Here is a 204,450-nt window from a genome sequence, read left to right on the forward strand (position 1 = left end):
CAAACTTCAATTGCCATGTCTGAACTTCCTTTATATTTGTAAACGCAACATCTTGGTTGATTGTGCCGATGTTACTGGAATGTATAAGCCTGTGTTAAACGTACCTATATGAAAAATTTGATTGTGCCGCGGCCTTAACATCATCTGCGCTCTTTGTTACTGTGAATATGTGTGAGTAATGCTGTATACGCTTTTGGCTGCAGTGTTCATATGCACGTAGCTATTTGTTGTCTCTCCTGCTCACAATGCTGTTGTCATTGTGCAGTATTTATTTACTAGCGGTATAGTGACATGTTGGTCATCAACCAACTGCTCAAACAGTTCGATGAGAGACCCGTCAAACTTACGGCATACGTAGATGACGTTGCAGTTGCCATAATTGGAGAGTGCCTTGCAACAATAAGCCCTTTGATGGATCGTCTACTTCGGGATGTACATTGTACCTGGGCATCAGATGTTGGGTTGACTGCCAATGCGGACAAGCCGGTTATGATCTTGTTTACCAAGAGAAATAAGGTCGAAAATTGGCCCACACCTAAGCAAGGAACGGTGACTCCGCAGGACAAACCTTACACAAAATATCGAAGTTTAACGTGAAGTAGATATTATCGATATTTTTCCTCGATATTTTTGCCCTATACTTTACCACGTGCCGATGTTGTACAGGTTTAAGATCAACAGTACAGTCCATAAACATCATAACTTGAGCAAAAACTGAGATATACTCACCAAATCTGGTACACGAAATAACCTGAGCTAATGCGATAAAAGCTTTACTTTTTACTTAAAACGACTTTTTGATAATGTGAAATCGGAGACGATTTCTGCACTGGTGAAAGAAATGTACATGTTTATTGTGTGTTTATTATTTAGTTGGATAGAGTTATCAGCTTATTTTTTTAATATTGAAAATAAGATTATAACCACGCAAACTTTAAAAAAATTCGAAAAGTTCTACTTGACAAATGGATTCACTTTATAACGAAAAACATAAATTTACTTTAATGTGGAAAAATTGGGTGGCAACACCTACAGTTAGTAGAACGAAATTTAAAAGATTTGCCGTTGATATCAGTTTACAATTTGGCAGAGATATGGTCCTTGGTATTATACACAGATTTGAAAAGTATAATACAATAAAAAATAATATTTGGCGCGATAGACCTCCGAGGAGATTTAATTTTCCCTACAAATTGGCGTGACGGGACCAACATTATTATCTTATACCGACTCCGAATGGCACTGCAAGGCAGTTCAGTTTCTAGTTGAAAATTTTTATTTATTTTTCAATGCCATCAAAAATCGACCAATTCTTATGAAATTTGAAGAACATAGTTTTTGTTTCAGAAACAGTTATATAGCCTGTTACGGAATTCCATATTTGAATATATATAAAAAGTTTATTTCAGCTTGTAATTCATCTAGTGTTTGTGACGTTATTCTTTAAATATATCCTTAATATTGTGGCGAACATTAACATCACAATGCCGTTAGTAATTAAACACAACAACAAAAACAGCAAGCAGCCACACTTATGTACATGTACATATTAAAGCAAGCAGCCACACTTATGTGCAAGGCAACGAAGAATATTCCATTCACATACATATGTATATGTAGCAGACAGCGAGGTGCAGAAGTTGTTACTCATACATACACACGCATATGACTAGAAAAAAAGCATTAACTGCAGATATACATATATATAGCTATATAACCAAGCATGAGATCCAACTGTTCTAGAAAACATGTTCGTGAAACGACTAGACCTTAGGAGAAATGGGGGAACGAGGTAACCGAGAGTATAAAAGTGAAGTATAATTGTGAAGTACTACTCCCGAAGTAGTCTTAATAAAGCCCATTTTGCAATATTGAATATTGGAGTTATTTATTCAACAGTTCAGCGATTCGAACGTTAGCAGAAAGGGTATAAATATCAGGAATTGCCTAGAATTCGTTACAATATGTATGTAGAGCACACCACTGCGTATATAATTATTGGTTTCGCCAAAACTTTAACCTTTTTACTTGTTTTCTATCGAATTCAAAATATTCGAACTCATTAAAAAAATATTACTTTTGGCAAAGATTCCGAGCGAGTACCTTGGATCGTGTATAATTATAACCTTTGGTGTTGCGGTAGCGTGCTAGCAAAATAAGACTACTTTGTAAAACATTTTTTAAAACGGTGTCACCCTTCGGCAGTGGTTTGACAAACACTCCCAGTTTGGAGTCGTCATAAAAAATAAAAAGTACAACGTTGCGATATGGAAACGAAACTGGGCCTTAACTTTGGCGTAGATATATAGAGCCGAATTATTATTATTGTTATTATTGAAAATTCATATATAGAGACAAACAAAAATACGTTTTAATTATTTGTTTTTAATAATTAATTGTTTTTAATAAAAAACTAATTTAAAATACAAATACATATATAAGGTAAAAATTCTTGATTTAAATTTACTTCTATTAAATAATGTATGTATAGATATATTTATATGTAGACAAATACACACTTTAATAAGTAAGATAAGTTTGCAACGGAATACTTTTTCGGAATTCTCTAACTTTTAACGATACAACTAGACAATGTTTTAACCAAAGCTTTTTCGCCTGCGATAACGATTGTGCGAGTTCACTAACTTAACTTTGAAAACGCTATCGACGTTAAACGGAAGCAAAGCGGCTTAGTACCCAATGCCGTTGAAAAAATTAATAAAATACATATTTCTGAATTATTTGGCTTCGATAGCGGATCAAATATTAACCAATATGGATAAAAATGTGTTAGTGACATTAGAAATCATTATATTTACCGATTATTTGTATAAAGACGGCGAATATCGTAAGAAAATTTTGAGAATTTCGGCATTGTAATGGAGTTCATAAGCTTTTAAAGCGATATTAACCAAAGATATAATAGGGAAACGATAACCAAACCATTTTGGTATTCAGTAACCAATTCTTATCGAAATTCGTTAGCCTTGAATCAGCTATAGTAGCGTTAACGAATCTCGATCAAAAAATACTTACTGATTATTGAAATCGTCACAGTTATTGATTCGTTATCAAAGTTTTGGAATAACGTTATACAAGTTAGTGCATTCTACTAAAGTAACAGAATTCGTTAATACTTAATGATGCGGTTTATCGATAATTACACTAATCATTTTTTTGCATTCGATAACAATCGCGCTATTCACTATTTCAGTTTTAACACCGCTTACGAGGTGGCAATTTCTTCGAGGATAAATAGTGGCTAAATTTCCTCACAGCTAATACCGTTAGCAAAATAAACATACTTAGCTAAAACGGTTACTGAAAAACAATATCGCTTTACTTATCGATTAGTTATATAGCGATGGCGAATGTCGTTAAAAAGTTAGTTCCACTACAGAGTTAATTGGATATTATCTATTATAGATTTGAGCTAAACTTATTTATTTGGCATGTTTTTTTTAGTTATTAAGATAATTAATTGAATAAGTATGTTTGTAGAAATAATAAATAATATCGTCAGCTGAGTGAAATATCACGACTACCAGTTCGCAAAAGGGTCTATCTCAAAATATGTTTCCAAATCGCCCTATTTCAAAACTGTTTCAGAATTCTGTTGAGGAACATTTTTACTCAAATGTCTTTGTCATAAACGTCCCATCTCAGACAAAAATGTATTGAGCATATGCTTAGATAGGGCGTTTTTGAACAAAAGTTGGAGATAGAACGTTTTTGTATAAAATTTTGAAGTATGGCGTTCTTCAAACAAAATCTGATGTAGGGCATATGTACCTGAAAAGTTTTTAATCTTTGGCGTTTTCGAAATGGCAGCCGCGATAGGTTAATATTCCACTCAGGAGTCGAAAAGTTTCTTAATTAAACCATCTATACAATAAAAATACGATTATACACAAAATTTCCAGCTACACACAAAATTAGCTAGAAAATAATTCCAAATAAAAATATGCATGCGCCTCCATTTCTTTAGCCTCTTCATTTTAACATAGGTATCACGTCAAAATCACCGACTCTTCTACGGGTTCCTCATCATCGAAACTTACATGCCGAGAACGTCGACCCACCTTTTTTTGTGGCAAATACTCTTGCATTACTGCACGTTCTTTTACCTCGCCCTTCAATGATTGCATTTCACATTTCGCCGCAGTAAATTTACTCTTTTCACACTCAAAAACGATCTCATCATCATACAGAAGCTCATCTTCATTAACGTCAATTGTTCTAGTCGAAACAGGTACCGTTATACTGGTTTGCAGCATTGCTAACATTTCATTATGAGCACCGTAAGGCATATTTAATTGTATTTGTATTTGTGTTTTAGTAATGTGCCGTGTATTCGTATTCAAAATAGTGGTGACATTATCATCACTATGACGACGATTCGATTGACGTGAGAGAATACTTGATGTTGTTGCATTACTATTGACCGTATTCGTGTTTGTGTTTGTGTTCATCCCATTAAATGTACCGTTACGTGAGCGTATGCTCTTCATCGTATAACGTCCACATGACAATGACAAAGCAAGTGCATGCCATGCATTTTTGGCGATACGTAAAAATCCTTTTCGAAATTTTGTTGACATTAAATTATAGAGAATTGGATTAATGGCTGAGTTAAGATAGAACATAATACGACAAAAATATAACAAACTATAATAACGCTCCAAACCCAGTTTATTGAATGTTTGCGCTGAGCTGAATATAATCCAAATTGTTAGCATACGAAAGGGCAGCAAGCAAAGGAAGAATGATACAACAACAGCACCCAACATCATTACGACTTGCTTACGTGCTTTTAAGTTAAGCTCTGGTTTTATTGGCCGTATACGTAACATTGGTCCATGATTAGAGATGAGATTTTTTGCTATAATAGCATACAATACGATTAGGATGAGCAATGGTAGAATGAAAAAAACGATTATTATCATCACAAAATATCCCATTGTCCAATTGGTGGCAGCTTGCGTTAAACACGCCGCCACCGATGATCCATCAATGTATTCGACGAATTTGTATTCGGCTACCCAAATAATGGGACTAGAAAAATAAATAACAAAAGAAGAACAAAATAGAAACAAATGTTGGCATGAGAGTTCTGTAAAGCTGTATGTTTGAATATGGAGACCAAAAACAAATGCTACATTAGAGGGAGTCAGTTTATATCTAAATAAATAATATAAATAACGGTAAAACATATGAGATGAGTAGAAATCGATTAAACTACGCATTTTTGTTTAAAATTCCACCATGTTCGCCACGGCGATATTTGCTCCTGCCCTAAGACTGCCAATGGTTACTTTTCTACTTTTAAATGGAATTGCCCGGCGAATCCAGTACTTAAAGAAAAATATCCAGTCCTTAAAGAAAAATATTCAGAATCCAGCAGAGGGGGAACGCACTCTCCCTAGCGAAACGCGCGTCACTCTAGCTCAACTTCGATCTGTACTGTAACAGGTTAAATTCTTACCTATCCAGAATCAACCTCGACATACAAAATGTATGTCCTGCTTGCGATGTGTCCCTACATGACACCAACCATCTGCTCAATTGTAATGTGGAACCAACCCCCCTAACACCCCTCTAACACCCTTTTATTATGGCCCAACCCTGTTGAAACAGCAATTTTCCTTGGACTCCCGTTAGAGGACATTGATGACAATTTCTGATTTGTCGCACCTATTGGATGGGGTGAAACACTGCTACAACAACAACAAACACTTTCTACTTTTCTTTTGTCTTCCTAAAACTCGAGAATAGCTGGATCGATTTGACTAACCTTGATTTTGAAATACTTGCGGGAGTTCGGGGTAGGTTTTAACGGTGATAAATATCCCAAGTAGAAAAGTATACAAGTTTTTCAAACCATTCTTGACTATTTCGAAACTATCAGATTTGGATGAATCTTTGTAGCCTTTTCTCTTGAAAAAGAAGTAGATATTTATGGATTGAAGTAGAGTGGTAGGGGAAGTGGAAGTGGGAGAGCGGGATGTGACAAGAAAGAAGGAGAGGTGATGGGAAAGGGAGATGGAGAGGACTAGGAGAGGTACTGCGGCGAGAAGAGGGGGCAGCGACAGGAAAAAGTTGCACAGAAGCAGAGGGAAGAAGCAAGGAGCAGGATAGAGATAGTGATTTTGATAAGGGGGAGGGATAGAGAATGTGGACAAACTGTTAGAAAGGGCGATGGAGGGTGAATGTGTCAGCTGTTTAATGTGAGTCAAGCGGTCTTTTAACTAATCTATGATGGCCGTATAGAGTCGCGTTTCAAACATTAGCAAATAATTGGCTGAGAAGATATGCTACGTTGGGTATCAGCTATCTTGTTCAAGGAAGGATCACTTGAATACTTTTTGGCCGTGGTGATACCACATACTCTACTGCCACTGCGTGGTAACGATAAAGTATGAATAAGGCACACATTGATGTTAAATCTTCCCTCCGGAGAGTGGTTTATTAAGGAATCGCCTGGACAGGTACTGAACATAAAGTGATAGGAAGATTTCAACTCTTCATCCTCCGTGTAGCTGACAGCTGGGGATGTCTAGAGCTGCCTAGAAAAACATTGACACACGGCAAGAGCCGGCGCCAAGCATAACTTTAACACATAAGTACATACGAAGTATGCAGTGTGTAAAAGAGCAAATATGCAGAGAAGGCAATTGGGAAAAACTTTGCAACAACTAAGGCATGACGTGGCTGAATGCGTTTGTAACACTTTCAACTATCGTAGGAGTGCGGGTTCAAATCCCACTCCCGGGAGAAAAGGCTTTGAAGAGATTTACAAGGTATAATCGAAACAGCTGTCACCTTTTCTGTCCTGATGTCACGCTGTTTAAATTTTTCCCAAATTATTAAATAAATTATACAATGTTTTCATACATTTAAAGCAATACGAGCAATCCCCGATTAACTCATACAAAAAAATAAATATTTTTTGGGTTTTGGGGAGTGTTTTGGTCAAAAACCTGACCCTTTCGCCATATTTTTTCGCAGGCTCGAAAATTATTTTTTTTGGGTATGCGTAGTGGAACTTTTTTTCCTGAACCCAAATCCTATCGAAAAATCGATGGCACGACATCGGTTAATAAATCGACCCAGTCTAATGTATGTATATTGTTTTAAAAAGAGTATTTATTATTTTTTCAAAATTCTTGTGAGCTGATCGTTCTACGTTTTTGTTGTTGTGGCAGTGCTTCGCCTAATCATACGACCACAAATTGTTATCAATATCCGCTACCGGGAGTTCGAGGGAACTTGCAGTTTCAGCAGGGTATAACCAGAGAGATACGTGTTTTAAATTGAAAAGATGGTTGTTGTCATTTAGGGACGCAGGGCATACACTATTTCAGTATCCAAATCGAAGTCGAACTAGAAAAGAGGTTGCTTTCCTCAACTGCAAGATGTGGGTATTTGTATCTAAGAACAGGGTTCACCAGGCAATTGCTGGCATAGTATTCCCACGCTTTTTTGTGGGTGTGTCTGAGGCCCTTCTCATGCTCTTTTCCTCGACTTTCATACGACTGAATTCTTAAGTGTCGGACTTCTTCATAGTGCTTACGGAGATGACTTCTTAAGTTCCTGAGAGGCGGGGCCTCTTCAATTAGATGTCTGTTGGGATTCCCAGGTATTGTATATATATTAAATAATGAACTTCTAATATTACTATATTACTTATAAGTACAATCTGGCTAACTTAAGCAAACACGAATTGTCATAACTATAACATTTATTATATCTGGCAACCTTAATATTGCAATAAAGATTGTAATTGTGTGGAACAAGTGAGAACTACAACACCAAGCTTCTGGGTATTCAGCGGAAACTGTTGGTTCAGTATCTCATTTCTTTATTATATGGGGAGTATTCTCGCCGCTTCACTGTATAAAAGATGTTCCGGAGGCCTGCAGTTTTTTCCAGTGTGTTTCTTTTAAGTTCGATGACCATATTGAGTGCATAGCATACAAGCGGCCGGCAATTACATTATAATTAGTTACGAGCGGTTGTTTATCTTTGCACCAAGTGCTGCCGGAACGAGGTTTGAGGATTTTGTTACGGCCTGTACTTTAGGTACAATTGTGGCTGCATGCTCGCAGATTTAGATCCATCATCAAACGTAACATTCAGTATTTTTGGATGAAAAGCAGTCGGTAGCGTAATGCCATCGACATGGCCGTCCATATGGTCGATGTTTGCCATGTCCACATTCTAAATAAAGTCACAGAGGTTTTGGTCGATAGCAGTATCAGATTTCGTGAAGTGAAAAAGCTGAAAAGACTAGGAACATAGTCGTTGATTGTATAGCATAACTCATCGATGGGTGAGCCGGGACCTGTTGCCATTATCGTGCAGTCATCGGCGTAGTACACACAGGCTACTCCTTCTGGTGGGGAAGGAGCTTCCATATGTAAAAGCTAAACGAAGGTGGGGATAGGACACCACCCTATTGCACCCTCTGTGATGTAATATACACTTGAATTGAATGTATACTTAGATAGGGCTTGATTAAAAATGGGCTACGTCCCCTAGTCCTTAATTACTGCCAAATTCGCGATTACGGTTCACTTTCGTCCACACAAATCGACCCGACCCAACATACATACATACATCGGGCATTTCAGTATTCATAAAATTTAATTTGTTTGCAAAACGTAAAATTAAACGACATATTTATGGTGACTAAACATAAGTTTAATAAACTAAAAAAAAAGGTTGATGAACGCTATGACGAAGCTAAAAATTCTTTGCGTTAATTAAGTTACAGCCTATGAAGTCGAGGAAGCGCGAAACAAGCCACAAATATTTGTGCAAAATTTATCGCTGTAAAAGAACGGGAAGTGACCGTGTTGGGGGAATAATAAAAGGTCGCACGATAATAATGACTTTAACGACGATGATTTAATTCAAATGGTGCCTTAGCGCAAATGACAATGGGTGGTAGTAACAAATACCACATTTTGTTTTATTGTTTGCGAATATGCATGTTCTTTGCTTTGAATATTTTTTTTTAACTTTAGCATATCACTTACAGCACAGCGACCAGCGACCGTGACAATAAAATCAACAAATAAAATTTCGAGGATATTAAAGGAGGGTCAGAACCTAAATAAATTAAATAAATGAAGAGAAATATTATACCTTTTCAAAATTGAAACAATAACGATGTAAAATGTTTTGTTTGAAATGCCAGAAGTTGACGATTCTGGTTTTGTTTGATGGCGATGACCAAAATATTATTAATAAAAGCGAAAGGCATATTTTTAACGCTCAATTTAGCCAAATATTGTTAATTAAAATCAACTTTAACTACGTATGCTACTTCGCGTTACATGCAAAATTTAAGCAAGCAAAAGAAACTCAAACAATCGAAATCTCTACTAAAAGCTTAAACTTCTACGAAAATGCTCTAAACTGGATTAATATAGCATGGTTTGTGTGCAATAAATTATACTTGCAATTTTGTTAATGTGCGTAATATTATGATTTTTCTTTTTTCGTTATTGATATACATATGAGAAACAAGTAAGGACAGGACTGTTTTCAGCTTTGCCGAAGACTTCATACCTTTCATGAATGGGACTGAACAATAATCTTATAACATCCAAATAATCGGCTGTATAAGATAAGAAATATATAGTGAACAGATATACATACCTAAGCGGTTTTTTAAGATAAATAAAAAATAAATAAAAATAAAGTCAACAAATTTTAAACACTTCCTTTATATAAAAGGAATAAAAATCAGCGAAAAATGTCTTCTTATATAAAGACACACTCTTGTTAAACTTTGATTTTTAAATTTTGACATAGAAATTGCAAAAATATTCATGAGAAGTAAAAATATAAAAGTGGAGCGCACATTACTTGGATTGGAAAGTTGGTAGGAAAGGAGATATTATTAGTCAATCAATTGCGCTTCACCTTTATATTTTTACTTCTCATAAATATTTTTGCAATTTCTATTTCAAAATTTAAAAATCAAAGTTCAGCAAGAATATTTCTTTATATAAGTAGATATTGTTCGCTGATTTTTGTCCATTTATATAAAGGAAGTGAACAAATTTTTTTTATTTTTATTTTGTCATTTTCTTAAATTTTCTCGATGTCTTAACCTATCTGGTAACTTTTACGCTTGTAGCTCAATTAGAACTTATGTAAAAATCAATCCAAAATTCCCTCCGTTCCGTTTGATTTTTCTAAATATCTCAGTCCGTGCCCCCCCTAGCGAAACTTTGTGTGTTGTGTCATCGGCTGTCATCGACCTCTGAATTAAGCTCTAAATTTTACCTTGGCATTGAACGTCATGCCGAACATATACCCAGTAGATATTGCGGGAAAGGCGGCCGCGGCAAGGTCGTTGGTCAGGCTTCGTGATATGGGATATGGACTTTCGCGGACACTCTAGCCTTCTTACCAGTTTCTACTTTATCTCGGACAGAACGGACTATTGTATGCCGATAACTGCTCCCTATACAACCTTCACCCCAGTCATTCCAGAGAGAGAGGAGTGGGGAAGAGGAATTATCTGGGGCATGGGACCGGTTAACTTGTTCACGGATGGGTCGAAGCTGGATGGAAAGGTTGGTGGGGGGAGGGTCTTTTGTCAAGGCCTAAATTTAAGCCGCAAGTTTAAGTTGGCTGCGATTAAGGATGCGGTGGATGGAATGCTATCCAGTGCTACTACGGTTAGGGAATTTAACATCTACTCTGATAGCCAAGCGGCTCTCAAGGCCTTGAGCTCAACTACAGTGCGATCGAGGGTGGTCTGGGAGTGCCTGACCTCGCTTGCGATTGCATCGAATTATTTTACAATTAAGATTATCTAGGTCCCGGGCCATAGTGATATCCCGGGTAACTGTCAAGCGGATCTCTTAGCCCGCATAGCTGTAGGGATTTCGGGATCCCGCTGGCTACCTGTGGATTGCTCCTCCATAGCTGGGCCTCGAGTCAGCTCAGCAAACGTTGGGCGGACACCACGTCTTGCAGGGTAGCAAGATCTTTCTGGCCGAAAGTGGATGGCAGGAGGTCTGCTGAAATAATTGGGTTCACTAAGGCTCACCTATCAATGGTCATTGGGGTTTTGACAGGGCACTGTCCCATGGGTATCCATGCGGTACGTCTCAATATACTGGAAACTCCATCCTGCTGCAGCTGTATGGAGGATGATGAGGTGGAATCACCAAATCACTTTATGCTTGATTGCCCAGCTTTTGCCAGAACTAGGCGAAAGTACTTCGGACGCGGCTCACTTGGATCTCCCGAGGATTTATCCAAAGTTCAGATCAATAGCATTCGGAACTTTAACGTTGCTACCCAACGATTCTCTAAGTAGCTAGATCTAAGTCACTATTATTTTATTGCATGTGGTATCACAACGGACCTTCATGTTGTCAAAGTGAGCTTCCCTTATTAGGGCAGCTACTACCTAACCTATCCTATCCTAAGTATTTGATGGAATTTCAAGCTTCTAGCTCTTAAAAAGGGGGCGGAAATGACATTTTATATGGAGTATATAATATATATACCATCGATCCCTATGATTTTTTCAGATATCAATATGTGTCCTATACGTAACCATTTGGTGAAATTTCAAGCTTCTAGCTATTAAAATGGTGTAGAAATTGTGAAAAGTTTCTTATCTGAACAATGGGTTGCATGGGATATATACTATATATACCACCGATCTATACACTTTTCTCAGACAACAATGAATGCCCTATACGTAAGCATTCGGTTAAATTTGAAGCCTCTAGCTGTTAAAATGGGGCAGTAATTACGAAAAGCTTCTTAAATGAAAAATCGGTTGTGGGGGATATATGCTATATATACGACCGATCTAGTCGATTTTTTCAGACAACAATATGCGAAAGCATATGGTGAAGTTTGAAGCTTCATTCTGATAAATTGAGGAAGATATGACAAAAATCCCCTTTTATGAAAAATCGGTTGTATGGGGGATATATGTTATAGTGGTCCGATCTGGCCGGTTCCGACACCTTAGTATACCCGCTAATCAAATTTTATCAATATATATCAAAAATTGAGGGACTAGTTTACATACAAACAAACAGACGGCAATGGATAAGTCAAGTGAGCTCTTCATCCTGATCATTTCGGTATACTTATTGGTGGGTCTATCTCTTCTCCTTTAAGGATTTACAATTTTGAGATTTGTGACAAAACTTAACATACCATTTTATTTTCATGAAAGTTATAAAATTATGTGATGGTGATGGTGATGGTTACTAGGACATGTTTCTGAATTTCAATTCTTCATTAGCGAGCTTTTCGAGAGCTGTATATTGAACTCCAAATCTCCAACATTCATACTGGTTTTAAGGTAGATACTTCTATCCACTCAGCCATATTAATGTCCCGATATAAACTTTGTGACTTGTCTCTAAGTATTGCATTTTTCGTTGCTGTTCCTTTAATACATAATTTGTTACATATTAATCACATATGATTTTCAATCCAATTGGGAATAAAAAAGTGGAATATTTATATGCGCGCTCAACAGAACTTAGTTACATTTGATTTTTAGCAGTGCTTTATTAGCAATGCTTCCGTTGTGCACTAATGCCATTGAAAATTTTAAATTACTCTTCTATAATTTAGCGGCAATAGCTGATCAAAAATTTAACGAATATCCATAAAAATATCGATAACGAAAATCATGAAAAAAGTTTGTGAGTTCTTTCTAGTGGAATTTTGATCGTTAAACCGAGATAAATGGCCATTTGGAAGGCACATATATATGTTATTTTACTTTGCCAGCTTACCTGTTCGTTAAGAATAGGCGGCTTTGCCTTTCTTTGGAATTTTCTTAGAGGACAAGCTCGTTTGTACGCATTCATAAGCGACTTTGAGAGAAAGATTCATCCATCCCTTCTGTAGAGACAACTTCTGTGAGTTCTCTCAATTTTAATTCTGCATGTCTTACCGATTTCAGTTCTTAGACCTTGGGTTTCTAAAGGTTACTGCCTTCTCTATGCAACTCGCACCCTTCCTTTTGATTACACGTAGTAAATGCCAAATCCGCGCACGCTGAGCCCAGAAATCTTCCCTCCCGATAAGGCCAAGGCTCTTGGATCAGCGTCACTCCAAAAGTGATCGTCAACCCTGCTCAGGGCTAGGAAGAGTTTATCCGAAATACCAGCACCACCATTGGGTTGTTTTGCCTGTTCTAACACCTTCGTCGTGACATCGACGTCCTCCTCTCACCCTTTTGGCTTAAAACTTTTGATTTTGAGGTCCTCTTCAACCTCTTCGGCTTCTTGCATATTCGGATTGCTATCCTCGGGATTTCTCCTATCGAGGCGTAAATGCTGTGTTGGATGTTAATCTGTGCGACTCGCACCACCATTTGGCTGTCCTCCTCGTGCCCCCTTATTTTAAGGCTTTCGAGGCCCTGCTCAACTTCGGCTTCTTCTAGCGTGTTAGGATTGTTAACCTTAGGACTTATTTTCCTGAGTGCCTGGACCCCAGGAATATGTAGTGCTTACCCTCCTCCGCAAGCCAAGATTGAGTAAGTACCTTCCAATCCTGTGCCGGTATATTCGCGTTCTGACTCTGTAGAAGTCGCCGCGTATCTTCCTACTACTTCACGCACGGTATACATACTAAACTTTTGGTATCGTGTGGATCTGCGCTCTAACAAACACCTCTAATCGAGTGTTCGTGCCTTGCCTTTGGAGGTTTGGAACAACTTCCTGCAGCTACCGCAAGATCGCGATGCTGTCGCAAGCTATTACCTTTACACCATTGTTTCACACCGCCGAATCAAAGATTTTAAAGGGCTTACTTGGTTTTACCGCATCATCTTGAGCATTAAGCTAATATGCTCCTTTCATCTATACCTCTACCTTTCAGTATCCATTTGTCTGAAAGGATTGCTACGATCAACTGACGTCACAGTTAATGATTGCTTTGCCATATCACTCATCCTCATCGGGAGCAGACTGAGCCTTAGCGCTATGCCCCTTTGGCACCTCCTAGAAAGCCAGAGTCTTAGCGTTTGCCCCCCTTGCGTTGCTGGCACTTCGCCATTTTCTCGTCTCTTTGCCTTGCAGCTTTCGACGTTTTTACTACCTAGCTATTGGGGCTCATCGCTCCTACAGTTTTATGCCTACTTGTCTTGTCTATGGGGCTGCCTTTATTCGCGGCCTCCTGGGACCGGGTCCTTTCTGCGTCTTGAAGCAAAGCTGTCGCCTTCCGCCGGACGTTGTCTCTTCATTCTGTCGTTCGACGCTTCTTTTTCTTCGAACCGATTGCAGTACCGAGGGTTTCTGGCAGAGAACCTCTTGAATTGCCTTCGATCTACTTTTACCTGGTCTTGGTATACTTTTTGAATACGGAGCTCATTGACTCTCCACTATGCTCGCTCCCCGAGTCCAACGCATCGCTTAATGCATTTTTGTCTCTCTTGGCTTGCGATTCAGTCCCTCCTTTCTCATCCTCCCTACTGTAATTAGATCTGGAGTCATTCATCTTGGTCGTTTGAACACCTTCCCAACAAGGCGGGCTTAGCGGTCCAGTAATTAATATAGGGAAAGAACCGTTCGCCACAGTAGTGCCACTTACTGTGTAAGGCCATCAATACTACCCGAGGTGGCCTAGTATCGAGAAGGCTCCGTTAGGAATACAGCCGAATATATCCCCTGGCTGCAAACTGTCCAATAGGCTTGGTCCGCATCACACCATGTATTAGGGGATTGGCAGTTTTTGGCCAGCGACATCCCGCCGCCCTCATATGAGGCGAAACGGCGTAGATGCCAGCCCAAAACCGCTCAGCCTAGTAGACAGACGCTATGTCACATACACGACAAGTAACCCTACTTTACTTATACATGTTTTTTGTTGCTTTTCCATCAATCTCAACTAGTTGTCTTACTTTAGGTCCATAACAAATATTTGCCAAATTTAAACCTTTTCATTTATTTAATTCGTTTTATGCTTTTAAAGTTATTTTTTCCCCCTCTTGAGTAGATCCTTAAATATTTATCATCTTCGCTCAATCGGCTCGAGTAGCCTTACTCTGGTAACTCAAATACCACTTACCTGCTAAACACAGCAGCTATACACCAAGCTAAAATACATATAAGAATGGCGCGTGCTTTGGTGCACACATAACCAGCTTTGAGTGGCTCACAAATGGCATAATAACGTTCGAACGAAATGGCTAAAATTGTCAGCACGCTGGCATGTGCGACTGTTAGCTCAATAAAAGGCACGGCTTTACCTAAATCAATAAGAAAGAAAGAGTGCCATTAAATTCAATCATATCCATTTACTTACTGAGTATATTTTGACTTACACATTTCATGGCCTAAAATCCAGGTTTCAGGTGGTGTATTCACTTCAACGAGCACAGTTGGTGTGCAAATAAGCAACACCAATAGATCGGCTATGCTGAGATTGGTGAGGAATATATTGGTGGAGTTACGCATATCTTTGGTTTTCACGATTACAATTGGCACCTTTGTAAAAAAAAACAAATTAAAATAAGTCTTTAATGAATTTTATAATATTGTGACGAATTTTAGCATCACTAAGCTAATAGCGGCCACCGTGGTGTGACGGTAGGGTGCTCCGCCTATCACACCGTATGCCCTGGGTTCACACCCCGGGCAAAGCAACATCAAAATTTTAAAAATAAGGTTTTTCAATTAGAAGAAAATTTGTCTAAGCAGGGTCGCCCCTCGGCAGTGTTTGGCAAGCGCTCCGGGTGTATTGCTGCCATGAAAAGCTCTCAGTGAAAACTCATCTGCATTGCAGATGCCGTTCGGAGTCGGCATAAAACATGTAGGTCCCGTCCGGCCAATTTGTAGGGAAAATCAAGAGGAGCACGACGCAAATTAGAAGAGAAGCTCGGCCTTAGATCTCTTCGGAGGTTATCGCGCCTTACATTTATTTTTTTTTTTTAAGCTAAACGCACAACAACAATAAAGCAAGCTGCAACTCTTGTGTAAGTAAACAAATCAATCATCATTTACACACATACATACAAGGCAACGAAGAGATACTCACAAACATATGTAATCATCAGCCGAAGTAGTACTCACGCATACACATGCATGCAAACTACAAATATACATGTATATGGCTGGTAACCAAGCATGAAGTTCGCGAAATTACTAGACCTTAGGACACATGGGTGAACAAGGAAATTGAGAGTATAAAAGCAGCGCAAGCTGAGTAATAAGTAATCAGTTTTGATTTAAACACGCTACTGGCTGTGAAGTATAATTGTGAAGTATTACTCCCAAAGTAATCTTAATAAAGACCAGTTTGCAACACTAAATATTGGAGTGATTTATTCGACAATTTAGCGATTCGAACGTTTGCAGAAGGTGTACAATAACCAGGATTTCCCAAATTAGTTATAATATGTATTTTGACTAGGTACCATTTTTTTATTGGATTCAAATTTTTTTCTTATCTGCATTTAAATAGCGAGACATGCTCAAGTCAAAATTACAAAGTTTACAAACGACGATGGTTACTAGGACATGTTTCTGAATTTCACTTTTCCATCAGTTAGGCTCTCGGGAGCTGAGTATCGAACTCTAAATCTCCAACATTCACACTTTATAATAGTGTTAAGGCAGATGCCCTGCTGCTCGCTTTGCAATTGGTCTCTAAGTGTTGCCATTTTGTTGCTATTCCTTTATTATTTAGGTACATACTAATTCTATATGCTTTTTTATCTAAATTGTGTGGAGTAATTTTAGGCGCGCCCTAAGCGTAGTAATATTGGGTTTTTTCTGTTTAAACACACTTAGAGTGTGCATTGATTTGGATTCATACGACAACTTGCTAAGCCTGCTGGGAGATGCGGATGTGATTACCTTATTTCGGCGGTTAAGGCTCGGTATATAATTACCAGAAGTAGAATTCGTATCCAAATGCATATTTTTGTTTAAGGCGCCAAAAAGAGCCAATAATACATCTCTCATCCCTCGACAACAAGAGCATGAGAAACCAATAACAATCCGATGACTCGACAATAACAGTCCAATAACAAATCGAAAACTCGGTGGTAGTGTCGCTATCGATAACAAGAGCATAACTCCTCGATATCGGTTATTACCGATAACGAGCTGATGCAACTCTTCTCAAAATTATGCCGAAATAGTTCTAAACTATTGCCGACATGGGAACCAAGTCCCAAATCATTTACGAAATATAGGCGGTATGACCCCGCAGATATCCGAACTAGTCCTTACATCATTGCGAAAAGGTTTCGAGTTTCATACAGAATGATACCGAAGTCATTGCGAAAATATTACAAACGATACGAAATTATTTCGAATATATTCCGAACTAACGCATTAAAATAGACAACGTTCTGAAAAAACCATGTACGAATTTCGAGGAAGATTATAAAATAGTGCTGAAACCCTTTTAAAAATGGCTACAAACTCGTGAATTAGGTTTAGAGAAATAGTTTCACAAATGGTCTCACTCATGGACGCACATTTGTATGCTTTACAAGTCCGTGTACTCACGAATTCTTTTTACGGACACAAATTTCACATATTTCTGGCATATTATTTCCATATATATATTTTAACAAATTTAGGGAAATCCTGGATATTATGCACCTCGAATCAATAAACTGTTGAATAAATCACTCCAGTATTCAGTATTGTAAACTGGTCTTTATTTAGATTGCTTTGAGAGTAAATAGTACTTCAAAATTATACTTCACAACCAATAGCGTGTTTAAATCAAAACTGATTACTGATTGTTCAGCTTGCGCTGCTTTTACACTCTCCGTTGCGTCGTTCGCGTATTTCTCCAAAGGTCTAGACTTTCACCTTCTAGAACTCTTGTATCTCCTGCTCGGTAAGTAGTTGTATGAGTACATGCATATTTGTAGTTTATAGCCATATGCGTGGGTATGTGTGAGTAACTACTTCGGCTGATGCCCATATCTGTGTGTATAGCTCTTCGTCGCCTTCTACATAAAAGTGTTGTTAGCTTTAAAGTGTACATGTACATAAGAGTGGCTGCTTCATGTTTTTGTTGTTGTGTGATTATTTGCTAACAGCTTAGTGATGCTAATATTCGTTACAATATTTTGAATATATTGCACATATTCAAGTTGCATTGAAACCCGAGCTCTGCTAATTACATTTATAAAATGTTACTCTTACGCCACATCCCAATACGCCAAATATTATGTTTTATTAAATTTAATAAAAAAAGATGAAACAGCGTATACACCACAGCGCGACTTAACTTTGGAGAGCCTATACAGCAATTCTGTACCTAAGAAAGCTTTTCTTTAAGTGTAGGTTTGAGGTTGAACTAGCCGGCTCGTGAGAGCCTCAAATAGACTGAATGAGTCCATAGTGTTACCAGAAGTTTGCTTAACGACCAAACTGAAGAACTTTATAAAAAAAAATGGCAAATACTAAAAGCTCGCTAGGACCAATGCCATATACTGCTTCAAGAAATCGATTCTTAGTCTGACGAGCGCAGGGCAGCACAAAATGTGGTCGATCGTTTCCGCATCCACACGACGTTGCTCACATCTGCTATCACTAACTAGGCCTAGTTTGAAGGCATTTGGCGCCAGAAGGAAATTTCCAGCTAGTCCTTTTTAATTATAAGAGAGTGTTAGCAAGCGTTGTAAGACCTGCACATGACTTTCGACACTTTAAAGCACTGCGCTTTGGTCCACGCATTTCCTGCTTGGATCGTGTGCAGCTCTCGGCCGATCTGATTGGCACGTCCGCTTAACAAGCTTCGATGAATGTGCTAGCTCATCCGCTTTTTCATTCCCATATATTCCCATATGCCCAGGGACCCAATATAGTTGTTTATTTCTCCCTATCCCGATTCTTTCCAGAGCTCGCTTACACTCTAACATACTCTTAATATGTTGAGCTAGTTTAATGAGTTAATTTGCGGCTTGACTGTCAATATAAAAGTCGACGTGTGTGCTATTTTCTTTCAGTGTTTCTGCTGCCTTGGTTACGGCAACTACTTCCGACTGAAAAATACTACAGTGCTCTGTCAGCTTCTATGATCTATTTATTACCGTATCAGTACAGCTTACTGCAGACCCTACTCCTGACATTAATTTGGAACAAACGGTGTCCACGCGTATCGCCTCGTCTGCCATTTGGGCACTCTTCCGCCAACTATCCATCTTTATTGTGGCTCTGTGAGCCTGTTAGCAGCATAGGTATTGAGGCATTGAGCTCCGTTGCAGCTGTTAACGCTATGTGCTTCGCCACCAGGTCTACAGGTGGATTGTGCAGAATGACATACATTGTCATTAGAGCTCCCATTGTGCTAAGCATTGATAGCCTAAATAACCTTACGGGGTAGATTAATTTGTGTATGGCTGTATGGAATAGCTATTGCAATCGCTGTCTTACCCAATTAGAATGAGAAGGCATTAGACCCTACATACACCACGCAGTCTTTTATATTCATAAAGTGCCGTCGAAGCCCTCTTCACTCTCTCCTCTACGTTGAGCTTCCAGGACAACTTATTGTCTAGAATGCTTCCTATATACATTGTTCAAGGTTTCTTTTGCTAGGTCACCCCTCCAAGTCAAGGGCTAGTCCTATTTGGGACCATATACCTCTTAGTAATCAAGACCATATCCTGTCTTCTCCGCATTGGAGGTCAAACCGATATAAGAGTTTCCCTTGACATAAACGCGATAGACGTGTAATAGGTTTGATAAATGGACGAAATAGGTCCAAAGCCCTTCAGTTGTGAAGTGGTTTACATAGTCTATCAAATCCAAGTGCCAGCCTCTTGCACCCAAAACTGTGGCTCTGGCTACTCCTAAACATCATTGATTGCCGTTAAAACTCCTTAGCTATTTTAGCCGCTAGCAATATCTGTTATAACTGACGCCAACCGCAGAACCTTCGGAGGACAAATCATCCTCCACCTGCCTCTTCCAAGTCAGTGGATGTCTCCCCTTTCTCTGCTTCCAAATGGGGTATCGAAATCCTCGAGAGAACTTATTCCTCCAACACTCCAAGACCCAACCCATATTTTTTCGACACTGTCCATCCATTCCGAGCCACACACTGGGAGAGGTATGATGAGCGATTTGTAGATCGTGATTTTTGTTCACCGAGAAAGGACTTAATTTTTCAATTGCCTACTCAGCCCAAAGTAGCACTTCTTGGCAAGAGGTTTTTTCCCTTTGTTTGTTAAGCTGACAATGTTTTCGCTGTTAATGCTGGTTTCAAGATAGGTGAAGTCTTCCACAGTCCCGAATTTATATCCGTCAACAGTGATGTTGCTACCAAGGCGCAAATGCGCTTGTTTTCTGTTGGAGGACAGAAAGTATTTCGTCTTGTCCTTATTTACCCCCTGCGGTTTATGGAGCTAGGTATATCCCACGGTAGGTATGCCTGTCGTAAAATGCGACTAAAATCTTAATCCCGTTTCTGGCTTGTACGCTAGGCATGGGACGTACTACGTAAAAGCGCTTTTCAATGAAACTAAGTAACAAGTCTCGGATGAGAACAACCTATTGTTGAATCTTTTTATTTTTGTAAAGAAACCTAATCAAGCCCAGTCAAGTTTAAGTCTAAGGACTATTAAATGTGAAAAAAGTTAAAAGTTGGCATTATTGATTGTGATTGCGAGAGGTGTGGCGTATACGTAACCAAATGACCAAATTTGATAAATAAATAGATTAAATACATTTGAATGAAAATTAAATAATGTGAGCTTAAGTGCTATTACAGTCATTCGGGAGATCAAGTTATCGTTTTATTATCGGCTTATAGTCGAATTATCCGTTGATTATCGGCCAATAATCGCGGAGTAATCGGATACGTGTTGCTTCTTTAACAGCTTGTTATAAACGGGATGCAGACGTGTCATTGATTTTATATTGAAGTTTTATTGGTATCTGATTTATAACAAATCGACGAGTAGTCGATAACCAATTTGCAAAACTATGGTAAGAAACCGATACCCTTTCAAAATCAAATCGACAAGCATTTGATACCAAATCGATAACTTATACAACTATAACAAATTATAACAAATCAATGGCAAATCAATGAGAGGGCGATAGTAAATTATTAAGACTCCTATGGGAAATCGAAAACTTTCAATAACAAATCGATTACTTTCGTTAATGAATCGATAACCGTTTGATAATAAGTCGATAACTTTACGATAACATATCAATAAACTTTTGATATAAATCAACAAAATTTTTAAAAACAGATCTGTAAATACATAAACAGAAACCAGTAACTTTTTTGGTAAGAAAACGATAACTTTTGGTTAAAAAGTTGATAATTTTTAGGTAAAAAACCCATAACAATTGGTATCACTACGAAAATAAATTATTAAGGTTTTGATAATATATCGATAAAAAATCGATAACTTCTTGATAACAAATCGATAAATCATCTATAAAGAATTGATAACTCATCATTAACACTTGTAACTTGTTTGGTATGAAATCGATAACTTTTGGTAAATAAAATTACAACTTTAGGTAAAAAACCGATAAAATTTGGTAACACTACGATAACAAAGTGTCAAGGTTTTGATAACATATCGATAACTTATTGTTTATAAATCGAAAAAATTTTCGGTAACCAATCAATAACGCGTCTATACTTCGTCGATAATAAAAAATAAAAAACAAATGTAAGGCGCGATAACCTCCGAAGAGATCTAAGGCCGAGCTTCTCTTCCAATTTGCGTCGTGCTCATATTGATTTTCCCTACAAATCGGCCGGAAGGGACCTACATGTTTTATGCCGACTCCGAACGGCATCTGCAAGGCAGATGAGTTTTCACTGAGAGCTTATCATGGCAGAAATACACCCGGAGCGCTTGCCAAACACTGCCGAGGGGCGACCCCGCTTAGAAAAATTTTATTCTAATTGAAAAACCTTATTTCTAAAATTTTGATGTTGCTTTGCCCAGGGTTTCAACCCTGGGCATACGGTGTGATAGGCGGAGCACGCTACCATCACACCACGGTGGCCGCCATATATAATACACCTACAAAAAACCGACAAGAAATGAATAACTCGTCCTTATTTGCTGTGTGATTGCGCTCAATACGAGTCTAACTTATTACGCTATAGTGTAGTGACTACACTTACGCTTACAATCTGTATTCCCCCATTCAGCATACCGATCTCACATACTACACCCAAACTCCCATATAGCATGCCTCATCCACTATGCTTACTTGCGCAGATATTCTGGATCGCCCAGTATCGTGAGCAAAGATATTGACAAATCAATAAGAAACTTGTTCGAATCTCAATTCAACACAGTCCCCTCCTAAGCACACAAACCAAAATGCGCATTTAAATATAGAAAAGTAGACTACTTACCATAATGTTACCAATAACGCCCAACGACATGATTGCTATACAAAAGCACATAGCAGTGGTGCGTATGTATGCAGGAATCTGTGGCACATTATCAACATCATCAACATCATCGATGCCTTGCTGAGCGACAGACCCATTGGCAATAGAGCTGGCAGCGGTACTCGTAAGAAATAAAGTGTTCGTAGAATACGCCACAATTTCACTTTCACCAACAATGTTGATTGATTTAATGGTAGTTGTGATAGTGTCGGTGATGGTGTCGTTGACTGATACCGATTGCAGTTTAAATGGCAATGGCAGTGGCAGCTCGAATGTAGTAGTTTTGGTAATGGGTTGTTTAACATTGTAAGCATTTCCATTGATATCGAATGCTTCGCCATGCGTTTGAACTAATGGAGGACCAATACTTTCCTGTTGTTGTAAATTGAGAATGTTGTTGACTTCAGCAACAAGGGAATCTAAATTATTTGTGATATGAACTGTGTTAGCATTTGCAATTGATATCACGGGCAATGCTTTGACTAATAATAAAAAACTGTGTCGGCAAGAACACCAGCTGAGTAAAAGCACAGCGGCAAGTGTAAAGATGGAATTAAGCAAAGTACTTCGATTATCATGTTGGGTGGTTTGATTAGAACGCCCTCTTCTATGATGCTTTTGATTTTTTTCGTATAAATTTACCGAGTTAATGTAATGTGTTGTGGCTTTTTTGGGATTTGTTTTTGTTGCTTTTTTACTTGTTATATTATTTGTAGTGTTTGTTGTTGCTGTTAACTTGTTTATTAATGTAGTTTGCGTTCGTTTTATTGTTGCTACGTCTTTTAACGCAGCTGCCACTTTACCATAGCCCCTAAGCGTGATCGTAGGACTGTCAGCACTCGTAGCTTTCACACCAGCATTTATTTGAATTATTTTCTTCTTTAATATTGACGCCACTGCTAATGCTCCTCGCACTATTTGCTCGAACTTTGTTACTAAGTTAGTTTCACTGATGCTATGCTGATATGTTGCTGTGTCTTTTGTCCGTATGCCATTGTAGTGCGAATTTGTTGTTGTTGCCGTTGCTGTTGATGTTACCAGAGCTCTATTTAGTAATTAAATACAAGGCCATATTAGCACATAACAAAAATTTCTCTTAGTGCATTTCAAGTTGTGTTAGCCGGAAATGTTTCGCTGTTTGTTGGTGCAAAAATGAATGTTCTTGTTGTAATGTCGCGCTGTTTGTCCAAATGCTATACGAATATGTTCTTCCGGCAAAAAAAATTATGTTGAATCGTACATTCATCGCAGTATTTTGTAAGAGCTCTCAGTTACTTATTATATCGCTTTGATATAAAATGAGGTAGAGGATTAACTATTTAATGGCCACTGGCTGTAATTCTGTCAATCAGATTATGACTGTCCATATGTTTCCGAAAGCAATGAATGAGTATCCTGAAGTAACCTTATTATTTGCTGTAATTAATACGCAGCATACATATATTTAAGTACATATATACATACATAACTTGATTTTCGATGGTGATGCGATATTAATGGCTGAAAAATATTATGGAAAATATTAATTGTTATCAATTGTTTTTGTTTTATCGGCCTATTGATAAATGATACAAGGTTCGATTCGAGCTCAAGGCCAGGACTATAAATTTTTCTAATGATAATTATTGTTTTTTTTTTTTAATTTTTCAATAATTGAAAAATTGTATTTTCATCATATTATGGAATATATTAATTGGTATCAATTGTTTTTGTTTTATCGGCCTATTGATAAATGATTTAAGAGGTTCGATTCGAGCTCAAGGCCAGAATTATAATTTTTTCTATTAATAATTATTGTTTTTTTTTTTTAATTTTTCAATAAGTAAAAAATTGTATTTTCATCATCAGTACGCTTTGAAGGCTTACCACCCTTCGAAATAGATCTATCTGCACATGGCAGGTTGTCGGATAAATTTTCTACTTACTATTCCAGAAAAAAAATTAAAATTTGCAATTATTGAAAAATTAAAAATAAAATAAAATAAAAAAATTTTAAGCACTTTCTTTATATAAATGGACAAAAGTCAGCGAAAAATGTCTCCTTATATAAAGACACATTTTTGCTAAACTTTGATTTTTAAATTTTTACATAGAAATTACAAAAATATTTATGACAAGTAAGAATATAAATGTGGAGCGCACATTACATGGATTGGAAAGTTGGTAGGAAAGGAGATATTATTAGTCAATCAATTGCGCTCCACCTTTATATTTTTACTTCTCATAAATATTTTTGCCATTTCTATGTCAAAATTTAAAAATCAAAGTTTAGCAAAAATGTGTCTTTATATAAGGAGACATTTTTCGCTGATTTTTGTTCATTTATATAAAGGAAGTGTTTACAATATTTTTATTTTATTTTTATTTTCTCCTTTTCTTACACTTTCTCGGTGTCTTAAACTATCTGTTAAGTTTTACGCTTGTAGCTCAATGAGAACTTACGTAAAAATCAATCCCAAATTCCCTCCGTTCGGTTTGATTTTTCTAAATATCTCATCCTGTGCGCCCCCTAGCGAAACTTTTGTATCGTGTTATCGGCTGTCATCGACCTCTGAATTAAGCTCTAAATATTTAGCCTCTAGCTAATCGGGAAGTTACTTAAAACCCGGTTTCAAATTTCGAAATTATTATCTAATTTTTTCGATCCGTGCGCCACCTAACGGAATTTTTTTCTCCTTTTGTTCCTTTGTCCGGTGTCTTAACCTGTCTCTGAGGTTTCATGTTTGTAGCTCAATGAGAGGTTACTCAAAATCGATCCCAAAACACCAAATTTCCAAATTCTTATCTAAATATTTCGATCCGTGCGCCACCTAACGGAAGTTTTTCTCCTTTTCTTAAATTTTCTCGGCGTCTTATCCTATCTGTGAAATTCTACAGTTGTAGCTCAATGAGAACTTACATAAAAATCAATCCCAAAATTCCCTCCGTTTCGTTTGATTTTTCTAAATATCTCAGTCCGTGCGCCGCCTAGCGAATCTTTTTGTATCGTGTCAGCGGCTGTCATCGACCTCTGAATTAAGTGTGAAATTTCAAGTCTCTAGCTCATCGAGAAGTTACCTAAAAGCTGGTTTGAAAATTTTCAAATTCTTATCAAATTATTTCGATCCGTGCGCAACCTAACGGATTGTGCGTTGTCACGGTGTTCTAACCTATGTGTAAAGTTCCACGTTTGTAGCTCAATGAGAAGTTACTTAAAAATCGATTGCAAGATTTGTATGAAAAGCGGACAAACATTCAACCGACCTAATATAAAGGAAGTAAAAAACAATAATTATCATTAGAAAAAATATTCTTCTGACCTTGAGTTGGAATCGAACCTTGAATCATTAATGGTTATATCTAATAAATAAATTTGGTAGGTACTAGTAAATTCTGAGTTTATTTCATACATAATCTTGGATCCTACTATGTAGTTCAATTCTGAACTGGCACTAAACTATCGCCGTTCTCTTCGAGAGATGGCCTAACAGAAACTGCATTACAAATGAACGCGCTAGGCTGGGGAAAACCAGGCAGATTCTTCCCGGCCAAGAACGTTTAGGTACGCCTCTGTCCATATGCAAGCTAATGCTAAAGAACACATCCACCGTCAAGTCGACGAAAAATGGCTACAAACAACGGGGTGTCGAACATCGAAGGAAACCTGGCCAAAGTCACGTGTACAACCTAAGTAGGGATATAATTTCTACACCTGTGGGGGCACTAACTGGTTTTTGCCTTATAGGTAGGCATGCAGAAAGGTTAGAAGCGCCTTAACGTCGATGCTGTAGAAGTTGTAAAGAGGATGAGGAGGAGGAAACGATGGTTCACCTCATCTGCAACTGCCCGAAACTAAACCGAGCATGTCAGCGCTTACTGGTGCTCCATTTCTAGATAATCTGAGCCAGGTTGTGGAGCATGACGGCAAGGAGCTGGTAGCTATTATCAGGTCTTCAAATGGTTCGAAGAGGAAAGGTAATGGTGTATTTTCGTAGTATTACAATGAGCATAATATCGCTGGCCTAAGTGTGCCCTCGGGCAGAGAACTCAACCTAACCTATATAAACATGGATTGTGACTGTTAAAAGTTTCATTTTAAAAATCGCGTTTAAGTAATTATTTTTCGAGTTTTTTAATTTGATGGCATAATCGAGTTAAGTTAGGTTTAAATGGCCGGCCCGTGAGGATCTCACATAGACTGAATCAGTCCTTAGTGGTAGCAGAAGTTTGCTCAACAACCAAATAGAAAACCCCTCTCAGAAGCCAGGACCTATGTTATAAAATCCGTTTCTTTGCAAATACTAGAAGCTTTCTAAGACCGCTCCTAATAACTATGGAGCGCAAGGTAATAACACAAAAGGTGGCTGACCGTTTTCTCCTCCAACTTTTACTTCTGTTCTGCTGTTTACTGTGTCATCCAGAAATAAGTAGATCCTACAGGCTGCCAGGTCACTGCAGTGTCTTTCAGGTGGAAATTGTAGCCGTGAAGAAGAAGAAACATTTTGGAGAAAGCGTGATTTAGCTTGAGTCGTGTCAATATATATATTGATAGTCAGGCGGCGATTAAGGCAATAAACCACTCAGTTCTTCATCAAGAAGTGTTCTGAAATGCAAAGACCACACATTTATACAGATTCCCGGCCATAAAGGTATAGAAGGTAACAAAAAGGCCGTTGAGTTGGCAAAAGAGGGTGTAGCACTCGATGATTCCATGGTAGACGTCCCATCTCATTCGGGAGAAATCAAAAGAAGATATGAGTTGCATAAATGCGTCAAGCAGGAAGGGCGAGGACAGAATCGCGGATTGCAAAATTTCTAAGATAATTTTCAAACTCTATGACGCTAGACTTTTGTCTCTCAAGACACATGCCTTAAAGCTCTCGAAAGGCACACTAACTGAACACTGCCTTCAAACATCATATGCTTATAAATTAGACATCATCAGTAACAGCAGATTTAGGATGTGCGAGCTCGAGCGAGAAAATGCTCCAGCTATTAGGTGCGGCAGAGTTATCAGATCTCGTGGTAGGAACTTCTTGCATTTGCCTAGAGGATAACGTTATTCTTTAACATAAGGCCTGGTGCCTAATTTTAGTTCGTCGTCAAACACGTTCTGGTAACATTATGGACGCGTTCATTCCATGTGAGGTCTTTATTGACCGGACAGTTCAACCTAACCTAACGAAATACAATGCAATAAATAATTACAAGGGGTGATATACCTCTTAGAAGATTAAGGAGGAGCTTCTCTTCCGCTTTGCGTTGTGCTCCTTTTAATTTTTCCTACAAATTGACGGGGCGGATCCTACATGTTTAACGCCGACTCCGAACGGCATCTGCAAGGCTTACGAGATTTCCCTGAGAAGCTTTTCATGGAAGAAATACACTCTAAGTGTTTTCCAAATAACTGCCCAGTGACGACCCCCCTCAGAAAAACTTATTTCTGATCGAACAAATTAGTTTCTAAATTTTTGATATTGCTTTCCCGCGATAGAAATAAATGTGCAAGGAAATCTTAAATAAGGGTGTTAAATTTTTTTTTTTATAAAAATAGGTGTGTATTATGGCGGGTCGATTGAAAATCGTATTCCAGGGATCAAAATAAGAAACTTTGCCGAAGGAACCATACCTCTAAAACGAATTCTGATGTCCCCCAATTTGGGTCGAACTTTTGGGTAGGGGCAAATTTTGAAAAATCCCACTTTGACCCATTTAGAGTGCTCCAATCGAGTCCAAATGTATGACCGACCCCCATTAACTTTGGAGGCCCGACCCACCGATGCCAGTGGGACACCCCCTGGAACCCCCTGGGGGTTCACCATACAAACATTTCAAAAAATCGCCGGTTTTGCATTTTACATAAAAAAATCATCGAAATGCCTATGTTTTTTCTTTATTTTTATTTATTTATTTATAATAATATTTATTATTTATTTATAATAATATCTATTTTATCTCTTAAGAAATTTATTTAGTCAGAACATATGTAAATGAAAAAATTAATTTAAGTGAGTTATAGAAAAGAAACTAAAAAAAATTATTGTTTGAAGTCTTTTTTACTTTCATGTCTGAGCAATTTCGCACGGCTCTCTAATGTCGTCGCCATAAGAGCCTCTACATTTTCCGGTATAACCCGTTTGGAAACGCTAGCTAGCAATTGAACATGTCGTTCCTTTCCTTGTATGTGTGATGGAGTTTTTGGATTATTAAACGGTGGATCATCTTGATTTAAATATTCTTTCAATGTATCGTACGGAATTCTTCGCGTGAATGGTGGTTCATATACGATATTTATATCATTCAAATTGATCATTTCCATATAACTTGTTCAATTAAAGTTTATATCTGGTTTTTTATAAACTCTAAGTTACATTGGCTCGTCAACATCGGTTCGATAGCGTAGAATTTTCTTGATGGCACAGTCGCGCTTTTCTTTGCTATCATCAAACAACATTGATAACAAGATATTTTCCGAATGCGCGTAATATGAATTATCTTTAATTACTTCATTGACAATTTTGCGTAAACGAGGTTCTAGAAATCGTGACCAACCAATGAACTTCAAAAATAATGCACTGCCGTACACGACAGAGCTGTAATACTTGATATTGAAGTACATTGGCACATAACATTTAATTATAAATTCAACCAGAATTCTTAAATTTGCATCTGGATTTTCCGTTGTCACATATAATCGCAATAATCGCAATAATCTAGCGGCCTTGGTGAGCCACCGAGAATGTACAATTTTCCCTGGTTTGATGTTAGCCAGATCCACCGGAACCACGCCGCTAGAAATTGCATGGGCCATGTCGTATAAGTACTTCGAATCGGTGGAAAATTCAATTTTTTCTGGAGCAGGGGGCATATTTTGCAACTCAATTTTCTGGAAGCCGTCCACCACCTGAGAATATATAATAATAAAATAATTAAAAATGGTTGACAATTATAATAAATAAGTGATAGCAATAACTTACCGGAAGTTCACAAGTTTCAATTTGACGGCTCAGTTTTCCGGTTGCCGATCTTGATCCAGTGCTGGTTGATTTATCCAAAGCTTCAAATAAATGCCGAAACGGAAGTTCGTTGAAGTGTAGAAGGCAAACGAACCAATGCAATGGTCTTTTTAACAGCAATTCGAATCGTCTTATAATTCCACCGTGTGGGCCAGCGTTTGTTGGCTCACCGTCAGTGCATATTCCAATTAATGCATCCAGTAATATATTTTTATCGTTGAAAAAACCATTTAATTTGGTTGTTTTGTATTCAGCGGTTTCATGTTCCAGTCTTACGTAACCATTCAATCCAGAATTGGGTTCTCTCAAAATAACAAGATGAGGTTCTTTTACCATCCTAGTATGATACTTCTCATCAATTTTATATATCGTTAAAGTATCATCTTTTCTGCCACCGAATGAAAACGCTAACCAATTGGTATCATCTAACCGTTTGCGAAGCACTTCTTGTCTGCATTTCTCTTTTTCTCTGCGAACTTTCGATTTATCCATGATGAGAGGTTTCCCATGCTTATCTTTAATTTTAAAATCTTGCAAAAGAGCGGTTCCCAATGCTGATGTTACTCTGTTAGGCAAACGAACCAATGCAATGGTCTTTTTAACAGCAATTCGAATCGTCTTATAATTCCACCGTGTGGGCCAGCGTTTGTTGGCTCACCGTCAGTGCATATTCCAATTAATGCATCCAGTAATATATTTTTATCGTTGAAAAAACCATTTAATTTAGTTGTTTTGTATTCAGCGGTTTCATGTTCCAGTCTTACGTAACCATTCAATTCAGAATTGGGTTCTCTCAAAATAACAAGATGAGGTTCTTTTACCATTCTAGTATGATACTTCTCATCAATTTTATCTATCGTTAAAGTATCATCTTTTCTGCCACCGAATGAAAACGCTAACAAATTGGTATCATCTAACCGTTTGCGAAGCACTTCTTGTCTGCATTTCTCTTTTTCTTTGCGAACTTTCGATTTATCCATGATGAGAGGTTTCCCATGCTTATCTTTAATTTTAAAATCTTGCAAAAGAGTGGTTCCCAATGCTGATGCTACTCTGTCAGGCACACCAAATCTGTCACATACCAAGGCAAAGTTGAAACAATCGTATCACTCTGTGTATTGTGAACTTGTGCTTCTATCCATATCTTATTGAACCGGTGGCGGTGCGTATGTTGAATCTTGGTATTTTGGCATTGATGACATAGACGTTGCTCCTTGCTCTTCAGTTTCCATCATAAATGCATCCATTGTTAGTCTTCTCCGATTATGTTGATCGTGCATGAACTCTTTGAGGCGTTCGGGAACCCAGCCGCATGCACATGGAGCTGCCTTCAAAACGCATTTACATGTTCCAATGTAAAAAATTGTTTCTAGAGATTTTACGTACTCTGTAAATTGTTGGGTGTTGTTTCTTCTCTTGATTTGCTCTTGATACTTGTCACGCAATTTATTCAATTTATTAAATACCCTTTTTTCAGCATTATTTCCATACCAAGTTTTTCCCAAATTGCAATGAAATTATCTTGTACTTGAATAGTGAATGATTTATGGGAAAACTTTTTTTGTTCTGTTTTAGCACGTTCGCTTAAGTAAAAATAATATCTCAAGATATCCAGATGGGTTTGTAAATTAAGATCAGTTAAATCAGTAGACACACCAAAAACAGTAACATCATGCTTGGGTATATGACTCATTGGGATTTCGATAGTTGTTGATGTAGTTGCTTCATCTTGCGGTGTAGAGGATGGTGGATTCATTGTAAACTTTTTGATTTGGAATGGTCACTTCACTTATTATTTTTTTTTTAAATATTTTTTTATCTGAAATTAGCACTTCACACTTTGAGTTCTTCACAACGACTTAATGCATTCACAAAAACTGTTGCGTTATATATGGTCTACGAGACGAGGTAATAAGAATGAAATGGTAATTTAAATTCTACCTGCTGTGTCTTGTGGTGGCTTAAAAAAAACAACACAAGCAATTTTACGATCTGCAATTGCGTCACAGTGATGCCTTGCTTTTAAAAGGGTTGTAAAAACGCTAATTTCTAATAATTTTTTTTTAATTTCTTTTTTATTACTAAGTTAAATTCATTTTTTCATTTAAATATGTTCTGACTAAATAAATTTCTAAAGAGAAAAATAAACTCCAAAAAGAAAAAAACATAGGCATTTCGCTGATTTTTTCATATAAAGTGCAAAACCGGCGATTTTTTTAAATGTTTGTATGGTGTAGCCCCAGGGGTTCCAGGGAGTGTGCCACTGGCATCGGTGCGTCGGGCCTCCAAAGTTAGTGGGGGTCGGTCATACATTTGGACTCGATTGGAGCACTCTAAATGGGTCAAAGTGGGATTTTTCAAAATTTGCCCCTACCAAAAAGTTCAACCCAAATTGGGGGACATCAGAATTCGTTTTAGAGGTATGGTTCCTTCGGCAAAGTTTCTTATTTTGATCCTTAGAATATGATTTTCACAGAGCAATGGGTGATTTTTTTGCCTCCCCACAAATCGACTCGGCCTAGTGTTTATAGTTACGTAAGAACTAATTCCAATGTACCACTGCAGCTCCAACTAGTTTCAGACTAGTTCTAATTTTTTTGAAAAGTAGCTATCGTTGCGAAAACTTGCTCAAGGGGCCTCTTACTATCCTACTTACACATGTAAATTGGCTATAAATATTTAAGTATATACATACATACATACCCAACAAAAATTGGCGTAAGCGGTTGTTAGCAATAAAGAATACTGGTTTCACTGCTGAAAGATGAACCTTAGAATAAGATAAAAGGAGTACATCATACGACTTATAGTAAGGCCTTATTTTAGGTTTATTTGCGCACTAATAAGCTTTATCCCTAAGGTAAACCTAAACCATAAAAAATAAATGTTGCCTTAACTTAAAGGATACATGTCAAAAGGAATCTAGCTCTAGTCGATAAATTGTCGTTATATTTTTAGGAAACTTTGTTACACCCAGCAGGACTTGTACACAGGGTATTATAACTTTGATTGGATAATGGTTTGCTGTACAGGTATAAAGGAATCGAGATCGACATAGACTTCCGTAAATTAAAATTATCAGTATTGAAATCCGTCCGTCTGACCGTCTGTCCGACCGTTGACACGATAACTTGAGCCAATATTGAGAAATCTTCACCAAATTCGGTATAAGGGGTTATCTGGACCCAGAATGGATTGATATTGAAAATGAGCGAAATTGGACTATAACCACGCCCACTTTTTCGATATAGAAATTTAAAAAAAATGGAAAAATGAGTCAATTCAAAAATCAATGCCGCTAAGCTAATGAAATTTGGTAGATTGGTTTTATGACGCAAAACATAAATTATAAAAAAATTTTGGAATATAGAAGAAGAAAATTTTAAAGTTTAACAAGTCGTAAATCATTGAAATTTGGCAGAGACACTATCCCTGCCAAATAAATTTTGGAATGGGCGTGACGCGTCTCTTTTTTTGTTACTCTATCCAAAGTACTTTTAATCAGGGGCGGAAACTGTTATTCCTTTTATAATGCAATTCTTTGAAAAACTATTAATTTTGGACTTTTAATATATTTGGATCAAAATAAAAATTATTTTTGGATTTTTATTACCTGAATCCGATAGAACTAGTTAAACTCGGACTTTTAAAAATAAAAGTCCGGAAATAAAAGTTAAATCCGGACTTTTATTTTTTAAGGCCAAAATAAAAGTCCGGCTTGTTAAAAAATAAAAATACAGATTTTACTTTTATATGTGGGCTTTTATTGAAAAAGTTCGAAAAATAAAAATGATGCATAATTCGACATTATATTGCCATAGGAACTCAAACATTTTCATCTAGGACACTTTTTTGACCAAGACTTTTTCGACTCCGAAAAAAAAATTATTTTCCGTGCCATAAGTCGAACGAAATTTGGCATAGACATTTTTTCATATTTACAACTGCTAAACTGCATCCTCCGTATCCTTTTTGCTTCTTTTGAATGAAAATGAGTTCAGTATAGAACCATGTATTATTTCGCAGCCGTACAACACTATTGTCCACACAAGGCAAACAACAACAGCGTTTCAAGTGCACAGCTGTTCGGTTTCACATGAACTTAAACTTTCTTACTTGTTTTCATATTTTTTATTTTTTCTATGGTACACTATTCCTTATTCTACCTGATTCATAAGCCGTATATAATCATTTTATTGTACACGATGTATTGTTTTATTATAATAAAAGACTGATTTTTAGTGGGTTATACGCCTTATTTAAAATGTCCTAATTTATCAGGTAGCATCCTGTAATAAGGCATTATGTAAGTCTTATTTTATTTGGTTCAAAAGCCTTATAATAAGATTATTATATTCTACCTAATGGCTTAAAATAATTCCTTTTGTAAGTCTTATTTAACATGCTTCAATATCCCCATAACTTAATCTTTCAGTTAAACCTTAGGTCTGATGACATAATCACCGGAGTATTATAAGGAATACGTCATAAAACTAATATTCCTTAAAGAATTATACTATGTACAAACACACCCCAAATTGCCAATTCATACCATTTGGCCAATTTATTACGCAATTTATCATATAATAAATTGTATTAATAAATTGCCAGTTTAAAAAAAAAAATTGCGTAATAAATTGTTTCAAACAGCAAATGCAACCTTGTAAAGTGTGTTTATTGAGTAGATTTAAACGTCAGTTATGCATGGCTCAACTATACGGTTGGCTCATTTTATCAGCTGATTTTATTGTTTTCAATTCACTGGAGTAGGGATTGCCAAAAGAGGATGGCAAACTCGAAACCAAATTTGACAAGGGATGACGGAAAATCGTTCCAATATACATCATTTATTCACCCTGTCCGAAAATTAACAAAACGAAATAAGTCAAAATGAAACCAAAACAGTGAACACACACAACATACAAAAATTTCAAAGTTTTATGTTTTCATTCCATTCCATTCGCCTGAAAGAACACGCACATTTTGACAGTCTGAACAAAGGTATGTTGTTGCTGTAGAGATGAGCCATCCAGCTATCAAATTACTATTGTGTAAGCTAAATTGAGTTGTATGAACACAACTCTATTTAAATAGAAATTGCCTCAATTAATTTGAACATAGTATTAAAGCCTGATGTAGTAAGCCTTTAGGCAATATGAAATAAGACTTATATGAGTTTAAAATTTTTCGCGGGTGTATATGTATTAGGGCTCGTCGATTTAAAAATCGCTCATTGCTCTGTGAAAATCGTATTCTAGGGATCAAAATAAGAAACTTTGCCGAAGGAACCATACCTCTAACTACCTCTACATTGAAAGAATATATAAATCAAAATGATCCACCGTTTAATGATCCCAAAATTCCATCACACATACAAGGAACGGAACGACATGTTCAATTTAGCTAGCAATTCCAAACGGGTTATACCGGAAAATGTAGAGGCTGTTATGGCGACGACATTAGAGAGCCGTGCGAAATTGCCCAGACTTGAAAGTAAAAAAGCTTTCAAACAATAATTTTTTTTAGTTTCTTTTCTATAACTCACTTAAATTAATTTTTTCATTTACATATGTTCTGACTAAATAAATTTCTTAAGAGAAAAAATAGATATTATTATAAATAAACAATTAATATTATTATAAATAAATAAATAAAAATAAAGAAAAAACATAGGCATTTCGCTGATTTTTCCATGTAAAGTGCAAAACCGGCGATTTTTGAAATGTTTTTATGGAGAACCCCCAGGATGGGTTCCAGGGGGTGTGCCACTGGCATCGGTGGGTCGGACCTCCAAAATTAGTGGGGTCGGTCATACATTTGGACTCGATTGGAGCACTCTAAATGGGTCAAAGTGGGATTTTTCAAAATTTGCCCCTACCCAAAAGTTCGACCCAAATTGGGGGACATCAGAATTCGTTTTAGAGGTATGGTTCCTTCGGCAAAGTTTCTTATTTTGATCCCTAGAATATGATTTTTACAGAGCAATGGGCGACTTTTTTGCCTCCCCACAAATCGACCCGGCCTAATATGTATGCACAAACTTGCAAATACTACTTAAAGCATGACAAAGACGTTAATACACACAATTATGTATACATTCATCGCTGTTTAGAAACACTTAAAGACGAGGATTTGCCTGTCTGTAAATACTTTAATCGGCGATAATAAAAGTAAGTATTAAAGATTGAGCAGAATTTATTGCCGACACCCTATAATAAAATTAACATTGTAATTGCTGGATATCATTGGTTTAGATATGTACATATATACACATGCATGCGTATAACTAAATACATTTATCTTGCAAACATACATATGTATGTACATATGTATCTAATCAATTTATTGTACAATAATAGTTCAATGGAGATTTTATTTTCATGTATTTTCACTTTCATTGACAAGGATTCGCCAAATAAAATATACAAATATATTCGAGACATTGGTTGTGTACAATGCTTACACATTAGGGTGGTCAATAAAAACCATATTCCAGTCTTACCCCTTCAAAAGTTAATACCAAGCTCAAAAATATCACATATGTATAAGTTTTGGTAACGATTGGAAAGGGCTAATGCGTGACGGGCACCGAGTTTCTCGTGTCGGCGACTTGCTTTATACTCACCCCTATTCTGCATTACGACGGAATTGCAACGAGAAGAGGAAATGGTTTTTCGAAATCAGCTGTTTGTACGGAATGTGTGAACATTGGAACAAAATAAATTAAAGATAATTAGTAAAAAACACTGGAAAACGTTTATATTTTATTATCCACGCCATTTTGTACAAAGAAAAGCAATAGAATATATTGCCGCAGTGTTACATTTTTTTGAGTTAAGTGCTTTCATAATTGTAAGTGTGTTTTTGTCGTTCTTTTGGCCAATTCCCTGCTGTGGCCACCAAATTTTGTTAAAACCGATTCCAACACGAATATAGTTGACATTTTCTGAATTTATGGATGCTGATTTCATTCACTGGCCTAAGATACTTTATAAAGATTTATTTATTCTTTTCGCAAGGATTGCTTACGTTTTCGCTTCACCTTCCTCTACTGCGGCAGCTTGCTTCGGCATATAACTGGACCCAACGAACAGACATAAATTATAGAAAAAATGGAATCAATAGTTGCGGCATTATTTGTGGAGTTAGAAAGCAACGCATACGAAAATGCCAAGGCGAGAATGGAAAGGCAAATATTGCGAGATTTGTGTAATCCATTTCATATGAGTGGCGAATTGTAAGAAATTGAACTTAAAAGTGGTAAAGTTTAATGACTTATTTTCTTATTTAGGTTCAAAAAAATTTTCGACTTAATAAGGATGCTTTCAAGTATGTGTTAGATACTTTTTCGGGGCAAATTCGTCCTAGGTCTTCGGCATCGATATCTGCCTTAATATTGTAGTAGCTGCTTTGAGATTTTTTGCAGAAGGCAGTTACCAGCATGGAATGGGGGTGGATTATAATGTAGGAATGGGAGAGTCAACAATGTCAAAGTCACTGTCTACGTTTCTGGATGTAATGCAACCAAAATTATGCCCTCAGTGTATAACATTTGAACAAAGTGAAGAGGAGAAAGAAAATACAAACGAAGCAAGAATTTTATGCGAGGGCTGGCTTCCCAGGAGTCATCATATCCCGTTTTGTTGCCATTAAATTATTTAACGTCTCATACTGCACTTGTGTTGGAAACATATAAAAAACAATCAGCATCAAGCCTTTTACGTTTCTCAACAAGTTTTACTTACATGTTTGTTAAAATTCTGTTATAAATTAATAAAAAAATAAAAAGAAAATATTTTTCCGCCAACAAAATTGCAACTTAGAAAAACGGAAATACGATCGAAATGCAGAATACACAAAATCGAAGGATTCGAAATTGGATCGAAAGAGATTGGAACACAGAATACCAAAATTGCCAAATCGAAAAAATTCCAATCCAAGTCGAAATGCAGAATAGGGGTGACTGACTGTCTTTCCTCTGTTGTCAGTTTCTCGGTTTTTTATTTATTTTTTATTGAAGAACTTTTTGTTAGTTTTCATTTCAGAACGGAAGTTGCCGATAATCGGTAACAGTAAACAGCTACTACGGAAACTCAAAAAATTAAAATAATTATTTTTTCTTTTCTAATAACCAAAGAATAGCTGACGATATCACTAAAAATTTTGGTTGCTGTTGGAAACGGTTAGGGCGTGTTGCACAGTGGTTCGAATTCTTATTATGCTGTGAAGACTTAATATATTAAAATACATTCACTATTATATTACTATCGATTTTGGGTATTAGAAAAGAAAAAAAAAAACAAGTTTTAATTTTTTGGGTCTTATTGATAAATTCTATTATCCTCGTACGACACCCCTAACCATATACAAGTGGAACCAAAATTTGGATGTGATATTTTTGATCTTGGCATTAACGTTTGAAGGGGTGAGGCTGGAAAAAAATTATATTCGATTAATAAGCACGACTCTATTGTACATATGTAAATGCATGTGCAAATGTTCCTTTGTAAAAGTAAATTTGACTCAACTTTTACTTTTGGTGATCATGTAAACTTTCTAATACCAAAAGCTTATACCAACTTGGCTTTCTTGCGGCGATATGCTAAGGATTTCAAGGACTCATACACTTATACAATGTTTTAGTGCGTTCAAAGCTAGAGTATGCTTCAGTCATCTGGAATCCGATATATTCTTCACACTCTTTAAGAATTTAAAGAATTCAGCGCAAGTTCATACGATTTGCTATTCAACCTCTACACTTTGATAATCCCCTGTTATATTACAATGCTACATGCATGCTTATTAAAGTCCGGCCACTTGAAGTTAGGCGTTTTGTTCAAAACGTAATGTTTATTTTTGACATAATATCCGGTGCCATTGACTGTTCAGAACTACTTGGGCATTTGACTTTCAATGACCCTAACAGAGCTCTCCGGTTTCACAGTACATTCCGCGTTGAAGTGCTGCGTTACAATTACTTCAGTTTCGCACCTCTTCTTAGAGGTCTATTGTAGAATTTAATCGCCTATCCAGAAGCCTGGCCATGCCAAGGTATCTGTTTAAGGCACGCATTGTGTCTTATTACTTATCGCAGTAAACCTAATTTTAAATTTGTTAAGCTAGTACTAAGTTAACCTGTAATCTAGTCAGTAAGGTTGTTACCATTTGACTTAATAAAGATATATGAAATATATGAAAAAAGTGTGACGCTTGCCATTGAATCAAACGAAACCAAAAAATAGCACATTCCACATTAGAGAAAAAAAAAATTGGCATTAAATGTGTTTGAATGACATATTTATAGTGATGTTCCAGCAAATAGAGCGACACACTGTGATCGTATAACTAAAAAAAACAATAAGAAACCTACCCCTTAAACATTTTTAAAGCGCCCTAATTTAAGCCTCAAAAATGTGATCATATAGGAGTCCTTTATGACTGTAATATGATGAAAAATATGAGTCTTATGCCGAAAGTCTTCAGCAAATAAAATAACATTAGAACCGATATTCATATTTTATTTAAAAAAATTGTTCTTTCACATTAAATTTGAATATAATGATAACCCTTTTTGGTGTTCCCCTTTGAAAATTTGGTATGGACGGTTTTTCCTTTATGAACGCTTCGTCTAATTTAATTACTAACTGCATATGAATAATGTGACGAATTTTAAGAAATTCTAGATTATGTTGCAGCTTATTATATCATTCAGATCTCTGTATTTTATTTCAATTGGACTACTTATTAAAATTATTAGATAATTTGTTCGTACGTAGTACAGCAGGGCGTATGAGTAACTTTCTTGTGTGCTGTCCAAAGATACATAGTGTGGAGAATGTTGACATCGCTACGCTGTTAGTAAATAATCACGCAACAGCAAAAACATGAAACAGTCACTCTTATATACATGTCCACACTAAAGCTAGCAACACTTATGTAGAAGACGACGAAGAGATATCTCTCACACACACACATGTATTCATCGGCCGAAGTAGTTACTCACACATACACCCGCCTATGGCGGTAACCAACAGACGATACAAAAGTTCTAGAAGGCGAAACGTTTAGACATTAGGAGAAATCTGGTAAGCTGAGTAATCAATCAGTTTTGATTTAAACACGCATTAGATGTGAAATATAATTGTGAAATACTACTCCCAAAGTAATCTAAATAAATGCCAAGGAATATTGGAGTGCTTTATTCAACAGTTTAGCGATTCGAACGTTAGCAGAAAGAGAGAAAAGAAACCTTACTTCGACAGTAACTGCCAATGCTATATAAAGAAAATGGTTGAGCAACGTGGGAAAATTATTAGGTTAGGTTAGGCTATGTTGTCGGGAGGTCCATGCGACCATTCGCGATTGTACTCTGTGGTATTTTTGTATGCTGTGGATGTACGTAGTATTTTCAGTTCATCTTGATATGTCCTATCTACTTACTGCTCACTTGTATTGTAGTAACCTGGTGCCAATTATAGATTTCCAGGGATGTAAGATAGTTCTCCACCTAGTTCTTCCAAAGAAAAGTGCTTGTCTCCGTTTGTCTATCCTTGCATAGTCGAGTTCCGATGAGACTACCTTCAGGACCGGTGCATCTTAATCCATTCGCATGAAATAGTCTAACCAGCTTATCGTTCAATCTTGCTTATTTCACATTGAACCGCTAACGTGCCAATTTGAGTAGAAGTGAAAGATAAATCCCCCTACATCCGAGAGACAGACATCGAAAAATGAAAGGTCAAGGTGATTCCTCTTCTTTGTAATCCTTGCAGCTTTAGCAATAGGAGCTTGTAAGTATACGCCAAATATGTAGCAGCTCTACATTTTCAAAACGTGTGTTTATGATTCACGTAAGTACAATTGGTTCGTGAGTTTGGCGTGTCCCAATTGACACCCATTAGCTTGGTATGCCGTTTTGGTACACAACTTCTAAACTAACCAATAGAAGTTGACTTCAAGTTAATGATAAATATTTAAAGGAATGTAGCAGGGAAATCTCATGCAACATTAATATTCGTTGGACTGAACGGTTCGGTAAGCTACCCACCGTTGATATCCGGATTTTCCAACAAGATATCATATATCGTAATATAAGGGTCACCGACTAATATAAAGCCTACATGACTGCAACTTTTACAATTTATTATGACTCTCGTCAAGCCACAGCAGAGGGATCACGACCAACCTTGCCTTATTAAACTCGATGTAATTTTTTCTGAACACAAATGTCAAATAAGGTGGCTAGCCTATTCCAACATAGCCTTCAGACTTCACAATCATTGCAGTTGGTCTCTAGCCACTTGGTTACCATTAGTGTGTTCTTCGATTATCCTCAACGGATGAGTCAAATATGGCCGCACAGAATTTTCCGCACAGCTTATTCTGTAACCAATATCCAAATCACAATAATCTGTTTATTAAATTATATTTTATTTTTATGATTTTTCCGGTCAATTTATTTTTGTAGATTTTTGTTGGTAATAGGCTTTTTTGACCAATCGTTTCTTAATTGCAAATAAAGATATTTATTTAAATTTTTCCACCTAACGTTTCGCTAGACTTCCTAGCATCATCAGAGGTGATCTAATTTATTAACAACAATAAAGATAAAAATATTTACATTAATTTATGGTATAAAGACTACTTTAATTTATATATATAAATTTACTTTATATATGTAACGAGAACAACACTAACATTGATTTACATACGTACAAACATAGACAACACTTACGTAATATATTTGTTATTTAAATATTAAAACTAAAAGCATTAGTACCATTTAACATTGGTATCATTGTCATACTGATTCTTAACTATAAACATAAAAGGTAAACAGCTGCTATATTTTGTGTGTCCTCTTTCTTGTTTATCGTATTTGCCCGTTTTTCCAATATTCTCAGACTTTCCAATGTATATCTGGCTCTCCCGTGTTTGTTCCTATATTTTATTATGATAATAAACTGAAAAGAATTAGACACACTGGAAGACATAAAATTAGAGCTGTTGAAACTATTCGAATAATTTGATTAATCGAGTGTTCAATTTTAGCCTTTTGTACGTTTATCACTCGATTAATCGCTACTCAACTATTCGGAAACCTTATGAAAAGTTCGATTTTCAATTATTACGTATACGCCATGTATGAACCATATATGTCGTCTTTGATGAATCGTTGTTAATGTGATTGCATGCTATATATTGCAATATTTTAATGACATGCCTCAAAAATTTTCTGAAATTTCCGATTCAGTCGAGAAAGACATAAGTTGGAATAATAAAATTTCGAGAAATATCAATGTTCCCATGAGAAAGTCAAAATATTTTCAAAAATCAAGTTTTTTCGCAATTTTTGGAAGCCTTTTTTGGTCATCGAGAATATCCATAGCTACAGAAATTTTTAACCGATTTTAAAATTCTATCTTTTTATTGATAGATTTAAAGATTTAAGAAGAACTGTCGAGCCCAATTTTTGATTGTTAGTATACATTTTTTAAGTAAACTTCAGAGAAATGGGAATATTTTTTTGGAAAATCGATGGAACTTTTCAATTTGAATTAAAGCCCTGGATATATGAATGCAGATGTTTTTGATTTTCGAAAAAAAAAAGAACTTGTTTAACTATTTAATTTTCAACATTCCAATAATCGTTCAGCAGCGATTATTCGAAGAGTCAACAATGAGTAATTAGTGGAATAATCGGAAATGTACGATTATTCGATTTCAACTAATCGCGTTCTGAAAGCTAAATATTCGTTTATCGATTATCACAAGCTCTATATTATAGCTATTTCCATCCTTCAAACGATTTGTTCAGATATCTTTGTATTTTCAAATTAAAAATTGAATTCTCGCCGAGTTGGGATTCGAGTCGTATAATTTTTAATCCTACAGGCCTACCACTAGGATATGAGTAATCAATTGAAAAGTGAAGTCCATTCTCGACGAGTGAAAATCATGTTCTACAAGTCGCTCATTATACCATACTCATTATCTTAATGTATAGCTCGGATTCATCGACGGTGTCGAGCGAAGATGAGAAGGCTCTTGGAGCGCTCGAGAGAAAGGTCCTCCGCAAGATTTTTGAGTCTGTCCGTGATGCCGACAGCGAGTATCGAAGGAGGTATAACCGTAAACTGTATGGGACTTAAGCATATACGAAGATAGTGCAGCGAATAAAATCCCTAAGGCTTCGCTGGTAACGTCATGTTATGTGAATGGACAAAGGTATCTCCTGCCAATAAAGTATTTCAGCTGACACCGCAGTTTCGAAGCAGAGGAAAGGTGAGACATTCACTGATTTGGGAAGCTGGAGGAAGACTTAACCTCTCTTGTCCCTCTCGATTTGCGTCAGTTGTCGATAAATACGGATAGCTGTTGTGACCTCTAACAAAACGCCAAAAATCGCTTAGACGGTGAAGCGCCTATTAATTATGATGATTAATGAGCTTACACAAAGCTTACGAAGAGCTGATCTGCCTTTATATAGCACCCTTTATATATATCTACACACATACATACTTCCCTCAATGCTATGTAGATACATACTGTGACGAAATTAGCATCACTAAGCTGTTATTGAAAAAAATGGTCAACAACAATAAAGCAGCCACTCTTAGGTAAGCGACGAAAAGATATCTCACACACACAAATATATAGTCAACAGCCGAATTAGTTACTCACACATACACACACATATGGCTATGGGGAGGCGTGGACTACAGATATACAGGTATATAGCTGGTAACTAACCAAGCCTGAGCGACAACTGGTCGCGAAATTACAAGACCTCAGGAGAAATGGGTGAACGAGGAAACCGAGAGTATAAAAGTAGCGCGAGATGAGTTATAACTGATCAGTTTGATTTAAACACGCTATTGGTTGTGAAGTATAATTGTGATTGTGAAGTACTTCTTACAAAATAATCTAAATAAAGACCAGTTTGCAAAACTGAATATTGGAGTGATTTATTCAAAAGTTTAGCGATTCGAACGTTAGCAGAATGTTTCAAATAAGCGGAATTTCCCCCAAAATTCGTTACAATGCTAATATAATTAATCATTTAAGGTTACTGTCCTTGTTATTATTTTGACTTTCAACAGCTTACACAAAACAGAAATTTTACTCCCTTTGGCTTAGTTTAAGATGTCTGCAAAACAAAATCATATTTAGCAAAAAATGGAAAAAAGAGAAATTGTGAAAAAAATAAAATGCATTGATCATTGTCACATTTAGCTGCTTAATTAAATCAATTGGCAACTATTTTTCTTTTGCATATTCTGTTTTTTCAAGAACGCTTACTTAAATACAAACATAACCACAAATACGAAAAGAAAAGAAATTAATGCATATAAAAAAAAAAATTAAACTTCGTTTATTGTAAACGCTAGTACTTTTTGTATGTAATTGTATTTTCGTTTCTTTACTCTTCTTAAAGTATGAAGAAAAAAAAACACTAGCCCAAGTCATTTAAAACGACGTTTTCGCTTCCATTGTCTAATGATGGATGAAATTGTAGCCACACAGTTAACAAAAAGGACGCAGAATTTGAAGAAAGCAAAGAAGTCAAGCATGAAAAAACTAACATGTCTTATGTGAAATGTTTGTATGTTTTGTGTGAGTGGTAAATCGTTTGTGTTTTGTGCGCAATTTTTTTTTTTTATTTACAAGGACGTTAACAGCATATTGGTTGACTTTGTGGCCTCCGTGCGGAGTATTATCCTGTGGGTATTTTAGTATATTATTATACTACATATATACAGATACACATACATATGTACAAGCATATGTGAATGATATATGAATTTCGTTCAGTTTAATATACTCAAGAATAAAGTCGTTATTTTGTTTTTCTGCGTAAAGTGTCGTGCTTATGGAAGTGACAATATTCATACACCGCAATTTTTCTTATAATTTTTTCTCACTCATTTTCTGCTCAAGTATTAACAAAAGCACATTTGTTTATCTAGCACAATCTATCTTATCAGCATTCACATTTAAAGATTTATAGTTCATGCAACAATCTTTAGTTGACTTGAAGTGAGAAATAGTTAAAGAAATTGTTTTTTATTCATATTGTAATGAATTTTGGGGAGTTCCTGATAATTATGCACCTTCTGCTAACATTCGAATCGCTGAACTGTCGAATAAATGACTCCAATATTCAGTATTGCAAAATGTTCTTTATTTATACTACTTTGGGGGTAGTACTTCACAATCACAATTGTACTTCACTAATATCGTGTTGAAATCAAATTGATCAGTTATTCCCCAGCTTGCGCTGCTTTTATACTCTCTGTTGCCTCGTGCGCATATTTCTCCTAAGGTCTAGACTTTTCACGAACATGCCTTCTGGAACAGTTGTATCTCATACTTGGTTATTTAGCTATATACATGTGTATGTGTGAGTAACAATTTCTGCTCTTAGCTGCTGATAACGTGATATCGTTTACGCCCTAGATAAATGTATACGTTTACACACTTTATAAGGCGTTAATATGGTTAAAAGAATCCACATTTTATGTTATAAATTCTGGACCACAACAGCGGCAAACAGATAAAATAGAAAACAATCACACATACATATTTACAGCAGCTTAGAGCGCAGGCGGCGTACACACACATGAACACAGCGATAAAGAGTGCATATTATATTCATACATACATGTATGCAGGAAATATGAGATGCAGCGATTGAAAGAAGAAAACAAGCAACTATTCGAGAAGGTTGTTTGCGAAAAGTCTAGACCCTGGAAGAAATAGGCGAAAGAAAAACTGAGAGTATAAAACAGCTCATTAAGAATCAGTTAGATTTTAGTCCGCTATAATTGAAGTACGCGAACGCATTTAATTGTAAAGTTCTACTATTGAAGTGCCGTTAATAGAGAGCATTTTGTATACAGAACACTTGTGTTTGTTTATTCGACAGTTCAGTGATTTGGATGATAATTGTGGACGCAGAATTATCGAGAGTTTCTTAAGATTCGCTACTGGACATTGCGCGCCATTTTTTTAAATTACTTAACAGATCACAATCCAATTCTTCTATTTTCTAGGAAGCTTATGTAAGGTTGACAAGGTTGAGAGAGCAATTGAAAAGCAAACAACTTAGCGCGATTCTCCTCCGAAGAGATTCAGGCCGAGCTTCTCTTGTGATTTGTGGCGTGCACCTTTTTAATTTTCTCTAAAACTCTCCATGACAGGACAGACCTAGCTGAGAAGCTTTTTATACCAGAAATTCACTTGTAGCGTTTGCCAAACCACTGTCGAGCGATGATCCCGTTTAAGGAACCTTTTCCTAATTGAAAAAAAAAACCTTTATTTTTATTTTTGATGTGCTTTGCCTGGGACTTGAGATCAGCACATTCGTTGTGGTAGGTCGCTACACTTCCACTCGGGGACATTTTGATCTTTGTGAAAGCCCTTGGTAGGTGTAGGGTGATGATGCACTTATTCAACCAGCTTTTTCTTAATTAATCCACAACGAACCACTTACATTCTCCTAGGGACCTAACTAGGACCTAAAGATCCAACTTTTCTTCCTCTGCAGTCCTGGGTATTGCCAAAGAAAGCGCCGAATCGGCTTCTTTCTTGGTATACACCATTTTCGAAAGATTTGTATAAAAGCGCATTGACCTGTTATGTTGCCCGTAAGATCTCCTAGAGTTTAAAAGAAGAATGGCGCAAATTGGAAGATAAGCTTGACCTAAATCTCTTCGGAGGTATATCGCGCCTTGCATTTATTTTATAGACTGAATGTGTTCATAGTATTATCCTCTTGGCAAATACGGGAAGTTTTCTAGGCCCTCGCTTAATTGCTCCCTCGGGATCTAGTGACTCTGCTGCCCCTATTAGCGGAAGCCTTGACTTAGCGTTTTTCGCCGCACTGCGCTTCTATTAATGCTTTTAATGATTGATTGATCATATGTCTTTCATGTCTCTTTTTTAATTCTCCCAAGCAGGCTTTTATGACTAGGAACCCAGTATGGATGTACGGTCCGGCTTGGTCTCTCGGTTGCATTCCAGAACACATCTTGATGTTAAATTATTGCCCTAATGAGCTCAGAACTATAAATATATATATATTGATACGCCTGCGGCTTAAACATTCTTCCTTCAGAATTCCTACCTCTTTCTTTACGGCTACAATTTTCGCCTGAAAGAAACTACAGTTATATGGCAGCATCTAGGATCTATTTATTTCTGAATCGACTTAGTAAACAGCAGACCGGATACCATTTGTGCTCTGTTGAAGGCGTAATTTTGTTCCTTTCTTACACAAACATGGTCACAAGGACTTTGAGACCTGAAAATCATCATGGGTGGCCCACATCCGTCCAAACCGCTGTCCTCAATTTTGCACTTGACATAACTAAGTCATGCATAGCACGGAGCTACCCGCCTCAATTATATTATTTCGGCCTTTCCTGACCGTCTCATCAGAAATGTAGATTCGATCAATATTTCTGCACTCCGGAAGTCAGCCGAGGTAGACCTTCAGATACCCTATAGACAGAGTGGCGAAGTCGGCAAGACTCACTGACCTGCATATGCTTCGGGTACAGCGCAGCCGCAGCCCCCTGTCAACTTTTAAAACGTCTGTGCACGCTGTAGATGTTTTGCCATCCTCCTATTTCTCCCTCAATGGATACCTTATTTTCTATACCAGGAGTCCAGAAATGCTGTAGTATAGCTCGTATGGCGGTCCCCGTGGTGTGATGGTAGCGTGGTGCGCCTTCCACACCGAATGCCCTGGGTTCACACCCCGGGCAAAGCAACATCAACATTTTAGTAATAAGGGTTTTCAATTAGAAGACAATTTTTCTAAGCGGAGTCGCCCCTCGGCAGTGTTTGACAAGCACTCCGAGTGTATTTCTGCCATGAAAAGCTCTCAATGAAAACTCATCTGTCTCGCAGATGCCGTTCGGAGTCAGCATAAAACAAGTAGGTCCCGTCCCGCCAATTTGTAGGAAAAATTATCGCGCCTTACATTGATTTTTTATAGCTCGTATTAGACGTTAGGTCAATCTGGGAAATCAATAAGTCATTCTCTTTTTATGTCATGTAGTATCGTATCGTACCCATGGTCGGCCGACATGCTGGATTCTCCCAGTCTAAGAGCCCTTTTGCAGCCCAACCCTATACGAACACATGCAGAGGCGCCAAGTGAAGGATGATTAACCCTTCCTGAGGTGCACTGACCACCACTTTGTATCCCAGGCATATAAGCCATTGCACCTTCCCAGTCAACTGTGGATTCCATTTTTTATCCACGACATGAGTTCAATACGTTAGAGGCCGCCGAATGGCTGTGCTATACATCCTATTGATGATATACCACTGTTCCCACCTTTTTGCGAAGGTTTATTTGCAGTTATAATACGATTTCAGAGCTTTATTTGATCTCTCTTCAAAACTTCTTTTCCAACATTATTTAAATTGAAGAAAGAAAAGGCGTGTACCATGTAAAATGACCTGCAATTCCGTATTCTCAATGTTACCAGATACCTAACTATGTAGTCCATCTAATATTGACATCTTAGCCAAGTGCAATCCCGTTCTCATTAAGAAGAATTTCCGCATGATCCAGAGAGCGCACCCGTTATGCTAACAAACTAGGACAGAGCTTACATTGCCATGTGAATTTGGCAGTAGTAAGCGGATTACTACCATTCCTCTCGTATTGCCTGGGCTCTTCTGCACCTATTATCCAAAACATATTTAGTCGAAACCCGGCCCAAAGCCGGGTTTACAGTCCAGGGTAATTATTGGGATTAAGAAAATATTGAGCACCAAGAAACAGAGTACTAAGGAATCTTCTCAAAAAAGGCCTTGGCGGTGTGGAATCCCGTTGCATTGATTAGCCACGGTCTATATCGCTGTTTTATCATGCCACAGATGGATACCTAATAATTGGGCTGATAACTGAGATGTAGATCCATAGGATCGACAGACAGTACGATGTACCAAAACATTGTGAATTGTGCATTTTTTGTTCAAGCCACGACTTATCTGAAACTGCGTCATCATTGACAAAACCCATCTCCACAGCTCTGCTAAAAGTATGTGCTTCGTAGCCCCACGGCCACTTTGCATGCTCCGCTACTCAACAATAGCCACCCAGCAGCTGTCGACTCGATTCACCTTATTGTTTCTATAACCATTCACCTCTCGCTGTTTTATTGCGCTTCAGTTGGTGTGCAGCTGTTTTCGCCCCTATGCTCCTTGCTGTTGTTCCGACTATCGGAGGCCTCCGACCGTTTGTCTACTCTTTTCGTCCATCGATAATCGGACCATAGTGGTAGGGAAAGCTGTTGTTATTCCAAGCACATAAATACTGTGTTATTATTTAGTTGAATTGCATCGGACATCAACTTTATCCAGGATTTACTGAGCACTAACCCAACCAGGAACAAAGCTTATCTCGTAAGTTAAACCGGAAAATGCAAATAATGAGTTTGCCTTCCTTTATATTGAGCCTAAAGAGATGGGCAGCATTATACCTTAAGTTCGTTTCTTAAAGTTACCCCTCATTACTTTGGATGTTTTATCGAAGTTCTTCGCCAACAAAACTCCACTTTTATATTCATTGGAATATTTATGTATCATTGTTCGATTTAACCCTGTTCTATTGCCAATTGTGCATCAACGATACCCTCGGGGTTTGGTGTGCACGGTTATGTGAATAGTTCGTAGTTCACATGACTAGAAATAAAATGCATTTCCTTCGCCACATTCAATTCAATGTCGTAATTTGTTGTAACTGTAAAATTGAAAATTACGATTTAAGCTTCGTGTTGCACAAGCAGTCTGCTAGAGGCGAGCGCTGTTGATTAAGCCATTAAGGCAATGGGTTACCAATTGAAGATTGCATATTGCACGACAAATTTATATTCTATTAGGGACCATGTGAGGTTAAGCATTGCCCAGCCCAGTTGGTGGTAAATAAGCAGTAAAAAGGAAAATAAACAGCAAAAAGCAACTGTTTCCAATATGTACTCAAAGTCTTTAAATATATATTTACATACACACTCAACGAATTTTGCAGTACACAACTTAGTGACATTTGGGTTCGGCTTATTTCGTCCCAAAGTTTTTAAATTTGGCGTTAATCTGATTTCGAAGTTGGGATTTCAACTACCATATAAGTTAATATAATTAATTAAATTCTCGAAATTGTTTTGCACTATTTGTTGACATTTTTTGCTGCTAATAACTAATCAAAACATGGACTAAAGGTACATATTACAACGAATTTAGGGGAGTTCCTAATAATGATACACCTTCTGCTAACGTTCGAATCACTGATCTGTCGAATAAATAACTCCAATATTCAGTATTGCAAAATGGTCTTTATTTGGACTACCTTTGGAGTAGTACTTCAAAGTTACAATTATAACTCACTAACAGCGTGTTTAAATCAAACTGATTACTGATTCCTTAGATTGCGCTGCTTTTATACTCTCAGTTATCCTCGTTCACCTATTTCTCCTATGGTCTAGACTTTTCTCGAACATGTCTTCTAGAACAGTTGTATCTCATGTTTGGTTATTTAGCTACATATATGGGTATCTGTAGTTTAGGGTTTTCTTCCAGCTATATGCCTGGGTATGTGTGAGTAACAGCTCTTAGCTTATGATAACCTGATGTGTGACTGTTTCTCTTTGCTTCAAGCTGCTGATTATATGTGTGGAATATTCTGCTTTGCATTCTATGTATGTGTGGCTGCTTGCTTTAATGTGAACACGTACATAAGTATGGCTGCTTGTTTTATTTGTTGTTGTGATTATTTACTAACAGCATAGTGATGTTAGAACGGTAATATTCGTCACAATATGTATACTAAAAATTTTCTGGCAATTATTTTGTAGAATATTTTAATCAAGCTCTAACATAGGGTGTCTGTTTGTTTTTATCTTTAAGAAATTTCGAACAAAGGGACATTTAGGAGCTAGCTAGAGGTTGTAGTAAATTATTTCTCGTAAAATTTCACTAGATGTCGTATCGAACAAAATCTTCATGCAAAGAACTTTTACCTATATGAAACTAGCTTATTTTGAAGTATTTTTCTGTAATTTTTTTCATTTTCCGTCCCCTTTACCACTAATATGGTTCCAGTACTGGTGCAAATGTGTAAACTATATTTAGAACGGTGGGAGGCCTCGAGTAAAGGGCGTTGGACTTTCACACTAGTTTGGAACGTAGCTCAATGGAATGAGCGGAAGCACGGCGAACTGAACTACCATCTCACGCAGATAATGAGTGGACATGGCGGTTTCAAAGAGTATTTCTGGAAGCGTAGGATAGAGGAAGATCCTCATTGCCCAATGTGTACCACGGAGTTAGAAAACGCAGAACACGTCATGTTCCACTGCCCCCGTTTCCAAGATGAAAGACTCACCTTGCATGGAGTCTTTGGGGAGGAACCTACCACGAGAAATTTAGTATCACATATGTGCAACAGGAAAGATTGCTGGACTGCAGTGAGCAAAATGGCATTTATAATAATGACACGCCTGATGGATGCTGAGAGGGAGCGCAGAGAAATGCGCATGCGAAGCAGTGGCGATTAAATGGACACTCAGAGCAAATAGCGGGAACCTGGACGCAGGGACAACAGTAGGCTCTTAAAAAAATGAGAAATATGGAACGTCACCCTGAAGTAATGCGAAAGTGGTGCCGGGGTGGGCGACGGTTCCAGAACGGGGCTGCTTTTTAGTCTACGGACACACGGTTGCTGCGACGGCAGCAATTATGGTGCATTAGGCATTTTTCAGCCTCCCCACAAAAAAAAAAAAAAAAAAAAAAACTATATTCCAGGCAATTCGTAATGATTTTCCGAAGGTTTCACCGAATGTAATGCCCATTTAAACAAGTTTTAAAACATACCGACTTAGCTTTTAAAAGTAGGCGGGGTCATTTACCGGTTTATCTCAGGTTTATATATAACTACATACACGTTGTTCTGCCCTAAATTTGGTATATCTGCATACATTTTATGAAGTTTTTTTCCGTCTTACTATAGAATTTGATGGAATAGACCGGTCCCTGGTCCATTTCTCGGAAGAAACTTTAAAAGAACACTCTCCGGCTCACACACTAAATACAATTTATTACAACGGATCAAACTCTGGCACACTTTCGAATGGAAAGTAAGTACCCCTATACCAAATTTCAAGCAAATCGCAATATAAACTCTATGTGGAACATGGCATCCCTTGGTCTACTTTCCTGAATGAAAAGTTTCTCAATTATTATCCCTGTCAAAGAGATACCCCTGTATCGAACATCAAGCGAATCGCGCGATAAATAAGATTTTTGGAATGGTCGGTTCCTGGTCCACTTTCAGTAATGAAAAATTTCCCAAATATTATCTTTGTGTAATATGTACTACTGTACTGAAATTCATGCGAATCGCGAGTTAAATAAGATTTTTTCCAATAGGTCGGTCCGTGGACCATTTCCCGGAAAGAAAAGTTTCCCAAATAGTGAACTGGTGACGGAAGTACCATTTATCTAAATTTCAAGCAAATCGCTCTATACAATATTTTTTGTTTAGAATAGGTCGACATCTGGTCCACTTCCCGCAATTAAAAGTTTCTCAAATAAAATTATTGTCAAAGCGGTACCCCTATTCCGAATTTTAGGCTAATCGCGCTTTAAATAGGATTACTTGATATTGGTTCGCCGAGGTCCACTCTCCAGACCGAATCCCCAAACTGTAATATAAGCGAATAAATGAATATGAGCCGAAGCTCCTGGCAGGATCGCCATGTAACATAAACGCACAATTTGGATGGGTGTTAAAATAGAATTAATTCTTTATTCATGAACCGCTTTCTTTTATACAAAATATATAAATTACTAATAAATATTTACACTAATACTTACAAACTAGATGTACATGAATTGATAATAAGCAAATGCTAGTCAGCGTATTCTAGTAACCCATTTATGTATGTATGAGGTTCTACATTCAATATGACTAATGGGCACATATGTCGGTCAGTGTGACTAATCGACATAGGTGTCGGTCAGTGTGACGGGTTGACAAATGTAAACAAACTCATGCTGAGCTCAAGTGATTATTTGGGTAAGTAAAATTTGACTACTTGTGTGGTTTATAAGTGTGTGTATATTTCGTATATTTAAATGCATTCAAAGTGAGGTGCATTCCAAGTAACACTACAAAACCCCCTTGAACACATACACAAAATGTTATCAAAATCAATCCAGTCATTTATACTATGTACAAACACACACAAAATTGGCAATTTATACCATTTGGGCAATTTATTACGCAATTTATCATATAATAAATTGTAATAATAAATTGGCAATTTAAAAAAAATTTTGTAACAAATTGTTTCAAACTGCAAATGCAACCTTATAAAGTGTGTTTATTCAGTAGATTTAAACGTCATTTACGAATGGCACAACTATATGCTTGGCTTATCCATCAGCTGATTTTATTTTTTTCATTTCACTGGAGTAGGGATTGTCAAAAGAAGAGGACAAACTCAAAATGAAACCAAAACATTGAACACATTTTGATACAACACACAAAAATTTCAAAGTTTTATGTTGTCATTCCATTCTATTCGTCTAATACCAACACGCACATTTTGACAGTCTTAACAAAGGTATGTGGTTGCTGTAGACGTGAGCCAACCAGCTATCAAATTACTATTGTGTAAGTTAAATTGAGTTTTATGAACACCACTCAATTTAAATCGAAATTGTATCCATTTATTTTTCTGTTTGATCATAGTATTAGGAGCAGTTCATTAACAAACATAAATTGTATAATTATAAACTTGTTGTCATGTATACACATAAAAATATTTTTTTCAATAAAGGAACTGAGGATTTCATTTTCATGACAAACGTAGTTTTAGACACTTGTGTTCAAAGTCAGCTGTTAACGCAACGTAAGGCCCAAAACTACGCAAAAGTCGAATGTGTTTTGGCCGTTATTTTCATACAAGCAATGCTCTCACAATATTTCATTAGGATTGTTCGATCTCTTCCGATATTTGGCATTAAAAGAATTTAATATACATAGGCAATTCACGAGGTCTCCTATTCGTTGTATGTGATAAGGTTTAATCAAGTTTTATATTGGAAACCATGGAAACAACTCAAATCTTAAAGTTTTAAATGAATATGACACTCTTGTGAATTTCCCAATAGAGATTACCACGAAAGACAGCAGGGATTCAAGGGGTTGATAAGCGCAAGACAAAGCTTTATAGCTACGGAGCTTCCACAACCCAATTGTCAAGCACGCACGAGAGAGGAGTGGTGCTACAAATATGAAGGAGTCCTGCTACAAATATGAATGTATCGTACACATATTTAGCAGGCGAGTCTCTGGCGACCCCAAGTTCGTCATGGAGCTCGGGTTGGAGGCGGGATGGGTCAGGCTAGTACCTAAATGGTGCTTGTTACTTCAACGTATGGGATCTATATTTGGGAAAGGACCATCAACATCAATAACACTCTACAAAACTTTCGGGGAGTGTTTTTATTCTAAATACAACCACATCAACAACGAAGGGCAACGGAGCCACGCGCATTGCCCACTCTCATGCACGTGGGCAAGCACAGAAACTAAGGAGCCCTGGGCTTAGAACAATCAACACCCTCAGAGCCTTTAACGATTATGAAAACGTGGCCTCGACGTATGTATTTTAGAAGTCGCTTCAACCGATAAAATGCATTGAGTTCTATTCCATGAGGACTTTGTCGAATAGAAATCGTGGCCACTCGCCTACGGTGCAGCCGTATTGATCAGAAGGAGGCAAGAGGGTTTCTTTCTAGAAGACAAAATTACCTTTTGGAGAGAATGCTTAGCAAACGTGGTAAATAGGTTATTTTGAGAATATCTAAATCATAAATTTTAGATCAGTCAAGAAAGCGGCATCTAACCTTACCTAAATCTGAAGAGATTTGAGATTTTTGCTCTTGCATCCAATAATAATAATACTACGATGCTGGATGCATGATGGAAGGCCCCCTTGAAAATGTCAGGCTTTTCCCCCTCTTCTATCTGGAGTCTTACATACACCCAGAAAAATTACAAAATGGGATTTTTCAAATGGATTTTTTTCAACGAATATTGAAAGAAAATTTGATTCCGATTAACAAGAATAACTGGTTGTGCATGATTTTGAAAGAAAATTGTTCACACGACTCATATATTTTTATACTCAGCTGAGCAGAGCTCACAGAGTATATTAATTTTGTTCGCATAACGGTACCCGTAACGGCATAAACTAATCGAGATAGATATAGACTTCTATATATCAAAATGATCTGGGCGAAAAAAGGAATTCATTTAGCCATGTCCGTCCGTCCGTCCCTCCGTCCATCTGTCCGTAAAAACGATTAATTGAGTAAATTTTGATGTATCTTAATAAAATTTGGTATGTAAGTTCCTGGGCACTTCTCTCAGATCGCCTTTTAAAATGAAGGCAATCGGACTATAACCACGCCCACTTTTTCGATATCGAAAATTTCGAAAAACCGAAAAAGTACGATAATTCATTACCAAAGACGGATAAAACGATGAAACTTGGTGGGTGGGTTGACCTTATGACGCAGAATAGAAAATTAGTAAGATTTTGGACAATGGGCGTGTCACCGCCCACTTTTAAAAGAAGGTAATTTAAAAGTTTTCCAAGCTGTAGTTTGGCAGCTTAGTATGTAATGTTCGGTTACACCCGAATTTAGCCTTCCTTACTTGTTTATACATGAGTACGCGAATACAAATTTTATACATAAAGCACACACATGTGAATGTGCCTTACTCGAGTCAGCACACTTTTTTTCTTTATTCGCACAAATTAACCGAACCTTAAGGTAGCATTTGAGACAAGTTTCAAAGTGTGTAAACAATAGCATTGACGTCTTGCCCACAATGACATTTTAATGCTGCCACGCTTCTGGCATATAATTGACAAGTGCGAGAGTTCAAATCGACGCTGCGCTAACGAAAACAGTTCTGTGTTTCTTTAAAAAATTTTTTTATTGCATATTTTACTATCACTATATAGAGCCCACATTTCTGCATATGCCGTTTTTTTATATCTCTTTTGGTTTAGAAGTGATCAAAACAGCTATGTGCTCACAGTACTAGAAGTACTCTGAAAAAGGGTTTTATATACTTACTTCCTTATAATTTTTTTTAATCGCTGGCGAAAGTGCTTTGATTTCAATGTAAAAAATAATTACCAACCATCTCGCTTCCCAAGGCAGCCGGTTCTATGAACCGGAGCGACTCGACATTTTCCCGACCAAGGGCTGTCATTTCAGTGTAACCCCATTTAATTCGTTGCGTCCCTCCCACAAATTGTCATCCTCCCAGCAGATCCTTGCAACGGGACTGCGCCATATTCTCCTGTTCCGGGAGGGTATCGAACCCAATCCGAAACCTGTACCTGGCCCCGGTCCAGAGAAATGGGTTTGCTGCGTTTACCGAAAAAGAATCTTTTTAGGACGGTTTTGTCAGTGTGTCACCTGCAAGGGATGGTTGCATCATACAGGAAGTTCTGGGCTATATCCCAAAACCCGAAGTTCTCGCAACTTTTATAAATCTTTTGTTGCTCCTTGCTGTTTACGCCCAAGCACGTCCCGTATTCTGCTACTTAGCGCCCCCACTACCTTCTGCTGCCCACTGCTCAGTAAGCCACAACAAGTACCCGCTGCTGCTCTGGTCCCATGGCGCCACCAGCTCATACCCCGCTCCTACTCATAACTGCAATCTCCGTAGTAAAGTCGGTAGCAATGCCGAGCATTAGCACTCGCCCCCGTCTTCTTCTCCCCCTCTTTCGGGCACTAGCACTCTAGTAGGTCCGGGAAACATACTCTTAGTCCCTACCACCTTTTGCACCATTTGCCATCACAGAAGGTATGTGTTTGCGACATCTGACCAATGTAGCTCCTGCCTTGACGGTGCCAATTTCCTTGATGTTCTGGTCTCAGTGACGACAACCCCCCGACGGGTTTCATCGCGCCATACCGCCAGGCCGCAAACACAACTACACCGGGTACTCAAATGCTTACCCAGGGACGTCTAGTCCCAAGGCCATAACAGCAATTGCGTCCTGGCCTCCCTAAACTCAGACGTAGTCACCTATCACTTAGCCCCAGAGTGACGACGTCTCCCCCGTTGCACTTCGGAATTCTGCAGTTAAACTGTAATGGGTTAACTGGGAATATCACGGAGATAGTTGATTTCATGAAGCGGCATAACATCCACATTGCAGCGATCCATCAGACATAACGTCCGCGAGAACTGAAATGGAAGCGGTCTCACGTTTATCACCCACGACGGAGTGCAATATAATATATTTGATCCCGACATCGGCATCACGCTACCGACTGTCTTACACCCTAACATCTTGGATCTGACGGTCGATCAGGATTTATATTTTGGAGAGCATGCAACCGCAACTGTACCGAAAATCCAGAGCCGTAATAAAATCCTCAAATCTCTTGCCGGCAGCACTTAGGGTAAAGACAAAGAAACGCTCATTACTACTTACAAAGCAATTAGTCGGCCGATTGCATGCTACGCGTCTCCCATATGGTCGCCGAGCCTAAAGGTTACTCGCTGGAAGAAAATACAGGCCTGCCAAAATACTGCCCTCAGAACCGCTAAGGGCTGTCTTTTTAAGTCCCCAGAACACCACGTACACAATGAGGCGAGAGCACTCCCCATTAGGGAGAGAAATGAAATGCTAGGCAAACAGTTTCTGTTGAATACCCAGAAGCCTGGGCATCCCATCAGATATCTAATTGATGAAGCTACACCTCCCAGGTGGTTAGGGGTTCATCTCCGTAAGCATTATAAGGAAATACGGCAAGAATTTCATACATTTCCCTACCGCCAAAAGCAAATTTGAATCATGTTTGAAGGCAGCTATGTGCTATAAAACGGCGCAAATATTTATCACGTCGTAATGGGTTAAAAAAAAATTCTTCACACAGCAATAACATACTTTCCATAAAATATTTCAAAAATACGACATTTGCAAAATTTTGCAAACGGACACCAGAAATAAATTTTTTTGATCTCCTGAAAAGTTACTGAAAAACACATAACTGTTTTTGTGAGCGCAGCGACGAAATGCTTTTCCAATGGAAAAATACAAAATTAGAAAACATTTTGCGTGAGGAAGTTGAGTAATATTTCTTAAATATCTGTAGCAGTTTCTAAACATTTCATTAAGAATTATTGCAACATGTAAAGCTGCTCAAAACCCTGATCAAGCACATAAATACCAGCATCGCCCTCACTTAAGAAACAAATAACACGAGCTTTACCCGTGCGCATCTTGCGCAACTAATATAAAAGTGTCTTATCAAATATCAACAGAAATCAACTGTTCTATCAATCAATTAAACCTTACAGCTTGCGCTGCCATTTGGCGTATGGTAGCAACTGCCGACAATGCAGTGCAAATATTCACAATAGTGTCATATTACAAATAGATTTCTTTTATTTTTAACAAAACATTTTTTATAAAATATAGCTAAACAAAAGCACTACGACTAAAAATGCCCAAAGCTCGCTAATAGCTCGAATCTCCAGCTTTACAACCAAAAATTTATTTATAGACTTGCAACAGCAATTGGAAATAATATATATGTGACACGGCCTATGAAAAGGTGGCTAATGACTCAAAAAGGAAACAGCTGTTAAAGATAAACAATGCATTTCTTCAGTTTCTTAGTAGTTTTTTTTTGCATTTTTTGCATTATTTTGTTTGAGTCATAAGCAACCTTTTCATAGACCGGATCACATATGATGATAATTGAATACTTACTGAGCTATCTCCCTCATGCAAAAGACTGAATCATGTACACAACACTTGGACAATTATTCGTGCCGTTTTCCTGCCAAAGGCGGGGAGATGAGTCATATGTATCCCAAAGACTACATACTCATTAGCCTAAAATAATGTCTGCTCAAAGCCTTCAGGAGACTAACAGATATGTAAAGTCGAACATGGATGAAAAACTGTTCTCCAAAAGACAACATGTGTACTCCAAAAGGCAAGTCTGTAGAAATGGCATTGCATGGGGTGGTTATAAACGAAGAGAAAGTTTTGAGTAAGGAGTGCGCCTTAAGAGTACGAGGCTTGCAACAATGTCTCTAAACAGGCGATCATTGCGGTACATCCAGCCCTAACCAGATGGAACGGTTTCGTGCTTAATTGCAGGAACATTATTTCGCAGCTGGGCTGTATGAGACCACAAAAGCTGAAGAAAGGGACACGCAGCAGGGTGGGGTATTGTCACCTCTGCTGTGGACGCTGATCATCAGCGCTTCAGGAAATATATATCTGGGCATCTTATGAGGGACAATGCCGAATTGGCTTATGCCCAAACTAGGAGGAGTGACCCTGCAGAAGTAATCTTATACCACATATCTAGGAATCATTCTAGACAGTACATTGTCGTGGAAGCTCAATGTGTAGGAGAGAGTGAAGAAGAACTCCACGACACTTATGCATGCAAAATAATGCTGGGATGTACGTGTGGTCTATCGCCCTCTCTCTCATTGGATATTTACAGCGATTGTAAAACGCATTCTGTATTACAGAGTCCTTTTTTGGTGGATGACCACTTAAAAAAGAGCGTATCTCAAAGAATTAGAGAGGGTGTATAGGCTATCAGTGCTTAGCGTAACGGCAGAGTACCCTGTTCTCTGTCACCGCTATGATGGATATCTTAGAGCCACAATCGAGGTGAAAGATTGGCATACTAGGTGATATATGTGTATACCGATGGTTCCAAAGTAATTGAAGGAGAAGGGTCTTACCGCAGACTGCGCAGATCCAGAAATAATGAAATCCTTGGAAAGACTCGGGATAAGGAGAAATATGCATATGTATTGGATCCCTGGGTATATGGGTATAGATGGAAACGAAAAATTGGAAGAGCTAGCTAAGTAGAATGCATCGCGCTAAGGTTGTAGGCGTAGGACAGCAAAGTGTCTAAGATCAGGTGCAGATCTTACAGATAAAGTTGCTCTTATCATATGGGACCCTTATATGAGACTGTGGGCTCATGAGGTTAGGTTAGAGTGGCCACCGATGCGAGCACCAGTGCACTTAGGCCCAAAACGTCCCATTGTGATACCAAGTGGATCTCTCCCCTACTCAATCCTTCAAGTCGATTCAGCAAATGTCAGGATTTACTTAGGTTACAACTTAGCCAGATCAGAAATATCGTCAAAGAAGGGAGATCCCAGAGATTTCTTCCTCTTGCGCGAAAGCGCAGGACAGTCGCACAGAAAATGATTGACTGTTGCTATCTCGTCTTCGTCCTTGCAGGTCCTGCAGTAATCATTATAAGGAGCACACGGCCGTTGTGCATGCTTCCCGATTGCTATGTGGCCGGTTATAAATCCAACCACCAGAGATATGTCCCCCTTCTGAGAAGAAGGAGACTTCTGGTACGTCTCGCGTCCCATTCAGGCCATACGAGCTTAGTGTGGTAGCAGAATACGAGATTGCTCCATCTCACGCCCGCTTCCCTAACGAGAAATCCTTTCAAAGTGAGCTTACAGGTAGCGACCGGCATGCTCAATCGCTTCCAGGGCGGCGAAAGCGGAACGGATGTGCCCCCTCTTGCAAGTTCGTGGGCCATCTCATTGCCCGGTATTTCCAAGCGTCCAGGCATCCATACCAGACTGAGGGAAGTTTGTTCAGCGATCTCGTTAAGAGATTTGCGGCACTTATACACTGTCCTGGACTTACATGTGACCGATCCAAGCGGTTTTAGTGCAGCCTGGCTGTCAGGGTAAATACAAATTTTAGTATAGCCGTGAACAGCATTCCTCTGGTGATCAACGGCCTCATTTATAGCAGCCACTTCCGCCTGAAAGACGCCGCAATGATCGGGTAGGCTAAAGGATAGATTCCACGCAGTTGAGGCGCAAAGATTCCGCTACCCATCTTTTTATCCAGTTTGGACCCGCCCGTATATATCTACAGCCTATCGCTCAGGTCCGGTGGCCATAATCCCTATTCGGAATAACAACCTAGTATTTCATATCGAAAAATACAGTCGGAGCGCAATAGTCCGACGAAGGCGAATCCAGATTCTTAAGGATAGTTGCATGGCCAAACACATTGTCTCTCCAGCCGGATAACTCTCGCAGCCGTAGAGCAGAAAAGGCCGCACATTGATTAGCCATTAAATCTATTGGCAACATATTAACAAGAGTATCCAGCGCCTACGCAGTGGCGGTGCGTAGAGCACCCGCCACGCAGACTAGAGCACTTCGTTGCACCTTCTGGAATATTCGTTGGTTCGATGTTGTATCTAAGCTCGTCCACCAGACCAAAGCCCCGTATAGAAGGATTGGTCTAACCACAGCAGTGTAGAGCCATAGGGTAATATCCGGCGATAGTCCCCACCTTCGTACAACAGCTCCCATACAGCTGTACAATGCCACCGTTGTTTTCCTCACACGCTCTTGAGCGTTTTCCCTCCAGGATAGTTTCCTATAAAAATTAGTCCTAGGTATTTGCCAGAGTCCCTCAGCGTTAGGGTCGTACCCGCTAGCACCGGCAGCTGCAACACAGGAATCTTATATTTCCTAGTGAACAGAACCAGTACAGTTTTGGCTGAATTGACCGATAGACATTTACTCCTGGTCCAGTCCTCCACCAGTCCCAGCTTAGTTTGCATCAGATCGCATAGTATCTGCGGAAACTTCCCGCTAACTAACATAACAGCGTGAGGTCATATTCATATGCGATTACCTTGCTGCATCCGTCCTTATCAAGAAGAACCAAGACTTCATTAAGTGTGGCAAACCATATAAGTGGAGAAAGTACCCCCCACCCACCCCTGCGACCTCCAAGCCGATTAGTGCATCAGTTATGGCAGAGGGCGTAACGTTGTTAAAAGCTCCCTCAATGTCCAGGAAAGGATTTTTAGATCTGGGAGACAACTGCATGCAAGGCCGTCTCCGTGGACTTCCCTTTCATATACTCATGATGGGTATTCTAACCGGACACTGTCTTCTGGTTTTTGAATAAGGCTTGACCTAGCACGTAGCAGATGTCGAAAGTGGCTCTGAAAACTGGCACTATTTCAAAAGGTTAAAGTTACGATTTCCAGTTTTGTGGATTGAAATGGAATCATATGGCCAAAGTTGTTACGGTTTCGGCTTTGAAAAAAAGAAACGATTTCGTTTAAGCGTTTCATACTCTTGTTTTAAATAGACATCGAAGAAGTGTGCCATAATTAGTATGTAGTATTAATCTGTCACTCGATTCAATCTTTGCAATCTTTGTATTTTGTACTCTGAACGCAATTTCTTGTATGTGTAAATATATATTTTATATGTTAGCCACATGTTCTCCTCCTACGAGAATTCAATTTTAACAACATCGCGAAAAGGCAGGAACCAATTCGTTTACACACAACTAACATATAAATGTACTCAATCATTTGCATTCACACCGGTAATTGCCCTTTAAAATTTTATTATTACATCATTAACGCACTCATTCGATGGGGTGGTGACGGCCGTCGGTCGAGCATTGACTGAAGCTGTCATTAAAAATCGGCTACAATAAAAATAACATGCTTAAATTTCGGGATTGCCATTAAAAGTTGCTTTTGTTCAAAGATGCGGCGAATGTGAAATTTCAGCCATGCGCGGTTGCCGATACGTCTGTCTGAAAGCTAATACTCCCAAATGCGAAGGCGAATGTCAGAAAGTTTCGAAGCTGCAAGTCAGCGAATGTTAATATTCGCCACTGCCCTAGTTTAGCTGCATTAACACTTCCATCTGGGCATGCCAGCTGAGGGCATCTTTTGAATCGAATGGAAAGCGTTAATGGAAATTTTTTTGTTACTTTCATCAAGTCGACGTCAGTCGTCTTTGATTACGTCACCAGTTTGAAAGCAAACAAGTAATGCATTTATATATGTATATTAGGGCGGGTCGATTTAAAAATCGCTCATTGCTCTGTGAAAATCGTATTCTAGGGATCAAAATAAGAAACTTTGCCGAAGGAACCATACCTCTAAAACGAATTCTGATGTCCCCCGTTTGGGTCGAACTTTTGGGTAGGGCAATTTCAATTCTACCTGCTGTGTCTTGTGGTGGCTTAAAAAAACAACACAAAAATTTTATGATCTGCAATTGTGTGACAGTGATACCTACATTTTTTAAAACGGTTGAATAAAAAACCCACACAACTATGTTTACGACATGCAAATGCATCACAGTGATACGTTGGTTTTAAAAGGGGGTTGTAAAAACGCTAATTTCTAATAATTTTTTTAAATTTCTTTTCTATTACTAAGTTAAATTAATTTTTTCATTTACATATGTTCTGACTAAATAAATTTCTAAAGAGAAAAATAAACTCCAAAAAGAAAAAACATAGGCATTTCAAAGTGGGATTTTTCAAAATTTGCCCCTACGACCCAAAGGGGGGGGACATCAGAATTCGTTCTAGAGGTATGGTTCCTTCGGCAAAGTTTCTTATTTTGATCCCTAGAATATGATTTTCACAGAGCAATGGGCGATTTTTTTGCCTCCCCACAAATCGACCAGGCCTAATGTATATGCCTCTTTTATGTTAAAATATTAATTGAAAAAGTTGCAATAAATAAAAAAATTAAGTAAACGACCACGAAAGGCAAGTTAATACAGAGAAATAATATGTAATTATAACTTGGCAATGTTCCAAATCCATTTGCTGGTCTGGTGTATAAATAAACATCAAATAAAATCGTCTATGGTTGGATATAAATATTTTCCAAAAAAAAAACAACAATTAAATATAAACACAAACATATTTCTGTGGCATTACAAATTTCGGTGAAATGGGAATTGTTGGCATTTGTGCTCACTGTTTTCAAAGGAAATCTACAAAAATCGCTGGTCTCCATTCAGGCAAGCTTGCATTAAGAGACTGATGTTATGGCGATAAAAACACTCCCCGAAGGATTTGGTTTAGCCTGAATCTTAGGGTCAACAGCGGTCGGTGATATTAAAGAGGAATGGGTGCTCTACGCCGCTTCAACTGTCACCGGCTATCTAAGCCCCCGGCACCACCACCTTGTCTGACCTGAATTGCAGCCGCGAACTTCTTGTCCGTAATTGGTATTGTAACAAATTTTGGGAAATTCCGCTTATTTGAAACCTTCTGCTAACGTCCGAATTGCTAAAGTGTTCAATATTCAGTAACGCAAAATGGCCTTTATTAGACTACTTTGAGAATACTTCACAATAACTCTAACTTCACAACTAATTGCGAGTTTAAATCAAACTGGTTACTGACTACTCAGCTTGCCCTGCTTTTATACTCTTCGGTGTTTCATTCGCATATTTCTACTAAAGTCTAGACGTTTCGCCTTCTAAACTGCTGTATGTCCTGCTTGGTAATTGAGCTACATATATGCGTGTGTATATGTGAGTAACAATTTCCGCTGATTATTACATGTGTTTGTGAGTATCTCTTCGTTGCCTTGTACGTATGTGTGTAAATGATGATTTATGTGTTCATGTACACCAGTGTGGCTCGCTTTAATGGGTGATTATTTATTTAGCTGATACTTATTGATGCTAATATCCGTCACAGTATATAATTGCAGGGGTTAATTTACACTATTTATATGTGGGTAAATTGGGATAAAATGAAGTATCTGCTCTCATCAAGCAAAGTGTCAGCACATTTTAGCCTTGACACCCTAGTTGTTGTTGTTGTTGTAGCTATGTTTCGCCCCACCTAATAGCTGCGACCGATCACAAATTGTCATCAATATGCTGTTTCGACAGGGGTGGACCATAACGAAAGGGGTGTTAGAGGCGTTGGTTCCACATTACAATTAAAGAGATGGTTGGTGTCATGGGTGACACATTGCAAGCGGGGCATACATTTTGTATGTCGGGGTTGATTCTGGATATGTAAGAGTTTAACCTGTTTCAGTATACAGAACGAAGTTGAGTCAGAGTGACTCGCGTTTCCCTGGGGAGTATGCGTTCCTCTTCCGCAAGTTTTGGGTACTGTTCCCCGAGTACTGGTTTCACCGAGCAATTCCCGGCATAAAGGTCCGACGCCTGTTTGTGGAGTTCACCAAGGACCTGCTTGTGTTTTTTGCTTCATACGGCTGAGTTCTCAGGTGCCATATTTCGTCAAAATGCTTACGGAGATGACTCCTCAAGTCCCTAGGCGGTGCTGGCTCATCAATCAGATGTCTGTTGGGATGCCCAGGTTTCTGGGTATACAACAGGAACTGTTTGGTTAGCATCTCATTTCTCTCGCTGATGGGGAGTATTCTCGCCTCATTATGTAGATGGTGTTCTGGGGACATAAGAAGACAGCCCGCGGCGGTTCTGAGCGCAGTATTTTGGCAGGCCTTTAGGCTTGGCGACCATATAGGGGACGCGTAGCACGCAAACGGCTGGCCAATTGCTTTGTATGTGGTAATAAGCGTTTCTTTGTCTTTTCCCCAAATACTGCCAGCAAGGGATTTTAGGATTTTATTACAGATCTGGATTTTCGGAACAATTGCGTCTGCGTGCTCACCAAAATGTAGATCCTGATCAAACGTCACACCCAAGATTTTGGGGTGTGGGACATTCGGTAGCGTAGTGCCATAGACCTGGATGTTCGAAATGGTCGATATTTGGGACGTTCAAGTTGTAAATAGGGTCGCGGATGATTTAGTCGGTGATGATGCCAGGTTTCGCGAGGCGAAAAAACTGGAGAGATCAGGGAGGTAGCCGTTTATTCTGTTGCAACGCTCATCGATCTTTGGGCCCGGGCCTGTGGCCATTATTGTGCAGTTATCGGCGTAAGAAACGATAGTAACTCCTTCTGGTGGCGAAGGTAGTTTTGATATGTAAAAATTAAACAAAAGTGGGGATAGGACACCACCCTGAGGCACCCCTTGTTTAATTCTCCTTGGCTTTGATATTTCGTTTCTGAATTGCACCGATGCCTGCCGACCACCCAGATAATTTGCGGTCCACCTTTTAAGACATGGGGGAAGGGTAGACCCTTCCAATTCTTGCAGTAACGTGCCATGGTTGACCGTATCAAAAGATTTTGATAGGTCTAGCGCTACGAGTACTGTTCTATGGTGGGGCTTCTGATTTAAACCACAATTTATCTGGGTGCTAATGGCATTTAGCGCGGTGGTGGTGCTATGGCGTTTTCTAAAGCCATGCTGATGACAGGCTAGGTGCAAATTTGCTTTGAAGTGGGGGAGCAAAATGGCTTCAAGCATCTTGGCTGCTGGCGATAGGAGAGATATCGGGCGATATGACTCTCCTATGTTAGCTGATTCCCACGCTTTAGTAGAGGGACCACCTTGGCCATTTTCCATTTTTCGGGTATGACAAAGGTGGAAAGAGACAGGTTGAAGACATGTGCTAAATATTTGAAACCCTCTTTCCCTAGGCTTTTAAACATCGGCATGGCTATGCCGTCTGGGCCCACAGCTTAGGATGGTTTAGCATGACCGATGACATCCTCAACCTCTTTGGCGGTGATGGTAATTGGTGACGCGCTGAACTTATGTTTACGTGCGAGTCTGTTGGCCCTCCGTCTATTTTTGTCGACCGTAGAATGCATTATGTATTGTCGGCAGAAAGCGCTCGCGCATATTTTCGCATCCGAAAGCACTTTGTCGCCAAAGGCGATGGAAACTTTGTCATTGTACCTAGACGGAATCGATAGGAACTTTACAGTGGACCAAAGTTTACCTACACTGGCAGAGAGGTTACAACCGCTTAGGTGCTCCTCCCATTTCGCCCGCTTGTGTTCTTCCACAAGAAATCTGATGCGTTGGTTTGGGGGTCGCCGAGATCGAGCTATCTTATAAGGTCACGTTCTCTCGCTAAACTTGCGGCCTCTGCCGGGAAGTGGGGCCGAATTTCGGGAATTCAACCGGCGGGAATGAAACGATCCGAGGCGTATTCAATGACCTTGCGGAAAGCACGCTCCCCTTGGCGGGCATCAGTTGGGATAGGGAGGGCAGCAAAGCGGTTGTCTGTAAAGGATTTGTATTCGTCCCACTTTCCTTTTTTAAAGTTAATGAAAGTGCGTTTTTCTGCGACGATGAAGTCGGCGGGATGCTCGAACGAAATACGTATAGGCAGGTGGTCGGATGCCAATGTTACCATCGGCTGCCAGTTGACGCAGTTTACGAGTTCTGCGCTCACGATTGAAATAACCGGCGAACTGTGACAGCTCCCTACCATACGTGTGGGGGCGTATCCATTTATAGTGCAGAACGTCGCTTCTTCTATTTGATCCTCTAACATCTCACCCCTACTGTCCACCCGCAAGTTTGAATGCCATAGATCGTGTTTGGCATTGGAATTGCCTAAGATAATGCGATTGTTTCAAGTGAGTACGCCGCTGATATCAGGGCGGTATCCACTGGGGCAACAGGTGGCAGGAGGGATGTAGATGTTGATGATTTCTAGATTTGCATCGCCCGACCGGACAGATAATCCTTGACGTTCTAAGACACTGTCCCTGCGGTCGATGTCGGGATCAAATATATGATATTGCACAGTGTGGTGTATGACAAACGCGAGGCCGCCTCCATTTCCGCTCTCGCGAACTTTTCTGTGGACATTATACCCATGCGCTAAGGCGCAGACTACGGGACGTCCTAGGAGAAGTTACGTGGACATCTGGTTTTGGGGTCTAGCCCAGAACAACCTGTCCGATGCAACCATCCCTTACACGAGACACACTGAAAAGAGTATGACCGTCCTAAAAAGATTCTTTTCCGGTAGATGCAGCAAAACTATTTCTCAGGACCGGGGTCAGGAGACGGACCCGGATTGGGTTCGATACCTTCCCAGAGCAAGAGAATATGGAGCATTCCCGCTGCAAGGAGCTGCTGGGAGGATGACAATTTGTTGGAGGACGCAACAAATTAAATGGGGTTACACTGAAATGGCAGTCCTTGGTCGGGAAAAATCCCGAGTCGCTCCGGTACATAGAACCGATGGCCTTGGGAAGCGAGGCCTAGTCACTGTTGCCAGCCATAAGTTCGAAATAGTAACGGGCTTCCTTTATTTGAAAACCAGCACAAACAACACCATCAGACTAAAAATTCAGCGAAGCCTGGCTCTGCTGAAATCGAAGGCACTTTCGCTACATTAGAGGGGCAAATTAGTTCAACTTCTTACCCATATAAAGGAAGCTCATTCAGTGGTATAAAAACCGGCCATCTGCTCTAAGCGTGCCCCACGGCCATACTGTAGGCCAGTCGCTATAACCTAACCTAACCTTAGATACCGAAGGTGACAAAGGGATTAAAGTCAAATCAAAATCAATATTCGTTGATCACAGCATAGCTCGCTGAACAATTGCCAGTTTTTATCACCGTCGGATAATGAGGTCTCACAAAGTATCCATGTTGGTTTGTTCTTAATTGAAAAAGCGACCATCCAACCAATAACCAACCTTGAAATTTTTAATTGATTGTAAAGTCGCTAAGCATTATTTTGATGTTATCATAACTGCGTAGGCGCAAATAAATTTTCTTTTTAATACCTTTTCTTTAGAAAGGATCGCTGCCTGAGACTCGTGTACAGCAATTAACAGCAGTACCGAAAAGTGTTTTTCCCACCGCAAAGAATAGATGTTGGCTTTTTGCCTTGCCCCTCCCATAGCGTTCCATATATGGCCCGCTTTACTGGGGATATGCTCTGATCGGAATCTTCCTTTAAAGTAAATTATAATCTTAAACATGTTCTCCATGGTCGCCATTAGAAAAAAGCGTCCTTATCCCATACCTCGTTGTTACATTACCTTTTACCTAATACCTAATACAGGTTAATATCCAAAAAAGTTTAGGTAAAAAATAGATTTAGTAAGTTTTCGTGCTTTGCAACGATGTATGTCTCTTTAGAAAATTCCTTAAACAATTTTTATTAAAAGCTAAACAAATTTATAATAACATACTAAATTAAATTGTGTATTCAATGAGAAAATTAGAAATTATATTTATTTCTCAATATTTATATTATAATACAATAAATGCAAATATTTCAACAAGTTCATCAGGCCACCCGCCCATGTGTGCTTGGGGTACATAAATACCCAATAGTCACACAAACAAATTAAAGACTACCTCAGAACTACTCTAGGTGTCTGCGCATAATGGCTTAAGAAAGGTTCCTCTCCAAAGTGTCTTTCGCTGAGAAAGTGAGGGCAATGAAACATTACGTGGAGTTCCTCCTCTATCCTACTCTTATTTAAATACCCCTTGAAACCGCAGTACCCACTCAATGTGAGCGTGAGGTGGTAATTGAGTTTGACGTGCTTCCTCATATCATTCCTCTATATTTTGAACTAACGTAAAGCTCCAGTGCCCTTTCTTCGATTGTTTCCACCATTCTTGCCACCTTACTTTTGCTCGTAACCATGCATTTTTATTGCCATCTTCAGATATTCGCCAATGCTATACAGAGAAGTAATTTCGTTTGACATCAGATCAACGGGGATTTCCACGAGATATAACAAGGCGGCCGCCGTGGTGTGATGGTAGAGTGCTCTGCATACCACACCGAAGATCCTGGGCTCACTCCCCGGTCAAAGCAACATCAAAATTTTAGAAACAAGATTTTTTCAATTAGAGGTAAATGTGTCTAAGCAGGGTTGCCCCTCGGCAGTGTTTGGCAAACACTCCGAGTGTATTTCTGCCACGAAAAGCTCTCAGTGAAAACTCATCTGCCTTGCAGATGTCGTTCGGAGTCGGCATAAAAGAAGTAGGTCCCGTCCCACCAATTTGTAGGAAAAACTAAAAGGAGTATCACGCAAATTGGAAAAGAAGTTCGGCCTTGAATATCTCCGAAGGTTATCGCGCCATACATTTATTTATTTTAATTATAACAAGGATCGCGTCGTCGGACAACACCCGATATGCACTTGCTATTCGTATAGCACTAATTCGGTAAGCTGCTGATGTATATTTTGGGTGGGTCATTTTAGATCCGTGCTAAACTGGTGCTGCGTATAATATTATCGAGCTGGTTACATTAGATAAAAAGCAACGGGTTCATCAGCTATTATCGCGAATGTGGGGCAGTATTCGCATTAGGGCTTTACTAACTTTAGCAAATTTCTCTCCCACTGCCCTAGAGTGCTCCTTAAAAGTTAGTCTTGAGTCAATTTTAATTTATTTGCTAATCACTTATGGTTAAGGCTACCTCAGTCACAGTTCGCTTTGAGCTCACTAAAACCACTTATATCTTGTTGCCAGCCATCGCAAACGCCATATTTTTCAGCCATTCCTTTATTCTTCCTACAGCCTCATTACATATTGTTTGAAGTATATCCCGTTTCTTAGTCACTGCTACGACGACGATATCAAATTTGTAGCCGACAGTTTTCGTGCGGGAAGGTCTATTAGTAGCACACCGTCATACACCGCATTCCATAGCTTTGGCCCTAGAACATATCCCTAAGGAACGCCACCAGTGAAAGTGTATTTGCTTGTTCCTTCACCGGTATCAAAAAGGAGTACTCTGTCGCTAAAATAGCTCCCGATTCTAATTTCAATTTACTATGTACATAGCTTTATGTGTATGTGAGTAAATATAATATACAGATATCCATGCAAATTTGCCTTTGTTACACAAAATTTTCAAGAAAACTTTCTTCTTTGAAAAATTAATAGCAAGCAGGTGTATGGGAAAAAATACTCATTTGTTTCATCGAAGAATTTTGTAGGCATTCCAGCAATTAATATCTTGGATTTTGTCATTAACATATAAAATGCTTATAAGTTTAGTTGAACAATGAATTTGTGTTAAACTTCGGAGACAAAAGAGGCAATAAATGAAGTTAATGATATTTCGTTTAAAGTTGTAATACTCAGCTGAGCAGAGCTCACATATCATCATCATATATATTATTTCGGCGGCCACCGTGGTGTGATGGTAGCGTGCTCCGCCTACCACACCGTATGCCCTGGGTTCGCACCCCGGGCAAAGCAACATCAAAATTTGAGAAATAAGGTTTTTAAATTAGAAGAAAATTTGTCTAAGCGGGGCCGCCCCTCGGCAGTGTTTGGCAAGCGCTCCGGGTGTATTTCTGCCATGAAAAGCTCTCAGTGAAAACTCATCTGCCTTGCATATGCCCTTCGGAGTCGGCATAAAACATGTAGGTCCCGCCCGGCCAATTTGTAGGGAAAATCAAGAGGAGCACGACGAAAATTGGAAGAGAAGCTCGGCCTTAGATCTCTTCGGAGGTTATCGCACCTTACATTTATTTTTTTATTTATATATTATTTCTAATTGCTATTTTTATGTACGGGTCCCTTTTTCGTTCTTATTTGGAATCCAAATCTATAAATTGAATTTTGGTTGTAAAGATAGAGATTGGGGCTATTAGCGAGCTTTGGGCAATTTGGCCGTAGTGCTTTTGGTTAGCTGTATTTTATTAAAATAACCAGCTTTACCAGGCGCACGTTGTAATGCCCAAGATCGAATGGATGTTGCGTTTTTTTTCTGTTTTGTTTGTTGATAATTTAATTTATTGTTCTGTAAATTGAATTGAATTTTTTACGCATATTTGGTGAAATTTTCTGTTAAAACATTTTATTCCTGTATCTTATTGTATCTTATTTTAAATTATTGTATTGCTTTTACCGCTGATGATTGTTGCTTTGATTACATTCCGAAGAAGCATGACTGGTGAGCCAATTTTCAAAGTTGATATATGCGCAGGCATTCTTTTTGGTTCTAAGGAGTATAGAAATTCATTTGGATAATTCACAATTTTATCTTCATCTGTAACTATGTCGATCGATTTATATTTCGTCACTTCACCAGTAAATTAATTTTGAAAGCGATCATTGATTTTGTTAACATGATCATTTGTGGGAGCTAAGATAGTTCTTTCGCATAGCCAAAAAACAAAACCATTTAAATTTAAAATTCTTAATTCTGAAATATGAAAAACTTTCGTCTTGATCGAAGGAACCTCGAGCCAAAATTTGGTGATGATCGAGGTATAGCAAACACGTTTTCATAGGGAACACACACACAGAATTTGATTTTTATAGAAGACTAGCAGACCCGGCAGACGTTGTTCTGCCCTAAATTTGGCCTATCTGCATACATTTTAATAAGCTTTTTCCGTCTAAATCTGCCCTCGCCCCTCTACACTTTTTCCTAATATTTTTATTCACTCCTCCCTCCGTCTTTTTCGCTTCATCTCCATCTTCATCTCATTCTATGTCTTTCTCAGCCTCCTTCTCCTTTTTCTCTTCTCTCAAGTTTTTCTCCTTCTTCTTCTCACATTCCGAGTCTCAGTCCCAGTCCCAGTCCGTCTCTGGTATACTTCCCGGAAAAAAGCATCGTAAATACTAATATAGGCAAATTTATATACGAAATTTCAGGCAAATCGAATAGGACGTATGTAAATAGGTATGTGGGTATTATTAATTCTTGTCTTTATTTCGGCTTCGCATGCATATTTACCAGTTTTGCCAGGTTGATGCGACTAAATCGAATATCACAATGAACTTTAGAGCTCTCAGCAACAGCTTTCATTTGATATCCATATTGTATAAACACATTCTAGGGGTGCCCGGGTCCACGTTTTGGGCTATATCTCGAGACCCTAGCCTCCCAGTTGTATGAAAATTATCCTGTACTATAGCATCCATCAACAGCTTTTATTTGATATCCATAATGTATAAACACATTCTACGGGTACCCGGGTCCACGTTTTTGGCTATATCTCGAGACCCTAGCCTCCCAGTTGTATGAAAATTATCCTGTACTATAGCACTCATCAACAGCTTTCATTTGATATCCATATTGTATAAACACATTCTAGGGGTATCCGGGTCAACGTTTTGTCCTATATCTCGAGACCCTAGCCTCCCAGTTGTATGAAAATTATACTGTACTATAGCACCCATCAACAGCTTTCATTTGATATCCATATTGTATAAACACATTCTAGGGGTACCGAGGTCCACGTTTTGGGCTATTTCTCGAGACCCTAGCCTCCCAGTGGTATGAAAATTATTCTGTACTATAGCACTCATCACCAGCTTTCATTTGATATCCATATTGTATAAACACATTCTAGGGGTACCCCGGTCCACGTTACGGGCTATATCTCGAGACCCTAGCCTCCAAGTTGTATGAAAATTATATGGTGGAGATTTCGAGTTCAATACTCAGCACCCGAAAAGCTAGCTGATGAAGAAGTGAAATTCAGAACCATGTCCTAGTAACCATTGCCGTTTGAAAACTGTCTAACTTTTACCTAATATCAATAACAAAAACAATTGCATAAAACAATATGAGAATGTCTCGCTAATTAAATATAGATAATACCACAGATATTACAATTTGTACTTTTTACTTACGAGCCGGACCCGTGCGCATCTTGTCGTATCAAATATCAACAGATCACAGCTGTTCTATCAATCAATTAAACCTTAACAGCTTGCGCTGCCATCTGGCGTATGGTAGCAACTGCCGGTAATGCAGTGTAAATATTCACAATAGTGCCATAATACAAATAGATTTCTTTGTGAGCGCACAATCGTTTAGCGCACAAATTATTTTAATAAAATATAGCTAAACAAAATCACTACGACCAAAATTGCCCAAAGCTCGCTAATAGCCCGAATCTCCATCTTTACAATCAAGACTTTATTTATAGATTTGGATTCCAAATAAGAGCGAAAAAGGGACCCGTACATAAAAACAGCAATTATAAAAAAAAAATGTAAGGCGCGATAACCTCCGAAGAGATTTTAGGCCTAGCTTCTCTTCCAATTTGCGTCGTGCTCCTCTTGATTTTCCCTACAAATTGGCCGGGCGGGACCTACATGTTTTATGCCGACTCCGAAGGGCATATGCAAGGCAGATGAGTTTTCACTGAGAGCTTTTCATGGCAGAAATATTGAGGGATTTTTTCTAATTTTCTTCAAAATATATTCGAACTCCATTTGCAGAACCTCTGTCACATCTCCTTCAAGAATGTCTGAGCAATGGAATTTTCTAGACTCATGGAAATAATGTTCCATGAATTCCGTATATAAATCTGTAGCCGCAATGATGTTTGCAACTCCAGACTGATTGTTAAACAGAATACTCTGGCAAAGGTATTCGATCATATGTTGCAATGAAAATTGTTTAAGGTCGGCCTAAATTTCTTCGGAGGTATATCGCGCCTTGTATTTGCTTATTTAAATTATTCAATTATATAGGCTATGCAACATGGACTTTTCCTGGGAGGTCCACTTCAACTAATTAAGTTTTAGTCACCAAACGAATTGTCAGGCTATTGAGAGCCATGAGCCACTTGATGTCATTTATACTGGCTTGTAGAAAACATTTTTAGTATTGCCTTTTTACTACTATTCATTATTATACACACTTTGGTACATACATATATACTTTATGTATGTATATACAAATGGTGAGGAATACTTTTTGGAGCATTCAACAGAACTATGTATGTATATTAGTTACATTGATATTATATATTCTGTTTAAAAACTTCGATTTTTGTGCAAAAACAAAAAGTAAAAAGGTTAGAGCAGAGAACGAAATAGTTCTTGAAAAGTTAGCGGAGGTTAGGTTAGGTTGAACTGGCCGGCGCATGAGGACCTCACATTGACTGAGTGAGTCTGTGGTGTTACCAGAAATTTGTTTTAACGACCAAACTGAAAAACCCTATCGAAAACCAGGACCTATGTTATAAAATAACTCCGTCCTCTCGGCAAATACTAGAGGCTTCCTAGGACTGAAGTCACTTGCTGCTTCTAGATCTGACAGCTGTATCACTCCTAATAGCTGGAGTCTTAGCCTGGCAAGCGCAAAACAGGAGCACAGAATCTGCTCGATCGTTTCCTCCTCCAACCCGCACTTTCTAAATCTGCTATCACTGACCAAGCCCAATTTAAAGGCATGTGACGCCAGAAGGCAGTGTTCAGTCAGAAAACCCGTCATGAGTCTACAGTCCTCTCTTTTTAATGATAGAAGCAACTTTGTTAGTCTAAGGTTGTAAGACCTACACGTAATATTCGACACGTTGCAGCCGCGCGCTTGAACCCACGCCTTTCCCGCTTGATCGATCATGTGAACCTCTCGCCTTCGGATAATCTCGCCAAGTCTAATTGAGACGTCTACGGAGTAAGCTTCAAGGGATTCGCCCTTTTTAGATAGTTCATCTGCTTTTTCATTCCCATCTATTCCAATATGCCCTGGGACCCAATATACTCGTAGATGTATGCTTATCCTTGTCCCGATTTTAAACACTCCGAGTTAGCGGAGGAATTTAAAAATTCAAAATAAAGCCGAATGTAGTGAAGTAAAACAGGAAATGGGTACAAAGAAAACAGAAGTAGGCGATGTAGAAGTGACAAATTTTAACGGCGGATTGACTGCCTGTTAAATTTGTTGACAGGATAAATATAACGAGCGTTGCAGAAGATGAAATTTTGTTTAAAGGATAGATAAATTTGAGAAATCGGAAGTCAGCAAGAGATATTTGACGAGTACAAGAAATTTTATTAGTTACTCTTTTCATGCTCTGATTGATTTATTAATGAAACAACTGCCTTCCTTTTTATTAATCGGAATATATAATAAATCAATAAATATATGAAAACTTTTGGTAATCAGTCAATCGCACACCCCTAGTAACAAGAACGTATATCCGATTTCCTTCTATATAAAGTGAGTATAATTTTGTTTTTTATAGAATAACTAAAACAGTTTTTGGAGTAAAATATTTTCGAAAATTGGTGCGACTTGGATGAACCAAATTGATCATACTAAAAAACTTTCTGAAATTTCTAAGGGCAAATAAAAGAGTTTAAGAAACTTTTTAAAATTTGTTTAGATATATTTCGTTTTAAAATTCAAATACGCGAGGAGTATTAAGTACTGTGGAAAGCAAAAATATTACACCACACTGTGTGCGGTGCTTCCAGATGTATCCGGCGAATAATATAAAGTTGCTGCAGGTAAAATTTAGTAAATTTTACTCTCAGCCTTTACAGCGTTTTAGAAGTCGTATATCGTTTTCACACAGAAACTTAATCGAATCACAATATTATTTAATGAAATAATTAAGTTTCCCTTTTCATACAGGACCTTTTGCTTCTTTAAGCGAACATCTATCAGCAAGCCCAAAAAAATATTTCGTTTTTACAAGAAATAATTAAAATGGAAAGCAGCCGTTTCTTTCTTAACTATAAATACAATCAACTACCCATAGATGTTGCACCTAACCAAATATGTGCCTATTTTTTTAAAAGCCAATTAGCGAAAATTTAATTTTGAATTTTTTCGTGTTATTCTATTTTTCGTAAATTTTTGGAAATTGTTTCGTTAGCTTAATGTGAAAATGTGCTAAGTCACTTTTTTTGAAAAATTTTATTTAAATGCAGTTTTAAAACTGAATTCAAAATACATCGATTACAAAAAAAAAAAATATTTTCATTTTTAATTTTTACGTGCTGTAGGCAATGATGTGTAAATGTGCTAAGTCGTCAGCTGTTAAAAAGAACGTGCTAAGTCAACCTGTCAATAGTATCTATCTGAATTACTAGTCGTTTCTTTGTGCGCACATTTTATTTATTTGTTTAATTCATTCAATCTAAAAGTACATGCGTTGTTGTTGTTGTATTAACGATAAAGACACTCCCCGAAGGCTTTGGCGAGTGTTACCGATGTTGATGGTCCTTTGCCGGATATAGATCCGGTACGTTCCGGTAACAAAGCACTATTAAGGTACTAGCCCGACCATCTCGGGAACGATTTATATGACCACATTAAACCTTCTAGGCCATCCCGCCCTCACAATCCCTCAGTTCCATGAAGAGCTTGGGGTCGACAGGGCCTCGGCTCTCAATGAAATAGGCTTCGCCACGGTTAGGTGAGGTTGGCATTGGGTTTGGAGAAGCTATATATTGCGCTGGCCACCCCTTGAGGGGTTGCGAACACAACCCCTTGAAATTGGATTCACTCAATTGAGACATGCCTTTGGTGTTTGATAAATGCTTTGCGCTGACCATAATCTACTTCAATTATTACATGTCGATAACTACATGCTTTCTTACAGACTAATAGAAAACAATTCAAGCTTAAACTTATATAAGCTGGTATTAAAATGAATAACACTACTGAATCTACTAGATGTATAGTTCTAGTTACAGGTTCATTCATAGCATAATTCGTTTTATGCCTTATAAATATAAATGTAAGGCGCGATAACCTCCGAAGAGATCTAAGGCCGAGCTTCTCTTCCAATATGTGTCGTGCTCCTCTTGATTTTCCTTCTGTCATGCAAAGCCTGAAGACCAATCAATTTGTGCCTGCTGGTATATGATGGGAGGGCGTCTGACCAGTGAAGCATACGTAAAGCAATTTTTGTAAAAAATTGTTGAACTCTTTCAATTTTATAGGAGTTAGATTCATAGAAAGGATTGCACATTATTGAACAATATTCAAGACCACTTCTGATAAAGGATATATAAAGTGCCTTCAACGTCATAGGGTCCTTAAAGTCACTGGTGTTACGTCTACTGAACCAAACCATTGCAACAGATTTTGAAACAATGAAGTCAATGTGACTAGAAAAAGAGAGTTTGGAGTCAAAAATTACACCCAAGTCTTTACTCTGTTGACAACGATTAAGAGGTGTAGCATTTAGTTTGTAGATAAAATATGTGGCAATTGTCTTTATGGAATAAGACACAACACAGCATTTGTTTGAATTTAAAAATAAATTATTGTCCGCGCACCATCCGGCAAAAGAGTCCAGATCAGAACCGTTACAAATAGTTTGACAAATAAATAGTATTTTTTGTGAAATATATAGTTTTAGGGTTATATTTCAATCATTAAAGGGGAGGAGTGATGGGAAAACATATTGAGTAAAAAGTGCTAAGTCAGGAGAAAAAATTTGTTTTGAGTGCGGAAATTGTGCGAAGTCATATAATAGCTGCTGGGTTAGCATACATGATTTTTATTTATCTTTTTCAAAGCTTCTACACTCAAAAGTATTGCAACTAAGGTATCTTCATTCACAGTTTTGAAAAAAAGGTTATTTCGAAAATTATTCATTTTTTTCGTCTCCTGTAAAATTCGTGAAAAGTGACTTAGCACATTTTCACATTAAGCTAACAATTTTTGATTGTCATTTGTTACATTGACAATAAAATTCGAAGCACCAAGCAAAACCGAATGGATTTTTCACTCGATTAGGCATTCAATAAAGCAATAATGCGATAATTAAGAATTTGTATTTTTTATGGAAGAGTGAGTCCAATTAGGGCTTTAATGTAGAAAACTTGATTAATAATTTCATTAAGCCTCTCTGTGAAATTGGCATTAAACTATTTTTGTTTTTAAGTGCTGCGTTCAAGTCACAGGAAAATCAACGTCAAAATGTGTTTGATCGGAAAAACATTTTTCTAAGCGAGAACGCCCCTCGATAGTGGTTTGGTAAACACTCCGAGTATATGAAATGTTTTTCAGCGAAAATTCAGCTGCTTTGCAGATACCGTTCGATTTCGGCCAATTTGAAAAAAAAATAATTAAAAGTAGCACAACGCAAATTGAAAGGGCAGCTGGCCTAATTCTCCTAGGAGGTAAACCGCGGCATTTATTTTATTTTTTTATAAGTAATGAAAGTTATGGTTGAACAAAAAAAAAAAATTTTGTATGAGAAACAAGCACCCTAATGTACATGTATATATGTATATTCAATTGACTAACTTTTTGTTTGTTATTTATGTTTGTTAAAACCTCGGTATAATCCCTTAATGAATATTCTAATAAACTTTGCATTCACGGAATTGTCATTTTAAGAGAACTTGTGTACTTACAACGTTTTAAAAACACGAAACGCTTGCAATAACAAATATAGAAGGAGAAGTTTTAAGCCATAAACAAATTATGCAGCTTTAAGGATTTTAGTTGGCATTGTAGTAGAACTTAGGTAAATTGGGAGAAGTTTAATGTCAACTAAAGATTTAAAATAATTTATTTCAGAAGAAGTGTTTTGAACAATGTCTGTGGAGACATTTGACAGTCTGGCACCAAAATACAAATTAACACATTGGCAGCGTGTGATGCTTCCTTCAATTAATTCTGTTTCTGTTTCTGTTCGATGGTAGTATGTATATTGGAACGATTGTCCGTCATCCCTTGTCAAATTTGGTTTGGGCACAAAACGGTTTAGGCGTTGGCCATCTTCAGTGTAATTTTTTCTTTCTCATATATTGTTGTCGTTTGCCTTATTCATAGATACATGAGCAGGTTTGTCAAAATATATGTTTGTGGTTGTGTTCTGTGTTCATTCAGAAACGGGGGTGGTTTTGACTGCCTAATTTGTGCGGAATGGATCAGTAGACACCACCCTGGTTTCCGAATGAACAAACAACACGTATACATACAAAAACATTCATTTTGACAAAACATGCCCAAGTACCTACGAACTTTGAAGATAAGACAAACGAATACAACGGATCATCAGAACAGAAAATGATACTGAAGATGGCAAAACCCCGGTACTGGATTGTTTCCAAACCAAATTTATAAAGATATGGCGAACAACCTTTCTTATATACATCAATTGATTTAGTCTGTGAAATGCTCCCGTGATCAGAGAGCTTTATTGCCTTACTCATCACAAGTAATTGCAGTTGACGTTAGCACCTACTTTTTTCAGCCTGTAGAGCATTTTTCAATCGTCCGTATATATGCACTGTGATAGCCGTAGTTTTGGCAGCCTTTTTTGGCCCTCGACCATGTAGCCTATATCAAAGATGCCGATGTAATTATGTCGTCAAATGTCCTACATTCACACTGCTCCACATTCAGTCTAGTTGCAGTTGATAACGTTCAGTTCTCCGACTCTCTATTATCTTCTTGTATGACTTCGGATCTAAAGCAATCCATCCATAATAAACATTGAAGTCACGAGCGCTGTGAAAGCCCAACAGGGAAAGCGTTGCGATAGAACTCAAATGCATACCAGCATTCTTTTGCAAGTATTCAGAGCTGGTAAGACCTTTTTCGTCCGTACTGTAATAGAGCTTGGAAGACAAAAAAAAAAACATATTGTGTTAATGCTTAGCTGGAACATCGTTGGCCTAGACATTTGAGTGCCTGGTTAATCGGAAAAGTAGTTTGTCAAGAGCCAGGTTCCTCAAGCATAGCGGGTGTCTTTTGTGATGATTTTTGGGCTTTATGAGCGTCCAAATGAAGAAGTGAGCTTCATGTGGCTTGGTCCACAGCTGATATAGCTTTCATAGGCTATGGGCACTGTCCTAGTCCATCCTATTAACATACCCTTTGCGAATTTTCCAACAAATATAGCACAACATTGCGTGTGGCAGTGGCTAAACACCTGCCCGTGGAGTAATTCTGTTGTGCATTTGACATCAGGTTCCTGTCCACATTTAAATTGCTTCGTGTATCTATCAGCCTGCCTAGGATTTAAATGTATTTTGTTCAACTAAAAGCATTCTCATGTTGCGTTTCGTCTTCCACACTGTAGCTCCTGGGTCCAAGGCCAAGGGATATATTTTTATACCCAGCAGTACTTGTACACAGGGTATTATAACCTTGATTGGATAACGGTTGGTTGTACAGGTATAAAGGAATCGAGATAGGTATAGACTCCCATATATCAAAATCATCAGTATCGAAAAAAAATTTGATTGAGCCATGTTCGTCCGTCCGTCTGTCTGTTAACACGATAACTTAAGTAAATATTGAAATATCTTCACCAAATTTGGTACACGAGTTTATCTGTACCCAGAATAGATTTGCATTGAAAATGAGCGAAATCGGATGATAACCACGCCCACTTTTTATATATATAACATTTTGGAAATCACAAAAAACCTGATTATTTAGTAAATAATACACCTAGAATGCTGAAATTTGACGTGTGAACTGATATTGAGACTCTTGATAAAAATTTGAAAAAAAAAGTTTAAAATGGGCGTGGCACCGCCCACTTGTGATAAAATCAATTTTACAAATATTATTAATCGTAAATCAAAAATCGTTAAACCTATCGTAACAAAGTTCGGCAGTGAGGTTGCCTTTACTATAAGGAATGCTTTGAAGAAAAAGTAACGAAATCGGTTAAGGACCACGCCCACTTTTATTAAACGATTTTTAAAAGTGTCGTGGACGTATAAAATAAGCTATATCTTTGCAAAAAAGAGCTTTATATCAATGGTATTTCATTTCCCAAGTGGATTTAGAACAATTAATAGGAAAAACTTGAAATGTTAAAAAATGGGCATGGCACTGCCCCTTTTATAACAAAGCAATTTTCTATGTTTCGAGAGCCATAACTCGAAGAAAAATTAGTTTAGAATTGAATCATTTATATATGTATTATTGTGCAGCCTTGTAACACTATTAAGCATACAAAACAAACAACAACAGCATTTCAATTGTACAGCTGGGTATGTAATGTTCGGTTTCTCACGAACTTAGACTTCCTTACTTGTTTAATCTTTAATCGTAATGATTCATATTCCGTATATAATAAGATGGCTCCTTACTCCGGAAGAAATACTACTACACGCTTGAAGTTTATTTGAAAGCTGAGGATATTCCGTTGTCTGTGATGCGTCATCATGAGCGATGATAGCTCATTTTGCTTTTAATGCCACATACAAACATAAATATGTTATTTTATCTGACCAATCATATAACCCATCACTTTCATAGTATTCATTAAGATGTTAATTTTTGATATAACCAGAAAACAGTTTTTTTTTTGTTGATATGAAGAAAAGCAACCAAATAATTGGTGTTTGCCACTGAATTATTTTGAGAATGAATTTTATTGACGATCAATCGCATGTGTGGTTGATGTGAAACATTATGATTTTATATCTTTAGCAAAATTTAGCCCTAACCAGGGCCGAATTAACCCTCAAAGGGGCCCTTGCCAACTATCAATTTGGGGGCCCTTTTTCACGTCCGTTTCCTTCCTTTTTTTCGATTAAAAAATACAAACTTATATCTTTCAAAAAAATTTTATTGTCATAATTTAATAATATTAATCAAATTACTATCTAAATTTTGAACATGCCGTTTTCTGCATTTGTCTTCGGCAAATTCATCAATTATGTCATCAGTATCGATTTTGTTCAATAAATCTGACTCAATGCAAAGTATACCTAACATTTCGAGTCGCTCTTGTCGCGTTGTAGCTCTTGCAGCAGCTTTGATTCTTTTTAATTGCGAGAAGAATCGTTCGGCAGACATATTTGTGATCATTAATGTAAAAAAAATCTGAAGAGCTATTTCTGTGTTAGGAAATACATCGGCTAATTGATCTTCCATTAGAATCTTATACAAATGACTATGAGTTTTTGTGCATCAGTGTATCTGGAGTTCACGCAACTTGGGAATTGTTTCATTTCAATGAAAAATTCTTCTAAATATTTAGAATAAAAACGAACTAAGTTATTTATAGCTTCGTGGTGGTCTCCATCACTTAGAGAAAAGTTTATGAGAAATGCAAATCTCTCTGAAACTTCCATATACACTTTCGGACATCGTTTGATTTCACTGTGAAGATTGTCCATGATTTCGAGGAAACCTTTTGTCCTAAAATAATCGCGAGGCGAAAATTCTACTTTAGGACTTCTGGAGCATTTCCGTCATCACGAGTTCCTTAAAATCAACATGAAACCAAATTCGAATTTTTGCATTGCTTCCCAGCGTGTAGTTGAAATGCATAAAAACAGCACTTCACAGCATGCTCTCCAATCAAATTTAGGGAATACGCGGAACAGGCAACATATATTTCATTCTCATTCAAACTCAATATTCTTCCTTGCATACCTTTATACTTTGCGGACATGTTTAACGCCTTTTCATATGATTGGCCTCTACAATTTTGAATATCTAAACCACAGTCTTCAGTAAGAAACTTTAAAATTTGATTCGCTAGACTTTCACCAGTATGACCTTCCAACTGAATAAAAGTTATAAACCTTTTTTTATTATTCAGTATGCTCTCTTTTAACTTCGATACACTTCTTTACACGCTCATAAAAATTGTCAAATGAGTTGGAAATGTCGTTTTTAGGAACCTTGTCTAGTTTGTCGGTCGTCGCCTCAATTGAGTTTTATTTATTTGAGTAAAATTTATTTTCAGTTCTGATTATATTTTTCTTTCACTCTCTGAATTTTATGTTTATAAGAAAATTTTAGAAGTCCTTTTAATTTTTCGGGGCAACTGCCTATTCTGCCTACTTGTTAATCCGGCCCTGGCCCTAACACAAAAGTAAGCCAAACAAACAAAAAGATTTACCAAAGAAAAAAAATCATATTTACACATACATAGTATATGTATGTATTGAAACGACCGTGACATATCTACAATGAGAAGGTTATGATGACGTCACTGAGTCGGCAGTACAAAGAGCTTTCACTTTCGCCAATAAAAATAAGAACAAACAAAAAATCCTAATTTTATGTGCCAACTGACCAGCTGGTCCTTCCAGTCAATGCAAAATGAAATTAAATTAAATAAAAATGCACAAGTCTACGTCATGGTATTAAATATATGTGTAAGTAGGCTTTCCAATCTATATTTTATGTGCGAATAAAACTAAATTATTCCACTGTTTTCCCAACGTTTCGCTAATATTTTTATTTTTAGCATCATCAGGGGAATATTTATTAATTTATCTGTTACAAACAATATATAAAAATTATGAAAATTATAAATTAGTTTTCAAAACAGACATGAAAAACAACAAAGAAAAATAATTTGGTGAATAGCTTAACCTTTAACAAGATAAACTTACGTTATTTTGTCATTAAATCAAAACAGTTGTAAAAAACATTAAAAACATAAATCATCACAATATAATCATTACCATCTGACTATCATGGTAGCTTTGTCAATACTAAAAATTATTGTTTTGTAAACAAACAATGTAAGCGGCCGCTATGTTTTCCGTATCTTCGCGTTTATTGATCGTCTTTTCTCGTCTTTCCATAATTCTCAGGCTCTCAAGTGTATATCTTGTTGCTTCTCTCTTTTCCTTATCAATAATTTTCGTGTTGGTAAAGTCAGCTGAGTGTCCACTTGTTAATATGTGCTGCGCTAGTGCTGTACTTGTTTTTTGTTTTCTGATGTCCGCTTCATGCTCGCCTAGTCTAACCGAAAGAGGTCGTTTTGTAGTACCAATATATATTTTTCTACATTCGTCGTTTTCATCGCCTTTGCATGTTACCTCGTATATAACATTGTTTTGTTGTTGGTGTTCTAAGGGATGCTTTGTTTTTGTATATATTGTGGACATGGTTTGGTTTGACCTGTAAGCTAGTACTGTGTTAGGTGTTTTTGCTATGCTGTGGTAAACATTTTCGGTGAGTCGTGGTATGTATGTTGCGCTGAAGAACTTCTTTTGTGTTTGTGGTTCCGAATTTGTTATTATTTGGTTGTGGCAGTTTCTTTTCATGAGCTCCTGGTCTATTAATTCGCGTATTAAACTTTTTGGATAATTATTTTTGCTTAGAATGTTGTTTAGTTTTTCTAAGTTTGTTTCGTGAAATTTATTGTGGCTTATGGCCAACACTTTACTTATAAGGTTCTTAGCCGTGTTAATTTTGTACTTTTTTGGTTGCGATGAAAGATAGTTTATCAACCGCCCGGATGAAGTGGGCTTCGCATACCAGTCAAGTAAAAGATTATGATTTTCCCTGTGTATGCAAACGTCCAGGAACGGAATTTTGGAATTCACTTCCATTTCCATCGTAAATTGTAATTTATTGTGATACTTATTTAAAATTTTTAAAATTGTGTTCGCATCATTTCGTTTGATTACCGCGAAAATGTCATCCACGTATTTGCATATAAATTTGATGTTTACGTTGAATTGTTGTTTAAGCTCAGAAATTGTATTGTCTAGTATGTCGTCCATGATGATGTCCGCAATCGTGGGAGAAATGGGATTGACCATGGGCATTCCAAAGGTTTGTGTGTATAAATCACCGTCAAACATAAAATAATTGTTTTCTTTCAAACAAAAATCTAAAATTTCGTGAAACTTCTTTTTTGGAATATTTGTATTATCTTTTATTTTGTCCCATTTATTTGTGATTATTTTTGAAGCTAACATTGTTGGTATATTTGTAAACAAAGAGATAACATCGAAAGACACTAGAACTTCTTCTTCACACACTTGTATGTTTGTTAGCCTGTCTTTTAGAATAAATGAGTTTCTAATATTATATTTGTCTGAAATCAACGGTTTTAAAATTTCGCCAATGTGTTTGGATAGTTTATAGCAGGGGACCATAACTGAAGAAGTAATCGGACGTAAAGGAATTTGTGGTTTGTGAATTTTCGGTAATCCGTAAATTCTTGGCGCAGCGGCTGCAGAACATACAACATAAAATAACATTCGCACATAAAATATAGATTGGAAAGCCTACTTACACATATATTTAATATTAAAGAAGAACCAATCGGAATATATATAAAATTTCAAATAACGGAAGGCCCGCCGCAACAATTTATTTATTATATCTTATCTGTCCCCAAACAACTATACAAACAACAACATGAAAGGTTTTTATAAGCACATGAAATACAAACATGGAGACGTCACTTGTCTTAATTTAAAACAATACAGCAAACAAAAGCAGAACTTAGCAAAACAAAGAGAAGAACTGAAATTCCTTCTAGAATGTAAGCGGTACGGCTTTATTCCCTATCACTTGACAAACTCGATCAAGCATTTGCAAATAAAAACCAGCTCTGAACGAATAATACAACAAATGTATAAATTCAAAGAAATCTTCCTTCTAAAAATATTAAACTTGGAAATAACGCAAACGAACATAAACTTAAAAATTACAAAAGATACACTAACTCGGGCGCAACAACAATTAAAATATACGTTAAGTGAAGAAGAACTCAACTCGTTCGTAACTAAACAAAATTTACTTAGTCAAAGGATCGCAGAACAGAAGAGATCAACGCTAAAAGGCAAAATCAAAAAGCTAAAATACGAACTAATGAAAAAACTGAGAGTTACAACTAACGATGATTGGTTCGTTAATAAAACTACTCTAGAATTCCCTGAAGAAGTAAAGTGGATACTCTCACTAGGAAGAAAATTTGCTTTACCAACAACAAGATCAAATTTCTCACCAATACACCTGATAGCCGAACTCGAACAACTGATCCAATCACTAACGAATGAAAAAGAAAAAGAAATAGCGAGAAGCAGAGTAAGCAATAGAATCATGCAATTCAAACGCAGCATAAAGCATAACACATCGGAAAAATTTATATTAGCAGCTTTCCACCAGGCAAAAAGGTTTATACAAATACACAAAAACGAGCTCATTATAACCGATGCAGACAAAGGCAACAAAACGGTGGCAATGTATAAAAGTGAGTACAAAGAAAAAATGAACCAACTCCTTTCAGACAAATACACATACAAAAAAACAAGGATTGACCCAACAAACTTTCTCCAAAAGAAAAACAACAAAATAGTCGATGATCTGTACAAAAGTAAACACATCACCTTTAGGGAAAAACAACAGCTTGTATGTTCTGCAGCCGCTGCGCCAAGAATTTACGGATTACCGAAAATTCACAAACCACAAATTCCTTTACGTCCGATTACTTCTTCAGTTATGGTCCCCTGCTATAAACTATCCAAACACATTGGCGAAATTTTAAAACCGTTGATTTCAGACAAATATAATATTAGAAACTCATTTATTCTAAAAGACAGGCTAACAAACATACAAGTGTGTGAAGAAGAAGTTCTAGTGTCTTTCGATGTTATCTCTTTGTTTACAAATATACCAACAATGTTAGCTTCAAAAATAATCACAAATAAATGGGACAAAATAAAAGATAATACAAATATTCCAAAAAAGAAGTTTCACGAAATTTTAGATTTTTGTTTGAAAGAAAACAATTATTTTATGTTTGACGGTGATTTATACACACAAACCTTTGGAATGCCCATGGGCAATCCCATTTCTCCCACGATTGCGGACATCATCATGGACGACATACTAGACAATACAATTTCTGAGCTTAAACAACAATTCAACGTAAACATCAAATTTATATGCAAATACGTGGATGACATTTTCGCGGTAATCAAACGAAATGATGCGAACACAATTTTAAAAATTTTAAATAAGTATCACAATAAATTACAATTTACGATGGAAATGGAAGTGAATTCCAAAATTCCGTTCCTGGACGTTTGCATACACAGGGAAAATCATAATCTTTTACTTGACTGGTATGCGAAGCCCACTTCATCCGGGCGGTTGATAAACTATCTTTCATCGCAACCAAAAAAGTACAAAATTAACACGGCTAAGAACCTTATAAGTAAAGTGTTGGCCATAAGCCACAATAAATTTCACGAAACAAACTTAGAAAAACTAAACAACATTCTAAGCAAAAATAATTATCCAAAAAGTTTAATACGCGAATTAATAGACCAGGAGCTCATGAAAAGAAACTGCCACAACCAAATAATAACAAATTCGGAACCACAAACACAAAAGAAGTTCTTCAGCGCAACATACATACCACGACTCACCGAAAATGTTTACCACAGCATAGCAAAAACACCTAACACAGTACTAGCTTACAGGTCAAACCAAACCATGTCCACAATATATACAAAAACAAAGCATCCCTTAGAACACCAACAACAAAACAATGTTATATACGAGGTAACATGCAAAGGCGATGAAAACGACGAATGTAGAAAAATATATATTGGTACTACAAAACGACCTCTTTCGGTTAGACTAGGCGAGCATGAAGCGGACATCAGAAAACAAAAAACAAGTACAGCACTAGCGCAGCACATATTAACAAGTGGACACTCAGCTGACTTTACCAACACGAAAATTATTGATAAGGAAAAGAGAGAAGCAACAAGATATACACTTGAGAGCCTGAGAATTATGGAAAGACGAGAAAAGACGATCAATAAACGCGAAGATACGGAAAACATAGCGGCCGCTTACATTGTTTGTTTACAAAACAATAATTTTTAGTATTGACAAAGCTACCATGATAGTCAGATGGTAATGATTATATTGTGATGATTTATGTTTTTAATGTTTTTTACAACTGTTTTGATTTAATGACAAAATAACGTAAGTTTATCTTGTTAAAGGTTAAGCTATTCACCAAATTATTTTTCTTTGTTGTTTTTCATGTCTGTTTTGAAAACTAATTTATAATTTTCATAATTTTTATATATTGTTTGTAACAGATAAATTAATAAATATTCCCCTGATGATGCTAAAAATAAAAATATTAGCGAAACGTTGGGAAAACAGTGGAATAATTTAGTTTTATTCGCACATAAAATATAGATTGGAAAGCCTACTTACACATATATTTAATATTAAAGAAGAACCAATCGGAATATATATAAAACTACGTCATGGTATTTGTCAAAAAGATGCTGCCAATTCATAATAATAAAATTCAATGCATTCGAAGAGGCTAAAAGTCAGCCACTTAAAGATGCAAACCTACACTAAAAAAAATTCTCAAAATAAATAAAAATAGCTATAAAATAAGGAAAACTGATATTTTTGGTTTTTCACTCACAACAAACTGCCAATGATTTCACAACTCGACTCTCACGCCTGCTCTCTGAGAGCACAACTCAACCTGAAGGAATACAGGAGCAGTGGGAGCATATCTCCAAAGCACTTCGTACTGCCGCCGAGGAAAAAATTGGTTACCGGCGGCCACGAAAAAACAACTGGTACGATGAAGAATGCCGCGTTGCAACCGAAAGGAAAGACGCTGCCTACAGGGCTACGTTAAACGCGAGCACAACAAAAGGAGTGTGTGAACGCTATCGTGAGTTGAAAAGGGAAGCGAGACGCCTTTTCAGGAAGAAAAAAGCAGAAGCAGAAAGGCATGAGTGCGAGGAGCTTGAGCTGAAAGCCACCAGGAATAACGCCCGAAAATTTTACCAAAAAATACTGCGACAGAAGGAAGGTTTTAAGACCGGGACAAAATCCTGTAGGAACGAAAACGGCGACCTTGTAACTGATGTCCAGAGAGTGCTTAGATTATGGAGGGAACACTTCTCTGCTCTCCTAAATGGAGGCAGCGATTCAATGCGCAGAATGACGAACCCGATCCCGCAATCGATGATGATGGAATATATGTCCCCCCGCCCGATTATGACGAAGTTAGGATAGCAATAACCAGATTGAAAAACAACAAGGCCGTGGGCGCTGATGGATTGCCTGCGGAGCTATTTAAGGCGAGGAGTTGGTAAGGCGCACGCAGCAGCTTCTTAGCAAAATATGGGCGGACGACTGCATGCCCGACGATTGGAATCTAAGTGTTCTTTGCCCAGTCCACCACTATCGTGGAATCAGCCTTCTTAATATCACGAATAAGGTCCTGTCAAGTGTATTGTGCGAAAGATTGAAGCCCACCGTGAACCGGCTGATTGGACCTTATCAGTGCGGCTTCAGACCTGGTAAATCTACCATCGACCAGATTTTCACAATGCGCCAAATCTTGGAAAAAACCCGTGAAAAGAGAATCGACACACATGACCTCTTCGCCGACTTTAAAGCCGCCTTCGACAGCACGAAAAGGAGATGCCTATATGCCGCTATGTTTGAATTTGGTTTGCCCGCAAAACTTATACGGCTGTGCAAAATGACGTTGAGCAACACCATCCGCTTAGTCAGAACTGGGAAGGACCTCTCCGAGCCGTTCGAAACTAAACGAGGTTTCAGATAGGGTGACCCCCTATCGTGCGATTTCTTTAATTTGATGCTGGAGAAAATTATACTAGCTGCAGAACTTAACCGCACTGGAACAATATTCTATAAAAGCGTGCAATTACTGACATATGCTGATGACATTGATATCATCGGCCTAAACATCCGCGCTGTTAGTTCTGCTTTCTCCAAACTGAAAAAAGAAGCGGTAAAGATAGGTTTGATGGTGAATGAGGACAAAACGAAGTACCTGCTGTCATCGAGCAAAGAGTCAGCGCATACGTGCCTTGGCAACCACGCTACTGTTGGCAGCCATAATTTCGAAATAATAAAAGACTTCGTTTATTTGGGAACCAGCATCAACACTAGCAACAATATCAGCACTGAAACCCAGGAAAAATCAATATTGCCAATTAATACTACTTTGGACTAGGTAGGCAATTGAAAAGTAAAGTCCTCTCTCGGCGAACGAAAATCATACTCTACAAGTCACTTATCGTACCCGTCCTGCTGTATGGGGCAGAAGCATGGACCATGACAACAGCAGATGAAGCGGCTTTGGATGTGTTCGAGAGGAAAGTTCTTCGAAAGATTTATGGACCTCTACGCGTTGGCGATGGGGAGTACCGAAGAAGATTTAATGATGAGCTGTACGAGCTATACGCAGACATCAACATAGTCCAGCGAATTAAAACGCAGCGGCTTCGCTGGCTAGGCCATGTTATGCGAATGAAAGATGATGCTCCGGCCAAGAAAGTGTTTCTATGGGAACCCGCCTATGGAAGTAGAGGTAGAGGGCGGCCCCCACTCCGTTGGAAGTACCAGGTGGAAAACGATTTAAACTCCCTTGTTGTGACCAATTGGCGCCGGTTGGCGGAGCGAAGGAGCGACTGGCGCGCCTTGTTGGACGGTCATAACCGTTTAGACGGTTAAGCGCCAATTAAGTAAGTAAGTGACGAATATTATCATCTCTAAGCTGATACTAAACATCCACTCGTATGTACGTAAACAACTCAATCATCATTTACACACACTAAAATAGGCATACATGGGTATGGCTAATAACGAGGCAAGGGATAATATTTTTCTGGAATACAGTTTCGCGAAATTACTAGACCTTAGAAGAAATGTATGAACGAGAAAATTAAGAGTATAAAACCAACGCAAGCTGAAGAATCAGTAATCAGTTTGATTTAAGCACGCAATTAGTTGCGAAGTAAGAGTTATTGTGAAGTACTCTCAAAATAGTTTAATAAAGACAATTTTTCATTATTGAATATAGGAGTTATTTATTCAACAGTATAGCGATTCGAACGTTAGCAGAAGGTTTCAAATTAGAGGAATTTCTCTAAATTCCTTAAAATACATAGAAAGCGAGTAAATTAGCAAAAAAAAAAAAACAAAGTTCATAGACCGTATAGCCGACTATTTCAAAAATCATGACGGTTTATCATCAACGTGTTAGCGCATAAGGCCACCAATGCACTTTGGAAGTTTTTTTTTATAACTCGTTTTCACACCGTTTGCTGTTTTTATTCTTTACCACACCACAGTCAATTGAGTGAAAACCTGGTATAGGAGATTTCGCCGTAGAAATCTTTCTCTAAATCTAAGCAAATAATTTTCTTAAAAGTTAACACTTTTCTTCTTTGGTTATAGGAATAATTTTCTTAAAAACGGAAAGAAATTGTATAAAAAAATAAAAAAAATTTAATTGTGGAACTGTCACGGCCGTGGATTTCTAGTCGATGCTCTCAACTTTACAGTCGAATGATCCGATTCACTGACCTAACTCATACATGAAGTTTAGGTTAGGATAAACTGTCCGGTAAATAAATACCTCACATAGACTGAATATGTACATAGTGTTACCAGAATTTGTTTGATGACCAAACGGAAGAACACCAATCAGGTGCCAGGACATATATTATAGAATAACTCCGTCCTCTTGGCAACTAACAGCAGATTTCTAGGACCCAGCTTAATTGCAGCCTCGTGATCTGACGATTCTGTCTGTCAGAAATATTCAATCAAGCATTCTTGATTGAATAAATTGCAAACGAAAATTTTTCTTAATAATTAAAAAGTTTAAACAAAAACTAGAGTACCCGGCAGTCTTTGCTCTGCCCGAAAATTGATTTGCCTTATCTATCTTGTTTTTTTTACTTCGTCTTCCATTTTTCTTATTCCACCCCTTATTTTTGCCCTCCTCCCACTCCCAAACTCATTATCAGTTCCATTCTAACCGCTGTTTCCTCTGCTACTTCCAATCCCACTCAAACTCCAATTCCAACTCTCACTCTCTTTCCTATTCCCACTTCCATTCCCAATCCACTCCCACTCCCATTCTCACTCAAAATATTCTTCCTAATACCACTTCCGTTCCTAATCCCATCGTTACTTCCATTCCTCCTCGACTCCAACCCCCTTCCTACTTCCATTCCCTCTCACCCCAATTTCCTAATATATGGGATCCATATACCAATTATTGCACTGCTTCAACCGACCGGCCGATGTCATTATCTTTGTTTGTATAAACCTCTACCTAGCTATGCCCAACTTTTACATATAAGATATACATAAATATATGTACATATATACGATAATATTCCTCTCTGTCAAGTTATTACTCTCACAGTAAACAAAGGAATTTTTCATAGTGTAGCTTCTGTAAGAAAAATTATCTTCTTGACACTACCTCCTCCTCTCCAAGTTTGATACCTGTCTCTCCTCCTTATCGTTCTCCATTCACATGCTCGCTTTTTCTTTCGTCTACTCCCACTTTCCTCTCCCTAAACCTCCGTCAATTTTTTTTCATCTCTTTCATTCTCCTTACACTTGCTTCTTGTCCTTCTTATCTTCCTCCACTTTCTTCATTTCTCTCTCCATTTGGTGCTCACACCTTTATTTTCCATCACCCTACCTCTCACTTCCACTCCCCTTCTCTTTCTTCCTCTCTCCAACTTCCACGCCTATCTCTTTTGCTCCCTTTTCGAAAGGCTAACTAAATAACACATTTCAAACAAATGGCACCATAAATATGAATTTTTAAAATAGGACGGCCCCTAGTCCACTTCCCCGAATGGAAAGTCACGTAAATATTTACTTAGTCGAAGAGGTATCTCTTCTTTATATTATATTATTTGGAAGATGTCGGACCCTGGTCCACTTCCCGGAAAGAAAAAGTTTTCAAACATTATCGTAGCAAAGGAAGGGTAATAATTTACAAATGGGGTTGACTGCTTATACGCGTCCAAGATTATCGGGAGAGTTGTCAAACGACGCGTCTAGATCGCAGTGTTAATAATCTGAAGACATAAAAGTTTTAGCTCTTTCAGTCCCAAAGCCGGTTTTGAAAGGGCCCGGCCATTTTTCTTTATATCTTTTTAACGACTCAAAATTATTTTTTCGGTTTCGGAATATTAATACTGATGTCGTTTCACACCTCTTCCGAAATTTTTGAACACGTATTAGCGGTCGACCCGCGTTGTAAATTGTTACCCAAGGAAGTACCCCTGTATCAAATTTCAAGGAAATCGCACCATAAAGTATTTTTATTTCGAATAGGTCGGCCCCTTGTTCACTTCACGCAAAGTTAAGAAAGAAAAGGGACCAAATGGTGAATCAAAAGCATGCTCAAATCCCCTTAAACATGCACACAAAATTCCATTAAAATCCGCCCAGTCGTTTAAAAGCAGCTTAGTCCCAAGCACTCGTACATAAGAAATATATATTGTTACGAATTTTGGGAATTCCTGACTATTTTGTAGCTTCTGTTAGGGTTCGAATCTCTGAACTGCTGAATAAATAACTCAAATATTTAGTATAGTAAAACGTTCTTTATTTAGACTATTTCGGAAGTAGATAGACTTCACAATACTCGCGTAGTTCACTAAAAGCTTGTTAAAATCAAGCTGATTAATTATTTCTCCGTTTGTGCTGCTTTTTTACTCTCTGTTGCCTCTTTCGCGTATTTCTCCTAAGGTCTAGACTTTTCACGAACATTCCTTCTGGAACAGTTGTATCTCATACTTGGTTATTTAGCTTTATGCATGTGTATGTGTGAGTAACAACTTCTGCTCTTAGCTGATGATAACGTGATGTGTGATTGTTTCTCTTTTTGCCTTGCTTTTATCTGCTGACTACATATGTGTATGTGAAATAATCTCTCTGCTTCAAGCTTCCGGTTATGTGTTTGTGTGGCTATTTGCTTTGGTGTGTTCATGCACGTGGCTGATTGCTTTATTGTTGTTGGGGATTTGTTTAGTAGCAGCACAGTGATGTATATAACTGCTAATATTCGCCACAATATATTAAGATTAGAAATTCTTACTCATTAAATTGAAAACTTTTATCAACTTAAAGAATTTTTTTTAGGATATATATTCGTCACTTTTGGCATGTGTTTTTTCTGAGTGTATATATTTGAAAGGGGTAAGCGTTAAAAATGTGAAGAGGTCAATTGTTTTTCTGACGCATTGAATGGCGTATTATTTAGTGAAATGGATGCCTATGTTTGTTCTATTATGAAAATATTTGCAAATTTTTATACTTTTGCTGGAAAAGCACAAACAAGAATAAACAGCTAAGTGTTATCTATTGAGAATCGCTTTCTTTGAAATTTGTATTTTAGGTCAATTGTTTGTAAATAAAACGTAAATGAGCGCCACCCATCGCAATTAGGTACCTTTCTTCAAGTGCGCAGGTGGCCTTACTGCGCCTTGGTGGTGAATAAATATGTACATACAAACAAACGGATATAAAAAAATTTAAATGTATGATAAATAGCTAAATTTACTGTATTTTTGAAACTAAAAGTGACATTATTTGCATGAGTCACAAATTAAATGTAAATTTGCCAGATATTTGTATGATTAGCGGTATTTACTTTAGGCACTGGCGGATCCAGGAATCCGATAGTAACCTCATAGCAGTACAAAAATGCTTCGAACGTTGAAGAAAAGATAATTATTAACGTAATTTGCCGAACTGTTTATTATTTACCTTACTAACTTAATTGGCATAACCGCTGTGCTTTAATTCACTGGACTATGCTGGGGTTTGCATACAGCTCGTACAGCTCGTCATTTAATATTATTCGGTACTCGTCGACGCGTAGAGTCCAAAAATCTTTTAAAGAACTTTTCTCGCAAACACTTCCAGATCCACCTTAGCTGATGTTGTCATTGTCCATGCTTCTGCACCGAGAGACAACTTTACTTTTCAATTGTCTATCTGGTCTAAAGTAGCATTCAAAGACAAAAGTGATCCTTCACTGTATTTCAAAGGTGTTGTTGTTGTTTATTTTAATGCTGATTCCCAAATAAACGAAGTCTTTTACTAGAGTTGTGCTTTTTCGTTCCTTTTCTGATGAACGAACAAGTTGTTCTTTTTGCTCATCTGCTCCTTTTTTCCAAGTAAATTTGTTTTCTACGTATGTATGTATGAATTTACAATTTTCGCGAACGAGAAGAGAGAAAGAATAACATTAGATAAAACGAACTAAAAGAACAAATAGAACCGAAATCGAAGATCTAGTTCACTTGTTCAGTTGAGAGACCCGGTGAATTGAACAAGTTCAGAACGAAACGACCCACCTCTATCTTTTACTATTTCAAAATTATGGCTGCCAAGGCGGATATGCGCTGGCGCTTTGCTTAATGACGGCAAATACATATGTATATCGTTTTATCACTAACAAACCCATATTTCCCCTTTTCCCCAGTTTGGAGTAAGTAAAACTTAAGGCACAGATTTTTAGGCCGATGATTTCAATGTCTTCAGCGTACGCTAGAAATTGCATGCTCTTACAGAATATTGTTCCTGAGTGTTCCATTAGTCTATCGTTGGAAAAAATACTATCGTAAAATATTTTAGCAAATTTTATCAAACTTTTGATTATTCTGCACCTTCTGTCATTGTTCGAATCGCTTAACTGTCACATAAATACCTCAAATATTCAGTATAGCAAAATGGTCTTTATTTATCACACTACTTGTGTATTTCACTTATAGCTTGTTAAACTCAAACTGATTGATTTTTCATCAGCTTGCTTTCACATCGTTCGACTATTTCTCCTAGGGTCCAAACCTTTCAGCCGTCTCGAACACCTGCTTATTTATTTTTCGTTTCTGTATTACATAGTTGGTTATTTAGCTATATACATGTATATGTGTGAATATTTCTATTTCTTCTCCGCTTCTTACTTCATGTAATAGAAATATTCTCTTCGCTCTTGGCTTTGTTTCTTACATGTATGTATGGATGCTTGCTTTGTTGTTTTTGTGCATTTTTACTAGAAGCACATTTTCAAGTTGGAAAAATTGCGAAATTATTGTTTTCTCATTGTGGTTCAAGAAGTTCAACTTATTTTACGCTATCCCATTCATGGAAAAAATTTTTGCTGGCAAAAAATGTTTAGGTTGAAAAACAATTAAAATGAAAAAAGCAAAATGGCTTGGGTGCCAGCTAAGATTCTTGACATGACCACTGTAGTAGATTACGCAATGGACTTATTTTGCATTCTTGAAGTACCGGTGATGCCAGTGTCAGCTTCTTATCAATTTTGTAAAAATTTTAGGTACATGTCTTAAAACAATATTCTTTCATTTGCTGGGTGATAGTTTTTTGAGGGGAACGCGAAACTCAAGCTATACCCCTTAACATATGTATTTGATCCGTCATTGTGAACGTATGCATGTATTTAAGTATACGCCCAGAGAGATGTACATTGCTTCGTCCTTAGCATTCATGTCACGTATAATTTTTTTAAGGTCCCACTAGCTATTCACATTAAATGGACTCAATTGGAACATTTAACAGAAGAATACTAAAAGTTACTAATGTTTAATAATGTACATACGAACATAAATAGTATAAACTTAAATTGATTTCATTTGAGTGTTGAAAAGAATTTTGCAAAATTCATGAAAATATTCACATAAATCAATTAAATGTTTAACGCGCCGATGAGTTCAATAGTGCTATAGGGTAAATGCACTGTATCCGGGCACTTTGCGTGTTACTTAATTTTGATTTCACCTTATTCTGTGGCTATAAACGCTACTGCGAATAGTAATACTGCTTGTAATGGTGGAAATATTTCTTTATAGTGTGGCCTACACATAATATTTAAATACAGAATTTTTAAATTTACAAAACTAAATTTTCAGTATCCCGACAGTAAAAATTAGTCCCCGATCGCTTTTCTTATAGTACTTTAGTACGACGTTTTCGTAGGTTCTCTTTGCAATTTACATAAATACATATGTATATTAGACTGGTTCGATTTATTAACCGATATCGCGCCATCGATTTTCGATAGGATTTGGGCTCAGGAAAAAATAATTTTCTAGCCTGCGAAATTTATTTTCTTTTTTTTTTTTGACTTTTTTCGACTTTGATTTTTAAGGTTTTTTTCATTACCCATTAAAAAATTTTCATTTGATTGTAAAATTTTTATGTATACCCTGTCCGACCCAATGTTTTTTTTCAAAAAACTGTTATCGCCAACGTTCTTAACGGACATTTAAACGAAATATTATATACTAGCAGATCCGGCAGACTTTGTTCTGCCCTAAATTTGGTCTATCTGCATACATCTTAATAGGCGTTTTCCGTTTAACTATGCCCCCTCCCCTCTTATATTTTCCTTAATCCTTTTATTCACTCCTACCTCCGTCTTTTTCGATTCATCTTTCTCTATTTCGTCCCACTCTATCTCCTTCCCTCTTTTCTCTTCTCTCAAGTTCTTCTCATTCTTCTTCATCCCTTATTGCCAGTCCCAGAGGGTGGTATGTATTTTGTTCTAATCCTATTCCAAGTCACAGTCCCTTTCCGAGTCTCAGCCCCAGTCCTAGTCCTAATCAGAATCCCAGTCCGTCTCTGGTCTAGTTCCCGGAAAAAAGGATCGTAAATACTAATACAGGCAAACTAATACCCCAAATTTCAGGCAAATCGAATAGGACGTACATATGTATATAGGTATGTGGGTATTATTAATTCATGTCTTTATTTCGGCTTCGCATGCTTATTTATCAGTTTTTCCAGGTTGATGCGACTAAATTTAATATGACAATGGAAATTACTTTAAAGCTCTCAGCAACAGCTTTCATTTGATATCCATATTACACACACCTTCCAGGGGTATCCGGGCCACGTTTTGGTCTATATTTCGAGACCCTAGTCACCCAGGCGTATGAAAATTACCCTCTACTAAGGCATTCATCAACAGCTTCAATTTGATACCCATAATGTAAAAACACATCCCAGTGTTACCCTGATCCACGATTTGGCCTATATCTCGAGACCATAGTCACCAATAGGTATGAAAACTACCCTCTACTAAGGCATTCATCAACAGCTTCAATTTGACACCCATAATGTAAAAACACATCCTAGTGTTACCCTTATTCACATTTGCGCCTATATCTCGAGACCCTAGTCACAAATAGGTATGAAAATAAAAAAAAAAAAAAAAAAAATCACTCATTAACAGCTTTCATTTGTTATCCATATTGTATAAACACATTCTAGGGGTACCAGTGTCCACGTTCCATATCTGGAGACCCTAGTCACCCAGGCGTACGAAAAACACCCAGTATCAAAGTACTCATAAACAGCTTCCATTTGATACCCATATTGTACAAAGACATCCTAGGATTACCCAGGTGCACGTTTTGATCTCAAGACCCTAGCCAAAACGGGATAAAAAGTATCATATGTCCGTTCCCTGGTTCTAAGCTACCTCTCCACCAATTTTCAGCCAAATCGGTTTATCCGTTCTTGAGTTATGCGTAGTGTAACTAACACCACTTTCTTTTATATATATAGACTAGCGTACCCTCGCCCGCTTCGCAAGGCGATAAATTCAATGATTTGCTGAAAGAGAATAAAATTAATACGAAACAAAGCAAATCCTTTGATACAATTTCATTCGAACTTTATTGTAACACTTTTTGGTAGACAACGTTTTTGGTTTTTCCATCTTTCGCGTAAATGCATATTGACGATGGTTTACCTACTCGTGAGCAAGCTACATAAAATTCTCCATGAGAAAAAATTGGGTATTCTAAATTAATACCGCACATTTTTGGATACTGTCCTTGCGCCTTATTAATTGTCATAGCGAAGGCAAGGCGAATAAAGAACTGCAAACGTTTGAAATCGAATGGTAAATCCCTCGGAATCAGTGGAATTCTGGGTATAAAAACGTGTTCTCCTTTGTACTTCCCTTTCAAAATAGTTGCTTCGATAACGTTACACATTACCTTCTTCACAGCGAGTCTGGTACCGGTGCTCCAATTTTCAAATGTAAATTATGAGGTGATAGGCCTGGCAAATTGAGTGATCAGTTGGATAATTTACGACATAATCTTGATCAGTAATGGTGTCCATTGACTTATATGCAACTATGTCACCAGGTATTTGATCCAGAATAGTTGCATTTATCTCATTGACGTCCTTATTTTTCCAGGTAAAATTGCTCTTTCACTGAGCCAATCATAGTTTTTGTAATGTTGAACTATGTTTGGAAATACACTCTATATGAATGCCTCTTTAGACTGTGCGAAAGTGCAGAAATTGTTAGGCAATGTAACCATTCCTGTTGGATCGGCAGACATTTGGCCATTTCCGATTTTCAGTAATTGCTGTGAAAATTCAGCTGCTGACGGATCGTTTTGTAGTTGAACACGTACGTTTGTAGTAAGTGTAAGCGTGTTTATATATCACCATAAATACGATGATTTTAAACATGCATTGGATTTCAGAAAAACAATCCACCAGTTCCATGCTAACATTATTCATGATTGTATCATAAACATGGTGCTGTTGGAGTACTCATTAACAGCTTCCATTTGATACCCATAATGTAAAAACACATCCTAAGCTTATTCTGATCCACGTTTTGGGCAATATGTCGAGGCCCTAGTCACCAAGATGTATGTAAATTACCCTCTGCTAAAGAACTCTTCAAAAGCTTTTATATCCATATTGTATAAACACATTCTAGGGGTACCCGGGTCCACGTTTTGGCCTATATCTGGAGACCTTAGTCACCCAAGCGTACGAAAAATACCCAGTATTAAAGTACTCATATACAGCTTCCATTTGATACCCATATTGTACAAACACATCCCAGGATTACCCAGGTCCACGTTTTGATCTCAAGACCCTAGCCGGAACGGGATATCCTAACGGGCATTCTATGTCCGTTCCCTGGTTCTAAGCTACCTCTCCACCAATTTTCAGCCAAATCGGTTCATCCGTTCTTGAGTTATGCGTAGTGTAACTAACACCACTTAATTTTATATATATACATAGATGTCAAATTTTGCAAAGCCAAAACAACAAAAAGTTAAAGACTGCTACTTTTGCATTGTGAGTCTGAGTAAAAGACGTATAGATAGGTAAAATGCAAAACCTATCGATTATCCTGATCTTGAATCTTTTTCTGCTCCAGTCGCACACGATTTGACACGACCAGTACCAGAGCCACAAAAAAAATTATGGCAGAGAAGTGGATCATCACTTAGTTCTTATAAAAGCAATGCCGATAAGGAGTTTTTACCGACACCAGAACAACCAAAACATCAATTCATCACTACTGAAGATTTTAGTGATTTGATTAGAGATTTAAATTTACCAAAAAGTTAAGCGGAGATTTTAGGCTCTTCTTTGAACAATGTTATCAAGGCCAATATAATGAAAACATGATGGGAGACTATTTTTGGGGTTTATTGAGGGATGAACATAAAAGAAAAAGTAAGTTATTTCGATATTAGAACTTAAAAAATATATTTATTTTATTTGTTTCATTTTCAAGTAAAAATTAAAACCATAGATTTCGAAAAATTTCGTTCAAGCGCTTTCCTAAATAGGAAAGCAAACTTTTTCATGCCATATAGTTTTTTTTTTTTGTAAAATGCCGACATGAAGAATTGAAATTTAATGCTTTGAAGTCAAAGTCAAATTTTGTTTTGACCCGTGTAATTCGTAATTTTTTATAATCTGGATACTGAGAATTGTAGTAAATTTTAGTTTCAGTATCCGGACGCTTAAAAAATTAGGCTAAAAGTTTAATGTATAAACTTTTTTTATTTATAAAATTAAAGTTTATTATAAATCAAACAGAAGTGACTTACTTTATTGCGATAAGTTTTGAAAAGCTTGTTTTGTTTCTTACTTTTTCAAAGCGCTGCTAATATTTATTTTAGGCAAATCGGCTTAACAACCGTACTCTTCGTCCTCCACCCCACCCCGCGCGTAACTCTTAAACTTTGAATTCGATTTAGCTGAAATTTTGTGAGCTCACGATTGAAATATACAGGTTTGCGATTATATTGTTATTCGATTCTATTTATAGGTTATTATTCTATTAATGCCAACAATAGGGTATAGTGTCCGGATACTAGTGAGTTTACCCTATACGTTCCTTCACATGCTATATTAAAACAAGTAAGGTAGGCTAAGTTCGGGTGTAACCGAACATTACATACTCAGTTGAGAGCTATGGAGACAAAATAAGGAAAATCACCATGTAGGAAAATGAACCTAGGGTAACCCTGGAATGTGGTTGTATGACATGTGTATCAAATGGAAGGTATTAAAGAGTATTTTAAGAGAGAGTAGGCCATAGTTCTATGGATGGACGCCATTTAGGGATATCGCCATAAAGGTGGACCAGGGCTGACTCTAGAATTTGTTTGTACGATATGGGTATCAAATGAAAGGTGTTACTGAGCATTTTAAGAGGGAGTGGGCCTTAGGTCTATCGGTGGACGCCTTTTCGAAATATCGCCATTAAGGTGGACCAGGGGTGACTCTAGAATGTGTTTGTACGATATGGGTATCAAATGAAAGGTGGTAATGAGTATTTTAAAAGGGAATGGGCTTTAGTTCTATAGGTGAACGCCTTTTCGAGAAATAGCCATAAAGGTGGACCAGGGGTGACTCTAGAATATATTTGTACCATATGGGTATCAAATGAAAGCTGTTAATGAGTATTTTGAAAAGGAGTGATTCTTAGTTCCATAGGTGGACGCCGTTTCGAGATATCGCCATAAAGGCGGAATGTGTTTGTACGATATGGGAATCAAATGAAAGGTGTTACTGAGCATTTTAAGAGGGAGTGGGCATTAGGTCTATAGGTGGACACCTTTTCGAGATATCGCCATTAGGGTGGGCCAGGGGTGACTCTAGAATGTTTGTACGATATGGGTATCAAACGAAAAGTGTTACTGAGCATTTTAAGAGGGAGTGGGCATTAGGTCTATAGGTGGACGCCTTTTCGAAATGTCGCCATTAGGGTGGGCCAGGGGTGACTCTAGAATGTGTTTGTATGATATGGGTATCAAATGAAAGATGGTAATGAGTATTTTAAAAGGGAGTAATCCTTAGTTCTATAGGTGGACGCCTTTTCGAGATATCGCCATATAGGTGGACCAAGGGTGACTCTAGAATGTTTGTACGATATGGGTATCAAACGAAAGGTGTTACTGAGCATTTTAAGAGGGAGTGGGCATGAGGTCTATAGGTGGACGCCTTTTCGAGATATCGTCATTAGGGTGGGCCAGGGGTGACTCTAGAATGTGTTTGTACGATATGGGTATCAAACGAAAGGTGTTACTGAGCATTTTAAGAGGGAGTGGGCATTAGGTCTATAGGTGGACGCCTTTTCGAGATATCGCCATTAGGGTGGGCCAGGGGTGACTCTAGAATGTTTGTACGATATGGGTATCAAACGAAAGGTGTTACTGAGCATTTTAAGAGGGAGTGGGCATTAGGTCTATAGGTGGACGCCTTTTCGAGATATCGCCATTAGGGTGGGCCAGGGGTGACTCTAGAATGTGTTTGTACGATATGGGTATCAAATGAAAGGTGTTAATGAGTATTTTAAAAGGGAGTAATCCTTAGTTCTATAGTTGGACGCCTTTTCGAGATATCGCCATAAAGGTGGACCAAGGGTGACTCCAGAATGTTTGTACGATATGGGTATCAAACGAAAGGTGTTACTGAGCATTTTAAGAGGGAGTGGCATTAGGTCTATAGGTGGACGCCTTTTCGAGATATCGCCATTAGGGTGGGCCAGGGTGACTCTAGAATGTGTTTGTACGATATGGGTATCAAATGAAAGGTGGTAATGAATATTTTAAAAGGGAGTAATCCTTAGTTCTATAGGTGGACGCCTTTTCGAGATATCGCCATAAAGGTGGACCAAGGGTGACTCTAGAATATTTGTACGATATGGGTATCAAACGAAAGGTGTTACTGAGCATTTTAAGAGGGAGTGGGCATTAGGTCTATAGGTGGACGACTTTTCGAGATATCGCCATTAGGGTGGGCCAGGGGTGACTCTAGAATGTTTGTACGATATGGGTATCAAACGAAAGGTGTTACTGAGCATTTTAAGAGGGAGTGGGCATTAGGTCTATAGGTGGACGCCTTTTCGAGATATCGCCATTAGGGTGGGCCAGGGGTGACTCTAGAATATTTGTACGATATGGGTATCAAACGAAAGGTGTTACTGAGCATTTTAAGAGGGAGTGGACATTAGGTCTATAGGTGGACGCCTTTTCGAGATATCGCCATTAGGGTGGGCCAGGGGTGACTCTAGAATGTTTGTACGGTATGTGTATCAAACGAAAGTTGTTACTGAGCACTTTAAGAGGGAGTGGGCATTAGGTCTATAGGTGGACGCCTTTTCGAGATATCGCCATTAGGGTGGGCCAGGGGTGACTCTAGAATGTGTTTGTACGATATGGATATCAAATTAAAGGTATTAATGAGGGTTTTAAAAGCTAGTGGCCCTTAGATGTATATGTGAAGGCGTTCTCGCGATATCGACCAAAATGTGGACCAGGTGATCCAGAAAATCATCTGTCGGGTACTGCTAATTTATTTATATATGCAATACCACTAACAGTATTCCTGCCAAGATTCCAAGGGCTGTTGATTTCGCCTTGTAGAACTTTTTCATTTTCTTCTATTTAATATGGTAGGTGTCACACCCATTTTACAAAGTTTTTTCCAAAGTTATATTTTGCGTCAATAAACCAATCCAGTTACTATGTTTCATCCCTTTTTTAGTATTTGGTATAGAATTATGGCATTTTTTTCATTTTTCGTAATTTTCGATATCGATAAAGTGGGCGTGGTTATGGTCGGATTTCGGCCAGTTTTTATACCAAGATAAAGTGGGTTCAGATAAGTACGTGGGCTAAGTTTAGTAAAGATATATCGGTTTTTGCTCAAGTTATTGTGTTAACGGCCGAGCGGAAGGACAGACGGTGGACTGTGTATAAAAACTGGGCGTGGCTTCCACCGATTTCGCCCATTTTCACAGAGACAGTTACCGTCATAGAATCTATGCCCCTACCAAATTTGAGAAGGATTGGTAAATTTTTGTTCGACTTATGGCATTAAAAGTATTCTAGACAAACTAAATGAAAATGGGCGGAGACACGCCCATTTTGAAATTTTCTTTTATTTTTGTATTTGGTTGCATCATATCATTATTGGAGTTGAATTTTGACTTAATTTACTTATATACAATAAAGATATTAAATTTTTTGTTAAAATTTGAATTAAAAAAATTTTTTTTTTAGAAAGTGGGCGTGTTCTTCATCCAATTTTGCTAATTTTTATTTAGCACATATATAGTAATAGTAGTAACGTTCCTGCCAAATTTCATCATGATATCTTCAACGACTGCCAAATTACAGCTTGCAAAACTTTTAAATTACCTTCTTGTAAAAGTGGGCGGTGCCACGCCCATTGTCCAAAATTTTACTAATTTTCTATTCTGCGTCATAACGTCAATCCATCTACCAAGTTTCATCGCTTTAACCGCCTTTGGCAATGAATTATCGCATTTTTTTCGGTTTTTCGAAATTTTCGATATCGAAAAAGTGGGCGTGGTTATAGTGCGATATCGTTCATTTTAAATAGCGATCTGAGATGAGTGCCCGGGAATCTACGTACCAAATTTCATCAAGATACCTCAAAATTTACTCAAGTTATCGTGTTAACGGACAGACGGACGGACGGACGGACGGACATGGCTCAATCAAATTTTTTTTCGATACTGATGATTTTGATATATAGAAGTCTATATCTATCTCGATTCCTTTATACCTGTACAACCTACCGTTATCCAATCAAAGTTAATATACTCTGTGAGCTCTGCTCAACTGAGTATAAAAAAAAAGTCGCTTTTGTAAGATGTTTGTCAATCGAGGTCTTTGTGTATAAACAAAGGATTCCTGTGTTAATACTAAAAGCCATGGTTTCGTTTTACGAAAGTTGTATTAAAACAAAAGCGAAGCTAGCATTCCTCGGACCACACATACATACGTATAACTATGCAGTTATGTATGTCTATGAGTCTGCTTTTAATCGCACACCCTTAATTAAATAATACCACGTTTCATGTCCATACAAATGTGTATATAAACATACACCCAAAATGACTGATGCTGTGATTCAGCGTCGGACGCCTACAATGTCTGTAGGGCAAAAATAAAAAGGCTGCTGACCTGCTCACTACAGTGCACCCATCCCTTTTAGAAACTCAAACAAAAAAGCTACAACAAAATTAAGAATTTATTGCACTGTTGTTTGAAAGTTTTATGACACTTATTTGCGATACACACAAACTTACTTGCATATCATTGCCGATATGGAAATGTCCAGCTCAAAGACTTATGAGCAGGGCCGAATTAACCCTCAACGGGGCCCTAGGCAACCATCAATTTAGGGCTTTTTTTTCACGGCCGTTCCCTTCTTATCTATATCATCAATATCGATTTTGTTCAATAAATCTGACTCAATGCAAAGTATAGCTAACATTTCGAGCCGCTCTTGCCGCGTTGTAGCTCTTGCAGCAAGCTTTGTTTATTTTTAATTGCGAGAAGGATCGTTCGGCAGAACAATTTGTGATCATTAATGTTAAAAAAATCCGAAGAGCTATTCCTGTGCTAGGAAATACATCGGCTAATTGACCTTCCATTAGAATCTTATACAAATGACATTGAGATTTTTGTGCATCAGTGTATCTGGAGTTACGTAACTTTGGAATTGTTTCATTTAAATGAAAAATTCTTCCAAGTTTCTATAATAAAAATGAACTAAGTTATTTATAGCTTCGTGGAGGTCTCCATCACTTAGAGAAAAGTTGATGAGAAATGCAAATCTCTCTGAAACTTCCATATACACTTTCACACATCGTTTGATTTCACTGTGAAGATTGCCGATGATTTCGATAAACCCTTTTGTCCTAAAAAAAAAAATCATGGCGAGGCGAAAATTCTACTTCTGGACTTTTGGAGCATTTCCGTCATTAGGTTGGTTTTTTCTACGACGAGTACGTTTTACGATTTCTGTATAACCTACACCAGGTAATAATTGTTTTGTTTTTTCCTCGAAATCATTGAACTGTTCACGGAATGAATCTAAACTCTTCTAACAATCCGTAGAAAAAACCACACGTTTGCAAATCTGCTATTTCACCTTGCAATGACTTACTCACTGCACGTATAGCAGTCAAAATAGAGTTCCATAAAATCAACATGAAACCAAATTCGAATTTTTGCATTTTGTTCGCGATACACGTCCCGCATAACGAGTATCAGTATTTTGTGATTCGTCATCAGCAATGATTTCTAGAGCCTCTATTATGATATCAAATGAATCGTAAATTGCATTCGTCGCATTCGAATGTGCTTCCCAGCGTGTAATTGAAATGCATACAGCACTTCACAGCATGCTCTCCAACCAAACTAAGGGAATGCGCGGAACAGAGAACATATCGCATTCTTATTCAAACTCAATATTCTTGCTTGCACACCTTTATACTTCCCGGACATGTTTAATGCGTTGTCATAATACTGTCCTCTACAATATTGAATATCTAAACCACAGTCTTCAGTAAGAAACTTTAAAGTTTGATTCGTTAGACTTTCACCAGTATGACCTTCCAACTGAGGAAAAGTTATAAACCTTTTTATAAGCTGTTATTTACTTTCACTTGGCTGTTGTATGTAATGAAATCTTTCAAGTTAAATTTGATACACTTCCCGGTGTCCGATTGAACTGAAATTTTGCACACATGTATAAATCCGATGACAATGCAATATTACTTAGCGATAATTCGATAAATTAATCGATAACAGAGTTATCGGTAAAGATTTGTATTACAAGGGAACAACAGCCTAAGTCGTCAAGAACGCAGGTAACTTCGGTTTGTTTGTGTATGCAACAAACGTAGAAGTTAGGCTGTTATTCCTCAATGTAGCATACTTTTTGTTGCATTCTTTTCTGTGCACTTGATTTTGTTTTACATAATTTTGGCGATCACGGTTGCCACTTTGGGTCCTTTTGGACCAAAAATGGTCCCTTCCAACCCCATTTGGTCCCCTGGTCCATTTTCTTCAATTTTGGTCCTTTTTAGGCAGTTGCTACGATTTTGGTACTTTTTTTCTTTTTCACTCAGTTAAAAATTCACAATATTGCCCAAAAATTTGCAGCACATTCGTTAACCCACATATAATTTTGAATTTACTTGAATGGGTTTTTCACCACAAAAAATTGCTCAGTCAATAAAAATGTACGAGAACAGTGACATTTCACCTAGGAAGTAATTTAGGCGAGGCATTAAAAAGAAAAGTGTTGGCAAACACACTGTCGTTAATTGTTGATGAAACAGCCGACTTATGAAAAAACTCTTTTTTAATATTTTTAATAATAATGACTAGATATTTCCATCGGTTATTAAACACTTAGTGAAAGATTTTTTCCACTAGTAGAGCTAAAAGTATGTATTTCAAATGCACTTGCGCCTCTAAGAAATTTTACAAGGCTTGCAACTAATGAAGCGTGGAGTTTAATGAATTGAAAACTAAGTAAAAGAATGAAATTAATTTATTTTGTATTAAGTGTACTAGCCACTTACTTAATTCAAACCTACCGAGACATATTGAGAGTTTGTGAAGAGATTTGATTTTGGAAGAAATATTTTGTGTAAAATTATCCCCGTAGGTGCTAGCATTAACCCCTGAGGCCACGTATCAAAACTCACACTTACTGAATCTAGGCTATGATATAAAGTTTAAATGTTAAGAGAAAAAGTAAGCATCTATGGAAATAGAACTAACAAAATTGCTTAGTTTCATTTATGCTCTACTGAGTTTTCCACATAGTTCGACCAAAACGCAAATTTTTGAAACCTTCCTTACTAAAACTTAACTGCGCTATACATTTTATTTCATACGGACGGACGGACATTGCTAAATGAATTTCTTTTTTCACCCAGATCATTTTGATATATAGAAGTCTATATCTATCTCGATTAGTTTATGCCGTTACGGATTACCGTTATGCGAACAAAGTTAATATACTCTGTGAGCTCTGCTCAGCTGAGCATAAAAAACCTTTTTAAAAATAATCTTTTATTATTGGTTAATAAAATTAAATTGACTGTAAGGAAATATAACACTTCATAAGTTCATTGTAACTCTTAACGATAATTAGGCTTTTTCGTCTGCGACAAAAAATTCCGTATTGTACATAATTATATATTTTTAACATTAAAACTTTACACCTAAATTATTAAATCTTACAGTTTATATCACAGTCCTAATTGTTCTAATAAAAGCGTGTTACATTGTGATAGCAAGAAAAGTAGGTCCTAAATGTTCTTAATTATACCATCAAAATTTAACATGCTTTTTATTACAACAATAGGACTGTGAAATAAACTGTAAGATTTAATAATTTAGGTGTAAAGTTTTAATGTTAAAAATATATAATTATGTACAATATACAATACTTATAAAGTGTTATATTTCTTTACAGTCAATTTATTTTTTACTTGTTAGTTAATTTATTAACCAATAATAGAAGCTTATTTTTAAAAAAGTTTTTTTTCTTTAACTTTATTTATTATTCAATATACTCTCCTTTCACTTCGATACACTTCTTTGCACGCTCATAGAATTTGTCAAATGAGTCGGAAATGCCTTCTTAGGAACCTTGTCTAGTTTGTCGGTCGTAGCCTTTTGAATGAGGTCAATTATGTTTTATTTATTGGAGTAAAATCATATATATAATGCTCCTACAAAAGGCTAGGTACATTCCCAAACATCAGAGTGCCGATATATTGCTGTTTAAACGCTTTTGTTTTTGTATTCAATAATCGAATGTACCTAAATTAAAATTTTTTCTTGTCACACTTATGCTGCTACAATCACAAAAATTTTATAGGCTGCTTATTTTGATTTCGAATTCAAAGCACATTGCGAGCATTTTCTATTAGCAATATAGGAGTATTACATAGATGAGTAAAGTTTATTTTCAGTTCTGATATTATTTTTCTTTCACTCTCTAGAATTTTACGTTTGTAAAAAATTTTTAAGTCTTTTTCATTTTTAGGAGGCAACTGCCTATTCTGCCTACCTGTTAAGCCGGCCCTGCTTATGCGCATATATACATACATACATACATGCACTAAAGTTATTGTTATATAGGTACTTATTCTAAAATAGGGAGATCATTGGCCAATTGACTTTTGGTTGGCTACAAACATTTTTATGTTTTAATTTGGTTAAATTTATTCGTAAAACATAATGAAAAAGTAGTAAACAAAAACCATATCACATGTTTGTAGAAAGCAGTAGTCATTGAGGGTTTTCGGCTCTAGTGGAAAATCTTTCTAAAGTATTAAATGCTGGAATTCCGGGTGGGAAGTTTTTAAATCAACGAACACTGACGGGATATTAATTAGTTTTCAAATACCACCTTAAAGTTATCAAGAAAATAGTCGAGAAGTCCCAAAGGTAGCTATGTAAGAGCTTTAGTTATATTGTAAACAAGTAGAGGTGTCTAAGATCGGGTGTAACCGAACATTATATACTCAGCGTGAGCTTCAATTGTACATTTCATTTCAGATAAATTACTTTTGTACATAACACGTGGCACCGCACGTTTAAAAAAAATGTCTCCTCATTTCCTCTTACAGTAAAACTTGATAAGTGAAATATGATTGATTCAAAAGTATATTTTGCTAAGTTATAGCTTATTATTCTAGTCTATGATCCTTTTAAACTTGTTTTATATCTAAGTTACCGTGGTCTTTAACCAATCCCGTCAATTTTTACTAGAAATATTTATTCTGTGTACCCAATTTTATTACGATCCGTTAATTTTTCTTCGATTTATGGCTCCCGAAATATAGAAAATTGCTTAGTCATAAAAGGGGCGTGGTACTGCCTAAAATTCGCCCTGCTGGTTGCCCCACATTGAAGCATTGCCGCCCCATCCACCCAATCGCCAATAAGCTACTGCTATTATTATTGACTACCTACTATCATAACGCCGCCAGCTCTTGACATCCCAGTTCTCTCCGGTGCTTACCCTTGACCATCGTGAGTTTTCGGCTGATCTCCCAATTGTTTATGCAAATATTTCCGACCCCCGATCAATCCGCCGTTTATATAGTCTCCGATGCCTTTTGTTTCATTTCGTACTCTAAGGCAGCCGCGGAAGCTAAATTCGGCAATCATGCAGTGACTGTATACCGTACATTGACTGTAACCCTGTAGCTAAATCATATTTGAGCATGCCAATAATCTAGAGAATATACAAAACTTTTCCCCTTTCCCCGATTCGTTATAGCGAAATAAAAGAACCCTAGACAGACACTATGTTAAAACCACACAATCGATCTTTGTCATTTTTACAGGTCGTCCGAAGTGGAATGGCAAGATGGAATTTGTTATGTACTCAGAAATGTACCGCTCTACTTAAGTGTAGGCCTATTTTATGCAGATTTACTTGGACAGCCTAGCGGTAGCTGCAGTTCTGCGGTACTGTTATAATTCATGGAAGGTGGTTATCAAATGAGTGGAATCACGAAACGAATTACCCGTGATGTGCAGTAGTCATGTGTAGTAGTTATGTCGATCCAAAGTTCCTAACAGATTTCTATCGTCTCATCTCAGCCCTAAGGATTGTGCTGTAAATAGGGATTAATTGTCGGGTGAACATGGTACACTCAAGGCAACTATAACGAATGATTACTGTAAGGGGAGGAAGTAATGAAAGTGTTGTGCACTTTTCTGGCTGTTGTGCTGCTCAGTCTAGACATGGTTGGAAGATCTAAATAATAACTTTATCGACTTTTTAAAAGATTTATACAATGATGCTTTCTGGGAAAATTTATATCAGTGAAGCCACAATGTGTTCAGCGATCTAAGTTTAGATCTCTGCTACTCTAAGGCACAGCCACCATAATCTACCCGAACCGTCGCTTAAAATTTATAAAATTTTTATGGAATTGCTTAATTTTGCCAGCCCATACGCACCTTACAGAGAATACACCTATTATACTTTTTATACTCAGCTGAGCAGAGCTCACAGAGTATATTAATTTTTTCGCATAACGGTACCCCGTAACGGCATAAACTAATCTAGATATATATAGACTTCTATTTATCAAAATGATCTGGGCGAAAAAAGAAATTCATTTAGCCATGTTCGACCGTCCGTCTGTCCATTAACACGATAACTTGAGTAAATTTTGAGGTACCTTAATGAAATTTGGTATGTAAGTTCCTGGGCACTCATCTCAGATCGCTATTTAAAATGAGCGAAATCGGACTATAACCACGTCCACTTTTTCGATATCAAAAGTTTCGAAAAACCGAAAAAGTGCGAAAATTCATTACCAAAGACGGATAAAGCGCTGAAACATGGTAGGTGGGTTGACCTTAAGACGCTGAATATAAAATAGTAAAATCTTGGGCAATGCGCGTGGCACTGCTCACTTTTAAAAGAAGGTAATTTTAAAGTTTTGCAAGTCGTTGAAGATATCATGATGAAATTTGGCAGGAACGTTACTCCTATTACTATATGTGTCCTGAATAAAAATTAGCAAAATCGGATGACGAACACGTACACTAAAAAAAAATGTTAAGTCAAATTTTAACAAAACCTATATAACTAAGGCCCACTCCTTTTTAAAATACTCTTTAATGCCTTCCATTTGATACCCATGTCATACAAACGCATTCGAGGATTTCCCTGGATTCATTTTCCTACATGGTGATTTTCCCTTATTTGACAAAGGATGAAGGAAAATCGTTCCAAAAAACGTCACCCTTGGTCTACAATTTGGTCGATATTTCCCTAACGTACGTATGTTATATGGAATTAAAAACCACTTGTAAACTATCTTCGAAACCAACGCAGCTATAATTATTATGTATCCATGAAAAAGACAACTTAGTCTCCAAAGCTCTCAGCTGAGTATGTAATGTTCGGTTACACCCGAACTTAGCCTTCCTTACTTGTTATTTATGTACAGTTATGCATGAGCGCTATGCATAATTAGGTAGATATTCTACGTCATTGTACAAATATGTATGGCACACCGAATTGGGTGCGTTTTCGGGTGAGTAACAAATCTACAAAATATGTAAATAATGTAGTAAATTTTGTTATTAGTCATTGAGAGGTTGGTTGCTTTATGTTATCGCTATCAAAATTCAAATGCATATTTCAACTTTTAGTAATATTGTGTAAGGATATATCTGCTCCTTCAATGTGCAGCTGATTGGTGTGCTCTGATGCAAAGGCTGACATTCAGCAGATGTCTTGTAAGGGATGATGCAATATGAACTGGAATGATGACGTAGATAATGCAGTTTCGATGTCGCACTTTTGGTGGTAGATCTAAGGGCTTTCATAATTGATTTCTACTAGATTCAATATCAGCAACTCCATCAGTGCCCTAAATATGGTCATATCATATACGAGGTGTAAATAATTCCTTAGCAACCATTTTTTTATTCCTTCAAATTAATAAGCTAAAAAAATGCAGAAACGTAATATACCTCCGAAGAGACTTTAAGCCGAGCTTCTCCTCCAATTTACGTCGTGCTGCATTTAAATGTTCCTACGAATTGGAGGGGCTGGTACTACGTGTTTTACGACGACTCTAAGCAAACTAAAACAAGTAAGAGGGCTAGGTTCGGATGTAACCGAACATTACATACTCAGCTGCCAAATTACAGCTTGCGAAACTTTTAATTTACCTTGTTTTAAAAGTGGGCGGTGCCACGCCCATTGTCCCAAATTTTACTAGTTTTTTATTCTGCGTCATAAAGTCAACCAACCTATCGACTTTTATCGCTTTAACCGTCTTTGGTATTGAATAATCGCACTTTTTCGGTTTTTCGAAATTTTCGATACCGAAAAAGTGGTCGTGGTTATAGTCCGATTTCGTTCATTTTAAATATCAATCTGAGATGAGTGCCCAGGAACTTACAAACCAAATTTCATTAAGATACATCAAAATTACTCAAATTATCGTGTTTGCGGACAGACGGACGGTCGAACATGGCTAAATGAATTTCTTTTTTCGTCCAGATCATTTTTAATTATACATAAGTCTATATCTATCTCGATTAGTTTATGCCGTTACGGGGTACCGTTATGCGAACAAAATTAATGTACTCTGTGAGCTCTGCTCAGCTGGCATAAAAATGTGTACGATTTGTCCCGTAGAAACCGTGGAGTGCTGTAGTAGTAATTATAGTGAAGAGCGGGTGGAAAATTATCACCTTCTCTGGGTGCTTCAAAGCAGCCTCCGTTTAGGATGACGGAATTGTTTGACCTGAGCTCTCTCTGAACATTGGTTACCAAGTTGCTCTTTTCGTTCTGACCCGGGCTTGAAACCTTCCGTCTTTCGCCGAATTTTTAGTAACATTTTGAATTTTTCCTATACACTCTGCCTTATTTTTCGTTTGGCTGACTGTCATGAGCTTTATGGATATTTTTATGTTTAAAATTTGAGCTGGATATGAAAACATTTCCGGAAATAGCGAAGTCGATCGAGCTCAGTCCATTAATTAATATTTGCTTTTCTTGTCTACACAATTCTATTTTGAAAAGGAAAGGTTATGGTTATAGGGCTAAATGGTTATAAATAAAATAATATCACAACATCTTCAAGCGTTTTTGAAGTCGATGCAAAGGTTTTCAAAAGATTCGAGCGGCCTTATCAGGTGTTGTCAGGCTTATACTGCATGAAATTTTCGTAGGAATGGTAAATAAGGGAATACGAAATAATAAAAAATATCTTATTAAATATCAACAGAAATCAGCTGTTCTGTCAATCAATTAAACCTTACAGCTTGCGCTGCCATCTGGCGTATGGTAGCAACTGTCGGTAATGCAGTGCAAATATTCACAATAGTACCATAGTACAAACAGATTTCTTTGTGTGCTCAAAATCGTTTATTTTTAACAAATTATTTTAATAAAATATAGCTAAACAAAAGCACTACGACCAAAATTGCCCAAAGCTCGCTAATATCCCGAAAAACCAAAACTTCATTTATAGATTTGGGTTCCAAATAAGAGCGAAAAAGGGACCCGTACATAAAAACAGCAATTAGAAATAATATATACGATACAACGATTATAATTGTTTAGTTAGCTCTGCAGAGATGTATTTTGCTGGTTAAAAATCGAATCTGTTCCGACGTTCCCGTTTGGACATTCCACTTTTTTTATTTTTAGTAAATCCTGAGTTTTAAGTGCAAGTAACAAATGGTATGTTCAGATTTTATTATAAATGTGCAAAGCTACGTCGCAAACTGCATTAATTCTGGTCATATACATTTTTCAACTCACTACTCCGATGTGAGAAAATTTGTTTTAAATAAACTCAAAAGGAAATAAAAGAAAATTCTCTAAGTGTTCGGACGTTGCTACTTGTAACACCCTTACAATCTAGACTGCTATTGCTTCTCGAAAAACAAACTATGGGACCTTAAAAGATACCCAAAAATGACCTTTAGATTGGAAATTTGGAAACGTAAAACTACTGCCAAGACTATTTTTTTTTTAACTTTTAGAGCATATTATGTACAACGCAGCGAGTCAGTTTCTCTTGTGTACCGGAATTCGTATGATATACAAGAATTCATTCACCTCAGCAAATAAACTTGATTGCCTTTGTAAAATTTCTGGTATTATATAGTGGTGAATGTGAAAGCCAGTAACTGCGACGCAAAGTGTCACCGCTTCATACATAATACCGCCCTTAATATATTTTGCGTCCAAAAATTCCGTTTTCTTAGTCATCTCAGCCTTCAGCCTGTAAGTTTTTTAACATTTTCTTTTTGATTAATAGATGGAAGATGGAGTGTATGCCAAACATTTTGAAAATGTCATCTGAGAGATTTGCTGAAGCTTAGCGTAATAACAGATCAACGTTTAAGAGAGAGTGAAAAAGGCGCCGACGGCACCTTAAACATGTAAGAGAATGCTGGGGCATATGTGGGGTTTATCGCGCATCCCTCGAATTTTGCTTCGTGGGCGTCCTAATAATATTGGGCGAGATTAAAAGAAGGCGATAGCTGCACCTAATCGGCCAAGTGGGAAAGGAGTGAACTCAAGGGCGGGGCTGTAAAATGTCGAAGATCACATGTAGTTCTTACAACCTTACACTAACACAGTTACAGCTATCATTAAAAGGGTAGGATTGTAAACTGCCTTCTGTCATCACATGCCTTTAAATTAGGCTTTGTCATTGATAGCAGATGCAGGACGTGCGGGTTGGATGAGGAAACGAACGAACACGCTTTGTGCACGTGCCATGCGCTTACCAGGCTAAGACTCTAGCTCAGTAGTGATACAGCCAAGAGGACGGAGTTATTTAATAACATAGGTCCTGGTTTTTGATAAGGCTTATCAGTTTGGTCGTTAAGCAAACTTCTGGTAACACTACGAACTTATTCAGTATATGTGATACCCTCATCGACCGATCAGTTAAACCTAACCTAACAGTGCTTCACCCGTAATGATCCGACACATACACTTCGAGAAATAATGAATTAAAAGTGTGCACGTTATTTTCGGAACAGTCCTTGCTTTATTTACTTGAAAACTGTGTACAGGCCTATGGGATTAATTTAAATTTGCGTATAATGACTGACAAATTAAATCACTTAATTTACTTTTTATGTTGTCTAATTGAATGCAACTACTTTTTCATATCATGTATGTATGTACATATGTACATTCGTAGATAATTTTCAAATTCTTGCTACTTATCAAAACTGGTATTTTGAGTAGTTTACATAAATTCGCAATTCTATTTACTGTATGTAGCATTCCGTACAAGTCGTCATGAATTCTTAATGTTCTATTTAATCTCAAGTTTGAATTTTGTTAAATTGACGTCATTTATTCATTCATTCATTCACTAATTCATTGACGCCATAGGATTTTGTTTTGGATTAATGTACTAAAACTTACTAAAAGGCCTAATAATGTGGACATATACATACACACACACACGCACACGTACAAACACAACAAACATACCTATAATAGCCATCAATTTGGCAGCTAAAGATTTTGCACATCATTATTCATTAAAAACAAATTATGTGCAACGAAAAATATTAATAGCATACATACAATACATATCTACATATGGTACTTGAAGGCTATAGACAATTTGTCAATGATGACAGTGAATGCAGCTAAAATTACACCACAAAGTGGGATTGTAGTACAACGCAGCTTCGAGGTTGCTTAAAAGGCTAACACTTTTGCGCTATAACATCGTGCAACAAAAAATTTATATTTTGCTGCAGTCCAGAAATCTTTAAAGTGCTTATGTTTCATTCAGGCATGCTTAACGAACGAAACGATATCATTTCGTTACGATAATCAACGTTAATAAACGAAACGAAGTCATTTCGTTTCGTTTATTAACGTTAAGAACGACAAATTAACGTTAATTTGACGATCTTAACGTTAATAAACGAAACGAAGTGACTTCGTATATATATACATATATATAATAACAGATGTACATACCTAAACGATTTTTTAAATAAATATAAAATAAAAAATGGCAAAAAACCCTCTTATCTGAACGATCGGTCGTGTGGGATATATATTATATATAGCTCCGATCAAAGTGATTTTTTCAGGAAATCTTTTGTGATATATTAGAATAAATATCGCCAAGTTTAACGTTTTTATATTGGACATTAGCAGACCCGGCAGACGTTGTTCTGCCCTAAATTTGCCCTATCTGCATATATTTTGATAAGCTTTTTCCTTCTAACTCTGCCCTACCCCTCTACACTTATTCCTAATCTTTTTATTCACTCCTCCCCCCGTCTTTTTCGCTTCATCTCCATCTTCGTCTCATTCTATCTCTTTCTCAGTCTCCTTCTCTCTTTTCTCTTCTCTCAAGTTTTTCTCCTTCTTCTTCATCTCTTATTGCCAGTCGCAGAGGGTGGTATGTATTTTGTTCCAGACCCTTTCCGAGTCTCAGTCCCAGTCCACTCCGAGTCTCAGTCTCAGTCCTAGTCCTAGTCCTAATCCCAGTCTCAGTCCGCCTTTGGTATACTTCCCGGAAAAAAGCATGGTAAATACTGATATAGGCAAATTTATATACGAAATTTCAGGCAAATCGAATACGACGTATGTAAATAGGTATGTGGGTATTATTAATTCTTGTCTTTATTTCGACTTCGCATGCATATTTATCAGTTTTGCCAGGTTGATGCGACTAAATCGAATATCACAATGAACTTTAGAGCTCTCAGCAACAGCTTTCATTTGATATCCATAATACACACACATTTTAGGGGTATCCGGGTCCATGTTTTGGCCTATATCTCGAGGCCCTAGTCACTCAGCGGTGTAAAACTTACTCTGTATTATAGCACACATCAACAGCTTCAATTTGATACCGATAATATGAAAACACATTCGAGGTGTATCCGAGTCCATGTTTTGGCCTATATCTCGAGACCGTTTGATACCCATAATGTAAAAACATATTCTACGTGTATCCGGGTCCACGTTTGGCTATATCTCGAGACCCTAGCCTCACAGTTGTATGAAAATTATCCTGTACTATAGCACTCATCAACAGCTTTCATTTGATATCCATGTTGTATAACACATTCTAGGGGTACCCGGGTCCACGTGTTGGGCTATATCTCTAGACCCTAGCCTCCCAGTTGTATAAAAATTATCCTGTACTATATCACTCATCAACAGCTTTCATTTGATATCCATATCGTGCAAACACATTCTAGGGGTACCCGGGTCCACGTTTTGGCCTATATCTCGAGACCCTAGCCTCCCAGTTGTATGAAAAATATCCTGTACTATAGCACTCGTCAACAACTTTCATTTCATATCCATATTGTATAAACACATTCTAGGGGTACCCTGGTCCACGTTTTGGGCTATGTCTCGAGACCCTAGCCTCCCAGTTGTATGAAAATTATCCTGTACTATAGCACTCATAAACAGGTTTCATTTGATATCCATATCGTGCAAACACATTCTAGGGGTACCCGGGTCCACGTTTTGGCCTATATCTCGAGACCTTAGCCTCCCAGTTGTATGAAAAATATCCTGTACTATAGCACTCGTCAACAACTTTCATTTCATATCCATATTGTATAAACACATTCTAGGGGTACCCTGGTCCACGTTTTGGGCTATGTATCGAGACCCTAGCCTCCCAGTTGTATGAAAATTATCCTGTACTATAGCACTCATAAACAGGTTTCATTTGATATCCATATTGTATAACACATTCTAGGGGTACCCGGGTCCACGTTTTGGGCTATATCTCGAGACCCTAGCCTCCCAGTTGTATAAAAATTATCCTGTACTATAGCACTCATCAACAGTTTTCATTTGATATCCATATTGTATAACACATTCTAGGGGTACCCGGGCCCACGTGTTGGGCTATATCTCGAGACCCTAGCCTCCCAGTTGTATAAAAATTATCCTGTACTATATCACTCATCAACAGCTTTCATTTGATATCCATATTGTATAACACATTCTAGGGGTACCCGGGTCCACGTTTTGGGCTATATCTCGAGACCCTAGCCTCCCAGTTGTATGAAAATTATCCTGTACTATAGCACTCATAAACAGGTTTCATTTGATATCCATATTGTATAACACATTCTAGGGGTACCCGGGTCCACGTTTTGGGCTATATCTCGAGACCCTAGCCTCCCAGTTGTATAAAAATTATCCTGTACTATAGCACTCATCAACAGTTTTCATTTGATATCCATATTGTATAACACATTCTAGGGGTACCCGGGTCCACGTTTTGGGCTATATCTCGAGACCCTAACCTCCCAGTTGTATGAAAATTATCCTGTACTATAGCATACATCAACGGATTTCATTTGATATCGATATTGTGCAAACACATTCTAGTGGTACCCGGGTCCACGTTTTGGGCTATATCTCGAGACCCTAGCCTCTCAGTTGTATGAAAATTATCCTGTACCATAGCACTCATTAACAGCTTTCATTTGACATCCATATTGTATAAAAACATTCTAGGGGTATCAGGGTCCACGTTTTGGGCTATATCTCGAGACCCTAACCTCCCGGTTGTATGAAAATTATCCTGTACTATAGCACTCATAAACAGGTTTCATTTGAAACCCACATTGTATAAACACATTCTAGGGGTACCCTGGTCCACGTTTTGGGCTATATCTCGAGACCCTAACCTCCCAGTTGTATGAAAATTATCCTGTACTATAGCACTCATCAAAAGGTTTCATTTGATATCCATATTGTGCAAACACATTCTAGGGGTACCCGGGTCCACGTTTTGGGCTATATCTCGAGACCCTAGTCTCTCAGTTGTATGAAAATTATCCTGTACTATAGGGCTCATCAACAGCTTTCATTTGATATCCATATTGTATAACACATTCTAGGGGTACCCGGGTCCACGTTTTGGGCTATATCTCGAGACCCTAACCTCCCAGTTGTATGAAAATTATCCTGTACTATAGCACTCATCAACAGCTTTCATTTGACATCCATATTGTATAAACACATTCTAGGGGTATCCGGGTCCACGTTTTGGCCTATATATCGAGACCCTAGTCACCCAGGGGTATGAAAATTATCCTGTACTATAGCACCCGTCAGCAGCTTTCGTTTGATATCCATATTGTGTAAGCACATTCTTGGGGTACCCGGGACCACGGTTTGATCTCAAGACCCTAGACACGTAGCGAAAAAAAGGTAGACGTTGGGCGATTCTCAGACCTACCCAATATTCTCACAAAATTTCATGAGAATCGGTTAAGCCGTTTCGGAGGAGTTCAGCCTCTAAAACCGTGACAGAAGAATTTTATATATTAGACAAGCAGACCCGGCAGACGTTGTTCTGCCCTAAATTTGGTCTATCTGCATACATTTTAATAAGCTTTTTCCGTCTAACTCTGCCCTAACCCTCTACACTTTTTCCTAATATTTTTATTCACTCCTCCCTCCGTCTTTTTCGCTTCATCACTATCTTCGTCTCATTCTATCTCTTTCTCAGTCTCCTTCTCTCTTTTCTCTTCTCTCAAGTTTTTTTCCTTCTTCTTCATCTCTTATTGCCAATCCCAGAGGGTGGTATGTATTTTGTTCCAGTCCCTCTCCGAGTCTCAGTCCCAGTCCCACTCCGAGTCTCAGTCTCAGTCCCAGTCCTACTCCTAATCCCAGTCCCAGTCCGTTTCTGGTTTACTTTCCGGAAAAAAGCATCGTAAATACGAATATAGGCAAATTTATATACGAAATTTCAGGCAAATCGAATAGGACGTATGTAAATAGGTATGTGGGTATTATTAATTCTTGTCTTTATTTCGGCTTCGCATGCATATTTATCACTTTTGCCAGGTTGATGCGACTAAATCGAATATCACAATGAACTTTAGAGCTCTCAGCAACAGCTTCAATTTGATACCCATAATACACACACATTCTAGGGGTATCCGGGTCCATGTTTTGGCCTATATCTCGAGACCCTAGTCACTCGGCGGTGTACAACTTACTCTGTATTATAGCACACATCAACAGCTTCAATTTCATACCCATAATATAAAAACACATTCTGGGTGTATCCGAGTCCACGTTTTGGCCTACATCTTGAGACCCTAGTCACTCAGCGGCATAAAACTTACTCCGTACTAAAGCACACATCAGCAGCTTCAATTTGATACCTATAATATAAAAACACATCCTAGTGTTACCCTGATCCACGTTTTGGCCTATATCTCGAGACCCTAGTCACCAATAGGTACGAAAACTACCCTGTATTAAAGCACTCATCAACAGCTTTCATTTTATATCCATATTGTATAACCACATTCTAGGGGTACCCGGGTCCACGTTTTGGGCTATATCTCGAGACCCTAGCCTCCCAGTTGTATGAAAATTATCCTGTACTATAGCACTCATCAATAGCTTTCATTTGATATCCATATTGTATACACACATTCTAGGGGTACCCGGGTCCACGTTTTGATCTCAAGACCCTATACACGTAGCGAAAAAAAGGTACACGTTGGCCGATTCTCAGACCTACCCAATATGCTCACAAAATTTCATGAGAATCGGTTTAGCCGTTTCGGAGGAGTTCAGCCTCTAAAACCGTGACAGAAGAATTTTATATATTAGATTAAGGGAGAAATGGCTAAAAATCTTTCTATCTGAATGATCGGTTGTATGGGATATATATTATATATAGCTCCGATCGAAATGATTTTTTCATGAAATCTTCTATGATATATTAGAAGAATTATCACCCAGTTTAACGTTTTTATATTAGAAATTAAGGGAGAAATTGCCAAAAATCTTTCTATCTGAACGATCGGTTGTATGGGATATATACTATATATAGCTCCGATCAAAGTGATTTTTTCAAAAAATCTTTTATGATATATTAAAATATATATCACCGAGTTTCACGTTTCTACTTTCTAAATTAAGGGAGAAATGACCAAAAATCTTTCTATCTGAACGATCGGTTGTATGGGATATAACTATATATAGCTCCGATCAAAGTGATTTTTTCAGGATATCTTCTATGATATATTAGAATACATATCACCGAGTTTCACGTTTATACTTTCTAAATTGCGGCAGGAATGACCAAAATCGTCTTATCTGAACGATCTGTTGTATGGGAGATATATGTTATAGTGGTCCGATCCTACCGGATCCGACAAATGTCTAATATAATACAAAAATACATCCTTGTGCCAAATTTCATTGAGATATCTCTAAATTTGAGGGACTAGTTTGCGTTCAAACAGACAGACGGACGGACAGACGGACATGGATATTTCGTCGCCCTGATCAATTCGGTACACTTAATGGTGAGTCTATCTTCTAATTTTCTCAACGTTACAAACATCGGACCAAAGTTAATATACCATTTCATGTTCATGAAAGGTATAAAAATGTTTACTGTCAGGTTGCGTTTTCAATTTAAAACAAATAAGGACAGGACTGTCTTCATACCTTCCGTGAATGGTACTGAACAATAATCTTATCCCATTCGTAATATCCAAATAATCGGCTGTATAAGATATGAAATATATAGTGAACAGATGTACATACCTAACCGACTTTTAAGATAAATATAAAATAAAAAGTGAGGAAGTCTAAGTTCGGGTGAAACCGAACACTACATACCCAGCTGTACACTTTAAATGCTGTTGTTGTTTGTTTTGTGTGCTTAATAGTGTTACAAGGCTGCGCAATAATACATATACATATGGTTCTATCCTGAACTAATTTTCGTTTAAAAGAAGCAAAAAGGATACAGAGGCTAACACCTACATATGACCTTGAGCGGGTAATAATGCAGTTTTCTTTCAGATATGGGGATTTCCCTACCGTTTATTTTAAATTAAAGATGTAACAGAACAATAAAAATACGATTGGTAAAAAACTATTTTTCGATAAGACTTAGCTTATAATTTTCGCCTAATAATATTTCCTTTCCTACCAACTTTCCAATCGAATTAATTTGCGCTCCACTTTCATATTTTTACTTCTCATAAATATTTTTGCAATTTCTATGTCAAAATTTTAAATTCAAAGTTTAGCAAGAATATGTCTTTATATAAGCGGACATTTTTCGCTGATTTTTGTCCATTTATATAAAGGAAGTAATTAAATTTTTTTTATTCCGCAATGTTTTTGTCTTTTCTAAACAACGAAAGTAAGTGTTGTATATAGACGTCTGTCTGTCACTGTATAGGTACTTGTGGATATCAATTTTTCTGTGTGTGCTGGCATAATTTTTGCTGTAGCACAGTGTAAGTATTAGCATAAGTAATCTCTACTCAAGTGTCAGAACATAAAACTTTTCAAGTACCATGAAGCGACAACAAACATTTGTTTTGATTTCGTTGACACTAATCATCAATGTTGATATAATCATTAATCACAATGATTAACAAAGCCGTGCACACTTCATTTCATTCATTTTACTAATTTTTAATAACTCAAATATTTGCATTCCAGCCACATTGCTTGCCAATTGACACCGAATTTATTGTTCATCAATGCTTGTTAATGTGGGCATAATTTATGTATGTCAAACTCACGGCAAGCGATATACTAAACTTTAAATGTGATTTAATTTTTATACCTAGCTGTAGGTACTTGTACACAAGGTATTATAACTTTGATTGGATAACGGTTGGTTGTACAGGTATAAAGGAATCGAGATAGATATACACTTCCATATATCAAAATGATCAGTATCGAAAAAAAATTGATTGAGCCTTGTCTGTCCGTCCGTCTGTCCGTCCGGCTGTCTATTCGTTAACACGATAACTTGCGTAAATATTGAGATATCTTCACCAAATTTGGTACACGAGCTTATCTGGACCCAGAATAGATTGGTATTGAAGATTAGCGAAATCGGATGATAACCACGCCCACTTTTTATATATATAACATTTTGGAAAACACAAAAAACCTAATTATTTAGTAAATAATACACATAGAATGTTGAAATTTGACATGTGGACTGATATTGAGACTCTTGATAAAAATTTGAAAACATTTTTTAAAATGGCCGTAGAACCGCCCACTTGTGCTAAAATCAATTTTACAAATATTAATCATAAATCAAAAATCGTTAAACCTATCGTAACAAAATACGGCAGAGAGATTGCCTTTACTATAAGGAATGCTTTGAAGAAAAATTAACGAAATCGGTTAAGGACCACGCCCACTCTTATATAAAAGATTTTTAAAAGGGTCGTGGACGAATAAAATAAGTTATATCTTTGCAAAAAGAACTTTATATCAATGGTATTTCATTTCCCAAGTGGATTTATAACAATAAATAGGAAATTTTTCAAATTCAAATAAATGGGCGTGACACCGCCCCTTTTATGACTAAACAATTTTCTACGTTTCGGGAGCCATAACTCGAAGAAAAATTAACGGATCGTAATAAAATTGTATACACAAACTTTCCTTATAGCAGAAAATATTTCTAGTAAAAGTGGACGGGATCGGTTAAAGACCACGGCAACTTAATAAGCTATAACTTAGTAAAAAATAGTTTTTAATCAATGATAATTCACTTATCAAGTTTTATTGTAAGAGGAAATGGGGAGAATTTTTTTTTTAAACGGGCGGTGCCATGTGTTATGTAGAAAAGTAATTTATCTGAAATACAATGTACAATTGTAGCTCACGCTGAGTATATAATATTCGGTTACACCCGAACTTAGACACCTTTACTTGTTTTACTTAGCTATTATTTTATTTACAGTTTAAACACGGCATACAAATTACAGCAAATAATTGAAAAATCAAGCTGTAGTAATGACAAAAACACTATCTGACTTTTGTGCTTTTTTAATTTTTTCACTTTTTGACATCGAATTTTAATTCATGTAGATTGTTTGATTTCAAACTTAGTGTAACTCGTTCACGTACGCGTCAGCAAAAAAATGTTGATTTTCCCGCGCTTCAATTTCCACTACCGGCAAGTTAACCTGCAATGCACGCTATCACTTGCACACATACACAAAGTAGGCAAGCATGCTTGTATGTTTGTTGCTTTACAAGTTTCCCGTTTTTCGCCAAGTAACGTAAATGACTCGGAATTTCCTTATTAAACCGCTAACGGCAACCGTTCCGTTCGGATTTTCCGAATAGACTGAAAAGCGTTTGCTACCAAAACATTTCAGCAACTACCACCCAACCAGCAGCAACCGACAATTCGCAAATTTGCTATCAGCAACACAACAGAAAGTCAACGATTGACAACAAAACATCGTTTTAAATTCGTAGTGATAATCGTAGTGTAGGCAGCGTAAAGCAGGCAATAGATTATTGGCCAACATTTCGTTTGCGGTAGGACTAATTTTTATTCACTGAAATTTTATCATTTTGTGACACGGTGGCATACGCAACACATCAGCTATAAGATAATCAGATTAGGGTGCATTAACAGGCAACATAATTTAGGTACCTACATTATTTTAAAATTAAAGGGTATATTACATTTTTCTGAAGTGTAAACATTTTTGCAATCAGACATAAAATAATATAAAATAATTTAAAAAGATAATTTTTAAGTTAAACGGGTTTATTGAAAACAATACTTAAATTAGGTAATAATAATACTAAAAACTAGAAAATAATAAGTTAGGTCCTAGGTACTAGTCATTACAATCCACATCAATCTAGGGCGTTGATCAAAGAAATAAATAAAAGCGTTGCACACTGCTCGATCTTATATGGAGTTGGTGGCCAAAATTACTTCAAGTAGAGGTATCAACGTGAAACTTTGGTCACGGCTTTAAAAAAAAGTTAGAATTATTTTTTCATAAAACTGGTGCGGGTAATACCTTCATACCAACCCACAACCACCCACTTCCACCGAATGCATACAAAAAGTAAGTGGATGTGGGGGCAAAAGCGGTAAGATTTGTCTAACGCAAATAAAATGTGTAATAGGATTAAATAAAGAAATTAAAGTTATTAAAAGATCTTACATACATAACAATAACAAAACAACCAACACACACAAAAGTTTACATTTGCATATCGTCGACTGGATAAAATAATGTCGTATGTTACATATGAGCGCATATAACATACGACAATAATTTATCAGGGTGACGCTATCAGAAAACTGTCGCAAAACATAGTTAGTGGCCGAAAGTGGCAGCTAATATTAACACTTTAGAATCTTAAAACTTTGACAAATAACAAAATGTAAGTCCCAACGTGAGGATCGGTGAGGAACACAACTAAAACTTTAGCTGAAATTGAAATATTTGTGCAAATAAACACTCATAAAGGCACTAGTTAAATTTTAAATAAAAAAAAAAAGTAAAGAAGGCTAAGTTCGGGTGTAACCGAACGTCACATACTCAGCTGAGAGATTAGCTGCGTTGGTTTCGTAGGGTTTCGTAGATGGTTTTTTAGTGGTTTTTAATTCCATATCACATACGTTTGGGAAATATCGACCAAATTGTAGACCAAGGGGGTGACGTTTTTTGGAACGATTTTCCTTCATCCTTTGTCAAATAAGGGAAAATCACCGTGTAGGAAAATGAACCTAGGGTAAACCTGGAATGTGTTTGTATGACATGGGTATCAAATGCAAGGTATTAAAGAGTATTTTAAAAGGGAGTGGGCCTTAGTGCTATAGGTGGACGCCTTTGCGAGATATCGACCAAAATGTGGACCAGTAGTTGAATTCCCTAACTTATAACGATGCGGTTTGTCGAGATTTTAATAAACGATTTTGTCGCTTGCCTTATCGATTGTACTATTCACTAACTTATTTTTAACGACTCGAAATAAATAACATTTAAATTTCGTTTTAATAGTAGAAAGGTAGCAGCACAGCTTAGCGAAACCTAAAAAATGCGAAAAGCACAAAAGGAATGCCAAAAATAAATAAATTCCGTATACTAACTGCTTTTAAGTCATTACTGTGCAAGTTTTTACCTATTTTAACAAAAGGTAAGTAAATGCGGTATTAATTTCTTTTTTTTTCTCTGTTGATATCGCAGTTATTCTTGTGCCCCTTAATTGATCATCAAGTTGACAAATAATATCACGAACCATGTCTGGTGTTAGTCGGTACAGCTTTCGAATCTCCCTGCATTCAAGTAGAATGGGTTATCTGCTTCTCTAATCAGGCGTCTGTCCACTGGCGATGGACTTAGTAATTCTTCATCTTGTGATAAAACGTACGCCATGTACTCAAATGCCATTTGATTTATAAATAAAGCAACTTTTCGTGTTTGAAAGTATTTAAATAAAGTTCCCATTTTCTTGTTTAAGTAAAATTGCCAGAAATATTAATTTCGTGATTTTTAACGCAGCCAATTTACTTGCCGTTTATTTAACAACACAGCTGGTCGTCAATAAACAAATATCGATACAAAATGGTAACTGAATAACGTTATCGTTATAGTTATCGATTGGCAAATAAAGCGATGGTAAATGTCGTTAAAAAAGTTGGTGAATTCCACTACACTACACTGACACAGAACATCATCTGTCGGGTACCGCTAATTTGTTTATATATGCAATACCACCAACAGTATTCCTGCCATGATTCCAAGGCTTTTGATTTCGCCCTGCAGAACTTTTTCATTTTCTTCTACTTAATATGGTAGGTGTCACACCCATTTTACAAAGTTTTTTCCAAAGTTATATTTTGCGTCAAAAAACCAATCCAATCACCATGTTTCATCCCCTTTTACGTACTTGGTATAAAATTATGGTATTTTTTTTCATTTCATAGCCGGATTTCACCCATTTTTGATACCAAGATAAAGTGAGTTTAGATAAGTACGTGAACTGAGTTTAGTAAAGATATAGCGAGTTTTGCTCAAATTATCGTGTTAACGGCCAAGACGAAGGACAGACGGTCGACTGTGTATAAAAACTGGGCGTGGCTTCAACCGATTTCACCCATTTTCACAGAAAACAGTTAACGTCATAGAATCTATGCCCCTACCAAATTTCACAAGGATTGGTAAATTTTTATTCGACTTTTGGCGTTAAAAGTATTCTAGACAAATGAAATGAAAAAGGGCGGAGCCACGCCCATTTTAAAATTTTCTTTTAGTTTTGTATTTTTTTGCACCATGTCGGTACTGGAGTTGAATGTTCACATAATTTACTTATATACTGTAAAGGTATTAAATTTTTTGTTAACATTTTTAAGAATTTTTTTTTTAAGTGGGCGTGTTCTTCATTCGATTTTGCTAATTTTTATTTGGCATATATATAGTAATAGGAGTAACGTTTCTGCCAAATTACAGCTTGCAAAACTTTTAAATTACCTTCGTTTAAAAGTGGGCAGTGCCACGCCCATTGTCCATAACTTTACTAATTTTCTATTCTGCGTCATAAGTTCAACCCAACTACCAAGTTTCATCGCTTTATCCGTCTTTGTTAATGAATTATCGCACGTTTTCTGTTTTTCGAAATTTTCGATATCGAAAAAGTGGGCTTGGTTATAGTCCGATATCGTTCTTTTTAAATAGCGATCTAAGGTGATTACCCAGGAACCTACATACCAAATTTCATCAATATACCTCAAAATTTACTCAAGTTATCGTTTTAACTGACGGATGGACGGAAATGGCTAAATCGATTTTTTTTCGATACTGATAATTTTGATATATGGAAGTCTATATCTATCTCGATTCCTTTATACCTGTACAACCAACCGTTATCCAATCAAAGTTAATATACTCTATTTTTTATTTTTAGCCTATGGAACCGAACACTGTGCGTTGGGCGCTTGAAATTTTAAAAAACGTGAGGCGTGGCATAGCCTGATTAAGGTTCAGTTGATCTTACTTATACATATATGAAAATATCATTTGTAAAGATATGAGCGGTTGAATATCAAAAGAAATTTGACGCGGCCCACGCTTTTATTTATTTCGCTCATTTACTTCAATAACTCAAGAAACACAATTTTTCAGGAGAGCCGTGCAAAGATTTTAACTGCCATATGTTGCGCATATAAAAAGGCACATTTTCATTTTTGTAGCACGTGGTAAATTTTTAACTGATCACAAAGATTTTTTTATACAACATAGATCATGATATTGGATACGTTTATATGTTATTAACTCAAAATTCGTGTTTTTTGAGTTATGATAATATTAAAGTAAATGAGCGATTTGTCTGATCAACGCCCTCGATTGATGAGGAGTGCGATGACTAGTACCTAGGACCTTATTTATTATTTTCTAGCTTTTAGTTTTATTTGGCGGCCACCGTCATCACACCCCGGGCAAAGCAAATTCAAAATTTTATAAATAAGGTTTTTCAATTAGAATAAATTTTTTCTAAGCGGGGTCGCCCCTCGGCAGTGTTTGGCAAGCGCTCTAGGTGTATTTCTGCCATAAAAAGCTCTCAGTGAAAACTCAACTGCCTTGCAGATGGCGTTCGGAGTCGGCATAAAACATGTAGGTCCCGTCCTGGCAATTTGTAGGGGTAATCAAGAGGAGTACGACGCAAATTCGAAGAGAAGCTCGGCTTTAGATCTTTTCGGAGGTTATCGCGCCTTACATTTATTTTTTTAGTTTTATTTTTACTTAATGTAAGAATTGTTTTCAATAAAACCGTTTAACTTCAAATTTAAAAAAAAAAATTTTTTTTTTCATGTTTTTATTTAATTGCCTATTATTTCTCATTCTATTAAGTTCATTTAGTGCCTCATTATTACAAGGACTCTTTCCTGACAATTTGTTACAATCTAACTCCTCAATACATAATACTTCCAAGCACTTTACTCGACTCAGCGCCTCGAACAATTTTGAGCTTAAATACATAACTGCGCGGTATTTTGACATCACTTCTACCGGGACTTGAATTTTTTAATTAAATTTCACTTGCTAAATTGGAACTTATGTGCTCCGAACTACCATGATGTCACTTCTAGCGGACTGTATGTAATATTTTTTCGAAATAACAAGTGGAAAGTGAAACGACAAAGAAAAGGATTAAATGCAAAAGAGATGGAATGAAAGAGGAGGAAGAAAAAAACGGTATAATATCAATATCGATAATTATGTGGATGATAATAATGATGCTTATGTTAATCTTCGCTGTTGCAAATATAAGGAATGGCAAATAAATGTAAGGAGAAAATAAAGGATGAAAGGAAAGATTAGACATCAAAACCGAAGTCGAAACTGAAATCAGATGGAATGCTATCTATTTGCTATCGGTCAGTAATTGGAGTTATCGACGGGATATGGGTTGCCGAAAAGTTGTCGATTTACTATGGACAAGTCTCTTAGATTTTGATCGCTTTTTCAAAGTATATTGCCCCGTACTGTACCTATTAAAACTTTTTTAATAGAGATTGCACTTTCATTGGTTCCTGAACCAAGTTCTATATTTTAAGTTTATGACTTACCGAGATGCCTCTAAAAATTCGAATGTAAGATTTCAAATCCAGATGAAATTGTCTAATTATTTCGATACGTACTCTACCTAGCGCAGTTTTTTCCGCATTCGCTGCATTGTCTCGATCCATTGAAGTATGTAACAGGTTTAAAGTTTGTGGCTCAGCGGGAAGTTTCTTAAACATTGAAGGCAAGATTTTTACGTTTGCTCCAAAATGTCTAGATATATCGCCGAAGGCGGGCTCAAATCTTCGTATGAGATATCAAATCTATAGCTAAATAGCAATTCTCTGGAAAATTGTTCGAAAATATCCATCCCATCCGTACTATTCTTCTTAAAATCTAGACTTGTGCCGCCTGATTATAAGAAGGAATATAGTAAAAAGGAGAATAAATAAAAGAGCTACTACGAAGGGTAGTGACGTGCAACTCGATTTGAGGCATCTCACTTCACACTATAAATATCTTGCTTTCCTTAACATTATGTGGCACTGTTCACTCAAAACATGTTTTGGAAACCAGAAATACAGGCGACCCAAAGCTTAGTTCGCGCGGCAGTCGTGTTGGTACAAGAAGCTGCTCGTGCAGAAGCTTACGGGATTCATACCTGCTATCATTTTTTTAGGCCAACAAAATATTTTTGGTGAAATATGCAAAGTGTCAAGTCTGGCGCGAATTCCTAAATGCAGTAAACCGGAACCTTGCAACCGAAGACCAGAAATTACTTAGATTATGGAGGCAACACATTTCTGCACTGCCCTCTTAAACGGAAGGAGAGATGAAGCACTCATTTAAAGTGCTAATATTCGGCACCCGTTTTTGATGAGCTACTAGAAGCAATAACTGCACCTTTTCCAAGAGTATTTCAGAAAACTCAAATGTATTTTATGAGAGCACAAATGTATTTCAGGAAAACTATAAAAAAAATACATAAAATTTAGAAAAACTCAAATGAGTTTCAGAAAGCCGCAAATGAAATACATTTAGGCTTTTTTGAAATACATCTGTGCTTTTCTGAAATACCTTTGCGCTCTCCTAAAATACGTTTGTGTTTTTCTGATATATATCTGCTCTTTCCCAAAGGCATAAGTGATTTTCTGAAAACCATTTGAGTTTTTCTGAAAAATATTTGAGGTTTTCGGAAATACTGTTGGGAAAAGGTATTGATTTAAAAGACAAAGCCGCGGATGCTAATGGATTGCCTGCGAAGCTATTCCAATGCAGCGACGAGGTGTTGGTAAATCGCAACATCAACTTTTATTGAGAACTAGCTTTACCCGGCCTACGTTGTAACGCCCGAGATTGAATGAATGTTGCGTTATTTTTTCTGTTTTATTTGTTGATAATTTAGTTTATTGTTCTGTAAATTGAATTGAATTTTGTACGCATATTTGGTGAAATTTTCGTTTAAAACATTTTATTATTGTATCTTATTGTAATGCAAGTGGGTACACAACATTTTTAGTTTTTTCGTTCGGTGCAAAGATAAACAAATTTTTTGGCGTTCCAACTCTGGAGAAAGCAACATATAGCCTGGTCATGGGAAAAGCACGGGCTCTCTAAATTTAATCCTGTAAGCGATTGTCCTTGTGCTTTGTTCACTGTAATTGCAAACGCAAGGCGTACAGGAAACTGTAAATGCTTAAAATTGAATGGCAAATATGTAGGAATCATTGGGATCCGTGGTATGAGCACATCTTCACCTTTGCTTTCACCGCTGATGATTGTTGCTTCGATTACATTCGGCATTAATTTCTTAACGCAAAGTCTGGTTCCATTGCAAAATTCGATCGATTTATATTTCGTCGCTTCACCAGGAATTTGGTTTTGAATGCGATCATTGATTTTGTTAACATGATCATTTTTGGGAGCTAATATTGCTCGTTCGCATAGCAAAAAAAAAAAAAAAAATTGTATTTAAAATTCTTAATTCTGAAATATGAAAAACCTTCGTCTTGATCGAAGGAACCTATAGCCAAAATTTTGTGATGATTGAAGTTTGGGGAAATACGTTGATATAGGGAACATAAACAGAGAATTTGATTTTTATAGAAGATGTAGATAGGCTTAAGACGTCCAGAAGGATTAACAGCCAAACTCAACAATGCAGTCAAACTTTAGGTGTTAAAATAACCTCATGAAATGTAGACTCATGACGGGTATTCTGACTGGACACTGCCTTCTGGCGTCACATGCCTTTAAATTAGGCTTGGTCAGTGATAGCAGATGTAGGAAGTGCGGGTTGGAGGAGGAATCGATCGAGCACGTTCTGTGCTCGTGCCCTGCACTTGCCAGGCTAAGACGTCAGCTATTAGGAGTGATACAGCTGTCAGATCTAGAAGCAGCAAGTGGCTTAAGTCCTAGGAAGCTTCTAGTATTTGCCAAGAGGACGGAGTTTTTTTATAACATAGGTCCTGGTTTTTAATAGGGTTTTTCAGTTTGGCCGTTAAAACAAACTTCTGGTAACACTACGGACTCAATCAGTCTATGTGAGGTCCTCATGGACCGGCCAGTTCAGCCTAACCATACCTAAGTTTGTACGGCAGCCATAGTTATGAAAAATCCCATTTGTAGGAAGGTGCCACGCCGCTTTTTTCCCAATTCCACATTATACTGGTGGTGTTAGGACTTAACGTCATATAGCTCCTTACTAATGTTCATTATCCTACCATTACTACATCCAGAGATATGCAGTATGATATATTCCATTTGTATCGGAGGTGCCACGCCCCCTTTTTCCCAATTCCAGATTTTCTTGGTGTGGTTAGGGATTGACTGATTGATATAACTCCTTACTGAATTTCAATGTTCTGGCATGTATACCTTCAGAGTTATGCAGTACTAAATATCCAATTTGTATGGGAGGTGCCACGCCCCTTTTATATAACGAAATTATTTTTAGCCTAAAACCTTCGTGTTGCTCGAGGGAACCTATAGCTAAAATTTGGTGATGATTGAAGTGTTGGAAATACGTTTCCATAGCGAACACGCATTGATTTTTATATATGTGACCCGGTCTATAAAAGGTGGCTTATGACTCAAAAAAGAAATTGCGAGAAACAGCTGTTAAATATAAACAATGCATTTCTTCAGTTTCTTAGTAGTTTTTCTTTTGCATTATGAACAGTCATGCCCAAAAGGCAAAGCATAAACCAGTTTCTGACCGATATTTTAGCTCCATTGCCATCAAAAAAAATGCTATCAAAAAATTCTGAGGATGTCTCACCAGCCACCAAAGTGGTATCAAAGGAACCAAAGGCTTCATCGTCTTTCATTTGCGCTCTTCTTTCTCTACATTTTTAGTACACTTCTAAGCAAGTTAGGACCTTCTAGTTTTCACCACGTGAAAGAGCGTCTCAAAAACTATCGTAACCAGAAAAAAAGTGGAAACATTTTTTTGAGTCATAAGTCAGCTTTTCATAGACCGGGTCACATATATAGAAATAAGCTGAAGAATTGATGTTTATGAACCATACGGTGCATAAGATTAAAGCCGACTGATTGGATTCTATAAGCGCATCTTCAGGCCTGGTAAATTTAAACCTAGTGAAAAAGAATTTGCACAAACCCCCTATTTGTCGATTTTAAAGCTGCCTTCGATATAACGACAGCTACACTGAAGCACTTTTTTTGTAAATGGGAACAAGTTTTCGCCGCAGGAAGAAGAAGGGTAAAAGAAGCTGCTGTCATCAAACAAAGAGTCAGTGCTTTTGCGTCTTGGAGAAAAAGGTTTAGCCGACCCAATTTTCATATAAAACGAAGGCTTCAGTTATCTGGGAACTAGCTTGAATATACTCAATAGTGTCGGCGCTGAATTCCAGCGGTGTATTACTCTTGCCAAAAAATACTACTGTGGAATGAGGAGGTAAATGAAAATTGAAGTTCTCTATCGGCAAATGCTATATGGTTGACAATATCGGATGAAGCAGCTCTGAAAGTATTTGACAGATAATTCTACGGAATATTTATAATTTTTTAAGCGCTGTTGAAGACGAGTACCGAGCAAAATTATAGTGATGAGCTATCCAGCGAGTTCAAACACAGCGGCTAAACTGTGTCACACGTTTTCAATTTTTCGATGGAAGGAGGGGATATTCCCCCATATTTGAGAGAATCGTTGGGTAGCAACTTTAAAGCTCCGACTGATATTGATCTGAACTTTGGATAAATCCTCGATAGATCCAAGTGAGTCGCAACCGAAGTACTTTTGCCTAGTTCTGGCAAAAGCTTGGCAATCAAGCATAAAGTGATTTGGTGGTTCCACCTCATCATCCTCCATACAGCAGCAGCAGGATGGAGTTTCCAGTATATTGAGAGGTACCGCGTGGAAACCCATAGGACAGTGCCCTGTCAAACCCCCAATGACCATTGATAGGTGAGCCTTAGTGAACCCAATTATTTCAGCAAACCTCCTGCCATCCACTTTCAGCCAGAAAGATCTTGCTACCCTGGTGGTAGTGGTGGTATCCGCTGTTTGCTGAGCTGACTCGAGGCCCAGCTATGGAGAAGCAATCCACAGGTGGCCAGCGGAATCCCGAAATCACTACAGCCATCTTCATCCGTTTCAGTTGTACCGATGTGGGTTAAGAGATCCGATTGACACTTATCCGGGATATTACTATGGCACGGGACCGGGATTATCTTAATTGTAAAATAATTCGATGCAATTGCAAGCGCACTCTAGTTGAATTCAAGGCCTTGATAGCCCCTTGGCTATCAGAGTATATGTTAAATTCCCTAACCGTAGTAGCACTAGATAGCATTTCATCCACCGCATCCTTAATCGCAGCAACTTTCGCTTGGAATACACTACAGTGATCAGCCAACTTAAACTTGCGGCTTGCATTTAGCTATTGACAAAATACCACCTCAACCTTTCCGTCCAACTTCGACCCATCCGTGAACAAGTTAACCGGTCCCATGCCGCAGATAATTACTCTACCCCACTCCTCTCTCTGTGGAATGACTGGAGTGAAGGTTGTATAGGTAGCAGTAATCCAGTTATCGGCATACAATAGTCCGTCCTGTCCGGAATAAAGTCGAAACTTGTAAGAAGGCTAGATTGTCCGAAGTCAGAAAGCCCATAGCCCATATCACGAAGCCTGACTAACGACCGGGCCGCTACCGCCTTTCCCGCAATATCTACTGAATATATGTTCAGCAAGACGTTCAGTGCCAAGGTAGGTGTTGTTCTGAGAGCGCCACTGATACTGATCAGCGCCGTTCGTTGCACAGACACTAACATTTTGGAGGTGCTTGCCGTGTCCAGTGATTTCCACCAGACCAGCATCCCATAGAGCAGAATCGGTTTGACCACCATCTCATAAAGCCAGTGTACTACTCCTGGCGAGAGTCTCCATTTCTTTCCGATAGCCGCTCTGCAACAGTACAAGGCAACCGCGGCTTTCCTGGCCCTATCTTCCACATTGGGCCTCCAGGACAGTTTCTTGTCCAAAAAAATCCCCAAATATTTGACCCTATCAGAAAGTACCAACGGTACCCCTCCAATCCACAGAGTTCTGAAAACGTGCTTTTTTTCGTACCAATATATAATTTCAGCTTTGCTGCATAGGTTGCGAAGTTCGTTCCATCCTAAGGTACATATAGAAGTATTTTGTTGTTTCATGTCCTCTTTTTATACACGCTTAGCCTGGACTTAATTTTGCTGTGCGTGTCCCTCCAACTTTATTTTCACATTATGAACATTTTTCAAAATAATCCAACCATTCAAAAATAGTTTACTGATGGCAACTCAGATTTGAAATGCTTTTGTTTAACTTATCTATTAACGAAATATTTAACGTAAGTTTTAAGCAAAAAAGCTCCGTAATAAAGCTTGCAGATAATTTTTAACAGAATGCGCGGCAAGCTTTTAAATTAAGCTCATTCTTAGCTAATTGTACAAACGGCTTTATTTCTACATCACATAGTGGCAATAAAACACTTTCATACATATCGTGTATGTCTGCTTCTTCAAGTGGTCGATTTTAAGAATGAAATTTATGTTATCGTAAATTTCTATGAACCTAATACAATATTACTACTAAAATGGCAACCAAAAAAAGTACAACAAATTTGCAAACATTTTTTTCCCGCTGAGCGTATATAGTAATTATATTAATGAAAACATTTTTTATATATTTTTTTTGAAATATGTAAGAGAGTCTTATTAGGCTGACAGCAGAATGCTTGCTATATATAAGCTATGCTAGGCGAGAATCAATTATTATTTTCATATATTTTTCAAGCTGGACATGTTTCTGGCACTGTGATACCATATACACTTTTCCATAAGAAATCATTTTCTCGGCTTTCTATCTTTATATAGTAGCCACTTCTCGCTTCCAATCTGTAGGCAGCCTTAGTACGGTTGTGACCAAACATTACATGCTCAACTGCAAGCTTAAACAACAAAGTTGGAGTTGGAGTCTTGGCCTAACAAGGTAACTACTTGTCGTTTTCAAATATTTTTCTACACCTCTAAATTGTAACTTTCTATGTTTTTAATTAAGTTTGAGAGGAACAGCAGAGAATAGAATAATAGCACTGATTGGATTAAGCGGTTAAACAGAAAAGGCAATTCGGTTTATCATGGATAATAGCGATATCCAAGAATGAAAAAGAGGTTTCTTAGTGAGATATGTTTATTTTTGATTTTTTCAAATATTTTCTCACTATCACTGAGCTCCTTTAGTGTGATATATTGCCCAAGGTTTTTTTAAACTCTATTTGCGACCGAAGTGGGTTTCGGGAATGGTATATCTCTCGGCTACTTACCATTAGGTTAGTATAAGGATCAGCAAATAATTGGTGTTCCTTGAAAATTAGACCATGAACTCCATACTGTGTCCCGATCGTATACTAGGAGCGTTAGATCCATCTAGCGGCAATTATTCAAATGGTTAAATAACTCGCTACAAAACTTGTTGTGCTTAATAGCGGAGACACGAACCTCTGTGCTACGGTGCTATTATCATCAAAATCTAAGTGGATTGTAGATACTAAAACGGCACCATATTTGCGTGTTTCTTTTATTTTTTTAAACTAAAATATTTATATTATTTAAAACCAATGTTGAGATCATTTCGGGACTTTTTGATTGTTTTAAGTACTGTTTCAAGATCAATTTATAAATGTGTTAGGGAACATTGCGAGATTATTTGCACGATTAATTTGTAACCATTACTGAATCATCTTGAAATCATTCGAGAGCCATTTCAAAATAATTACGAGATTATGTAAGCGACTATTTCGGCATTAATTTGAAACTATTTTGGAATCATTTAGCGGGGTTCAGAAAATTGTATTTATAAATACGAAAAATTATCGGATTGTTCCTTTTATAGGATTGTTATCGACATATTATTGGTTTGTTACCGACGAGCGCTGTGCTGGGTTTTGGTATATTATGGGTGAATTATCGAGGTGTTAGCGGTTCATTTTCGAAAAATTATCGGTTTGTTGTCGAAAAAATATGTGTGTAAAAATATGTTTGTTAATGAAAAATTATTGATAAATTATTAATTTTTTATCGTAAAACTATAGAAAATGTATCGAAATGTTATCGAAAAAATATAAATTTGTTATCGAAAAATATCGACCTTTTATAAAGAAGTTATTGATAACAAGTCGGTAATTTCGCAATGGGGAATGGAAAACTTGTCTATAACCAATCGATGTTTTTTCGATAACTTTTCGATAGTAAACAATCAAAATGTTTTTTATGTAAAGTAATTTTATCGGTAACAAGTTGATAAATATTTGATTTTTTTCGATAACAAATCAATAGCTCATCGCTAACTTTCCGATAACAAAATAATAACTTTTCGATACCAAATTAGTAATTTTTCGATAACAAAGCGTCGATAATGTTTGTTTTCCTTTCCTTTATTTCTTCTCCCTTCCTCCTCTTGTTTTCTTCTTTTTCCTTTAGTATCCTTCCTTTATTTGATTTATAATTTTTCGGTAATCAGTTTTTCTCGTCCACCAACCATCTATTTATTTGGCTTGGAAAACGGTGTGACACCGAAACCAGCAGTATCCGTATTTGACAGTTATTGAAAGACTGGTTATTAAATAACTGGTTTAGTTGAAATTATCGGTTTCGGGAACTGTTATTTGCGATGTTGTGAATTTAATTCGTTCTTATTTTTCTTTTTATTTTCGATATTTCCGCCTACCACACCGAAGGTCCTAAGGTCAATTCCCGGGCAAAGTAACATTGAAAACATAGAAAACAGTCTTATTTCAAACGAAAATACAGGGCCCGTATTGTGTGTTACGATTCGTATCGAAACCAAGTTTTCACTCAAACATTAAATGAAAATAACTTTGAAATCGTCAGTCCGCATAATGACATATGTGAACTAGTGAAATATACGACAAGCTACACCCAAGAGTTCTTGAGAATGACCTCAGATTGAGGTCGAAATATCGACTAAATAAAATTTAAAATATATACATATATATAAAATCTATCCGGGTTTTAATCTGAATATATATGTATATGGCCTCGAGCTCGTTAGATATTTAAAATTTTTAAAATGGAATAAAATAAAGCAAAATGTAATAAAAATAAATTAAATTAAGATGCACATAAATTACAAGAAAAACAATAAAATTACAAATACATAAAATAAATAGAATAAAATAATATAAAGTATAATATAAAATAATAAAATAAAATAAAATATTGTTACGAATATTAGCAAAACTAAGGAGTGCTGCCAGCTCTAAGCCGATCTAAGCAGTGACGTGAATGCACATCAATAATTCAATCATTATGTATCTACATAAACGAATCAATAATTGCGTCTACACATATGTACACATTCCGACGAGCAACATTTACATACAAGGCAGCGAGAGATGAGATGTCACACACCGATGCATTTACTTATACGCTTATGTGTGTGCGGGAGACTGTAAACTACAAACACATGCATATACCTTATCTGAGTTGTCACAAGAGAGAGCAATAATTTGTGCACGTAGTTGTGGCTGGCGATTTTGTAGCCGAAACAACTAGTAACTTCTGGAAATCGAAGAGCCTAGAAGTATGCAGCGTAAACTATAAAAGCGGCGCCAGCGAGTAAGAAGGAATTCAGTTTGATTTGAATTGTCAAGCAGTTACGAGTAAGACGATATCTAGCGAGCAATAGCACTATTATTTTGAAAGTCAGTTTCCTTTAAGATATCAGTTTGGTTATTAAGCTATTCGTTGCACACTTTGAGTGTTATTGTGAAGTACTTAATAAAGGCCATTTTTCCATCATTCAATATTGGAGTTATTTATTCAACAGTTTAGTGATTCGAACTTAGCAGAGGATTGCAAATAAGAGGATTTGCAGAAAATTCGTTACAATTGGTGTCAGAAGAGGAATTGTTGAATAAATTCTAGAGGACAACAAGGACATGGCAAAGTTAAGTGAATTGAAGATCCCGCAACTGAAGAAGGAGTTGGAGAGCCGTGGATTGAATACAAGCGGCGTTAAACTCGAACTTCAGGCACGGCTACGAGAAGCAATGGAAGCAGAAGGAATTGATGTGGAAGAGCATGTCTTTCATCTTGATGGCGAGGAGACAACAAAAATTGAAGAGAAGAACGAAACATCGCAGACGGTTACCAGTACAGACTTGAACATGATTTTAGCTGCAATATCTGCTCAAACATCGACAGTGTCATCTCAACTGGCAGAACAGCAGACATATATGGAATCGCAGGAGAACCGTATAACATCCAAGATGGAAGAACAGAAGACATATATGGCATCACAACTAGAATCGCAGGAGACACGTATAACATCCAAGATGGAAGAACAGAAGACATATTTGGCATCTCAACTGGAAGCGCAAGAGGCACGTATATCTGAAATGTCGGCACAAATTTCGGAACAGGTATCAGCGCAGCTCTTTGTGAAACTGGAAGAGCAGGATGCAAAAATTTTACAACTCGAGGACAAAATTGATGCCGAAATAGAAGCGTTAAAAGGTCGTATGGAGCAGTTACAACTAAACCGCCCAGCTGTTTCAGCGAGTAATCCAAAGGTAAAGACACCATCCTTTGACGGTTCTGTTCCTTTTCAGGTCTTTAAGCTACAGTTTGAGAAGACCGCAGCAGTGAACCAATGGAATGCTGAAGATAAAGTTGCAGCTCTGTTCGTGGCACTGAAAGGGCCTGCCGCGGAAATCTTACAGACCATCCCAGAGTACGAGCGGAACCACTACGAAACATTGATGAGCGCTTTAGAGAGACGTTACGGAAGCGAGCATAGGAAACAGATATTCCAAATTGAGTTGCAAAACCGCTACCAAAAAGCAAATGAAACATTGCAGGAGTTTGCTTCAGATATTGAAAGATTGGCTCATCTTGCAAATGCGGACGCACCCGTGGAATACACTGAAAGGGTAAAAATCCAGAGTTTCATAAATGGCATACGGGACGTGGAAACGAAGCGAGCTACATACGCAAACCCAAAGCTGACATTTTCTGAAACGGTATCACATGCATTGACTCAGGAAACGGCCTCACTATTGAGTAAACCAGCATACAAAGCTCATCGTGTAGAAGTGGAAAGACCAGATTGGGTAGACACTATTTTGGAAGCACTGAAGGGATCACAACAGAAAAATGCCGGAGTTATTAAATGTTTCAAGTGCGGCAACCCAGGTCATATTGCACGACATTGCAGCAGCGGTCCCAATAGCTCCAACAATGTGGGTGGTCGTAAACGCAGAGCAGAAGGTGATGAGCAAATATCCAAGACCACTCAATCGTTAAACTAAATCGAGTCAGCCGCAAGGGGCGACAGCTGGCTCCCGCAATTGAATGCCCCATAATCTCTATCTCGCAGATTGGAAGAAGATCGAGCAACCTTACTGTTGGAGGACATGTGGACGGAAAGGAACGGTTATTGACTGTAGATACGGGTGCATCTCATTCCATCATTCGAGCGGATTTAGTCAACAAAAAGATAAGACCATTGCTTGGAGCAAGATTACGTACAGCCACGGGAGAGGACACCCAGGTAATTGGAGAAGTAGAATGTGAAGTCGCAATTGGGAACGTCATGGTAGTACACAATTTTATAGTGGCAGAAATTGTTGATGAAATCATAATTGGAGTGGACTTCTTAATCGACCAGGGCATCAAAATCGACATGCAAAGCAAGACGATGCGATATAAAAACATGGATGTACCACTTAATTTCGGCTACGAGAGAGGCTACAGCAGTAAACGAGTGCTGGTGGAAGAGAGTCAGCAAATACCACCAAAATCCGAAGCAGTCATCTGGGCAAAGGTTGATGGAGATTGTGGGACAAACAAATTGTGGGTTGTCGAAGCAGCAAACAAATCAGCACTAAACATACTTGTAGGAAAAACCCTGGCTATGACAAAACAAGATGGACGTATTCCGGTAAGAGTACTCAATGAGTTCAAGTCACCACTCAAACTGACTAAAGGAGCTATTTTGGGAAGATGCCAAGAGGCTGAAGTGGTTATTAACTGTGAACAGCTCCAGGAACACATTTCAGCTAGTAATACTGATCTTTCAAATGACATCACGGCATGGATGCAGGGACTAGAGGAAGCATATCAGAGTAAGGCAAAACAACTGCTCCTAAAGTACGCGAACATATTTGACCAGGATGATTCTAAACCAGGCCGCACCAACGTTGTGAAACATCAAATTGACACTGGAGATGCGAGACCGATCCGTCAAGCTCCACGTAGTGTTGCACTGGCGAAGCGGGAAGTTGTGAGTCAAATCATTCAAGAAATGAACGACAGCGGCGTCATCGAACCATCAGCTAGTCCATGGAGCTCACCGGTAGTACTTGTAAAAAAAAAGGATGGAAAAATGAGGTTTTGCGTGGACTACCGGAAGTTGAATGACGTAACGAAAAAGGATAGCTACCCATTGCCAAGAATTGACGACACTCTGGACTCGCTATCTGGTACGAAATGGTTTTCCACGCTGGACTTGAAAAGCGGCTACTGGCAAGTGGAGGTGAAGGAGGAAGATAAAGAGAAAACAGCCTTCAGTGTCGGTGATGGTCTTTGGCAATTTACAGTGATGCCTTTTGGACTTTGTAATGCACCAGCTACTTTTGAGATACTCATGGACCAGGTACTGAAAGGACTACATTGGAAAACATGCTTGGTGTACCTCGACGACATCATCGTATTGGGCAAGAACTTTGATGAACATCTTAAGAACTTGGAGGAAGTTTTCCAGAGAATAGCTGGCGCTGGTCTGAAGTTAAGTCCCAAAAAGTGTGCGCTGTTTAAAAAGGAAGTCAATTATTTGGGTCACAAGGTAACGACAGAGGGCATCTGCACTGCGAACGAAAAAATAGAGGCTGTACAGGATTGGCCAAGACCACAGAATCTACATGAATTGAGAAGTTTTCTTGGGCTGTGCACATATTACCGCCGATTTGTACCAAATTTTTCCAGCGTAGCCCATAGCCTCCATGAGCTTACAAGAAAAAACAAAGCTTTTGAATGGAAGAAGGAGCAAGAAGTGGCTTTCCAAACATTGAAGGAGCGTTTGTGCACTGCCCCAATGTTAGCATATCCGATTCCAGGAGCAACATTTATTCTAGATACAGATGCAAGTGGATATGCTATAGGAGGCGTTTTATCACAACTGGTCGATGGACAGGAGAAGGTAGTTGCATATTACAGCCGTTCGATTGGAAAACCAGAGAGGAACTACTGTGTTACGCGGAGAGAGCTGTTGGCATTGGTAGAGTGCATTACACATTTTCACAAATACCTCTACGGCCAGCGATTCCATGTCAGGACAGATCACGCAGCATTGAAATGGCTTCTGCAGTTCCGTAATCCGGAAGGACAATTGGCACGGTGGATCGAGCGACTTCAAAGCTATGACTTTTCCATTGAGCATCGAAAAGGTAGTACCCATGGAAATGCCGATGCAATGTCACGAAGGCCATGTAGTTTGGAATGCAAGCACTGTTCAAAGGCCGAGGCTAAAGAAGACATTATAGATGTCCGGCTAATGACTATAACGTGTACGGATGAATGGGACAAGGAACAACTAAGAAAGTGTCAGCTAGAAGATACAGGTCTGTCACATGTTATGCAAGGGCTCGAACGAAACGAAAGACCAAGCAGAGAGGATATGTCAGCAGAGAGTCCCATTGCGAAGTCATATTGGGCACAGTGGAACAGTTTGGAATTGATATCCGGTTGCTTGCATCGAGTATGGGAGAGTGAGGATGGTCAGTGCAAGAAGAAACTTATAGTTGTTCCCAGAAAGAGGATTCCTGACGTGCTCAGCGAGTTGCACAATGGTCCAAGTGGAGGCCATCTTGGAATCACGAAGACACTCGAGAAAATTAAGCAGAGATTCTATTGGGTTGGTTGCCGTCAGTCGGTCACCGAGTGGATTGCCAATTGCGAGGTATGCAACAGAGCGAAAGGGCCCAAAACCCGAAGTCGTGGCCAGATGAAGCAGTATATTTCAGGTGCACCATTTGAAAGGATCGCCATGGATGTCGCAGGTCCATTTCCTACTAGCAACCGCGGAAACAAATACGTACTGGTGGTTATGGATTATTTCAGTAAATGGCCAGAGGTATACCCAATCCCAAACCAAGAAGCAGAAACAGTAGCAGAAGTGGTTAAAAACGAATGGGTTGCAAGGTATGGTGTACCAATGGAGTTACATTCTGACCAAGGCAGGAATTTTGAATCAGCTGTGTTCCAAGAACTGTGCAAGAAGTTGGGCATTCGAAAAACACGGACAACTGCATTGCATCCTCAGTCCGATGGTATGGTGGAACGTTTCAATAGAACATTGGAGGAGCATTTAAGGAAAGTAGTCGACAAGTACCATAAGGACTGGGATACACACATATCATTATTCTTGATGGCCTACCGATCGGCAGTACATGACACAACGGGCCAAACTCCCGCAAAGGTAATTTTTGGCAATGACCTTCGACTGCCAGCTGATTTGAAGTATGGGATAGATGCCGATGCGGAGAGGAATGTCAAGAAATCCACTGATGTCCTAGAAGAAGAGCTGAGAGAGATACACGATCTGGTAAGGCAACGAGCAAAGATTATGAGTGACAAGATGAAAGCGAGGTACGATAAAGCAATTAATTCGGAAGGGTTTCAGGAAGGAGATTTGGTGCTGCTATACAACCCACAACGAAAAAAAGGGTTGTCCCCGAAATTGCAGTGTAACTGGGAAGGCCCATACAAAGTTGTAAAACGGATCAACGATGTAGTGTACCGCATACAAACCACTACCAAACCACGAACCAAAATGAAAGTGGTTCATTTGGAGAGATTAGCAGCGTTTAGATCGAGAGATTTGTCTGATCGGGACGATCAGACTTAGGTGGAGGGCAGTGTTACGAATATTAGCAAAACTAAGGAGTGCTGCCAGCTCTAAGCCGATCTAAGCAGTGACGTGAATGCACATCAATAATTCAATCATTATGTATCTACATAAACGAATCAATAATTGCGTCTACACATATGTACACATTCCGACGAGCAACATTTACATACAAGGCAGCGAGAGATGAGATGTCACACACCGATGCATTTACTTATACGCTTATGTGTGTGCGGGAGACTGTAAACTACAAACACATGCATATACCTTATCTGAGTTGTCACAAGAGAGAGCAATAATTTGTGCACGTAGTTGTGGCTGGCGATTTTGTAGCCGAAACAACTAGTAACTTCTGGAAATCGAAGAGCCTAGAAGTATGCAGCGTAAACTATAAAAGCGGCGCCAGCGAGTAAGAAGGAATTCAGTTTGATTTGAATTGTCAAGCAGTTACGAGTAAGACGATATCTAGCGAGCAATAGCACTATTATTTTGAAAGTCAGTTTCCTTTAAGATATCAGTTTGGTTATTAAGCTATTCGTTGCACAGTTTGAGTGTTATTGTGAAGTACTTAATAAAGGCCATTTTTCCATCATTCAATATTGGAGTTATTTATTCAACAGTTTAGTGATTCGAACTTAGCAGAGGATTGCAAATAAGAGGATTTGCAGAAAATTCGTTACAATATTAAAAAAATAAAATAAAATAAAATAAGATAATGTAAAGAAAGCAAATTGTAAACGTACTATAAACATATGGTAACTCTACTTACATAACAAAAGCTAAATATTGTATTACATCCATAGATAATAAGTATCGATAACCACAGCCAACTTGACAAACGATGAGGATGAGCAATAAAAAGAAAAGAGGAAGACTTACTTCCGCTTGAACAATTAACAGAGTAACACGTCTTTCAGTTAAGAAAGGAATAATATCCCTCATAATCCACGTTGAATACTCATAAATTTGAAGTTTTATAATAAAATAAAATAAAACAAGTAAGGAAGGCTAAGTTCGGGTGTCACCGAACATTACATACTCAGCTGAGAGCTTTGTAGACAAAATAAGGGAAAATCACCATTTAGCAAAATGAGCCTAGGGTAACCCTGGAATGTGTTTGTATGACATGGGTATCAAATGAAAGGTGTTAATGAGTATTTTGAAAGGGGGTGGGCCTTAGTTCTATACGTGGACGCCTTTTCCAGATATCGCCATAAAGGTGGACCAGGGGTGACTCTAGAATGTGTTTGTACGATATGGATATCAAATTAAAGGTATTAATGAGGGTTTTAAAACGGAGTGGCCCTTAGTTGTATATGTGAAGGCGTTTTCGAGATATCGACCAAAATGTGGATCAGGGTGACCCAAAACATTATCTGTCGGGTACCGCTAATTTTTTTATATATGTAATACTACGTATAGTATTCCTGCCAAAATTCCAAGGGCTTTTGATTTCGTCCTGCAGAACTTTTTGATTTTCTTCTACTTAATATGGTAGGTGCCACACCCATTTTACAAAGTTTTTTCTAAAGTGATATTTTGCGTCAATAAACCAATCCAATTACCATGTTTCATCTCTTTTTTCATATTTGGTACAGAATTGTGTCATTTTTTTCATTTTTCGTAATTTTCGATATCCAAAAATTGGGCGTGGTCATAGTCGGATCTCGGCTATTTTTTATACCAAGATAAAGTGAGTTCAGGTAAGTACGTGAACTGGGTTTAGTAAAGATATATCGATTTTTGCTCAAGTTATCGTGTTAACGGCCGAACGGAAGGACAGACGCCCGACTGTGTATAAAAACTGGACGCGGCTGCAAACCAATTTCGCCCATTTTCACAGAAAACAGTTGTCGTCATAGAATCTATGCACCTACCAAATTTCTCAAGGATTGGTAAATTTTTCTTCGACTTATGGCCTTAAAAGTATTCTAGACTAATTAAATGAAAAAGGGCGGAGCCACGCCCATATTGAAATTTTCTTTTATTTTTGTATTTTGTTCCATATCTTTACTGGAGTTGAATGTTGACATAATTTACTTATATACTTTGTTAAAATTTTATTTAAAAAAAAATTTTTTTAAGTGCGCGTGTCCGTCATCCGATTTTGCAAATTTTTATTTAGCACACATATAGTAATGGAGTAACGTGCCTGCCAAATTTCATCATCATATCTGCAACGACTGCCAAATTACAGCTTGCAAAACTTTTAAATTACCTTCTTTTAAAAGTGGGCGGTGCCACGCCGATTTTCCAAAATTTTACTAATTTTCTATTTTGCGTCATAAGGTCAACGCACCTACCAAGTTTCATCGCTTTATCCGTCTTTGGTAATGAATTATCGCACTTTTTTGGGTTTTCGAAATTTTCGAAATCGAAAAACTGGGCGTGGTTGTAGTCCGATTTCGTTCATTTTAAATAGTAATCTGAGATGAGCGCCCAGGAACCTACATACGAAATTTCATCAAGATACCCCAAATTTACTCAAGTTATCCGGTTCCAACATGGCTAAATGCATTTCTTTTTTCGACCAGATCATTTTGATATATAGAAGTCTATATCTATCTCCATTAGTTTATGCCGTTACGGATTACCGTTATGCGAACAAAGTGAATATACTCTGTGAGCTCTGCTCAGCTGAGTATAATAATATGCAATAAAATAAAATAAAATAATATATTTTTAAATTTTTGAGCTGAAGGCCAATTTAAATAAAACACAACTTTTTGTATTATGTCGTGCTAAATAGTCTCTTGCTGCGAGCATAACGCAAGCTCCTGTTATGTGCTGTATTTTTTTTTATTTTATTTTATTTTATTTTCCTCTTTTTATTTTATTTTATTTTATTTTATCTTTTTTTATTTTATTTTATTTTATTTTACATTTTGATAAGAATTAATAGCCTTTATATTAAATAATATATTTTTAAATTTTGGAGCTGAAGGCCAATTTAAATAAAAACACAACTTTTTGTATTATAGTTGTATAATTTATTCTTGTCGATATTTCGGCTTTATTCTAAAGCCATCTTCGGGATCATATAAATATGTTCGATCGAACATATCCCTGATCCCGAAGATGGCTTTAGAATAAAGCCGAAATATCGACAAGAATAAATTATACAACTATAATACAAAAAGTTGTGTTTTTATTTAAATTGGCCTTCAGCTCCAAAATTTAAAAATATATTATTTAATATAAAGGCTATTAATTCTTATCAAAATGTAAAATAAAATAAAATAAAATAAAAAAAGATAAAATAAAATAAAATAAAATAAAAAGAGGAAAATAAAATAAAATAAAATAAAAAAAAATACAGCACATAACAGGAGCTTGCGTTATGCTCGCAGCAAGAGACTATTTAGCACGACATAACAACGTAGCGAAAATCGTTCACCAGCGCTTGGCAATTCGTACGAATCTGCTTACAGAAGAGGTCCCGTATTATAAATATGCTCCCTCGGCAGTGCTAGAAAGTAGCGAATATAAGCTGTACTGGGACCGCACTATACTTACAGATAGAAGTATACCCCATAACAGGCCGGATATAGTCCTATTAGAAAAGAAAGAAAAGAGCGCGTATTTAATTGATATTGGGGTTCCCAATACGCACAACTTGAAAGACGTGCACACAGAAAAGAAAAGAAAGTACACAGGACTTGCTCAGGAAATGAAGCTGTTATGGCACCTTGATAAAGTAAGCATAGAGCCAATAATCATTTCATCAACAGGCGTGGTACCCAAAACCCTTATGACGACCCTGGAGAAACTAAAATTAGAAAATAAGCTTCTACCTATTCAAAAGGCAGTAATTCTATCAACAACATCCATTGTTTGTTCGTTTTTAGACATTGACATGTAATTTACAGATTATTATGAATTTACCTATGTATATTTAGTATAAATAGCTTTATATGTCTTGTTGTATACAACCGATGTATAATGTATAGCCCAAGGTGGAGCTCAAGGAAGAGATAAATAAAATAAAATAAAATAAAAAAGGTAAAATAAAATAAAATAAAAAAAGATAAAATAAAATAAAATAAAATAAAATAAAATGAAATAAAAAAGGAAAATAAAATAAAATAAAATAAAATAAAATAAAAAAAAAATAAAATAAAATAAAAAAGGTAAAATAAAATAAAATAAAAAAGGAAAACAAAATAAAATAAAATAAAAAAATAAAATAAAATAAAATAAAAAAGGTAAAATAAAATAAAATAAAATAAAAAAAGATAAAATAAAATAAAATAAAAAAAGATAAAATAAAATAAAATAAAAAAAGATAATATAAAATAAAATAAAATAAAATACAAAAAGATAAAATATAATTGCATGGACATCGGGTTCTGAACTATATTCTAAGTTTCAAGCTTGTAGCTTATCTGGAAGTTACTTAATTTTAATTACAAATTTCGTTCACAAAGGCCGTCCGGTCGCTACACAGAATGGATCTAAATAAAACCGTTTAAAAAAGTATTATTTTATGGCACAGCCTAACGCATACATATATACTGGTACATGCATTCATACTTACATACAAATGTGTAAGCGTAAAGCTTACTGAATTATAGTAGTTACGTACATAAATGCTGGCATTTCTGATACTAATTACCAATATAAGTACTTAAGTCCCACTGAGAGATGTAAAAAACTAATGGCATAATTAGCAATAAGCTAATTGTTGTAGTGCGAATTTTATTGTTTTATATATATAATTTTTTTGACAGTGTATATTTGACGAATACTATTAATATCTACTTATAATAGTAATTAGCGCTGATTGAGCTGAAAGTGGTGACATACAGTGGCTTCAATGTTTGCTTTGTTTGTATGTGTGTAAATACGTGATAATTATATGTTTGGTTGTACACGCTAATGAAGTATTTAAGAATAGTGCAAACTCTATATATTGTTCATAGAAAATAAAATTATTATTTATTAAATAATAATAAATGTTATTGATTTTAACGTTATTATTAATCTATTTCAATGAAACGTTTTGGAGTTCGAGTGTCTTGCTTGCAAGGCTGGTAATTTTGTGTGGTCATGCGCAAATTAAAAATAGTTGGCACGTGTATACTGCGGTTCTATCTTTTTATTATCTAATGGTTATTTGCGGTACCAAGTTCCATCATAAAAAAGGACGTGTGCACTCAACGAGGTCTAAATATCGAATCGGATCACTACTTTGGAAATCACTACACATGGAAACTTTGCCGTAAAAAAGCTGCTCACGCGACAGAGACAATTGATGGTTACCGCACTCGCCTCTTACACCTAAGCTCTGAGAGCAATCTTCGACCGCAACAACAGCTGGTACGATGAGGAACGACGGACAGATTCGGAAAAAAGGACGCTGCCTATAGGACTACGCTACGTACGAACGTGGCAACGAGTGGTATATTGGAGCGTTATCGTAGCGCGAAGAAAGATGAGAGACGCCTATTAAGAAACAAAATAAATTATGCGAGTCAGAACCAAGCTGATTTAAATGCTGGCTGAAAGGAACAATTCACGAGAATTCTATCAAAAAATCCGGAAGATGACGGAAGGTTTCAATACTGGGACAAATGCCTATTGGAATGATAATGGCGAGCTAGAAGCGGGGTACAGAGTATGCTAAAGTCCCCAGCGGGTTAGAGGGCTTAGAATATACCCGCGGCAGGTATGCTTGTCGTAAGAGGCGACTAAAATACCAAATTGATTCAAGGGGTTGGATAGCGCAACCCCTTCAAGGGATTGCCAGCGCAATATATAGCTTCTCCAACACAATGTCAACCTTACCTACCCGTGGCGAATACTGTTTCTTCAACAGCAGAGGCTCTGGCGACCCCAAGTTCCTCATAGATATAGAGGGTAGGAGGGCGACGTACCAAATCGTTCCCCAGATTGTCGCGCTATTCCTTTAATGGTGCTTGTTACCAGAACGTGCCGTATATATATCCGGCAAAGGACTATCAACAGCGATAACACTCACCAAGGCCTTCGGGGTGTGTCTTTACCACTACAACAACAAAAACAACAGTATGCTAAAGTTGTAGCGGAAGCACTACTGCTCATTGTTAGCTTTGCGAGAAGGAAGATGAAGCCGATAGCCAAGTCACCGACGGCGGAAAACATGTTTCGCCACCCTAACCCTGACAAAGTTAGAATGACAATTAACCGGTCAAAGAATAAAAAGGCGCCGGCTCATGACGAACTACTGGCCGAACTGTTCAAATACGGAGGCGAAGAGTTGGTAAATAGCATGCGTCAACTCCTATGCAAAATATGTTCACACAGGCGCTGGCCTCCAGATTGGAATTTAAGTGTGATCCCACCAAATCCTGCTTAATATCACGTATAAGGTTCTATCTAAGATACTGTGCGAAAGACTGAAATCGAAAGGTAAGGAACTGATAAAACCATCGATCACATTATCACGACACACCCAATCCTGGAAAAACTCACGATAAGAAAATCGATACTCATAATTTGCCGACTTTAAAGCGGCCTTTGACAGCACTAAGAGAAGGTGATTGTGTGCTGCTATGTCTGAATTGAACTTCCTGGTAAAGTTATTAAGGCTCTGCCAAATGACGCTGAGCAACACTACCAGCTCGCAAGAATTCTCCGCGCCATTCGAAACCAAGCAAGGCTTCGGACAAGGTGACTTCCTTTCGAGCGATTTCTTTAATATAATGTTGTAGAAGATAGTTCTAGCAGCAGAATTGAGCCGTGATGGTACGATCTATCACAAGACAGTACAATTACTGGCGTATGCTGATGATATTGATATTATTGACCAAAAAAATGCGCTGTGAGTTGTGCCTTCTAGGGATTAGATATAAAAGCATAAAAAGTGATTCTTGCGGTAAATAGTGCTGCTGTTGCTGCCAACGATAATTTATCTAATGCGAATGGTAGTGATAAGCATATGCAACCTGCTAGTGTCGCTCATTCTTTGCATTCTTTGCATACTGCTTCTTCAGTTTTGCCGTCGGCCACTAATAAAATGCAAAGTCATATCACTAATATCACTGCCAACGTCGCTGCCCCTCCATGTGCGCAATTACATTCGGATGCTTTGAAAACTCATTCCGCTTCTACGTCACCTCGCACTGTGGGGCATGCACACCCGCAGATACCTCAGAATGAGTTTAACATTGTTGGCTGTAATTCTAACCTGGAACTTGGGGTTGCGCCCCGTATGCGATGGGTTCATCTTTCTTCTTTCCATCCATCAGTCACCGCAGATAATATTATAGCCTACGTCGTCAAATATGCAGGTGTAAGTAAATGCGATCTCGTGTGTAATAATTTAATAAAAATAATACGCCAGTCGAGTCCGTTAATAGGGTGAGCTTCAAACTTGGAATTTCTGCCGCACTCTTTTCTAAGCTACTCTCAGCTGATCTATGGCCAGCTGGTGTAAATATTCGCCCCTTTCGATTTCTTCGCAACCGAAATAAAACAAACAAATAACATTATTAATGCAATTGGTGATTCCAATACGATCGCTAATAACAGTCTCAGCATATACTTTCAAAATACTTCCGGACTTAGAACAAAGTCTGACGTTGTCTTGTCGCTTAGCTCGCAACTGAAATATGACGTTTTCATGATTGTGGAAACGTGGCTCACTGCCGACTTTTTTGATGCTGAATTTTTTGATAACAAGCTTTTTACCGTATTTCGTAAAGACAGGGACGCTGACAGAAATGGTCGGTCGAGGGGTGGTGGTGTCCTCATTGCAGTCCAACGAAAATACTCTTCGTCTTTAATCAATTTGGATAATGTTGATCAGCTTTGTGTATGCATTGGTGGATCTTCTTTTTCCAGTTCGCTGTATATATTTGCTTCGTATATTCCACCGAATAGTGCTGACAGCCTCTATACCGCTTATGCTGATAACATTATAACGTTTGTACACAATATACTGGGTGAGAACCAGATTTGCGTTTTTGGTGATTTTAATCTTGGTTGCGTTAGCTGGTCAAACAGCTATTCATGTAATGGTCTTGTTCCTAATAATCTATCTTCTTTTCATGAGACTTATGTTATTGATAATCTACTTAGCTTAAATTTATGTAAAATTAACAATTATGTTAACAAGCTCGATAGAATTTTAGATTTAATTTTTGTTGATGATGGTTTGCATCATGATCTATCTGAATGTCTTGATCCAATATCGGCACCAGGGTTGCATCATATTGCTCTGGTTCTGAACATTAAGTTTTATCACTTTGCACAGATTTCTCCGGAAAAAGAAATGGCTTTTAATTATGCTCGTTGTGATTTTGATCATCTAAATATTATTTGTTCAGAAGGTAACTGGGGTGACTCTTTGGATAGCTTAGATGTTTCTGCCAGTTTTCACAAATTCAAAGAAATTTTGTTAGCCATTTGTTCTACCAATATTCCTGTAATAAAAAGCAAACCATATAAGTTACCTTGGTATAACTACCGTTTGAAGAAGTTAAAAAATCTTCGCAATAAATTTTACAAGAAGTATAAGGCAACTATGAGCTAATGTCACTATAATACCTATAAGCGTTTGCTGAAAGAGTTAACTGTCTGGATAAGTTTTTGCATAGAAATTATATTCTTAATATCGAACATAGCATCAACTCTAATCCCAAGACCTTTTGGAACTTTTTGAAGTCGAAAAAGTCCTGCTGTTTAATACCATCAACCGTTTTTCTTAATGACAAATCAGCTCATACTCCTGTAGATGTGGCAAATTTGTTTGCCGACTTCTTCAAGTCTAATTTTGATAACAATTGTTCTGAGGCAGACCTTGATCTCAATTTTTCTTTTGATGCAAATTTATCAGGTTTTGAGTTGCTTCTTCTCACATATGAAGATGTTGCTAATAGTATTTCGAAATTGAAGCCTTCCTCACGTACTGACGTAGATGGAATATCTGCAGTGTTATTAAGGAATTGTCCAGCTTTGATATTCCCTTTACTTACTATCTTTAACAGATCGCTATCCACGGGTGTCTTTATAGATGCTTAGAAATTGGCATCCATAACCCCGGTTTTTAAAAGTGGTAGCAAAAACAATGTAAGCAATTATAGACCAATTTCCAAACTATCTACTGTTTCAAAGCTACTTGAATGTATTATTAAGGACAAAATATATTTTTCAGTCAAAAGCTTACTTGTTCCAAACCAGCATGGTTTTATTCCGGGGCGCTCTACTGTTTCAAATTTGGCAGTGTTTAGTGAGTATTGTCTATCGGATTTTTCTAGCAGATGTCAGGTAGACTGTGTCTACACGGATTTTTCGAAAGCCTTTGACAAAGTGTCTCATAGGATTCTGATTGCGAAGCTTGAGTGTCTTGGCTTTCATTCTGGATTTTTGAATTGGCTTAAGTCGTATTTACGTCATAGACCAAGCGTGGTTATGGTTGATAATGCCCCCTCTTTTTCGTATGTTGCGACATCGGGTGTCCCACAGGGTAGCATTCTTGGTCCATTGCTCTTTGTGCTGTTTATAAACGATATTTCCTCACGCTTTAAGTTAAGTTACTTTTTGCTATATGCCGATGACTTGAAGATATTTTCGAGAGTTACCAATCTAACTGAAGTGGCTAAAATTCAATTAGACCTTAATAATCTATACTTGTGGTGCCTGAAGTCGCACTTTTCGCTTAATATCAGGAAATGTTTTCATGTTTCTTTTTCAAAATCTAATAATCTTTTAGCATCATCTTACAGTATTTCAGCTCAAACTCTGCAGATATCCAGCGAAATAAATGATTTTGGTGTTATTTTTGATGCCAAGCTCTCTTTCAACAGCCACATTAATTTTATAGTATCGAAGTCATATTCTATGCTAGGTTTTCTTAGAAGAAATAGTTCTGATTCCTCAAATCCATATACATTAAAGTTGCTTTACACAACTTTTGTACGTCCCCATCTGGAGTATGCAGCCTTTATATGGCGTCCATTTCATCAATTTAGAATAGACAGGATAGAACGTGTTCAAAAAGTGTTTCTTAAATACGCTTTGCTTTGTCTTCGCTTCACGGAACCAGTTCCCTCCTACAGGTCTCGATCATTGTTAATAAATCTTAAATATTTAGAAAAAAGAAGGTCTGTCCTCTCGTTAACTTTTGTTTTAAGCATTATACAAGGAACTTTTGACTGTACTTACTTTCTGGAGCGCATTTATCTTAATGTCCCGCAAAGGACACTGCGATTTAATAATATTTTTTATTGCGAAAACTTTAAGACAAACTATCTTCGGAACGCCCCTTTGTCAAGGGTTGTTAATGAATTCAATATAATCTCTAATTATATCGATATTGATTTTTCTGTCTCGAAATCATATTTTCTTTATACTTTAAACTTAATATAATCTATTAATTTGCTAAATTTTATTTACTCATAGTCTGTAAGAATATTTTTCATGTTCGTAGACTCATTCAAATAAATAAATAAATAAATAAATGAGGACAAGACGAAGTACTTGCTGTCATCTAAGAAAGAATCAGCGCACTCGCGCTACGGCGGCCACGTCACTTATGCCTCATATGAATCAAGACTGTGAAGGATTTCGTCTATTTGGGAAACTGCATTAACAGCAAAAACAATGCCAGCTTAGAAACCAAACGGAGAATAACTCTTACCAACAAGTGCTACTTTGGACTAGTAGGTAATTGAAAAGTAAAGTGCTCTCTCGACGAACAAAAATCACGCCCAATAAGCCGCTGATCATACATCTTCTATTGTATGTCTTAGAATCATGGACGGTGTTGAGACAAGATGAGATGGCTCGTGGAACGTTTGACAGAAAACGGCGAGTATTAAAGGAGGTATAATGATGACTTGTATGAGTTTTACGCAGATGTGACAATAATGCAGCGAATAAAAACCCAAAGGCTTCGCTGACTAGAAGACGCTCCGGCAAAGAAAATTTTTCTTTCGACACCGCAGGTTGAAAGCAGAGGAACGAGGAGACCTCCACTGAGTTGGGAGAGGTAGCTAGTGGAAGACTTGACCTCCCTTGGTGCGCTTAATTGGTATCAGTTATAGCGAAACAGGAATAGCTGACTTGTTACTTGCCAAAATCGCTTAGGCGGTTAAGCGCCAATTCATGACGAAGATGGAAGGGGGGACTACCACTGAGAAACAGTTGGAGAGAGACTTGATCAGTATTGATGCTCCCAATTGGTATCAGTTAAAGAGATATTTACGAATATCCCAATAAATCTAGCTATAAAAACCATTATGGGAAAATGGCCAAAGTTGGAGCAACATACAGCGATCGGTAGAAAACGTTTTCAGTCTATCCTTGATTTTTGCTACAATTATTTGAAATATAATGGACAAGTTTACCAACAGGTTCACGGTATGGCAATGGGCAGTCCACTATCTCAGACAATCGCAGGTATCGTACTTGATAAAATTATTGACGATAGCCTAGCTGAACTAAAAACCAACGACATATGCATCAAATACATTACAAAATAAGTAGATGATGTATTTGCTATAATTAAAACTAAAGACGTGGAAGACATACTAAAAGTATTAAATGCGCAACATACCAAAATCAAATTCACCGTGGAAACAGAAAAACAAAATAAACTAGCCTTCCTAGATTTAGAAATACACAGAAATAACAATTTAACATTCAACTGGTAACAGCAAAGACAATGCCAGCTTAGAAAACAAACGGAGAATAACTCTTACCAACAATTGCTACTTTGGACTAGTAGGTAATTGAAAAGTAAAGTCCTCTCTCGACGAACAAAAATCACGCCCAACAAGCCGCTGATCATACATCTTCTAATGTATGTCTTACAATCATGGACGGTGTTGAGACAAGATGAGATGGCTCGTGGAACGTTTGACAGAAAACGGAGAGTATTGAAGGAGGTATAATGATGACTTGTATGAGTTTTACGCAGATGTGACAATAATGCAGCGAATAAAAACCCAAAAGCTTCGCTGACTAGAAGACGCTCCAGCAAAGAAAATTTTTCTTTCGACACCGCAGGTTGAAAGCAGAGGAAGGAGGAGACCTCCACTGAGTTGGGAGAGGTAGGTGGTGGAAGACTTGACCTCCCTTGGTGCGTTTAATTGGTGTCAGTTATAGCGAAACAGGAATAGCTGACTTGTTACTTGCCAAAATCGCTTAGGCGGTTAAGCGCCAATTCATGACGAATATGGAAGGGGGAGACTACCACTGAGAAACAGTTGGAGAGAGACTTGATCAGTATTGATGCTCCCAATTGGTATCAGTTAAAGAGATATTTACGAATATCCCAATAAATCTAGCTATACAAACCATTATGGGAAAATGGCCAAAGTTGGAGCAACATACAACGATCGGTAGAAAACGTTTTCAGTCTATCCTTGATTTTTGCTTACGGGACAACAATTATTTGAAATATAATAGACAAGTTTACCAACAGGTTCACGGTATGGCAATGGGCAGTCCACTATCTCAGACAATCGCAGATATCGTACTTGATAAAATTATTGACGATAGCCTATCTGAACTAAAAACCAACGACATATGCATCAAATACATTACAAAATAAGTAGATGATGTATCTGCTATAATTAAAACTAAAGACGTGGAAGACATACTAAAAGTATTAAATGCGCAACATACCAAAATAAAATACACTGTGGAAATAGAAAAACAAAATAAACTAGCCTTTAGAAATACACAGAAATAACAATTTACCATTCAACTGGTATGCAAAAGAAGTTGCGTCTGGTAGAATAATAAACTACCATTCCAATCATCCGAGGTATCAAAAAATTAATACAGCGGCCAGTCTAATAAAAAAAATATATTCGCTAAGTGACGAACAAAAGTTAAAAATTTATTTTTAAAAAATAGCTATCCAATTACTGTAATCGAAAAACTAGTTAATAATATAATAACCCAATTGAGTACTGCGAAAAAACATCATAGGGATAAATCAGAGGGTAAGATACATTGGATTAAGCTATATACCTGGACTAACGAACAACCAGGCGCTCAGAAAAATAATAAAAGATGATAACATAAAGTATGCACATAAACCACACAATACCCTAAACAGATTATTCACAAGAACAAAGGACACTATTGAGAAAGAAAAAGAACACAATGTTGTATACGAAATTAGATGTAAAGGCAATGATCGCGAAATATGCAAACAACGCTACATAGGTACAACGAAGCGAGCTTTGGGAGTACGTATTAAAGAACATATGGCTGATGCAAAAAACAAAATAAATAATAGTTTAAAAAAACTAAAAAAAACACGTTTTTTCAGCTAACCAAACTAAAAAGAGAAAATAATTTTGAATTAAAAGGAGTTTATATAACTGTAGTAGAAGGTCAAACAATCATTTATAGTTAATCACCTCAAAATAAAACTATAATAAAATTTAATTTATTAACAGAATAATTTAATTCAGAGTAAAAAGCGTGGGGTGCATTTGACTACATTTCATATATTTCCTCTAAGATAGTTGCCAATAGAATGATTGTACCATTCAATATCAAGCACCCCACGCTTTTTACTCTGAATTAAATTATTCTGTTAATAACTTAAATTTTATTATAATTTTATTTTGAGGTGATTAACTATAAATGATTGTTTGACCTTCTTCTACTGTTATATAAACTCTTTTTAATTGAAAATTATTTTCTATTTTTTAGTTCGGTTAGCTGAAAAAACGTGTTTTTTTATTTTTTTAAACTTTTATTTATTTTTAATTTTTTATAACAAGTAATTTTAAAAGTTTTAGTCGAGAGTGATGAAACCTCGAAACGCCAGCGGTCCATGGATGAATCAAACCCCACGGCACCGAAAAGGGCCAAGACGCAGGGAGGCTGGACGCGGTCTTTCGCCAAGGGTCGGCAGATCATTGGCATTATAGACGAGAGCAGCGAAGATGGCAGGATGGCAGGATAATAATTAACTATCGTTAACCTTATGTCAACCCACCATCGCATTATTGCATTGTCATCGAGCCTTGATACGTGTGCAAAGTTTCAATCAAACTTATGGCCATTCAAAGTGGTAATAAGGCCAATTGACCTTATGGCCGTTGACCTTATGTCACCGCACCATCACATTAATGCATTGTCATCGAGCCTTAATACGTGTGCAAAGTTTCAATCAAACTTATGGCCATCCAAAGTGGTAATAAGGCCAATTGACCTTATGGCCGCTGACCTTATGTCACCACACCACCATATTAATGCATTGTCATTGGTCCTTGAAACGTATGCAAAGTTTCAAATTGAGCAGACTTCTAGAAACCGGAGAAAATTAAGCTCAAAGATTCCGTTACATACAGGCCAAGCTAATAAAAGCGTGTTAAAAACAAGTAAGGAAGGTTAAGTTCGGGTGTAACCGAACATTACATACTCATTTGAGAGCTATGGTGACAACATAAGGGAAAATAACCATGTAGGAAAATTAACCGAGGGTAACCCTGGAATGTGTTTGTATGACATGTGTATCAAATGAAAGGCATTAAAGAGTATTTTATGAGGGACTGGGCCATAGTTCTATAGGTGGACGCCATTTAGGGATATCGCCATAAAGGTGGAATTTGTTTGTATGATATGGGTATCAAATGAAAGGTGTTAATGAGAATTTTAAAAGGGAGTGATCCTCAGTTCCATAGGTGGACGCCGTTTCGAGATATCGCCATAAAGGTGGACCAGGGGTGACCCTAGAATTTGTTTGTACGATATGGATATCAAATGAAAGGGGTTAATAAACATTTTAAAAGGGAGTGGGCCTTAGTTCTATAGGTGGACGCCTTTTCGAGATATCGCCATAAAGGTGGACCAGGGGTGGCTCTAGAATGCGTTTGTACAATATGGATATCAAACGAAAGGTGTTAATGAGTACTTCAAAAGGGCGTGGGGTTTAGTTCTATAGGTGGACGCCTTTTCGAGATATGGCCATTAAGATGGACCAGGGGTGACTCTAGAATGTGTTTGTACGATATGGATATCAAATTAAAGGTATTAATGAGGGTTTTAAAAGGGAGTGGTGGTAGTTGTATAGGTGGTCGCCTTTTCGAGATATCGGCATAAAGGTGGACCAGGGGTGACTCTTGAATGCGTTTGTACAATATGTGTATCAAACGAAAGGTGTTAATGAGTATTTTAAAAGGGCGTGGGTCTTAGTTCTATAGGTGGACGCCTTTTTGCGATATCGCCATAAAGGTAGACCAGGCACCCCTAGAATGTGTTTGTACAATATGGGTATCAAACGAAAGGTGTGAATGAGTATTTTAAAAGGGTGTGGGTCTTAGTTCTATAGGTGGACGCATTTTCGAGATATCGCCATAAAGGTGGACCAGGGGTGACCCTAAAATTTGTTTGTACGATATGGGTATCAAATGAAAGGGGTTAATGAGCGTTTTAAAAGGGAGAGGACCTTAGTTCTATAGGTGGACGCCTTTTCGAGATATCGCCATAAAGGTGGACCAGGGGTGACTCTAGAATGCGTTTGTACAATACGGGTATCAAATGAAAAGTGTTAATGAGTCTTTTTAAAAGGAAGTGGGCCTTAGTTCTATAGGTGGTCGCCTTTTGGAGATATCGCGATAAATGTGGACCAGGGGTGACTCTAGAATATGTTTGTACAATATGGGTATCAAACGAAAGGTGTGAATGAGTATTTTAAAAGGGTGTGGGTCTTAGTTCTATAGGTGGACGCATTTTCGAGATATCGCCATAAAGGTGGACCAGGGGTGACCCTAAAATTTGTTTGTACGATATGGGTATCAAATGAAAGGGGTTAATGAGCGTTTTAAAAGGGAGAGGACCTTAGTTCTATAGGTGGACGCCTTTTCGAGATATCGCCATAAAGGTGGACCAGGGGTGACTCTAGAATGCGTTTGTACAATACGGGTATCAAATGAAAAGTGTTAATGAGTCTTTTTAAAAGGGAGAGGACCTTAGTTCTATAGGTGGACGCCTTTTCGAGATATCGCCATAAAGGTGGACCAGGGGTGACCCTAGAATTTGTTTGTACGATATGGGTATCAAATTAAAGGTAATAATGAGGCTTTTAATAGGGATTGGTGGTAGTTGTATATGTGAAGGCGTTTTCCATATATCGACCAAAATGTGGACCAGGGTGACCCAGAACATCATCTGTTGGATACCGCTAATTTATTTATATATAATACCACGAACAGTATTCCTGCCAAGATTTCAAGGGTTTTTTATTTCGCCCTGCAGAACTTTTTCATTTCATTCTACTTAATATGGTAGGTGTCACACCCATTTTACAAAGTTTTCTTGTAAAGTTATATTTTGCGTCAATAAACTAACCCAAATACCATGTTTCATTCCTTCTTTCGTATTTGGTATAGAATTATGGCATTTTTTTCGTTTTTGGTAATTTTTGATATCGAAAAAGTGGGCGTGATCATAGTCGGATTTCGGCCATTTTTTATACCAATACAAAGTGAGTTCAGATAAGTACGTGAACTGAGTTTAGTAAAGACATATCTGTTTTTGCTAAAGTTATCGTGTTAACGGCCGAGCGGAAGGACAGACGGTCGACTGTGTATAAAAACTGGGCGTGGCTTCAACCGATTTCGCCCCAGAAGTAAGTTATCGTTCCAGAATCTAAGCCCCTACCAAATTTCACAAGGATTGGTAAATTTTTCTTCCACTTATGGCATTAAAAGTATCCTAGATAAATTAAATGAAAAAGGGCGGAGCCACGCCCATTTTGAAATTTTCTTTTATTTTTGCATTTTGTTGCACCATATCATTACTGGAGTTGAATGTTGACCTAATTTACTTATATATTGTAAAGATATTAAATTTTTTGTTAAAATTTGACTTAAAAAAAAAAAAATTTTTAAAGTGGGCGTGGTCGTTCTCCGATTTTGCTAATTTTATTAAGCATACATATAGTGATAGGAGTAACGTTCCTGCTTAATTTCATCATGATATCTCCAACGACTGCCAAATTACAGCTTGCAAAATTTTAAATTACCTTCTTTTAAAAGTAGGCGGTGCCACGCCCATTGTCCAAAATTTTACTAATTTTCTATTCTGCGTCATCAGTTCAACTCACCTACCAAGTTTCATCGCTTTATCCATCTTTGATAATGAATTATCGCACTTTTTCGGTTTTTCGATATTTTCGATATCGAAAAAGTGGGCGTGGTTATAGTCCGATATTGTTCATTTTAAATAGCGATCTGAGATGAGTGCTTAGGAATTTACATACCAAATTTCATCAGGATACTTCAAAATTTACTCAAGTTATCGTGTTAACGGACAGACGGACGGACGGACGGACGGACATGGCTCAATCAAATTTTTTTTCGATCCTGATGATTTTGATATATGGAAGTCTATATCTATCTCGATTCCTTTATACCTGTACAACCAACCGTTATCCAATCAAAGTTAATATACTCTGTGAGCTCTACTCAACTGAGTATAACAACAACAGCGTTAGCACACCACCTCACAAACAGAAAACATGTAGCGGATTTCGCAAATACAAAAATATTAGACATTGAGAACAGAGGAAATGTGGGAACGACGTTAAAAAGCCTTCGCATACAACAACAATTAAACACGGTGATGAATTTTAAAGAGAATATGGACAAAATAAGCAACGCTTACACAGCGGTCATGCAGTACAAAAATAGATGCAGAGCTAGCAAGTAATTGTTAATATATATGTTGGTACTGTGTATAAATAAATAAAAAAATGTATCCAAATTAATGATATTTAATTGTAATTATGTTTTTTCTTAATGAATTGTTTTATAAAATAAAATCATTAGACTCCCTGAGGAAGACGTGAGAGCGTCGAAACGCGTAGGAGGGAAAAGGAAAATTAAATTTTTGCCTTCTAATTTCTCGGCCGTAAAGCTCCATAAAAGCAAGCATAAAGAGATTTTATTTCCCTGTAATACCAAAAGCGAAAAAAAGAATTTCGGAAAATGGTACGACGACGAGCTTTCACTTGCTTACTTGTTTTATTTTATAACCAACCATTAAAAATATTCTCAACGAGTTTATAATAGTAGATCGTTATAAACTGTGAACTAGATTTAGTATAGTAAGTAAATCATGACTTTGAAAAAATCCACCTATGAATGTTACAATTTAAATTTATTATTAATTAAATAAAAATAACATAAAGAACTTGAAATATCAGACGAGGAAGTGAATTAATTAAATAATATCTAGTACATTTACTAAATATTAATTGAGCGCTTAATAACAGTTGAGTCATATAAGTTGTTAATTTCGGATTCTAGTTTTTTTTTTTTGTGATGGATGCATATAAATCACTTTGTTGCTCAAATCGCAGGTGTAAAAGAGAACGAATTATAGCTACAGAAAAAAAACAGTGCGACGCGAAAAAAATTTGTAAGCTGTGCGGTGTTGGATGGCCAATTAGACAAAGTGAAGGTATTACAAATTGTCGACGCATGAGAAAAGATTACTTCCCTTCATTATTTCCGCGCTAGTCCGGTATTAAGAAGAAAATTCAAAATTAATTTCCCGTATTAGAGCAGATAATCCGCAAACTAATTTTTGACATTTAACCCTTTCAATGCGAACGGGACCTATGTGTCCAGGCATATGTTTGAGGATGCCTAGTTTGGAAATTAAGTGACTAAAATGGGCTTAGCTGATCCCGTTTCGTAGTTTATTGTGTTCCTAACGATATTCTTTTCCATTATTTGACAGTTAATAATAAACTCGTGCACTTTAGTTAAAATAAGAACACAAGTTTGGACGCGAATTTCGTAAGTGATGATACTTTTGCAAGCATTCGTGGTTATTGAGTTTTAAGATGAACCAAAAGTATTGTAACGAATTTCGAGTAATTCAGTTTATTCCAAACCTTCTGCTAACTTTCGAATCTCTAAACTGTTGAATAAATAACCCCAATATTCAATAATGCAAAATTGTGTTTATTAGACTACTTTCAAAGAGTAGTACAACTATACTTCACAATTATACTTCACTTCACAACTGATAGCGTGTTTAAATAACACTGATTCTGACTAATCAGCTTGCGCTGCTTTTATATTCTCCGTTGCTTCATTCGCATATTTGTACTAAAGTCTAGACGTTTCGCCTTCTAGAACTGCTGTATCTCCAGCTTGGTAATTGATTATATGCATGTGTATGCGTGAATAAGAATTTTGGCTGATGATTACATGATTAAATATACCGAGTAGTATGTCAATTGGTATGATGCTGATGCTGCAACTGGCAAATGTTATTTCTTAGAACATCGCCGCGTTAAAGGACCAGCTGCTGGAAAAAAGGCACAACTCTAACTAGTTGGAATTTTTGGCATCCTAGCATACGACTAGTTGGGTTTACTGCAGGGATTATATTGCTAGATGATGGGAGAAAGGAAATATTTAAAGAGTTGAAAATCGTTTTTGCAGTCTTCATATACAGAACTAGATATTTTTTTGAAAATACGAAATTGGTGTTTTCTTACTTTTTTGAAAGACCAAAAGATCGCAAAATCTGAGAACCGATACAAATTTATTTTTATTTTTGTTTCCATAGCCTAAGATCAAGTTTATACAAGCAAAATATATTTATTGAAATGCAATAACTCTGAAGTGTTGAATCGAATTATTGACATTAGTAAAACGGACACCACCACAACTCTACTGCTTGCATCTGCCTCGGATTCTATACTCTTATACGGTGCAGAAATCTGGGCGAACGCAGTGAAATACCAGAAGAACCGAGCCGCCCTAACCTCGATCCAATGCAAAGGGGCGCTGCGAATAGCTTCGGCTTACCGCACGGTCTCGGCTTAAGCTGTCCTAGTTGTTGCGGGAACCATACCGATATATCTTCTCGCTTAGCAAAGAATAGCAATATATGTACGACATCGGTTCGGAAGCGAGTAGAAATGCTGTTGCCATGCAGAATAGAGAAAGAATCGATTCGACGCTGGCAGGAACAGTGCAGCAACAGCAACGTAGAAAAGTGGACAAGGGAACTAATCCATGAACTGAATCCATGGCTGAAATGAGCTCACGGAGAGGTCGGCTTTTACCTGACCCAGTTTCTAACCGGACACGGTTACTTCGGCAAATACCTGTACAGGATGGGTAAAGTTGATAATCCGAGCTGCCTGTACAGTGATAAAATAGACGATGTACGCCACACCTTCTACGAATGCGGACATTTCTCCGATCAACGAAGGATGGTATAAGAGATACTTGGCGACCTATCCCCGGGCAGCGTCATCTATAACATGACCTGCCGAAGAGACAGATGGGATACGGTCAGCACATATGTGAGGTATATACTTATTAGTAAACGAGAAGACGGATGCCTTGTCCATTAGCGTGAGACTAGCCATGGAGCTCACGTAGCGCGCACCCGTTCCAAAAGAATGTCAAGTCAAAAAAAAAACTTGCATTGATTTCGATCAACTGATTTTCTGAACCAAGGCGTTACTTGGAAATTATCAACAAAAAGCAATCAGCTGATGGTATAACAATACCTGGTACTGAATTCGCCTTGATATAATTTTTCTTTATTTTGAAAGCTTTTTAATTTCTCGTTTTAAAGAATTTTGTTTCGCTTTTGTGTGTGGTAAACAATAAAACCTCTTAACTTAAAAAAAATTGTTTCAATAATTTTTTTTACTGAAATTTCACTAATTCATAGCGTACACAGCAAAAGAAAAATGCTATTACTTATGTTGAAAAAATTTAATTCCCAACATGTGGTCCTCTAATTGCACTCTAATTTAAGATCCCATACTACAGTATTTTCACAAATTATCTAGATAATAAATAAAATAATTTAAAAAAATCCAAGTTAATCGGTTTTATTGAAAACAATACTTGCATTAAGTATTAATAATACTAAAAGCTAGAAAATAATTAGGTAGGTCCTAGGTACTAGTCATCACACTCCTCATCAATCTAGGGCGTTGATCAGGCCATTAAATAAAAGCGTTGGACGCGTCAAATTGCTATTGATAGTCATATGTAAGACCAACTGAACCTTAATCAGGTTATGCTACGCCTCACATTTTTAGAAATTTCACGCGCCCAACGCTTTTATTTAATTGTCTGATCTAGATTGATGAGGAGTGTGATGACTAGTACCCAGCACCTACCTAATTATTTTCTAGCTTTTAGTATTATTATTACTTAATGCAAGTATTGTTTTGAATAAAACCGTTTAACTTAAATTTTTTTATACCTTTCATGAACATGAAATGGTATATTAACTTTGGTCCTATGTTTGTAACGTTGAGAAATATAGAAGATAGACTCACCATTAAGTATACCGAATTGATCAGGGCGACGAACTGAGTTGAAATAGCCATGTCCGTCTGTCCGTCCGTCTGTCTATTTGAACGCGAACTAGTCCCTCAAATTTTGAGATATCTCAATAAAATTTGGCACAAGGATGTATTTTTGTATTGTATTAAACATTTGTCGGATCCGGTAGGATCGGACCACTATAACATATATCTCCCATACAACCGATCGTTCAGATAAGACCATTTTGGTCATTCCTGCCGCAATTTAGAAAGTATAAACATGAAACACGGTGATATATATTTTAATATATTATAGAAGATTTTCTGAAAAAATCACTTTGATCGTAGCTATATATAGTATATATCCCATACAACCGATCGTTTAGACAGAAAGATTTTTAGCCATTTCTCTCTTAATTTCCAATATAAAAACGTTAAACGTGGTGATATTTATTCTAATATATCATAGAAGATTTCCTGTAAAAATCATTTCGATCGGAGCTATATATAATATATGTCCCATACAACCGATCGTTCAGATAAGGGAGTTTTTTGCCATTTTTTTATTTTATATTTATCTTAAAAATCGTTTAGGTGTGTACATCTGTTCACTATATATTTCTTATCTTATAAATCCGATTATTTTGAGATTACGAACGGGATAAGATTATTGTCCAGCCCCATTCATGAAAGGTATGAAGTCTTCGGCACAGCCGAAGACAGTCCCGTCCTTGCTTGTTTTTAATTATTTTTTTACTGAAACTTCACCAACAAAATTTGAACTTATGTGCTCCAAAGTATTTTGACGTCACTTCTACCGGACTGTATGTTATATTTGTTCAATGAACCAAATCGGACAGACAAGTACGAGTTTTTTTGAATATCTCAATTCTTGCTGCACCAAGCGTGAATTTTTTTTACTAAAGCGGTTTCTATTTCTGTGTGTCATATATGTTTTCCAAATATGAGCAAAATCGGACCCCAAATACGATTTTTTAATATCTCGCTCCTTGCGCCAGCTGGCGGTGATTTTTGCATATGTCGCCTTCTATTCATGTATGTAATATGTTTTCCAAATATGAACCAAATCGGGCCACAAATACAATTTGTTGAAATATTTCGATCCATGCGCCACCTATTGTAGTTCTTATTATTGCATTGTCATCGGTTTCTGAACTTTATTCCAAGTTTCAAGCTTGTAGCTTATCGGGAAGTTACTTAAATTTCAATTACAAAATTCTGTTCGGCCGGCAGCTCAAGTCAAGCTAAATAAAACCGTTTAAAAACCAATGTTGCCGTACAAAAAAAAACTACCTCAAAGGCGGCCTTAAACTGTGACTAAAAACTGCTCAGTAGTTTAATTGGAGTTTAAATTTGACTACAGTTTAAGCAAACTTAGTTTAGGCTTAGCTTAACCAACTACTGCAAAACCGGCCCTAAGTCGAACAAACATTAGCCGAATTGAATTTTCATGACATTTCTCTTTAAATTTATATATGCTTATTATATTTATATTACCTTTTATTTAAGCTGTCCACTGAAAATTAGTGAAGAAAGCAATTGGCAAAATGTTACCTTTTTGTATGGGCATGGTACCTCTCGTGGTTGTATTTTACACGCTGTTGGCATTTTGATCTTAATCACTTAATCGAAGTCACACCTATTTCTGCTTCTTGCCCACAACGGCCTTTAACTGCCTTATTATTACTATAAGGGTGGGTGAATTTTTCCAAAAGATTCGGTTTGTAATGAAAACTAAACTAAAAAAAATGTTAAGAACACTACCTAATGGCATTCACGTTTTAGCCGCTATCACTATTGAGCTGTTAACACACGGTTCGAAATTTGAATCTAAATTGTAATCCAATCATCGGCTTAAGCACTTTTTGAAACTTTTTATACTCAGTTGAGCAGAGCTCACAGAGTATATTAAGTTTGATTGGATAACGGTTGGTTGTACATATATAAAGGAATCGAGATAGATATAGACTTCCATATATCAAAATAATCAGGATCGAAAAAAAATTTGATTGAGCCATGTCCGTCCGTCCGTCCGTCCGTCCGTCCGTCCGTCCGTTAACACGATAACTTGAGTAAATTTTGAGGTATCTTGATGAAATTTAGTATGTAGGTTCCTGAGCACTCATCTCAGATCGCTATTTAAAATGAACGATATCGGACTATAACCACGCCCACTTTTTCGATATCGAAAATTTCGAAAAACCGAAAAAGTTCGATAATTCATTACAAAAGACCGATACAGCGACGAAACTTGGTAGATGAGTTGAACTTATGACGCAGAATAGAAAATTACTAAAATTTTGGACAATGGGCGTGGCACCGCCCACTTTTAAAAGAAGGTAATTTAAAATTTTGCAAGCTGTAATTTGGTAGTCGTTGAAGATATCATTATGAAATTCGGCAGGAACGTTACTCCTATTACTATATGTACGCTTAATAAAAATTAGCAAAATCGGAGAAGGACCACGCCCACTTTTAAAAAAAAAATTTTTTTTAAGTAAAATTTTAACAAAAAATTTAATATCTTTACAGTATATAAGTAAATTATGTCAACATTCAACTCCAGTAATGATATGGTGCAACAAAATACAAAAATAAAAGAAAATTTCAAAATGGGCGTGGCTCCGCCCTTTTTCATTTAATTTGTCTAGGATACTTTTAACGCCATAAGTCGAACAAAAATGAACCAATCCTTTTGAAATTTGGTAGGGGCATATATTTTATGACGTTAACTGTTTTCTGTGAAAATGGGCGAAATCGGTTGATGCCACGCCCAGTTTTTATACACAGTCGTCCGTCTGTCCTTCCGCATGACCGTTAACCCGATAACTTGAGCAAAAATCGACATATCTTTAATGAACTTAGTTCACGTGCTTACTTGAACTCACTTTATCTTGGTATGAAAAATGAACGAAATCCGACTATGACCACGCCCACTTTTTCGATATCGAAAATTACGAAAAATGAAAAAATGCCATAATTCTATACCAAATACAAAAAAAGGGATGAAACATGATAAGGTAATTGGATTGTTTTATTGACGCGAAATATAACTTTAGAAAAAACTTAATAAAATGGTTGTGACACCTACCATATTAAGTAGAAGAAAATGAAAAAGTTCATTAACACCTTTCATTTGATACCCATATCGTACAAACACATTCTAGAGTCACCCCTGGTCCACCTTTATGGCGATATTTCGAAACGGCGTCCACTTATAGAACTAAGGCCCACTCCCTTTTAAAATACTCATTAACACCTTTCGTTTGATGCCCATATTGTGCAAACAAATTCTAGGGTCAACCCTGGTCCACCTTTATGGCGATATCCCGAAACGGCGTCCACCTATGGAACTAAGGATTACTCCCTTTTAAAATGCTCATTAACACCTTTCTTTTGATACCCATATTGTACAAACAAATTCTAGGGTCACCCCTGGTCCACCTTTATGGCGATATCTCGAAACGGCGTCCACCTATGGAACTAAGGCCCACTCCCTTTTAAAATACTCATTAACACCATTCGTTTGATGCCCATATTGTACAAACAAATTCTAGGGTCGCCCCTGGTCCACCTTTGTGGCGATATCTCGAAACGGCGACCACCTATACAACAAAAAAACTCCCTTTTAAAACCCTCATTAATACCTTTAATTTGATACCCATATCGTACAAACGCATTCTAGAGTCAACCCTGATCCACCTTTATGGCTATATCCCTAAATGGCGTCCACCTATAGAACTATGGCCCATTCCCTCATAAAATACTCTTTAATGCCTTTCATTTGATACACATGTCATACAAGCACATTCCAGGGTTTCCCTCGGTTCATTTTCCTACATGGTTATTTTCCCTTATGCTGTCACCATACCCCTCAACTGAGTATGTAATGTTCGGTTACACCCGAACTTAACCTTCCTTACTTTTTTTAACTGAATTGGAAACCATTCAATTTACTACTATGTTTTCTAATTTAATTCGGTTGAAATTAACGTGTGTAAAGCATACTACTGATATTCGGAGAACGTCGGTTCGAACCCTTGGCACCATAAATCAGACTCAATTTTTTTATACCCAGCGTGCTTTGCACACTGAGTATATTAACTTTGATTGGATAGCGGTTGGTTGTACAGGTATAAAGGAATTGAGATAGATATATACTTCCATATATCAAAATCAACAGTATCGAAAAAAAATTTGATTGAGCCATGTCCGTCCGTCCGTATCTTCACCAAATTTCACTCGGATGATAACCACGCCCGCGTTTTATATATATAACATTTTGGAAAACACAAAAAACCTGATTATTTAGTAAATAATGCATCTAGAATGTTGAAATTTGACGTGTGGACTGATATTGAGACTCTTGATAAAAATTAAGAAAAAAATGTTAAAATGTGCATGGCACCGCCCACTTGTGATAAAATAAATTTTACAAATATTATTAATCATAAATCAAAAATGGTTAAACCTATCGTAACAAAATTCGGCAGAGAGGTTTCTTTTACTATAAGGAATGCTTTGAAGAAAAATTAACGAAATCGGTTAAGGCCCACTTTTATATAAAAGATTTCTAAAAGGGTCGCGGACGAATAAAATAAGCTATATCTTTGCAATAAAGAGTTTTATATCAATGGTATTTCATTTCCCAAGTGGATTTATAACAATAAATAGGAAAAACTTCAAATTTAAAAAAAGGGCGTGGCACCGCCCTTTTATGAATACGCAATTTGTTATGTTTCGGGACCCATAACTCGAAGAAAAATGAACGGATCGTAATAAAATTGTGTACAGAAATTTAGGCTATAACGGGAAATATTTCTAGAAAAAATGGACGAGATCGGTTAAAGACCACGCCTTCTTTTATATAAAAGATTTTTAAAAGGGTCGTAGACGAAAATAATAAGCTATATCTTAGAGAAAAAGAGTTTTGTATCAATAGAAGTTTACTTTGTAAATTGAATTATAACATTAAATTGGAAAACACTCAAATTTTTTAAAATGGGTGTGGCACGGCCCCTTTTATGACTAAACAATTTTCGATGTTACGGGAGCCATAACTCGAAGAAAAATTAACGGATCGTAATAAAATTGTGTACACATATTTTCCTTATAGCAGAAAATATTTCTAGTAAAAATGGGATCGGTTAAATACCACGGCAACTTAGATAGAAAACAAGTTTAAAAGGGTCGTAGACTAGAATAATAAGCTATAACTTAGCAAAAAATAGTTTTTAATCAATGATATTTCACTTATCAAGTTTTACTGTAAGAGGAAATGAGGAGAAATTTTTCTTTTAAACGGGTGGTGCCACGTGTTATGTAGAAAAGTAATTTATCTGAAATGAAATGTACAATTAAAGCTCACGCTGAGTATATAATGTTCGGTTACACCCTAACTTAGATACCTTTACTTGTTATAACCGAAAGTGGTTGTACGCACCCATTTTCACGAAGACTTCTATAATCTTAACTTTAAGCCAAATTTATTTTGGTCATATGTGTGTAGTACAAAGAAGTTTCAGAGCTATGCCTACACTTTTAGCCGCGTATGAAAGCAACCCTTACTTTGCAAGTATTTTTGAATTCATAATTTGTTCGATATACCCAAGCCGTCGATATATTGAAACGTCTTAATTTTTTATGCATTATGCAAGGACTAATTTAGTAGTATAAGTGTGAGCTTGAAACTCGATAGAGCTAAAATGGCAGGCCACGCACGTTCTTATTTCAAGCCATATATGTAATAGGTACTTCTATGTTTCTACTACATCCTGGATATTCTCACAAATATCAAATGATTTTGTTTTCGATAAAGGAATGTACCTAAATTTTAATTTTTTCTTGGAAAAACTCAAAACTCTCTACGAGTATCTTGTACTAGCAATATAGGAGTATTAAGTACATACGAGTTGTGTTCAAAAAGCATCGCGAATTTTGAATTTTCGCGGGTTACGTATATTCGAATTTCGAGTTTTTTATGGCGTTATGTTGGTACTCATGTCTCTCACTTATGCCGGCAAGCTCGGCCATTTGAATGTTCACTTTATTGTTGACAGCTGCTTTGCTTGCACGTGTTTTGGTTCGTCTTCGGTTTTTAGCTATTAAAAAAAAATTGATCAAATACCTGTATCAAATTTTGTGTGAAAAACGAAATTAAGTGCGCGGATGCATTCCAAATGTTGACTTTGGCATACGGAGAAGCTACCTTCAACCCAAGCAACGTTTATCAGTGGTACAAAATGTTCTCAGAAGGCCGAGAAGATGTGGACGACGAAGAGCGTGCCGGACGCCCGAGCACTTCAACAACAGACGAAAAAATTGATGAAGTGAAGAAAATGGTATTTGCCAATCGACGAATCACCATTAAAGAAGTTGCTGAGGACCTAGACATATCGATTGGATCGTGCCATTCGATTTTTATCAATGATTTTGGTATGAGACTGGTTGCCACGAAATTCGTATCAAAATTGCTCAATTTTGACGCGACTTTTGGCCAAAAACAACAAACTAATGATGCCACATCCCCCGTATTCCCCAGATCTGGCCCCTGTGACTTTTTTTTGTTCCCTAAACTGAAGAGGGCCATAAAAGGAAGACGCTATGCTACGATTGACGATATAAAGACGGCATCGAAGGAGGAGGGGCGTTATGAAATGATGAGACTGAAATTTTAAGAAGTAGCATAAAATTACCAGGTTGAACATGTAGTTCGTGTGATTGTTCGCTGTGTACTGTACAAGAATACTTGCTTTGTGTGGGACTTTCACCACATGCCATTATGCATCACATATATACATGTTGAATTAAATCGAATGGTGAGAAAAGCTAGCATTTACTAGCGTTATTGATTTCTGGAGTGCATTTATAAATATGTATGTATGTAAGTATTTTCATTTCATATCAGATTGATATACATACACAATTATGCGTGCTTATGTTGTTAATGATTACGAATGTATACATCTCTTGAAAAATACTCTTTCGAACAAAAATTGTAAACGTTTCGTTAAAATTCGTAAACGAAAGTTCTATTTTTGTTGTGTTTGTATGTATGTGTGAACATGTGTTGTAATATTTGTGCACTAGGGAGATTAAATCTATCTATATATATAAAGAAAGATGTACATATGTGCGTATGCAGCTTACGAACACCACTCCAGGAAAGCTTCACAGCAACCCGAAGAGTGTTTCTGTGAAGTTTCTTTCCGTGTAGTGGACCAGGGGCCGATCTATTGGAACAAATTCTACTCACGGTTCGATTTGCCTGAAATTTGGTATTGTAACGAATTCGTAGGGAGTTCCTGATAATTATATGTACACCTTCTGCTAACGTTCGAATCGCTGAAATGTCGAAAAAATAACTCCAATATTCAGAATTGCAAAATTGGTCTTTATTTAGCCTACTTTGGGAGTAGTACTTCACAATTATACTTCACTAATAGCGTGTTTAAATCCAACTGATTACTGATTCCTCAGCTTGCGCTGCTTTTATACTCTCGATTACCTCGTTCACCTATTTCTCCTAAGTTCTAGACGTTTCACAAGCATGCCTTCTAGAACAGTTGTATCTCATGCTTGCTTATTTAGCTATATATGTGCATGTATATCTGTAGTTTATGTTTACTTCTAGCCGTAGCATAATTTAAAAATAATAACATTTGACTAATTCACGAATTTATGTTACACTTAGTGTAAGAAAATAAATATTTATTTATTGAAGTTTGCAAATTTAAACTGAACTTTATTGGCTCTTTTTGCAGTTCTTTTGTTATTTTATTGAAATTAATTATCGGCATGCAATTAAAAACTTTTACTTAACGATGACAAAAAGTATAACCCCTCAAGCGTACCAATAAATTTGTGATATAGAATTAAAATGAAAGGCTCAAAATTCAATGTAGAATGATGTCGATGAAAAACGTTCCTTTACAAATTTACCCTCTTAATATAGTACTAGTATCGCCTGTGGTCGAAATTCGACCAACTTGTATTTTTTTTTCAACTCAGTCTATGCATCCAGTGTTGGGGGTAGTGCAATAATGCGTTAATAGTTAAGCAGTGAGTGGAAATATAGCAAACTCGTCTAACTTACTTAAAATTTTCATTAAAATTTTGAATTTGGTCTAAGACGTTATACTTTTTGATTGCGTTTTCTTAAATTTTCTACAAACTTTCCAAATGCAATTATAACGTTTTGGTATGGAGCTCCTTAAACAAAAATATAAAAAATATGTAAAATCAAATGAAATTGACATAGAACTATGGTGAATTTACTTGAAATTGAATTGAAAAATAGATTTTTCCACATCACCCGGGAGGTACGCCGTTGGCGTGCTACCGAGGTTAGTTTTGGGTGCTCGGTTCCCCAGTAGGCCTATATCACCCATATAAACTACATATACATATATCGCCCATTTACTTCAATAGTGTCATAATTCAAAAAACACGAACTTTTAGTTAAAAACGCAGAAATGTGCTAAAGGAATTTAGCCTATTTCACTCCACCCGTTAGGTATGCAATTGGCGCTTTATCGAGTTTAATTTTGTATAAATACATATGTAATATGTAAGGGTCGTAATTGGTCCTACAGATGGCGCACTTTTGGGCACGAAAGTAAATTTCGTTATTTGCAGAGATTGTTCGAATTTACAAAAAAATTTTCTGTTAATTATAAACAAATAGAGTAATATTTGTTAACAAAAATAGGCCAATGTACTGCGGCTGATGCATACGAATTGACTCATATAACTTTTATATGATTTTACGTATGCTATCTATGCGAAACAGCCTGTCAATTGATTGTATGGAAATTTTGTTATCGTATTAATATATAATATATTTGGTGAATGCAGCAACTACATCCGTCCAGTATTTATTGTAAAAAAATTTCAAAGATTCTTATATTTTATCACCTCGTTACTTTTTTATTCTTCTTAAAGTTTATAACCAGTTTTCTGTATTTTTTCGTACGTCAGTAAATATTTTCGAAGTGTTAAATTCTGTAATCAGAAACCAGTTCCGGCATTTACATTTACTTAAGTGTTTATGTTCGGATGGATAAGCCAATAAAATGTGCAGAATATGTAAAATGAATGTATTTTGGCTCAGCAGTTAAATGAATATTAATATTGTACTTATGTATGTATGATAAGAGATTGTAAACTTGGTGTTCCATGTAAGTAATATATTTTCTTATGTACGTAAGTTTCAGCTTAAGGCCTCAGCCTATTATTAGAATCAGTAAATTTTTGCAAGGGGGTATTAAATACAATAGGGGACGGAACTGGGTCATAGCGATATCAGTAGCTAGTTTTCCCGTATACCCATAAACAAATATCCGTGATTTCGATGAAGTATCGGAAATATATTAAAACTTCTCTTAATCACTACAAACTTTAACTATTTTCTGCTATTTTGGTGACCTCGAGTATAAACGGGTTTCTTCTAAAAAATTTGACAATTCAGAAATATTCGGTATCAACTCGTTTAGTATCAATGACAAGCAATACTGGTGACATTCAACCAAATTTAACATCTTACTAAATTATCATAAAGTTTTATGTTTGCTTATGAATACACAAAAGAGTTTTTTAGTCACGTACCAGCTAAAGTACTTATCTGAATTATATTCAAGTTCACTCCAATTAGATAACATAAAAATGGAGGTTTGTTACTATTGCCAATTATTCACTCCGGTTAAGTGCAATAGATATTTTTATACATACATATATGAATGATTGTATGGAGTTATAAGAAAAAAAGTTTGAGGATTTATCTGTTTCCACTAAATCAGACCCATCTGAACTAATAAATAAACTATATCTTTCACGGTCCAAAACTTTTACATACGTTCTCGGAACGCTTCTCTATTATAATTAAGAAGGCAAACAAGGACCAGACTGAGACGGAGACGAAGACGATATTAGCCCACCAGCCGTTCGACGAGCTGTCACCCTCGGCTACTAAGATGGTAGAATACTGTCAACGCCAGCCCATAGCAATCTTTTCCTAAACATTTTTCCAGTTGTCGCCATCAAGATTTTACTGGACTCGATACTGGGGATGCTTATTGAAGTTTTAGGGCGGCACCCACTCGCCCTGCCACCAAGATTCATTGGATATGTATGGCTTTTTGCGCCACGCCCTCCTCTCTGGCCGCTCTTGGTCTGCGACTGCTTATTGGTTATTCGCAGCTAACCTACAAGAGACTTTTCACGATCCGCCACTTTGTGACATCGGTGGAGCCCTGAGCTCAGCATCCACCTCCAAGAAATGGTGTCGCACTCGTTATTGCCATTATTATTATTTTTATTATCCATTATTATTAGGAAGAAGAAGAAGTACATGTCTCTTATTTATTTGTTAACTTGAAATCTTAGTCAAAACATTTCATTTTATATATACTAAGTAATTATATAAAATGTTCATATGGGCATGTTTGTAACGGCTAATCCAAGAAGAACCAAACCGATTTTTATGAATTTTTTTTTAAAGAAAGTATTGGCGCAAATAAACACCCTGCGCGTTTTATTTTTTCCATTCACAACATAATTATTTATTTTTAGGATAAAGTTGATGAAAACCCCCAACTAATGCAAGCATAAGACTTTTTGATGGCCAAACCCAAGCTACAGCGGGCCAACAAAAACAACTTTGTGTTTGTGAAGAGATACTTATACTCACAGCCAAAGAGAGTGCGTCATTTCGCTCTTGGCAAATGCACGAGTTTTTTTGCTTTGTTATTCTTTGCGACAACCACTAAAAATCAAAACAGTCAATTCCGCACAAAACAACACATATGTACTTATGTATGTAGTAAGTTGATTAGAAACACACATTATATGCAAATCCAAAATGTGATTTGCTTTGATATTGATTTGCTACAAACGAAGCAACACATATGTATGTAGCTTAAGAAAATAATAAACGCGCTCTTTCTGTCTCTTCATCCCCTTACCTTTTTTTCAATTCTGATATTTATTAGCGAAGTGTGATACTTTTTTGGAACAAAGGGCAAAGTTTTTAAGAATAAAGATGTTGCAGGCGCGAAAAATAGAAAACCTTCACAAAACTCTAGTAGGTCACATTCACCACTCACCACAGCAGAATGTGTTAAACTACCACTGTCTGTATTTGTTATTTAACAATTATTTCTATACTTTTTATTCAGCTAATCTGATCAGAATTTTAATTTTTACTCTCTAAAACTCCAATCAGTGTATTTTGTGTGCTTAAATTATGTTAAAAATTGTGTTGAAGTTGTTGGTGTGGTGCAAGGGACCTACTAGAATTTTGTGAAGCTCCGCTGCTTTCCACTGAAGTTCGCTCATGCAACATTTTTATTCTTCAATCAATATTTGCAAAGAGTAGAGTTGAACAAGTGTATTTGCACTACGCATACTTCCGCATACTTTTTTGCTACACAACGAACTGATGTATGTACAGAGACAATATTAACATAGAGACATTGCAGGGACGAAAAATAGTGTGAAGCAAGCTTCACAAAACCTCTAGTAGGTCACATTCACCACTTACCACAGCAGAATTTGTTAAACTACCACTGTCTGTATTTATTATTTAACAATTATTTATACACTTTTTATTCAGCTAATGTGTTCAGAATTCACATTTTTACACTCCAAAACTACAACGGGTGTATTTTGTGTGCTTAAACTATGTTAAAAATGGTGTTAAAATTTGTGGTGTGGTGCAAGGGACCTACTAGAAATTTATGATGCTCCGCTGCTTTCCACTGAAGTTCGCGCATGCAACATCTTTATATTCAAAAAATTTTTGGTATGTACATACATATGGAGTGAGCGCGCGCAAATCAAAAAACGTATTGTTACAAATGTTGGCGGCACTAAGGGGTACTGCCATCTCTAGGCCGATGCTAAGCAGTGACGTGAATTCAAATCAATAATTCAATCATTATGTCTACACATACGCGTGCACGCGGCGGAGAAGCAACGCACAAGCACATGCAGATGTCTTATATGAAATGCTCCTAAAGGTATGCAATTGTGATTGTGGAAGTGTCGCTCACACATACAAGCGCATGGGGTATGAGAGAAGCTATAAAAATTATACATCTGTAGTTGTAGCTGAGAAATTTATAACTAACTAGTAAGTTCTGGAATTAGAAAAGCCTAGCAATATGCAACGAGGAGATCGGTCAGTATAAAAGGGCGACAGTTGAGTCGAGAGATCAGTTTCATTTAAGCTATCAGTCAGTTTGGTTACTAAGCAAGCTAGTTGCAAAGTATAAGTGTTATTGTGGAGTGCTTTAATAAAGGCCATTTTTCCATTATTCAATATTGGAGTTATTTATTCAACAGTTTAGTGATTCGAACTTAGCAGAAGGTTGCAAATAAGAGGATTTGCAGTAAATTCGTTACAATTGGTGTCAGAAGAGGAATTGTTGAATAAATTCCGAAAACTTCGAATACAAATTGGACATGCCAAAGTTAAGTGAATTGAAGATCCAGCAACTGATGAAGGAGTTGGAGAGCCGTAGATTGAATACAACCGGCATTAAACTAGAACTTCAGGAACGACTACGACAGGCAATGGAATTAGAAGGAATTGACGTGGAAGAGTATGACTTTCGTCTTGATGGCGAGGAAACAACAAAAATGGAAGAAACACCGCAGACAGTTACGAGCACAGACTTGAACATGATTTTAGCTGCCATATCTCTCAAACAACGACAGTGTCATCTCAACTGGCATCTCAGCTGGAATCGCAAGAGACACGTTTAACATCCAAGATGGAAGCACAGGAGGCACGTATTTCAGAAATGTCATCGCAAATATCATCTCAACTGGAAGAGCAGAAGACATATATGGCATCCCAGCTGGAATCACATGAGACACGTATTTCAGAAATGTCGACACAGATTACATCAAAGATGAAAACACAACTGAAAGAGCAAGAGGCGCGTATATCATCAAAACTCGAAGCGCGTATGGACAAGAAAATAACGCAGTTTGAAGAAAAATTCGAGGTAGAGGTGGATGCTTTGAGAGGTCGTATACAGGAATTGCAACTTAATCGGCCGGCTGCTTCAGCGAGCAATACGAAGGTAAAAACTCTATCTTTTGACGGTTCTGTTCCTTTCCAGGTCTTCAAGCTACAGTTTGAGAAAACCGCAGTAGTGAACAACTGGAATGCGGAAGATAAAGTTGCTGCACTGTTCGTGGCATTGAAGGGGCCAGCAGCCGAAATCCTACAGACGATTCCCGAAGCAGAGCGGAACAATTATGAAGCATTGATGGCTGCTGTAGAACGACGTTATGGAAGCGAGCATAGAAAACAGATATTCCAAATTGAGTTGCAAAACCACTACCAAAAAGCAAATGAGACATTGCAGGAGTTTGCTTCAGATACTGAAAGATTGGCTCATCTTTGCAAATGCGGACGCACCCGTGGAATACACTGAAAGGGTAAAAATCCAGAGCTTCATAGATGGCATACGAGATGTGGAAGCGAAGCGGGCTACATATGCGAATCCAAAACTAACATTTGCTGAAACTGTTTCGCATTCACTGACTCAGGAAACAGCCTCACTTTTGAGTAAGCCAGCGTACAAAGTTCATCGTGTGGATGTGGAAAGGCCAGACTAGGTAGACGCAATTTTGGAAGCATTTAAGGGTACGCAGCAGAAGAATAATGATGCAGTCAAATGCTTTAAGTGTGGAAAGCCAGGGCATATTGCGCGTTATTGCAACACCAACCCTAACAGTACCAACAATGTGGGTGGTCGTAAACGCAGAGCAGAAGGAGATGAGCACATCTCCAAGACCACTCAATCGTTAAACTAAATTGAGTCAGCCGCAAGGGGCGACAGCTGGCTCCCGCAATTGAATGCCCCATAATCTCACTCTCCCCAATGCCCCAATCTTATTGTTGGAGGACATGTGGATGGAAAGGAACGCTTACTGACTGTAGATACGGGTGCATCTCTTCCATCATTCGAGCGGATTTAGTCAACAAAAAAATAAGACCATTGCTTGGAGCAAGATTACGTACAGCCACGGGAGAGGACCCCCAGGTAATTGGAGAAGTAGAATGTGAAGTAGCAGTTGGGATCGCCACGGTACTACACAATTTTATAGTGGCAGATATTGTTGATGAAATCATAATTGGAGTAGACTTCTTAATTTACCAAGGCATCAAGATCGATATGCAAAGTAAGACGATGCGATATAAGAACATGGATGTGCCACTTAATTACGGCTACGAGAGAGGCTACAGCAGTAAACGAGTGCTGGTGGAAGAGAGTCAGCAAATACCACCAAAATCCGAAGCAGTAATCTGGGCAATGGTTGATGGAGATTGTGGGACAAACAAATTGTGGGTTGTCGAAGCAGCAAACAAATCAGCACTGAAAATACTTTTAAGAAAAACCCTGGCTATGACAAAACAAGATGGACGTATTCTGGTAAGAGTACTCAATGAGTTCAAGTCACCATTCAATTTGACCAAAGAAGCTATTTTTGGAAGATGCCAAGAGGCTGAAGTAGTCATTAACTGTGAACAGCTCCAGGAACAAGTTTCATCTAGTAATACTGATCTTTCAAATGACATCACGGCATGGACGCAGGGGCTAGAGGAAGCCTATCAGAGTAAGGCAAAACAACTGCTCCTGAAGTACGCGAACATATTTGACCAGGATGGTTCCAAACCAGGCCGCAACAATGTTGTGAAACATCAAATTGACACTGGGGACGCGAGACCGATACGTCAAGCTCCTCGTAGTGTTCCACTGGAGAAACGGGAAGTTGTGAGTCAAATCGTACAAGAAATGAGCGACAGCGGCGTCATCGAACCATCACCTAGTCCATGGAGCTCACCGGTAGTACTTGTAAAGAAGAAGGATGGAAAAATGAGGTTTTGCCTGGACTACCGGAAGTTGAATGACGTTACGAAAAAGGATAGTTACCCATTGCCAAGAATTGACGACACTCTGGACTCGCTATCTGGTACGAAATGGTTTTCCACACTGGACTTGAAAAGCGGCTACTGGCAAGTTGAGGTGAAGGAGGAAGATAAAGAGAAAACAGCCTTCAGTTCCGGTGATGGTGTTTGGCAATTTACAGTGATGCCTTTTGGACTTTGTAATGCACCAGCTACTTTTGAGAGACTCATGGACCAGGTACTGAAAGGACTACATTGGAAAACATGCTTGGTGTACCTGGATGACATCATCGTATTGGGCAATAACTTTGATGAACATCTTAAGAACTTGGAGGAAGTTTTCCAGAGAATAGCTGGCGCTGGTCTGAAGTTAAGTCCCAAAAAGTTTGCGCTGTTTAAAAATGAAGTAAATTATTTGGGTCACAAGGTAATGACAGAGGGCATCTGCACTGCAAACGAAAAGATAGAGGCTGTAAAGGATTGGCCAAGACCACAGAACCTACATGAATTGAGAAATTTCCTTGGACTGTGCACATATTACCGCCGATTTGTACCAAATTTTTCCAGCGTAGCCCATAGCCCCCATGAGCTTACAAGAAAAAATAAAGCTTTTGAATGGAAGGAGGAGCAAGAAGTTGCTTTCCAAACATTGAAGGAGCGGTTGTGCACTGCCCCAATGTTAGCATATCCGATTCCAGTGGCAACATTTATTCTAGACACAGATGCGAGTGGATATGCTATAGGAGGCGTTTTATCACAACTGGTCGATGGACAGGAGAAGGTCCAGAGAGGAACTACTGCGTTAATCGGAGAGAGCCGTTGGCATTGGTAGAGTGCATTAAACATTTTCACAAATACCTCTACGGCCAGCGATTCCGTGTCAGGACAGATCACGCAGCGTTAAAATGGCTTCTGCAGTTCCGTAATCCGGAAGGACAATTGGCACGGTGGATCGAGCGACTGCAAAGCTATGACTTTTCCATTGAGCATCGAAAAGGTAGTACCCATGAAAATGCCGATGCAATGTCACGAAGACCATCTAGTTTGGAATGCAAGCACTGTTCAAAGGCCGAGGCTAAAGGAAACATTATCGATGCCGGCTAATGACTATAACGTGTACGGATGAATGGGACAAGGAACAACTAAGAAAGTGTCAGCTAGAAGATACAGATCTGTCACATGTTATGCAAGGGCTCGAACGAAACGAAAGACCAAACAGAGAAGAGATGTCAGCAGAGAGTCCCATTGCGAAGTCATATTGGGCACAGTGGAACAGTTTAGAATTGATATCCGGTTGCTTGTATCGAGTATGGGAGAGTGAGGATGGTGAAAGTAAAAGAAACTGATAGTTGTTCCCAGAAAGAGGATTCCTGACGTACTCAGCGAACTGCATAATGGTCCAAGCGGAGGTCATCTTGGAATCACGAAGACGCTCGAGAAGATTAAACAGAGATTATATTGGGTTGGTGGCCGCCAGTCGGTCACTGAGTGGATTGCGAACTGCGAGGTTTGCAGCAGAGCGAAAGGGCCCAAAACACGAAGTCATGGCCAGATGAAGCAATATAACTCAGGCGCGCCATTTGAAAGGATCGCTATGGATGTCGCCGGTCCATTTGCTACTAGCAACGGTGGAAACAAATATGTACTGGTAGTTATGGATTATTTCAGCAAATGGCCAGAGGTATACCCAATCCCAAATCAAGAAGCGGAAACAGTAGCAGAAGTGTTTATAAACAATTGGGTTGCAAGGTATGGTGTACCAATGGAGTTACATTCTGACAAAGGCAGGAATTTCGAATCAGCTGTGTTCCAGGGAGATGTGTAAATCATTGGGCATTCGAAAAATACGGACAACTGCATTGCATCCTCAATCCGATTGTATGGTAGAACGATTCAATAGAACATTGGAGGAGCACTTAAGGAAAGTAGTAGACAAGTACCATAAAGAGTGGGATACCCGCATACCATTATTCTTGATGGCTTACCGATCAGCAGTGCATGAGACAACGGGCCAAACCCCTGCAAAAGTAATTTTTGGCAATGACCTTAGACTGCCAAATGATTGAAGTTTGGGATAGATGCCAATGCGGAGAGAAATGTCACGAAATCCACTGGTGATTTGGAAGAAGAGCTAAGAGAAATACATGATCTGATAAGGCAACGAACAAAGATTATGAGTGACAAGATCAAAGCCAGATACGATAAAGCAATTAATTCGGAAGGTTTTCAGGAAGAATATTTAGTGCTGTTATACATCCCACAACGTAAAAAAGGTTTGTCCCCGAAATTGCAGTGTAATTGGGATGACCCATACAAAGTTGTAAAACGGATCAACGATGTAGTGTACCGCATACAAACCATCGGTAAACCACAAACCAAAATGAAAGTGGTCCATTTGGAAAGGCTGGCAACGTTTATATCGAGAGATTTGTCTGATCGGGACGATCAGACTTAGGTGGAGGGCAGTGTTACGAATGTTGGCGCCACTAAGGGGTACTGCCATCTCTAGGCCGATGCTAAGCAGTGACGTGAATTCACATCAAGAATTCAATCATTATGTCTACACATACGCGTGCACGCGGCGGAGAAGCAACGTACAAGCACATGCAGATATCTTATATGAAATGCTCCTAAAGGTATGCAATTGTGATTGTGGAAGTGTCGCTCACACAAACAAGCGCATGGGGTATGAGAGAAGCTATAAAAATTATACATCTGTAGTTGTAGGTGAGAAATTTATAACTAACTAGTAAGTTCTGGAATTAGAAAAGCCTAGAAATATGCAACGAGGAGGTCGGAGTATAAAATGGCGACAACAGAGGAGGCGAGAGATCAGTTTCATTTAAGCTATCAGTCAGTTTGGTTATTAAGCAAGCTAGTTGCAAAGTATAAGTGTTATTGTGAAGTACTTTAATAAAGGCCATTTTTCCATTATTCAATATTGGAGTTATTTATTCAACAGTTTAGTGATTCGAACTTAGCAGAAGGTGGCAAATAAGAGGATTTGCAGTAAATTCGTTACGGTATGTATCTCTTTTCAAACTTCATTGTCTTTATGATTTTATGCTGCAAAAAATTGCATAGTAGTTACTGAAAATAGTTCTTAAATTAAATAAAATTAAAAGGTAAAGTTTTAAATTAAATAGTTAACTATAAGTTTATGATTTTGAAGATAATTCTTTAGACATGCCAAAAGCAAAATCCCAGCTAAAACTGTCGTCTATAAATAGGTGGACTATTAGATTTCGCGGAAATTAAACAGGCCATGAGCGTGCAATACGTGTTAAAAATGAAAGGTTGCGAGCATTGAACAACAGACAAAGGGCTATTGGTCTGAAGTCAGCATTTAACTACAGACCACATCTAAATTGTATGGAAAATTATCTAAATTTCATTGCCCGCATGAGTGTAATTTGCTTTTTTTATACGGCTAGGAAGTGGCCAAATGAAACACCAGGTATGTGCTGTAGTAAGGGTCATGTCAAATTAAGTGATATTGGTGAGGCTCCGTCAGCAAGGCATGAGAGCATACGTCGTCCAGTCATTTTGAACAAAATATAAGAAAACACAATGGTTGTTTCGCTATGACTTCGTTTGGCGGTAATGAAATTAGAGAAAGTAATTTCATACCAACTTTCAAAATACATGGACAAGTGTACCATATTATTGGAAGTTTATTACTACCGCCGACCATGATTCCAAAAATTTTACAAATATATTTTTCTTCCCAATAGGAGCAGCTTTCGTTGCGCCAAAATGTTGCACCAACTCTACACAGATATATTGTGAAATTAATTCAAGAAATTCTGCTTGAAAATAATATTTATGTTCGAAGTTTTATGACTTCTATGGAGCGTATGCCATCTGCTTCGGATAACTATAGGGTTGTAATCCATGCCGACAAACACCCTGTTAATGAACACCGTGGTCACTATAATGCCCAGACTACAGGCGAGGTCGCAGTATTGATAGTTGAAAAAGAATGTTATATTCCCGGAAGTTTTTAATTAATGAAAAAAATATACCTTATTTTATGTATTAATTTTTTACGTTCTGCAATCCAATTTCGACTGCTGAGTGGAATAGCACCTTATTTAAAATTATTTTCAAAAACCTGAGAATTTTACTCAGAAATGCCCTACCACAAAATTTTATTGAAGAACGCCCTATTTCAAAATTTGTTTCATCTCGGTATAAATTCGATACATTTTCAGCTGAGATAAATTCTGAAATGGGGCATTCTTCAAACAAATTCTGAGATAGGCCGTTTTCGAAAAAAAATTCTGATTTAGGGTGTTTTTGAAAAGAGTTTTGAGGTGGGGCGTTTTTGGTATCAAAAAGTTTCATAAATATTGTTTTATTTTTATAAAAGCGGTATTCATGTATAAATTGCGATGCATCGTGAAATGCCAAGATTTTGTGGATACTGCTATTTTCATGCTCAAGAAAAATTCAAAATTTTTCTTGAATGTTTACTTTTGATCTGCATACAGCGCTTAATAATACCAAAATGTAAGCTTTCGATTTCAAAGTATTTTCGAAAGTATGTATTTATTCTGTTTTTAAATACTTTTTGTATTTTTTATTTGGTACTTTTATCACCACTGGGTGTGTACATTTCATCTTAATATATAAAAATCACGTGTCACCATGATTGTTCCCGATGGACTCCTAAACTACTAAACCGATTTTGAATTTGTTTTGCACCCCGTGTGTAGTTCTATCTAACTTGAAATATAGGATTGGTTATATCTCAGTTTATAGTCGCAATATTATTCTATTGCAAATTTTTAGCCCCGGGCCCGCGATTTAGAGGTACTATGAAATTTTTTTTAATTCAGGAGAGTCGTTAGTTGTTCCATGTGCAATTTTTAAGCCGAATTTCAAAAGCAACGAAGATCTGCATTTCGTTTTAATATTATAGTGAAGTGTGAAAAATAAAAATCTATGTATATAAAAAGAAAGGCTAAAATGCATGTTAGTTGGTCGCCGGTGTTTGAAGAGATGCGTCGGTCGATTTTGTTCAAACTTTCACACAAGTTGCGTAAACCTCACGCGGTGGTTACTACATAGGTTTGGTTGCGATCGACGTACAGGGTGTCGAGATATAGGCCGAAACGTGGACCCGAGTACCACTAGAATGTGTTTATAGAATATGGATAACAAATGAAAGCTGTTGATGAGTGCTTTAGTACAGAGTAATATATTATCCAGAGATGGACTGGACTGGTATTAGGACTAGGACTGGGACTGAGAGGTTCGGAGTGGGACTGGGACTGGAATAAAGTACATACCACCCTTTGGGACAGGCAATGAGGGATGCAGAAGAATGAGAAGAAATTGAGAGAAGAGAAAAGAGAGAAGGAGATTGAGAAAGAGATAGAATGATGAGATGGAGATAGATGATGCGAAAAAGACGGAGAGAGGAGTGAATAAAAGGATTAGGAAAAAGTGAAGAGTGGGGGAGGGCAGAGTCACACGGAAAAAGCTTATTAAAATGTATGCAGTTAAGGCAGACAACGTCTGCCGGGTCTTCAAGTACTTATATAATTTTAATAAAACAATGTAATAATAACAATATAAATAAAGGTTATGTTTAAAGACATAGAATGAAAATTTTTGAAAGTGACCACTGAAAAACGTCATAATTTATTTTTGGGCAACAAAGGTATTAATTGATAGCTATCGATAATACAAACAAATGCTCGTCTTGGATTTTTCCAAAAAAAAAAAAAACTGTATCCTTAATTATAACCATTTATTTTCTTTGTCCTTTTTCTTTTAAAATTGAATAGCAGCCGATCGGCTCCACCAATTTTGACAATTCAAACACCAATTTGCTTGTAATTAAAAACTCTTTAAGAGCACAATTTTGATTTCTGTGAAATAAATTTCAATTTTTAAATTGGTGCATAAACCATGCAAAAAAAATTTGTTCTGGAACACAGGAAAACCACATTCGCAAAATTTTACTCTCTATGGTATTCCGTTGAGAAAAAATGGCCCGCAGAAAGCAAGTTGATTTTCCACGTCAGCAGGATCTGAAAAAGCCTCTTCAATTTTTTTTCTTAAGAGGTTAAAAGAAAGTGGAAATTGACGGCTGCTGGTAAGATTGGAAACATAAATTTTATTAAATAATATATTATTATATTATTTCATCGCGCACCCTAACGAGTGCGAGTGAATTCCGATTTAAATTATTTGTTGCCCAATGAGTGCGAAACATTGAATGCCTAATGCATGTAACAACATATTTACTTACCATTTTCTATTTTTCACAATTGCTTTATTAAAAAGCAAACTCAAGCACTAATCTCGAAGGATAAAATTTTATAACTCCCACAATTTAATAAAAAACACTTTGCCACTTTGATATGTTCGCAATAGTTCTGACAGGATATTCACAGCTGATCGATCGATATACCAGCCTCTATTTCCCCTATCCCCCCCCCCCCCCCCCCCCCTAGATCCGCGCCTGACACTAACTCAACAGTAGCTTAATAACTCTAACTTGTTTCATCATCAGGTGTTTATGGTAAGAGTTATTTGTTTGTTAAAATGCATAAATATGTTTATTTATAATTACCGATTAATCGTAATCTCCTTTGTTTTAGATTTTACACGAAAGCATATTTACATACATTAACATATATTAAATTCTATGTTTATTTGCTATCTAAATACATATATATGTATGTATACAGCTTTGTGTTAGTTTGTGAGATGTGCCCTTTTACCGCGGGAATCTCTGTGAATATGCATGCTTGCGAGTACAACTGCGCTTAAATAGATATTGCTGTATGTGTAATAGCTAAATTATAAATAAATAAATTTTAATGATACTCCATAAATGTTTGTTGGTTTGCAAACCGATTGAAATGCAAATCGAATTAATGAAATATGGTGGCGACCTTGCTGAATATATTTGCGAACAAATATTCTGTTCCCCTTTTTGTCTACAATATTGAGCTGCTCTAGTGTTGTTCCGTTAATACCTTGTACTCGATGCCTGTACCCATATAAAAGGATCGGGAAAAGTATTCGATACCAAAATGAGCATAGAGGAAAAATACTCGATGTTGTTGTTGTTTTTGTAGCGATAAGGACACTTGCCAAAGGTTATGAGCATTGCTACCGTTGTTGATAGTCCTTTGCCGGATACAAACCCAGAATGTTTCGCTAAAATGCACTATTAGGGTACAAGCCCGAACATCTCGACAACGATTTAATATGACCACATTAAACCTTCTAGGTCATCCCGCCTCCACCTGTTAGTTCCATGAGGGAAGGGTCGTGAGAGCATCACCTGCTAAAGAAAGAGGATTCGCCACTGGTAGGATAGGTGGAAAATTGGGTTGGAGATACGGTAAATTGCACTACACAGCCATTTGAATCATTTGGCTCTTTTAGTCGCCTCTTACGACAGGCAGGGTCAGCAAAGGGAATTGGTATGTACCCACCCTGAACTTAGTAAAAGATTGTCGCATAGTCGATAAAAATTACAGCAGAAACGTCATTACATTATTACTTGTCGGTTTATAACTGATCATTAGACTGGGTCGATTTATTAACCGATATCGCGCCATCGATTTTTTGATAGGATTTGAGCTCAGAAAAAAAAAGTTCCACTACGCATACCCAAAAAAATAATTTTCGTGCCTGCGAAAAGAAATGGCGAAAGGGTAAATTTTTCGACCAAAACACTCCTCAAAACCCAAAAAATATTATTTTAAAAAAAAAAACTGTTGTAAAAACGTTGGCGATAACAGTTTTTTGAAACAAAAAAAAAAATATTTTTTTGGTTTTGGGGAGCGTTTTGGTCGAAAAATTGACCCTTTCTCCATTTTTTTTTTCGCAGGCTCGAAAATTATTTTTTTGGGTATGCGTAGTGGAACTTCTTTTTCTGAGCCCAAAACCTATCGAAAAATCGATGGCGCGATATCGGTTAACTTACGTCCTAAGTTGTAGAAAATATTCATACGTGCCACTTCTATCGCCGACCAAAACTACCTACCCAGATTTTGCGCATTTCGCCGGCCTAACTACACGCATAACTGACGCGGGTATATTCTAAGCCCCCTAACCCGCTGGCGCCCGCCGTGGTGTGATGGTAACGTGCTCCATCTACCACGCCGAAGATCCCGGGTTCAAGCGCCGGAAAAGGTTAGGTTAGGTTAGCAACGATACAAGTTCCGAATGATAACTTTGGATAAATCTTCGGGAGATCCAAGTGAGTCGCGACTGAAGTACTTTCGCCTAGTTCTGGCAAAAGCTGGGCAATCAAGCATAAAATGATTTGGTGATTCCACCTCGTCATCCTCCATACAGGTGCAGCAGGATGGAGTTTATATGTATTGAGACGTACCGCATGGATACCCTTGGGACAGTGCCCTGTCAAAACCCCATTCACCATTGATAGGTGAGACTTAGTGCACCCAATTATTTCAGCAGACCTCCTGCCATCCACTTTCGACCAGAAAGATCTTGCTACCCATCAAAACGTGGTGCCCGCCCAACGTTTGCTGAGCTGACTCGAGGCCCAGCTATGGAGGAGGAACCTACAGGTGGCCAGCGGAATTCTCGAAATCCCTACAACCATCTTCATCCGGTTCAGTTGTACCGATGCGCGCTAAGAGATCCGCTTGACAGTTACCCGGGATATCACTATGGCCCGGGACCCAGATAATCTTAATTGTATAATAGTTCGATGCAATCGTAAGCGAGGTCAGGCACTCTCAGACCAGCGTCGATCGCACTGTAGTTGAGCTCAAGGCCTTGATAGCCGCTTGGCTAACAGAGTAGATGTTAAATTCCCTAACCGTGGTAGCACTGGATAGCATTTCATCCACCGCATCCTTAATCGCAGCAACTTCCGCTTGGAATACACAGCAGTGATCCGCCAACTTAAACTTGCGGCTTACATTTAGCTCTTGACAAAAGACCCTCCCCCCCCCCCCCCCCCACCAACCTTTCCTTCCAAATTCGACCCATCCGTGAACAAGTTAACCGGTCCCAGCTCCGGGAAAGGCAAGAGAAGAAATTCCTTCGTTGTCGAGTTCTCGATTTGTTGGGTCTCGAAAATCTCGCTCGTCACGAAAAATCGTAAGCTCTACTTGTACGTGGTAATCGACTATTAAAAATACTCGGTACTTGAGCAAAATACTCGCGAAGCTATCCTAAATATACAATATTTGTTGTAATGAGTAACTCAACAAGTTCCCAACTTTCAAATCAAACAAAAGATGCATACTGATAGGTTTAGAAATATTACGGCCCAGATGTTCGGCCTACTATATTCAAATATCTATGTATATGTATAACAAAAACCATATCGGGATTTCAAAATAGTTTAATGAGAAATGTTAATAATAAACAATTAATGATGCAAATGGCATAATTTCCATAACTTGTTTGATTTACGCGCCAAGTCGGGCTACTACTTTTCATTGATAAATTAAATGATGTAATTTTATTACTATAATTAAACTAAATACAATATTTTGTTAACAAAGAACTTGAGATATTTACATTGAAAAAGTTCACTTAATAGGTTAGGTTAGGTTAGGTTCAAGTGGCTGCCGTCCACATTGGAGCGGCACACTTATGCCTTTATAGGCCCATTGTGAAACTACACGGATTTGTTCCTACTCTCCTAATCAAACGACTTTGTTGAGTTTATGAAGCTAACTAAGCTTCGTGTACTGACCTCAGCTATATCAGTCAGATCTACGAGAAACATCTTGCCCATAAAACGTTGCCTTCTTCTACCGAGCGCTGGACATTCACAGAGTAGATGCCTAACAGTTTCAGGTTCTTCTTCGTTGCCGCAGCTTCCACAATAATCATTAAATGGAGCGCCAATCCTTTCCGCATGCGGTCCAATGCAAACATGACCCGTAAGAAGAACTACAACTAAGGAAATATCCCTCTTACGGAGGGTGAGAAACTCTCGCGATCTCTTCTCATTCCATTCCGGCCATGTGAGTTTTTCCGTTGGGCATCTATCATGATGCTTCCACCTGGCTCCCGCTTCCATCAGTAGAGCCTCCTCTATCTTGAGCTTGCAGGTGGAGAGCGACATGCCCAACCTCTTCCAGGATGGCGAAAGTGGAACGGAGGTACCATTTCTTGCAAGCTCATCCGCCATGTTGTTGTTGTAGCAATGCTCGCCCCACCTAATAGCCGCGACCGATCACAAATTGTCATCAATATCCTCTAACCGGAGTCCAAGGAAACTTGCCGTTTCAACAGGGGTGGACCATAAGGAAAGGGGTGTTAGAGGCGTTGGTTCCACATTACAATTAAAGAGATGGTTGGTGTCATGTGGGGACACATTGGAAGCGGGGCATACATTTTGTATGTCGGGGTTGATTCTGGATAGGTAAGAGTTTAACCTGTTACAGTATCCAGAACGAAGTTGAGCAAGAGTGACACGCGTTTCCCTGGGGAGTATGCGTTCCTCTTCCGCGAGTTCTGGATATTTTTCTTCAAGTACTGGATTCACCGGGCAATTCCCGACATAAAGGTCCGACGCCTGTCTATGGAGTTCACCAAGGACCTGCTTGTGTTTTTTCCCTTCATACGGCTGGGTTCTCAGATGCCGTATTTCCTCAAAATGCTTATGGAGATGACTCCTTAGGCCCCTAGGCGGTGCTGGTTCGTCAAACAGATGTCTGTTGGGATGCCCAGGTTTCTGGGTATTCAACAGAAACTGTTTGGTCAGCATCTCATTTCTCTCCCTGATGGGGAGTATTCTCGCCTCATTATGCAGATGGTGTTCTGGGGACATAAGAAGACAGCCCGTGGCGATTCTGAGAGCAGTATTTTGGCAGGCCTGTAGTTTCTTCCAGTGGGTAGTTTTTAGGCTTGGCGACCATATGGGTGACGCGTAGCACGTAATCGGCTGGCTAATTGCTTTGTATGTGGTCATGAGCGTTTCTTTATCTTTTCCCCAGGTACTGCCAGCAAGGGATTTGAGGATTTTATTACGGCTCTGAATTCTCGGAATAATTGCGGTTGCGTGCGCACCAAAATGTAGATCCTGATCAAACGTCGCACCCAAGATTTTGGGGTGTAGGACAGTCGGTAGCGTAGTGCCATCGATGTGAATGTTCAATATGGTCGACATTTGGGGCGTCGATGTTGTAAATAATGTCGCGGAAGATTTAGCCGAGATCAGGGAGATAGCCGTTTATTTTATTGCCTAGCTCATCGATCTCTGGGCCTGGGCCTGTGGCCATTATTGTGCAGTCATCGGCGTAGGAAACGATTGTGACTCCTTCCGGTGGTGAAGGTAGCTTAGATATGTAGAAATTGAACAAAAGTGGGGATAGGACACCACCCTGTGGCACCCCTTGTTTAATTCTCCTTGGTTTTGATGTTTCGTTTCTGAATTGCACCGATGCCTGCCGACCATCCAGATAATTTGCGGTCCACCTTTTAAGACATGGGGGAAGGGTAGACCCTTCCAGGTCTTGCAGTAACGAGCCATGGTTCACCGTATCAAAGGCTTTTGATAGGTCTAGCGCTACGAGTAGTGCTATGGAGTTTTCTGAAGCCATGCTGATGAGGGGCTAGCTGCAAATGTGCTTGGAAATAAGGGAGCAAAATGGCTTCAAGCGTCTTTGCCACTGGCGATAGGAGAGATATCGGACGATATGACTCACCTACGTTAGCTGGTTTCCCAGGCTTTAGTAGCGGGACCACCTTGGCCATTTTCCATTTCTCGGGTATGACAAAGGTGGAAAGAGACAGGTTGAAGACATGCGCTAAATATTTGAAACCCTCTTTCCCTAGGTTTTTAAGCATCGGCATGGCTATGCCGTCTGGGCCCACTGCTTTGGATGGCTTAGCGCGACCAATGGCGTCCTCAACCTCTCTAGCGGTGATGGTGATTGGTGACGCGCTGAATTTATGTTTATGTGCGTGTCTATTGGCTCTCCGTCTATCTCTGTTGACCGTAGGATGCATTATATGTTGTCGGTAGAAAGCGCTCGCGCATTTTTTCGCATCCGACAGCACCTTATCGCCGAAGGCGATGGAAACTTTGTCTTTGTGCTTAGTCGGATTCGATAGGGACTTTACGGTGGACCAAAGTTTACCTACACCGGTGGAGAGGTTACAAACTCTTAGGTGCTCTTCCCATTTCGTCCGCTTGTGTTCGTCCACAAGCAATCTGATGCGTTGGTTTATATCCCTTATTTGGGGGTCGCCTGGATCAAGCTGTCTTATAAGTTCGCGTTCCCTCGCTAAGCTCGCGGCCTCCGCCGGGAAGTGGGCCGGATTTCGGGAATTCTCCCGGCGGGAATGAAATGTGCCGAGGCGGATTCAATGACCTTACGGAAGGCACGCTCCCCTTGCGGGCATCAGTCGGGATAGGGAGGGCAGCAAAACTGCTGTCTGTTGCAGATTTATATTCTTCCCACTTTCCTTTTTTGAAGTTTATGAAAGTGCGTTTTTCGGTGACGATGAAGTCGGCGGTACACTCGAACGAAATAAGCTGTGACAGAGACAAGGGCTTTTAGTGCTGCTTGACTGTTGAGAGAATATAAATGTGCTTCTGAGAGACTGCCTTCTCCCTAAGGCAGTCCACAGCGTCTTGTATGGCCGCAAGCTCGACCTGAAATACGCTACAGTGATCCGGAAGGCGAAATGATCTTTGTATCTCCAATCGTTCCGAATAGACACCCCCTTCGACCCTGTTATCCAGTTTAGATCCATCTGTGTAGATCTGAATGCTGTTAGTGGGCCAATCAGGGTCATTCACCCACTGTTCCCTCTCAGGGATTAATATCTCGTATCCCTTGTTAAAGTTGGTATGCGGTTTGCAGAAATCTGTCCATTCTGGTACGCAGAATCTGTCGAGAATTTCAGTATGTTTGCAGTGCGACCATGTGGTCAGTTTCCTCAGCCTGATAGCTGCACATGCTGCATATTTAATGCTTACTATATCTATGGGTAGTAGATTCAGTATTACATTCATAGCCTCCGTTGGCGTTGTGCGGATAGCTCCGCTTATGCATAGTAGTGCAGATCTTTGCACCTTTTGAAGAGCAAGAACCGTCGAGGATTTATTCAGGGCGGGCCACCATACCGCCACCCCGTATAGCAATATTGGCCTAACCATAGCCATGTATATCCAATGTACTATCATTGGGGACATACCCCATTTCCGTCCAATTGCCCCTTTACAAGTGTAAAGGCAACCGTGGCCTTACGGACACGTTCCGTGGTGTTTTGTATCCAGTTCAATTTCTTATCAAGTGTGAGCCCTACATAGTTGGCGGACTCACTTAACTTAAGCACTGTGTTTGCCAGCACTGGAGCTGAGAGACGTGGTATCTTATACCTCCTCGTAAAGAGCACGAGCTCCGTTTTATTCGGGTTCACGCCCAGACCATTATCAACGGCCCTTGCTTCGACCCTTCTTAATTCCACCTGCATCATATCGCAGAGAGTTTGTGGAAACTTCCCACTTATCACCAAGGCAAGGTCGTCAGCATATGCTATAGCTTTACAGCCCCTCCCCTCCTCCATGTCCTTAGCGGCTGATTCACCGCCAAGACCCACAGCAGAGGGGAGAGGACTGCACATTGGGGAGTTTCCCTACTGAAGAACCTGCTTATCGATGCCCCTGCAAGTTCTGCCTGTACTACCCTGCATAGCAGCAATTGGTGCACAAGACCCACCAGCTGAGATTCGATGCCCAGATCAGTCAGTCAGTACCTTATTGATTGAGTCGGGTTTAATGTTATTGAATGCTCCTTCTATGTCTAGGAAGGCTGCCAGGCAGTATTCCTTGAAGGAGAACGATCTATCTATGCACGATGTGATTTCGTACGATGCCGTTTCCGTTGATTTACCCTTCATATAGGCGTGTTGTGCTTCATAGAGTTGGTCATTCACTGCCTCCCTGATATATGTTTGCATGCAGCCTCTCCATCACCTTTAGTTGAAACGAAGATAGACTGATGGGTCTGAAGTCCTTAGGCTTCGCGTGGCATGCTTTGCCTGCCTAGGGAATAAATACCACTTTAGATATTTTCCATATACGTGGGATGTGGTTTAGTGCCACGACACCTCCTATTATAGCGTATAGCGAGCTAGTGCTGCATTCCAGTGACTGTCGCAGTTGTATAGGTGTAACTCCGTCCGGCCCTGGAGTTTTGAATGGTTCAAAAGATTGGATGGCCCAAGATATCTTATCTCTTGTAATTAGGTTGTGTTGCTTGTGTCAAGTTTTGTGTATCCCCTGGTTCGTTCCTAACTGCACCTGAAAAGTGTGTATACAGCAGTAGATCCAGGGTTTCCTCCGCAGTTTCGGTCCACGAATCATCAGGCCTTCGCAAGCATCCTGGGGCCGTATTAGCCGATCTGGAAAGTACTTTCCTGAGTCTACCCCCTTCAGACACTGTTTCCATGCTGCTACAGAAATCTCGCCAGGAGGATGTTTTGGCTTTCCTTAGCTCAAACTTATAGTTTCCAAGATTTTCTTTGTATACTTCCCAATGCTGCTCATCGCCAGGGGCTTTAGGCATTGAAAGTGGTCCTACTTAACCTGCGAAGGTTTACGATTTGTGAATTCCGCCATGGTGGCTTCTTTTTACCCCTTTGAATTCTCTTGGGACAGACTTTATCTAGTGCCTTGTGGCATGCCCCCGTGAAGTTATTTACCATTCTTTCCAGTTCTGGTATGCTACCTGGTGTTTCGGATATCAAGTGGCAATATCTTAACTAGTTCCCTATTGTATTCTTGCCAGTTTGAATTTTTAATATTTCTGGTGGCAGCGCTCTGCTTTTTCACCAAGTCTAAGTCGAATTGGATGTAACGATGGTCAGAGAATGAGTGGTCCTTAAGGACCCTCCCGTCTCTGACCAACTCTTCCGCATCTTCTCAGACTAAGGTGACATCGAAAACTTCCCTTCTTGTTTTTATACTCAGTTGAGCAGAGCTCACAGAGTATATTAATATTGATTGGATAACGGTTGGTTGTACAGGTATAAAGGAATCGAGATAGATATAGACTTCCATATATCAAAATCATTAAGATCGAAAAAAAATTTGATTGAGCCATGTCCGTCCGTCCGTCCGTTCGTCCGTTAACACGATAACTTGAGTAAATTTTGAGGTATCTTGATGAAATTTGGTATGTAGGTTCCTGAGCACTCATCTCAGATCGCTATTTAAAATGAACGATATCGGAATATAAACACGCCCACTTTTTCGATATCGAAAATTTCGAAAAACCAAAAAAGTGCGATAATTCATTACCAAGCGATGGAACTTAGTAGGTGAGTTGAACTTATGACGCAGAATAGAAAATTAGTAAAATTTTGGACAATGGGCGTGGCACCGCCCACTTTTAAAAGAAGGTAATTTAAAACTTCTGCAAGCTGTAATTTGGGAGTCGTTGAGATATCATGATGAAATATGGCAGGAACGTTACTCCATGCTTAATAAAAATTAGCAAAACCGGAGACCGACCACGCTCACTTTTAAAAATAATTTTTTTAAAGTCAAAAAATTTAAAATCTTTACAGTATATAAGAAAATTATGTCAACATTCAACTCCAGTAATGATATGGTGCAACAAAATACAAAAATAAAAGAAAATTTCAAAATGGGCGTGGCTCCGCCCTTTTTCATTAAATTTTTCTAGGATACTTTTAATGCCATAAGTCGAACAAAAATTTACCAATCCTTGTGAAATTTGGTAGGGGCTTAGATTCTAGGACGATAACTTATTTCTGTGAAAAAGGGCGAAATCGGTTGAAGCCACGCCCTGCTTTTATACACAGTCCACCGTCTGTCCTTCCACTCGGCCGTTAACACGATAACTTGAGCAACAATCGATATATCTTTACTAAACCCAGTTCACGTACTTATCTGAACTCACTTTGTATTGGTATAAAAAATGGCCGAAATCCGACTATGACCACGCCCACTTTTTCGATATCGAAAATTGCGAAAACTGAAAAAAATGCCATAATTCTATACCAAATACGAGAAAAGGGATGAAACATGGTAATTGGATTGGTTAATTGACGCAAAATATAACTTTAGAAAAAAACTTTGTAAAATGGGTGTGACACCTACCATATTAAGTAGAACAAAATGAAAAAGTTCTGCAGGGCGAAATAAAAATCCCTTGAAATCTTGGTAGGAATATTGTTCGTGGTGTTACATATATAAATAAATTAGCGGTATCCAACAGATGATGTTCTGGATCACCCTGGTCCACATTTTGGTCGATATCTGGAAAACGCCTTGACATATACAACTACCACCACTCCCCTTTAAAACCCTCATTAATACCTTTAATTTGATACCCATATCGTACAGACACAGTCTAGAGTCACCCCTGGATCACCTTTATGGCGATATCTCGAAACCTACAGAACTAAGGCCCATTCCCTTTTAAAATACTCATTAACACCTTTCGTTTGATACCCATATTGTACAAACGCATTCTAGAGTCACCCCTGGTCCACCTTTATGGCGATATCTTGAAAAGGCGACCACCTACAGAACTAAGGCCCACTCCCTTTTAAAATACTCATTAACACCTTTCGTTTGATACCCATATTGTACAAACGCATTCTAGAATCACCCCTGGGCACCTTTATGGCGATATCTCGAAAAGGCGACGACCTACAAACTAAGGCCCACTCCCTTTTAAAATACTCATTAACACCTTTCGTTTGATACCCATATTGTACAAACGCATTCTAGAGTCACCCCTGGATCACCTTTATGGCGATATCTCGAAACGACGTCCACCTATGGAACTAAGGATCACTCCCTTTTAAAATACTCATTAACACTTTTCGTTTGATACCCATATTGTACAAATGCATTCTAGAGTCACCCCTCATCCATCTTTATAGCGATATCTCGAAAAGGCGACCACCTACAGAACTAAGGCCCACTCCCTTTTAAAATACTCATTAACACCTTTCGTTTGATACCCATATTATACAAACGCATTCTAGAGTCACCCCTGGTCCACCTTTATGGCGATATTTCGAAACGGCGTCCACCTATGGAACTAAGGATCAAACCCCTTTTAAAAAACTCATTAACACCTTTCGTTTGATACCCATATTGTACAAACACATTCTAGAGTCACCCCTGGTCCATCTTTATGGCGATATCTCGAAAAGGCGACCACCTACAGAACTAAGGTCCACCCCTTTTAAAATACTCATTAACACCTTTCGTTTGATACCCATCTTGTACAAACGCATTCTAGAGTCACCCCTGGTCCACCTTTATGGCGATATCTCGAAACGGCGTCCACATATGGAACTAAGGATCACTCCCTTTTAAAACACTCATTAACACCTTTCGTTTGATACCCATATTGTACAAACGCATTCCAGAGTCACCCCTGGTCCACCTTTATGGCGATATTTCGAAACGGCGTCCACCTATGGAACTAAGGATCACTCCCTTTTAAAAAACTCATTAACACCTTTCGTTTGATACCCATATTGTACAAACGCATTCTAGAATCACCCCTGGTCCACCTTTGTGGCGATATCTTGAAAAGGCGACCACCTACAGAACTAAGGCCCACTCCCTTTTAAAATACTCATTAACACCTTTCGTTTGATACCCATATTGTACAAACGCATTCTAGAGTCACCCTTGGTCCACCTTTATGGCGATATCTCGAAAAGGCGTCCATCTATAGAACTAAGGCCCATTCCCTTTTAAAATACTCATTAACCCCTTTCATTTGATACCCATATCGTACAAACAAATTCTAGAGTCAGCCCTGGTCCACCTTTATGGCGATATCCCTAAATGGCGTCCACCTATGGAACCATGGCCCACTCCCTCATAAAATATTCTTTAATACCTTCCATTTGATACACATGTCAAACAAATACATTCCAGGATTACCCTCGGTTCATTTTCCTACATGGTTATTTTCCCTTATGTTGTCACCATAGCTCTCAACTGAGTATGTAATGTTCGATTACACCCGAACTTAACCTTCCTTACTTGTTGTAATAAAGGTTGCTTCAGTTCCACTATTGCTTATGGTTACTCCAGAGCTTAGGATGAAATCAAAAAGTAACTCACCCCTTTCGTTTTCGTCATTACTCGCCCAGGTGGAGTGGTGCGCGTTTACATCTCCTCCCAGTATCAGTGCACTTGATGTAGCTTCCACCAGCTTCCTGACGGTCGATGTCGACACCGTCTTCTCATGGGTTCGCTTAATACAAAGGCGAAAAATTTATTCATTCAGAAATTCAACAACAATCAACCAATTTTTTTAGCTTTATTCAAAATTGCGGGTTAATGCAGTTTGAAGGCATTATATTTGAGACTTTTTTTTTTTTTTTTTTGTTATCAAATATTGTGCTGCATTAACTTTCAATATCAGAATGCAAATTGTAAGTCCTTAAAGGAAATTAGATAGACCCACCAATTAGTATACCGAAAAGATGAAAAAATCAGGATCAGGGGCTGAGATGATTTACCCGTGTCCGTCTGTCTGTTTGAACGCAAACAAGTGAGTCTGAAATGAGATAAGATTTGTGCTCCATTCACAAAAGGTATGAATTCTACCGCCGAAGACACTCCCGTCCTTACTTGTTTTTATATTCAGCGTGCTTTGCACACAGAGTAATATTAACTTTGATTGGATAACGGTTGATTGTACAAGTATAAAGGAATCGAGATACATGGTTATAGAGTTCCATTATCAAAATCATCACTATTGAAAAAAAAAAAATTATTTAACCATGTTCGTCCATCCGTCTGTTCGTCTTCACAAAATTGGGAATACATATTTATCTGGACCCAGAATAGATTGTTATTGAAAATTAGCGAAATCGGAAGATAACCTCGCCCCCTTTTTTGATACTGAAAATTTAAAAAAATACAAAAAATTATATATTTCAAAAGAGCTTATATGGGCGTGACACCACCTGCATTAAGAAGAAAATTTGGAATTTTAACAAGTCCCAAATAAAAAGCTGTTAAAGATATTACATTGCAAGCAATTGGATAGACTGAGTGAAGACAGTGAAAATCGGTTAGAGGCTACGCCCACTTTTCCTAAAAGTTTAACCTTAACAAAATTTGCAATAGCTCTATGGTATTTAACTATATTTTACTAATAATCTACCTAAGTAGTGGTATGGTTGAGCTAAGAACAAAACTTAAATAAATTTTGAAAATGGGCGAGAGCCGCACCTTTTTGTGTTACTCTTTCCAAAACACTTTTAATGTCATATATAGGTCGAACAAAAATCTCCCAATCCGAACGAAATTTGGCATAAACATTTTGTCATAGCTACAACTGTGAAATCGACCGAAAGCCACTCCTACTTTTTATATTCAGCGTTTTTTGCACACAGAGTATATTAACTTCGGTAACATAAGGGTTGGTCGTAATGGCATAAACGAATCGAGATAAATATAGACTTCCGTATATCAAAATGCTCAGGGTGAAAAAAGGAATTGATTTAGCCATGTCCGTTCGTCCGTCCGTCCGCTTGTCTATGCACACGATAACTTGATTTAATATTGGGATATCTTATTAAAATTTGGTACATGGGTTCCTTGGCACTCATCTCCCACTGCTATTTAAAATCGGATGATAATTGCGCTCACTTTTTAAATATTGTAACGAATTTAGTTAAATTCCGCCTATTTGAAACCTTCTACTAACATTCAAATCGCTAAACGGTTGAATAAATCACTCCAATATTCTGTATTGCAAAATGGTCTTTATTAAGACTGCTTTGGGAGTAGTACAATTATACTTCACAATTATACTTCACTTCGCAACTAATAGCATGTTTAATAAAAACTGATTACTGATTACTCAGCTTGCGCTGCTATTATACTCTCCGTCACTTCATTCGCATATTTATACTAAAGTCTAGACGTTTCGCCTTCTCCTGTATCTCCTGCTTGGTAATTGAGCTACATATATTCGTGTGCATGTGTAAGAACCAACTTCGGCTGATGACTACATGTGTTTGTGAGTATCTCTTCGTTGCCTTGTATATATGTGTATAAATGATGATTGATTTCATGCACACAAGAGTGGCAGCCCACTTTATTGTTGTGTGCCTTTATTTACTCAGTATCAGCTTAGTGATGCTAATATTCGTCACAATATATAACATTTTGGAAAACACAAAAAACCTGATTATTAAGTAAATAATACACCTAGAATGTTGAAACTTGATGGCTGGACTGATATTGAGTCTCTTGATAAAAATCTGAAAAACTTTTTGAAAATGGGGGTGGCACCGCTCACTTGTGAACAATTTAGTTTTAGTTAAGCCTATTTATATATTAAACCTATACTTTAAAGAAGCTTTGAAAAAAAATTAACGAAATCGGTTAAGAAACACGCCCAGTCGTGATAAAATAAGCCATATCTTTGCAAAAAAAATTTATATCAATGGTGTTTCATTATCCAAGTGGAATTATTACAAGAAAAAGTAAAAAAATTAAATTTTTGAAAATGGGCGTAGCACCGCTCCATTTATGACTAAGCAATTTTCTATGTTTCGGGAGCCATAACTCGAAGAAAAATTAACATATCTTAGTGAAATTGTGTACACATATTTTCTTTATATCAGGAAATATTTCTAATATCCTTGGACGGGATCGGTTAAATACCACGCCCACTTTTATACATAAGGAATATTTAAAAGGCTTGTGGTCTATTTTTATTAGCGAAAAATAGTTTTGTTTCAATGATATTTCAATTACCTAGTTTTACTGTAAGAGGAAACTGGGAGAATCTTTTTAATGGGCGGTGCCACATGCCTAATCCGATCAAGAATTACACAACATTTCTAGAGCCTCAAAATACAATTTTTTTGTACCAAAATTCGAAAAAATAATTTATCTGAAATGAACTGTACAATGGAAACTCACGCTGAGTATATAACGTTCGGCTACACCCGAACTTAGACACCCTTACTTGTTTTTTTTTTCTTTAATTCTTTTTCCGAAGCACTGCATGCTAAATGGAAGGAAGACTATTTCGCAGAATTTTCTGTATTAGGCTACGAAATCAGTGACAGGGGCGGCTCGCAGGAGTATTACCAACTGTGTTGTGGACGCTGGTCATCAACTGCTCTGTCTCTTCTCTTCTTTGGGGGGTTGACCGCCAACGTAGAGAGGTCGGATATGGTCTTGTATACAAAGAGGTATAAGGTCCCAGCTTAGACTTGGCTTAAGCTAGGAGGGCGGTCGAAAATATCTAAATATTATTCTGAACATTCAGTTTTCATGGAAGCCCAAAAGCTTCCAAAGCAATCCCAAAAGCTGAAGTGTATGCTATTTTGCATATTCCACCTGTACACCTCGGGACAGCTTGAGCGCAGACCATACGGCCATAGTAGTATAATGACATCAAATACTGGAAAACAAGACAAGGTGAAAGGTTGGCGCAAAGACGCTCAAATGGCAGAAGAGACGAAACACGTGTATATAGATAGTTCCAAAGTAATGGAAGAAGTAGGGTCTGCGGTATAATAATGATAATAATAATAATAATAATACCCAACGGAATAAAACCCTCCAAATCCCGCCCAACCGACGCGGGGGGCGCATCCGCATGACGCGCGGATTTGTTTTTGCCGAGTTGTTGATAGGCGGTGGTTTGTTAAGCGTTGAGATCTAAAACTGCTCAGCTACAGAATAAAAATCTTAAGCTGAGTATTATAAATAACAGTTAGAAATTATGCATATACTATATTGTTAAGTAAGTGACCTTTTTTTTTAATTGTTTTTGTTACGAGTTGAGAATGGGTAGGACAGTTTTCTTTATGGTAAAAAGTGAATCCGTTATATCAAATGAACTAGAATGAGTGCCAAGATCAGGACACAAACACAGAAAAGGTTCACCTAATTCGAAATAAGTTCTACACTGCCTCAAAAGAAGAGGTTTGTAATGTCTTGACACTCGTGATGGGACGTTAAAGTTTACTTCGTTTAAGAGAATTGGGCTATAAATCAATCCATTCGACTTGCAAGAGTTGGAAGATTGATAAGCTTCAACCGACTAGTATAAGGGGGAAGAGTATACGCAGAGTCCCACTGAAAATTTCTTAAAGAGAAAAGTAGAAATTGCTTTTGTACTGAATCAAGTCGATCTGCATGAACTCGATATTTAGGATTCCAGTCTAGTGATCCGTATTCTAGTATCGGTCTAACTAAAGTGGTGAAAAGTGCTTTCGTTGCATAAGGGTCACTAAATTCTTTGGACCACCGTTTCACGAATGAAAGAACACCACTAGCCTTATTGACAGTAGACATAATATGAAGGTTGAAACTACGTTTAGTATCTATCATGACTCCCACAAAATAGTTTACTGATAGAAGACAAAACTTATTAAATACATAAGAGGCTGCTGGCAAAGATCTCCGAGAGAGGCACATGGATTTACATTTATTGAGGTTAAGCGGTATTGAATTCACGTTGCACCAAGTAACTAGGCAGTTTAAATCCGCTTGAAGCAAGGGACGTTCTGCTGCGCTGCTCCAAAAAGAAACAGATCCTACAAGCTGCAAAATCACTATAGCGTTTATCGAGTACGTCATATCCCTGCCAATTAACGCTGAGGAAAAGTGGCTCCTCTTTGATATTAAAGTAGTTATAAAAATATTTGACATTATCAGGAAAAGAAATGTCAATAGTGCAAATAATGTTCAATGCGTCATCTTATCATTATGCATTGTCGTCACCAGTGGTTGTGGTAAGCATTTTGTTTAAACTGAATTGTTTGTAAACTAGTTTTTTTTATGGGATTTCCTATATTTTTTATCCGAACAACAAGAAAAAGCATTTCGCTTGAATTTCCAGTCTGCATACGGTGGGCACACCTAAGTATGTAAGTATGAAAGTGAATTTGTATGCATATTTATTTGTTAGTCTTGCACCAAATATGCAAATACATGATTGAATAACTAATAAGTTTATTATTTGCAAATATATATATATTAGAGTGGGTCAAATTGTATGGATGGATTTTTTTCATCAGGAGTATAGCAAAAACGTAATCTACAGATGATTCTAAGAAAAGATCATTTTTAATAAATTTCTTATGAACCATTTTTTTTACAGCTTTTTGTATTTAAATTTAAAATGGATGAACCAAATCCTTCTACATCATCTGAATCCACTTTATCACATATACTTGAACACGATATTATGGCATTTGGTTTATCAAGTGAATTAAATGATCTGAATTTACCGTCTAGTCGTTTTCGCATAAAAATTTAACTCCTCGTGTAATTGATAAATTGGTTGAAATTTGGAATAAATTGAATATTCAACTAACTGATAGACGTAGTATTCTAAGAAAACTAAATGTTTTAATTGAGAAATATCACGAAAGCATTCAACACAGAAAAAAGTTCAGGAATTTACAGCATTCGTACAATCAACAAATGAATTATTTTGCATTGGGAAATGTAAATGCAATTTAAAAACAACAGAATGTTCATGTGGTTTAATACCAAACCATTTAACAGAATTTATGATGGACCAACATAATGATAGAAAATTCACAATACCTGAATATATGGATGACATTGTAGAAGAAACACCTACAGCAATACCAACAATACCAACAGCTAGTGATGATCCAGCATACGAACCACTTGCAACAGATATGGAAAAAGGTGGTGAAGCACAAATTGCAAATGAAGCAGTTGCAGAAGTATCTGTTACAATGAAACGAAGGCATTATACTCAACGATACGATACTATAAATTTTGTTATGATGTGTGACAGATTCGGTGTCTCAGATAGAGTTGCTTCATGTTTAGCAACAGCCCTTTTCGAAGATATTCGTAGTGAACTTCTTATAATGAATCTAAACTAAAGTTCAAAGAGAAGAAATTAAGCTAGAGATGAAGTGCTTCGTAAACGATACAGGTTTTCAGGTTGTAACTGATTTTGAACCAATAGCATTGCAAAATATGGCTTGTATGATCAGTGAACGAGAATTATCTACAGATGTTAAGTATTTATATCAAATGACCAAAACAATTTAAAATGGTGCTGTTTCAGTTGATTTAGCTAACATAAAACCAGGATCAGTTGTACATTCTCGATGGCTAACCAAAGCAAGCATGGTATTACGTCTTTATACAACAACTAATACACCATCGGAAAATTTGAAAATTCCAGCAGTTTATATTAGTAGAATTTATGTGCCAATATATTTCAATATAAAATACTATAATTCTCTTGTATACGGCAGTGTATTTTTTCAAAGTTCATTCGTTGGACACTGTACCTATCACGTAATTTACTTAATATTGTAGATGGTGTAATCCAAAATAATTCATATTACGCTCATCCAGAAAACATTTTACTAACA

General features: G+C 37.6%; 1 protein-coding gene across 2 annotated transcripts; it reads right to left on the minus strand.

Moving 5' to 3' along the window:
• Positions 1 to 2,480: 2,480 nt before the first annotated feature.
• On the minus strand, positions 2,481 to 124,195 carry ETHR (ecdysis triggering hormone receptor). 2 transcript variants are annotated; one of them, XM_067762488.1, is made up of 4 exons: positions 124,027 to 124,195; positions 15,329 to 15,491; positions 15,073 to 15,253; positions 2,481 to 5,055 (listed from the first exon to the last, which is right to left on the minus strand). In XM_067762488.1, exons 2-4 carry the CDS (start codon positions 15,459 to 15,461, stop codon positions 4,011 to 4,013), a joined length of 1,359 nt encoding a protein of 452 aa, XP_067618589.1. In that variant the 5' UTR covers positions 15,462 to 15,491; positions 124,027 to 124,195; the 3' UTR covers positions 2,481 to 4,010. The 2 variants fall into 2 exon arrangements, with proteins under 2 accessions (XP_067618589.1, XP_067618588.1); XM_067762487.1 differs by lacking the exon at positions 124,027 to 124,195 and adding an exon at positions 22,369 to 23,462.
• Positions 124,196 to 204,450: the final 80,255 nt, after the last annotated feature.

Source organism: Eurosta solidaginis, chromosome 1, assembly GCF_040869045.1.
Source record: "Eurosta solidaginis isolate ZX-2024a chromosome 1, ASM4086904v1, whole genome shotgun sequence".
Classification (NCBI taxonomy): Eukaryota; Metazoa; Arthropoda; class Insecta; order Diptera; family Tephritidae; genus Eurosta; species Eurosta solidaginis.

Excerpts from the sequence above, each read along its gene's own strand:
- ETHR (XM_067762487.1), bottom strand. The coding sequence starts at position 22,419 with ATGTGCTTTTGTATAGCAATCATGTCGTTGGGCGTTATTGGTAACATT. Across the intron at positions 15,492-22,368 it reads GCGTTATTGGTAACATTATG|GTGCCAATTGTAATCGTGAA; the intron begins GTAAGTAGTCTA and ends TTTTTTACAAAG. Across the intron at positions 15,254-15,328 it reads GATTTTAGGCCATGAAATGT|GTAAAGCCGTGCCTTTTATT; the intron begins GTAAGTCAAAAT and ends TTATTGATTTAG.